The sequence below is a fragment of the Alosa pseudoharengus genome, unplaced genomic scaffold (assembly GCF_046254945.1).
Source record: "Alosa pseudoharengus isolate Yale_2024_CS ecotype anadromous, Long Island Sound unplaced genomic scaffold, YU_APseudo_1.1 YU_APseudo_1.1_scf_15, whole genome shotgun sequence".
Lineage (NCBI taxonomy): Eukaryota > Metazoa > Chordata > Actinopteri > Clupeiformes > Clupeidae > Alosa > Alosa pseudoharengus.
The window spans coordinates 5310885-5553384 of NW_027468620.1; the positions used below are offsets into that span (position 1 = coordinate 5310885).

The 242500-nt window shown below is 43.3% G+C and overlaps 7 protein-coding genes and 1 pseudogene across 9 annotated transcripts in view; 7 read left to right on the forward strand and 1 right to left on the reverse strand.

Moving 5' to 3' along the window:
- The first annotated feature begins 3317 nt into the window (after nt 1-3317).
- LOC143124059 (A-type potassium channel modulatory protein KCNIP2-like) lies at nt 3318-46389 on the forward strand. The gene is made up of 8 exons (XM_076285331.1): nt 3318-3431; nt 41470-41594; nt 41879-41948; nt 42212-42282; nt 42930-43037; nt 43154-43258; nt 43751-43813; nt 44027-46389. Exons 1-8 carry the CDS (start codon nt 3335-3337, stop codon nt 44072-44074), a joined length of 687 nt encoding a protein of 228 aa, XP_076141446.1. The 5' UTR covers nt 3318-3334; the 3' UTR covers nt 44075-46389.
- Nucleotides 46390-46641: 252 nt separating this feature from the next.
- Nucleotides 46642-55977, reverse strand: cox15 (cytochrome c oxidase assembly factor COX15). The gene is made up of 9 exons (XM_076285330.1): nt 55838-55977; nt 55119-55303; nt 50198-50320; nt 49771-49957; nt 49302-49469; nt 48921-49002; nt 48676-48830; nt 47612-47725; nt 46642-47361 (listed from the first exon to the last, which is right to left on the reverse strand). The coding sequence occupies exons 1-9, from the start codon at nt 55910-55912 to the stop codon at nt 47230-47232; spliced, it is 1221 nt and encodes a 406-aa protein (XP_076141445.1). The 5' UTR covers nt 55913-55977; the 3' UTR covers nt 46642-47229.
- A 258-nt stretch (nt 55978-56235) lies between these two features.
- cutc (cutC copper transporter homolog (E. coli)) lies at nt 56236-64309 on the forward strand. The gene is made up of 9 exons (XM_076285332.1): nt 56236-56599; nt 58155-58225; nt 58467-58526; nt 59983-60192; nt 60496-60531; nt 60693-60826; nt 61144-61171; nt 62421-62526; nt 63131-64309. The coding sequence occupies exons 1-9, from the start codon at nt 56583-56585 to the stop codon at nt 63240-63242; spliced, it is 774 nt and encodes a 257-aa protein (XP_076141447.1). The 5' UTR covers nt 56236-56582; the 3' UTR covers nt 63243-64309.
- A 15474-nt stretch (nt 64310-79783) lies between these two features.
- abcc2 (ATP binding cassette subfamily C member 2) lies at nt 79784-123384 on the forward strand. 2 transcript variants are annotated; one of them, XM_076285333.1, is made up of 32 exons: nt 79784-80293; nt 81244-81417; nt 81661-81801; nt 81896-82036; nt 82139-82261; nt 82359-82414; nt 83317-83548; nt 83706-83887; nt 84844-85021; nt 85291-85545; nt 85980-86045; nt 94018-94155; nt 94707-94853; nt 95370-95454; nt 95668-95734; nt 97925-98051; nt 98442-98618; nt 98848-99015; nt 99499-99676; nt 100212-100356; nt 106244-106346; nt 106586-106805; nt 107059-107213; nt 107708-107863; nt 108150-108349; nt 108466-108592; nt 108716-108817; nt 109042-109185; nt 109520-109678; nt 109982-110148; nt 121949-122143; nt 122975-123384. In XM_076285333.1, exons 1-32 carry the CDS (start codon nt 80252-80254, stop codon nt 123102-123104), a joined length of 4680 nt encoding a protein of 1559 aa, XP_076141448.1. In that variant the 5' UTR covers nt 79784-80251; the 3' UTR covers nt 123105-123384. The 2 variants fall into 2 exon arrangements, with proteins under 2 accessions (XP_076141448.1, XP_076141449.1); XM_076285334.1 differs by lacking the exons at nt 79784-80293; nt 81244-81417 and having other exon boundaries at nt 81749-81801; nt 81875-82036.
- Nucleotides 123385-132150: 8766 nt separating this feature from the next.
- Nucleotides 132151-186591, forward strand: LOC143124733 (ATP-binding cassette sub-family C member 2-like; annotated as a pseudogene).
- A 2203-nt stretch (nt 186592-188794) lies between these two features.
- On the forward strand, nt 188795-191695 carry LOC143124825 (neurotensin receptor type 1-like). Its single transcript, XM_076286513.1, has 3 exons — nt 188795-188848; nt 189733-190692; nt 190791-191695. Exons 2-3 carry the CDS (start codon nt 189816-189818, stop codon nt 191183-191185), a joined length of 1272 nt encoding a protein of 423 aa, XP_076142628.1. The 5' UTR covers nt 188795-188848; nt 189733-189815; the 3' UTR covers nt 191186-191695.
- Nucleotides 191696-192095: 400 nt separating this feature from the next.
- On the forward strand, nt 192096-199382 carry arhgap19 (Rho GTPase activating protein 19). Its single transcript, XM_076285335.1, has 11 exons — nt 192096-192161; nt 192928-193181; nt 193464-193544; nt 194064-194273; nt 194598-194824; nt 194944-195030; nt 195693-195749; nt 196654-196839; nt 196986-197078; nt 197198-197293; nt 197566-199382. The coding sequence occupies exons 1-11, from the start codon at nt 192118-192120 to the stop codon at nt 197635-197637; spliced, it is 1407 nt and encodes a 468-aa protein (XP_076141450.1). The 5' UTR covers nt 192096-192117; the 3' UTR covers nt 197638-199382.
- A 2721-nt stretch (nt 199383-202103) lies between these two features.
- Nucleotides 202104-242500, forward strand: part of LOC143124064 (slit homolog 1 protein-like) — a 104165-nt gene continuing 63768 nt past the window's right edge. For both annotated transcript variants that reach the window (XM_076285336.1, XM_076285337.1), the window contains exons 1-4: nt 202104-202707; nt 214115-214186; nt 216895-216966; nt 217817-217888. In XM_076285336.1, coding sequence (XP_076141451.1) covers nt 202505-202707; nt 214115-214186; nt 216895-216966; nt 217817-217888 — 419 coding nt within the window. In that variant the 5' untranslated portion in view covers nt 202104-202504. The remainder of the gene's footprint in view (nt 202708-214114; nt 214187-216894; nt 216967-217816; nt 217889-242500) is intronic.

Consider the following 242500-nt stretch of genomic DNA (forward strand, 5'->3'; position numbering starts at 1 on the left):
TAACAAAAGAAAGGAATTTGCACCTCCATTCACCAATTAAAGGCTGTAGTAGGCCTAGTGTTTCTACATGTTGGCACAAAACGTAATTTCTGTCAGAAGCCAGTCTATAATGCATACAGGGGTAACATGAGGTGAGTCAGACAGAAGAGGAGCCTGTCTTAGTAGCCTATTCCTGAATCCTGTCCCTTTCAAACTATGTTAAAATTGTGTGATTAGCCGCCAGCATAATAAAATCTAAATTAAAAGACAAAATCTTATTAGGCTCCAAACCTATGAGTCTAAGCCTTAGTTTAAAAAAATCTTCAGGTGTAAGTAATAAGTCAAAGAACCACATTAAGAGGTTACTGTACTGTTAAGATACTGTAGTTTGTAAATTGTAAGTATACATGGAGTATACATGGAGTCACGGGTCCAGGGACGGACCAGTGAAGTTGCTTCTTCTCCACCCTTCTCTTTTCACAAAACTCACGGGGGGGGGGGGGGGCATCTGTGTCCATCAAAAGTTTGGAATAACCTAATTGACTGACCTAACTAACGACTTGTTTGTGATTTTTAATAATACTTTTGCATGAAATGTATTGAAATTCTGTTTGGGGGTCCCTCAGACCCCACCACAGATTTGGTCCCCCCCAATGTTGACATCATGACTACGGCCTTGTTGTCACGAATGAATGCCGCCCAAATCTGTCGAGTCATGGTGCGTCAAGTGCAACGTATATTCCCATCCGCTATGACGCGAAAAATACCACTGAAATTATTTGAAACTAAAGTAACGAGCCTGTTTTGTAAAATGTAAGGAGTAGAAAGTACCGATATTTGTGTTAAAATGTAAGGAGTAAAAGTAAAAAGTCGCTCAAAAATAAATAGTAAAGTAAAAATATCTGAAAAATCTACTTGAGTACAGTAACAAAGTATTTGTACTTCGTTACTTCCCATCGCTGTCTCATTGACATGCAGCGGAGTGGAGTCATGCTGAGATGTGTGAGAGCGCGTGCCCGTCCCCCTTTGCCAAGCCGAGTCAGAGCCTTTTACACACACACACACACACACACACACACACACACACACACTCACCCTCACACTGCATCGCATGTCCAAGAATGAGCCGCGTGAAAAAAAGACTGGCGGGAGCTGTCCACGGCCCCTCTCCCTGGCTGTGCCAAGGACGCTGTCTCGCCCCCGAAACCTGCTCTGATCTGCCAGGGCACAAGCATCAAACCAAACCCTCCTGCCTGGTGCGTCGTCCCCTATTTCCCATGCTTTTTTGTGTGTGGCTTATTTCGTTTTGCTTTGCAGATTCGGGAGGAAATCAAATATAGAGCAGGCACAGGAGACAGTGTTTGGCAGAGCATCTTGTGAGAGACAGCAGGTTCACCGGCTCAGCAGCACCATCGTTCTGTCCCCTTGCTTTTTTTCTCTGCCGCGGCAGTGCAGGCTTTTATTCGTTGTGGCCTTGATATCTCACAAAGCTATTAAGCATTCCATTTCAAAGCCAGCTCTTAGTTGAGATGCCAAGGATGGTTTTGAAACCTTGGCATGAATGCACATCAAATTGATGATGGTTTTTTTTTTTTGTTCCTTTGGACACCATCACAACATCAAGTGGCTTAGATCTGAGCTCTGTATGTATAGTGGGTGACACACTGCCCCCTTGTGTAGGTCTTGTGTTTTGCAGTGGGCCACAGGTTGCTGCGGTGCCTGTGCTGTGCCTATAAATGGCACAGTGACAGTGGAGTGGACACTAAGTGACCTGGCATTGGCACTGAGAGGATTGGCAAGCACGGGTGCAGCTGTGGCCATGTCTGTGGCACTGGAAACATGGGAGACCGCCATCAGAGCCAGCAACTGACCTGGCACTAACATGCCTAAAACAGATCTGTGTATGCAATGCATACTACATGTATGGGTCAGCTTTGAATGTTAGGGCTCAAAATATTGTAGAATATTTTGTTAATTAAAAAGTTTTTTTTTTTACAGTATGTTGGACACAGGACTACAGTATGTGTCTTCATTTATTCATTGAGGTAGAGAAGAACTGCTGAAGAATTAACAAAATAGAAAGAAAGAAAGAAAGAAAGAAAGAAAGAAAGAAAGAAAGAAAGAAAGAAAGAGAAAAGGTGCACATGAAGTGTGTTAAGACACTTTTGTACATACAGTGGGAAGATAATATAACAACAAAGTGATAGGATAGGCAGACAGATAGGTAGTGTTTAGAGAGATAGATGTTAATGAATAGGAGAACACAGAAGACTGGGAGACTGACTGTATTGTCCTTAGTCCAGAACCAAGGCCACAGCGTTGGTGACACAGAGTGAGATCTTCACTCATTTATGAGGCAGGAGTTCTCTCCACTTTCATCCACTGCTCTGAAAACACCATCACATACTTCTTTTTCCTCTCCATATCAAAGGTTTGCCTTTCTTGCTTTTGTGGGAGCCCTACCTTTCTTTTTATTCCCTCAGAAGTGCTCCTGGTGGTTTATGATGTGGGCTCTTTGTAAATAAGGACAGTGGCCTGGATGAGAATGACAAACCCTCTGAGCAAAGCCTGAGGAGAAACTTCTGGAAAGATGACCATGAGGTGTTCTTATGTCTGCTTTAGCTACTGCCACATTCATATTAAAAAATATTTTAAAACTCTCTCAAATGAGAATTCCTGCTAGACTTGAGTACACAGTATTACAGTATATTCATTACATGGGAAAGGATGGGTGTGTGGGTTAGTGGACGAGATGGCATGGAACCATGTCCAAAAACAACAAACACATCAACCTCCACAAAGACTTTTGGAGTGTATGTGTGTGTTACGATGAAAGCATGATGGGTAAGACCACACACCTGTGTTTAAACAGGCTTGGTGCCGGAGGGCAGATACGTGGGCACCTGCCACCCACGCTCCACGCCCACTCACCCGCCCTGACCCTCCACTTTATGAGGCTCGTCAGAGCTGTTGTGCCTTTCCGTGCGGTGTGACGGGCACAAACACAATCGGTACAGCCATCTTAAAAGGCTTCCCGACACCACACAATGCTCGGCTGCTGGAGTCCTTTGTACCTGTGGTTAGCCAGAGGTTATGTGTTGGTAAATTAAGGCGAACTCACGCAGCTGGAAATATAGGTCAGAATGGTAAAATGGAAAGCTCAAAGATGGCCAGTGATAAAAAGTCTGTTTGCGTGTGTGTGCATGTGTGTGTGTGTGTGTGTGTGTGTAGAACTGGGTGTTCCTACCCCCCCCCCCCCACCTCCCAACATACACACAAACACATCACCTGAGACTGATACCACTACACTTCAGAGGACCATATCCAGCTGTCCGCCATGGAGATATACTCACCTATGGAGCTCCTGGCCCTGGAGGCGCATGGCTCGGGGGGGCTGTATGCCCTTGTTGTCATGGCACTCTTTCCTCTCTCCTACTGGCTCTTCGGACGTAGTGAGTAACGCACATCTCGACTCGTCTCGTCTCTCACCTCCTATGCCCTCCATCTGTCCTGCAGGTTCGCCCTGAAAAAGACTTTCCATAACTCTTTTTTAATCCAGCTGGAAGGTCAGATGGTCACTTGTTAATTTCAGAGATGAAAATGTCAGAGTAGAAGTTACTTCATTTGGAGCTCCTGAAGTTTCAGAGAAACATGGTGACTCATTCTGGTGATATCAGTAAGTACAGCCTCATTTCGATTCATCATGACCAGACAGCCAGCAACTAAGATATATATATATTTTTTTTTTTACTGTATCGCTTCAGGTCTGATGGATATCAGACTTTGACTGATGTGTTGGTAGGATGAGTAAGATAAGCTTTGAACTGAAAGTGGTACCATGGTCAAACAGCTACTCTGTAGTGAGGTAATCAATATTAAATGTCATGTATGAGAAACTGCATGGTATATTTGTAATGGGATCATGTTTATTTCATATGCAACCTTTACTTGGGTACAAAATCATGTGTTTGTGGCCAGAAGTTAGTCAACACATCAACAGCAACTTTGGCGGTTGACATTGTGTACCTGCTCACAGTAGGCCTATGTGTGAAGTCTACGAAAAATCTGCAAAAATAAGTTAATAGACAGGAAGATAAAATAAATAATAAAATCATATTGTCACTGACACTGAGTGGTGTTGTCTGACAGCAGCTTGAAAAAAAGCTTGTCGTATCTCCCCTACTTATATTGTAGATGAAGCAACCTGTCACTGGAGCAGCTGATATGCTCGGCATCTCATATGATACTGCATACAAAAATCATACCTTAAAATGTGCACTTATTTTTCTCTGAATTTTGTGTGTTGAACAAGTGCTGACTGTCAGCAACCAGCGGTGTACCTTTCACCCACCTGCACATCTCCCACCTCCCTCAACAACCCCCAGATGCCCATCTCCCGCAGTGCCCTGTCCATCCAGCAGGGGTCCTTGTCTAGCTGAGGGAGCCTGCAGCATGATGGGTTTTTGAAGGGCATTGTGTTTCCGTCATTAGAGCCGAGCCGAGAGCGTCTGTCTGACGGCTGTCCTGGCCTGTCGCGCCGGCCTGTCATTATCGGCTCCCAGTGACAGTGTGGGATGGCCTCATCCATGGAGATGGCAATCCGACTCACAATAACTAGTGCTGCGTATTACTATGCCTTCCAGCATTTGCATTTGTGAGGAGGTGAAGCGGGAGAGACATGGGGTATAGAGAGTGTGTGTGTGTGTTTGAGAAAAAGAGAGAGAGAGAGAGTGAGCGAGAGAGAGAGAGAGAGAGAGAGAGAGAGATAGACCTGTGAGCCTGTAGGTAATAAATTTCTGCAAAAGTTATTTTTTTAGTTTATGACCTCTCTCTCTCTCTCTCTCTCTCTTTCTCTCTCCCTCTTTCCCTCGAAAGTAATGGCTATGCTGGAAGCTGGCATAGCTTCCTCTCCCTGTTGCTTTTGCTCGCCGATGCAGCAATGCTGTATACATACCCTTCAACCCAGTCATTGTAAATACAGATTAACAGCCAGACAAGCGGCACACAGAATGCTTTCTCTATTTCCCTCTACTGAGCTTCCCTCCTCATGGTCAAATGGATTGCATCTTTGAGACATCAGCAAATGACTGCAATGAAGAATGGCATCATAGAAAAGTATAGATAGACATACGTATGTCTATAGGTTATTTACCATTTATTTCTTATCATGTGGTGTAATGTAGATGTCTCTGGTGGTGTATTGGAAGATCAATTTACAGCTCGTAGGAATGGTGCCTTTGCCCAACTGTGAGCAGTTATTGTGAAAGATTAAACTCAGTCCTTTTTATCCTAATCATATCTTGTGTCTCCGGGGTCTGGAGCCAGTGCTGTAAAAGGCAATTTAGCCCCAAAACATTACAGTTTATGTTCTACAGTTCTGTAGTTTTAAGTATTATAGGCCAAATAATCCACTGTCTGCAGCCTTACGTGTGACTCTTGCTTGTCCACTTAGTAGACTTTATGAATACTTTAAGGACCGTTACTTGTCTCTATCTGTTTAGTTCAGCATGGAGCATTTCAGCTTACTATCCTCTTCCCCTTAGAGTCCATCTTAAGGGCCTCGGGCAGGCATGGAGGCACAGTGGTAGGGTCGCCACCTGCCAATTGGTCGGCCTGGACTCACTTCCCCAAACTGCCATTGCGAGTATGCATGATTTTTGATAGTGTTGGTGAGTGGCTGCTAAAGAACAGTAACCTTCACCATCTAAAGGAATCAACATATTTAACAATTATGACATGCTGTTAGAGAATGCCACCTTTTTCAATTTCTCTGTTGTTGCTCAACTGAGAAGGTTTTCTCACAAACTGTCTCTGAGACAACCTCTGTGCCCTGACCAAATGATTGCAATTACAGTAGCTAAAGCAGAGAAATTACCCTGTTTTTGAAAAGAAAGCTGTAGTCTCTATCTTTAAAGGGACTATCTACCGCTTGTTAAATGTATCTTTGCTATCTCTACCAAGAGCCACTCTACAGAGAAATGAAAATGAACCGAGGAATATTACCTGCAGTATTATATGCACAATTATAACATCCACTTCAACTCAACAGCTTTAGCTGTCATTCACCTGGGGGTTTGCCATGCCGGGCTCTGAGTGCCTCTCGTTTATCAGACCCCCTCCTCCCCTCGGAAGATCAAATGTAAAAAGCAAAGTGAAGGGAAGAGAGCCTCACAATGTGCTACTCATATCGAAAAACCAATTTGGAAAAAATCAATGGGCGCACCACTCAGAGTGGCATTTATGGTGTGGGCACTGGGCTCGAGCCTCACCTTCGTCCTGTGAGAAGAGGAGGAAGAGGAGGAAGGCTTTGCATACAGTATGCGGCTGTGCCTGGATACTCCATCATGCAGATCTGCAGCCAATTTTCTTTTGCCTAAATCCTGTGGCATTTTGCAGCAAAAAAGAGCTGGGTTTGAATTCCAGCTCTCTGGTGTACAGCTCATGCTCCCACAGTTGATGAAATGGAAAGAAGTCTCTCTCAAGTCCCCCACTGTTGTGTTTTAGTTACAGCTTTGTTGCTTAGCAAAATGTCAGCTTGGAACAGCACTCATCGTAATTGCTGTTGGAGCATGTGGCACCGGCTTGTGTTCTGTCGTACTTTCTGTGAGGTCAAACTTCAATCATCCCACAGAAAGAGAGGCTAATTAAACAATGTGCTGTCCCTTATACACTCTTACTCAGTACAGAAGTAAATAAGCCTTTCACAATCCAGTTCTTCTCTTTTCGAGATTATAGGTATTAGGAGCGTCCAAATGACATCGTAATCACATGCTGAAGTATCTGAAGTGGATTTTGAGCCGCATGTTATCCTGTTGGCTTTATAGATGTCCATGGATCATCATTGGTGGGGGACTTTCCATCCTCTAACAATGTAGGCCTATTCTCATAGGACACTTCATTGTCAGCAAAACCTCCAAGAATATTAGAGGTCACAGTGATTTTTTTCTCTTGCAGGGCTTGGCCTGGTCAGTGGCACAGGTGTGGATAAGCATGTCCAGTTAGGGCCAGTGCTCTCTCTGCATCTGCAGCAGAACGAATCCTTGTGGGTCAGAACTTGGACAAGCAGAACATTTATCACAATTAGGACATGGGGCATAGACCACGGACAAACTGCAGAGGAGAACGCTATCGAGTGTGTGTGTCTGTGTTCATCTGTGTGTGTGTGTGTGTGTGTGTGTGTGTGTGTGTGTGTGTGTGTGTGTGTGTTTAAGAAAGAAAGAGAGAGAAAGTTTGAGTGTCTGTCCATCTGTGTGTGTAGGTTTGTGTGTGAGGGGGGAGGGAGAGGGCATTAGTGGGAGTTATTGCAGTATAATATAGGCCACATCTGGGGAACCCAATTATCAACATGACAGGTAGAATGAGCTGAATTTTTTACCTAGAATACAGTATGGTAGCATTTCCACAGCTATGAATTTTTTTTGTTTTCCTGAGCTTTTCTTCACCTCCCTTACCTCATCCTTAAATCATCCAAGTCTTTCATTCCTAGAAGGATGGTGTTGTTTTTTTTATCCGGTTTCCCCCTTCTGTGTCCCTGGCCTTTTCCTCCTCATGATCTGGTATAGCCTGTCAGGATCTGGTTGAGTGACAGCTCATCAATACATGGGTGTATGCAGGCCAAGAGGCCAAAGCTTGGGGCCTGAATAAAAGATGCTGTGCTGACATCCCAACATGATGGACTTTGTTCTTTGCCCCCGCATGCATTCTGAACCAGCCAAGTTTTTATCCTAATTATTTCTGTCCACTTGCATTGAGAGTTGGTTGACGGACTGGGATTAAAAAACGGCCCTGGCATTTTCATCAACCAGCGGCCCACACGGGGACGCCCATGCACGCGCGTGCATGTGCCCGCAACACACAGATATAACTTCACATGCACGGACATAACACGTTTGTAGCCCCATTGGTGATTAACTCTAACTTTAATATGCATAAAGACTGAACCAAGAACATGGATATATCAATGCACAACTCCAAAAATATGAAATATGAAAATGAAAAAAGAATAGCCTAGAATAGGCTACATGGATTTCTATGCAACGTCACGTTAATGCAAACGAACGGCAAACTCTGAAATATAGCCTGAAATGAGATGTTATTATCATTGAGACAACAGGGGACCAGGGGTATATAAAAAATTCCGATTGTAGCTTACAGCAGCCGACTATTTAAGTCAAGTTTATAACACTGTGGCACCAAGCGTCTTCTGCCCCACGGCTGCGCGCGAATGTAGGCCTAGTTTTGTTTGTAAACGGGAAACCCATCAGAGCAGCCGCTCCACAAACGTGTCTTAATTAACGTCATGCAGTTAACAAGGTGCGAAGAAGCTTGCTCATCAGCATCCAAGTTCATTATAGGACCTCTTTCTCTGTCGCCATCAGCATAAAGGCCTCCAAATTATCCTGTGACAATCGTGTCCTTAGGCCAGGGGTCTCAAACACCCGGCCCGCGACGTGTGTCAAAATAATAACGTAATCCGGCCCTTGGGACTTTTTAATTGCGACAAACAACGATACTGATTAAAATAGACGATAGTTCTACGACGAAGTATGGTGACAAATCTCATTTGTACTCTGCTCCACTATGCTAGACATCCAGAGATTCATTCAAACCCAAAATCGCTGCGCAAAGTTTTCAGGAAATACTTGTATTACACGCGAGAAACACAAAGACGTGCATTTGTAATGACGCGGAAGCGATGCAGGTCATATGTTGCATAAATTGAAGCAGAAATAGGCCTACGCCAAATGTTGAAAAACGTTTACGTGTGATGAAGTCTTAGGAAGGCTATGTTATTCACCTATTCTAAATCTGAAGGAGAATATCCTTTTGGAGATTATGATCGATCGTCTATTGAATGGAGGTGCGTGTATACGACGGTGTCCACTAAGCATACCATGCTTATTTCGACCCTCTGCCCAACATTGTTGGTTGCAGTGGTAATCGTGATGATAGTGCCCGTAATGGACGTGGTACAGACAGCAGGGCTAGTAGAAATAGGGCTCTAAACTACAACTTCTGGGTACTCAGATTACCCGCGATAGGAACTGATTTGACCAGAATACTTTATTGTAGGCCAGGCCTTGTGGTTTAGAAACCATATACATCTTAGGTGTTGGTATACATCTTAGGTGTTTTCCTGTTAATTTGTTATGTGGGTAATATGAAAAAAGGAAAGTAAACCTGCTCAAATATGTTCATCCAGTATTTACTGAAAGGTGCCAAATTTGAGGTGTTGCCATCCAGTAGCAAATTAGATGGGTAAATTTACCCCCTTCATAAACTTTTGTTTTACTCAAAGATTTTTACATTTACAGTAGGACTTTATCTCTGACCACTTTCAAGCCATGGCCTTTAAAAATCCAATGGTGTTGCTTTCTTAACCCTGACGCCTATAGTTTGCCAGGTTTAAAAAAGTTATGAGAGGAAAATATTTTTATTTGGTGTGAAACACACACATACCTGTTTTTATGCTTTTCATTTGTTTTATAATTTGTATTAATATTTATTTTATCATTAGGCCTATTTTATTTATAAGCTAAGGTTGCTAGCACAGGTGTCTAAAACTAGATAAAAACACTTGCACTTTCTGTTTGCAGTTTTGTGTGGTATTTGAAAAAAAGAACATTGCATTTTCAGAAATAGCCGGCCCTCCAATCAGATGACGTTGGCAGAATTGGCCCCCAGCTCATTTGAGTTTGAGACCCCTGCCTTAGGCGATTCTTGATGAATTTAGGAGTGGAAAAACTCCGTTTGCATGCCACTTGAGTACATGACAGTGTTAGTAGGAATTCATTTGCAAACCATATATAGTTGTAGGCACAGGTAAAGAGGTTTAACTGCTGGAGAAGGAAATAGCAACAGATTGCACAATTCTTGCAGGTAGCACATTTCTTGCTCACCAGGTTTATTTCTGTATCTTCCTATATCTCCGCGGCATCATCAAAGTCCGACGCTTTGACTGTATACTCGTTTAGAGGAGACTTTTTCAGGCTGTCCCAGTGCGTGGCGAGATGTGTCAATTCCGACTGTAGATTTTCAACCGTAGCACCTTCACTGAATTTAAGCAGACATTCTCTTATGTTTCGAAGTGCATTTGGGGGCAGTTTATTAGCTTTTACAAGGGGAAAATTCCGAGGATCAAGGCATGCTAGATCGGCAATTCCCCGTGCTGAAGGAAGTAGACGCATTCGGTTTTGAAATTCCCAGAAGTCATTGCTTCATGTAGCCTAACTTTTGTAAACCAATAATAAAATAAAAGATACAGGCAGCATATTTATTGTATTCCAATTTCAAACAATGCACTTTTAAATCATTTGATTGAATAAGGTTACAAAAGAATGTAGACTGATGTAAATATTGAGGGTCACCATGACTATAGTGTAGAGACTCATGTCTGGTATAAATACTGATCAGGTTCCTACCATGGAGGATATGGAGTTTGAGATTAATGGCTTATTCGAAGCCATGTAACACTATTGATGTTTGATAGTGGGCCGAGAGATATTGTAACACCGTCTTTGCAATAAATGGGCAGCGCAAACCCGACAAGCATGCCGCTCCGTGATTGGCCGGCCCAAACGGCCCACGAGGGGCCGCGGCCCTTCTGGCATCTGCCCAAATGCCAGACCGTCCAGTCCGTCAACGTTCTACATCCAGAGTCCCATGCCAAACTCACTGGTGTTTTCTAGCATTGTAGTGTCTTGTAATAAAAGGTGGAAAAGCTTTTTAGGCCTAGTCCACACATACCAAACCGATCTTTTTTTCCTCAGTCTTCCCTGGAACCGTATCAAGAATATTTGCATCCAAACGGATCCATCTCAACACGACTCAACACGTTACTTCATATCCCAGGCCTATAGGTGGCACTGTTTCTTTACAGAAATTGACCAAAGCTTGCGGCGCTGTAGGCTATACAAACAGACAGAATAGGCTACGACAAAAATGGCTAGTACAAGGAAACCTCAGGCCTAGTCCACACCACGTACCAAACCGATCTTTTTTTCTATTGTTTTCTATTTTCTATGTGGCTATTCCGTCGCCACATTTATAATATTGCTATAATACCTTCGTTAGTAACAGTCGATACTTTTGCCTGCATCAAATTGCGCATTCGCATTTAGTGCTCTCATCGGCTTAACATGAGTTCTAGGCGTCTTTGTATGTTCATATTTGACTTCACTAGACTGTGAATGCATTTATTTATGTTGTAAGACATGTAAAAATAAATGAATGACACCAGCACTACGCACAAACTTACACCGCACTTCCAATAACTTCTGACTAGTTCTCTCGTGTAACTGACAGTAGCTAGAATGCATCAAAAAAACACCGGGGAAAACACTGTTCAGTCCACCAAGTCATAAGCTATTGGGGCTGCGCAGCACCAGTTGTGATATTTATCCTACTGAGTGTAATCGTAGGTAATGTCATGTATGAAAACTAGTATTAGGCAATACTATAAACTTGTGTCAAGTCCAGGGCAGCTGAGGTGTGCGATGATATCATCAATAACCTACGCAAGTGCAGTTTCGCCGTCCAAACGAACTCACGAACTCATGGTCAGGATCTGTAGCAGATACCGGATCTGTGTTTGCATATTTAATACGTTTCATACACGTGTTTCAACACTGCATTTCGGTCATTGCTTTTACAAGCAACAATTTCACCACAGCTAGTTCTGGAGTAGGCCATTCATCTAGCCCGCTTGCTTATGACGAGACTCAGGCTGCGCAGTCGGCACCTGCTTCCTTATTTGGGTATTGGGTTGACAGGTTTTAGCCTATGAAAACGGTTGAAATTGAAACTAAGTGATGGTGTATGTGTAGGGTGTATTTCATACACAATCTGGCAACCTGAATGGATCAATGATTTTAAAATGAAGTTTGATGGCCATGCAAATTACGGGAGTTTTCCAAAACGGGAGGGTGCTGGGAGATGACCTTGAAATACGGGAGAAACCCGGGAATGGGAGTGTTGACAGGTATGCCTTAGACTCTTACTACACTATATAAGGGTGAAAGCAAGTGTTATGATAACAGTTTGAAAGAGCTGTTCATATGTACAGACTGTTGGTTTAAAATAGCATCACATAAAACAAGTACTGTACATATCTCAATCGTCATACATTCAGAGAGTGTTTATAGCACATTGATAAACCATTCTGTGCAGTTGTCATCTCTCTGTCTCTGCCCAAGTCCTAACGTCACTGTAGAAAGATGGTGCTATGATGAAAACAACATGAGGTTATTACTGTATTTCCAGAACTTTCCAGATGGCTTGTGTAGTACGGCTATCAACCAATGAAAATAGTGCTGAATTCACAGGACCAAATGATTGTGTGAAGTACAGTCTAACTTTAGATTGTGTGTGTGTGTGTGTGTGTGTGTGTGTGTGTGTGTGTGTGTGTGTGTGTGTGTGTGTGCACGTGTGTGTGTGTGTGTGTGTGTGTGTGTGTGTGTGTGTGTCTGTGTTTATGTGTATGTATACTTGTGTCTGTGCATAGGTGTGCATTCATCTGTGTACACTTGTCTCTGTGTGTGCCTTTGTGGGTGAAGGTGTTTGTGTGTGTGTGTGTGTGTGTGTGTGTGTGTGTGTGTGCGTGTGTGCGTGAGTGCCTGCATGTGTGTGTGTGTGTGACTACAAAGCCTTACACTTGTTGGTTTTTCACATTTTCTCTAAGAATAGCGCCTGGTCAATAGAGGCCATATACATTACTGACAACAGTTTACAGCCCTCAGCTCCTCTGTCTGGTATTTGTTTTCACAGAGTAGAAGACAAGACTACTTGTCACGTTGATGGCTCTCTCTAGAACAGAGGCAACATTAGTTTGTGATTTGTGAAAAAGGGTTTTCCTTTTTTATCACTCTCAAACTGCTCCTTTATCATGGATACTATATCCTAAGAAGGAGATGGATGCATTTGGGTCAAGGTGTTGATGGAGAGTATTCCACTTTGTCAGGTGTGATGCCTGATGATAGACAGGAATACAACACCACATAGAAAGTCTGTTTGATTTAGGATTGTGTGTGTGTGTGTGTGTGTGTGTGTGGTACATGTGTGTGTGTGTGTGTGTGTGTACTGTATGTGTGTGTGTGTGTGTGTGTGTGTGTGTGTGTGGTACATGTGTGTGTGTGTGTGTGTGTGTGTACTGTATGTGTGTGTGTGTGTGTGTGTGTGTGTGTGTGTGTGTGTGTGTGTGTGTGTGTGTGTATGATAGTTACCATTTGCCCACAACTGAGGTCAGACTGCAGTGCAGTGATCCATATACAGCATCCTGGCGCAAGGACTCATCCAAAAATGTCATGCATGCATCACTGCTTTACACATATACTGTACATTACAGCAGTGTGGTGCTACCATGCAGGTGATCTAGAACAAACATATTTCTGAACTTGTATAGTTTTAGGTGGTATCTTGTGCATTTAAACTGAAGAAAATGAAGTTCATATTTCTAAATTGCTCATCACAATTTTCAGAGGACTAACTTGCTGTCATTTGAGATTCTTATATTGCATGAATCTAATATGAAAAATTAATATTGTGTAATATATGCATGCATGCATAAGATGATAGTTACTCCTTAATTTTAGACAGCCCTTGCTATATACTGCACACAGCAACACAGAGTTGCTCTGGTGACAATGACCCTTGTAATATAAGCGACATAATGTGTGTAAGTCTCTTTGGATAAAAGTGTCTGCTAAATGAATACATGTTAAATGTAATGTAATGTACATACTCACAAACAGTATGGATATGCTGTCTTCTTATGCATTGTTTACTTTCTGTACTTATCATTTCCATACACTGTTTAGTATATGAAGTAGATATTGTACAAAAGGAGTGGAGAGGAGGAGGTTTGGATTCTTATATATGTGTGTGTCTGTGGATGAGTCATGGGAGGTGTTTCAATATAAATTTTGATATACCTCAGCTTTAACATCCCTAAGGGGAAGAACTGCTCTCTCAACGATAATCACATGCCACCTGTATATTTCCTCTCCCCATAAAAGGGACATAGATACTGTGAATCATAAAGACTACATTAGTCTGTAGAACGTTTGCTACCAAACTGTTCACTTAAAATCAAATCTTTCTCTTTTTTTGCAGTTAATGTAGCATTAGCGCTACCTTAAAGCATAAAAGCACACCTTCCCTCTCTTTGTGTGTTATATGATCTCTATTGAACTGACTTGTCTGCTCTTAGACTGGGTGATCAGATGCAAATTGCATTTCTGACACTCCCAGTAGCCATCATTGAGGCTTCCATCCTGGAAACATTGTACGGTATGAAAGGGAACGAAAAGGAAAGGGAGCACTTTTGGCTTAAGTAGATTTAACGCATAAACCACATTTGGTTTGATATGAGCAGGCAGAGGTGTTCCCCAGCCTCCTAAATGCATTGCATTTTTCTCACATGGTTTTTGTCAGAGTGGAGTAAGAAAGTGGAATACCATTGGGATGCTTATTCTTGGCGAGTTAAAAAGGACAGCTTTTTCAGTTAAATAACTAAAAGGAAATCAAAATAAACATGGACTTTGTTGATTATTTTTTGATATTTGTATTTTGTAAGAATTTGAAGAATATGTATTGAGTCAGTGATCACCTGTTGTAAGTTAATGTTAGACATTGTTCATATTTCAGATTTCTTAAAAATGTTGAAACATATTTTGATAGTTTGATACATTTCGAGCACACAGCACCCAGCTCAGATAGTGATAACAGTGCTGGAGTCCTGAGTGATCTTCCATCTTAGACCACAGATCTGATTACAAGAAGAAGTGATGGAGGCAAGTGATGGAGGCAAATTACCTCCTGTTTTTCTCCTCTTACCTCTTTTTTTCTGTCTAGAAAGTGTATGTTTTGTATGTATAGTCCTATACAGTCTATAGTATAGCCACTATCTTTGTGTATGTTCGATATGTTGAGTATGAGGTACATCCCCCCCATGCCTTGCCTCTGTTTATAATCTCTCTCTCCCTCTGTCTCCTTCTCTTCCCCTGCACTCGTTTACATAACCACTCACATGCACATCCAAGTCTTTTTTTAAAACCCATCCTACTAGTGCAAGTGCATATTTGGCGCCTGCAAAGCCGCTAACACATAGCAAACCGGCGGTTCTAACCTGAAGCGATAAACATGTGCCGCCTTTATTCTGTTTGCGCTGTCACGGTCAATACTGTGGAGCCTTGCGTTCTCCAGTGTAAAAGTGGATATGCAAGTCGCTCTCTATGCAAGCAGCTGCTCTTTTTTTTTTACCCATTTCCATTTCCCAGCCAGCCATCAAACAGCAACAACAAAAAAACGTAAACCTATTCATCGTTCCCCAGAATAGATTGCCTTTATGTGGACCACCAGTCAATTTTTTGAAAGAAATTCCTCAAGCTTTGAACAGAAATAATGCCAGCCAATGGCAGCCAAATGAGTTTTTCATTTCACATAAGTAAATGTATTGGACATCCCATGGCATCTGTGTGAGTAGATTTATGTAGTCTGAAAGAGGAGATGGAGAGAGAGAGCGAGAGAGAAAGAAAGTAGAAGATAGAGATAGATGGAAGCCTGTGTCTGTCTCCTTCAGTTGCGTGAAATTACTCACTTCAGCCGACTAAATAATTTGGGGCCCCACCGGCGTCCATAAACAGATCTGCTGTCAGAGATTGCAGTGTTTTGAGCCTGCCAGGCAGACTGAGAGGGAAAGAGAGAGAGGGAGGGAGGGAAGATGGAACTGGCTGTCTGCGGGTTAGACAGACTGCCTTTATAGTCCTCTCCACAGCCTCAGGTTAAACAAGCATGTAAATGCTTTTAAGCTGAATGACTGGAGCCATAAGCACAGACTCCCTCTGGGTTCTTCTCTCTTTAGAATGTGTGTCCTTGTGAGAATAACTGGAAAACTTTTAGAGCCCCAGGTTTTTAAAATATTTTATCCATATTATTTCTTACTTTCAAGCATACTTCTAAACACTTTATTGTTGGCTAGTATTATTGTCCTTTGTGTATTTTCATCCTGCTTGCTGTTTCTATTGCACTTTCACATCAGTCCTTTCAGACAGATGTACAAACTAAAAACTAGATGTACTAAAAAAACGGTTTAAATCTATTCTATTCTAAGTCTTGAATCTTGAGTACAAGTTTGACAAGTTGCCTGCAAAGTATACAATTTCAACTTGAAACTGATGACCTTTACAAGTGTGTTTATTTATCTATTTATTCTAAATGATAGCACAGTAATTACTGGCAGTACAATGGCTGTTTACACCACAGCCTCTAAATATCTTCAGCCTGTTACCTTGGAAACCACATTAAGCAAATCAATGAAGGTAGTGTCATTGGAAAGGGAGGGCATACTTCTCTTCTGTTTCTCCCTCTGTTGCAAACTCCCTCCCTCCCTCTTTCTCTGGCTCCCTCTCCCTCTGTCTTTCTCACTCACACACACACACACACACATGCGCACGCTTACTGACAATCACGGCTCAGGAGTGGCGAGTGGGACACACACGCTGTCGGATTCCTCTGCTCTGGGCTGTATTTGTGGAGGGGTAGCTTTCTTCAGGAGATCCCTCGCGCTGCAGGGCTTTTTTCATCCTGCTCTTCTTTCTCCCTCCTCCTCCTCCTCCTCCCTCTCTTCTTCATTTTCGTCATCAGCAGCTGGATCTCCTGTTGAGAATGCCCTGCCGGTAGGGACAGGCTGGCCCTGCCACCCTGGACTTGGGCACCCAGGCGGGGGGTTGATGAGGAAGAGTGGAGCAAATCAGGAAATGGCTTCCCTGAACCCCATAGGAATTCTAATCTGAAAGCCTTTTGCTGTTGTGGAGGTTCTTTTTTTTACTTCCCTCTGTTTTTTTTCAATTCCTCATTGAACTTTTCCGAACTGATTGTCAGAGGACTTTGTTGGTGGAGTTTGCGTCCCGGGCTATGCCAGTGCGATGCCAGTGACCTGCCATGTTGAACCTGGACGGCCTCGAGGTGATTGCAGTCCTGGTGGTCATGGGACTCTTCGTCAAAGTGCTGGAGCAGTTCGGGCTCTTTGAGCCAGTCGGTGGGGAAGGTAAATCCTTCGAGGGGAGGGGAGGGGGAGATCTGTAACTATGCACTCGTGCATGTGTGTGTGTGTGTCTGTGTGTGTGTGTGTGTGTGTGCGTGGAGTGTGCAGCTTGTTTGAGTCTGGGCTGCTTTTTATCCAGCGTGGCTGAATGCTTCAGGCCCCTAGTAGTTTTGTTTGTGCGGATGGGCACTGGTGGCGTTATGGCAGGATGATGGGGCAGGATTCCTGCTCATTCCACTGCAGAGCTCCGTCCTGAGGGGCTTCTCCTCACGCCCGTGTGGTCTGGAGGACGAGAGGAGAGGGCTGGGGCTTGGGTTACTGATGCAACTGTTGGCTCTGTAACTTTAGCCGAGTGAATCCCCTCTGTCTGTCTCAACCTTCAGTCACTGTAGCACCTCTCTCCCTTCCCTTCTCTTCTCCTCCATGCCTTTCCTTCCTTCCTGACATGCGCATCTACTGTTCAATCAATAAGACAGTGGAAAGAGCTCCTGAGTGTTGTGTTTTGGTTTCTGTGTGGAAATTCTAGTCTAAGAGTGTGTGTGTATGTGTGTGTGTGTGTGTGTGTGTGTGAGAGAGAGAGAGAGAGAGAGAGAGAGAGAGTGTATGTGTGAAACAATTCAAGTTCAGTCAACAACAACTCAAGTAAATAAAGGTAGTCTTTGGCCACCTCAGTTCTTTTGAGTGTGAATAAAAAAAATGTTTGACTGTGAGGACATCTGAGGCATACTAAGATCACTCTCCCAAAAGCATGGACCCTTTTCTGCCTTTTCTTTAACCTCACACACTCCTCTGGGTAAGGAGGACATGATTTGAACTGAATTTCCTGAATTTCCCATCCATCTTTAGCCAAGGCCCTTGTGCTGATAAGGGGTTTTATCAGCTCCCAATCTCACTAACACTTTCAAGAGAGGTCTGATCCTTATCAGAGATGGTATTGACTGCCTGCCTGTTACACAAAACAAATGGCTGATTGGAAAGGTGTTTTTGTTTTGTTTTTATTTATCTCTAAGAGGAGCCTTTGTCTTGTTCTGGGTCTTTTTTGCAGACTTAAAGGAAGCTTTGGTATTGTACAGCCATAATAACCTGACTAGAGCAATGCATGCAGTTGCATTCAACAAACAATCCCTACATTGTGTTCTGGTGAAGAGGATGTTCGATATTAGATTTTTTGAAATGATAACCTCTCTTATCTGCATAGTGGAATGAAAAAGCTGCAGAGAGATAAGGCAGATATGGGTGGTGGTGGTGGTATGTGTGTAGGACGGGGGGTGTAGGGGTTCGGCTCACCTAGGGAGGGGGAGTAATGAAACAGAATGGAGGTAGCCTGGCTCAACTCAACTCAGTCTGACCCCCCCCCCCCCCTCTCCCTCATTCATTTCCACCAACCCCCCACCCCCATCCCGTCTAAACACTGATGTATCTTTTGGACCCAAACCAGTCCTCAAGGTGTGCCAACATGTTTTTCATCTCCGGATTAAAAAGCAAAGTTCGTTTGACAATTCATTTTCTTGGTGTGCGTCCAGCACTGGCCACCCTGCCACACTGGAAGTGTTCGCTGGACTCGCATTGCGAGAGCATAGTAGTGTATTACATTTGCATCCAGGGCAATGCATAACTGTCCAGATACATTATGCAGAGGAGTTCCTGAACTGCAGCCAGGCATGCCTTTGAGAGACGGTGACTGTAGTTAATGGCACATTTGCTTATGTCAGCCTCATTCATTTTCTACTTTTACTGTCATTCTCCAGCAGAGAGAGAGAGCGAGAGAGAGAGAGAGAGAGAGAGAGAGAGAGAGAGAGAGAGAGAGAGAGAGAGAGAGAGAGAGAGAGAGAGACAGAGAGAGAGATGCAGCAATACACTATGTCAGTAGCATCCGTGAGGGAGCATTCAGACTGTGTAGTTTAGATTGCAGATGTGGCATTGAAATGGGTCCAAACGATTTGAAATTGCTGAACTGACACACACAGACACACACACACACACACACACACACACACACACACACACACACACACACACACACACACACACAAAGAGAGAGAGAGAGAGAGGCACAGACACACACAAGCAAGCAACCAAGAACACAAACAGTGACAAATATCCTGTGCCATCCACTTTCCTGTAGAGACCCATGTAGATACTGGTAATGTGCAAGGAAATAAAGCATTCCACTGAAACAGACAAAAAAACTCTGTTTATTAATGCTGTTTAATTTGAATATTTGTCCTTGCCATTTCCTAACGCCTGGTTAATTTGGCTTTGTTCTGATTGTTGTTCTGAAGTTCTCTGGAGTTAGACCCAGCCCCATATCTCTTTAATCTCCCTCCATTGTCGTTCATGTCTCATTAGTGGAATTGCATTTTGCTCGAGCCCGATTCAACACAAATGGTCGATGTAATTTAGAGGCCGCTTCCAGCGATCCACTTCCGATGTGTTCCACAAACCATGGCAGACTCCAGAGGGATGGCAGCGGCTGGCTCTCATTAGAGGCTCTCTGTACCACCTCTAAATGCCTCCCCGACTCGGCTCATATTTCTCGTAATTTTCATCGCCAGGCATCAATAAACGGGCCCTTGGCTGCGCTACGCTCATTCATTTAGCATGCTCGGGCCTTGCCGTCTTCAGAATGCCTTTCAGATTCTTGTTGAGTTCAGGTTTTGGCATCCCGTGTGGCATCCAAATGTAAAGCACTTTGAGCTGCATTCTGTGTATGAAAGGTGCTATACAAATAAAGCTTATTATTATTATTATTATTATTATTATTATTATTATTATTATTATTATCCAACCTTTGAAGGGTTAATTCATACACTACAGGCCATGAGTGGAGTGCTTTTCTAAATCATTTCCGTCCCCTGACTATCTATCTGGCTCATATCTATCCATTGGAGTTAAGCGATAGTGTTTTTCCCAGATAGATCTATTAACTCATCTATTCACTAACAACACTTGAGTGCATGAATCCATTCAGTGCATTATCTGGGCTGATACTTCACGATGCCATCGCATATGAATGGCATGGTGAAGATCACTGTGCCAGGCTTGTCAAATACACAATTCAAGATAAGTAACTGCACAGTGATTTAGCAAACAGTGCATGTTCAGAATGTTCTACTACATTTCCTATGTTAGGCCATTTACATGCTGGACCGCATCAGTGATTCTCACCAATGTCAATGTAAGAGCCTATACATGTGTGCATAGATAATACATAGACTTGTTGAATAATCAACCTGGCAACCAACCAAAAAAGTGAGTTGATTGAAAACTGAGATGGTTGCAACAGCTGACTGTCTCTCATCATCATACTCTAGTTATCAGAAAGAGGCCCACACCATCATCCCTCCAGGAGCAGCAGCACTCTCATCTCATTTCCATTCATAAAGGACGGTCAAACTCTGGAGACTGATTCCCATTAGGCTAATGAGACCCGTAGTCACACATCCTCACCCCCGACACATCACCACCCACCCCCAGCACCCAGAGCAACTAGCGGGGAGAATTGACGAACTCCTCACACCTCCAATAAAGGACAAGTCGGGGAGGGGGGACATCAGAGGGAGTTCTTTCAGCCAGTCAGTGGGCTGACACCGGTAATGTGCTTCTGAGAGGATGTTCCTCTGTGTTTGTGGACTGATAACTCAGGTGCTGCGTCTTTGCTGCCTCATTGCTTTAAGACCTCCCTCCCCGTTGAAGGACTCTTAAGACAGCAATAACATCCAGAACATTCCCTTTGCTGAGGTGAACCGAGTAATGACACAAGGGGCCAACTTTATGAGCCGAAAAATTACCCAAACTAAATGCGGAGATGAGCCAGATGCCTGAGCTAAAGTGCCGAGGTCTGGGTGTTCATGGGAGTGTCAGCATTTACATTTACATTTATTCATTTAGCTGACGCGTTTTATCCCAAGCGACTTACATATGTCAATGATATTACAAGGGCCATTGTCCCCAGAGCTACTCGGGGTTAAGTGCCTTGCTCAAGGGCACAACGGTCGGGAATAGAACCCACAGCGTTTCTGGCTACTACATGCTTGCCCAGCTCTTTAGCCTACTAAGAGCTGAAGTCTCCAGGAGAATCTCTCTAACCTTCTAGTTTTCTCTGTGCTGAAGTTTGAAAGACATCTGTGCACCACATACACCAGAAAGCCACTTCAAATCAATAACATTTACACTGCTCTGAGATTTGGGGGCGGTGGTAGTGTAGTGGTTAAGGAGCTGGGCTAGCGTGCAGTAGCTTGAAAGTTGTCGGTTCAATTCCCTGCTTCCACCGTTGTGCCCTTGAGCAAGGCACTTAACCCCAAGTTGCTCCAGGGACAATGTGATCCCTTGTAATATAGCTGACATATGTAAGTCACTTTGGTCAAGAAGTGTCTGCTAAATGTAATGTAATGTAATTTGACTTTGAATCACAGTTTGGCATCAAGTTTTGAGACTATTTAATTTGTATTCAAAACAGGTCAAGTATTTAAAGATCAGAATTTCTTATTTTTTTCATTCTTTCAATGGCTTAACCTCTCAGATAATATCCTCTGAATATGTGATTTGTTATTATTATTACAATATTGCAAAGTTTCAAGTTTTTGAAACTGGTTTTGTGACACAAAAATATTCCACCCATTCTTATTTCTCAATATGGATAACTTGTAATGCCAGATCTGTGCGCAGTGATTCTATTACTTGGTGGCACATCTTTGCTGCCTCTATGCCAGCCGACTGCCTGAAGAGAGAGAACATGACCATGTTAGCCAAGCAGCAGGGAGGTCTGACTGACCACTGCGCTAAGGGATATCAGACACAGTGTGGCGGTCAAACAGCTCATTGACCATGAAAATCTCACCTTCAGCGTTTAGGAAAATGAGCTTAACATGATTTTCTCACTTCAGCTTATAGTATTAGTGTAACACTCCCTTGTCCATTTAGTTTTTAGGGTGTTTTTTCAGGTTGGTGTGATTATGTGATTATATCATTATATTATATCTTGTACAGCTTAAGACACTATGAGAGCGCTATGAATTTTTAGGGAAGAGTATCCAAATCCAAGGTAAGCCACTCCAGCAATTTAAGGCTGATGCTAATGTCTTCACAATGCACCCTTTTCTAAATTGCATGAATCTGTCTGTTCAGCCATTATAGTGCCATTTCTCTCTGGTAGTAATGACAACCCAAAGGATATCTCCACTATTTTAAAGATGATTGACTCCCCATCATAAAAGATAACACTCTTGTCGATGCCCTCATGGTCAGTGCGGGAAGCGGTGAGTAATAGCCCCATCAGAGAGGCTTTTATTCTGCCACTTTGAAAAGATGGGTGCTGTTTAATCCCCCAGCGCTTGGTCGTGGTGTTCAGGGAGGGCTCAGAGTGATGGCTGTTGCTAGCAGACAAGGGCTGCGGGTTGTAAAAGGAAAGACAGATTGCCCTTTTGGTTAAGTGTGGTCTATTTGCACATGGACATGTCTTACCTCATCTCTGAAGCCTCCCTGAGCCACCGTCCCCCACCCCCTTGACCCTCCACACACCCACCCACACACACACACACACACACACACACACACACACACACACACACACACACACACACACACACACACACACACACACACACACACACACACACACAGACTCATACACACACACACACAGACACATACACACCCTGCTCCAGACCTTTTAATGGAAGCACTTGGCATCCGTGCAAAACTCCCTAAGTGTAGTCTGTGATTGGAGTTAAGTGAGGGTTTTAAATGTCGCGGTGAGGGCATCTTTCAGGCGATCCCGACCGTGACTGCTGTTCGTTTTTTTTTTTTACACTACCCTGCCACGGCTGATTTACTGTCAAGACAACGGAACTGAGGGCCCAGCAGAAAACCTATATAACGCTCTCAGTTTATGTGTGTGTGTGTGTGTCTGTGTGTTTGTGTGTCTGTGTGTGTGTGTGGAGAGGGCTGGAATCATGTGAAGTTACTCTCCAGTGGTTAGTCTGTGTATACAGCATGTCAGCCATGGCCTCCAACTCTCTGTTTACATACTGCAAGAGACACACACGCCAGCTGCACTTGTGCAGATTACCTGGGAAGTGTTCTCACCATTTATGTCCTTGTTTTTCCGGCACACGAACGTGCACACACACACACACACACACACACACACACACACACACACACACACACACACACACACACACACACACAAACACACACACACACACACATACACACACACAAACACACACGCATATCTCCACTGCCACAACACTCCGTTCCTGATGCACATCCAGAACTCTTGACACTGTTTCAAAGGCGACGGCAGCAGGGGGCTGGGAGACTGGCGTTCTCGGGCCTGAACTCTCTGTCGCTCCCTCTCCATCTCTCCCCCCGCGCTCTGCCATAGAGGTGCATTTCATCAGGCAGCCTCTCCTTCATCATTGCTGTTTGCTCTCTCTCTCCCACAGGGAAGTGGATGGCATTGTCAGTCTGTCTCTCCTCGTAAACTGTAGGCTGAAGGCCTGTGGGAGTTGATTTTCATTGGTCCTGCACATAGATGTGATGGAGAGGTTTTAATCAGATGCCGGTACTACTTTAACATCCTGAGGGGGATCATTCACAACTGTACCACACTCATTTCATCTGACCACACATGCATAACAAAAGTAATGACATATTTAAGGCCTATCCTTTACTTTTTTAATATCCCCTAGGTATGAAGTCAATCCTAAAGTTACAAATGACAATCTCTGATTTTTGAAAAGCCCACAGCCCACTAGTGTTATGTGCTATGGAGTTTTTGTGTTTTTTTTTCTTTTCATTTTTACTTTGTTGTGTTTTAAACTTCACTGAGTCATTTACAGTAACTTCCCTGGCCAGGCTTGTATAGGCAAAGTACTTGTATTGTGTTGCTGCTGTCTCGTACTAATACGAATAGCAGTAATTGCAGTACCTCTTCACTGTCTGCTGGGGTGTTCTCCCTATTAAGCAGCTGTTAGAGAAGAGTGATCGCCTGTGTGTCTATGCTGCAGTAGGCTCTCTGTAAGCAGTAGTGTGATGCACAGTAAACAACCGCTACCAGGGAAATTGATGGGAAGTCGTTCCGGTGCTGTTGAGTTTGTGTTGTCAGGTGCTGGTGGGAGATGATAACATATGGCACCGTAGGATGAGTGAGGAGAAGAAAGGAATACATGTAAAACAACAACAACAACAACAACAACAACAACTACAATAACAACAACACAATAGTGCTGTGCTTCTGGCTCTGGCCGGAACTCTGCGTATCCGGTGTACCAGCCCTCTGAACAAACAAAGGCCAGCTCTGACCTTCAGCTTCACTGCTGTCGGTTCATTAGTCTGAGCCCTTGCCATGACAAGGGATTCTCTCCACGTCTCACTTTCTTTCTCTTTCCTTTGTTATTTTTCTTTCTTTCAGTCTTCCTTCCTTCCTTTCTTTCTTTTTTCTTTAATCTGTCTGTACCTGTCTACTTGCCTCCCACCCTCTTCCCTCTCCTCTCCGTCTCCTTTGTATCTTTTACCTTCAGCTGGGCATAGTGCCCACTTACCAGCTCCAGCTGCCCTCTGGTCTGTGGCCTGTGCTTGTGAGCGAGCAGTCCGGTACAGTAGGCAGTGGGCAGCCTGCCTTCACAGTCACTTATTAATTAACCTTTTAGTTTGCCTGACTTTGAACAGCGCGATACTCGGAGGAGAGCGAGAGCCGCTGGGAGTTGCTAAGGGACAGCCTTTGTGAGCGTTTTGTGGGGGTTTGGCTGACTTTATCAGGAATGCCACCGGTTGACCACAGCAAAGGCAGAGACTGCTAGGGGTGCTGGCTAATGCTTCACCTTCAGAAGGCTGAATTAGCCATTAGGTTTGTTTTGTTATGAGTGCTGTGAAATGTTTGTTGCATTGTTTTTGTTTCACATTGCACCATAGAACTGTTTTGTGCTAGTGTGCCCTTGTTTGTGCGTATCTGGACGTGTGCGTGTGTGTGTGCACGTGTGCATGTGTGTGCGTGTTTGTGTGTGCATGTGTGTGTGTGTGTGTGTGTGTGTGTGCGCTTGTGTGTGCGTGTTTGTGTCTGTGTGTGTCTGTGTGTGTGTTTATGCAGGTTATGTGAGGGTGAGCAAGTGAGTGTTTTGCAGATGTTATCCTCTCTCAGATGACTGTATTCAGTGTATTTATAGTCATAATAAAGCTTCAGTTGAGCTTATGGTGGAATAAAATAGTGTCTCAATACACATGCTCTCCTGCCTTATTCATGTATAGCTTCTCTCACAATTCCTAACAGAGCCAAACTGTACATAGGCTATGTTTCACTTTGGTAAATCTGAAAGTCAATGACAACAATCATTGCAGCAGTGACCAGCTTAATATATTGTTGAGTCTTGCTCCTCTCCACTTTCCCTCTCTATATAATCAGACCTCATTATTTTAACAGAGTAGCTTTTGAATTATCTAGCTTGGCATAGACAGTAGATTGCACTCACATCTAATTTTAGTGCCATGTCTAAAGCAGCATTAGAATACACAACGTGAGTAGGGTACCAAAGAGTGAACGTTACTCTCAGAGCTGAATCCAACCTAAAACACAGGGAATGTTTTCTTTTTTTAAAAAACAACATGATGTGATGCCTTTGATTTTCTTTCTGACTCAACTCCCAATAGTGTGATATAGAATGATATATTTTATATAGAATATTAGTATCTTAAGATAATCTCTGTGAAGGAATGGAACTCAAGATAAAATGACCATAGTTTTTTAATATTAGACTGTATAATTACACGCATAAAGGAGATAAAAACAAAGACTATTTTTGTTGGTCACAGGAAACATCCCAAGACTCTTGGTGTAAAGGCTAGACATTTTCTCTCACCAGGGAGGGCACTTAATGTAGACATTAAGACGTTGAACAACTGCCCGGCTACTTCTTAAGGCGTAAGACAGTGTGACACAAACGAAGAAAAAATGAGCTCTGTTTTACTACAAGTCTGATTATGAGACATTAAATATGCAGGGGCAGAGAAAAAACAGGGGCCTTCGGCTAGAGATCTTCGGATGAAACTTTAATGTGCCAGAAGACAGTAGCCATTAGTCTATTTCGTCTGTGTTTTTAATGGCATGAGAGAAAAACCCCAGCCCGTCCAGACTAGACACACGTTTGGGTTAGGGTGATGATGAATCCAAGGAGTTCATGTGTTTAGCCTACATGCACCAAATCAACTGTCATGAGCTGTTATCTTTCATGATTTCACATAACTCAAGCTGATATACTCACAATATGGCTGGAAAAAGTCCAACTGAGTGAGTCAAATCATGGCTAATATCAGTAATGGATTCCTGACAGTGAGATGTAGGCATTAATTATGCATGATGCGACCTGACTGTTTTTGGGGAGTGTTGTCGGCAGGGGCGGAGTGGCAATCGGGACGCAGTCGGGAGTTTTCCCGGTCGGCCGGCCCATAGAGCTTTTATCGTGGCCGTGATTCGTACATGAGAAATGCATTTAGAATTTTCCGTGAAGATCTCTGAGATCTACAATTCAGAGTTTCAAGAAGTCCAACCAATATTTATACCACTCGCTCACTGTCTATATGTCATTCATGGTTACCCTGCACACTCATCTCTCCCATGCTGATTAAGGCTAGCCTTAATTTTTTATCTTAATTATTTTTTGTCTTATTCAGGCGTTACAGAACTTTCATGGTCACAAATAAAAAAAAAAGACAATTTAATTTGTTTGTTTGTTCTTAGTAAATTAACGCAGGCCTAGGCTAGAATGGAGCAAAGCCTCCTGGGAATGGGGAATGTGTTTCTGGTTTATCCAATGAACCGATTGCAGGTCAAGTCTATTTACAGAAATGTAGGGGAATAAATAAGCGGCCCCTCGTCTAATGGCATGACCCTACAAGCGATCAAATTCGAGGAAAACTACAGGATTTTTGACAGTCGACGGATTTGCGTGGTTGCTTGCTGTTTTACACATGGATGGAAGGCAGAGAGAAAGGTTAGCGGAGCTAAAGCATTGACGTTAGGGTGACCAGACGTCCTGAGCAATTCGGGACAGTCCCGAAATCTAAGCGTTTATCCCGAATCCCGAATCCGGCCCTAATTGTCCCGAATTATACTTAATCAGAACACTGAGTAGTTATTTTCTGATAAACATTAAAAACTGTCCGTAGAGAGGTTGAGTCGACTGCATGCAGCCCCCGACGGCAGCTAAGTGTCTGGATGCAGCCCCGGCTACTTTGTTTCTTTTTTGACGCGAATATTCCTTCAATCTTTATTTATTCTCGGAGGTTCATTGAGGGTAGTCCTCATTTTCAGTGAAGCCGAGATTACACAATAATAATGGAATAACAAGAGATATAGTATAATAATTGTGGAAAATAAAACAAAATAAAACAAATAATAAGATAACCTACATACCATTATAAAGGAGGAAGGGAAATAAAAATACAGAAAATATTAATAATAAAATAATAACAATAATAAAATAACATTTTCAGAATCAGAATTTTCCCGGTGGATTTTAGTGCCCCACTCCGCCCCTGGTTGTCGGTGATAGTTTGCAGTGTTTTATCAGCCTCAGGCTGTTTATATTAACTCCTCTGGTGGGCCAAGAGTGGTCCAGTCCCTCTGGGAGAACAAAGTCTGCCCTCGGAAAACAAGCCGAGATGTTTATGCAATGGAAGGTTCCTTTGTACAATATCATCTGCTCGGCAATAAGAGTTGATAATAAGAATTCTTAATAAGAATTAGTGAGTCAGTGTGAAGTGAGATGAAATAGCTAGCTTTTAGATTGCACGCTTTATAGTTGCCTAATTTCCGCAATCCGCACCCAAAATCAATCGCTGTCCATGAGAAAAGAAAACACACTGAATTTTTAATGAAGCCTAAACGCAGATCACAGTTTGAAAACAACATATCCACTGATGCTTTTACAAGAACCAGTCTGCTTGGCTGGGCCAAGACTGGGCGTTTTATTCGATGATTGTAACAGATCTCTGGCCGGCTCTGCTGGCTCTGTGTCGCCCGGAGAAGGACAGCAATGTGAATGTGTGTGGCCACTATGGGAAGATCACATTCGTACATTCACATGTACGGAGCCCCTAAAGGACATGAACAAAATAAAATCTAAAGTTTAGTTTCATGTGCTCACGTGAAACTTTCATGTGAAAAGCTTTTGCTTGCGCACACAAAACTTTTATGTGCTCACATGAAACTTTCACGTGCGCACATGAAAGTTTCACGTGAGCACATGAAAGTTTCGCGTGAGCACATGAAACTAAACTTTAGATTTTTTTGCTCATGTCCCCTTATAGGGGCTCCATATGTCATAGTTATGGTGTTATGCTGCTTTCGAGATGTCTCGTAAATCATCGTACACTCACCCGTACAACATGTACCAATGGCTTTAGGAACGCCTTTCTCTCGAGCCACGAGGGGCATTAACAGGAGGCTAGTCATTTTTATTGTTTTGTGCTACATGTAGCCTCTAGCTAAACGGCTGGAAAACAAATTGTTACATTGTATTGCAGGCACAGCAAGACCGTGCAATGCATGAATTGGTGACCGGATTGAAGCAGCAATGTAATCTAGTGTGTAAGAGCATTACATCAACTTTAACATGACCAACACAGTACATATGCAAAAAAATAGATGTCATCTTATCTCAACTATGGGCGCAGCCATGTTTGTTGTAAGGTTGTACGTCCACCTCGGGGTACCCTCAAGTACTCCGAGGTAAAGTGAGCGTGCCTGCCCAAAATGCCGCAAGAAAGCTGGGTAATTTACACTTTCCAACTCGGGCGGCGGATTTACGAGACATTTACGAGACATCTCGAAAGCAGCATTATTCTTCTGTCTCATGAATTGTGGAGCCCACTGATTTAATGTAGAGGTGCTCTGAATTAGATTTTTTGTCCTGCAGAGTAACCCCTAATATTGGATTCAAACAACATCTGAATGATCAAATCCCCTCCTCTCTGAAAGCCATTTCATTTTCAGAGTAAATTTGTTCTACTGCAGTAGTTAAAAAGTCCTCTGCCTAGATTAATTAACATCATTAAGACACTGTGTGAAGCTTATAAGATATTAGACTTCATTCACCAAACATGTAGAAAAGGTTGTTTTTCTACAAGAGGGTTCTGTCTCTCGATCTGTTTCTTTCTATCAATCTATTTGCCGCTGCCCCCTCTCTTCATTTCTCTCTGTCTGTCTGTGTGTGTGTGTGTGTGTATATAAGTACTTGCTTATATGGTGTATATAAGTACTTGCTTGTCTAACACACCTCTGTGCCTATTTGCACGTTAACTCGCAGGTATCATTTTCTCAGTGGAAACATTTCCAGTCCCTTACATTCATGAGAACTGCATACAGCCTTAACACAGCCTGGTCACTGATTTCCCCTACTCTTAGCCTATTCATTTAGTCCTCATTGATCTTGATTGTCTCACTATGGAATAATTACTTTTCCCTGTCTGACATCTGGAGGAAAATGTCTCTCATTTATTTCTTAGTGTTAAGGCTGCAAAACTCAGAGCACAATGGAATAATAGGCTTTCTCTGAGAAAAGAGATCTGGACAGCTTTATCAGCGAGCTGAGAAACATTGCCGAGACAGATTCAGATGTTCAGATGTTCTGCTTCATGGCACCGTGATGTGTAAATGACATGTATAACTTCTGATTACATTCAGTCTTGATCACTCAGGTGTCAGTGGCAATAGGGCAATCTGTCTGGTTACATCATAGCGTAGCTATAGTGTTTGACACAAAAGGCCCTTCCTATCAGACTCTATTGTGAGTTTCAGATTGGAACTGAGGTTATCATTTCCTTGGAAATGATGAACAGCCACTTAAGATACAAAATGTGTTTTTTTTGTCAGACTTGTTTATATAACAGGGAACAGTTTTTGCTCATTCTACAGCTTTTTAATCCAGAAAAACAACACATTCTTAATTGACTGGGAAATGCTTTCCTTTCTGGCCATCCTCCAATTCACAGCGATTTCCAACATCCCTAAAAACCCAGGATCCAATCACAACCGCTTATTCAATATGGGGTGGGCTTATATGATGGAATTGAGAACAACTGCATAACCTTCCCAGAGAGATGTATTTGCTGTACTTCCAAAAAGATTCGTTAAGAGTTTAATATACCAATTTAAGTTTGATTAAGGGGTTACGCCCCTTGGAAATTGGAAGTGAATAAAGGGTTCTCTTGTGAAAATCAGTCGTGTGTCAGCCAGGCAATAAATTTCACTGTTGACCAACTCAAAAAGCCATGCCATTCAGCCAACAGGTTGCACAGCACTAAGTTAGAAGCTTAAAAGTTTAGGTCCTGCACAAGATGCACCTCCTATGTCATGGCTAAATTAATATTATAAATAATAAATATGTCATAATGCTAATATATCATATAGCCTACTGTGATAGAGTACCGTCACTACAGTTGAGTATGCCATACCAATGGGCCTGGCTCTTTGGCGTTGTGGTCAAGCCGCATGGTTAGTACCCTGGAGACCCAGGTTCAAGACCACGTGGGGTCACTGCTCTCTCTCTTTGCTACATATGGTGTCAGAAGTGGGATGACTTGCCGTGAGGTCATTTGCCGTATGAGGGACCCCCGGAATTGGTTGATCCTGGTGTGATGGACCCCAAAGATGGGTGAAGCATGTGTTTGTGGCACCCATATGGGAAAAGTACGGCTGGTAGTTGCGTAAGAGACGCCAGTGTGTGTGAAGCGCATAGGCAAGCTTCCTGAAGGGGAGGGCAGTGTGACGGAGGAGCGTCACTACAGTTGAGTATGCGCTCTGACTGCCACACCAACAGGTCTGGCTCTTTGGCGTTGCGGTCAAGCTGCAGGGTTAGTACCCCGGAGACTCAAGTTCAAGACCGGGTGGGGTCACTGCTCTCTCCCTTCGCTATACCAACGTTATATAGTTGTTATCCATGGGATAGGTCAGAAGCAACTACAAAAGAGAACCTTTGAGTAGAGTAACAGACATGTATTTGGTTTCACCATCAAAAGCATGTTTTCTTTGGAACACAAAGTGGCTCACCACATTAACTGTGTGTGCTTTTAGTAGCCCCAGAGGCTGGAGGTTAGTGGATGTAGTCCCTCCTGCACCTTTTGACTACTTGTGGAGTATGAGGTCATATAAAGGGTCTACTTTCAATCACACACACACACACACACACACACACACACACACACACACACACACACACACACACACACACACACACACACACACGCGCGCACAGCAGGGACTAAGATGAATAATTTATGGGAGGGCAATACATCCCCCCTTGTGCCTATTCGCTTTTTTGTGACTTTTCCAGGATATGAGTTCTCTGTCACCAGTTAATTAACCCCCCCCCCCAGGTGTCCAGGGGGGCTCTCGGGGGTCTGCGGGCCTGTTGAATGAGATCTAAAAGCAGCACACTACCGCACCTGTAGAGAGGGAGGGAGCAGAGACAATAACCTTATCATACATCATTGTCTCATGGGGAGCATGCAGTAATAGACATGTTTTTTGGTTTCACCATCATAATGTCCATATCATCACATGTTTCTTAAGCACACAAAAGGAGCTCACCATATTAGTTGTGTGTGCTTTTAGTAGCCACAGAGGCTGGAGATTTGTGAATGTAGTCCCTCCACCTTTTCTCTCCTGTCAGGAGTGAAGCAGACTTCTTGTGGAGAATAAGGTCACACACACACACACACACACACACACACACACACACACACACACACACACACACACACACACACACACACACACACACACACATACACACACACACACACACACACACACATGTGCATACACACGTATACACACACACACACACACACACACACAATCTCAAACCTGTGCTCTATCTGGGCCAGCTGCATGGACAGCCGCAATGCTTTGTGCCCCTTTACATGATCAGACAGGCGGGTGGCAGGATGAGCGGGCCATCGCTTTCCTGACTGAATGATGAAGCACTGTGCCGATGAGCTGGGCTGGTAACCAGGCGATGCACGCACTTGTGTGTGTACCGCCGCCATCCCGACAGAAGCGGCCCTCGCTGCCTAATGCCATCATTAGCCATGGTTTGTGGGAGGGCATGCAGACGCCGGGCGTGACTCTAATGGAGATCTATGGGCCCAGCTGGGCAGGGCAGGTGTGTGAGGGATCAATAGAATGGGGAGATGAGTCTGTGTTGGCTGACGAATGCGGCAAAGAGGCAAATTATGGCTGAGATGGTTTTCCAGGTGTTTTACAATACATGATTTTTGTCAACGTATCAGCATGTCTGTCTGCTGACTTAATGATAATGATGGGGGAGTGTCTGACGTAGTGCGTGTGTGTGTGTGTGTGTGTGTGTGTGTGTGTGTGTGTGTGTGTGTGTGTGTGTCTTGACAAGCATATTTATAATTGCCTCAGACTCCTGAAATAGCATTATTAGAAAGACCTTTTTCTAAATATTGTCAGTCTATAGACCCAAATATTAAAATATCCAAATGTTAAATAGAGGTTATACACAGAATAGAACTAGTATATAAAACTTAAGGACAAAATCAGGGATATTGATCCTGTACTGCCCTCTGCAGGATGTTATATGAACTATCACTTTAACAGAAAGTGTAAGGTGAATATCAGCAGTGACTTCTTGTCATGTATGGCAAAAAGAATTTCAGCACAAACTGCCAAATAAAGTTGTATCGTATCGTACACAATTCTTGATACTGTGTTCTATAGTTACCCCTAACAGAATTCCTCTCTTTCATTCACACAGTATACCTTCCTTCCATTGTCATTCCATGTCTTTTTGGTGCCATGATGACAATGTGTTAAATGGAGTTAGCCTGCCACCTATAGGCCTATCATTTTTAACAGCAGCATATACTGTAGATATAACCAGTGTGGTTCTATGTTATGGTGTGTTCGTGTAAAAGAATGGACTCCAGAAAATTCCATTGACAGTGTACTTCTTCAGCTTTTGTTAACTTATGTAGTTCAAGTCAAGATGCCACAGTGGTGGTATTTGTCTGTGTTGACATAAAAGGGTCTTTCATCCCAGAATTGAGATTCACCTAGATTTTAAAAATATCCGCAGAACCTAATGGGTATGTAAATGGATTTTTTCACCACATGTACGCACACACACACACACACACACACACACACACACACACACACACACAAAGGAAAAAGGATAAGTGCCATTTGTCAAGAATACCTTTTACCTCCACCACTTTAATCAGGTTTGGGAGTGATAATTGCACAGGTAGAAGTCTAAATTTGGGACCATTTAAATGGCTGTGACTTCACCCAGAAAAAATATTCCTCAGAATGACAAATATGGAGGGATGGACTAACTGATTTGACGCACTATGTGTGGAGGGTCACTGTGTTTGTTCTTGTAGGCTCTCAAAAAGGACAGCCAGAAGACATCCATCTGTCCGATCCAGATGCATCATTAGACACACACACACACACACACACACACACACACACACACATACGCTCATACACATCTGCACATATACACATGTGCTGTTACAAAGTCATAAACATGTTTGGACATCATCTACCTTTATGTTTGCTTAGAAGGTCAAAGCTCTGAGTGGAATATTTACAGTAATATGCCCCAAATACAAGATGCATTTGTACATTTGACTGACTTTGTCTCATAACATACTAAATTCTTACTATTTATTACTACTAGTATCAAGTTATCCATTTTGCAAGAGAAGTATGATAATAACCATCATATGGTGATTTAAATAGGAAATTGACTGTGACATTATTGCTGCTTGGTCTCATTTTGTGTGTTGCCTGGGCTGTGTTTTGTTGTAGGATAGAATAGGTAATGGACTTTTTCAGGTCATGTTTGTAACTTGAGCTATTTTATGATTCCTCTCTGTGGTTGTTTACTGACTGATGGACAGCTAATTCTGTTAGTTCCATTCATAATTGCCGTAAATATGGAACAGTCTGTCCCAGTGGGAGTCCTATGACTGGGTTCCCGCAGGCTCTGCACTTAATGACTGCATGTGGAAAAATAAGCTGTTGATTCTGAGTTTAGGTGTGGGGCTGTTCTTGCTCTGTAGAAACTTGTGTTACATGCACACAGCAATGCAGTGCTTCAAATGTATGTGTGTGCGATGGTCCCATCGGCGACAGTTGTCATGATAGTCATCGGTCATGCAGCTCTGGTGCATTGCCCTTTTACTTCTTCTTTCTCTCCCTCTCTCCTTATTCCCCCCTTTCCCTCTCTCTCTCTCTCTCTCTCACACACACACACACACACACTCACTACCTCATTATATTCAGTTTGCAGGAATGACTGTCAGACAGGTCCAACCTTCAACCCACTTTCCCTATCTGAGCACCAGTGAGAGTGTAGTAGCCGTAGCCGTAGCTCTAACCGTGATATGTGACTCCCCACCATTTATGTCTGTAGAATAAGTGCATATAGTGTATATGTCACTTTGTGAAACACATGTGCTGTTGGAATCTCTGTGTGTGCGTGTGTGTGTGTGTGTGTGTGTGTGTGTGTGTGTGTGTGTGTGTGTGTGTGTGTGTGTGTGTGTGTGTGTGTGTGTGTGTGTGTGTGTGTGAGTGAGTGTGTAGGGATAGTAGTAGGACTGGCCTGAGCCCCACTGCATGGGACTGTGGCCATCTCTGTTTTCTCAGGAGGGGGAACCGGGTCCCATCTGTGTGTCAGTCCGGTTCGGACTCAGCTGCCAACCTGAACAACCCAGCACCCCCACCCCACCCCACCCCACCCCTCTCTCACCCCCCTCTGTTCCCATCCTGCTGTCCCCCTCCCCTGCTTGATCCCCTACTCCTTCTCCTGATTTCCCAAACTTGCACCAAACACATCTGACCCAATTAAGCACGGAGAGCCAAGAAAAAGCAGGAGAGGGAACAGAGAGAGAGGGAGAGAGAGAAAAGAGAGAGAGGGAGAGAGAGAAAAGAGAGGGAAGAGGGGGGTCAGTGGGAGGGGATTAAACATCAGATGGTCTGTGATTCATATAAAAAGAATGGATTCCAGCCTTGGTAGTCTAGTATGGGGTAACGTGCCCCCATACACACACACACAGACACACATACACACACTCACTGGACTGGGTTAACAGATGGAGTAAGGAGGGAACCAGGGAGTATGAGGTGAACCAAATTGGTGATGTATCCATTTCTTTATCTGCGGGGAGTGACCACCGGTGCACCAGGGGACCCAGAGGCTCTCACCGGGCAGGGACGGACAGGGCAGCTCAGGGCCCCCTGACCTCACGCTCGCCATCTGTCAACTCGCAGGCATGTGCTCAGGCCACCTACTGGAGAAGCCAAAATGGACGGATGTCAACACATGTGACACATTTCAGCACGCTGTGAGAAATTGTTAACTGCAAGAGAGGAAAGAAAGACAGAGAGACGGCAAGAGAAGGGTTTCAGAACCCCCCCCCCCCCCAAAAAAAAAAGAAAGTGAGATTTAAAAAAAGAATCGTGAAGGAAAAAGAAAACAAACTAACAATCAAAGGGAAAAAAAGGTTTTACACCTGAAGATAGCCTAGGACATTTCGCAGCTGGAACTTGTGTGAAGGTGTGACCGTGTCGTCGGGGCTCCAGGGCTGTGAAGTGAAGCCCAGGGGGAGGGGGGCGGTGGGGGCGAGGGGGCTGTGAGGGTCGGTGAGGACAGAGGAGAAGGGGAAGCTCGGGATGCTGCTCTTCTTCAGGGAGGAGTGGGAGATGGAGGGGCTGCAGACTGTGGGCATCCTGCTGGTCATCTGCAGCTCGATCAAGCTCCTCCACTTCCTGGGCTTGATTGACTTCTCCACGCGAGGTAAGAGATAGACAGAGAGAGAGAGAGAGAGAGAGAGAGAGATATTACATATCTGAGAATTCTGGTTGTATACTTAAATAAGGATATTGTTAAACCCTGGATGTATGATTAAATAGCATATTAGTTATAGTAGTACTATAGTATAGACTTAGTGAGAGTGAATAGTAAAGTATACATGGCAGTCTTGTAATGAATGAATGTAGCAGACCCAGGTGTGTAAGAAGTAGATGCAGATGAACCAGGGAGTATGAGGTAAACCAAATAGGTGATGTATCTATTTCTTCATCTGCGGGGAGTGACCACCGGTGCACCAGGGGACCCAGAGGCTCTCACCGGGCAGGGACGGACAGGGCAGCTCAGGGCCCCCTGACCTCACGCTCGCCATCTGTCAACTCGCAGGCATGTGCTCAGGCCACCTACTGGAGAAGCCAAAATGGACGGATGTCAACACATGTGACACATTTCAGCACGCTGTGAGAAATTGTTAACTGCAAGAGAGGAAAGAAAGACAGAGAGACGGCAAGAGAAGGGTTTCAGAACCCCCCCCCCCCCCAAAAAAAAAAGAAAGTGAGATTTAAAAAAAGAATCGTGAAGGAAAAAGAAAACAAACTAACAATCAAAGGGAAAAAAAGGTTTTACACCTGAAGATAGCCTAGGACATTTCGCAGCTGGAACTTGTGTGAAGGTGTGACCGTGTCGTCGGGGCTCCAGGGCTGTGAAGTGAAGCCCAGGGGGAGGGGGGCGGTGGGGGCGAGGGGGCTGTGAGGGTCGGTGAGGACAGAGGAGAAGGGGAAGCTCGGGATGCTGCTCTTCTTCAGGGAGGAGTGGGAGATGGAGGGGCTGCAGACTGTGGGCATCCTGCTGGTCATCTGCAGCTCGATCAAGCTCCTCCACTTCCTGGGCTTGATTGACTTCTCCACGCGAGGTAAGAGATAGACAGAGAGAGAGAGAGAGAGAGAGAGAGAGATATTACATATCTGAGAATTCTGGTTGTATACTTAAATGGATATTGGATAAAAAAAGGATATTGTTAAACCCTGGATGTATGATCAAATAGCATATTAGTTATAGTAGTACTATAGTATAGACTTAGTGAGAGTGAATAGTAAAGTATACATGGCAGTCTTGTAATGAATAAATGTAGCAGACCCAGGTGTGTAAGAAGTAGATGCAGATGATGATGTGGGCTGCCATTAAAAGTCTTGAAAGCCTCTTCACTCTTCATAGCTCACACAACTTTCTCCTGAGTGCTGTGCGATGTAAAGGTTGCTGCAGGTGTTTCTGACGTAGTGGCAGGTAAAGGGCCATCATTATTGCTGAAGTTATTTACAGCAGAAGGACAGGATGTGTGATATCAAACAGAACAAAAACTGATATAGAAAAGTGATGCAACACTCGGTGCACTTTTGCAACTTCCGCAGGGATCACTGAAGTTCATTGATTTTTGTCAGGTCATTTGACATTTGGTTTGATGTACATAGTGATTTTTTAACTAGCACAAAAGATCATGGCAGATACATTAAGAAATATTTGATCATTTAAGCGTTTTTATGAATGTTGAGAAACTAATTTCGTAAGTAGGGCAGCACCATTGGGTCTGACAGCAACGCTAACATAGCACTCATATAGTTGACTTACGAGTGCCTTAGGTCGGCTTTCATGTCGTCTCCAAATCACCCTGTCATTTCAAAGAAAGGCGAGTAAATTTGTGCCAATTACTGGCTAATTATGGAAATATTTATTTATTTGGTGAGGTCAGATTACGTTCACCGTGTGAATTGAATAGTATTTGCAGTTTACATGGTGTGTTGTGTATTGGGGGAAATAGATCCTCCCTCACTTGTGGATGTCATATAAGACACATGCAACTTCATTTTATTTTTTACAAATACTCTTGATGAATTATTATTGTTGAATTATATTATTATTGTTGAATTCAATAATCAATTATTATTGAATATTATTATTAAGATATTTCTTAATAATAATATTTCTGTTATTTCTAACAGACTGAACTCATGAATCATGTTCCTACTAGATCCAGATTTCTCATGCAGAAGAGAGGCATGTGGGTCCAGTGATTCACCTGAAATCTATTGAGGTTGAGCACTGTTCCCTCAAAGCTCTTTCAGGGCCAGGACTGAAGGCCTGTCTTTCTCTACTACTGAAGGCAGGTAGCAGGCTGTAAAATAAGTGTAAGGAAGCCTGCTACCTGCTTTCAGTATTATAGTTCTTTTAGAAGAAAAGACATTCACATTTCATTGCACGTGGATCCTTGAAAATATATTTTTCTTTTGACCAATCCAACAAAAAAGCCTTCTACCAAATAGTTTTAATTTTGCCCATGACATTAGGTGATCTCCTGTAGCATCAAAGTGCACACTTTTATAATGGTAGAGCCTGGAAGTGTGGTCTTGAAAGACTTATGTAGTGAAGTGGACAAGTGCAAAAAGATTCCTCAGTTTTATTTTACTACAACACCACACACACTGCCAAAGATATATTGTAGGACCAAGAGGAAAACAAGAGGTATTTTTCTTACTGTTCTCATACCAGTCAGTATTCTGCTTTACTGGAATTAAAATGTGTTTTCAAGCATTGTTTAATGATGGAGCTAAATGCCTAACATCAGTGGAGCCTTTGTAGACCATATCTCTTGCTCATCAAATCAGCTTGGCCACACCAATTGATATAAACATACTCTCACACATGCACATACAGATACACACACACACACACACACACACACACACACACACGCACACATGCACACACACACACATACACTCACCCTCAGGCCGGAGGCTAGGGCTCAGTTGGATGGCCAGAAACATAAATCTGGTGCTTAGTTGCCCATGACATGGCTGGTCCGACTCCAAGTGACGTGACCAAGGTGGGACCTGACCACAGAGCCAGGGTGCAGGGAGGGACTGGGCGGGGGCAAAAGACAGAGAGAGAGAGAGAGAGAGAGAGAAGCGGAAGAGGAACATCCCAAAAGAGGATAAATACAGGCTCCTGACGACAGATTAGAGCAAAGGGAGAGCTCAAGGTGAGACTAGAGAAAGAGAGCAAGAGAGAGAGAGAGAAAGAGAGCGAAGAAGAGGAGAGCGTGAAAGAGCGTGTGCGTTTAGAGAAGCAATTGGCACGGAGCGAAGTCCAGGTCACCGCGGTGATGGCCTTCATCCCTCAGACTGCTGGAGTGGTGCTTAGGAGTGTGCGAGGCCTGCTGCCCCACAGGCACAAGGGCAAGAGTAAGTGCTCCTTATACATCTCCAACATCAGCGTACTCACCCACCCAACAGCAGAGAGACACTACTACTGCTCTCCTCTCTCAGTTATACTGTGTGGACTACATTGCAGTCGTTCGTGTTAATGAAAGCTTAATGTGGTGATTTCTTTGACATGATTTGTGGCATGAAGGTCAAGGGCATCCACCTGTGATCTTGGTGCTTTGTTCTCCGTGCTTGTGACTCATGGATTCTGTTTCCATGTTTGTAAAGTGTTCTGTTCTGTCCGCCGCTCTGTTTGTTCACCCATACAGTAACTGCATTCAATCTGCACTGAAAGGGCCGGGCAGGTCCGAGAGCTAGCGTTTGCACCCTGGAGTCGCGCACAAGGGCTGATTGGGGGTCTGGTGGTGGGGTGTTTACTTCCTGAAGGGGGTCTGCTTGGTGGAGCGTGCAAGGGGCCAGAGCCAAAGTAACGGCTGACTGGCGGTAATCAGAGATCAGCCACGAATCACTCCAACGGCTACCCCCATGTTGCAAGGACACATGTCAAATGGGAAATGTGTGGCTGCCCTTCAAAGCCATGGTGTCAGATCTCAGGGTGGTGTCATAAAGGTTGCCACCATACGGCTGTGTGATTGCGGTGCATGGCCTGATTAGAGTTGTGGTTGTGGTTGTGGTTGGGGGTTGTGATGGAAACCACTGGGAAGAAGGTTGATGAGCCAGGTCAGCAAACGTCTGTGTGGATGCTTCAGAGAGACTTGTCTTGCATGCTGCCTCCTCCCGCATGTTCTCCGACAGGATGAAACACACACTCAGGTTGCAAGTGTGGGTTTCTGGTGGGTGTACAGTGTATGCTGGCATTTCAGCATGCGAGTGTGAGTGTGAACTGCTTTTTCAACAAAAAGTCAATTCAAGAGCAAAGCTCATAGACATATTTGTACAATTGATGTATTAAAGCATTGTGCACATCAGATGCACATGATTATCTATGAATATCCAGGTCAACTAATTAGGCTATTATGTCCACCTGCACTAACCTCACTAACTAGGATTCTTTGGCTAGAAACGAATGTTATTGTTGTTGGGTCTTCTCAACTGCTTGTCTGTTTGCACGACTGTGCACCTGGAGGGTGACTATGATGGTGTTCTTGTGTATGTTTCTCTGTGTCTCTTTGTCTAATATCTGTGTTGTGGTTGGTGACTTTCACAGGTAACGCTCCCTCCAGCCAAAGCAAAAAAAGCATAAAACAGAGATTCCTCAAACTGCTGCCCTGCTGCCGGCCCAGCGCCGCCCCCTCAGTCTCTGAAAGCAAGTGCCTCTTTGCTCTGTCACGCACTACTCCTCTGTACCACCCGTCTGTGTCCCCCTGACTGTCCCCCTCTACCCTGAGCCCAGCACACACACACACACACACACACACACACACACACACACACACACACACACACACACACACACACACACACACAGTCACACACACACACACACACACACACACAGAGAGAGAGAAATATATTTATAAATATATGCATGCAAACTCTTGCGTACCCTTCCCTCTTTACACACGCACTCGTGCCCATATTCACATGCATATATAAATACGGGCAATACACACATACATTCACACACATACTTAAGTAAGTTTGTGCACACTTGAATCAGAATGTCTCATGCGTGCCACTTCAAATATCCAAGCAAGTATCTTTAGAAAAACAAATGCCGCACACATCAGGTGAGAATATACATGGTGCTAACAATGCACAGCATGTCTCAGACTTGCCTCCTGGGTTGGAGGATAGTGTTTGAGACTGATTAAAACTGGATCAAAGTGATGCTTGAGGGGCTGAGGGCTCAGCCATTTCTCCCCCCAGGAGTGGAGTCGGTGGAGGATTAAGGAACTCAGGTCTCAGGTGCCAGACATAATGTCGAGTGCCATGCTTGCGCTGTGTGCATTGCAGGGGACTTAGAAGCTGCAGAGTGGTCCTTGGGAAGGAGATGAAAGTGAATGCCTATGTGCTTATGTGTTATGATGGCCCTTTCTGCTCTCTTTGAATACTTCTCTGGTGGATTGCTTTCTTGATTCATGTTGGTCGGTATTCTGTTATATGAAAAGCAGCATATGTATTCTCAAAGGATCATTATCTGTGGACATTACTTTGGTGTATGCTACAGGTTGTAGGATTGGACGTGAATTTCATTCATCCACCTCATGTTGTTATTCTCTTTTAGCTTATTTAACATACATAAATAAATATACTCAATGTGAATAGTATATTATATGTATTGTGTATGGATTGTGTAACTGTAATTGTTTGAAAAACAAATGCAGTTGTGTATGCTGTGGACATGACCTTCATTTAGACTCTTTTGTGTCTCTAACAGACAGCATTGAGGATGACTTTGAACTGTCCACGGTGTGCCATCGGCCAGAGGGTCTGGACAAACTACAGGAGCAGACGAAATTCACCAAGAAGGAGCTTCAAGTTCTCTACAGAGGCTTCAAAAATGTATGTTTTTATTGTAATGGAATTGTAATTCATGCTCTTATGCTTTATCCATTATGTTTACAACATGCACATCAATAATTTGGTTGGATACATTGCACTGTATCTAACCAATATATCGATATACATCTCTATATGCTATATGCTATTATCTAATATGTGTGTGTCTGTGTGTGTGTGAAATAAGTACATTAACTATAATGCTTTATTTACCGTACTTAAAAGGTTTTCTCTCTCGCTCGCTCGCTCTCTCTCTCTCTGTGTGTGTGTGTGTGTGTGTGTTGCAGGAGTGCCCCAGTGGTGTGGTCAATGAAGAAACCTTTAAACACATCTACTCTCAGTTCTTCCCCCAGGGAGGTTAGTGTCGCACAAACACACTAAACACACAATTTCTCTCACGGTTGCACCAAATGTCTTTGACCTGACCGATTTTATGGAACACTACATCATTTCATTTTTACTGCATCATATCCATTTTACCCTAGGCTCTGTTTTAAAATATACATCTTAGGTGGAATAGATACCTGCTGTATCTGATGTACCCTTTTAATGTTATTGTTTTATCTATTTTTAATAGCCAAAATGCAATAAATATGCAATTAGGACTCTTCTTCTTCCAGACTCAAGTACATACGCACATTTCCTGTTTGAAGCATTTGACACAAATAAGAATGGGTCAGTTAGTTTTGAGGTAAGCATCATTTATATACAGTACATGTTATCTTGGAGCTTGAAAACCACACAAACACAACTCAATGGTACAAGTCTCTATCTGGACTACACTTAGAAACTCTGACATACAGTATCTGCTAATGTATTTACTTTCATGTCACTCAGTAATAAGCCGTTGTAGCCGTTGTAAGCTCATTTCAACTGAGTCAGATGCAGCAGGTCGTCTGACTTCTCTTGGTCTGGGAATATGATAACTGACAGATGGAAAGAAATGTGTTACTCTCCACTGGGAATTGTTATGGTTAGCAAGGTTAGCAAATGATTTTTAAAAGTGTTGTATTTTTGTAAGGAGGTCAAACAAGAAACAAGGTCTCTTGGGTGTGTATTTCATGCATCAGAAAAAAAAATGTTGTGACCTTGGCTCAATTTTTCTACAAAATGTTTTTTTTCCAATGCCCCTTTTATTATTTTTATTGCTGTTTACTGACACCAAAATGTTTAATTTTAAAATAAAATAAAACTCATTAAGCCCAAAGACTTTCTCAAAATTCCATGAAACTTTGAGGAACACTGAGTAACTTATCGCATTTGGTCAACCAGTAATTATTGGGCTGAGCAGGACTGTATTGGGTTGTTATTTTAATGCTGTATTGTCCTCTGTCTTAGGACTTTGTTGCAGGTCTTTCGATTATCCTCAGAGGGTCAATCAATGACCGACTAAACTGGGCGTTTAACCTTTATGATCTCAATAAGGACGGCTGTATCACCAAAGAGGTAGGCCTCTTTCCCAGCCCCTTGAAGCCTGGATTATTGTGTGTGATGAGTGATCTGTGCTCACAGTCCCCCTCCACCCCTACCCCCTCTTTTGGATGTCTGGTTGTCTGGTTTAGGAGATGATGGACATTATGAGATCAATTTATGACATGATGGGAAAGTACACCTACCCCTGCATGCAAGATGACGCTCCAAGGGAACACGTGGAGAACTTCTTTCAGGTTATCATTATATTTTCATATAATATCTTCATATTTTTTTCTGATTCACTCAATTAATTCCAGAATGTATTTTATACTGTAAAGAAATCATTCAGAGGTTAGGTATACATATCTTGAGATTATATATTTTCCTCAATTTAAGCCACATTTCCTCTGATACCCGAGGACTGCCTTGAGGCATATGAATAGTTTTTTTTAAAATCCAAACAGATTAGTCACGGGTCCTTAGCTACTCAAATATCTTGTGTTGCTACTATTTTGCACTCACACATCCCCAGTGTTATAGCCTAACATCAACACAAAGTGTGTGTGTGTAACATAATTTATTCATATTTCCATTTCCTTCTTACATTTTCCATTAATCCGTTGCTAATAAGTTAACGATTTCCATTAAGCAGCACTAAAACATTGTCATCTTTTGCACACAAAGTTAAATTAAATTAAACTTACCCTGAAGTAATTATAGCTCTCTCTTACTGTTCCTCTCTTTAGAAAATGGATCGAAATCAAGATGGTGTTGTCACTATCGAAGAGTTCATTGAGTCATGCCAAAAGGTAGGAATGAATCCATTTATTTTACAAGAAAATTTTGATCAGACTGATTTTGGTTGGTTCCACCTATACTTTTTCTGTGGGTGTTTTGTCAGTATCTAATTTGCACTAAAATAAATCCCATATTAAATAAGTACTTCTTTATGAAGTGAAGCATTAGCAGAGCTGTTAATAATGTCTTCTCTTGTCGATGTGTTCTTTCTGTCTACACCTCAGGATGAGAACATCATGCAGTCCATGCAGCTGTTTGACAATGTCATTTAGGAGGGTCAACTGGTGGAGGGGACCCCAAGGCCTTGTTGTCTGGACTCCATGTTGGCCTAAGGACCCCCACAACTGGCCTCCTTATCCTCCAATGTCATTCCTTTTTTCCTAGAGACACTTGAAAAAAAGTGGGGCTGGCTTATAGACACACACATTTGTTATTTTACATTCATCATGTTCTGAGGAAGCTCTTGTGTTGACTCATTCGAAATACAGTCCCAGTCTGGGAGGGTGTGTGTGTGTATGTGTATGTGTGTGTGTGTGTGTGTGTAGGGGGGTGATCAAGACAGAAAGATGCGTGTATATGGGAAGACCAGAAGATGACTGGAAATGTGGCGACTGGGCATCGTGACGACGACGACAACGACCCTCCAACAACAAACTGATTTTATTACCGCATGATGTCACAATTAGTCCACACTTATCTATTTACCGAGATACTCCAAAGCCTGTCTGCTGCTCTATGTGTGTCCACACAGGTGCCTCGCTCCCCTTTAGCGTCTGCTGTCGTCGTTGTGCTTGTAAGGTTGTGTAAGGCTCTACTGCCGTCACTCAGAATCCCAGGCTACCTACCCAACCACCACTCACTCACTTGCCATAAAGTAACTTAGCTGACCAGTCCGCAGCGGTTAGCAGGGCAGAAATGATTACATTCCAGAGGAGTCTCCAGTTTGGGCCTTGAAATCTTTAGCTGTCGTATGCTGACTGTTTCTCTCTGTGCCCTCACAGACAACTTCCGGTTATAAACTCAACACATGGCTAATTGCATTGTGGGCAAATGTCTCACCATAGCCAGTCAATCTTCTTAGCTAATTGTATTGTATCTAGAATGGGAGTGAACATGTGAAATAATAGTGTCCTCACTCTGCCATGTAATACTCGACTGTACCATACAGTAGATGATGTCATGGACACACTGATGAGTGTGATCTAGTTTGAATAGAGAGAGGGGCTTCCTTCCCTCTGGCTAAGGCCTGGGATGGACGTTAGTATGTTGCAACGCATTGTCAAAAGGAGCAGCCATCTTTCCTCCAAGTTTATTTTCCCATCAAACACCAAAGAGAAAGGCTCTAGTCAGTTTTCCCTGATCCCTTCCTTAACATGCTACCATCACTTATCTCAGTGTATTCTGTGATGGAATGGGGCCTGGCTTGGAGAATTAGAAGGGGTCACATCAGCAGTAGGAAAGGTGGATCTGTTACTTTTCCCATTCAGAAGCATAGGGAAAAGGGACTGGCACTGTTTTCTCTTTCCAGTTGAGATTACTACTGACACCACACTACAGACAGCCACTATAATAAGTAAAGTATTTTATAAAGACCATTACAGAAGTACACATCGAGATGGGCTGGGAGGAGGGAGGGTGCGTGCATACACATCTTTATTGGTAGTGTAATTTGTGTTTCTATATTTTATTTATTTCCCAAGCAGTTAAAAAGGGACGTGTAGAAGATAGATGGGCTAGTTTAACACAAGCAATAATGTCCCTTCATCAACTGTGACCTGAAGTATTTATAACGTCATCCAGAGAATTGATCTACAAGAACCAATGATCAGTTGACAGAATGAGATAGAGTGTGTCATGTCTATCCCTACCGAGTATTCATTTGTGGTCAGGAGGGTGCAGAACATTGGTGATGCACATACTCTGGATCACTGTGGTTGTGTTCACTGTCCCAAGCCTTCCAGTGTCTCCTTTGTGTAATTCTTGACCCTAAGCCTATGAAGTACCGGTAATTATTGGCACTCAAGTTTAATGTTTGTATGATTCTTTTGCCAGTTATGTGAGGCTGTCGCCTTATTTCAACATGAGTGAACTTGCTGCAGGAAGAGGTCCAGTGTAACTGATTTGATATCTTTTGGCATGGTCCGATCATTATTTTTTAACACATGGATAATTGAAGTGCTGTATTCCCAGTCTAGCCCTCACCACTAGACTCGATGCCAAGCATATATACATATCAACACACTTGCAATGAAGGTCACCATGAATACAACATTAAAAAGAACACATTATTACTGCAGTGCCTTGAGTGCTGTACTGAACTAATTTGGTCACACCCTCTTCTATGTAAAATTAACTTGATATTCTTTTTATTTTTGATGTGGCATGGATGGATATCGATAGTTGGTCCTAATTGCTGGTAGCAGAACTCCATTCCTACCCAAAGTGGTACCTGTCTATATTCGCATGTACTGTCTAGAGCAATGATAAACTTAATAACCTGGTGTACCAACTGTGTCTAGTGAGCTAGCCTCAACTGGTTGCATTACATAAAAACATGTATATTTTGTATAGACAATAAAAATCACAACTGCTATGCATAGTATGTTATGCACCATTCTATCACATTCTTCTAAATGTCTCTTCCAACAGTCTGGACTTCTATCTCATATTCAATAATTTATAGTCTGATACACATTTGGGAATACTGAAAGTGTGGACTTCTCTTCTAAAGATGTGTTTTTACAAATAGTGCTATTTTTTACCTGAAATCAACAACATTCAGAAGAAAAACTACATATAGATATGTACAGATAGATCTTCACTGACACAGGGATTTTACAACATCTGTGAACACATTTATTGACAATAATACCTAGAAAATTCAAAGTTCAATAATTTAAATATACACAGTACTTAAGTATTCCCCTTCAATCCTCCTCACTCTCTATACCATTTCAAATCGATGTATCTGTCAGGCAGTGCAATGGGGGAAGGCAATGGATGATCCGTTTCAAAATTTACAACAATCATTCCACATGGTGGCTCGCCATGGTTATCACATGTAATGCGTTAAGTATTCACACATCCTGAAAATAACTATTATCAAAAGCGTGAGTCATGAGTAAAAAAGTTTAGTACACAATTCTGAACTTAAGTGTCATAGGCCTGCTTCCGGTAGAAGGCAGGGCCAGGTATGCTGGGGCTAAGAATGGAATCCGCAAGTGTGTGTGCTTACGTGTGTGCGAAATGATTAAATGAATTGCAAGCTATGGGGCATTGAGCGTCAACTGCATTGGAACAATCTGGTGTTGGACAAAGAGAGGAGGCCATTTCCATAAGCAGGGGGGGGGGGGGGAATTTACAGTCTCTCCACAAACATGTAGCTGCAAAGAGCGAAAGAGCTGCACTGCGTGAGCCTCAAGAGGGCCTACTTGGCGACCCTCCGCAATTCAGCGAGGACCCAGATGGCGAAGGTGAGCAGCGCCACAGAGCCGGACTGGTGCGTAGCGGCCAGCGGGGTGGGCACGTACAGCAGCAGCGTGCTGATGCCCAGAGCCACCTGGAAGGACAACATCACCTCACTTCATTTCAATTCTCCTTTCAGTTCCTATTCACCAGGCACTATCTTCCCACAACAATTACTACAACATACTGGACACACACTACAAAGATTATTACAGATATTTCTGTGTAATCTTTCCCCCAAAACAGTTTTTGTACCCTGATATGCAGTTACTTTGAAAACTGGCTTTGAAAAAGTATTTCACAGTAAAACAAACATTTCTTTCAAACATGAAATGCTAACATACTTGTGTGTAAGCCATGGCGGTGAGGCAGCTAATGGCAATCTTTGCCCGACGAGGCAGGTGCACTCTTCTGGAGTAGAAGAAGAGGCCGGTGATGGCAGCCAGTGAACTTATTGCCTGCATGCAAAAAGGAAAGAGCATGATCAGTTTATATGTTCAAAAAGAGTTCTCCCTTAAAAATAGACCATGCGCATAATTCACCAATTTCAAATAATTTGCCATTTTCTTCTACAGTTATGACAACTGTTACCTTCCGTAAATAGACCCTAGGTTGTTTCAACTCTGGAATATCCTTTTAACCTTTCATAAAAGTGTACCAGAATATCGGCTGTAAAGGATATGCTTTATACCACATTCTAAAACTGATAATTCCGGTCCTTAAATGTGATTGGCTGAATCACGTTTGATGCCGTTGTAAAATGCAGCATAAACATACACCTTGACCGCATTTCTATATTACTGCGCTACCATAACTTGATACAAAAGTTAAAATAGCTGCGTCGACGTTGCTTAGCAACCAGAGAAAAAATATATTTCTTGGCGAAAGAATGATTATTTAGGAATAACTCATTATATTTCTAGTTTGCTGTGCCTTTACTTGACGACACTTTGCCAGGTATTTATAGTAACAGTTTTAGAAAAGCAATAAGCCACTCGAGTCCGTAGGTTACACTGATTCTACAACAGCTAAGGGGGGTTTTAGGCACTCTACTAGCGCGTCATGCCTAACAACGCCCCTTAGCTGTTGTAGAATCAGTGTAACCTATGGCCTCTCGGGGCTTATTGCTTAAGTTTACTCATCTCAAATCAGCCGTGAGGGCAATTTCTTATAATGCAAACAACGGTCTTGCTCAAAACTCCACCAATTAACATAATGTTGCTCTCAAACGAAAGTTTGAACATGTTATGTTCCATAAATAGACCCTAAGTTGTTTCAATTCCGGAATATCCTTTTAACTATGCTTCACATGGATATCACTAAATATAGTCATTGCTTTCATATCAATGTCAATCTAAAATACATAATTTTTGTGAACATTTCTGATTATTCTAATGATGCCAATTACCAGTATCCTGTGGTCAAACTGCACCGTGGTAGGATTCTCAAAGACATTTTTGATGTTGGGGGAGAAAGCCAACAGGTCATCAGGGATCCAACGATCTCCCATCTTTGGGAAGGAGTTGTACACAAGACCAGCATCCAGTCCAGCTACAAAGGCCCCTGTAGTCACAAACTACCAATTAATGAGATGTTCTTGGAATATTGAATTAATGTCATACTTGCACACTTTCCAAATAAATGTCATTGTACCTGACAATGCTGTGAGGAAGACCAATCCCCCTGTCCCCTTGGCGAATCGGCGCAGTTGGGTGAGGCGTCTTGTTTCTTTTAACTACAAAGCAACAGAAAAAGTCCGCCAGAGTCAACCTCTTCCTCCCAAAAAGATACAACCCCAATATGTTCATTATGATTTTGATACTAGCAACACGTTTCAAAACAAGTTGGGACAGAGGCAACAAAATGCTTATGAAGTTGTGTAATTATAAAGAGTGTGTAAAAAGAATAAAGGACTTTTAACTGCTAAACAAGGTAAAAGAAGAACTGATATAAATCAACAACCCTGCTGGGCCTGCCGAATAGGAGAGGCATCAGAGACAACCAATCATTCCTGCTGTATGTGCCGAACCTCACCTGGTTGGGGGACAGCATGAGCGTGAGGCCCGTCCACAGACTGGCGCAGTAGAGCACCAATGCGGAGCCCAGGTGGGAGGCCAAGCGGTACTGACTCACTCGGGGAATGTCATGAGACTCTGGCTTCTCCTCCAGCCCACTCTTCACCATGTACCAGCCCAGGAGGCCCTGCAGACACAAACAACACATATTTCACAACGCAAAACTATGCACAACGTTTAACAACCGTATTCTAAAAACTTTCTACTACCTTACTTTTAGTGTATAGTTCATGTTATAAAATACAAAATCAAGTAAACTATGCAGGGTTTATGAAGGATAGACATTCTTCTCCGGCTCTGTAAATATTAATATTTTCTACAACAAAAACATCATATTTTATTCTATTCCTTCGCTGTTCACAGTAGCACAAACTGAGCTCTCAGGCAACTTCATATAGAGGGACAACCTCAGAGGACTGCCCACATACCTGGAAGAAGACAAAGCCACACAGGCCCAGCACTCGTCCCTTCATGGAGCGGGTGAAGTAGCCCTTCCTCCAGAAATACATAGTGGGGAGGATATACGCCAACCCAACCAGCCTGCCCCACATGCGGTGACCCCACTCCATGTAGAAAATGAATTTGAACTCAGTGAGTGTCATGTCATGGTTCATTCTGTAAGAAATAATGTGGTTTATTAAATGGCAAATAATAGCAGCTTGCTTAGACGTCTGTCTTTTTTAGCTTCAAAATATTTCACTAAAAATAAACCAACATATACTGTATGTGCAAATCATTCGTCAATCCATACCATACTCTATGTAAATAAGCACCAATATAATGATCAAGCCAAATGGTTTCACTCTTCTCTGTCGCAACATCATGCATCTATTCCTTAAGAGTAATTACACTTACATTTTAAACTCGGGGAATTGTTGGTACTTGGCAAATTCTGCTTCCCATTCTTCCTGTGATTGTGGTGGCTTCATCTCTTTCACTAAATGCCAGTCCACCATTGAAAGACCAGACTCCGTCAATCTGTTTTTGCAGGCAAAAAAGTGTTGAACATAAGCTAGCTTCAGATTGTAAAGTTAATGTTTGTATTTCAAAAGTGTGTTCCTAAATATTCTTTGACACAAGCTTACATCACTGACTGACCACTCAAAACTCCACACCATGTTGTTGAAGGTGCAAACAATATCAGAGGTGCACTGACAGCTGCGTAAAATTCACCTTGGATGTGATTTGATACGTGTCATCCGATTACATTCTGCCCTTCAACCAAGTTCTATAGCAGGTTATAAACCTAAGTTGAAGCTTTGTGGACCAAAAGATAAGTTACAGATTGATTGACGAAATTTGACCATCAGTTAACTTCGAAACAGCCACCTTGCTTTGATATAATAGATAGATAGATACTTTATTGATCCCTAAGTGGAAACTGAAGGTGTCAAGTAATGTCTTTATAGTTACCATTATGGTAGCCTAAGGTGCCAGAAGTAAACACATGCAGATAGTTATAAAAACTGTCCTTTCATTATACAAATAAACATGACAAAACACTTTTATAACTCTTGAGCCAGCTCCTATCTATGTGATCTTAATGGCGATGCACCTTTTGTTTGCACCTCCAACAGCATGGCACACCTGTTGCCACCCACAAATGCCTGTATGTTTGTGTCAAAGAATATTGACAGTCTTAACCAAAAACTTCATAGTTCATTTTAAAGTTTATAAAAGTAACAAGGGGACTAGGGCTGGGACAACGCGTCGACGTAATCGATGACGTCGACGCAAAAAATACGTCGACGCAAAATATGAGCGTCAATTTGTCAAGCATAACGTGTGCTGCTAAATATTTTTAATTTTACACCTTCAGTGTTTTCCATACGTTGACTAATCTGTGGCTGGGCACCACGAAATCAAAACCGGCCACCGCACATTGATAGAACACATTGTTCTATGTTGTAGGCCTACTATTTTAAAGATAAGTCAGGTAGAACTTTGTGGAATTTGGGCAAAAGTGTGACATAAGGTACTAATGCAATTTTTTTGCATAAATTGATAGGTAAGGGGGTGTCCTTTCAGAATCTGACGGGTGCCGCTCCGGCACCTTTGAGCATTTTCTTTAAAATGGCATCACCTGCCACACCCCTTTTTTTGATCATAGAAAATCATGTAAATAGACATTAACATATAAACCCATCATGTATGGTATCAAATTAAAGCTCTTTTCATACAGAAATCAGCTTTGACCATAATAAAGTAGAAAAAAATAGTTTAGGTCCCTCCAGAGAACAAAATACCTTTTGGAAAGTGACCTTTAAGATCAAATTAGGTTTCTTTTTGCTGCATAATAGCTTATACCTCTAAATCGTGTCATGTTTGGTATTAAATTAAATACATTATGGAACTGCCATGTAGCTTAATACATACAGGAATACAATCATTCAATAGTAATTCATTTTAATATGAATTATAGCAAGTCTGATGCACCCTAGTTCACCAACTTGCGGGTTAGCTAGCACGTTAGCTTTAATTTCCCTTGAATCAGTCGCTGAATTTCAGACAGCAATGTTGTGTACTTCCCAGGTAGTTAGCACATTAATTATAACTGTCCTTGGATATTCCCCCAGAATTACAGACAACAATATTTTTCATCCTAACATTTTTTAATGCTTTAAAAACAGACACCACAATCCAGGATTGATACAAACTAGTCTGAGTTAGGAGGTACTTGCCAGTTAGTCAGCACATTAATGATAATAGTCCTTGAATTTGCCCCCTGAATTACAGAGAAGACTGTAAAGTTGATTACAGGAGGAGAGGACAGAATCAAGAAAATTATTTCCTCCAGTATTGCAAGGAATGACACAAATCATTTGGAATTACAACAACAAATAACAACAAATGTAAATCAGGTTTATAGCCCAAGTATACTTGCATATACAAGGAATTTGGTCTCTGCATTTATCCCATCCGTGAATTAATGAACACACAGTGAGATGAAGCACACAACGAGCACACTTGAGGACGCTGAAGCACACTAACGCGGAGCAGTGAGGGATCAGGTGCTCAAGGGCACTACAACTTCACTTGCGCATGGGAGAGCAGTGCTCTTCAACCACTCCCCCCCACCCCCCAACATTTCTCCTACTGGTCGGGGATCGAACCGGCAGCCCAAAGCCCTAACCAGTAGGCCATGGCTACCCAAGTATACTTACATATACCAGAACGGGAGCATGCCTATGTTCTCACAGCCCTATGTCCCCTAACCCACACCTCAGGCCTAACCCTAACCCTAAAAATGTGGGACCATAGGGCTGACCCCACTGATAGAAGGAATTTGTGCTCTGCATTTTACCCATTCGGGGGTGTACAAGTGTACAGTGTACACCCATTTAAACACACACACACCCTAGAGCAGTGAGCATACTAGGAGTATACATACACACCCGGAGCAGTGGACTGAGCGCCCTTGATCCGGCGCCCGGGGAGCTCAAGGGCACCTCATCCAGATGTGGGATGTGGGAACCTCACATGGATGTGGGAGAGCGCTGTGAAGTCACTCCCCCCACCCACATTTTTCCTACCAGTCGGGGATCGAACTGGCCACCCTTCAGTCACAAGTCCGATTCCCTAACCAGTAGGCCATGGATGCCCAAAGTAATTGACATTAATGCTATGGCTGCAAAATTAGACAAATGTTATGATTTGTTGGCTGTTCATGCAGTGTTTGGTTGTGACAGTGTGTCATATCCATATGGCAAAGGGAAAACCTCAGCAATCAATTTGATGCTCTTGATGCTCAAGAGGAATCTTGATTTGAAGAATTGTACATATGTACTGTAGAAGCTGATGAGCATGAAGGCAGGAATGGATTTCCTTTCTTGCCTCTACTATGGAAAGACTGTTGAAAGCCTCAGTAACTTGAGGTACATGCTATTCACCTAGAAAAGAGACCCTCCTAAAATAAAGAGTCTTCCTCCAACAAGAGAATATGCAGTGGAACACATCAAGCGTGCACGGCTGCAAGTCCTTCTGTGGAGAGCTGCTGACAAAAAAACACCTCCAGTGTGTACTGATGATGTATCCCTGTTTGGTTGGAAAATAGAGGATGGAATTCCTGTGCCTGTTCATGGCAACACTGACATTGCACCCAAAACAGGTCTACAGCTTGTTGCTTGTGGATGCAAGGCAGTGCCAGCATGCTCCAGGGCCTCTTGCAGCTGTCAGTCAGATGGACTACCATGCACCACCTACTGCCATTGAAAAGGTGGTGAACAGTGTGAAAATAAAACTTTGAAAATGGCTACATTTTCAGTGGAGGATACTGATGACAGCGAAGGAGAAATGTCTGATTGAATGAATGTTTTTTGGAGGAGACATTTGATGTTTGTTATGTGTACAAGGCCAGCCTGGCAACATGTTCTGTATATAGTTGCTTTCAGAATCTGTGAGAAAGTTCTACTTTGTTCCTTATAACTTTGTCTATTTGATTAATTGTGGAGAGTTGATACAATTTGTTGCTCAGCCTACCATTTCAGCGGTGTGACCATACCAGGCTTTACAGTTATTATGTTCTCTGGAGGGACTTCTTTAGCATGTTTTTTATTGACATCATTGATTTCTGTTTGAGAAGAGCTTTCATTTGATACCATACATGATGGGTTTATACAGTAATGTGCATCTGGTTATTTTTTATGGTCAAAAAAAGGGGGGTGGCAAATTATGTCATTTAAAAAAAAATGCTCAAGGGTCCCGTCAGATTCTGAGTCTACACCCCCTACACTATCAATTTATGCAAAAAAATTGCATTAGTACCTTATGTCACACCTATCCTGGGGTTCTACCTGACTATAAGATAAATTAATTTCATTGAGCTGCACTTTTTACTCACACAGCCTTTCCTTGCCCCGCCCGCTCCTCTGCATGTGCATTTAACAAAATATTCACGATTGTTGAAGGATTGTTGTTGCCACATAGCACTGCATAGAACAGTGGGTTAAATTGCTATTAAATCCGCTTAGCATCGTGACCATGGTGCACTAATTTGTTCAAAACTGCTGCATTAAAAGTTAAAGTAAACTCTAAACTCTGCTAAGGTCTTATCACAACATAGTACATTGAGGAGACTAAACTAAGTTAAGTTACATGCAATCAAGCAGTATCTCAAAGCTAACGTTAGAATACTGTTTGGATGTCAAGTTTAGCATGCTTACTTGCAGCTGCTTGTATTCGTTACTCATGCAGGGCTCATTTTATTGACTCGGAATGTTTGCAAAATCCCGATGTAAATGGAAAAGTTTTTTCCAAGACTCAAAAGTGCTTGTCCAAAGGAGAAGTAGGCCCTACGAACCGTTATTTGAACTGACTACGTTATGAATTGCATCCACACATTAGCAGCCTTTTAACTGTGTTAATGTTAATTGCAAGGATTCCCACACAAATGTCTTAAAATGACAGGCACTCAATTAATTGACATGTACAGTACTGAACTTTATCGAATGCTACCTCTGACTAAGAATGCATTACTTTGCACTTGTATAGGGGTAGTTTTATTTTGGAATCTTAAGAGCAATAAACAAATATTGCAATGTTAAAAAATCCATGTTTTTTCATTCAGATATGTAAATAAACATGTATAAGTTGCTATTATAGTGAATTAATGGGGAGATAATCGATAACCTAATCAAATCGAAATCGAATCGGACTGAAAAAATGAATCGTTAGATTAATCGATGCATCGAAAAAATATTCGCTAGATTAATCGTTTAAAAAATAATCGTTTATCCCAGCCCTAAAGGGGACACATAGTATATGACTGAAAACTCACCTGGTTACCCCACCTAAAACAACTGCTCCCAATACCAATCCACTGCAACCAACCAGCCATCTTCCAACAATACGGTTTGTGACAGCGTTAGGTACTGTAGACGTTGCTTTAACAGTGCCTGCTTCTGCAGTTATGGTTGATGTGGTTTGCCACCTCTTTAGCACCCATTGTCGTAGAGGGGTCCGCTGAAGGGAAAACACAGACCCGTACCAAAATTCAATAGGATGCTCAAATATTAATCATCTCCATTGCTTACTTGATAGGACGTCACGTAACAGCGGTTTTCATAACACTGCAGCAAGGGGGCTTGCCTCAAAACAACTCCTACAACACAATACATATTATGTTATACAATAAATTACACATTTCCCACTTTCCATTAAGGTATCCCATCACTGCAGTCGTACCTCAATTCACTAACGTTAAACGATTGCTGGAATATGCTTTGACGTTACTAACCTTAACTGAACAGCCTGGGTAACGATCTATAATCACAGGTTGTTTCACTGTTTCCATACATCTATTTGTACACAAAACACCTAATTTCACTCAATGGTTTATAAAATGTTAAGCAATTGCCTCCCTTGTTAATGGGAGGCAATTGAGGCACATGTAACTCCTTTGGTAATATATGCCACCTAGCTAGTTAGCCTAAGCTATGAACTGCCTCGACAAAATATTAATCAATCTTTCGCGTTAGTGGAGGATTGTTATCGTACCTGGCTTTGATTAAAGCTTCGTCCGGCGTTACGACAGCCACATGATACCACGAATCGTAACGATGGGAGCAGCATTATGTCAGGATTTCCAGATGAATTTGAAAATGATGTCCTTAACGTTACAGCTCAAGCAACCATGTTTCCTTACTTAACCAGAAGCACTGTAACCTCTGACCCTATGACGTACGATGTAGAGAAAAAAAACGAGGAAATTACATAAACTATTCACTTGTTATTAAAGTATCATTTCTTTATTGACATTTAACTGAAATATATTAATATTTCACTGAATTAAAACAAAATAATAATAATAATAATAACCTTTGTTTGTGTGACTTTAGATGACGTGCATCTATGTTGTTGTCACGTGGTATAGATTCTTCTTCGACCTCTGGCGTGCTAGGAAGGAAGCATCTCCTTGGTAGAGATTTTCACTAGAAACTGACTAGAGCAAGCTTAATACCAAGCGATTGAAAATGCATTGCGGACTTACTATGAGTTTTCACTTTCCACTTTAAGTCTGCAAGAAGCCATGAATGGGTTCCGTATAAATGCCAATGGCTATGGCTCAGAAATAGACATACTTCGAATTTCTTCACCGAACCTTCAGTTATATGATATCCATTTGAAATTTATAGACTGTTAAAATTTAGCACACATAAACAACATTTACTGAAATCCAATCAAAATCGCACGGTGGAGATAACGCGGGTTAAAGGTTGCAGCGTGCTCAACGTCTGTGTCGATGTCCGAAGTTAGCAGGTAAACTTTGCAGCTGTCAAGAGTTTGGGAAACTTCATGCGGCATATTGTCTTTTATTTCTGTTTTAATATGTATTTTTTGCAAATTGTTTAAAGTCAACGACTCCATGTTTCTTTATCTGCAAGACAGTACTTGCATGGCAATGTGAATGTTCCATTAATGTTGCTCGTCATTTGTGTAGCTAACGCCAATTAGCTAACATTTGCTTACTTTGTTAGCTAGCCTATCGGATTTATAGTTATCCTGTAATCATTGGTATCTAACGTTACTGCACGACCTGCATTTAATTACTACATTGATTGCAAGATATCCTCAGAGCATTCATAATTGTACTTATAACAGACCAATGAATAAAGTGGGACTTGCAACTACACTGCTAAACTGTGTACTAATGAATGCTATACATCTTATAGCTGGACATATTTAGCTAGACATATAGATTCGGTATGTAACCTGCCGTTAAGTTAAGTTTTCAGTGAGTTTTGATACCTACACTACCAGTCAAAAGCTTGGGGTCACTATGAAATTTCCATTCCACTCCATTATAGACAGAATACCAGCTTTCTTAATCAGGGTAGTAGTTTTCAAATTACATTATGTGCTTACATAATTGCAAACTGGTTCTCCAATGTTTTCTCAGTTGGCCTTTAAAAATGATATCAGATTAGTAAACAGAATGTGCCTTTGGAACATTGGATGAATGGTTGCTGATAATTGACACTAACATGGTCATTGAACACCAAGTGCACCCTCAAGAAGGCACAACAAAGCCTTTATTTTCTGAGACGTCTTAAAAAGTTTGGCCTAAGTACCAGAGCACTTGTGAGTTTCTACCGATGCACCATTGAAAGCGTTCTTTCTTTTTCCATCACAGTGTGGTATGGGAGCACAACCTCCCATGACTGTAAACAATTGCAAAGAGTTGTCAAGTCAGCAGCCAGGATTACTGACGCTGACCTACCTGATCTCCACGACATTTACACTTCCCACTGCAAGAGAAAAGCTGATTGTATTATTAGAGACCCCAATCATCCCGCTCATGCTCTGTTCTCTCCCCTACCATCCGGGAGACGTTACCATAGCATTAAATCCAGCACCACCCGTCTCAGTAATATTTTTTTTCCACAGGCGGTCAGACTGTTGAATAGCTGATGCACTTTCTGTCTTGCGCTATACACTTTATGTCTTTTTTGTCTGTTATGTCTCCTTGTCTGTTATACTGCATGTGAGTGATGGAGAAAAATGCATTTCATTGTATTGTAGGCCTACTAAATACATATGACAATAAACCGAACTTGAACTTGAACTAATAGGCAATGTAGATATTGCATTAAAGATCAGCCATTTCTTTCTACAACAGTTGAGAACCCTTTTGCAATGTAAGCACATAATGTAATCTGAAAACTGTTAACCTGATTAAGAAAACAATCCAACTGATCTCAGCTGGTATTGTGTCTATGGAGTGGAATGGAAATTTTAAGTTACCCCAAACTTTTGACCGGATGTTCTGCACCATACTGCTGCTGTAGTGTTGACAGTCATCATTTCTTTCTAGGATGTCAGAGGGTTTCCTCATGGAAGTGTGTGTAGACTCTGTAGAGTCAGCCATTAATGCCGAAAGAGGAGGTAATGTCATACTCAGCATGCATCTCTCTCTCTCTCCCCTGTGTCATGGCGTCACATGTCCAATATATGAGCTGTGTGTTAGCCTATCCAATGTTCATTTGATGAGTATTTGAATTAATTCTTGAATTCTTGAAGAGCACACTATGTTACCTATCAGGCAATATTCAGATTCAGTGGAAATCATTCAAAGCTATCTACACAGCTATACTGTATGTTGTTTTCTTGGTATTTCCAAACAAAGGAGCTGGTCGCCTTGAGCTGTGCTCCAGTCTGCTAGAGGGAGGGATAACACCCAGCGTTGGTGAGTTTTGCCTCTGAAAATAAAGGCATTACATCAGTTATCACACAAATACAGCCCAAGTGACATGAGTCCAGAAAAAGTCTTGTTTTGTCCACAAGGGAAATTTGCCTCTCAATCATGCGAACACAGGTACATTGACACCTTCACCCCAAGCACCCTACTGTGCACACAATTACCACAAGCATATCTGCTAACACCCCTGCACAACCACATGCACACACACAGACACCACTGAGGAATTTTATTTAAAGATACAGTGGTAGAGGACCCAAAACACCTGCCATTGTGTACCCATTTCCAGGCCAGGGACTTACAAATTATGCAAATAGCTTTAAAAGCACTTCACAATATAGTACCCTCCAGAATTATTGGCACCTCTGCTAAAGTTGACTAAAACTGGTATAAAAAATAATCTGTTGGTGATTTATTGTAATTTCACAATGGAAAAAATAGGGGAAATCCAACCTTGAAGGGAAGCAAATTTATTTTGAGACAAAGGAAAATCTCATAAAGAAATACATTTTTTTAACAAGAACATGTTGCTCCCAATTATTGGCACCCCTGAACAGCTTGTAATATTCACCTATGACACCCAATAAACTTGGGGAATACAAAGCAAGAGATAAGACTGTTCGTCTTTACAAAATCTTCCCAGATCGTCCAAATTCATAGGTCCACACTTGTGCATTCTCCTTTTTGACTCACCCCACTGTTTTTCTATGGAGTTTAGATCAGGGGACTGAGATGGCAATGGCCAAAGCTTGATTTTGTGTTCAGTAAACCATATTTGTTTTGATCTGGACGTTTGGTTTGGTTCATTGATCTGATGAACGATCCAATCTTGACCAACTTTTAGTGTCTTGGCAGAGATCAACAGAATGTTAAGGTTTTTCTTGATGTTCATGATACCATGCACCTTAATTAGATTCCCAAGGCCTTTGGGAATAAAAACAGCCCCTCCAGCATAATTTTAATTATGTATGGGGTTCTTTTCAGTATAGTCATTCTTCTACGTATGCCAAACACACCTAAAGTGTTTGCAATTTTCATTTCATCTGACAATAGACCACACTTCCAGACAAAGTCACTGTACCGTTCAGTAACTCCAGCCGTTTACATTGGTAATTAAATGACTGGACAGGCTTTTACCTAGCATGCCCTCTAAATACGTTATTAGCAGTGAGGTCTCTTTTGAAGATTTTTTGGGGGACTTGGTGACCCCAAGATGATGCCTTTATCTGTAACTCTCCAATAGTGGTTCTTATGGAATTTAAAATAAAAAAAAATATCCCCACACTGTCTTCTTTGTGTGTTTGTGTGTGTGTGTAAATGTATCTGACAAAGACCAGAGTGGACGAAAAGTTTTACAATTAAATCACTTTTTGGATCAGAGAAGACAGTGTGTTGCAGAACCTTAAATACATAATTGTGTTCCATGAGCTGCCTTTCCCCATAGGCCTGTTGCAGGTAGTGAAGCAGTATGTCCGCATCCCAGTTTATGCCATGATCCGTCCCCGTGGCGGGGACTTCCTGTATTCCGACCGTGAGGTGGAGGTGATGAGGAAGGACATTGAGATGATGAAGAGCCATGAAGCAGATGGACTGGTGTTGGGAGCCCTGACTGAGGATGGAAAAGTAGATGCTGAGCTTTGCATGGAGCTGTTAGGTAAACTCCAGCACTAGAGGAGAACAAAATCCTTATGGTGGTTAGAACCTGGGCTGAATGGAATTAAATGCCCATTTTGCTGTGGCCTTTTGGCTATTCTAGTGTGTGACTTAAGGGAAAAATATGTGGGCTCATTAATGGAAATGCGTGTGATCTGGTTTAAATCCACTTATACTTATATCTGTGATACAAGCTAATGTTCGAAACATTTTGTAGTCTCAACAACCCTACTCAAAATTCAGATAGAATCGCCACTCGCTAAAATGGCTTGTTTTGTGGTTGAATTTGAATGTCTTTCAACAGCTGCCAGCCGGCCTCTTCCTGTCACATTTCACAGAGGTAATTTGTAATTCACATGTTTGCTCGCACACAATACAACCATATCTCACCCCTAAAGTCGGCGTGAACGCAGCACACCTATCCCGTTTACATTACCTGTTGTGTTTTGGGAGTTTGTGTCTAAGTGATTTTAAAAGGGTTTCTGTTATCTGCCCTCACAGCCTTTGATATGGTCCACAATCCTGTCGTTGCCTTGGAAACTCTTATTTCTCTAGGCTTTGAACGAGTGCTGACCAGCGGCCTGGACAGCTCTGTATTGGAGGGTCTTCCTCTCATCAAGAGGCTAGTGGAACAGGTATGAGCTTGCCCCAGTTTTCACACATTTGTCCTTCATTCCACTCTCCTGTGATGATGAACTGATTTCAGTCAGTTTCCATTGGTCAGAACTATTGCCATGGTAGTCATCAGCCAGGCTAATCAAAAGTGTCTGATGGCTGATGTCAGCCCTCTCAGACTGAATCGCTAAAAAGCTTCAAGGAAGATAAAAATAGAGATCAGCTTTCAGTCGGTTGGCTTTTATTCAGGCGGATTGTTTTTATTTATTCCATTTCAACTTTGCTTTATATGTAAAAACGTTACATTAGAATCACCTTTTCTGTATTTTTTCAACAGGCTAAGGGAAGAATAGTCATCATGCCAGGTGAGTAAACTGTGTGAGTGTGTCCCTACATTTTTACAGAACTTTTTACAAAACTTACATGTGTGGTATTTATGAAGGGGGTGGTGTGTGTGCGTGTGTGGAAAGGTATTAAAGTTTACATTTTAAACTTTCGTAGTGCAGAATCAGGAAGCGTTCATTCATTATTCTATTTTGGAAGTGAAATGGAAAATGGAAAAACAAGTGGTATATGACTTTTTGAAGTTATAGTCACTTGCTAATTGAAAATTATCCCATATTTTCACCTATTTCAGGGATTAGGCTACAAAGACAAAGTTGACTTAATGGATAACATGAAATGCAATATGCAATAAAGATAAATGATTTGCAATAAATAAATGTCAAAACGTTTGCGATGCATAGCCTATGCAATGCGCGTATGTAAAAAAAATAGACCAGTGCGGTCTTCTAAAATAGTTTTACGCGTTGCGGACGGAACACTTCAGTTATGTTCCCGGTGTAGCCCCCCATGTAACAGCGTTATTTGGACAGTAGGCTACTTACAAGGTCTAAACTAGTTTTTATGAAACAATGGCTCCTTTGGTCACCTGCCGGTCATACATTTTCAGAGCAGTCTACAGAAGTTTGAATGCACTCGGGGTTGACCGCTCTGTTTGCTGACGATACGTCAAGTTCCAAGTTCCGCGCATCTCGAGAAAGCCTAAAGCCTACTCCTCGCTTGAGTTCGTGATTGTGAACATTGCAAAATCTACACTAAGCATCCACGTCTCGCGCCAATGTCTGTGAGGTGCTGTGAAATGCAACGCATGCTTTGGCAACAGGTCACAGATTATAAGTGAGAATTAGTGAAAACCGGCCTCGTTTCTACATCCAGGTCTATCTAGTTCAGACTTAGTAGCCTAGCCTACTGTTCAGATAACACGGTTAGAATGACATTAATTTGCATTTCACATTATCCATTTATTAAGTCAATATTGTCTTTGTAATCCCTAGAATAGGTCAAAATACGACATAATTTTCACTTAGCTAGTGACTATAGAACTTCAACAAGTCATATACCACTTGTTTTTCCATTTTCCATTTCACTTCCAAAATAGAATAATGAATGAACGCAAAAGTACACGGACCCTTCTCACGGAACTTCTTCCCCAAGTTTTTCATAGACTGAGCAGCACGATGACCAAATTTGATCCCTGTTGAGGTATATTTTGACACAAACAATTCTTAAATGGTCATAAACATTAAATAACTATTGTTTTTTCTGCTACAGGAGGTGGCATCACTGAGCGTAATCTACAAAGAATTCTAGAAGGCTCTGGGGCTCAGGAATTCCACTGCTCTGCTCGTTCTAGTAAGGAATCAACCATGAAGTTCAGGTGAGGCATAAGAACAGTGGAACAGATGTTTTCTACATCGTTACACCGCATTCCTGTACTCCTCATTAATGATTATTAATAGAGAGAATTATTATTTATGATAATTATAGTAATACTCGCAGTTATTTTCTAGGCACTCTAAGATGCTTTGCATAATGCATACAGATATACATTGGAGAGACTTACACAAGATAGATGGCAGTACATGACAACTGGAGCAGTGATTTACTAATAGAGGTGGTAGTTGTTTATTGTATGTTTAGATATGTCTTCATGATGTTAGTGCTCATTTAAACGCATCCATCATACTTCAAAATGTTGTTTTTCCCATCATGAATTATAGTAATATGAACTTTGCAGCCTGAATAGAATTGATTGCATTACACATTTATTTACATGTATATTAATTCTGATCATTTCACCTCATATCCTTCATTCATAATGTTTTTATTAAAAGGTCTTAAAGTTTTGAATTAAACGCTGTTACTGTGATTTCACTAAAAGCACACAGTGAGTGGGTTGGGGGTGAGGTGAAGTGTGTTGGTGGGTGGGGATTGCCAAAATTGTAATACCTTTTTATTATTGTGTCTGCTTCATTGCGTAGGAACTCCAGTGTTAACATGGGAGCTGCTGTATCCATGCCTGAGTATTCCCTTAAAGTGGCTGATATGACCAAGGTCCGCACACTGAATGCCATCGCCAAAAACACTCTTTAGGCTGCTGCGGGCTGGTCCCCTTTGCACCCTCTTGGAACGGGTTCTTTCCTAATGGAGAGCAGACAGAATTTGGTGTAAATCATCAACAAGACAATGTCTCCACCAATAAAACTGGACATACTTGTGAAACCTTGATATGGGTTGACAAATCAAAAGAAGAAAAGAATCAGTATCTGTACTGTGATGTTTACAGAATGGTGAGGTTGTATGAAAGCCCCCTTGTCAGAGCTGAAGATACAGTATGAGCGTCAGAGCTTTTGTTTGTGTACTCTGTCTTGTGGTTTGATGTTTTTTATCCTGACCTGTCGAAGAGGGTATACATAGAGATTATGATCTGGTAGAAATTATAAATGATCTAAAATTACCTTTACAAATCATGTAGGTCATATGTCACAGAAAGATAGAATCTGAATAGAAAATTACACTGGTGAAATGAATTTAAAAAAAAATTCTCCAAGATCAGTATCTAGTATCTATGATATCAGAACCTTTGGCTTTGATGAGCCACTGCCATGTGCTGTGTCACTGTTAAAATCACACACTACTATGATGTATAAGTATACTCTTTTGATCTGGTGAGGGAAATTTGGTCTCTGCATTTATCCCAATCCGTGAATTAGTGAAACACACTCAGCACACAGTGAATAGAAGCACACACTAATCCCGGCACAGTGAGCTGCCTGTAACAACAGCAGCAGTGAGGGGTTAGGTGTCTTGCTCAAGGGCACTTCAGCCTTGCCTACTGGTCGGGGTTCGAACCGGCAACCCTACGGTAACAAGTCCGAAGCGCTAACCAGTAAGCCACGACTGCCCCTAACCTATCAGAACCTTTGGCCTTGATGAGCCACTGCCATGTGCTGTTTCACTGTTAGAATCACACACTTGGCCCTGTATCCTTCAGATACTGTATCCCCTCAGCTTTGATGTGAAAGGTCAAATGTTTGTTTATGGAGGCTTTTTGCATTTGTCTCATTTTGAATGACATACAGTTGAAACCAGAAGTTTACATACCCTGTACATGCTAAAGTTGACTAAAAACTAGAAATAAAAAATCTTTTGGAAATTGATGTTAATGCCTTAATTAACAAAATTAGGATAAATCCAACCTTTAAGGACACCAATTTTCTTTGTGAATGAATAATGTGTCAGTGTTTTCCATACATTGACTTATTTGTGGCGGCAATGATTTTCCAGGTTGTACTACATTGTGCTTAAATCTGGTTAGCATCATAACCACGCTGTGCTAATTTGTTAAAAACTGTTGCATTCAGGTTAATTCTGCAAACCTACCACCACAAATAGAATTCAATTCTGTGGGAAACACTGTGTATCGTAAATATACATTATTATCTTCAAAATAAATATCCTCAAAAAAAAAACGGGCCATAAGTATTCATACCCCTATGTTAAATTCCCATAGAGGCAGGCATATTTTTATTTTTAAAGGCCAGTTATTTTATGCATCCTGATAAAGTTCCCTTGGCCTTTGGAATTAAAATAGCCCCATATCATCACATACCCTTCACCATATCTCACGATTAGCATGGGGTACTTTCCATAAACTCATCATCTCTCAATGCAAATCAAACCAGCTATTAGGCTAACTGAAATAAAACCATGCCAATCTCTAGGTATGGTGAATCTAAACGAACCAAAACCACGAGAGCTCATGGCTGGCATAAATGAGAACTAGGCTTGTGTCTATGAACTTGCACCCTGACTGCTATTATACAGTGCTGCTTGATGAGTGTTTGTTTTTGTGTGTGTACGTCTCTGTGTGGTTTCTTGCCAGCTACAGTAAGTGAGCAGCAGCGAAGAGAGATGTGTGTGTATCGGCAGAGAGCCAATGAGAAGGAGGCCAAGAATATTATGTAAAATATCATACAGAGTAAAAACAGATAATGCAGACATAGTTACAATGGTGTTGCTACTGTAGGGTACATATGATGGTTGCTATGCCAAATAAAGTGGTTTGCTATACTGGTTGCTAGGGTAATCATGTTGGTTGCTACAGTAGGTTGACATTGTAGTGGTGGTTGCTAGGTTGTTGCTAGGGTAAATTATATGGTTTCTAGGGTGTTGCTGGGGTTCTTATGGTGGTTTTTATGCAAAATAAAATGGTTGCTATGGTGGTTATATAGCCAAGACTCGTCCGTGATTTTTTAGGATTTTAACCGTAGGCTGTGAAGTTAAAACAAAACTCTGTAGTCACGACTTTGAGCATGTTGGTATGAATATGTGTTGTAGTATGTGATTCCTACAGTGTAAAAAAATGTTTAATGTTTTATGTAAAAATATTTAAATAGATTAAGAAAGCCACCACTGGTCACCAGTTAGATTGGTTTGTTTAGAGCCAGTGAAATTGCTGCCTTGACATGGCTTCGGTAGCCTATTGCTTAATGGCCCTATAGTGATATCATAATGGTCAATGTTAAGTCTATGGGGACATTTTAATAGTTTTTCATTAATAGTGTAACAATCTGCAAGGTTGTCTCAAAATGGTCTTTATTGGTTTCGCACCAAAACACACGAACGTCATAAACAGGCAACACAAGGGAGGTCAATTAAACAAGCACGAAGCACAAACAGGGTAGTCACATACAATACACGGGGTAAACACATGAGGTACAACACAAAGAAAGACCATACCAGCTAACACATACACCACAAGGCAAACGCCACTACTCATACTACAACCAACATCAACATTATACACACACACACACACACACACACGCACAGCATTATGGGAGTACAGTCATACAGCTAGGCTCAGATCATTACACAGCCCCCCCCCATGTCCCCTTGACTCAAGTCTTACCCTACGTCAGTCCATGAGCCTGGCTGGGACGCGGTGACTTCCGGTGAATGCTGCACGGTGATCGGTGTTAGAGCCACAGCTCCATTGTCACCAAGTTCCACAGAGTCAGTGTCAAAGTCTCCACGACCCTCAGCTGAGGCCAGGGGTCGATACGGGGCCAGTCGATCACGGTGGAGAGCCACAACTCTCCGACGCTTAATCAGTCTCACACGATAGACCACATCAGACAGCTTCTCTAAGACATCGCACGGCCCGACCCACTGGCTAGTGAGTTTCGGGGAAATGCCTTTCTTTCTCTCCGGGCAGTACACCCACACTTTATCGCCGGTCTGGAACTCCTGGCCGCGACAGCGCGTGTCGTAAGCTCGCTTTTGACGTATTCCAGCTTCACTCATAGCCTGCCGGGCCAACTCGTGTACTCCCTTGAGTCTCTCGCGTAGCTGCTTGTAGTACTCCAGCCCTGGCTTACCTCCAATCTCCGCTTCCGGAGGCGAACCGAACACCAAGTCCACCGGCGTGCGTAGCTCTCGCCCGAACATCAGAGCTGCCGGGGTGCATTTCGTTGACTGTTGCACCGCTGTGCGATATGCCCAGAGCACCAGGGGCAAGTGTAAGTCCCAGTCCTTTTGTCGGCGGTCGGCCAATATGGCCAGCTGCACTGCTAGCGTCCGGTTAAACCGTTCGACCAGCCCGTCGCTTTGTGGATGCAGAGGTGTCGTTCTCGTTTTCCGGATGCCCATGCGCTGGCAAACCTCAGCAAACACCTCCACCTCGAAATTCCGCCCTTGGTCGCTGTGGAGCTCTTCCGGTGCCCCGAACCGGCAGAACATCTCAGTGACCAGTTTGTCCGCTGTCGTGTGGGCGCTCTGATCTGGCACTGCATACGCCTCCGGCCACTTAGTGAAATAGTCCATAGCTACGAGCACGTAGCGATTTCCCCGCTCTGTGACTGGCAGTGGGCCCATGATATCGACGGCTACCCGCTCCATGGGAGCCCCGACTGCGTATTGCTGCAGCGGAGCGTGCGAGCGTCGCGTGGGGCCCTTCTTCGCTGTGCAGGCGTCACAGCAGTGAACATGCAGTTCAATGTCCAGCCTGCATCCCGGCCAATAGAAGTGGCTTCTCAGCCGACGAAGAGTTTTTGCGATGCCGAAATGAGCCGCCCCCACAGCCCCATGTACCTGTTCCAGTACACGGGCTCGTAATCCAGCAGGAACCAGCAACTGGAAAATGTCAGATTGTCGATCGGGGGCTCGCCAGTGTCTATACAACAGTCCTTGACGGGCTACTATTCCCGGCCACTGTGAATAAATCGCTTTGGTCTCTGGATCGAGTGCTGATACGTCAGTCCATGGCGGTCGCTGACCGGCTTCGATCCATGACCACACTTGGCCAAGCGTGGCGTCCTCCGATTGCGCCTTCCGGATCTCCTCCCTCGACATCACGTCCACCGGCGACTGCGCGTCCATGGCCTCAGCTGCCGCTCTGCAGTGCTGTGTTGTGGCGTTGGGCTGCGGTGCGTTGTCTCTCTCGCTGGCGTGAAGCTGGCGAGCGGTGGCTCTCTTGATGGCGCGGCGCTGGCGAGCGTTGAGTCTCTCGCTGGCGTGCTGTTGGCGAGCGTTGACCCTCTCGTTGGCGCGACGCTGGTGAGCGTTGAAAACAGCGACTCTCTCTCTCTCTGCCAGCGGTGATGCAGCCTGTAGCCGATGAGCGGGCTCCGGTTGAGCCGCGGCCAGGCTCCTCTCCTCCCTCCGGTGGCAGTGTTGGCACTGGTCTGCTGTACACGGACGCCTGGACAGGGCGTCCGCGTTGCCGTGAAGGCGACCCGCCCGGTGTCGAATCTCCATGTCGTAGTCCTGGAGCGCCTCCAGCCAGCGAGCCAGCTGGCCCTCCGGTTCTTTGAAGTTCAGCAGCCAGGTGAGTGACGCGTGGTCCGTTCTCAGCAGGAACCGTTTGCCGTAGAGGTAGGTTCGGAAATGGCGCACTGCCACCACCACAGCCAACAGTTCTCTGCGTGTCACGCAGTAATTCTTCTCCGCTCGGTCCAGTGAGCGGCTGAAGTATGCGACCACTTGCTCGCGCTGCTCGCCTGCTTGTGAGAGGACGGCGCCGATGCCCACGTCGCTGGCGTCGGTGTCCAGGATAAACGGCAGTCGAGGGTCAGGGAAGGCGAGCACTGGGGCCTCGCATAGCGCCCTCCGCAGCCGCCGGAATGCCGCGTCGCACTCTCGTGTCCACTCGAAGAGCTGGCCTTTGTGCGTCAATCGATGCAGCGGGCTGGCGACTGTAGCAAAGTCCCGAATGAAACGCCGGTAATATGACGCCAGGCCCAGGAAGCTCCGCAGCTCAGCACCGTCGCGTGGAACAGGCCAACGCCTCACCGTCTCCACCTTAGCTGGGTCGGTGGCCACTCCGGCGGCCCCCACGACATGGCCCAGGAACCCGGTTTGCCTCCGGAACAGGTGGCACTTTTTCGGGTGCAGTTTGAGCCCAGCACCTCGTATTGCGTCGAACACCTTTTCCAGATGTCCTATGGCACCGGTGAAGTCCGTTGCATGACACAGGATGTCGTCCAGGTAAACCACACAGCATGTTCGTGGAATGCCCGCCAGGACACGCTCCATCAGTCGCTCGAAGTTCGCTGGCCCGTTGCATAGGCCGAACGGAAGTAACCGGAACTGCCACAGCCCTTGCCCGATGGTGAACGCCGTCTTCGGGCGAGCTTCCGGGGCTAGCTCAATCTGCCAGTAGCCTCTACGCAAGTCCAGCGAGCTAAACCAGCAGGAGCCGGCAATGCTGTCCAGCGCATCGTCGATGCGGGGGAGCGGGTAGGAGTCTTTCCGGGTTACCTGGTTGAGGCGCCTGTAGTCAACACAGAACCGCCACGAGCCGTCCTTCTTCCGGACGAGTACAGCCGGCGCAGCCCATGGACTACTGCTTGGCTCTATTACTCCTGCCGCGGCCATTTCCTTGATCTTTTCTTCAGCTGCTTGTCGTTTGGCGAACGGTAAGCGGTGAGGTTGAAGTCGGATGGGCCGGGCATTTCCGGTGTCGATATCGTGTTGGACCAGGCTCGTTCGGGTGCAGTCCTCATCTCTTGCCGCGAAGATGTCGGTGTAGGCTGCTAGTAGCCTCCGCACCTGGCTACCCTGTGCTTCACTCAGCCCCTCACAGCTACGAGTGCAGAGTTCATTTACGGCTTGCCTTGTCTCTACAGAGGGCCGCGCTCTCTAAGCGGAGAGTGGTGATTGCTCAACCCGCGCTCCTGGCTCCTCTCTAGTGGGCGTGAGCTGAGCAGTGGCGAACTCAGCAAGCGGACCTGGACGAGACCTGTTGTTTTCGCGGGCTTGAGTTTCGCGGGCTTGTGTGGGGAGGTGCGGAGACTCAGCAAGCGGACCTGGATGAGACCTGTTGTTTCAGCGGGCTTGAGTTTCGCGGGCTTGTGTGGGGAGGGGCGGAGTCCTGGATGGCGAGCACTCTTTGCGAGTTTGCTTCCTGCGGGCTTGTGTGGAGCGAGTTGGAGAGTTCTTCGTCGCGCCAGCTCTCCGCACTTCATGCTCTGTTTTCCCCGCCGTGTGCAACACTACGCTGCTCATCCCTAAGTGTAGTGTGAACCGGGAAATGTCCACCACAGCCCCCCATTTCTCTAGCACGTCCAGGCCGAGAATGCAATCATCCTGAATGCTAGCCAACCAAAGCCGGCGGCTTGCCGTCTCACCGTTGATGCACACGCACACCACTTTTTGTCCATACAGTTCCGCTCGCTCTCCGGTAACTGTTGTGATGCGCGTTTTTGTCTTTTCCCAGCCTCTGGGTCTGGCTACCAGCGTGCCGGGTAAGAGACCAGGGCGCACAAGCGAGATGGTGGAGCCAGTATCGATCAAGGCGCGACACCGAGTCCCATCTAGCGTGCAGTCCACATACAGTCCTCTGGTTTGGCCGAGCCGGCCCAGCCGTATGCAATCCATAGCCCCTCCCGCCGTGCCACCTTCTTCTAGTAACTGGGGTGCGAGCGTGAGGGGTGCCGGGGCTGGGCAGTACCACGCGATGTGTCCCGGCTCGCCACACCGGTGGCATCCGTCTCCGCTGGCCGGCCTCTTCCACTCGCGTGGGCGCCGTTGTGGTGGCTGTGCCGTGGTCTGCCGCGTCACCTCCATCGATGTCTGGCGTACGCAATGCCGCGACTCTGTTGTGCGGAAGATGTTTTCCACCCGTTCGGCTTCCGCGAGCGCCACGGACAGCGAGCTGGGGGCGCTCAGGCGAAGGTGTTCTTTTAGCCGCTCTGGGTGGATGCCTCGCACGAACGCTTCCAGTGCTATCTCTTCATGTAGACCCTGGCTGTACGTTGGGTAGCCCCGCCGGGCATACAGCTGCAGGTCAGCCGCGAACTTGCCCAGTCTCTCGTCCTTGTGTCGCCGTCTGGAAGCGAGTTGTTCTCTGGCATCGCTGATGAAGATTCTCTGGCCGAATCGTCGCTGCAGAGCTGCTTCGATTGCGGTCCAGCTTACTTGCTCCGCCGGTGGCAGGTCTTCTAATACTTGTAGCGCTTCCCCCTCCAGGGCCAACGCCACCTGTACGCCCGTTCTCTCCGCCGACCAGCCATTCAGCTCGGCTGCCAGCCGGACCTGTACCAGGTATGTCGCCAGCGGCCTTTCGCCATTGTAGTGGGGCAACTTTACGCTGGGGCGCCCTTCTACCGCCGCCGTCGCACCGAGGACTGGCCGGTTTCCATCGCTCCCGTGTGGAGCGGGTTCAAGTGGCGGGATGCTGCCATCAGCCCGGTTCGTTTCCTCCTGTGGCCGGGAGCGGGTCTCTTCATCACGGTCACGCTGCAGGCTGGCTCCGTCTGCTGGGCTCAGCAGGTGGCCATGGGTGAGCATGCTGTCGAAGAGCCGTCTTGGCAGGAAACTCATCATCGCCAGGTAATCGGTTGCAGCTTTCTCCTCCCGTCCAGTAGGGGTCGTCATCCCACTTCTGACACCAATGTAACAATCTGCAAGGTTGTCTCAAAATGGTCTTTATTGGTTTCGCACCAAAACACACGAACGTCATAAACAGGCAACACAAGGGAGGTCAATTAAACAAGCACGATACACAAACAGGGTAGTCACATACAATACACGGGGTAAACACATGAGGTACAACACAAAGAAAGACCATACCAGCTAACACATACACGACAAGGCAAACGCCACTACTCATACTACAACCAACATCAACATTATACACACACACACGCACAGCATTATGGGAGTACAGTCATACAGCTAGGCTCAGATCATTACAATAGTTTAAAAAGTATAAAAGTTACAAAGATGAAAAATACATAGCAGCCATTTAATTTAGAAGACCTACGTTACAAAGTTTGAATGAAGTTTCTAGTTAAACGTTTTAAGCTGAATAGCGCATAGAAAAAGTGGTAGGCTAGGCCTAAGTGGAATAATAATAAGACGACGTGGAAGAACAGTAGGCCTACAGTGCATTTTCATGCACTGTAATATTCAAACAGCAGTAGCACGCGCTTTTTGAGATCACATCACAGTAGGCTAATCAACCTGGCCCCAAAACCACCGGCCCACCGTGAATCCTCCGACTCTCCCGATTGCCACTCCGCTACTGCACACAGGTGCAGAATATTCTAGACAATGCTCGGGTGTTCGAATAATTATAACAATATCATCCACCGTGTTCAATAGCTGGAGAATATTGTCATAAACCGAGAGAGAGAGGAGTATAGCAAATCAAAGCTGAATAAATCAATGGGCGCCGCGTTTCTAAGTTGCGTTCTCTTACATGAAATAAGTTGAGCGATATTTTTTACTCCTCTCAATATGTAACGTTAGTTGTAGAAAATAAGATGTTAAATCACATATTCTGTCAGAAATGTAATTAACTTATTGCCTTTCCTCCGGTTGTTATCTGTAGTGCAGTCTGTAGTGAACTATTTTAGCTTGCTAACTTCTAAATGACAAACATCAGACGTGCTTGTCTCAACATTTTCTAAGATGGCATGACTTGAAATAAGCATAACTCCTCTCAATATTTAGATATAGAAAACATGATGTGAAATCACATATTCTGTCAGAAATTTCATTATTGCATTTCAGCAGTTTGTTACTAGGTGAAATGTAATCTGTCTTTATCTTGATGCCAGCCAGGCCATCAGATTTAGGGTAGCTAAACCCATGTGTAATACAATGACTTTTCATATGCCTACTTAGAAATATTTCGAGTATATTCTGAGGATGCTTCAATAGTTTAGGCTACCTCTTCTTTTGTGTGCATACATGCACAAATCTGTAGTTTTGTGATTTTATTTTTTACATTAATGAAGGTATTTGTATGATTTCGCTCTTGTTTCAGATGGAGGATGACAAGACCTACACAGACCTTCTCGCAAGCCTGAAGAGGTAGCTGACTGCTCATGAGCTTGCGCTCACAATGCTGAAGACCATGAGAGGATGGAGGAAGAAGGTATAGATTTATGTGCCGTGCGTAGGATGGTGCAGACAAAAAAACTGTGAAATAGACTTGTTATGTTCTTTTTTACTCACATTGTTGTCCCAGGCATATGTGGTTTTACCAACCGGAAGGAATGGGAGCTTGTGTTTAGTAGGCCATCGTATGCAAACAGTGCAGGGGCATGGGACAAAGACCCCAGAAGAGTTTCACAGGTTTCTGGGATTGATCATTTACATGGGGTTCACTTCCCTCCCTAATATCTACTGGGGAACCAAGTCTTGGCAGGGATCAGGGGATTGACCAAATGATGAATACATATTGTACTCCAAAAAACGCAGAATACCAGAAAGCACTTTTTCTCCAATGACATTGCCGTTGTCAGTAGCTTCTTGTTATTTCAAGTTTGACAATGCAATGCAGAATCTGGTGTTGTTTGGTAGCTACAACCAGAAATAATTTGGAGGAAATCTATCACAACAGCTGGTAGGCATTTCCGTTGAAATTTCAGCCTCACCTTCAGCTGCTCCAACTACTACTCTGTTGTCTTTCCATCAAGTACATATTCCTGTACAGCAGCTTGTTATAAAAAACGTACATAATAAAACTAAAGTAGCTTGTATGGCCCTGGAGTGTAACGGTAGGCGAATTTGTTTTATTGATAAACAAATTGCTGTCAGATTTGGCATTCTGCAAAAGGGGATGCGTTTAGTAATGAGTCATAGCTCTTCTGTGTTCAACCTTCAGGTTCCCCACCCCACCTTTCCCTATCCTCCTCTGTAAGTGTGTGTGTGTGTGGGTATGAGTTTGTGTGTATATGTGTGTATGTGTTTATTCTCCACAGGCTTGTTCTAAGTATGTAATCCACTTTCAAATGTTTAGAACACATTGAGTTTTGAGTGATGTTGATTGTATTCCTAGCTTTTCATGAATAATAATACATTTTATATATGTTTATACAACAATTGGGTTCTATGGAACTATTTATTTGTTTCTGATTGGCCGAGAGACCAATGAGTTGGAATAGACCTCTGAAGTTCGCCTACAAAAAAGCTGCCATCTTTGACATCCGGTATCTGGCGATTTTTCCTATGGGAAAATAACATGGGGATTTTGAATAATCGCACCTGTTAAAGTCTCGTGGGGATGAAAAAGTCTGAAATGCAGACGTTTTCCTGAACACACTTTTGTCCTCTGCCTTCGAGTGGATACTGTTATCTCCGGTAAGTGAAGGCGGCACACTTAGATTTTTGCTACTCCAGAGCTAACTTGCAATGCAATTTGCCATAGGTAGTTAGCTTCAATTAACAACCGGATCTCCTTATATGGGCAAAGATGGCCGTTTTGGATCTTTTTTGTAGGCGAACTTCAGAGGTCTATATCCCTGGACATTTCAACTCAGACTTTGCACAGCTAATAATAAATCACTCCGCTATTCGAAGATTTGACACAATGTTCTCATCCCAGCTCTCCACTATTTCAAGCAATGGGTTACTCCTTAGCAAACCATAACGAAACAGTGCTTCACCACATCTGTGGATTAAGCCACACAGTCAATTTAATGTAAGTAAGATAAACGAGAATGCTAATTGTTCTCAGCATTGCCAGCATTGTGTATAATATGATTGTCACTGGAGGAGACGTGTAGATAACTAACGTTAGCATAGTTAGCTAACCGCTGCTAACGTGCTAGCATCGTCACGTCAGGCTGTGCACAGTAGTGTATTCATAAAGTTGAGTGGTTCTGCAATGTAGGCTATGTTTCCGTTTTTTTGCAGTACCATGTCCCTTACATGACATGGCCCGGTGTCCTTGTAACATGCATGCAGCAAACCTAGATATGAATGTGATTTCAGCCCGACTTTCAAATTTTCTTTCAAGAAGACACGTAAACCACAAAGACCCGTAACGAGGGATCTGGAATGTTGGTTACCTAGCAACCAAGACGCTGTCTATTGAAAAGGGAACTATTTTTTGATGTGTAAGAACGATGTCGAAATTAACATTTTTAAACAATATTGGGGTGTTTTCAGATTAGTTAGTTTGTGGTAGAATTGTTGTATAAAAGCAATATAGCACTCGTGATCGTGGGGTTGGTCATGGATATTCCCACGGCTGTTGTTGCCTGCGCCACTCGGCCTCCGGCCTCGTGGCTAAGGCCGAACAACACCCGTGGGAATATCCATGACCAACCCCACTCTCACTCGTGCTATATTGCTTAAATATAATTTTCATATTATACTGATTTATATAAGGAAGTTGTATTTGTTGAATCAAATGTATTTTATGTCTCTTTTCCGAAATGGTCTTCAATGAATACAGTATACTTACTTCCTGTATTACTGGTAAGGTACATGTATGTTTTTTTTTAATGTCATTCTTATTGACTGTAGCATTTGCTTATATACAAATAAATGGTTTATTCTTATAGATCAAATACATCTAAACCATTGTTTCTGACTTGATTATTAGTTTTTATGCATTTATGTTGTTGGTGAGAAAGTGAATGTGAATTCTGTCAACATTCTAAATCCCGTTTCCTGCATTTTTTTACACTGATCACTAAAATTATCATAACTTTTGAAAGGTTAATGATATTCCAATACAGTCTTTTTTGTTAAATAGCCCACAACTTGCTGAACATTTCATACACTCTATATTTTTCTCTATCTTGTAGAGAAATATGATGAAAATTCATTTTTATGTGAATGAAATAAAATTTTGACAAATTCCGGATATACATTTGGAAAAGATTTTCAAATACTGTTCATTACTATATCAACATTACCATATGTATTTTACATAATTTCATAGAACTGATCCTTCTGATTACAATGGTATGTATATCCCATTGATGGTATGTATTATACTCAAGAAATACGTTTTTTTGTGTGAGGAGGTCATCCAGCACCAAAAATGGAATGTTCGGCACGGGCACGAAAGGGTTAAAATAGAATTTGATTGAGTCACCGCTGAGTTACCTTTCACTGAGTTACCTTTCACTGTACTATTATTGTCATTTACAGTTGTATTCGAAGTGAGGGTCAGGGGATGAAGTGTGTTTCTTGTTTGCCATGCCACTCATCTCTACATACCTATTTACCTATCAGTGGATGATTAGTCTGTTAGCCACTCCCTACTGATAAGGTGCTAACGGTTCATATCCCTCAGTGATTGTTGCCACAACTTCATCTCTTATTCTCACTTTCAGAGTGGATGTCTGACTTTTCTTTTTTTTCTTGTTTTTTATATTATAAATGCCTGTTGCTCCAATGTGCTGGGCTGCATTGTACATTGAATACTGCTGTGTCCTTGAGCTCCAACACCATTCTGAACGACTGATGTCATCCATGTGATTATCAAGTGTGATGTAATGATTAACTGCAAACATTGCAAGTGGGCTGGGGGTTATCACATTGGGGGAATTCATTTCAAACAACACAACCTCTATCAAGTCAATGTCATCTTTTTCAATACAATAAAGCACTTGATAGTTATTTCTGTATGATATATATAGATTTTTTCATTTTCATGAACTGGTTAAATATAGCTTATGTATTATCACAGTTGGCCCTTCCAAGTTACAGTTTTTTTCAGTCGCTAACAAGCAATTGTCCAACCAGTGGTCACATTTTCAAAACTCTAAACACAATTAGCACAGCATCAGTCTTTTGTGGCCGTACCATTCACACATTTCATGTCGTTTTCACACGATATGCAGTCAGTGAACACGTTTCCACAATGCTTACATTTTCTTAACAGACAAGCTGTACCTCCCAACAAAATTATGGATCGTTTTTGTAGTATTTACGAATGTTAACACAGAACATACCACAATAGCAAAAACAATATTCCAAACCTTAGATACAGTACAAAAACCTCTGCTTGTGCAATGATATCAGTTCAAAAACAATATATTTCAGCTGATAATAAACAAAAAATTGAATAATTGACACACAACTGATTTATATTGGGTAAATTGGGCCAACCACAGCTGATTCCAGTCTGGCTTAGACTCAGTGGCAGGGGTTATTTTTTCTATTACATTGACACTTATACAGTAAAAGGAGGACTTTGAGGAGTGATGTTTTTGGAAACAGAAACAGAAAAAGACAAACACTGTAATGTCTGGACAAGGAAGAGTAAGAGCAAGGGGCCCAGGGAGAAGAGCAGGCCCAGTGAGAGATGCAGTGAGAGGAGCAGGGTCAGGGAGAAGAGCAGGCCTAAGGAGAGGGCAAGGTAGAGGTGTAAGAATGTGTGGTGGTGGCATTCCAAAGGCTGCAAGAACGGTTGTCAGTGAAGAAATTTGTGCCACTATCATTGACCATGTCACTGCAAGCAATACTGTAAAACTTTTTCTGTTCTATCATACTGTAAACAGTATTTCTATTGTACCTCCTGTAGTAAACAGTAAAGGGAAAAAACTGATTAGCTTTTTACTGGAATGCATTTGAATGTGAACATTACATGTGGACATACAGTTCCCAACCAAGAAATTTAGTGTAAAAACGGTGGATTGCATGTTTTGCATGCAAATACATGTACCTGTCAAACTGAAACATAACAGTCTATGCAGTTTTTGTAATGTCAACAATAGCCAGTATTTCGAAACCTGATGTACTTTGATTGACTGCATGTACCTTGTGAAGTGAAAACAAGTGTTATTCTTTGACATAATAATTTCATTTTGAGTCAGATTTCCAGTGTTTTGGTAAAGTTAGTGTGTGCAGAGAAATATGTGTTCTATTTTGAAATGAAGAGTTAGTATATATTTAACAAAATGTGTTTTTGAGAAGAAAATTATCCATTTGGCCAATTGTGTTTTGTAGGTGTGAGTCTAGAAATAGTATCTGAAGTATGGGTAAGCACTTGTTAGCGATTGAAAAAAACTGTAATAGAGCTAAACACGGCTACTGTATGTTATCTCTGTGATTCATATGGATAGTCCTAACCTCTGAAGGGATATTATGAGGAGTTAGATATACCTTGACTGTATATTTATGACTGTTGTGTCCACGTGAGGATGAGTGGTGGCCATGGGACTTCCCTGCGTGCTAACCCGATAGGGCGGGAGCATGTGAGTGAGCACTTATTTAATGAACACCTTAGTGTTTCATATAATGGCCATGGGATTGCAATTTATATTAAATCTCAACAAACAATCACTGGCATGTTTATATTCAACCATTTTGTATATCTTTATCAATGTGGTGAGGATTTTTATAGTGTTAAACATTTTCATAGTATATATTACAGTTTTTTTTAAATCGCTAACAAGCGCTTATCTATACTTCAGATAGAATTTTCTTCTCAAAAACACATGTTGTTAAATATATACTAACTCTTAATTTCAAAACAGAACACATCTTTCTTTGCACACTATAACTTTACCAAAACATTGGAAATCTGACTCAAAATAAAATTATTCTGTCAAAGAATAACACTTGTTTTCACTTCACAAGGTACATGCAGTCAATCAAAGTACACCAGGTTTCAAAATACTGGCTTTTGTTGACATTACAAAAACTGCATACACTTTTAAGTTTCAGTTTTACAGGTATTTGCATGCAAAACATGCAATCCACCGTTTTTACACTAAATTTCTTGGTTGGGAATTGTATGGCCACATGTAATGTTCACATTCAAAAGCATTCCAGTAAAAAGCAAATCATTTTTTTTTCCTTTACTGTTTACTACAGGAGGTACAGTAGACATACTGTTTACAGTATGATAGAACAGAAAAAGTTTTACAGTATTGCTTACAGTGAACAAAATATCCATGAAACACACAAGTATCTAATCTCTGCGATCTTCAGAGTTAGGCCACATGTTTTCATCAACATCGCATCTGATATTATCCAAGGCGATGCATCTGGGATAAAACCATTTGGTAGCAGAAGCAGAGCAGAAGCAGAGGTTTTTATACTGTATCTAAGGTTTGGAATATTGTGTTTGCTATTGTGGGATGTTGTGTGTTAACATTCGTAAATACTACAAAAACAATCCATAGTTTTGCTGGGAGGTATAGCTTGTTTGTTAAGAAAATGTAAGCATTGTGGAAATGTGTTCACTGACTGCATATTGTGTAAAAACAACATGAAATGTGTGAATGGTATGGCCACAAAAGACAGATGCTGTGCTAATTGTGTTTAGAGTTTTGAAAATGTGACAACTGGTTAGACAAATGCTTGTTAGCGACTGAAAAAAACTGTAACCTGTTGATTATTTTCTAGATTAACCGATTAGTTGTTTGGTCTATAAAATGACAGAAAATGGTGAAAAAAGCCCAAGAGGAAATCCTTCATTTTTTTTAGTCCATGTGTCGGGACAGCCTGTCTGAGTAGAGTTTCTCAGGGAGCACTGAAGGGAGGAGTGAGATACCTCTCTGATGTGTTTTCTTTGGTTCATTGTTTCAATATAATGTAACTTGCTTTTACAAAAGTGTCTTCTAAAAAACATAAGCATATTTTTTTTACATCCAGCATCGCTTACCCTACCTTTAACAATTAATCTGATAATTGGTTCATTGTTGCAGCCATAGTATTTATGCATTTGTGTTTCCTGGACATCCAACAATTTGATTTGAACATTCTGTTCTACATTTATGTTCTGTCTGCTGAGCTGGATATAAAGTATTTTTAGTAAGTAAGGTTTAGTAATTTTTGTCTTGCAAGGCACAAGTCCTGGGCCACAGGAGTGTGTGCTAACTATAATTCAGATACCTTATCATAAAAGGCTGCACCTATTGGGCTTTCACTGTTATCATATAGTTTATTGTTATTGCATTAGTTTGATATTTCATAGGCTTTTCAAGATGAATTGCCCAGGGGATGTGCCTCTTGTGTTCTGAGAAAAAAGTATCACATAACTGAATGACTAAGCATATGCCAGCATTGGACCTAAACAGATGGGGGGTTTTAGGCTTGCATTCCTGAAGCGTAAATGGCAGATTCGGATGGACCAATTTAGGGAACTACATTCAAATATCCTGATTTCTTTTCTTTTCTCGTCTTTTCTTTCCTCTTTGTATTTTTTTTTTGGTGCCACTGAACATTACTTGCATGTCAAAGAAGTGTTTTCCACATGGAAGAAGGCAGAGATTGTTGTGCTTGGCTTAATTGAGCACCCCCTCCCTTCCCCCCCTTTTCCTTTTCCTGCACCCCACCACTCACACACCACCACTTCCATTCCCCACCCCTTTGCCTTTCTGTCCCCCTACCCCACCCACACACAGACACAGGCACAAACGCTTACTCACAGTCAGCCTGTGTGGACTTTAAACAGCTTTATGAAAAGTGATCAGTGGATGACAAATCAAGTTTTTGAAGGCCAAAAGAAGGGGCTGTTCCCCTTTTGCACTCGTGGTTTGGAGAGAGAGACCGCCTTCTTTTTCCTTTTGTTTATATAGAAAATGGTCTGGATGTGTTTAAGACTGCACACACTCCCACAAAAATTGAAGACGTCCGCCACGGGATTGCCTTTTAGCCTGGAAAGGAGATAGGTCCTATCACTAAAATAGATTAAGCATTAACTCAGGCACTCAAAGTGCACACAGACACCCATTGAATGACCTGCATGAAGTTTTCACTAGTGTGAGTGTGTTCAGAGGTTTTTATGGCTGCTTGCTATAGGCTTTAAGAGGAATACGATCCGGCTGGACTAGTGGACACCTCGGACTTCTGGGGCATCTCTTTCAGTTTTCCCCAATCCAAGGGGAAAAAGTGGAAACATGTCAGCTGCTCTCGATGAATTCTGTGGCTCCATTTTCTGGGTGAGTTGACCTGAAAATGCGTCACTGTCAGATATTGTTTTTCTGGACCATGTCATCTGTGCTTTTTTTCTTCCTCTCTGTCTCTGTCAAAATTAAAGTCGGCTTTCTCCTGTTATATTTCAAATGGATCCAAGTGTTATCCACTGTCATAGTAGCTATGCAATATGAATGTTAATTTTAGTTATGAATATGGTACATAGTGAAAGTTATGAGCTACATGACGATGATTTCTCTATAATCCTTGTTTAACTGGATAATTATTAAAATAATCTTATGGATATCATCTAAATAAGGGTTTGAATCTGCACTGAAGAAGATGATCTGTACAAACAAAATAAACACTTTCGTCACTAGTTAGAGTTTAAATCCTCTCAAACTGTCAAAGCAGTCTCTCGGAAGTTGTTTTATGTCCTATTTGCTTAGTCTATTTAGGAAAATCAATGTTACACAGTGTGCTTCTGTTTCTGTTTTTATCCCAATAGTGTGCCTGAATTACGTATAAGCTATAAACTGATATTTTATCATGGCATTAAATAAACTTGTGTTGATATGCAAAGCTCCATTTTATTAAGCCTTCAGGCAAATTATTAGGAGCTAATGAATAATAATAATGAAAAAGAGGATCATGTTGTATTTGTCAAATCTGTATACTACAGACACACTAAGTCAAGTGAGTCTTTGCTTTGCTTTTTTTACAAACATGTGTATTGTATGCACTAATCGCTGTGAAGTTCAGCAACTGTCAATAGTCTCTTACACAAATGGGATGGTTTTAATGTTTAGTTTTTGTCCGTTATCTTATTCATGCTTTGTCCAAGATACATGTCATGGCAGACTAGTTTTTTCCTCTAATCACTTGAGAGTCACATCACATTAAAACTCTAGTTAGCGGCTCAACGGGGGTTACGAGCTCAGTCTGAAGCTCTGTGGCCTGTGTACTTCCCCCTCAGAATGCCTCCGTCCTGGACCGGCCTGATCCAGACCTGCCTGTGTGTGTGGAGCAGACGGTTCTAGTGTGGATCCCGCTGGGGTTCCTGTGGCTTTGCAGTCCATTGCACCTGGTAGCACTCTTCAGGGGCAAAGCCCCCAAAAGACCCCTATCCAAGCTGTATATCTGCAAACAGGTAACAGGACTGTGTTTTGGGATACCCATGTGTCTTCTCATGGGTACATGAACGTTATTTTTGCTTGGCCTATTTTTACTACAAGTCTTTTATCATTCTTTTTGTCTTTTATTTTGACGAGTTGATCAGTTTGATCAGTTACATTTTAAGTTCCATTTACTATTTTTAGTAGGCTACTTTGGACATACATTGGCTACACATTGGTCATCCTGTGTGTTCTTTTGTGGTGAAATCTCTGTACAGATCCTGACGGGACTCTTGTTTCTTACTGCTGTGGCTGGGCTTGCCGTCACTCTTGGTGAGGATTTTGGACCCAACGGTGACTCCACAACTAAGAATGCAGCAGTCTTCTACACCAACCCTGTGCTGTTTGCTGTCTCTTGGGTAAGCCAGTCGAGACAAAGCAGAATAGCAGAATAGGCTACCATGTTAGTATTATTCTGTAACAGAGCTACAGTGTTGATGCGTTTGCTTCTAGATCCTGGTGATGCTTTGCCACGAGGGCGTGAGACGGAAACGGACTGCCGTCGACTCCAGCTCGCTCTTCCTCTTCTGGGCCCTGCTGGTGGTCTGTGAAATCTTCGCCTTCCAGACACTCCTTCGGAAAGCCCTGCAAGAGGTGAGGGGGATCAAGAACAAAACACAGCAGCCCTAAACAGACCATCATGCCACCCGTCAATCCACAGGCACACCTTTAATGTGGTTGTTTGTCTCTTTGCAGGGGGAAATCTCAGATCTTCCACGCTTTTGTTTGTTCTACATAGCCTTTGGGCTGCAGGTCATATCCCTCGTTATCTCTGGCATCGCTGATGTACCACCTGAAGTAAAGAAGACAGTCAAGAAGGTAGGGTTTTGATCTACAGCAACATTATGAGGTATTGTGTGCACCAACTACATTTCTCTTATTACCAAATCTGTTGTGTCCATCTCTTATCCTGTAGAATCCAGAGACAGGAGCCGCATATATTAGCAGAATCACATTTAACTGGTTTAACAGGTAAGAGGCCTAGTGAAGACTTGATGTAATGTCGGTTGAACAATGTTGGTTGTTCCTTCACTCAATACAGTACCATACAATATGAAACGTACAGCTATTTAAAAAGTGCAAAGCATGTTTTATCAAGAGAGGATATAGGATAGACTATGAAATGTGCATGGAGTTGAGAGAAATTAGTAAAACAAGTTTTTGGAACTGCATCAGAATACAAATATTAAACTATAGCCTGGTTTATTTGCACCCTTATTTCCCTCAAGAGTTATACAACAGATTGTACATACCATCAGTACAGTGTAAATATGAGCAATGTTCGAACAATCAAAGGCCTGGAGTATTCAGTCATTTTCTCACCTGGAAGTTCAGACTTTTGTAGATTTAAGTATAAGTATAAGTATAAGTATATATACTCTTTTGATCCCGTGAGGGAAATTTGGTCTCTGCATTTATCCCAATCCGTGAATTAGTGAAACACACTCAGCACACAGTGAACACACAGTGAGGTGAAGCACACACTAATCCCGGCGCAGTGAGCTGCCTGCAAGAACAGCGGCGCTCAGGGAGCAGCGAGGGGTTAGGTGCCTTGCTCAAGGGCACTTCAGCCGTGCCTACTGGTCGGGGTTCGAGACGGCAAACCTCCAGTTACAAGTTCGAAGCGCTAACCAGTAGGCCACGGCTTCCCCATTGGTAAACTCCTCAGGGCCCTTTGTACAGAAGTGGGTAAAGAAGAGAATAGATCAAAGTAATTCCAAACCTGCACACAAAGTTTATTCAGAAAACAAAACCAAGTATTTTGTCAGCTGTACAAGCAAGGTGCTGCTGAGTTTGAAACAGCAAGACATACATTTCCTCCTGTCTTCCTACCCACATAGTTAGTAATACCCAATGGCTGTCTTGTTCTATAGCATGGTTTTCAAAGGCTACAAGAGGCCCCTGGTTCAGGAAGACCTGTGGGATTTGAATAACAAAGATTCCACCTGCTACATCTACGAGCGGTTTGAGAAAGTGATGAACGATGAGCTGGTCAAAGCCCGACACAGGTTTCAGAAACAGCTCAAGAAGGTAAAAGCCAAACAGAAAGAGGGTCCTCATCAAAATGGCCTTTCAAAAGGTGTCAGCCAGGATGTTCTAGTGATGGTAAGACCGCTAATCTGCAAATTTAGCTCATAAGTTTCAGACAACCACCACCATAGCAGAGGTAATCACAGGTATATACTCCTTAAAGTAAAAAACATCTGACGAGTGAACTTCTTGTTCTGTTTTTTTTTTTTTCTTTTCTTTTCTTCCGACCCAGGAGGAGAAAGGTAACAGTAAAGACAAGAAGAAAAAAGAGAAAAAGAAAGGTGATGAAGTGTTACATCCGAATTCATGGCTTATACAGTCCATTGTCAGGTCATTCAAATGGCCGCTCATCGAGTCTGCTTTCTTTAAACTACTATACGACCTTCTGGCCTTTGTCAGCCCTCAACTGCTCAAGTAAGTCACACAAGTGCTAGCATTAGCTAGCAACTCGCTCAACCTGGAAACTGTATATAAAAGCTTAGTGGAAAGCATCCTATATTTTATCATGTGGTATGGTAACCTAAACATCCAAAGGAGGAACAAACTGCAGAGAATAGTGAGCCTCAAAAATTATAGGGAAGCCACAAAGGCACATAAACAGTATTTATGAGGAACGCCTTACAAACAAAGCTGAGAAAAATGATTAGTAACCCCTCTCATCCACTACACAGCAAATTTGAAATCCTACCCTCAGGGAGGCGTTTTAGAGTAGGCCTACCAACAGCAAATAGAAACATCTTTAAGAAATCCTTTGTCCCCAATGCTGTGAAGATGCTAAATAACACTGAAAACCGTAGGCTACATAAAAATGGAATGTAGGGCGAGACAGACTTCAGAGTTGCAGGTTTTATGCACAGCAAGCATTTGTAGTAGGCTATATTTATCTATTTATTTATTTATTGATTACTTTTTTAAATGCAACCTTTTTATTGTCATTTTCCATGAAATGTATTGTCTGTATTGTCCGTCTTGCCGTCTTGGCTATGTACTGTTTTTAATGTCCTGTCTCCCTTGTATTCTTGTATTCGAAGAAAATTTTCACATCTGTGGATAATAAAGTTTTCGTATTCGTATTCGTATGTGCTAAATGTCACACCTAAATGGTTCTCAGAAGACTTCAGTTCAGTAGTGTTTTGTAAGGTCCGCATGGCTGTTCTTATGAAAGTTTATGTTGGTTGCACAAAGTGAACCTAGGCTTTGTTTAGATGCCATCATGAGTCAATGAATATCCTGGTCACATTGTGTGCATTTTAAATAAATGATTGACTCAGCACCTGATAGTTCATTGTAAAAGTGAATATGTAGAGCATATTTACATTTGACTGTACAGACACAAATAATCAGTAAAATGACAAGTGTTTACTTCCCAGGTTGATGATCACCTTTACCCAAGACACAAGCATCTACACATGGAATGGCTACCTGTATGCCATTTTGTTGCTGCTGGTGGCTGCCGTGCAGTCCATCTTCCTCCAGCAGTACTTCCAGCGCTGCTTTGTGCTGGGCATGAAAGTTCGCACGGCACTAATGGCAGCCGTTTACAAGAAGGTACATCCTGTCATCTTTTCCTGTCTTTTAATATTAACCCTCTATCCCCTTCTCCCTCCCTCCTTCCTTATTCAGCTCGTAACCTTTCATTTCAAAGAGGTAATTAAAATAACAGGCAATAATAGGTAATTTTTTCCTTATCCTTCGAGATGACACAGTGATGACTGATAATCTTAAATCACATTAGAGGTATTTGGCCTTCGCACTCTTGTCTCCATGTGTACAACAGCACTCAAGTTTTTGCATTAACTCCGACACTTGTCTCCCAGGCCCTAATTGTGTCTAATGACTCACGTCAAGAGTCGACGGTGGGCGAGACAGTCAACCTGATGTCGGCAGATGCCCAGCGTTTCAACGACGTCACCAACTTCATCCACCTGCTGTGGTCGTGCCCTCTGCAGATCGTTCTCTCCATCTACTTCCTGTGGCAGGAGATGGGCCCATCTGTGCTGGCTGGCCTGGGGGTCATGGTTCTGATGGCTCCCATCAACGGCTTACTGGCCACCAAATCCAGGGACTTTCAGGTAGCTGTCCGTCAAAGTTGTCTCCAAGCTTGTCACAGAGATGAGGACTCTTTTGAAAGATTGTAAACAAGATTTAAGCCCACAGGATTTTCCTTGTTCATGAATCTCACACCAATTAGTGACTGAAAAGTATAATTTAGCTAAGATTGCTGTAATTAGATGTTTTGAATTTAAGCAGGTGCAGCTTTTCCCCCCTATTTTTTCCCCTTAGACAATTTATTTTACACTGTGATGCAAGCTGTCAAACACTGCCTCTTAGTTCAGAGGATCTTCTGTGTTTGTCTGAATGTGATCACTTCAGCTGCTCTATGTCCATGTTCATTTGTCCGTGACTTGTCCAGCATGCTGCAATTGTCAGTGAGAATGACTTTATTGGTAAAGCCTGACATGATGTTATTGTAGTAATCACATTTACAACTCTGTGTCTCCTTCAGACTAAAAACATGAAGCTGAAGGACAAACGCATGAAAATTATGAATGAAATCCTGAATGGTATCAAGGTAAGAAAAACAATTCCTTAAACATCTACACTAAAATACTAAAATAGTTGCTTTTTAAAAATCTTTTACATGATAAAACTGCTTGAGCAGTATTCTCTACCTCTATTGGACTACATACCCTTCTGCACCCCTGAGGTACATTAAGTTCAGAGGACATGGGGAGAATATGAGAACATGCACACACACACACACACGCATTCATGAACACACGCAAACGCACACATAAACACACACACACACACACACACACACACACACACACACACACACACATACATAAACACACACACACACACACATACAAACATACACACACGCACGCACACACTCATTTACATACACAAAAGTTGCAAGAGTAGGGGCTGGAGTAGGATATGAGACAAATTGACAAGCGATTTATTTTTGCGGAGAGAATGTGCAGGACTGAGCGGCAGTCATATTTTGTACCGCTTTCCAGTACATCTAGTCCCGAAGTCTGACGTAGCGTTTCCATGACGGCAAAATCACTGGATCTAAACAAACTTTCGAAGTGGCTTAAATAGCATTGAATGTGGCATCATTTCTAGCTAATAAATTGTTTTAAATGTAGGCTATATCCATTTAAATGTGCTTTGCCTGCTAGGCAGCAGCTTACCCACATAACATGGATTCCCTGGCAGGTGTAATATAAAGAAACAAAATTCCAGTGGATATTTCACGTCTTCTCAAAGACTGGCGGCTGTTAAGAGTGACGTTTTTTGCTTAAAAAATAAAGCCAAAATATGTGCGTGAATTTAAGGATTTTAACCGCATGCTGTGAAGTTACATGCAGGCTCTTTTACGGTGGAAACCCATGCTAAAATAAAACTCTGTAGTCACGAATTTGATCGTGTTGGTATGAATATATGTTGTAGTATGTGATTCCTACAGTGTAAAAAAATATACTAACATCTTAGAAACGTTGTAAAATTATTGAAATAGATTAAGAAAGCCACCGCTAATGGTGATTTCAATGGTTAGATTGATTTGTTTAGATCCAGTGAAATTGCTGCCTTGGCAACGCTACGTCATGGCTTCGGTACTCTATCTACTTCCTCTGCATTAAGATAACATATGGAATGTTAAAAAGAAAGTCTTGTGGGGCCAACTATGATGCTGATAATGGAACTCTCTTGAAAGGGTCTATATAGTCCCGAAGCCATGACCAGAGAATGTCTAATAAGGAGAGAACCTTCACTCTCGGAACTCTTCCGGTGTGGTACTGCATCTAGGGGCGCTCACGGGCGAGTCCAGAATGAATGGAGGTCTAGCTGTACCCCTCAAAATCCACTTTTCTCGGGATATAATTTTTTTTCAAGTAATTTGAATATTGTATTCGAAAGGGGAGGCAAAGACAATACACTTGGTTGAGTATTATATTTTTTAAAGTCACTTAATTGTTCTAAAAAGCCTTTCAAACGTGCCAATGACGTCATTCATTAGCATGATCATAGCATAGCATAGCATCAATGCTAGCGTGTTATGGCAACAACGACCCAACCTGTAAGAAAACGAAAGGACATGACTCCCGGATTATTTCACTTTTGATTGAAAATCCATATCCATTTTGCGAAAAATAAAATAAAATCTGAGGGTTTCAGTTGTTAAATAGGTGAAAACAACAAATGTAGCCATGTAGCTCCATAGGACCCCATGTATTTTGGACTCGCCCGCGATCGCCATCTAGGTGAACTCTGGTGAACTGCAGCCAAATTCGGTTTGTATGGGATTAATAGAGAGTGGGGAGGCTCTCCTTAGGGGCTCTGCCATGACGCAGCGTTGCCAAGGCAGCAATTTCACTGGATCTAAACAAATCAATCTACCATTAGAAATCACCATAGCGGTGGCTTTCTTAATCTATTTCAATAGTTTTACAACGTTTCTAAGACGTTAGTATATTTTTTGTACACTGTAGGAATCACATACTACAACATATATTCATACCAACACGATCAAATTCCTGACTACAGAGTTTTATTTTAGCATGGGTTTCCTCCGTAAAAGAGACCTGCATGTAACTTCACAGCATGCAGTTAAAATCCTTAAATTCACGGACGTGTTTTGGCTTTATTTTTTTGGCAAAAAACGTCGCTCTTAACAGCCGCCAGTCTTTGAGAAGACGTGAAATATCCACTGGAATTTTGTTTCTTTCTATTACACCTGCCAGGGAATCCGTGTTATGTGGCTAAGCTGCTGCCTAGCAGGTAAACCACGTTTAAATGGATATATTTATTTTTATTAGCTAGAAATGATGCCACATGTCTACATTCAATGCTATTTATGCCACTTCGAAAGTTTGTTTAGATCCAGTGATTCTGCCGTCATGGAAACGCTACGTCACACTTCGGGACTCAATTAAGACTACAGATTCTGTTTAACTGCTTCCTCTGCCCACAACTGTTTCAAAATAAAAGTCTCCACAACAATAATTCCCTATTAAATAATTTGACCATTTAAACTATCCAACTACTTAACTTTTCAACTATTCCAACTGTCAGTTATCATCAACTATGCCTCTAGCCTACTATATAAAACCACCACCTACCTAGCAACCAATTTAGCAACCATTGAAATTAAGCTTCTATGTCAGTTTCCATAGCAACCAACATGATTATACTAGCAAACCACTGTAGTAACTCCTTTATTTCTGATAGTAGCTACCATGGACACCCTAGCAACAACCTAGAAACGACTTCAAGTACCCTAGCAACAGCCTAGCAACCACATTCACAGTTAAAACCTAGCAACCAACATTAACTTAGCAACCAGCATAGGAACCACCATAACTACTCTAGCAACAGTCAGTTGTCATCAACTTTGACTCCCGTCAACTGTTTCCTCTGCCCACAACTGTTTCAAAGTAAAACTCCTCACTACAATAATTCCATTTTAAATAATTTAACCATTTTAACTATCCAACTATTTAACTGTTCAGCCATTCCAACTGTAAGCTGTCATCAATTATGGCTCCCCGCCAGCTTTTTTCTCTATCTGACCTCCATCTTTTTACTTAGATTATATTTTAGACAATATTCAACAATATTTCATTCAGCAGCCATTTTTGCATTTTCATGCACTCGTAATTCCCTGGAATTACATTTTCTAGTTATATAGATATTGTAGTACTTTTTTATCAGTCTTTAAAAACTGAAAAAAAAATGTCAATGTTAAAAAATCATTTTCGAGAATGAGGATTAAATACTGGACATAGATTAAATATTGCTGTTTTTCATTTGTCTCCCTCACATTTTCATCTTACGACTAGTAAACAAAACCATATGATTTACTTGTTATACAAGAACAGAATAGAATTGAACAGAATTGAGTTCAGACTTGAGTTCGGTATTTTGGGTCCAGCCCTCCTCAACAGTCCCAGTTTGTCATGTGGCCCCTTGGGGAAATTAGTTGCCCACCCCTGATCTAGTTTGTTTTCATACCTTAGTGAAAAAGAAAGGCATGAACTACTGCTGAAAGTTTGCAGATACTATGATTAACTTAAAGGGGAATTCCAGAGGTAAAAGCAAGCAAATTGCCTGACTTTGTGTTCCGTAAGCGTCAAATCAGTGTGGACACGTTCAACTTATTCCAGTGATGTGTAGATCTGGCTGAACGTATTTGTATTGTAAGATTCAGCTAGATCTCCGCAGCGCTGCAAGATCAAACTTGCCCACTGATTTGATGCTACCAGAACATAAAGTCAGGCAATTTGCTTCCTTCAGAAACAGGTCTTATTATAACCTCTCTGTACACTTTCAAAGTTTACAATACTTCGGTCTGTCTGAAGGGCCCCTCACCACACACAGAAGTGTAATTATATTTTGAGAGCATTGTCAGTGATATAAAATAGCATTTGTTTTTTGATGTGCTGCTTGTCCCTTAGCTTTCACTATAAGCCATGTCATTATTAATGCAAAACTCAAAACTCCACCAATTAACGTAATTTTGTTAACTTAACTAAACTACCGAAAATAGACCCTGGGATGCTTTAACTCTGGAATTCCCCTTTAAAGAAATTGAATATAAATTGATAAATGCCTCTGTTATACCTTTTGTAATTTTAGATTTCCTAGAGGTGCCAATAATTGGGAGCAATGTGTTTGTATTAAAAATATTTAGTTCTTTTCTTGTTTCTCAGAACAAATTCTTCATTGTTTTTATTGTTTCATTCAATAAATCACCAAAGGATGATTTCTTATTCCTGTATTTAGTCAACTTTACCAAGGGTACCAATAATTCTGAAGGGTACTGTGTTTTTGTCACCCCCAATGGTCAAGGCCTTTACAACACATTTCACTGTATTATGGTGATTTTAGAATTAGTTCAATTGGTACACATTTTCTTTTGAACTGGTTTTAAAAACAGGGCATTTTTTGTTAATGTTTGTTTATCGTGTTGCAATTATTAGGACTTTTTTTCTAGCAACCTTGGCCTACTCCATGATGTTGATTTCTAAGAGTGATATGAATGTTGCTAATGAGCTTCACATGCCTGGAAACATGTTTAGTTTAGATTCTAGGAGGCGTCCGGGCCAGGCTAGCGGCCAGCCCAACTCGCCCAGCCATACCATCCATTCTCCTGGCAAATGTACGATCACTGGACAACAAAATGGATCACATACGACTGCTGAGATCAACGAACCGGACAGTAAGTAACTGCTGTGTGCTTGTCTTCACTGAGACTTGGTTAAATGACAACATTCCGGACTCTGCTGTACAACTGGAGCAGCTAGCATGCTATCGAGCAGACCGGGCCATTGTAAAGGGAGGTAAATCACGAGGAGGAGGAATCTGTGTTTACATCCGTGACGAATGGTGCCGGGACACTGTAGTAGTATGCAAACACTGCTCACCACTGGCAGAGTTTATGATCATAAAGTGCCGTCCCTTTTACCTGCCAAGGGAAATTACTGCGATTCTGCTAGTCGCAGTATACATCCCGCCTACCAACAACAACAACGATAAGAACGCGGCTCTTAGTGAACTATACCAGGCTGTCAGTGAACAACAGACGGCACACCCAGACGGTTTCACCATCTTCACTGGAGACTTTAACCATGCTAACCTTAAAACTGTACTTCCAAAGCTTCACCAGCATGTTGATTTTCCAACAAGAGGAGATAACATCCTGGACCTGGTCTACACTACACACAAAGGAGCATACAAAGCCACCCCCCTCCCCCACATTGGACTTTCAGACCATATCACTGTTATGCTAATGCCCGCATACAGACAAAGGGTAAAAGTGAACAAACCGGTTCGTAAGCAGGTAAAAGTGTGGCCTGAGGGAGCCTCCGATGCTCTTCAAGACTGCTTTGACACAACAGACTGGGAAATGTTTAAGCAGGCAGCCACTTACAACAACCAGACAGACATAGAGGAGTATACAGACACTGTAACCTCTTACATCACCAAGTGCATCGATGATGTGACCCACACAAAAGACATCATCACTCGGGCTAACTGGAAGCCATGGCTGACAGGGGATGTCCTCAGGCTGCTGAGGGCCAGAGACAAAGCCTACAGAGCTGGGGATGAAGCTGGCATGAGAACAGCGAGAGCCAACCTGTCCCGTGGCATCAAGGAAGCAAAAAAGGAATACACTCACAAGATAACCACCCACTTCAAAGACAGCAGGAACGCACAAAGCCTATGGCAGGGCATTCAGGCCCTCACGGACTACAAGCCCGCGCCACAGAGCTGCGAGAGCAACATCCCTCTGCTCAACAACCTGAACCGCTTCTTTGCTCGCTTTGAAGCACAAAACAGCACCTGCCCACAGAAGACCCATCCCCCTCTACATGAGCAGCCCCTGTGCCTCTCTGCCGACAGCGTGAAGAGGACACTTGCTGCTATCAACACCCGTAAGGCAACAGGTCCAGACAACATCCCTGGTCGTGCGCTGAAGGACTGCGCAGGGGAGCTTAAGGATGTCTTCACAGACATCTTTAACACTTCCCTGAAGCAAGCCATCGTCCCATCTTGTTTCAAAGCTGCCACCATCATACCTGTGCCGAAGAAAACTGCTCCATCCTGCTTCAATGACTACCGCCCTGTGGCACTAACACCCATCATCATGAAGTGCTTTGAGCGGCTTGTCATGTCACATATCAAATCCATTCTCCCCCCCACCTTGGACCCCTTCCAGTTTGCATACCGAGCCAAACGGTCTACAGAGGATGCAATCTGCTCTGCCCTCCACCCAGCCCTCACCCACCTGGAAAAAAGAGACTCATATGTGAGATTGCTGTTTATAGACTTCAGTTCTGCATTCAACACCATAATACCACAACAACTCATCTGCAAACTTGACAAACTGGGACTCAGTACCTACCTCTGCAACTGGCTACTGGACTTCCTCTGTCAGAGGCCTCAAGTAGTACGTGTTGGCAACAATACCTCAAGCAGCATCACACTGAGCACAGGGGCCCCCCAAGGCTGCGTGCTCAGTCCGCTGCTCTTCACCCTGCTGACGCATGACTGCACTGCAACCTACAGCAACAATCACATAGTGAAATTTGCTGACGACACAACTCTGGTGGGTCTCATCACCAAGGGCGACGAGACTCAATACAGGTTGGAGGTCGACCATCTGACCACGTGGTGCAGGGACAACAACCTCCTGCTGAACGTCAGCAAGACCAAAGAGATTGTTGTTGACTTCCGGAGAGGTCACACCCAACACCTGCCACTGACCATCGACGGTGCTGTGGTGGAGAGAGCGAGCAGCACCAAATTCCTGGGAGTGCACATCAGTGAAGACCTCTCCTGGACCACCAACACAGCATCACTGGCGAAGAGAGCTCAGCGCCGCCTGTACTTCCTGCGGAAACTCAGGCGAGCAAGTGCTCCACCAGCCATCATGACCACATTCTACCGAGGCACCATTGAGAGCATCCTCTCCAGCTGCATCACTGTGTGGGGCGGAAGCTGCACTGAATACAACAGGAAAGCCCTGCAGCGCATAGTGAACACAGCTGGAAGGATTATTGGTGCTTCACTCCCCTCCCTGAAGGACATTTACACCACCCACCTCACCCGCAAGGCGACCAAAATTGTGAGTGATGCAAGTCACCCCGCTCACAATCTGTTTGATCTACTGCCCTCTGGGAAGAGGTACAGAAGCCTGCGCTCCCGCACTACCAGACTCACAAACAGCTTCATACACCAAGCTGTTAGGATGCTGAACTCTCTCCCTCCTCTCCCCCCTCCACCCTCAGCTACATAACATCCTGGACATTGGACCCACAATGGCCGCCTGCACCACTCCACTTGCACACTTGTACACTTTGCAACTTGTTGTTGTTGTCCTGAAAACACAACACTTCTGCTGCTCTTACATAACTTGCACCACTATGCCACTTTATTTCTTACTTAGGTCAAACAGAACTACCTCAGCCTCTTATTGGCCTGACTTTGCACTAGTATTTTATTTTATTGACTGTCTATGCACAATTTCAACCAAATTTTGCTGCTCTTATTTTTTTCATTATATGTGCCCTCTTATTTACTTATTTACTTACTTTTTCGTTTACTTGAATGTTATGTTTGTCTGTGGACTTAAAATTGGTAAAATATGTCTTGTCTCCACCGTGGGATAGTGAGAAACGTAATTTCGATCTCTTTGTATGTCTGGAACATGTGAAGAAATTGACAATAAAGCTGACTTTGACTTTGACTTTGACTTTGACTTCTATGCCTTTAGATCCAAAGATACACCACTTTTTAATTTTGCGCATGGAAATTTCATATCACAGAGGTCAATGACTTACCTCAAAAGTCAAACTGACAATGGATCCACATCTTTAATTCAAAGCATCAAGTCAAGAACAAACCTTAAAGAAGGGTTGTTTTCATTTTGTGCACAATTTTAATTCTTAACAGCTCCACTACACATACCTTTTGTAACCCTTTCCCTCCAAATCTCTCTCTCTTCCCCACTCGCTGTCCTTTTGAAGATTTTGAAGCTGTACGCCTGGGAGCCGTCTTTCGAGGCCATCATCCTTGCTATTCGAGAGCAGGAACTGAAGCTGATGAAGAAGATTGCGTACTTCTCTTCCATCTCCACCTTCATTTTTGCCACCGCCCCAGCTCTAGTAAGTGTAAATGTAAATCAGGTTTATAGGCCAAGTATACTTGTGTATACAAGGAATTTGGTCCCTGCATTTATCCCATCCGTGAATTAGTGAACACACAGAGCACACAGTGAACACACAGTGTGAGGTGAACCACACACTAACCCGGAGCAGTGAGCTGCCTTGCTATAACGGCGCTCAGGGAGCAATGAGGGGTTAGGTGCCTTGCTCAAGGGCACTTCAGCCGTGGATGTGGGCATGGGAAAGCAGTGCTCAACCACTTCCCCCGCCCACATTTTACCTACTGGGTCGGTGATCGAACCGGAAACCCGTCGGTTACAAGCCCGAACCCCTAACCAGTAGGCCACGGCTGCCTATCATGTGAAATTTAACTACGGTATATAAGAATAACTTTATCAGTTTGTCCCTGAACTTTTCTATAGCTGTGTATTTTGTTGGTTTTGTTTCAAGTGTTGTTTTGTTTTCAATATCTTTATTTCTTATATACGTTTCTCAATTTCAAGGGGTCAGATTGCTAGTTCTGAACTGTGCTTTTGTGTTAATCATTCTAGGTTTCCATGGCAACATTTGCTGTTTTTGTTTCGGTCGATTCAGCCAACATCCTGGATGCTGAGAAAGCTTTCACTTCCATATCACTTTTCAACATCCTTCGATTTCCTCTAGCCATGCTGCCCATGCTCATTGCCGCTATGGTCCAGGTACGGAACTATTCATCCACACACTAACAACTGACACACACCACAACCACAAAGCAAGATCTGGTCTGAAAGCAGGTACGTGAATACACCTTGTGGTGCAACCTGGACACATAGTCAGTTTTGCTCCCGGGGTCATAGGGTTTCGGGTCTTACATCAGACACCCTCACCCGGGCGACCCAGCCGGGGGTGATCAGGCTCCGACTTGTGTCCAGGTAGCGCACTACGCCACGTGTCCCCCCTCCTTATCCAGAGCCACCATGAAGCCTTTTCAGCAGCTTCCAGGATGTTCTTGATGGCTCTTTCCCTGTGAAGTCCGCAAATCCCTAAGAGTCCCAGGATCCGGTGTAAAGACTGGCCTGCGAAGCCCTTGCAGCCCACTTCAACAGGCTCACACTAACAACTGACACACACCACAAAGCAAGATCTGGTCTAAAAGTAATATATGAAGGCTAAACAAAATGTTAGTGCCTTAATAACATGATATACTCACACATTTACATACATTTTTTCTGCAGGTTACCGTATCTAAAAAACGTTTGGAGAAGTTCCTAAGCGGAGACGACCTTGACAGCAACACCGTGCACCATGACCCAAGCTTTAGTATGTACACAAAGATGTGGCACATTGCTATTCCATATGCATTCACAAGATTATGATTTATAAGCTATAAAAATGGACAGCTCATAGAACATCTCTGCTAAGAAATGTCACAGGGTTAAATATAATTTGCAATCTTCGAAACAATTGATTTAGCAGGCTACTGATGCTCAGATACATTATTTCATGAATCTCTACTTTTATCTGTTTTTTTAGGCAGCGCAATCGCTGTTTCAGACGGTACCTTCTCTTGGGGAAAGGAGAATGAGCCTACCCTGAAGAAGTGAGTCCTCTGCTTTAATTCTGCATTCTGCCATCCACCCTCACTGTGTGTAACATTTGCCGTATTTATCTTAAAACAGTCCACTTAGATGATGACAAAGCATAAAAAGTTGTTTGAAAATAGGCTATATATTTTTGTTCAGGCTCATAAATCAAAACTAAAATGAATCCCATCAACCAAACAGCATGCTAGTTTGACCAATATATGGCACTCTGTATTGCACATACTGCATATCAGGTGTATACATAAGAAATTAGATCCTTTTCTAGACATTTGCTTTGTTTGATCTGTGAAGGAGGTACACATTTCATTATCAGCCATTGTTATTGGTGCCCACTGACCCACCTAACCACTCTAACAACCTAGCTAGGGGAGGCACTGACTGCATTCAAGCTGGGCTGCTTTGATGCTTTACGCTAAAGGCCAATCAGTGATTGTCAGACATGGAGTGCTGTGCCTTTGGAGAATTGTGTTGATTGTAAGCAAACAAACAAATAAACAAGTAAAATAAGCAAAGTTAAAAACCAATCTCTTGAAATGTGTGCTACCCTTAGTAATCAGGATCAGCTAATTCAGAATATTTTATAATGTATTTTTTTCACTAATTCATGCTGTGGGTGCTTCGGCTATCTGTGAATGCCTTCATTTATGTTGATGACAACCTTAACAATGTCTAAACCTAACTCTTAACCTTTCAAAATGTCTGCCCCTCATCGTTGACATACAATAGGCTTACTGAAAGTCTGTAGCAGCCTGAATCAATAATGTAGGCTAATATTTTTTTGCCAATAATGTGATAAGTTATTACATTATTAGTTGGTTATTATGTTATTGGCTAGGTTAAAAAAAAACTTTGAAAATGTAACATCTGTCAATTTATGTAATAACACACTGATATCACTTTATTTAAGGTTTATTTACTGAATATAAAGTGTCACCATGGCACTGTACAACACCCCTACACTCTCTCTCTTGGAGATAGGATTATTTATTATGACCGCCGCTAGCATTGCAGTCATAATAATAATCTCTAGGTATGGGGAAGGGTATGTGATGATGTGGGGCTATTTTAATTATTTTAACTCCAAAGGCCAAGGGAACTTTATCAGGATGCATAGTATAGTGGATCCATGAAATAACTAGCCTTTAAAAAAAAAAAATGTGTCTGTGTCTATGGGAATTTAACATAGGGTTCCTTACTTGTATTACCTGTATTTTAAGGAATAACATTTATTTACGATACATGATTCATTCACAAAGAAAATTGGCATCCTTTAAGGTTCGATTTTTCCTCATTTTTTAATTAAGACATTAAGATCAATTTCCAAAAGATTTTAGATCTAGGTGTCTTAACTTATGCACAGCACGGTATGTGCCATGGAAGTGTAATAGGCCTACTTTATATCCAATAAAATCTTAAAATAAAGCTGCAAGCAGCAGTGAGGGGGCCAAACAGCCCAACAGGCTAGAGTTGCCATGGCAACTCGATGCTACAATATTGGACATGTCAAGAAAGAAAAGAATCATGTTACTGTCCCAAATCAGTGTGCCAAATGTTAAAACTTTTTACCAGAAGGTTTTATGGGTTGCTATAGACTCCCATAGCGGAAGAAAGAAAAATCATCATCATCATAATAATAATAATAGAAAGAAAAAGTAGAAATACTATGGGTGCCTTCGCTGCCTGGCCTCCAATAAGGTGATTATTGCATTATCGGATGCAGTTATTACATTTTTACATTTTTTTTAACCCAGTAGATAACGTAATAATAACCAGCCAATAATGTAATACCATTATTACGTTATTGGCTGTTGTTACATTATTGGCCATTATAACGTTATTGCCTGCTACAAGGTCCTTATTATGCTGGAAAATGAAAATGAGATAACATCTCAACTACAGTATTTATGTGGTATTATGACCAATTTTGTCTCATTGTGTTTGTCAAGAACATACTGTTCTGGAGTCTTTGTTTAATGTTTAACTTAGAATAAGGTATGGTATCTGTATAGACATACAGTGGTCACACCTGTACTGATAAAATTGATGTAAAATAAACATTATTGTGTGTAAAAACAAATTATTTAGATCTGATCTTTAGTCATTGTAAACAAAAATGTCCACAGGTGGCCTCATGCTAGGAAATGGTCTTTCAAAATATGAATGTCTTTCTTCCTCTTCCCTTCCAGTGTATCTCTGGATGTAAAGCCTGGTAGGCTAGTTGCCGTGGTTGGAGCCGTAGGGACAGGGAAATCCTCCTTGCTGTCTGCGTTACTTGGAGAAATGCATAGTAGCACAGCTTCCATTAACATGAAGGTAACCACAGAGCGAGAGACTTGGCAGTTACTGACACATGAGTGCAAGAGCACAATGTTGACATGGCTGATAAAGCTAAAGGGCATTAAGTAGCTCATCAACAATTGATTTTGCAGTTTGCAGCCCTTGCCACTTAATCTACTAAACCCCTCTTCTACTGCACTAACCCTAACCCCCGATAAATGCACAAATAGGCTGACACCAGACATAATTTCACTGCATTTCTTACATCCAGTAACTATATGCATGTGACAATAAACTTCCTTGTATCCTTGTATCCTTGATTACTTAATGAGGGGTGCTTCCATTTTCACACTACTGCTGTCTGCTTACATTATGACATTTCTTACCATACTCCCCCCCCCCCCCTTTCTCTCTCTCCCTCTGTAGGGCTCAGTGGCCTACGTTCCCCAGCAGGCCTGGATCCTGAATGCCACGCTGAAGGACAACATCCTGTTTGGCTCCGAGCTGGAGGAGAGCAGGTACCAGAGTGTGGTCGACGCCTGCGCCCTGAAGCCCGACCTGGAGCTGTTGGCAGGTGGAGATGAGACAGAGATTGGGGAGAAGGTGACATTTTTGATACTCTCTCTCTCTCTCTCTCTCTCTCTCTCTCTCTCTCTCAGCTTACGTAACCATTATGATGTCTTTACATAAATGTGTTTACTTAATACTTCAATGTCAAAGGGCAGGAGAGGTCAGACTCTTTGTGCAATTTTATGGACACTCATTGTAGAGTAATTGTTGCAGGGGAATTGCATGATGTCCTCTAAGCATTTCTCTTATTTCTGTGTGACAGGGCATTAACCTGAGTGGAGGCCAGAAGCAGCGAGTGAGCCTGGCCAGAGCCACCTACAACAACGCCGACACCTACCTGCTGGATGACCCTCTGTCAGCCGTCGACTCACATGTCGCCAAGCACCTCTTTGAGAGGGTCATCGGGCCAAATGGACTCCTGAAAGATAAGGTGAGTTATTGCTTTCTGCACAGTGTATACCCCACAGCATATTAAGCACAATACTTGCTCCATATGAGTCTATCTATATGCGTTAATATCTTATGGTGAATGACACACACCAATGACACAGAGTGTTTTCTTCTTAGTCCTGTATGGCATAGTACTAATATCTGCCTTAATGCATCAATCAAAACAGCTTTCTCCGTATTATGTGAAGTGTTTTTAAGAGAGAGAGAGAACCTTCTCCACAATAATAATCTCAGTCTCCACTCTTATCCTTGCTTCTACATTCTTTTCTTAGATGTAGCAAGGGGCTTTGTTTTGCCATGGTTCAGTGGAACATGTAATGAATTCAGACCAATATTACTCCCCCACTCATGTCAGCTGCTCTTTTTCACCCGGCTTTCTTTATCACTGTATCCCCTTAGAATTTGAGTGCTCTCGAGATGGGATGCATCACTAAAAAAAGTCAGCATAATTGTGTTTCTGCAGACCAGGATCCTGGTGACTCACGGCATTAGTTTCCTGCCTTACGTTGATGAGATCATAGTGCTGGTGGACGGCCTGGTATCGGAAGTGGGGACTTACGAGAGCCTGAAGGCCAGTGGAGAGGCCTTCTCTGAATTCTTGTCCACGTATGCCAAAGATGAGGGCAAGAAGTCCTCAGAGGGTGAGTCCCATTAACTTTGTTTTCTAGTTCAATATGCATTTTTAGGGTCCAGTGGCTGCCATAAAATAAAGATGCATTTTGATAAATATCAGCAAAACTGACAGAGATTGGGCTCTATTAAACGACTAAATTAATAAAATAGTTTTATGATGTTCATCAGAGGAGCACCTCACAACTAGAATAAAATGAGGATAGGTTAGCATATCATATACATTGTATGATGAGGTAATAACAAGGGGCTTATATCTAGGATTATATCTAGTTGCTTACTTTTGATCTCTTTCTTTCCACCGAAGTTTGCTTCCTGTTATATCCCTAGGGTTATATTTTTTATTAAGTATTCACTATCAATTGAAAATCAAATGTAACAGAAGGGGCACAAAGCCCTTTTCATGTACTCTTTGACTCATTCTCTTTGGCTCATTATCAAATGTAAATTTCAACTATAATTGAGCCTTTTTCAACATTTTGGCTGTCCTCTTTTAGAGTGTATGTACCTTACCTGCATGTGTGCACCTGTGTGTCCTATAAACAGATGGACCTTCAGATGCTGAGGTGGACATGGTCCCTGAAGCTCAGGACCCCCAACCAGACATTTCCCCTGAAGATGTGGTGTCTGTGACCCTGAAAAGGGAAAACAGTCTGCGGCACAGCCAGAGACATGCTCAGCGCAACGGCAGGTTGGTTTTACACACACACACACACACAAACACAAACACAAACACAAACACAGACACACACACACACACACACACACACACACACACACATACACACATACTGCGGAGGCAATCTAGCACTTGCAGAAGCAAAGCAAAAACATGCACCGTGGATGCTGTTTGTATATCCGCCATGCTGTACATCAACAAACAATGCGACAGCATTCCGACTCCTGCAAGCTCACTACCTCTCACTGAAACCAACTGGAGTATTTACTGCATGTATGAATAACTCCCACCTCCACAATTTTGGCTGGTGAGGTTCATGCCTGAACACTCGACTCTGTTTGAGATCCAGTGCTAATTGCACAGACATTGTCCGGAGGTCATGTGTGAAAAGGGCTAAATTGCCTCTGTATCTCTTCTATACGCCCACCCATTCTCCCATACCCTCTTCATCACACACACACACACACACACACACATATACACACACACAAACACACACACACACAATCTCAAAAACAAAAATACTTAATATACAATTAATATTTGCCACCAAAACAGCCCCATGAAACTATGCTAGGATAAAGTTTCTAAGTTCTTCATGTTGATGCGAGGTCATGTTTTGACACGCATGAAGACTATAGGTCATAAAATGAAGAAAAACAGTTCAGATGTGTTCAGTACTGTAACACCCATTCAGCAAGCACAGCCCTCTCTGTCCCGTCAGCTGCGTCGATTACGGCCACTCCAGTCCTGCTCCACTTCACCAGAGTACTAATCACCTGTTAACTAATTAACCGCAGGCTTTATAAAAACTCTGTTTTACTTGGCACAGCGTGAGGTATTGTTTGTTCTGAACGTACTGAGCCTTGTTAGAAAACTTATTGTTAAACCACATTGAAAGATTATTGACCTTGTTCTGTGCCCTGACTACGATTCTTGGATTTGTGATTTTGGATTGTTTGCCTCTGTACTACTACTCTGTCCTACTGTGTTTTGACTTGGATTTTGTACCTGGATTTTGCTACTGGAATTGCCCTCTGATTTTGTCAAAGTAAAGAAACTGTTTGGGATCACTTAGAAATTGCCATTCCACTCCAATATAGACAGAATACCACCTACCATTATCACGGCAGAAGTTTTCAGATTACAGAATCAGAATCAGCTTTATTGGCCAGGTTTGCGTAAACAAACAAGGAATTTGACTCCGGTTAATCAGGGTAGATCAGGGTAGCCAAAAGAAGCTGAGAAGTTAAAAAATAGCCTCTCGGACAATGATCCTACAACAGTTTGGAAAGGCCTGCAACAGGTCACGAATTACAAGAGACCATCCCCCCCATCCTGCAGAAAATCCCAGACTGGCTGATGACTTTTACTGCAGGTTTGAAAAGCACCCATTTTCACACCCCTCACGCACAATAGGTCGCCCCACCCCCCCCCCGATAACAATCTGCAAGAAGGATGTGTACCGGTGTTACATGGCAACTGGCACCCATGTAGTACGCTACATGCCCGTTGGTGACGTTTCACGAGTGATGACGTTTCTTCCATTCTTTCATCCCGTGAGGGAAGTTTGGTCTCTGCATTTAACCCAATCCGTGAATTAGTGAAACACACAGTGAACACACAGTGAGGTGAAGCACACACTAATCCCAGCGCAGTGAGCTGCCTGCAACCACAGCGGCACTCGGGGAGCAGTGAGGAGTTAGGTGCCTTGCTCAAGGGCACTTCAGCCGTGGCCCACTGGTCAGGGCTCAAACCGGCAACCCTCCGGTTACAAGTCCAGAGTGCTAACCAGTGGGTCACGGCTGCCCCACATGGATTTGTCACTTTCTGATGAAAACTGGAGACGAACAAATACAAATATGCATGAGATATTTAAATGTCAAAATTGTCTGTAGTACGCTACATGCACTGGACCATAAATATGCCACCAAAAAAATAAATACCTACATAGCCTAATAACTCCACCTGGGTATCGAACCTGCCTCCTAAATGAAACTTACATGATAACCATTCATCTACGTACTTGCGCCACGAACCAGCTGACAAATCACAGTGAAATTTACTTGAGTTTGGCTATACAATTAAAAGAAGTCAGCTGATATATGTTATTATGATTGTAGCAGGTTAACACGGCTGATCGTTGTATATGGCTACTGTGTTGTCTCGTTACAGCAGTTGCCCAAGCCAGTAGGTCTTCAAAGTATCATGGTCCAGTTTTCAAATGTTGACTGCTGGTCAGCCTCTCTATGGCCACCTAGTCTACCTGTAGCCTAAATTGAGGAAGCATTGCTGGTCTAAAAATAAATAAATAATAATAGTAAAAAACTGTGAGGGGCGAGAATTGAACCCCATGTCGACTGGCGTGAAATAGTAATGTGTAGGCAATAACCTTTTGCACCACCGGAGAAGCACCAGTTTGTAAATTGAGAAATAAAATATGGACACGTTGTAGACTTCTCCTGCCCATTGCAGTGTGCGTTTCAATGCCTGTGTTTCATGAACTGAATTCTTAACAGAATAGGCTGGACAAAAGGATACACAATTAGGCAACACATTTTTATTTGATTTATTTGCTGGCGTTCATTTGCCTCTACAGACACTTCAGGTAGGAGTGGCCACAGCCTGGTAAACCTAGCCATGATACTACTAAATGGCTTGGGCAAGTAGCAGGATAACATGTTAGCCAGATAACATGATCAGCTATGTTAACTTGTTACGATGATAATAACATTAGCTGACTTCTTTTAATTGTACAACTCAAGTCGGTTTCTGTATGTGCCGTCAGCTGGTTTAATTTATGCTATTTAGATGTTTGTTTTTTGGGTGGCATATTCATGGTCCAGTGCATGTAGTACTACAGACAATTTTTACATTTAAACATGTCATGCATATTTGTGTCTCTAGTTTATATCAGAAAGTGACAAATCTTTAAGCAGCCGCATCTGTCAAAGACTTGTCATCAATCGTGAAACGTCATCAACACAGCCAGTTAACATGGGAGCCAGTTGCCATGTAACACTGGCTCTTTCAGAAGCAGAAGATCAAGAAGACTCCAGGACCTGATGGTGTGTCCCCCTCTTGTCTGCGTGTCTGTGCTGAACAGCTGGCGCCAATCTTCACGCAGATCTTTAACCAGTCCCTGGAGCTGTGTGAAGTGCCCTCCTTCTTCAAATGCTCCACCATCATCCCAGTCCCCAAAAAATCCTCCATCACAGGATAAATGACTACAGGCCCGTTGCCCTGACATCTGTGGTCATGAAATCCTTTGAAAGGCTGGTGTTGAGCCATCTGAAGGACATAACAGGACCCCTGTTGGACCCCCTGCAGTTTGCCTACAGGGTCAAGTCAAGTCAAGCCAAGTCAAGTCAAGAAGAGTGCAAAAGGGTTCTCCAATGTTTTCTCAGTTAGCCTTTTAAATATCAGAATGTGCCTTTGGAACATTGGATGAATGGTTGCTGATAATGGGCAATGTAGATATTGCATTAAAAATCATCCATTTCCTTCTACAAAGGTCGAGAACCCTTTTGCAATTATGTAAGCACATAATGTAATCTGAAAATTGCTGCCCTGATTTAAAAAAAACAATGCAACTGATCTCAGCTGGTATTCTGCTTATTCTATAATGGAGTAGAATGGAAAGTTCTAAGTGACCCCAAACTTTTTTTTTTTAAGTATATTTTTTTGGGCTTTTATGCCTTTTTTAATGCGACAGGATAGTGGAGAGTGACAGGAAGTGAGTGGGAGAGAGAGTCGGGGTGGGATCCGGAAAGGACCACGGGGCAGCAATCGAACCCGTGTCGTCGGCGTACGGTGCAGGTGCCCCAGCCAGTTGCGCCACGGCTGGGGCCGTGACCCCAAAATTTTGACCGGTAGTGTATAGTGTTTGCCCAGCTTAGAAAAAGCAGACTGTATGTTCCCACAATATAGAGTTCCAAGGTTGATAAGAAATGGCAACATGTCAGCATTAAATGAAGGGCCTACCACAGAAACAAACTGTGTTGCTGATGATTGTCACTGTCATCAAAAACAGCCTGTGACGGCGTGAGACTGCCAACAGCTCCTGCTATGATGATCAACAGTGCAAAGCTAGTTTCTGAGTGAATGCTCGCCTAAGATCAGTTTACAATACTGCCCTCTGAAATGGTCATGGAGTGTTATGTACCTGCGAGTTGTTAAAGGTTGTGTAAATTTCATTAAGCGTCCTTGAAAACCTTTGAAATTTTAGGGAAAATGGAACCCCTTTAGATAACTAATCATATTAGGTCGTTCAGTCTTAAGGGGAACATCTATATTCTTCTTTGTGTCCTGTTTTTGGGTCCAAATTTAAAAAAATTGGGTCCAAATTGGGACCCAGGTTAAAATATCCTAAAATATTCTTCCGCAGAGGCAAATTGTAAAGAAAGCATCACATTTACATTTCAATGTAATGCACTCTGTAGGTTAGGAGGTCAGGTGGTTTAGAGGACTAGCTTCAGCCAGTTAGCATCCCAGTTGGCCACCACCGACTTTAAAAATGCCATTTAACATTAGATATCACATTACTGATGGATACAAAAGTATGTTGTCTGTGTGGATTGGTGGATGAACTGGCAATTTCCTGCAAAGAAGATCAGCGAATCCACATGGATGACATAATTTGTGACCATCTATAATGAGTTCCTAGGTGTTCCTAGGTTTCTTAATCAGGAATGGGTGTGTTTCGGGCGTAACATCATTTAAACCAATGAGAATGACATCTGTCATTCCCTTTAAGGGCGCAAAACGCGATGTCAAAGAATGCATCGGTATTTTGACAGTCAACGGCGCATTTAGATAGATAGATAGATAGATACTTTATTGATCCCTAGGGGAAATTCAAGAATTTTCATTTGAAGGAGTCTGCTTGCGAGACCGTATGGAACAGTCATTCCACTAAACCTTTTTTTGATTTACTAAAACCTAGCATAGCCTTTACGCGTTTGCATTTCTCAAAGTGAAACTAACTTCACCATGGTGTCAGTCAACGACAAGTTAAATGCAGTAAGTTACTTTCACTATTGACTGACAATGGGTTACCATCGAAAACAGGCTGGAAAAAGCAACACTTACCCTAATATTGCTCAAATGACTGAAAAAAAAACAGCATTTATCCTGCAGAGGAGTTGCTTATATCTTGTGACAGTGGGTCTTCAGCTGTGCTCCATACGTGTCTCTCGCCTCTCGCCTCTAATCACTTTCACCTGTCATTACTAATTTGCAAATGATGGTGAATAACTACTCATCATGAGATGTACAGTATTCCGTAATATCTTTATTCTAATTATGTTTCCTATTCTAAGTGTGCAATTTGTAATGTTTTGCTTGGACGTGCGCTGGTGTGCGTTCATGGATGATAGGTGCACCTGCCAATATGACTGTTGACAATGCGCTCTTAAAATAACATATTAAACAACTCGCCATAGACTTCTGACCAGGTGTACAATAGTACGATTTTTAGACAATGCGCTAAGCCACTCCCTAAGTTGTTAATTGCCACAAGCCTGGGCTCATTGTTTAAAAATGAAACATGCAAAATAAGGAATTAAACTTTGCGCCAGGTGGAAAAAGAGTTTTACGCCATGCGCCAGGGTGCAAAATACAGCCTGTTATGTTTAAAGATGACAGTAGCCCCCTTAGTATATTTTTGGTTGAATTAGCTAGCCTAGCATCGGCCATTAAAGTGAATGGGGTGGTACTTCCTCACTTGCTCCAGTTCCATATCGCCACCTTCCTAAAATAATGACATAAGTAATTTTTTTCAGGTTTTTCAGATGACTTATGCCATTATTTTAGGAAGGTGACAAGATAATAGCTCTATTGTATATAGGTTGTTTCTGAGTGTAATTTAATGCTCTTCTCTAATGTGTATGTTTCTCAGCATCCGGTTGAGGAAAAACAGCTCTGTTAAAGCTAAAAAGACCTCGGATGAGGCCAAAAAAGGCCAGAGATTGATTGAGAAAGAAACCATGGAAACTGGAACGGTATGTTGTTATCCAAACTACATTGTGATGTGAATTGAAACAAGGAATATGATTGAAGTGCATGCCATAGAAAAACTGGAATAAAGAGTTTATGAAAATAAACTCTTTACATAATATTTTTTTTTTCACTTTTTAATTTTTGGTCTCTCTCGATCTGTTCTGGGTTCACACACACATTTTACATAGTTTCTCTCTACAAAAGTGAACTCTCTGTCCTGGTTTCTCTAATCTCCAAACAGGTGAAATTTTCAGTCTACCTGCAGTACTTGCGGGCCATGGGCTGGTGCTTCTCCTTCTTGGTCTTCCTGATGTACTTCATCCAGAACATCGCTTTCATCGGCTCCAACCTGTGGCTGAGTGCATGGACCAATGACGCAGTGACATACTTTAACCAGACGTACCCTGCCAGTGTGAGAGACATGAGAGTGGGGGTCTTCGGTGCTCTTGGAGTGGCACAGGGTACAATACACTTTAGGGTGCAAGAGAGCGTTAATTATAAACAAAGTTTAGCGCTGTATGCTGAAGAGCCAGTCATTTTAGACTACTATGCAGCTACAGTATACAACTCTTTATCAGCTTTCCTGATCAATTCAGATTTACTCTGTATTATCCTGCCATATCTGAATTCCTCTCTATCACCTTTTCATCTACCAAGATGATTTGCCCCAAACAGCCCTCTGACCTCTGCATCTTTGCTGTGATTTTCCACTAGGTATCTTCATCTTTCTGGGCACTCTCCTGCTGGCAGACGGATCAGTGTTGGCGTCGCGGATCCTACACACGCGCCTGCTGGTCAACATGTTGCGTGTGCCCATGGTGTTCTTCGACACCACACCGTCTGGCAGAGTGGTCAACCGGTTTGCCAAGGTAGAAGAAGAGAGAGAGAGAGAGAGATGTGTTTGGGGACACTTCCCATGGGGATTCTAAGGTGTGACGGTATCTGGACCCCTGAAATCCTGATGGACCCTGCGTGCACGACAGCACTAAGCTGACTGTGATGTGCAAAGTAATGATTATAGTGTCAAGTGCAAGATAAAATAGATTTTTTAAACTGGGCACTTAATTACAATGCTACACTAATGATGGTGTTGAGGGGGTGTTAATTAAGATGATGCTATAATAATTATTTTTACACTATTTTTTATACTTACAATTATCATAATTAAAAAATAAAATATTTCCATCTTCAGTCTTACCCCCATCATGAGGCAGCCTGAGCATGATCATTCAGAGTGTCTACAGATTGCTAGTTTTCTAATCCTCAGTTACATCACCACCCAGCACAGGGTGTTAGACATGTTGTCTACTCTCTGTAAAGTCTGGTTCTCTCTCCACCTCCAACCCCAACCCCTCCCCTTCAGGATATGTTCACGGTGGACGAAATGATCCCCATGTCCTTCCGCTCCTGGATCCTTTGCCTGCTGGGGGTGATCGGCACCCTCTTTGTGATCTGTCTGGCCACCCCGATTTTTCTAGCAGTCATCGTGCCTCTGTCTGTCGTCTATTACTTTGTGCAGGTGAAGTGGGGACCTCACTCAGTCCCATCTCTACGCTGTAATTCAAAATGGCAACATAGCAATATAGCCTCTCTGAGCCTTATTAAGAGATTTCCTTTTGTTCACAATTTGAATGACTTTAAAAATGTACACCCACACACAGGGCTTGCTAGGTGGTTGTTTTCTTGTCATAAGGCTTGGGGGTTAATGCGAATAGAAATTGTATGGCTTATGCAAGACTGTCTGTGTGCAAGTGAATAACACCAAAATTGAAGACTGAAAGTCTCCATTGTTGCATATTCCACAGAGGTTTTATGTGGCAACGTCTAGGCAGCTCAGGCGTCTGGACTCTGTTTCCCGCTCACCCATCTACTCCCACTTTGGGGAGACTGTGGCCGGCCTGTCCGTCATCAGGGCTTACGGCCACCAGGAGCGATTCTTGAAACACAACGAGAAAACCATGGACGAGAACCTCAAGAGCGTCTATCCATGGATAGTCTCCAACAGGTTGGAAAATGCAGTTTCTTTTGACTTATACTGACATTCTTGAGATGTGTGTCTGATGATTTGCCCGTTTGTAGATTAACTGTTGGTGGTGTGCACTTTCTGTTGAAACACTGCAGGTGGCTAGCCATTCGACTGGAGTTTCTGGGAAATTTGGTGGTGTTTTTCGCTGCATTGTTTGCAGTGCTGGCACGAGAGTCACTGAGCAGTGGACTGGTTGGACTGTCCATCTCCTATGCTTTGAATGTATGTTATTTCCTCTAATTACTCCCTTAGATAACCATGCACTACAGTTCTTTTATTGTCTGATAATAGTCCTACAATTGTTATTTAATGATTTCCTGTACCTATTCCCTTGCATATTCATAGGTGACTCAGACCTTAAATTGGTTGGTGAGAATGACCTCCGAACTCGAAACCAATATTGTTGCAGTGGAGAGAGTGAGCGAATACACCGAGATCGAAAATGAGGTATACCACATCTTGAACTAGAACAAAGAAAAAAATGCAACTAGTAAAATTAGTCAGAGCTAATAAAATCATTTTTATTTATCCTAATGTGGTCTTTTTCTAGTGTGTTTTTGCTTTTATTTATTTACATATTATATATTAAATATTAAAATCCCCTGTGGTAGTTGTCCATATTGTACAGAAACAGTGCAGGAGTTAAGCCAATTTCTCTCTTGTTTCATTAGGCTGCCTGGATCACAGGCCAGCGTCCAGATAAAGCCTGGCCTGAAACTGGGAAGATTTGTTTTGAAGATTACAAAGTCCGCTACCGTCCTGAGCTGGACCTGGTTCTGCATGGGGTCACGTGTGATATTGACAGCAATGAGAAAGTAGGGACCCAGCTGTAGCCTCAAAGACTTTTTGAATTATATTAGCTAGATAAATGGGGATGTGTCTAGTCAACTTCAAGGGACTCTAAAGTGGGCTTCTGTTCCTCTTATCTGCCATCATAAGGGTATGAATATGATTGCAAGCTAATTCAATGCCAGAATGCAAACAAATTGTAAACACTAGAGAACAGGATAGATGGATTGCTAAGTGTGTGTGTGTTTGATTCATTTGTTGTCTGTTTTCTTGGATTATGCTCATTTGCGCTATTCTCCACGATAATTCTCCATGCAGAGTTCACTCTGTCACAGCTAACCACACAGCTCTCGTTCACAGATTGGCATCGTGGGCCGCACCGGGGCAGGAAAGTCCAGTCTCACAAACTGCCTGTTTCGTATCATCGAAGCTGCTGGGGGGAGAATCCTCATAGACGGAGTGGACATCGCCACCATTGGCCTGCATGATCTTAGAAGCAAACTGACCATCATACCACAGGTGGCTAACCCAACATTGTATTCATGAGACACATTCATTTTGGAACTGAAGTGCAACGTGTGTGGTTCAGTTAACTGTCACTTTCATTAGCTACCATGTAAAAACTACTTGAAAGCAAATGTAAAGAAAATGTATCACTTGTTTTTTTTCTCTCCATGTAAATGATACATGGAATATGGATATCAATTCTAGAAATGTAACTATGGGTTCAGTGTGTAAAATCAAAATTAGAATATGGTCAGCTTTGCAAGATCATATTTGTGAAATGTGATCTTCATGGTTTTCTCACATCCATCTTGGCAGGATCCCGTGCTGTTCTCTGGAAGTCTCCGCATGAATCTGGACCCATTTGAGAAGTTTAGCGATGAGGAGTTGTGGAGAGCATTGGAGCTCTCCCACCTGAAGGAGTTTGCACAGGGTCTGCCAGAAAAGCTGCTCTATGAAGTCTCGGAAGGAGGCGAGAACCTCAGGTGAGCTGAGCGTCTAACACAGAAACACTGCACCTTGTGTTGCCAAGCATTTCTTTTTTGAATCATGTAGGGCATACATGGGCAACATACGGCCCGCGGGCCACATCCGGCCCGTGGGCTTTCCCTGACCGGCCCGCGTAAGGTCCGTAAAAGAACAATAGTCAAGAGCCTAGCATAGAGATAATGCATGCAAATCAATATCGTTGTTTTTATTTTGAAAGCGACTGCTATTTGTACGCCCATACATTTGTGCGTGGATGCATACGACGTAAACACCCTCACTGATGTGCTGGTGAATAGATTTTATGCTTCTGCGTCGACACAATGCAGTTGCCTTTACGTCGGCGTAAACCTTTCAAAGTTTTGTGTCTCTTAGGCCTATGTCTGCGTCGCTCACCACTGCAAAGGTTGTTAGAACGAACTCCTACTGCTGCTCGTTGGCAATCATTTCAAAACGTTACTGGCAGATAGACAGTTTACAATCGGATAACCAAATTGTAACCAAAATATGTCTGAGTTTATTTGCAAAGCTTATGTTAGCGAACTAGTATGATGCTACTACCCACAGGTTGCTTGAAGCAGCCGGCTCAACACACAGAGCGAGTTGACCAATCAGTTATGTGCATAAAGTTAAAGCAAAAACATAGCCTACATTTTTAAAATAGTTTTCTTTGTGCATGTTGATTAACTAATGACAGCCTACTATTGTCTGCTCCACATTTTCGTAGTCTAATTCTGCATAGAGTTAATTTAATGATGGTAATGATTTAATGATGAAATATTGCTGAGTGTTGATAAAATGGTGGCACAGGCCTATCGGTTGTAGGCCTACTGACTCCTTCACATTTTCATGACCTAGCCTAATTATATAGATATTGTAGTACTTTTTTATATCAGTCTTTAAAAACTGAAAAAAAATGTCAATGTCAAAAAATCATTTTCGAGAATGAGGATTAAATACTGGACATAGATTAAATATTGCTGTTTTCCCTTTGTCTCCCTCACATTTTCATTTTACGACTAGTAAACAAAACCATATGATTTACTTAATGTTATACAAGAACAGAATAGAATTGAACAGAATTGAGTTCAGACTTGAGTTCGGTATTTTGGGTCCGGCCCTCCTCAACAGTCCCAGTTTGTCATGTGGCCCCTTGGGGAAATTAGTTGCCCACCCCTGATGTAGGGACACCTAATAGACAGAGAAAAAACCCAGAACGATCTGATTAAGGTCACTACCAAATTTTTCTCAATTGATTCTATATTACTTTTTTGCGTAGAATCCATTTCTGCTTGGGACATTTTTATATCACGCGTAGTTAATGAGATAATTTGCATATTTGAATACATTAGTGAATATAAATGCATAATAAAGAAATGTATTGATAATATGGCTGTGAGCAGGTAAATGAATGGCTTTGTGGCCAAATAATATTCAAATTGTATCAAATATAACAAATGATCATACAAAAGTATGTTTTTAGATGGGATATTGCAGTTACATTATGCAAATTTGATTTTTTTTAACCTTTTTTGTTCATGTGCCACTTCACCTATACAAGAACATCATGGCAAAGCAATTATGAATGTTTTTACTTCATTAGTGCAAATATTCACTCTGTGCATTATTTTGTGAGAGCAAATTTGCATATGGATATCATTTTGTTGACTAATTTGCATGCGGTGAAGAAATATTCGTGTCAGACTGGAAATAAGAGCACAGTTGCAGATGTGGTTCAAAGTTTTTACTTCAGCAGAATCTTCAATGTATCAACAAAGGAATTGGTTTAGAACACAAAACGCTCAAAAGCAATAACAAAAGTCAGACTTGGAAAGGGCAAACTTAGAAGGTCTTCAAGATTCAGTTCTCATCATAAACACAGTCCAAAGAATAAGGTATAAAGGCAGTCCATGATCCAAGTACACAAATTAGACAACGTGACAGCGATTTCCACAAATGGTAGAAGTAGAGTACAAAGAGTTGGGCAGACACAGTACCGTGACCAAGTGAGATGTTAACGAAGGCAGTTCACAGAAAGAGTCCTAAAGTCCCGACAGTCCAGATCGACCAAAGTACAATTCCCAAGCGAGGACAAAGGCACAGAGGCTCCCGCAGACATAAGCACATGCATGAACAGTGACAAACAATTCTCAGCCCCTTTTAAAGATGGCAGTCACTTCTTCTGGGCTGAGCGTGTCACTCGTTGACTCGTCTGCGCCCTCCGCTGTTCCGGAGGACGTGTGCGTGGAGGGGGTGTGACAGGAGCCCCGCCACGAGGGCCGGCACCCGACGGGCCAGGAAGATCATCACGCGTGTCATAGAACTCAGTGATGAGGGATTTGTCAAGGATGTCCTTCTTGGCCACCCAGGAACGCTCGTCAGGCCCATAGCCCTGCCAGTCCACCAGAAACTCCAACGATCGCCCCCTTTGCCGGACGTCTAGGAGGCGCCGGACTGTGTACGAGGGAGCACCATCAATGATCCTCGGGGCAGGCGGAGTCTGGGGTACTGGAGACAAGAGAGAGAAAAGAGCCTTGCGAAGCAGGGAGACATGAAAAACAGGGCTGACCCTCATTGACCGGGGAATGTTCAACAGGTATGATACAGGGTTCACCCTCCGTGAAACTCTGAACGGCCCAACATACCTTGGAGAGAGTTTTCTGGACTCTGTTTGCACTGGCGGGCCCCTTGTGGAAACCCAGACTCTGTCACCCGGGCGATAGACCACTGCCACCCGTCTTCTCCGGTCAGCCTGGCGTTTGTGTTGCTTGGATGCCCTCTGGAGGTTCTGGCGAGCCCTCTTCCAAAGACAGCGGAGGCGATGGACGGAGGTATTAGCAGAAGGCACTGGACCCTCTGTTGGCGATGCTGGGAGGAAAGCAGGAGGGTAACCTGAAACAATTTCAAATGGAGACAATCCAGTGGATGAGGAGGTTAGTTGGTTATGGGATATCTCGGCCCACATCAAATGGCTGGCCCATGTGGTAGGATTAGCGGAGCAGTAGCAGCAGAGGTATTTCTCTAATTCCTGGTTGACTCGCTCAGTTTGACCATTACTCTGAGGGTGGTAACCCGATGTGAGGCGAATAGTCACCCCCATAAGCTGCCAGAAAGATTTCCAGAATCGCGCAATGAATTGTGGGCCTCTGTCTGAGAGGATCTCCTCCGGCACCCCATAGTAGCGGACAATCTCCTTCATGACAGTGTCAGCTGTCTGCCGGGCGGTTGGGAGTTTCTGTAGGGGCACAAAGCGAGACATCTTAGAAAAGCAATCAACGACCACCAACACAGTATTGAAACCATTTGAGACCGGCAGCCCTGTTACGAAATCAAGGGAAACATGGGACCAGGGGCGGCGGCCAATAGGTAGGGGGTGTAGGAGGCCTTGATGGCGTTGATTGTCAACCTTGTGGGCGGTACAGACAGGGCAGGCAGACACATATAGATTTATATCATCTTTCATGGTGGGCCACCAGAATGTACGGCCAATAAGCTCCATGGTTCGTTGCCGTCCTGGGTGGCCTGCTACACGTGAATTATGCCCCCACTCCAGCACCAGGGGTCTTTGAGCAGTTGGGACAAATGTATTTGAGACTGGCATGTTGGGTGGTGGTTGTTCCAGGTGGTGGCCATCTCTCACCTTTTCCATCAGGACCCAGTGAACAGGGGCTATCACACATGCTTCAGGGAGAATAGAGTCATGGGTTACTGGAGCATTGTCAGGTGAAAACTGGCGAGAGAGGGCATTGGATTTTACATTTTTTGATCCAGGTCTATAAGAAAGAGTGAAATGGAATCTTGTAAAGAAAAGTGCCCACCTTGCTTGACGAGGGTTGAGTCTGCGAGCTCCACGGATGTATTCAAGATTTTAATGATCTGTCCAGACCATGAATGGGTGTACTGCCCCCTCTAACCAATGACGCCATTCTTCGAGAGCTAGTTTGACTGCCAGCAATTCTCTGTCACCCACATCATACCGACTCTCAGCTGGGGTGAGTCGTCTTGAGAAGAAGGCACAAGGGTGCATCTTCTGGTCTTGGGGCCTTCTCTGGGATAGGACCGCTCCCACTCCAATTTCCAAGGCATCTACCTCCACAATAAATGGTTGCTGCGGGTCTGGGTGGGTTAGCACTGGTATGGAGGTAAATCTTTGCTTCAGATCACTAAAGGCTTGTTGTGCCTCAGGTGTCCACCGTAGTCTGGTGGGGTGGGGTGTCCTCGGAGAAGCCCAGTGAGAGGGGCTGCTATCGTACTGTAGTTTCTGATGAAACGCCTGTAGAAATTAGCAAACCCTAAAAACTGTTGAAGCTTCTTCACCGTATTAGGGGCTGGCCAGTCTAGCACTGCCTTCAGTTTGGACTGGTCCATAAGCATACCCTGAGGGGAGATTACAAAGCCTAGAAAGGTTGTGCTAGTAATGTGAAACTCACTTTTCTCCAATTTGACAAACAGTCTGTTGTGGAGTAGTTTCTGCAAGACCTGCCGAACATGCTGGACATGGGTGTCTAGATCAGGGTAAAAGATCAAAATATCATCCAAAAAAACATAAACGAATCGGCCAAGAAATTCTCTTAACACATCATTCACAAATGATTGAAAAGCTGCAGGACAATTAGTTAGGCCAAATGTCATTACCAAGTATTCATAATGGCCGCTTGGTGTTATGAAGCCCGTTTTCCATTCATCTCCACGTCGAACCCGGATGAGATTGTACGCGTTCCGGAGGTTCAGCTTTGTGAAGACCGTGGCTCCACCGAGTTGATCAAAGGCCGTACTCATCAGAGGCAGGGGGTATCGGTTCTTGACAGTTATTTTGTTCAACTCCCTGTAATCGATACATGGTCTAAGGCCTTCATCCTTTTTGCCCACAAAAAAGAATCCTGCTGCAGCCGGGGAGGTAGAGGGGCGAATCAAGCCATTCTTGAGACATTCTTGAATGTAGGACTCCATTGCTTGGGTTTCTGGGATGGACAGGGGGTATAACCTGCCCCGGGGTGGCATGGCACCAGGAAGAAGGTCAATGGCCAAATCATAACTGCAGTGGGGTGGCCTTGTCTTTACTGAATACTGTGCTGAGGTCATGGTACATAGCAGGAACTTTGGTCAGGTCAGTCGGTACCAGAGATGTGTCTGCCACAATAACAGAGCGAGTAGGTTGAGGATCAGGAGAGAGATTGTCCTTGCACGCTGGGCCCCACTGAGTAAGTGTGCTGTTGGCCCAGTCGAATGAGGGCTGATGGTTAACAAGCCAGGGGTATCCTAAGACAAGAGGGTCTTGGGGGGAGTTGATTAGAAAAAATACACAGGTTTCTTGGTGTTTCTCAAGGGTGATCATCTGAAGCGGTTGGGTACAGAATTCCAGTCGGCCAGAACCTAGTAGTCGTCCATCAAGGGCTTGTACCGCTCTTGGAGATTCACATGGGAGGATAGGCATCTACAGCTGATGAGCCAGAGTTTGGTCCAACAAGTTGACTGCTGCCCCAGAGTCCACTAAGGCTTGTAATTTCACTTGAGATTCCCCACCAGTGCCCCAGGAGAGACACACAGGTAAGGTGCAGCGAGAGAGGAGGGCAGAAGTGACAGCTCCGCTCACCAGGAAGCCCCCTTTCCCTGGTGGGCATTGGCTTTTCCCTGCAGCTCTGGACACTGAAGACGCTGGTGACCCTGGACCCCATAGTACAGACAAAGGCCTTGCTGGAATCGACGCCGTCTCTCTTCTAGGCTCAGACGAGATCTTCCCAGTTGCATTGGCTCCTCTCCATGGTCGCTGGTGGAAGTTTGGGCAGGCAGTGGGAGCTGTGATGGCCGCCGTGAAGGAGAGGTGGCTTGGTTGGGCTGGAGAAGTCGAAGATCTCGCCGCTCCCTCCGTCTTTCTTGCATGCGCTTGTCCAGGGCTGTTGCCAGTGTAATGATGTCATCTAAGTCCTCACCCCAGTCTCTGCAGTCTCTAAGACCTTGGTAGAAGGCACTCACCAACGCTTCACCTTCCCATCCGGTCTCGGCTGCCAGGGTGCGGAATTCGATAGCGTAGTCAACCACTGACCTTTGGCCTTGGGTAAGTGTGAAAAGCCGAGAAGATGCCTGCCGCTGAGTGAGTCCTTCATCAAACACTCGTTGGAGGGCATCCATGAACCTCTCGCTGGTCTGGCAGTCTGGGTGGCAAAGCTGTAGCCCAGTCCAGGGCCTTTCCCTTCAGTCGAGTGATGATATAGGCGACTTTGGCTCGTTCAGTGGGGAAGTGTGCAGGTTGTAACTCAAAAATCAAAGAGCATTGAGTGAGAAACCCTCGGCAGGCTGAAGGCTCCCCAGAGAAAGGAGGTGGAGGAGAGGGGCTTGTGTTAGGGAGAGAGGGTGAAGCATTACCCAGACCCCTCACTCGGGTGCCAAGCTGGTTAAGGGCATCTTCCATTTGCAACAGGCCATCTTGTTGTGCGTGCACGGTTACACTGAGTTTCTGGACATGGTTGCGAAGTTCATCGACATCTGCTGTGCTACTTTGATCTGGTTCATGCATGATGTCAGACTGGAAATAAGAGCACAGTTGCAGATGTGGTTCAAAGTTTTTACTTCAGCAGAATCTTCAATGTATCAACAAAGGAATTGGTTTAGAACACAAAACGCTCAAAAGCAATAACAAAAGTCAGACTTGGAAAGGGCAAACTTAGAAGGTCTTCAAGATTCAGTTCTCATCATAAACACAGTCCAAAGAATAAGGTATAAAGGCAGTCCATGATCCAAGTACACAAATTAGACAATGTGACAGCGATTTCCACAAATGGTAGAACTAGAGTACAAAGAGTTGGGCAGACACAGTACCGTGACCAAGTGAGATGTTAACGAAGGCAGTTCACAGAAAGAGTCCTAAAGTCCCGACAGTCCAGATCGACCAAAGTACAATTCCCAAGCGAGGACAAAGGCACAGAGGCTCCCGCAGACATAAGCACATGCATGAACAGTGACAAACAATTCTCAGCCCCTTTTAAAGATGGCAGTCACTTCTTCTGGGCTGAGCGTGTCACTCGTTGACTCGTCTGCGCCCTCCGATGTTCCGGAGGATGTGTGCGTGGAGGGGTTGTGACAATTCGTCTTGTTTTCAAGCTGTGTTGTAACTGATCTTCCCCTCCAGTTGTTCACTTGATTTAGTAATAGTAAATAGCTTGTAGAAATAGTATACAGTAATAGTAGATATCAATTTTTTTTATATTGCGCATAGTTAATGAGCTATTTTGCATATTTTGACTAATTAGCAGAAATAAAGGATATGGATTGTCCCACTTATGTTTGGGTGACATTTTATGATTAGTTAAAGAATATTCTATCTCTTTCAGGTGTAAAGTTATCTGCAGTGTAAATTCTGGTCATGGTTATATTAGTAAATTTACATAAATAATGCCAATAACAAAAATGCAAAAAAGCACAAGCAAGCTCTTGCAACCCATTTTTTCAGTGCTTAAATGTTCAATGTCCTCCGGCAGATCTTTCATCGGATAAGCTTCCTTATCCTTCACTTTCCTTCACTTTCCTTTTGATCAATTTCAGAAAGTCCTCAGTAACATTATGGGCTCTAATATGATGATCAAAAGCGCAGCGCAAAGTGTGTTGTTATCACGACGCAAAGCTTATTCCGATTGTACACTCGAGTTTTTCGCCATGCGCGTCTCTTATTGAACAATGCGCTCAGAGGTGTGGCAATTAACGACCTAAGGTGTGGCCTGGCGCAAGATCTAAAAATCGCTATCGTACACTATCTAAAAAGCATTGCACCACTGACCAAGAAAAAACTGGTCTTTTGCAAGGTGCATATGGAGCACAGCTGAAGACGCACTGTCACGAGATGTAAGCAGCAACTCCTCTGCAGGATAAAGTTTTTTATTCAGTCATTCAAACATTATTGGGGTAAATTTTTTCGATGGTAACCCATTGTTAGTCATTACTGAAAGTAATTAACTGTGTATTACTGTTTTGTCTTTGACTATGACACCACAGTGAAGTTAGTTTCACTTTGCCAATGAGTTCAAATAATAGACGAGTGCAGATGCAAGTAGGCTATTTTGTTTGAATGGTCGCCAGTGACCATGCATTTTTGATCGCCAAAATATAGCCCAATATTTCAATTTTTCCTTTTCTTCTCTGTCCAGTGTAGTCTCTACTGTAAGGGAAGGCAAAAGACAGGTAGCAGCTTCCATGGTAGTATACATCCACAGCAAACATATCAAATGATTGTCCACTCAGATCTTAACGATCTGAAACACAAGTATCAAACGCAAAACGCAAGTAGCTTTGTGGGCGGATCTCAAGCACTGTTGCTATTATACCAGCGGGATAAATGACTCTTGTGCCCGACGCAAATCTAAAATGGGTTGGTCTGAAGTAGCTACATTACACATGCAATAAGCCAATCAGAGCGTCATCTCACATTCCCTTTAAAAGCAGGCGCGTTTGTTCCATGGCAGATTGCTATTATAATGGCTGATTTGCCAGGTGCACACCAGGAGCGGTTCACAGCTGATGAGACCGACGTTCTCGTCAGGGCCGTAAAAGACAGAGAAGTGGCATTGTATGGGGATGGGAGAAACCCACCCAAATTTGCTTCGGTTAAACAGGCGTGGGAGGAAATTGACACAATTGTTTCCATGGCTGGCATTTTTTCTTTTTGACAAAATGTAAATAAAGAAATGTCACAAAGACATAATGTACTTTCCGATGTTTTAGGCTCACTCTCACTGACTCACGAGGTTATGAATGCATGGTGATATTTTTGCAATGTAGTCTAACATTAGACCGAGATTACTTTGCTTCACTATACCTCACTATAGACGATGCAGCTCTTCTGTCAGATAAGCTCTCCTCTTCCGTGCTGCTGCTGGGGCATTTGGGTTAAATGGCATCGGCACATGCAGTTCAACATCACGCCTACTTATGTCCTCTAATATTTCCTCATTTATGTCATCAACACATCCATGATTCATGGAAATGTTGTGTAAAACACAACATGCCACAAAGAATGCTGCGACTTTTTGCGGACTGTACTGTAAGTGCCTCCTGACCTATCCAAACACCTGAAGCACATCTTCAGTATGCCGAATGTTCATTCAATTACACTACGTGTTTGTGTGTGTTTTCGATTAAATAGCATTGCCATGAGATGGCAGACATCTGTCACAGCCTGACGGGTCAGGTGTAGCTTACGCCTACATTCCTCCTCACTGAGGGAGAGAGAGGTCAGTCTGGGCCGGCAGACCCTCTCCCTCCCGCGTCTCTTCTCTGTCCCAAGACTTACTCCATCTCACTGTGCAATAGAGAAATTATGAGCAAGCACTTAACCAATCTTAACCATGCTACATTATTGCCAAGCATGCGCCCTTAAAATAGCATCTGAAAAACGTGCCACTGACTTTAGACTAGGTTTTTTCTGGTCTGTGGCGGAATTGTTTTATGAAACTGCAAAATAGCACCAGGGAACGTTTGTGCCGGAACCACCCTCGGGAGCGCAAGTTCATTCCCTAACTGATGTGCGTCTGTGGAGGGAAAATTCCGCTGCATTCTGCTCAAATGCAAAATAGGAATGATACAAGCGCCAGTGTACAAAGTCAATTGTGCTTGAGTGCAAGATAGGGCCCTTAGTCTCTTTGCTGCCACTTCAAATTTGGAGTCATTTTGGTTATGTAGCTTTTTGAAAGACCTTTCTTCAGAGCATCGGCCTCGGCTACAATCTGCATATGGATTTGTATCTGCATTTGTCCTGTTGTTGCAGATGAAACATACTGTATGATGGTTTCTTCACCATAGACATAATATACATATACGTATATTATGTCTATGTTCTTCACCACTCGTTCAGAGACTCTCTTCTTTTTGTCTTGTTTGTCATCTTCATATACTTCTTCTGGTGTATCCACACCTGTGACAGCCTTTTTCAACAGTCTTTTTGCTTCCTCTCTAAATGTGTCCTGATCAACCTGCAAGTTGAATGAGCATGAACACTTTGTGCGGTCGTGCTCACGAGTCTGTCTTTCACATAAGTCAATTCTTCATAATAGGGGTGTGCCTTTCGAAACCGACGTCTCGAATCAGTGTCGAGGCTTCGAAGCACAAGTGTTTCGAAACACTGCTTCGAAACGTGGTTCAAAACAGCCATGTCATGTGACCACTGCTTTGAAACATCGTTCAAAATCCCCATGTCATGTGACCAAAGTTAAGTGAACCTTCGGTGCATTTCACCGGTGTCGGCAGGCGTGCCCGCGCGTTCAATTAACAGTGTAGCTTTCTTTTAAACAATAACCATGATGGTGTAGTGGTTAGTGAGGGTGCTTTTTGCACGGTAGCCCAGGCTGCTCAAATGTGGTTCGATCCCCGTTTGATTTGTAAGGTATTGTTTCAGATCGTATCTGTTTATGTTTTCTTACTTCACCATTAACCACACAGTTTCAACTAAACTCTCAGAATGGTCAAAAATAGAGAGTTTTTATAAGAAGAAAGTGATTTAGAGAACACATGGTGGCAGCAATAAGATTCTCTTTATTGTGACTTCATGTGGTCTCCCATCCAGTAATTGACCAAGGGCATGGTGCTTAGCTTTTGACAAAGACTAAACACAGGTAACACAGCGAGCCACAAACTTTAAAGACTACATCTCCAATACGAAGCATTTGACAGATTTGTTTCACCCTAAACAGCTCTGAGGTGTCGGAATTATTTCAAAGCTTCGGAACAATTCGGCACAATTGCTTCGAACGTTTCAGTGTTTCATAAAGCCTCGCTTTGCCCATCCCTACTTCATAAGGCTCATCACCAGAATGTACTTGCACCTTGACCCACAGAGATGCTTTGTCTTCAATTGTGCTCAAACCAGACGCAGCAATACTTTGCTTCTTATCTCTCTCACCTATGACTTTTGAACAAAGCAAGCTCCTGCTGTCTTCTGTGGAATGAGAGACTAAAAATGGCTCGACTGCCATTCCCAATCAACAGTTATCTACAAAAAAGTATTAAAATCCTAATTAATCTATTGTTAATGTTGAAAATATGACCAAAAACCTTTCAATTGTCATAAGATTTCTTTGACATGTAAACCATTGCCTCCTACTATGCAAACGTTACGCTAGCTGGACATACCAGTCTTGATTTGATAGCTAGCAAATTATGCTGATGGCAATACTGGTTGAAAGGTACATGCAAATTAGCTCTCACAAAATAATGCACAGAGTGTATATTTGAACGAATTAAGTAAAAACATCCATAATTGCTTTGCCATGATGTTCTTGTAAAGGTGAAGTTGTACATGAACGAAAAAGGTAAAACATGACCTAATTTACATAATGTAACTGCAATATCCTATCTAAAAACATACTTTTGTATGATCATTTGTTATATTTGATACAATTTGAATATTATTTGGGCCTAAAGCCTAATCTATCTACTTAAAGCCATATTATCAATACATTTCTTTATTATGCATTTATATTCGCTAAGGTATTGCAATATGCAAATTGTCTCATTAACTATGTGTAATATAAAAATGTCCCAAGCAGAAATGGATTCTACGCGAAAAAGTACTATAGAATGAATTTGAGAAATGTTTGGTAGTGACCTGAATCAGATCCTTCTGGGTTATGCCCTGTCTATAACAGCTGTCACATAAGCCAGTGCTGGCCAATTGGCATCCTGCAGTTACCTTGGACTACTTCAGTTAACTTTTATTCACTTTCAATGAGATAGTTGTATGGTACTGCAGATCCCAAATATATACAGCTGATATATTTTTGCTGTTTTTTGTTTGTTTGCTTTCCCCTTTCACAGTGTCGGGCAGCGTCAGCTCCTCTGCCTGGCCAGGGCTCTGCTTAGGAAGTCCCGCATCCTGATCCTGGATGAGGCCACAGCTGCCGTGGACCTGGAGACAGATGACCTGATCCAGACCACCATCCGCAAGGAGTTTGCGGACTGCACAGTGCTCACCATCGCTCACCGGCTCAATACCATCCTGGACAGCTCACGGTAAGCAAACATAGCCTTTGTTTTTTTGTTTTTTAAAGAAAAAAAATATCCTCTAAGAGAGGTATGTGGCGAAGAGATGAGATTCAATCAGGTAGTCTTAAAAAGAAAGCTTTCAAAGCTGCCGCATTAATAGCCAGTATGGTGGAAATGAATATAGATGAAAGCCAAGTAGCCACAGGTGTGCGAGATCTGAGTGTGCTCCCACTTTGTGAACTCCCATGCCCTGTCTTTTTCACTAAAAAGGTAAGGGGAGGTGACTGTGCACCAGGCATATATACACAGTAGGTGCCCATATGGGCTATGGCTTTGTTGCCTTTAAAGAAAAAAATACAGATTATTCCCATGAGTGGACTGGTCTGAAAGGGTGGCTTTTGTTCCTCAGATCTGGAGAGAGCTCTGGAGAGAGCTTCCCTTCTAAAGAGTTAAAACAAAGTTATATTCCATTGCATGTTTCACTGAATGTTATTCTGAAACTGGACTTATCGCTATTTGATTTCTGCACATCACCAGGATTTTATGGAGCAGTGTTATGATGTTCAACCACGTCATTTACAAACAGGGCTGTTGTGCAAGACAAATTCGCTGTGGATTACGGAGGGAAGGGGGGTCTGAGGGAGGGCATAAATACCAATACTCACACAAAATTATGAAAAATCAGCTGTCAATACAAGTTGTCAAAAAAAATCCATATTTAGATAGATCATTCAGTAGCTGGCTGTGGTCATTGATTTTGCATGGAAGTTTTTTTATTATTATCTTTCTATCTGGGAAAGTGAAAGGGGACAAAATATCTTCTCACATCTGAGGTGTTTGTGTCCCTATCCATTCTAGAGTGATGGTGTTGGATGCTGGCAAGATAGTGGAGTTTGATTCACCTAGTGCATTGTTCCAGAAGCAGGGGCACTTCTTCTCTATGGCAAAGGATGCTGGAATCACCTCTCTTGACTATAGTGCACTGTAAGTGTGACGAGATAGAAGACCTGCATGAAGGATCTACACATTGTAGTACTTCATATCGCTGTATGTTTTTTGTTTGTTTATCTTTCACATTTGTACCACTGACATTTCAGTTTTTAAAATGATTTATACATGTCACATATTTAAATTGTCCATTAAGTATAAGGCTGATGTGATATATTGTCCAGTGTTTTGTACAGTTTAGCCAGAGGAGCAATTAGAAAATCTCTTACTTTTGTAATTTTATTTTATATGTAAATAAACATGTTGTCCATGATTGGAGAAAACAATGGGTTTCCTGTTTCATCTATCCAGTAATAAATCATATTGTCAGCTAAGTTGAACACTAGGTTGGGAATTTCAGATCATTAAAAACAATAACACACAGAGACTAGATTCTTTTAAATACACATTCTCAAAGAAAACATATCATATTTTACTTGTTCTTGGTTTAGTGTTGCAATTTTGCAGTCCATATTGTTATTTAAAGCAACACCAAAGAGTTTTTTTTACCTTAAAATAATGTTTCCAAAATCATTTCAGTGGTTCATCAACTCGTAACAGGGTGAACTGCAATTCTGCATTCGCTTAGTGGCCCTCTATCGGCTATAACCGCACTATGTAAGTTTGCCAGATCGGGTAGCGGATCTGTAGTTCGATGGAATGAGACATAAGAAACTACAAATTTGACTTGCATCTGATGTCGCAATATATCGTACTTTTATAAGTCATGCAAAATATTCTACCTTGTCTGTGGACATCGTTATTTGCAAAGCCGGTGCTGGATAAACAAATAGCGTGCGTGCGACAGAGGGAAAGTTCTTTGGTGTTGCTTTAATATGGCATTCCCATGGAATTTCCCATATGAACTAAGTGTTTTCGAGATGTTTATATGTTGTAAATCTCAAATTTTCACCCTAACTCATTAAGCTTGTGACAGTGCCATCACTACGGTTGAGTATGCACTCTGACTGCTATACCAATGAGCCAGCGGCAGGCTCTTTGCCGTTGCGGTCAAGCTGCATGTTTAGTACCCAGGAGACCAAGCGGTTCTCTCCCTTCGCCACAAGAAGGCTACTATTAGTTTGTCTCCTCTTCCCCTACACACAGAGAGAGAGAAAGAGCAGTGTGTGTGTGTGTGTCTGTGTGAGTGAGAGAGAGTCAGTGAGTGAATATTTCACATAAGAAAGGAAGAGGTCATTACTTCAACTGAATGCATTCTTTTCTATGATGCTCATAGAAATGCATTGAAAATCATTGTCATGGAGCTACATTTCTCATCAAGTGTACCTTGAACCAACAGAAAAATCTTTTTTTTTTTTTTTTTACAAAAAAGGCACTTAAGGCACTGTGGCTCATACTGTAAGTGCATTACATTTTTTGACCATGTGATCACAGGAACCTGTATTTCCATATGTGTTTTTAGGAATAGTGTAAAAATGAGTAACCCCATGTGACCAACAACTAAAAAATTACCACAATTTACAAAAATTACAAACAGATATACCACAAAGCGGTATAAAATATGACCGCCGCTCAGTCCTGCACATTCTCTCTTTTGTGTATGTAAATGAGTGTGTGCACGTGCGTTTGCTTTTGTGTATATGTGCTTCTCTGTGTGTGAGTTTTTGCTTGTGAGTGTGTGTGTGGAGGTAATAGGGTGTCTGTGTGTGTGTGTGTGTGTGTGTGTGTGCGCGTGCGCATGCCTGCATATGTGTTTTTTGTATGCGTGCGTGTACGTGTTTGTGTTTACATGTGTGTGCGTGCGTGTGCTTGTGCGCGTGCCTGTGAGTCTGTGTGTATGCCTGCATGTCTACTGTGTGTGTTTGTGTGCTTGCATGCATGCGTGTGTGTGTGTGTGTGTGTGTGTGTGCGTTTATGTGTGTGTGTGCGTGCGTGCGTGTGCACGTTTATGTGTGTGTGTGCGTTTATGTGTGTGTGTGTGTGTGCGTTTATGTGTGTGTGTGTGTGTGTGTGTGTGTGTGTGTGCGTTTATGTGTGTGTGTGTTTATATGTGTGTGTGTGTGTGTGTGTAAGCATAGTGTACAGTCACTAATTGTACACATATGTAAGGGATAATATATTGTCCGCCGGTAATTATCGGAAAATAAGTCCTGACAGGGCGAACAGAACCCCAACGCGCAGTGGAGAGGTTTTTCTTCGACCTGAAGGGACTTATTTTCCGATAATTACTGGCGGACAATACATTATCCCGCTTATTATGACCGCCGCCCGTCATCTACTTCCTGAATTTTTGGTCAACGATACCCGGGACACCGAAACACCGGTGCACATGAAATAGCCCCACTAGACTTTTACGGAAACATTTCGTTTCGTCCCCGGGGGCCACTCCCCCCCCCCCCCCCGTGCTGGGCCCCCGATCATACCCAAATTGTATGTGTATGATTGACCTGGCATTCTCTGGGGGTATGCCAAGTTTCGTAGAATTTCATCCATGGGGGGGTCTAAAAAAAATTAGGCTATGTGTACATTTAGTGACTGTACACTAATTGGCCTGTAGATGGCGGTGCACACATATACACATGCACACACACACAGGCACCCACATATTATCGGTATTAGAACAGCCGATACATAATTACAAATTCAGTAGTATTAAAAGAAAGCCAAATATTCATCATCGTGGCTGCATTTCCAGTATTGGCGATAAGTAGTCGTTTGTCCACTAGATGGCGCATCGTTGCAGTGAGACGTAATTTTGTTGGAAGTTAAAAGTGGGTTGGAAAAACAATGGACGCTTCCTACAAGGACTGTAGCTTACCGCAGAGAACGTCTAATAAGGATAGGATGATGTCCACATGAAATGTAATTCCCATTTCTTCTTGAAGCCGAAATAAATCTGAGGATGTTTATCGGACATGCTTGTTTTTTACTGCAGGTAGGCCTACGTTAATCTTATAATATCAATAAGGACCTAGGTACAATAATGTTACCGTTAGCTTGGTTGAGTGATGGAGGCCAATTTGATTGATTGCATTTGTAGAAAACTATAAATGCGGTTATACCAAGCAAATTGATAGCAGCACTGTAATTGTATCTGTCGACTGTCATTTGCTACAAAAATCATTCTGTGCAATGGAAGATTTACCAACGTTACAGCGGTCTGATACAGTTTTGCCTATACATGCGTGAGACTGAGACGCCTGATTATTTGTTTTAAGTGCGTGCAGGGTGTGAGAGGGGAATCGATGTGCTTTGATTCCAGCTTGGTAGTTGTAGTCTGTGAAATTAAAAAGCACGTGTGTGTGAAGTATCCAAACAATGACACCTTCATTTCATTAGCTACTGTGTAGTGGGTCCCATTTAGAAGTGGCTACTTCATTCGCGCTTTCCTTGACTCATGGAGCTGCGTGCATTTATTATGATGTTTTGACATTGTAAACGTTCTCTAAGAGTGAAAAGCAGTTTGCGGTAAAGCTAACCAATGTCGTCTCTGTCACAGGAAAAAAATAGCGAGCAGCCTGATAACCAAATGAAATGCTCGGCGGGCCGGATGAAAGTGCTTGGTGCGCGGGCCGCAGTTTGCCTACCCCTGGCCTAATGCCTACCAAAACTGGCTATGTGGTAACGGGCTGCTTGTCTGCAAGCTATCTGTCTGATTATTTAGGCTAAAAGTGGCAAACTCAGCCTGGATTTATGAAGATTTGAATTAATTTCATAAAACTTGATGATGATCGTTCGTTTGTTATAGCCTACATCACAAACTCACTTTTTCCGACAACGTGGTTTCACGACAATCTCCTTCTAAGGCCGCTCACGCAGGCTCAGCTCAGGTGCCGGTCGCGTGCAGCGCTCCAGCCACGTAAACGGAGTTTGCCCTTCCCCTACTGACTTTCACTTTCGGTGCCCGAATGGAAGTGAATGAGGCTTTGCGATTTTTTTTATCTAGGCCTACGTGAAATTCTGCATCCATTGTACGATTTATTTATTTATTTATTTTCCCCTCGGAAGGGCAACGTACGTCGAGAAGGCCATATGGGCAGTTGCCCGGGCAACCTGAGCAACCCCCCTGTGCACGTCCCCGTAAAACAGTGATTTATTTGCATGGCTATGCCGATGCCCGAGGCACCACCATTGACCGCCTTGTTGGTAGCATCGGCTAACTAGCGCCAGATTTCAGAGTGCAGGGGACAAGCCGAGATGGGCTATGAGACATACGTTCACACTTGGTATCATGTTTCAAAACACTTTAGGTCAAAATCACACCGGAATTCTCCTTTAAGTAAGGCGTTATCTAATTAATTATGTAGCCAACCAATTTGCAGACAATTCAAATACAGGAATCAGATCACTGGATTAAGTCACGTTCAAAATTCTGGTTTCATATTGTTAATATATTAGAGGATAATGTATTTCACAACATAACAATATAACAAATCCTGTGGAAAATTAGTGAAAAGGTCAGGCATGTTGTGAAAAGACAATACAGTTGAAAACCAAGGATATGTACAGTGCGTCATAGGTCAGTCAAACTCCAACTACATCATCATTGGCCCAATGTTGGGCATAATGTTGTATAGGTCAGCCAACAATCAACCCCCTCAATGCTGGCCCAGCGTTGGGCGTACGTCATATAGGTCAACAAAAAATGGCCAACATGATCAACGTTGGCCCTACGTTGGGCATACGTTATATAGATCAGCCAAACACAGCCAACTCCACCAATGTTGGCCCAACGTTGGGCATACGTTGTACAGGTCAGCAAAAATGGCCAACTCCACCAACGTTGGCCCAACGTTGGGCATACGTTGTACAGGTCAGCAAAAAATGGCCAACTCCACCAACGTTGGGCATACGTTGCATAGGTCAGCCCAACCTAGCCAACCAAACTCAACGTTGGCCCAACGTCAGAATGCTACCTGGGTAGGCTATTGCTGATTATCGATTTGTGTTGCTTGGGCAGTGGCGATTAAAACACCATAATTCACAAAGCTTCTTTTAATGTAGGTATACCTTCATCAAAGGCTATAGGCTTACTTCAAGCGGGGACAGGATAGGTCTATTTAAATCTATGTGCGTGTGGAAACCATATTATTATTCCATTCTCACAGTTTTATATGGGCTTATCATGGTAAAGTATTATCAGTTGGATTTATTTTCTCCTCCCAACTGCAAGGCAGTGCTTCACGTGTGCGTGCGTGAAGGTGAGAGAGGCAGACGGAAAGGAAGAGTCCGGCAGAGTAACATCAGTTGAACTTGTTACAGTTAGCCATTGAATGAAAGGGCTTTTTCGTAATGTTTGCTAAGCCTATAGCACTGTTTTCCTAAACTGCATTAAAACGTGATCCCTATGAGGCGTTCCTGACTGTAACGTTAAAGATAGCAATTTGCGGGTTGCCTCGGGGGGGGGGTTGATATTTAATGCACATATCATTGGTAGGTCGGGTGGGTTGGTAACAAACTCTTATTTGGCTACTTTTTTGTGTTGGCAAGTAGGCCTAAATATCCAGTCCAAAACTAACATTGGCAGAATGATTGATGCTGGACTTGAACTAAAGATCCTTAAATCAAAGCTCGCTCCTCTAACCACTGTGCTACAGCCACTACTGAAACTGCAATAATTTTTAACACTTAAAGCCTCGGTTGCTATGATAAACAAACTCAAAGATCGTAATTCTTGATTCTTCTTGCTTAGCCTAAACTGACGGTTTTATGCGTTCACTAAACAAAGATTATGGAAATAATTAAACACCACTTTTCCATCAAAAGCCTTGTTGTAAAAGGCATAGCTTCTAACTTGTTAGATTTTCAAGTAGTACGTGTTGGCAACAATACCTCAAGCAGCATCACACTGAGCACAGGGGCCCCCCAAGGCTGCGTGCTCAGTCCGCTGCTCTTCACCCTGCTGACGCATGACTGCACTGCAACCTACAGCAACAATCACATAGTGAAATTTGCTGACGACACAACTCTGGTGGGTCTCATCACCAAGGGCGACGAGACTCAATACAGGTTGGAGGTCGACCATCTGACCACGTGGTGCAGGGACAACAACCTCCTGCTGAACGTCAGCAAGACCAAAGAGATTGTTGTTGACTTCCGGAGAGGTCACACCCAACACCTGCCACTGACCATCAACGGTGCTGTGGTGGAGAGAGCGAGCAGCACCAAATTCCTGGGGGTGCACATCAGTGAAGACCTCTCCTGGACCACCAACACAGCATCACTGGCGAAGAGAGCTCAGCGCCGCCTGTACTTCCTGCGGAAACTCAGGCGAGCAAGTGCTCCACCAGCCATCATGACCACATTCTACCGAGGCACCATTGAGAGCATCCTCTCCAGCTGTGTCGCTGTGTGGGGCGGAAGCTGCACTGAATACAACAGGAAAGCCCTGCAGCGCATAGTGAACACAGCTGGAAGGATTATTGGTGCTTCACTCCCCTCCCTGAAGGACATTTACACCACCCACCTCACCCGCAAGGCGACCAAAATTGTGAGTGATGCAAGTCACCCCGCTCACAATCTGTTTGATCTACTGCCCTCTGGGAAGAGGTACAGAAGCCTGCGCTCCCGCACTACCAGACTCACCAACAGCTTCATACACCAAGCTGTTAGGATGCTGAACTCTCTCCCTCCTCTCCCCCCTCCACCCTCAGCTACATAACATCCTGGACATTGGACCCACAATGGCCGCCTGCACCACTCCACTTGCACACTTGTACACTTTGCAACTTGTTGTTGTTGTCCTGAAAACACAACACTTCTGCTGCGCTTACATAACTTGCACCACTATGCCACTTTATTTCTTACTTAGGTCAAACAGAACTACCTCAGCCTCTTATTGGCCTGACTTTGCACTAGTATTTTATTTTATTGACTGTCTATGCACAATTTCAACCATTTTTTGCTGCTCTTATTTTTTCATTATATGTGCCCTCTTATTTACTTACTTTTTGTTTACTTGAATGTTATGTTTGTCTGTGGACTTAAAATTGGTAAAATATGTCTTGTCTCCACCGTGGGATAGTGAGAAACGTAATTTCGATCTCTTTGTATGTCTGGAACATGTGAAGAAATTGACAATAAAGCTGACTTTGACTTTTGACTTTGACTTTGATTTTACGACCTAAGTTCGCTAGCTCTGTGCCTGCCGACCTGGGGGTCGTTTCTAGAAAGCATCGTTTGCTAACTTGCGTCGCAACCTTGGTAGTTCGCTTCATCGTTCTTGGATTTGGTGTTTCTAGAAAGGGTAGTTCGAACTCTCAATCGCAAACAAGTACGCAAAGTTTGGTCGTTTGAACTACTGCCCCTAGGCAGTCGCACTTGTGTCGTTCCTTGGTAGTTCCTGTTGGTGTCCGGAGCGCCTAACCAAAAATCACAACCGCCTACCCAAAATTTGCGAAGTGGATGTTTATCTCGTGACTCAATGATTGATCTATCCTGTAGCTTAATTTTGATTAAGACACTGACTCCCCTACTTGGCTCATTCTTGCTATTTATGTTAATTCAAGTATTGCTTTGCTTTTAGTATTATAATCTTCACAGTCCCTTACATCAGCAGTGATAAATAGTCTAGTGGCTAAAGCAGATGACTTATCCCAACGTTGTAGGTTCGATTTTCTTATGATGTGAGATTGTCCTCTTGCTTCTCGCTACCTGCAGGTGAACTAGTGTGACACGTAGATTCAATTGTTTTTGAGTGATATATTACCTATGGTCTCTCGATGTAGAGTAACTATATACATAAATATGTATGGTCAAAACCTACTGTGGGGTAGGCCTACTCTTAGATGAAAAAAGAGACAGGATGCGAACTCCGGCCGAGCGCGTAGTGCACTGATGCGTTGCCGTTAAGCCATGAGACAATTTAAAACTTTTGCGATACCGAGATATTTGTCCAGGCTATATATTTTTTCCAACATAGATATTTAACACAAATAATGGCACATATTGGTCGGCTTCAGTAAAATGTTTTATATACTTGCAATTAATAGATTTAGATTTTTGCAGATGATAATGACAATGCCAGCATTAATCACTCGGTTTAAATGAGAAAAATATCAACATAGGCTGTGGCAGAGAATTTCTAGGGGTTGGGGTATTATACGTTGCCACTGTTTCCACCAATAATATCTATCGCTGCATCATCAACAACGTTGTTGGAACTACAGTGTTCAAACGTCGGAGGTAGCGAATTGCGACACAGGTACGATGCTTTCTGGAAACAGGTGTAACAATGTCGTTGTTTGGTCGCAAGTTGCGTCGTACCATGGTGGTTGAGCCACATCGTTGCTAACTTTCCTAGAAACGACCCCCTGGTCGAGAGATGTGACGCAGGACGTCCCCTGATTGGCTAGTCAGTAGGCGATGCAATGTGTTGATTGGCTCTGCAGAAACTGTCAAGACAGTGCCAAAATTCACTGATTGGCTCTTCAGAAACGACGACAAAACACTGCCAAAATTCGTGTCTGTAAAAAAGTTTTGTAGCTTCGTAGATCCAGTGGACAAATGTTTTGCACAAGTGCACAAAATATTTCTGCAGTACGCATTTTTTTTGCACACAGACAAATTAATTCCACAGTTACAAAACGGTTCTTCACAAGTGCACAAAATATTTCTTCAGGTACGCATTTTATTTGCACACAGACAAATTAATTCCACAGTTACAAAACGGTTCTACACTTGTGCAAATCATATTGGGCACACAATCTTTATGTCGTTGTTCTGACTCCATAGAGGGGAGGGGGTTATCAAATTTTGCCATTTGAGCTGTCTGACCGCGGAGAGAAGCGAGTTTCCGTCTGTGAAATTGTGAAAATGGATAGTGGGCCTAATAAACCACAAAAGCGCAAGGGGGGCGCACAGAAGCTGTGAGACAAAAGGCTAAAAAGACTACACGTGGACGCATCAAAATGTGTCAAAATCACAGAAATGTTCACCCCAAGGTCGACTGTTACAGCGGGTGCAGGGCCGTCGACATCGAGTGCACAGGCTGAAGGAGTGGAACACAGCTTTGATGTGCATTGTAGTAGGCCTAACACACAGAGGAAGGCGAAGTGCAGGTGGATTCGGAGGAGGAGAGAGACATTATGTTTGATGTGCAGTGTAGTGAAACAGAGAAAGGAGAAGTACAGGTGGATTCGGAGGAGGTGGAGAAAGACGTTACGGAGGAAGAGGAGAGAGACGTTACCCAGCAGGGACAAATTGAGGAAGAGGTCAGAATAGGTACTGTAAATGTTAGCAGAATGAAGAGGGACGTTTCATGCAGGGAGGGCTGTTGTGTGTGTGTGTGTGGAGGGCTGGGTGGCCACCTGCTCCTCCGCTTTCGATTGACATGCATTTGAGCGTTTCTCTGCAAAATGCATCAGTAGCAAAGAAGCCATCTGCATTTTACATTGCGCTATTCGATTGTCGTCGAGGAGAAAAAATAAAATAAGTTATCCACAACAAATCAACGAGTGGTCGGCCTCAGAACGCACTCAACTTTTTGAGATCTGAAGTCAGTCATGATTGTTTGAAATTGTTGTCAATCTTGACGCAGTACAAAAAGCAAACCTATCACATTTCTGTGCGCACACACGTAGGCTACACACGCAAGCACTCAGAAAGACACTAGAATGACAGAAATTATGATAGCCCGTAACAATGAAAATGTTTTGGGATGTATGTATCTTCACTTAATAGTATCTGGGAAGATTGTAGGCTAAAAGCGTGTAAATAATTATAGGACTCATTTTATTCAGTCACATGCATAATAATAGTAGCCTATAGCCTATAGAGTTTTGTGCACAACCTCATCCTTGCTGGTTTGGAGGTGGTCACCCTAGTGTGTGTGTGTGTATGTTTTAATAGCCTTTGTTTTCAAATAATGCTATGAGTAGACTCTGTGTCCAACTTAGGCTACAGTGTTATTTTAGCTTGCCATAAAGTTATAGTTTGCAGGTGTTAAAGCTTACAGTTATTATTATCATGTAATATTAGTGAACCATTGCTTTCCCGAAATGGATGATGAATGTGCGCATATATCCTCTGGTATGTCGTGTGCCTCAGCATATCGTATAAATAATCATGGTGGGCCGCCATGGCCAAAAATGCCCGGGCCATTTTTTAGTCCCAGTCCAGCCCTGTTGGGAAGGCCCAGTCATTATCGTTCTGTACATTATCCCACTTATTATACTGCTACTTGCCAAAACGAAAAAATAAACTCCACGATACAGTATGTCTCTGTAGGCCTACATTTATTTGTTACCGTTTCGTCGTGGCTTTTGCTGAGAAACAAATAGTTCGCAATACACACAGAGCTTAAATCAAACATTCTTTAGAACACAGCTGATCAACTGCCTGCTTTCACTTTTGAATGAAGTTCCATTGCACAAAGTGACTGGACTATAGTAGGCTACTTGCGAAGTCTTATGAAAGACTTAAATCAGAAGCACAAAACCTGTTGCCATTGGCAGCGGTAATTATCTGGTTGCAGCCATTCTATATATATATATCTATGGTTGCAGTGGTAATTACGTAAGAGATAATGGACGACACGGTGGTCTGTTCACAGAAATGAATGCACTGTCGAGGTTGTCCCATACAAAAATGTGATATATGGCAATATATGAACATATATGTCAAATAACAGGGACTTATAATTTTACTTATATGGACATATATGTGATTCAAATATTTATGTCAAACATATATTCAAAATATTTTAATTTCCCATATAAGATGATATATCTTCATATACTAGATCCAATTATTTGTTTTCCAAGTTTATGTGTGAATATGTGACAGATATGTAGTCTGTATGTATAGTGGCATACATATCCATACACTAGATTACATTACTTATTTTCCAAATGGAGAACAGTGTGAATATATTTGTTTATGTCTTGGCGTCACAGGTATGGTGTCGACTATGCTGCCTTATGTGTCAATGTTTTGTGTGGAGCGCTTTGGGTTGCACTATGTGCATGAAAAATGTGTGAGGCCAAAGCTACTTTAAATATAACGGATGGTTATCGCATCTTGATATGCGCATGCCAATATCTAGTCTGACAGAGGAATTTAAGTGTGCTAAGGCTAGATTGGAATTGACTCTTACTCAGTCCAAGGACCCAGTGGTGAGGAAAGTTGCACCCACAGTTAATGCAGGGAGGAAGTGGAACCCAGAGCAGGCAGTTAAGCAAGCTCAATCTGCATTGAAGCATAGGGATATAATGGGCCATGTGCAGCATGGGCGGGGGGGTCTAGGGGTGGGTGCAAGTAAACCCTTGTGGAGTAAGGCTTCTGTAGGAGAAAAGAGGAAAATGGTAGTGGAGGAAATGCATAGACAGGAGGAGGCTGTAAGATGTACTAAGGCAGTGTCGCAGGCAAAACAAGGGCAGTGGGTGAACTGGGAAGGGGTGGAAAAAAGACGGATTAAATGGAAAGATCTATGGGGCATGGAAGCTGGTAAGATCAGATTTATGTTAGGTGCTACATATGATGTGCTCCCATCTCCCAAGAATTTAAGTCAATGGTTTGGTGAGGATGATAAATGCATACTTTGCTCGTGTGTGGGCAGTCTCCACCATATCCTATCAGGATGCAAGGTAAGTCTCACCCAGGGGCGGTATACGTGGCGTCATAACCAGGTATTGAAATGTGTGGCAGCGGCAATAGAGGATAAAAGAAGAGAAGTCAATTCATTAGCAGCTAGTAAAGGGGTAAGGCAAATTAACTTTGTACGTCAGGGGGATAAACCTTGTTCCGCGAAGGCCAGGTGTAAAACCGGCCAGTTGAAAAATGGGGCGGGCTGGGAAATGAAGGTTGATCTTGGCCAGCAGATGGCGGTACCTCCACATATAGTGAGTACTAAGCTACGTCCCGACGTAATTCTATGGTCGGATTCAGAGAAGATAGTTTACTTCATTGAACTCACTGTTCCTTGGGAAGACAGAGTGGAAGTGGCCAATGAGCTGAAGAGAGCTAAATTCCGTAAAACTTCAAATAATCGCTGAGTCCCTAAGAGACGCCTGTCTCCTTTAAACGCCTGGCGTGGCTACAGGTTTGGGTTAAAGGCCGGTCTCCAGTAGAGGCCTGGTCTGTTTTTTAGTTTCATTTTGTATTTAATCTTCTAAAACCCGTCAGATCGTCTGTTTAAAGATTCGCAATGACACGAAACCGTTACAGAGAGGAGGTTACAGCAGTGTGAATTAGATGTTGCACGTCGTTGCAAGCCGTCGCAAAGCATTCACCATGTCTGGTCACAGTTGCAAGGTTTTAGAATGTTGCATCAAGTTGCTGCTCATCTCGTTGCGAATCTTGGGTGTGATTTGGGCTTAAGTATGGCGCAGACTGCGCACGTTATGATTAGATGGCATTAAAAGACTGCAGTGGGGAAAAGCTAGAGTTCCAAATTGTATCCAAACTTTTTTTTCAATATGAACTATGCCTATATGTCCGACTTCGTCATCGTTCAATTCATCCCTTGTGTTTAAAATTTACGGATAGGCCGATGGTAAGCTTGTTTTTATGCTGGCAACAAAACCAGAACGGTTAGCGAACGTTATTCTTTATTCTAAATGCCATGGCGATAAAGAGAAAGTCGTCAGAAAAGGAATTTACCTTAGACTAGGTTATATCAGAGCCCGTCTACGGACATTCTCTGGCTATATACTGAAATAGGTTAATGATGTGAAGTCAAGTGTGCTTCTATGGGACTGGTGTGTGCGCGCACAGTTTTTTATTGATGAGTCGGTGTGGCAAGTGCTGCGCATAGTTGCAGTGGAATGTGGCTGTCCAGGGCATTATAAAACTTCTCACTCTTAGACCTACTCATACACGGCGCTGAAATGGCGTATTTAGCTGTCTAAATTCGAATCATATGCTGGGGGAGAAATCGTCGGACATCCATGATTATTTTGTTATTCAGCACCCCTGGTCAAAAATATGTTCCCGCGAATGTAGACTGTTGTCAAATTTGGCAAATACAAAACGGGAGAAACAATATGGTTCATGCTCTCTCATGCTGTTTCATAATCATTCGTGCTGAAAAGGACGGAGAATGAAACATTAAGCACGTTCCACTTTTGCATAAATAATTCCTGAACGGTTTTGGTCAGGGCTGATAATGCAACTGTATTTGACAAAGGACCAATATAGGCTATTTGCTAGTGACAAAATATGAGCTTTCAGTGTGATACGATCTCTTTGTAAATTACGTTTAATTAAAACGTGTTTCATCTGTTCTGGCTATCCCCGCTATTTGGATCTTACTGTATATCTCAATGAACAACATCTCAACACTAAGTGAATGATGATACGTAATTGTCATCAGATAGCCTAGTCATATAGGTAGACATTCAGTGTGTTTGAAATAATTAATTCGATAATATTTTCCATCTTTGCAGAGGAAAAGTTTTGTGTAAAGGGAATTAAAGGCCTGTCTCATATAGACGCCTGTCTCTAATACTAGCCGGTGCAGTTTGGCGATTTGGGAAAATAAAAGCCCGGGCTATTATTTGGAGTTTTACGGTACACTGAAATAGCAGAGGAGGCAGCTAAGCGAGGTTGGAGTGCACGATTAAGGCCTATTGAAATCGGTGCACGTGGGTTTGTGGCCAGATCTGCTATTGGCTTGCTGTCTGAATTGGGCATTTGTGGTCGAAGTCTAAGGCAGGTGGTTAGTAACATGTCTTTAGCAGCAGAACGGGCAAGCGAATGGTTGTGGGTAAGGAGAAGTTACCCTTCCTGGGGCGCAAGCTAAGGTAAGCTAACTGGCTCATTTGTTTTGGTCGTGGGTAAGGAGAAGTTACCCTTCCTGGGGCGCAAGCTAAGGTAAGCTAACTGGCTCATTTGTTTTGGTTGTGGGTAAGGAGAAGTTACCATTCCTGGGGCGCAAGCTAAGGTAAGCTAACTGGCTCATTTGTTTTGTGTTTGTGATGGACTGTGCCTAGGTTGATGGTACTTGGCTAAGGTTCTTTTATGGTTTATGGTTCAGTCCGCATCAACGGGACGGACCGACCTAGCCAACTTAGACCATGCCTAGGTTGGTTAAGGGTATTTGGATGCTTGTTGTGGTAAAATGGTGGCAGCATGGGGCGTAAGCTAACTGCTAGCTAATTTGTTTTGTGTTTGGGATGGGGCCTAAGCTAACGGGCTAAGCTAACTGGCTAATTTGTTTTGTGTTTGTGATGGGATGTGCCTAGGGTGATGGTTGGTTGGCCAAGGTTTCTTATGGTTATGGTTCAGTCCACATCAACGGGACGGACCAACCTAGCCAACCTTGACCATGCCTGGGCTGGTTAAGAGTATTTTGGGTATTGGATATTTCAATGTGGTAATATGGTGGCAGCATGGAGGGGAGTGTCTCCAGGACGCTGGTTTCACTGTTAAGCCTTCATGAGGTGTCGTGGGCCTAACTTAATGAAACATCGGTGAATGAGGGTGCCCACTTGATAACCCCAATGACATGCCGCATACTATATAGGCTACTGCTGTTGGATAGGCCATTTGTATTGTGCTTGTGACCATTTGTTGGCGGATTTGTGGGTAGTGTGCTTTTTAAAGTTAAACTTGAACAGGGGCTTCTGAATGTGTTTTTACCTTGGATTTTGGCACAAGGGATTTTAACATCTAATCCTGTGTATTAATGTAACGGATGCTTATCGCCAGGGCATGAAATTGGCACCCGCCCACACGCCAAATTCGGGTAACTTTTGTGATTGGCGGGTGAAACTGTCAATGTACCTGCCACGTTGGCGGGTAGCCAATAAGACAACACAACACTGAGCAAGGAGATGCACTGTCCAGCCGTTTGTAGGCTCGGAGAAAGCGAGATCAAACCCATTTGCAGGGGTGGGTAGTAGCCTAACGCGTTACATTTTTTTTTTCGAGGAACGGCAAACGACTTTCCTTTTTCAAAACGGTAGCTTACTTCTACTCTTACTCAAGTACATTTTTGAGCCAATAATATACTCTTTTACTCCGCTACATTTCAATTGCCTTACATTACGAGTAGCCTACAAGTTTATTATTGGAGAAAGTATCTCGAAGAGGGAAAAGCGCACCTCTCCCAGGAGAAAAGAAACAGGGCTTCAGAATGCGTTAGCCCACGATTATAAAAGTAATGCCTGGCCTAGCTAACAGCTCAGTTAACACAATGACGTACAGTTGCTGCATCTTCTGGTGAGGCTGCCAGAGTAGCAACGAGACTAGAGGTAGGCTATGACATGACACGGAAACTTTCACGTATATTCATTTCTGGCCAGCATCGTTCAACAATCACATTGGACAAGGAAAGTAGGCCTACAACTTACAAGCAAATCAAATGCACTGGAAATCGAGCATACAAGTTAGAAAAAGCCTAGCATTCATTTATGTAGCCTCAATGTTGCAGGTCATGACATGAGACGGTCGGCTGAGAAAACAGATAGCCTGCTCTGTCGCTCTGCCCGAGTGGATATGCCTAGGCTATTATAGCCTAAATATAGGTCTACCCATAATATAGCCATTGTTTTTAGGTTACATTGTCTGTATGGTGGAGTTATAACCAGACTTCTAGCAATGCAAAGCAGAAGAATCAGCTGCAATGTATTGGAAGACTGCTTTTCAATCCATAGCCACGTAATGCTTATTCTGGCTATGACAAAGTATATTAAATAAAATATATTTGAATTGGGCTTTTAAAATATGTTTTAGCCTGATTATAAGGTCCTGTCCATGCATTAACTTTGGTTGTTATCATTTTCATATTTTCAGAGCATTTTTTTAAAATTGGGCCTGATTTTCAAAAAGCCTGTTTTCATCTTCTCATTTCACCACGTGGACAGTTAACAGGATTTTTTTTAAATTTACCATATATCATTCTGTATGTGAGGATCATCTGCCCAAAATTTGGGCTTGTTGCTGAGTTTCTTCATTGAGATAAGATTTTTTTAAAATATTGTCTATAAATCAACTGAATTTGTACTGGATCTGCAGTACCACTTTGCACCACATGTGGTGCTCTTTTAATACAATGGAAGTCAATGGAAGAGTAAAGGCTCCCACACACAGCTGCGTGCTTCGCGTTGCTGGAGACGCATCCTATTCACTTTACATGGGCTCACGTGATCCGTTGCCGAACTGAATTGTGGGTCCGTCGCGTCGCGTTTCTCCCGCCGCTCGCGTTGAGTTCAGCTGTTGCTGCACCGACAGACGGCACCGGCCAATCAAGCCAATCTACGGACGGCACCAACCAATCACATTACGGTTTTACTTCAAGTCATTTGCATAGCTACCGTCGGGAACACCCACTGGCATGCGTTGACGGAACGCAGCTGTGTGTGGGAGCCGTAAGAGAGTCACTTGTTTGCTGCACATATCCAATCTAAACACACAGTTTATGGTTCATAGTTGAATTGGTCCAAATAATTATTGCAACATGAACAACATACTACTCATACATAAATCTTATCTAGAGAAAATAAACTGATCAAGTAAATTATACACACATAAGACTGACTGGTCATCATACATGCAGCAAGAGGATTTAGCATAATTACCATCTTTGTAATGAGTTTTCTACACCAGCTTTAACCTATCAGTGCCTATGTGAGTACTTTAATAATTACTAGCCAACTGGTTAGGCAAAGTCTATATCCATCGTCATATGCATGGGATGCAGTCCTCTGTGATACATAGACAAAGAGCATCAATATGGAGATCAGTGCTTCGTCTCGTGATCTGGGAAAGAAGTTGGAAAATGAATGACATAAAGGAACATATTCAAGAAACAATGGGTTTCTAAAATTCAGTTCATCAAGGTATTTCACTTGATGAAGATGACCATGTGTGTTTTCATCACAAGTATTCATAACAAGGTTTGAGGACTCGTGGATCCAAGAGTCAAAGTCAAAGTCAAAGTCAGCTTTATTGTCAATTTCTTCACATGTTCCAGACATACAAAGAGATCGAAATTACGTTTCTCACTATCCCACGGTGGAGACAAGACATATTTTACCAATTTTTAGTCCACAGACAAACATAACATTCAAGTAAACAAAAAAAGTAAGTAGTACGACGTAGTAAGACGAGACGAACACGTAACACTTTCGGACAAACACTTTTTAAACGAACAAAACACCGTACGGTTGGGACAGAGAGAGGTCGCTGCGTGTGTACGCGCCGCCATCTTGGGTATATTCCAGTTGATAGTGTAATGTGAGACAAAGGAGAATCTGTTGATGATATTGAACGTTTCTTGAAATGATACTTGTGGGTTCTGTAAATAAAGTAAAAGATCATCTGCATATAAACTGATTTTGTGTTGTACGTTGGCTACCTGAATTCCTTTGATTATGCGTATTGCTGCTGCGATATTGAATAAAATTGAATAAACTATGCTCCGACAGAACAACATAAATCAGCCGGTTTTAGAAAAAAAACGTGCTTCTACCTCCACCTGGAGCCTGTTATATGTTTTGCAAAAATCCACAGCTCCCGGTTCTTCTGGTCCAATCAGAGCAGCACCAGGTGCAATCTGGTGCGCACTGACGAGCACAAACTCGATGAGAGGGTGCTCGGTAGTAATGGGGGAGGGGCATGTAAACATTAAAAATTTTGGCTAAGTCCCCTCAATCTGTCAGACTTGCCAACTGCAGCTTTAAGAGTTTGATTTTTTGTTATAATGTATTTTCCAATTGTTGTTGCTGTTTTTTCCTGTATGAGTATGATAACATTTTTCCTCTTATTACGGCCTTCCCAGTTTCCCAGAGCAATGAAGGTGAGGTGTCTGGAGAGTCATTCATCTCCAGAAAGAATGCCCACTCTCGCCTTATAAGGGTTGTAAAGTTGGGGTTCTTTTAACAGTGAGGTATTGAAGCCCCATGTAGTTGAAGTTTTAGCATATGTTTGAGTGTTTATAGACAGAGAGACAGGGGCACGATCACTGATTACAATTGGGTGGATTGTGTGATGATTGCATCCATTCTAGATTAACATTGGTGAACTGTTGAAAAATATAAATATTTCCTTAAAGAAGGGTTCCTCATTCTCCAACTGTCACTAAGGCCATAGTCTTCCATATATTGCTTTATTATGTCAGTGGAATGCCAGTTTCTTAAGTTACCAGAGGTGCTTGTGTTTCTTGTAGGAAGCAAATATCAGACATTCATTTTATTAGATGATTAATTACGTTATGATTAATTAAGTCTTTTGGATTGGTTACGGAAGCCACGTATATTCCATGTTATCAAGTTAAGTGGTTGCATGTTTGTATGTCAGGTATATAGAGTTGTGGGCTAGTACGTATATGGGTTAAGACACGTATGAAGTGATAAAAAGAAAGAGAGAGTGAGGGGAGAGAGGGATAGAGGGGAGAAACTTTAAAAAGATGAAAAAGAGAACAACAAATTGATAAACAGCACAGGTACCTCAGCTGTGAACCCTTGAATTTCACTCATGTGTGTGTCCAGTGTTGGGAAAGTTCACTTTCTACATGAACTAGTTCAAAGTTCAGTTCACAAATTTTAAAATGAACTAGTTCAGTTCATAATTCAAAAAATGAACTAAATTCACAGTTCCAAAAAATGAACTAGTTCATAGTTCTTTTTTCCATATGTTGCTGCGAGCTATTATTTTTCAAAATGATTGCCACAGCCCATATAGAACCACAGACAGCGGCGGTCATATAGGGATTTATTTTTTTTATTTATTTATTTAGCATAATTACCATCTTTGTAATGAGTTTTCTACACCAGCTTTAACCTATCAGTGCCTATGTGAGTACTTTAATAATTACTAGCCAACTGGTTAGGCAAAGTCTATATCCATCGTCATATGCATGGGATGCAGTCCTCTGTGATACATAGACAAAGAGCATCAATATGGAGATCAGTGCTTCGTCTCGTGATCTGGGAAAGAAGTTGGAAAATGAATGACATAAAGGAACATATTCAAGAAACAATGGGTTTCTAAAATTCAGTTCATCAAGGTATTTCACTTGATGAAGATGACCATGTGTGTTTTCATCACAAGTATTCATAACAAGGTTTGAGGACTCGTGGATCCAAGAGTCAAAGTCAAAGTCAAAGTCAGCTTTATTGTCAATTTCTTCACATGTTCCAGACATACAAAGAGATCGAAATTACGTTTCTCACTATCCCACGGTGGAGACAAGACATATTTTACCAATTTTTAGTCCACAGACAAACATAACATTCAAGTAAACAAAAAAAGTAAGTAGTACGACGTAGTAAGACGAGACGAACACGTAACACTTTCGGACAAACACTTTTTAAACGAACAAAACACCGTACGGTTGGGACAGAGAGAGGTCGCTGCGTGTGTACGCGCCGCCATCTTGGGTATATTCCAGTTGATAGTGTAATGTGAGACAAAGGAGAATCTGTTGATGATATTGAACGTTTCTTGAAATGATACTTGTGGGTTCTGTAAATAAAGTAAAAGATCATCTGCATATAAACTGATTTTGTGTTGTACGTTGGCTACCTGAATTCCTTTGATTATGCGTATTGCTGCTGCGATATTGAATAAAATTGAATAAACTATGCTCCGACAGAACAACATAAATCAGCCGGTTTTAGAAAAAAAACGTGCTTCTACCTCCACCTGGAGCCTGTTATATGTTTTGCAAAAATCCACAGCTCCCGGTTCTTCTGGTCCAATCAGAGCAGCACCAGGTGCAATCTGGTGCGCACTGACGAGCACAAACTCGATGAGAGGGTGCTCGGTAGTAATGGGGGAGGGGCATGTAAACATTAAAAATTTTGGCTAAGTCCCCTCAATCTGTCAGACTTGCCAACTGCAGCTTTAAGAGTTTGATTTTTTGTTATAATGTATTTTCCAATTGTTGTTGCTGTTTTTTCCTGTATGAGTATGATAACATTTTTCCTCTTATTACGGCCTTCCCAGTTTCCCAGAGCAATGAAGGTGAGGTGTCTGGAGAGTCATTCATCTCCAGAAAGAATGCCCACTCTCGCCTTATAAGGGTTGTAAAGTTGGGGTTCTTTTAACAGTGAGGTATTGAAGCCCCATGTAGTTGAAGTTTTAGCATATGTTTGAGTGTTTATAGACAGAGAGACAGGGGCACGATCACTGATTACAATTGGGTGGATTGTGTGATGATTGCATCCATTCTAGATTAACATTGGTGAACTGTTGAAAAATATAAATATTTCCTTAAAGAAGGGTTCCTCATTCTCCAACTGTCACTAAGGCCATAGTCTTCCATATATTGCTTTATTATGTCAGTGGAATGCCAGTTTCTTAAGTTACCAGAGGTGCTTGTGTTTCTTGTAGGAAGCAAATATCAGACATTCATTTTATTAGATGATTAATTACGTTATGATTAATTAAGTCTTTTGGATTGGTTACGGAAGCCACGTATATTCCATGTTATCAAGTTAAGTGGTTGCATGTTTGTATGTCAGGTATATAGAGTTGTGGGCTAGTACGTATATGGGTTAAGACACGTATGAAGTGATAAAAAGAAAGAGAGAGTGAGGGGAGAGAGGGATAGAGGGGAGAAACTTTAAAAAGATGAAAAAGAGAACAACAAATTGATAAACAGCACAGGTACCTCAGCTGTGAACCCTTGAATTTCACTCATGTGTGTGTCCAGTGTTGGGAAAGTTCACTTTCTACATGAACTAGTTCAAAGTTCAGTTCACAAATTTTAAAATGAACTAGTTCAGTTCATAATTCAAAAAAATGAACTAAATTCACAGTTCCAAAAAATGAACTAGTTCATAGTTCTTTTTTCCATATGTTGCTGCGAGCTATTATTTTTCAAAATGATTGCCACAGCCCATATAGAACCACAGACAGCGGCGGTCATATAGGGATTTATTTTTTTTATTTATTTATTTATTTTTTTTTCCCCGTCATCTACTTCCTGAATTTTTGGTCAACGATACCCGGGACACCGAACCACCGGGGCACATGAAATTTGGTGGGTATGTAGCCCCACTAGACTTTTACGGAAAAATTTTGTTTCGTCCCCGGGGTCCACTCCCCCCCCCGTGCTGGGCCCCCCGAACCGCAAAAAAAGCAGTTTTTCCTAAATAACTACCTGAACCGTGGCACCGAGGATGAAGAATCTTTTATGGTATGTTGGTCTCAAGGGCCCACATCAATCTGGCCCATAATCACTCATTTGTGATTTGCACCCCCCCGGTAAAAAATGAAAATGCAATATTATTCTGCTTTAATCGCCCCTATCTTCAGTTAAGATGTTCAGAACTGCACCAAATTTTATGTGTATGATTGACCTGGCATTCTCTGGGGGTATGCCAAGTTTCGTAGAATTTCATCCATGGGGGGGTCTTAAAAATTAGATTATGTGTACATTTAGTGACTGTACACTCATTGGCCTGTAGATGGCGGTGCACACATATACACATGCACGCACACACAGGCACCCACATACTATCGGTATTAGAACGGCCGATACATAATTACAAATTCAGTAGGATTAAAAGAAAGCCAAAATAAATATTCATCATCATCATCATCATGGCTGCATTTCCAGTATTTGGCGATAAGTAGTCGTTTGTCCACTAGATGGCGCATCGTTGCAGTGAGACGTAATTTTGTTGGAAGTTAAACGTGGGTTGGAATAACAATGGAATTCCTACAAGGACTATAGTTTACCGCAGAGAACGTCTAATAAGGATAGGATGATGTTCACATGAAATGTAATTCCCATTTCTTCTTGAAGCCGAAATAAATCTGAGGATGTTTATCGGACGTGCTTGGTTTTTACTGCAGGTACGTTAATCTTATAATATCAATAAGGACCTAGGTAATGTTACCGTTAGCGTTGGTTGAGTGATGGAGGCCAATTTGATTGATTGCATTTGTAGAAAACTATAAATGCGGTTATACCAAGCAAATTGATAGCAGCACTGTAATTGTATCTTTCGACTGTCATTTGTTGCACGTGCTACAAAAATCATTCTGTGCAATGGAAGATTTACCAACGTTACACCGGTCTGATACAGTTTTGCCTATACATGCGTGAGACTGAGACGCCTGTTTATTTTGTTTAAGTGCGTGCAGGGTGTGAGAGGGGAATCGATGTGCTTTGATTCCAGCTTGGTAGTTGTAGTCTGTGAAATTAAAAAGCATGTGTGTGTGAAGTATCCAAACAATGACACCTTCATTTCATTATGGCTGCTTTAGCAACACACCTTAAGCTACTGTGTAGTGGGTCCCATTTAGAAGTGGCTACTTCATTCGCGCTTTCCTTGACTCATGGAGCTGCGTGAATTTTATTACAACTTTTCGCCACGTTATGGCAGTTTAAGTCCGCTTGATACTGTAAGGCGTAAGCCATTGGTTTCCAAAGGAGATTTTATTTGTGTCGCCAGCATAGCCTATTGACAATTTATGTTGTAAATAGGCCTACCTTATAAGCCTACCTGTAGCTTAGGGAAGCTAACAGCTTTCTATTAGGATCTAGTTTGTTAGTTACAGTTTTGTCATAACTCCCTGATGCATTTTTGCATTTAGAATAGCCAGAGCGTTAACAATATCGGGTGCCTATGGACTAGGCTTGGTGAACCCAGCCTGATCTGCCCGCTATTTATTTTTTGATTTCTTAAAAGATTGAGCTTGGTCTGGTGAAAGCCAGACTAGCCATGGACCTCAGTTACACAATGCAAGGGAACATGAATCAGCCTATATTTGCACGAACAATAACGGACAACAGCTCTTCAACTTTGGCCCGTTAAAATGTGTATGAACAGTCTAGCGACGCATTTCATCAAGGCCCATTTGGACATGTCAGTTATTTGCACCACTAGATGTAAAACAGCATTTCGTTTCAGACTACTGTTACTTAATTTGTGCATTAACAATAACGTTTCAGACTACTGTTACCTAATTTGTGCATTGACAATAAAGTATTACATGAACTAAAGATGACTAAAATCTTATGTAGAAGAAGAAACATTCACAAAAAAATCCATCCATCCAAAAATGACCTTTGTTTTTGATAGCTGTTGAAAATGGCATGGAACTGACAGAGATGTTTTTGTTTATAAATAAATAAATAAATAAATAAATAAATAAATAAATAAATAACATTATGCTGATACCTTTTGCTTTTCCCAAATACAATGTAGCCTACAGGTGTAAGTGACCTTTCATCAATCCAGTTGCAATGGATGAACTGTGATGAACTGCCCTACTTGTGATTGTTTAGAGATTTTAAAGGTTTTATAACAATGCTACATCTTCTTTGGCTATTCTACAATCTATTCACCTTTTCAGCACCAGTAGGCTACTTTCTGTGCAGCCGCACACACACACTCAGGCATGCCAAACAAGCATACACAAAAGTTTCAAGAGTGGGGGATGGAGTAAAATATGGAGACAAATTGAAGTGTGATTTATTTTCGCGGAACGGAACAGGACTGAGCGGCGGTCATGTTTTGTACCACTATGCGGTACATCTAGTTTTATCAGTTTTAACACTGAAACTATGCATCAGATTTCATCTTCATATCCAATTTTGAATCCTTATCCAACCAGGGTTTACATTAGCATTGAGGGGACAGAATTTCCCCATTGTTGCTTTAATTATCATTATAATTATTATGAAATGAGGTGTAAAAATGAGGAGTTGTAATCGCAGGTATCTGTGACCTAACATGGTCAAAACTGCACGAAATTGGAAGTGTATGATCATTATGACACCCTCTGAATGCACGGCAAGTTTCGTGGAATTCCGTTCATGGGGGGCCATACAATAAATTAATTTATGTTACTGTACACCAACTGAAAAAGCATGAAGTAGAGCTGCGCCTTGTTTTTAAGTCCTCTTGAGAAAGGTTCTCTGGTGCAGTGGTCAAAAAGTCTTAGTACATTGGCAAGGAGGACTTGCACTCTAAGAGACCAGTAATCACACAAGGTTGGTTATTAGACCACTGTATTTTAGTTTTTTTTCTTATTTTTTTAAAAGTTTTTTGAGGCAACACAATGTGCAGAAAGTGCAAGAGTGCTGTACAAACGTTTCAGTCAAAGACTATCTTCAGTGCAAAAAAGAGCAGCAGCATAGTGAGGCAACCTTTTAAACAGTCTAGAGCAGGTGCATCCAATTAGTGGCCAACAGGCCTAGCAGGTCACAGCTCATTCAGATCACATAATTGAACAATTACATCACAATTTCATTCAATGAGTCTACCTTATAGGGCATAGCGATCAGACATATAGAAAAAAACGTACAATGGACACACACATGTCAAATACATTTTACAGAAAACAGGACATTTCAAATTCTTCGTTTAGACCATTAGGATGAAGAGTCTAGAGATCTAATTGCACTTCTGTCAGGTCCATTAAGTCAAGAACAACACAGGCAATACAAATTCTTTAGGCAATTTTATTGAATATATTACCAATTAAATTTGGCGGTATGGCTCTGTTCAGAGGGGTCCCCAGACCTTTCATGAGCACCATGAAAGAGCAGTGAGCCTGGGGACAGCAGCAGCATTAGGGGGCGCTCACACAGTTTAACACTGAGCGAGCTAACTATTCCCCCATATGAACAGAGCAGGCAACTATGACATAAAGCCTATGCCATGTTATACACGACAGGGTGGAGCAGGGGAGGAGGTGGGTTGCATAAATGCGAGCAGCAAGCAGTTAGGAATAACTAAAGCAGCTTTAAATAAGGCGCCCTGTTTGGATGTAGCCATTTAGAAGCGAGGGGAGTGCGAGGGGAGTGCGAAGGGAGTTGACAGCTGATCAGCTGACGCCCATAGCGGTTAGCAACGCCTTGACTACTTGGCCTGCCAGAACTGACGCTGACGCTCAATTTCTGTCAGGTCCATTAAGTGAAGAACAACACAGGCAATACAAATTCTTTAGGCAATTTTATTGAATATATTACCAATTAAATTTGGCGGTATGGCTCTGTTCAGAGGGGTCCCCAGACCTTTCATGAGCACCATGAAAGAGCAGTGAGCCTGGGGACAGCAGCAGCATTAGGGGGCGCTCACACAGTTTAACACTGAGCGAGCTAACTATTCCCCCCAAACAGACCATACCTGGCAATCCTCTTGTGACCAATCAACACAAGATGATGGAATTTAAGTAGCCTTTAAGCACAGGGGAGCAGAGCACATAGGTCAGGAACAGAGCAGGGAGCAGAGCACATAGGGCAAGAAGCAGATCAGGGAGCAGAGCTCATAGCTTTCTGAGCGTCAAGAATGGCGCGAACGTCAGGACGAAGGTAACGTTCGTATGCAGTAGACGTCCATCGGCCCATGGCTTTTAGGGTTGAAACAGTAGCAGATGCCGCCGCAGTAGTTGCGGCCCCTATGCGCAGGGAATGGGCTGTATAGCGGTCTGGAGGCAGTCCGCAGAATTGGCAGAGGAGGCGTAGATGAGATGCAAACCAGGCTCTGGACATTGGTTTCCCCTCCTGAATGACAAACAGCGGCTCCTGCGGACCAGCACGAGGACGGCTCCTCAAGTAGGTCAGCATGGATGATAGAGGACAAAAGACAGTATTAGACTCTGATATATAAACAACTACACCGTCACTATTTCTATCTGATTTGGAGTGTTTGAGAAACAAGGTGAAATGGTGATCATTAATCGAAACATCAGAAATGGTGAGATCGTGATTTGGGTCAAAGAAACACGTGCGTGAAGAAATTTCGCCACCCCGTAGGAACCCAAAGAAAGCTGTGAGAATGACTGTCTCTAACATTTGATCTGTGTAAGGCCCAAAACACCCTTCCCTCAAACGTGATATAATTGTATTAACTAAAGGTAATGTGAAAGGGAGACGTTTATCATTGCCTCGAGGTGACTCCTTTTTGAGGCCGTTCAGCAGGAGGCGTATGGATGGGTTTGCATAAATGCGAGCAGCAAGCACTTAGGAATAACTAAAGCAGCTTTAAATAAGGCGCCCTGTTTGGATGTAGCCATTTAGAAGCGAGGGGAGTGCGAGGGGAGTGCGAAGGGAGTTGACAGCTGATCAGCTGACGCCCATAGCGGTTAGCAACGCCTTGACTACTTGGCCTGCCAGAACTGACGCTGACGCTCAATTTTTAGGGAACGGACTGCCCTCTCATCTCTGGCAAAAAAAAACAATATCACTGTAAAGCCGGCTGATAAAGGGGGAGGGATAGTACTGATGAACACTAACATGTATGATGATGAAATTAATAGACAGCTGTCTGATTGTAAATTCTCCAAAAAATTGCAATGTGCTCTTTTAAAGGGGAAATTTAAGTTTTCTTAAAGCAAGCTCTGTCAGTGGTCACATAAATCAGACTGAATATAAATACCTTACCAATGATTTATGGTCTACCCAAAGTTCATAAAAGTGTTGATGATTTCCCAAAATGTCGTCCAATCATTGCTAGTATTGGTTCCTTAACCGAACCATTATTTAACTTTGTTGACTATCACAAAAGGCCACTAGTGGAAAAACTTCCATCTTCCAAGGACACAGGAGACTTCATTACACAACTAAGTGACCTGACTTTGACTAGTGGTGAGCTCATTCTCACCACTATGGATGTGGTGAGTTTGTACACAAACATCCCTCACCCCTCTGGCCTGAATGCACTTAAGTTCTTTCTAGACTCCAGATCTGATCATGTTCCACCATCAGATTTCCTGGTTAATATGTCTGAAATTGTACTAACTAAAAACTATTTTCTTCATGGTAAAAACTTTTTCCTGCAAACACATGGCACAGCAATGGGTGCAAGTTTTGCCCCAGATTATGCAAACCTTTTTATGTTTTTTTTTTTTTATTCCAATATGTCATTAATGACAATCCTTTTTCACCATCTACTGTGTTTTGGAAAATATATATTGACGATGTATTTCTGATCTGGAGGGGTTCAAGCAGTGACCTTCAAACCTTCCTTCAACATCTCAATACTTGCATGGAGTCAATTGAATTTAGTCTAGAGTATGATGATCACCAAGTGAGTTTCCTCGATACGAAGGTAATTCTGAAAGAGGGACATATATACACCACACTTTACACTAAACCCACTGACAAAAACAGTCTCCTACACTATACTAGTCATCATCCAATGTCCCTCAAAAAAGGTTTACCATTTAGTCAGTTCTTAAGGCTACGACGTATATGTGCAAGGGACGATGACTTTCAGGTAGAGGCCCATAAGCTTCTTAACAAATTGTTGGAAAGAGGGTAAGAGTGGATGAGGCTCTGAGAGACTGCTTCGAGTGTACTGACTGGAGTGTGTTACAGAATGGAGAGGACTTAGAGGAGGTCACACAGTGCACAACTGACTACCTGAACTTCTGCATGGACATTGTTGTTCCCACCAGAACTGTACGCTGCTTTCCCAACAACAAGCCTTGGATAACCAGCAATGTCAAGACCCTTCTTAACAGGAAAAAGATGGCGTTCAGAGAGGGGGACATGGCAGAGCTGAGGCGCGTGCAAGGGAAACTCAAATTCAAGCTGAAGGAAGCTAAGAAGGATTACAGAAAGAAGGTGGAACAGAAGCTGCAGGAAAACAACTTGAAGGAGACATGGGACTGCATGAAGGTTATCACTGGCCTGAAGAAGAACAGCAGCTCTGTGGAGGGGGACCTGGACAGGGCGAACCAGTTGAACCACTTCTACAACAGGTTTGACTGCCCTGCTCAAGCTCCAATGGCGGTGGTCTGTCCACCATCCCCCAGCCCCCACCCTCACACCCCCTCAATACCAGCGCAACACTCACCTCCATCATCACAGGCTATCGTACCCCCACCATCACTGGATTTTGCACCCCTCCCCCACATGGCGATCACGAACAATGAGGTGACAACGACTTCAGTCAACAGCCATCAGACACACAGATCCCAGATGCACCCCTCCCCCTCCCCTCCCCTTACACCCCTCACCATAACAACAGATCAAGTGACAGTCCAACTTCAGAAATTGCGCAGCAATAAAGCAGTGGGGCCTGACAGACTGTGTCCAAGGCTACTCAAGGCCTGTGCTGCTGAACTGGGGGAGCCACTGAAGCACATCTTCAATTTGAGCCTACGCCTTGGACAAGTTCCAACACTGTGGAAGACATCATGTCTTACCCCTGTCCCTAAGAAGCCACACCCTAGTGAGCTTAATGACTACAGACCTGTCGCTCTTACATCACATGTGATGAAGACAATGGAGCGATTGGTCTTAGGCATGCTCAGACCCCAGGTACGCCACGCACTAGACCCTGTAGGTCCTACTGAGAACTGTAGGGCCTAGGAGGACCACCTTTATTTGTATGTTGGTCTTAAGGGGTCATGTCAACCCATCCTATTACCACTCAACACACACACACACATAAACACATGCACACAATTCAAGAATGTCTCAGAAATATGAACAGGCAAGATAGGGGTGGGGTTGTATAAAATGTATTTTACATGTGAAATCTATGAACTAATCATGTTTTGGTACTTGTTGTCTAACAGATACCAGTGAAAATTGAGTGTGCATAATACAATTCAGTGAGACAGTTAGAATCATAAAAGCCTTTCACCTTTTGTTTTAGCCAGCAGCCAGACCAGCAGCTGAATTATTGAAGCTAAGCAGGCTTAGTTAGTACTTGGATAAGAAACCTCCTTGGGAGAGTAGGTTCCTGCTGGAAGTGGGGGTTGCTTGCTGTCCAGTATGTGGCACTCTTCCCTGTGGTCAAAAGCCACCAAACAAATATCAATCCCAATGTCCTATTGCAGTGACAGGGACACTGTACTGCAGATGTTTTCCTTTGCATGAATGTTAAATTGAGTTCCTGACTCACCATGGTTGTTAAAGATCCCATGGCACTTATCGCAAAGAGTAGATGGTATATACTTTACATTTGATGTTTGCTAACATCGTTAAGTTATGGTGATTCACTAGTCCCTGATGCAAATAATTTTAGTTGTGTTTCAATACTAGTTTTAGCCATGTGGCCTCTCTTGGCTTTAAAACAAAGACACCCTCCCCTCCCCCAATGAAATGCTAATGTACTGGTTCTAAGGGTTATCAGATCCACAAGACAAAGGATGTTACCTTGATATAATGTATCCATGTGTCATGAAATGTAAATATATTCATGTTTGGTATCATTGTAATAGGATTGTAATGTTTTGATTGTGAGAATGTTTGGAACATTCTATAAGTGATATTTCTGATATATATCCTCATGTTCTTCAGATAGGTGTGAAGTAGGTGTGAGTAGGTGTGTCTGATGCCAAGTGGAGAACCAACCAAGTGGGCTTGTTTTGCCTCCAATTCTCCTTTGTTTAACCCATACAAAAGTGACCAATTTGCAATGTTTTGTCAGACTAAGATTAGAACATGGAGAACTGAAGGAGAGAGAGAGAGAGATTGATCCACAGAGGCCATGGCCTGTGCCATGGCCTACAGAGACCATAGACCATTTTCTTACCCTCTCTGCTTGTAACAGAATAAAGCCTGGATCCTGATCTTTCATTGTCCTGATTGAGTCTTAAGAGAAATATGGTAGTAAAAATATACTATCATCCCCTACAGTATTTTGAAGGAAGGAACCAGTTCTGTATGCATTTTTGTAACAGATGGGCTAGGTTATTGGTAAAGTGGTTGAATTGAAAGTGGCTACACATGCGCACACACATACATGCACACACACGACACGCACACAAACACATAAACACACACACACATGCACCCACACATACAAACACACCTACATACACAAACACACACACAAAAAAACTAACTGACATGCAGGCACACACACTCAATAAACAAACACAGAAGCACACATATACACAAAAACAACCAGAACACACTCTGAACACACTCAATTACAAACACAAAAAAGGAACAAAGTAGGAAATGAACACAATTTGACAAACGTGACTTATTTTTGTGGAAAAAATGTGCTGGACTGGGCGGCGGTCATATTTTGTACCGCTCTGCGGTACATCTAGTTAAATAGCCTTCCAACAGGTTGAAGCGGTGCTTTGCTACCAACGTTATTGAGTGGTTGAGTGTCTCGCGCAGACGTGCGCATGCATTGAATGAACGTTCCACCACTTTTTTGTGTGCCTCTATGTTTGATGATACCAAATTAGCAAGTATTTTCTCCTGATTGCAGAAACATTTGTTTCTTTTTCTGTCGGTATGCGGTGCCTTGATCAATTGCGCAGCAAATTATCAGACGAAGGCATAATTTCACTCCGTGGCTCCGCAGACAAGCAGTGTCCACGTTGCGGACCAGTGCCAGTCTGCGGCCCATAATTTGAGAAACGCTAGCTACATATTAAGGCCTGTTTACGGTATGTTTTAGCCGGGGTTTCGCCTGGAAGGCTCTATATAAATATGGCACCCTATTGAACAAAGTTAAACTGAGAGAGCATGCCGTTCACAGACACCAGAATGAACTATCAGGCAGTAATACAGCACGTTCAGTTCACGTTCGTTCGCCCAAATAATATATCGTTCTATCGTTCAATGAACGCGTTCAGGCACAACACTGTGTGTCCTTTGATTGTCATTTGATTACTGCAATTATAGTTGCTTAATGTTGAAAAGACCAGAAGTGGATTAACAGATTGAACAAATGAGGCAGATATAGGGCTCTGTCAAACAACTAAATTAAGAAAATAGTTGTATTATGATGTTCATCAGAGGAGCACCTCACAACTACCGATAGAATAACATAAAGGATAGGCTAGCATATCATATACATTGTATGGTGAGGTAATGACATGGGGCTTATATCTAGGATTATATATAGTTGCCTACTTTCTTTCCACCCAAGTTTGCTTCCTGATACTAGTGGCAGGTTGGCTCCTTGTATCAAACATGGGAAACCTTTTTGTCATCAATAGACCCACCCAAGTATATGTTATATCCCTATAGTTATATTTTATTAAGTATTTCACTATCAATTGAAAATCAAGTACTACTCTGTAACAGAAGGGGCACAAAAGCCCTTTTAATGTCTTGTAGGCCTACTCTTTGACTCATTTTTAAATGTAAATTTCAACTATAATTGAGCCTTTTTCACCATTTTCAACATTTTGGCTGTCCTTTTTAAGAGTGTATGTACCTTATCTGCATGTGTGCACCTGTGTGTCCTATAATCAGATGAACCTTCAGATGTGGAGGTGGACATGGTCCCTGAAGCTCAGGACCCCCAACCAGACATTTTCCCCTGAAGATGTGGTGTCTGTGACCCTGAAGAGGGAAAACAGTCTGCGGCACAGCCAGAGACATGCTCAGCGCAACGGCAGGTTGGTTTCTCTCTCTCTGTCTCACACACACTCACACACACACAACATATGCAAACAAACCCACATTGAGACAGAGATAAACTACAGTACCCTCCAGAATTATTGGCACTAAATAACTAAAAACAGATATAAAAATGTGTTTGTTTGTTTTTTGGTTGATTTATTGTAATCTCACAATGAAAACAATGAGCATGGATTACAGTTTCTTCCAGTAGCAGCAACTGGAATCCATGCATTTCCACGGAATTATTTTTGGAATCTGATCCCTTATCATACCTGTTCATTCTTACTCGTTGCTTGACTTATCGTGACTAAATTCAAGATGGCTGCAAACGCTAAACTTCGAGAAGATACTGTCTGTATAAATCGTCTTGTAAGTAAACTACCAGTGCTTTTTCAAAGTTCTCAATGTCTCGTTTTAAATGTCAGGGCCCTTGGAAGTCTACCAATGAAGTGTGGAGATACATTGAGCCTCGTAAATGGTGTAAAACAGTGATTTATTTGCATGGCTATGCCGATGCCGAGGCACCACCATTGACCGCCTTGTGGGTAGCATCGGCTAACTAGCACCAGATTTTGGAGTGCAGGGGACAAGCCGAGATGGGCTATGAGACATACGTTCACACTCGGTATCATGTTTCAAAACACTTTAGGTCAAAATCACACCGGAATTCTCCTTTAAAGCACGGGTGGACTCACACCTAGTAAGGGGACGTGTTGTTGATGTTTCTTTAATGTGCCTGTGTGGCAAGAAACTAAAAGGTCAATGCTGAATTGTCATTTTACAGTGCCTATAAAACGTATTTACCCCCCCCCCCCCCTTGGATATTTCCCCTTTTAGTGATTTTGGAAATGGAATCTTGATCAATTTAATTTGTAAAATAATGTTAATTAATTAAAAATATAATTGTTGCTAGTAGTATCACAATTAGTGAAATGGAGATTGCCTGAGTGCAGTGAATGTGTATAGTATAGTAATATAAAGATACCAGGCTTGTGCAAAATTCCAGAATTTAATTGAAACTGGCTCTTAAATTCCAATTCAATTCTTGAATTTCACTTGCATTTCAATTGAGGTAGCAAACAGGAAGCAGAATTGCAATTTGAATTGTGCACAACCCTGAAAGATACCTGTGTCTAGAACAGGGGTGTCAAACTCATTTTGGTTCAGGGGCCACATACAGCCCATCTGATCTCAAGTGGGCCGGACCAGTGAAATAATTGCAAAACATCCTTTGACAACTCCAAATCTCCAGCTTAGTTTTTTTCAGTAGGCTATGCTTTACCCTTCAGCCTACATTTGTAGCCTACATAATGACAAGGGATATATTAGATTATTACACATTTATTCAGAGAGGCCAATGAAATTGAAATAAAATGCATTTCACTCTCATAAACAACTGGTTTATTTTTTATAGTTGAGTGGATAGGCCTACATTTTTACATCTGACCACCTGAACCAACTCACCACACTAAACTCAAGTGGGAGCTATGAAGAAAGTTAACATCCTGCCTTAAAAATGTAAATTGGCAAATGTATGAAAAATAAAATGAATTTAACAAACATAAGTTAGCAGTGCATGTCATGAGCAATACGATCAACTGATACGATTAGGTTACATCAGATCAAATAATTTTGTAGGCTAGGTGGCGGTGCTGTGTAATAGGCTATCCACCATAAAGGCCAGATCCTGCACCCATTCCGGGCATTTAAATTGCTACTGGTCTGCCTTTTTTCTCCAAGAACTGTCCAATTTCCTCTCGTAGTTCAAAGAAACGCTTGAGTACGGCACCTCGGCTTAACCACCGTACTACAGCTAAGAAAACAGTCAAACTGACGGTGAGTCAGACCTCGCGACCTGATTAAATTTACAGTTTGCACAACCACACTTTAACATGATCCAAGTTTAGTGTTTTACAACACAACACTTCCTGGTGCAAAATACAATAAAATGCCCAAACATCTTGTCCTCCGTTTGCAGGCTGCACTTTGTCTCTGAATTTTGTCGCAACGCCTGCTTTTCTCCCGACAATGTAGCCAAACTGACAGCACAGGACCAGTCAACTCCGAACTTTTTTGTTTTGTTTTTTGGCTGCGTCTAGCGGCTGAATTAAGCATTTCGGTTTATTTGAAAATTCTCCTCACAGGAATGGGCTAGAGATTTTTTTTTTTTTTTTTGACATCGTCAGAAATGTATTCTCTACAAGTCTGGGCCGGATTAAACCATCTAGCGGGCCGCATCCGGCCCGCGGGCCGTATGTTTGACACCCCTGGTCTAGAAGGTCTAGTCACTGGTCAGTCATTATGCCTGGCTATAATTCCACCATGAAGATAGAACAATCCAAACAACTCCGAGAAAAGGTTATTGAAAAGCATGTGAGGGGATGGATACAAAAGACTTTTCAAGTCACTGAACATCCCCTGGAGTGAGTTCAGTGAAATCCATAAGGAATGTAAGGAATATGGCAAATGTGCAAATTTGCCTAGAGCAGGCCATCACCACAAACTGAGTGACCATTCAAGAAGAGTAGTGATGGGGAAGGACACCAAGACCCTCTCTGTCCCGTCAGCTGCGTTGATTACGGCCATTCCGGTCCTGCTCCACTTCACCAGAGTACTAATCACCTGTCATCTGTTAACTAATTAAAGGGACACCAGGCAACGTTTTCGTGTTAATTAATCATCTTCGGTATATGGTTAAATGACTCATTACGGGGCGAATGAAGGCTCTCTCGCCCGCCCCTACTGCCTGTAGGAAGAATATCCCACTTGTAAGTTCGGTGTATCCTACCCGCCGACCGAAGCAGGATGAGTTTATAGCACAGAGGCAGGCTAACGAAACGCTAGAGATTGTTGCAAACGTGTGTATAATGGCAGAGCCGGCGGAGAAGCAGCGAAAACCCTTGACGGAAGACGCAAAGAAAAGGAAAAGAGCTTCAGACCGAGCGAGGGGGAGTTTCGTAGAGAAAAAGCATCAGGCTTGCCTGGTGTCCCTTTAACCGCAGGCTTTATAAAAACTCTGTTTTACTTGCCACAGCGTGAGGTATTGTTTGTTCTGAACGTACTGAGCCTTGTTAGAAAACGTATTGATAAACCACATTGAAAGATTATTGACCTTGTTCTGTGCCCAGACTACGATTCTTGGATTTGTGATTTTGGATTGTTTGCCTCTGTACTACTACTCTGTCCTACTGTGCTTTGACTTGGATTTCATACCTAGATTTTGCTACTGGACTTGCCCTCTGATTTTGTCAAAGTAAAGAAACTGTTCTCCGCATCTGAGTCTAACTTGCCTACAACACCAGGTACTCAATATATGGTAATGTATATAGTTTTTGCCCAGCTCAGAACAACAGACTGTATGTTCCTCCAATATAGAGTTCCAAGGTTGATAAGAAATGGCAACAAAAGGGAGTGCCTGCTACCAGCATTAAATAAAGGGCCTACCACAGAAATAAACTGTGTTGCTGATGATTGTCACTGTCATCAAAAACAGCCTGTGACAACGTGAGACTGCCAACAGCTCCTGCTATGATGATCAACAGTGCAGGATGAAGGAGAGCAATTTTCTGAGTGAATGCTCGCCTAAGATCAGTTTACAGTGTACTGCCCTCTGAAATGATCATGGAAGGAGAGAATGGAGTACCTGTATGTTGTTAAAGGTTGTGTAAATTTCATTAAGCGTCCTTGAAGTCATGGAAAGCTTTTGAAATGTCAGGGAAAATGGAACCTTTTAGATCACAAATCATATTAAGACGTTGAGTCTTGAAGGGAAGCATCTATATTTTTCTTGGGCAATGTTTTTGGGTCCAAATTTTAAAAATGGGTCCAAATTGGGTCCCAGGTTAAAAAACCCTGAAGTTTCCCTTTAAGGTTCCTTCCTTCCAGAGGCAAATTGTAAAGAAAGCAGCTGGAGTCAAATTCACATTTCAATGTTATGCACTCTGTATAGGTTAGGGGGTCAGTGGATTTAGAGGACTAGCTTCAGCTAGTTAGCATCCCAGTTGGCCACCACCATCTTTAAAAAGGCCATTTGACATTCACCTTATTCAGGTGGCGGCCATTGTGTAAACCAAAATGAGGCTACAAGGTACACTGACTGACTATATCATTAATGCATTTTCACCACTGGCGAATGCATAGAACACAACAATCCTAAATGGTTTGTGTACCTCGTAGCCTCGTTTTGGTTTACAATGGCCGCCGCCTGAATAAGCCGAATTAGGTGCCACATTACTGATGGATACAAAAGTATGTTGTCTGTGTGGATTGGTGGATAAACTGACGATTTGTGACCATCTATAATGTGGCACCTAATTAGCTTATTTGTGAAAATGTGACCAGACGTAAGCACATGTTAGATGTCATTTTTAAAGATGGCAGTAGCCCCCTGAGTATATTTTTGGTTGAATTAGCTAGCCTAGCATTGGCCATTGAAGGGAATAGGGTGGTACTTCCTCACATTCTCCAGTTCCATAGAATAGTTCCATGGTATAGTTTGTTTTGGTGTTCGTTTTGGTGTAATTTAATGCTATGCTATGCTAATGTGCATGTGTTTCAGCATCCGGCTGAGGAAAAACAGCTCTGTTCGGGCTAAAAATACCTCGGATGAGACCAAAAAAGGCCAGAGATTGATTGAGAAAGAAACTATGGAAACTGGAACTGTATGTTGTTATCCCCTACTTTGTGATGTGTCTTAAAAAAAAAAGAAATATGATTGAAGTGCATGGCATAGAAAAACTGGAATAAATGTAAAATATGAAAACAAACTCCTTACATAATTACTTTTTTTTCATAATTACTTTTTATTTATGGTCTCTCTGGATCTGTTCTGGGTTTTTCTCTGCAACTAACCAAGTGAACTATCTGCTCTGGTTTCTCTAATCTCCAAACAGGTGAAATTTTCAGTCTACCTGCAGTACTTGCGGGCCATGGGCTGGTGCTTCTCCTTCTTGGTCTTCCTGATGTACTTCATCCAGAACATCGCTTTCATCGGCTCCAACCTGTGGCTGAGTTCATGGACCAATGACGCAGTGACGTACTTCAACCAGACGTACCCTGCCAGTGTGAGAGACATGAGAGTGGGGGTCTTCGGTGCTCTTCGCATAGCACAGGGTACAGTACACTTTAGGGTGCAAGAGAGCGTTAATTATAAACAAAGTACTGTATACTGCTGTATGCCAAAGAGCCAGTCATTTTAGACTACTATGCAGCTATACAACTCTTTATCAGCTTTCTTGATCAATTCATATTTACTCTGTATTATCCTGCCGTATCTGAATTCCTCTTTATCACCTTTTCATCTACCAAGATGATTTGCCCCAAACAGCCCTCTGACCTCTGCAGCTTTGCTGTGATTTTCCACTAGGGATATTCATCTTCCTGGGCACTCTCCTGCTGGCAGACAGATCAGTGTCGGCGTCTCGGATCCTACACACGCGCCTGCTGGTCAACGTGTTGCATGTGCCCATGGTTTTCTTCAACACCACACCGTCTGGCAGAGTGGTCAACTGGGTTACCAAGGTAGAAGAAAAGAGAGAGAGAGAGAAAGAGATGTGTTTGGGGACACTTCCCCTGGGGATTCTAAGGTGTGACGGTATCTGGACCCCTGAAATCCTGATGGACCCTGCGTGCACGACAGCACTAAGCTGACTGTGATGTGCAAAGTAATGATTATAGTGTCAAGTGCAAGATAAAAGAGACTTTTTAAACAGGGCACTTGCAGGTTTTTATGCATAACAAAAAGGTAATTAACTTTAATTACAATACTGCACTAATGATAGTGATGAGGGGGGTGTTAATTAACATAACACTATAATCATTATTTTTAGACTAATTATTACTCAAAATTATTATAATTAAAAATAAAATATTTCCATCATCAGTCTTACCCCCATCATGAGGCAGCCTGAGTATGATCATTCAGAGTGTCTACAGATTGCTAGTTTTCTGATCCCTAGTCACATCACCACCCAGCACAGGGTGTTAGACATGTTGTCTACTCCCTGTAACGTCTGGTTCCCTTCCCGTCAGGATATGGCACCCTTTTTGTGATCTGTCTGGCCACCCCAATTGTTCAAGCAGTCATCGTGCCTCTGTCTGTCGTCTATTACTTTGAGCAGGTGAAGTGAGGACCCCACTCAGCCCCATCTCTACGCTGTAATTAAAAAAGGGCAATATAGCAATATAGCCTCTCTGAGCCTTATTAAGAGATTTCCTTTTGTTCACAATTTGAATGACTTTAAAAATGTACACCCACACACAGGGCTTGCTAGGTGGTTGTTTTCTTGTCATGAGGCCTGGGGGTTAATGCGAATAGAAATTGTATGGCTTATGCAAGACTGTCTGTGTGCAAGTGAATAACACCAAAATTGGAGACTGAAAGTCTCCATTGTTGTATATTCCACAGAGGTTTTATGTGGCAACGTCTAGGCAGCTCAGGCGTCTGGACTCTGTTTCCCGCTCACCCATCTACTCCCACTTTGGGCAGACTGTGGCCGGCCTGTCCGTCATCAGGGCTTACGGCCACCAGGAGCGATTCTTGAAACACAACGAGAAAACCATGGACGAGAACCTCAAGAGCGTCTATCCATGGATAGTCTCCAACAGGTTGGAAAATGCAGTTTCTTTTGACTTATACTGACATTCTTGAGATGTGTGTCTGATGATTTGCCCGTTTGTAGATTAACTGTTGGTGGTGTGCACTTTCTGTTGAAACGCTCTGCAGGTGGCTCGAAATTTGACTAATTTTCTGGGAAATTTGGTGGTGTTTTTCGCTGCATTGTTTGCAGGGCTGGCACGAGAGTCACTGAGCAGTGGACTGATTGGACTGTCCATCTCCTATGCTTTAAATGTATGTTATTTCCTCTAATTGCTCCCTTAGATAACCATGCACTACAGTTCTTTTATTGTCTGATATAGTCCTACAATTGTTATTTAATGATTTCCTGTACCTATTCCCTTGCATATTCATAGGTGACTCAGACTCTAAATGTATTGGTGAGAATGACCTCTCAGCTTGAAACCAATATTGTTGCAGTGGAGAGAGTGAGCGAATACACCAATATCGAAAATGAGGTATACCACATCTTGAAGCAGAACAAAAGAAACTAGAAATGCAATTCCAAGGAATTACCAGTGCATGAAAATGCTAAAGTTGTGATGTAAAATATCATGTATAGTTAAAACAGATAATACAGAGATGGTTACTACGGTGATGCTAGGATAGACATGGTGGTTGCATAGCTTAATAAAAGTTAATAGTTTAAAAGTAGACTGTTTAAAAGCTGAATGTAGATAGTTTAAAAGTTGTTGATAAACAGTAGATAGTTTAAAAGTTGTTGATAGACAGCTAGTTTAAAGGTCACATTCACTGAGAAACCATTTAATACTTGTTACTTTCGAAATACTATAGCTCACTCCAAGTTGCCTATGTATGCTGCACGTGAAAATGAGCTTCTACCCCCATTGCCCGCATTAGCCAATGAAAGAAAATACACGGAAAAACAAGCGAATCAGAAAGAGCCCTTCCCAATGACGCCGAAGGGAAACTGACCTAGCGTTCATGGGCTTCGTAAAAACCTTTCTCCGAGTGAAAAAATCATCATTCCGCGTCATTCACGTCACGTAATGTGTGAGTCAGAGATCGGAAACTGGGGCTAGATTTTGCTAACAGAGTTGCCCAGTTAGGGGCTCGTCATCACTTTTGTCGTCACGTTGTAGTTCGTTTGTAGTCCATGTGGCCTTTCATGTCCAACAGTTTTAATGTGAACTTGGGAATTTGCCCTTTTTATCACTTGAAAAGCTGCATATCTTTCTTTCACGAGCATCTTACACTATATTTTAAGCAAATACAGTTGTTTGTTTAGGATTAGTGAGTGTATGTTTTAACCTTTGTTGTGGCATCCGTGTTTGTCACACATTCGATGGCAAAGCACTTAAACACTTGCTGTCGGAAAAACAAAGTAGCCATGGGGGCGGTCCTTGTCATTCCGAGGTGCTCTGAATGCACCCTTACTATTCATGGCCTCGCCCACCTTGGCTTGTGACCGCCTACAGGAAGACTGGAAGAATTTGCGGCTAGGGGATTGTCTCTCTGAGCTAACAGCAAGTTGCCAACATGGCGGAAAAAAAAATCGTGCCTGTTTTATTTCTGGCAATAACACATCAAATGTTGCATGTCTTGCCTTAGAAACATGAGTTGAGGAAGAAATGGTTCGGATTTATCGTTGGAACACCCACCAACATTAGTTCTGTGTTCCAATCATTTATACCACACTCACTGCCTTAGAAAGTGGTTTTGCATCGATGTTCTGAAAACCTGGTTCTGTACCGTCATGACGATCGACCACCAGCTCACAGGCTGTAAGTACAAACAAACTTTTCCACCTAACGTCTGTTACAAAATAGCATGTTCATATTCTTCACGTTAGCATGCATGAAAAGGGTACAAGCTAGGCTTAGGCTAGCCTATATTACAGGAAGCTACACCAGGCACGTAACTGAAGTGTTCTGTTCGCGACGTGTAAAATCAGAGAATGCCTAATAGGAAGGGCTCTGGTAAAATCCATTAGAGGAATGGTCTATTTTCCCGAACGTAGCCTACAGGCCACTAACACGCCAGGTGTAGCTACTTCCATTGATTAGGGAAGCTAATTGTTGCAGTACATAACGCGAACGGAATGCTTCAGTTACGGCTCCCACACACAGCTGCGTTCCGTCAACGCATGCCAGTGGGTGTTCCCGACGGTAGCTATGCAAATGACTTGAAGTAAAACCTTAATGTGATTGGTTGGTGCCGTCCGTAGATTGGCTTGATTGGCCGGTGCCGTCTGTCGGTGCAGCAACAGCTGAACTCCTCAACGCGAGCGGCGGGAGAAACGCGACGCGACGGACCCACAATTCAGTTCGGCAACGGATCACGTGAGCCCATGTAAAGTGAATGGGATGCGTCTCCAGCAACGCGAAGCACGCAGCTGTGTGTGGGAGCCGTTACGTGCCTGGTGTAGCTACACTCATAAGAAACTGACCACACTACCCAGAGATTTACACTGTAGCTTGTTGAACCTATAATCTTCTAACCTAAGCGTTAAAACACAAATAATAATATTAGCAACAATATGTTATGCTCAACTAAGTACTCTAGTCTAAACAGGGAAAATCAAAAACACAATACCCCTGCACTATTAGGCTAAGTTGCTATCACTAGAGCTCAGGTATTTACACTTCAGTCTAATTTATGTCTTCTTGCCATTATTACATTGACATACAATGATGTTTTGTTTGATTACTTGCTGTTTACTTAGTGTTTTGTATGTCTTCCAGAGCACATCCTCATGTCAGGCTACACAGCTTTCTAGCCTACATTAGGTCATCACGTTAGATTAGAAGCAAAGGTTTTATTTGTGATCTAACTTTTATTGTTGTGCTAGTTAGTTTCTAGAAGTCTTTTTCTAGTAGGCTAATACATGTTCTTATGTGCTCGTCAATGTTTTGGAAAGTCAATTCATGGGTTTCTTCAGGTCACTTTCCACAGGTGTATAAAATCAAGCACCTCGATTATGAATGCAGACTGCATGGTGCTTGATTAATACACCTGTGTAAATGGACCTGATGAAACCCATGAACAGATAGAATTGATATTACCGAATGTCTTCTTGTGGGTGTGCTACTTAGTACATCATACACCTTACCACAGTCACTAAAATATTTTTGTTTTCATTGTGCCAGTACAGTTTTGTGAGATAGTGAATGTCCTGTGTACTATTAGTATCTTGTAACTTGACAGTAATACACATTTATTTACTTCAGGTACCCAAACAGAATACTTCATGAAAAGTATGAGTATTGATACAAGCACTTCGGATACACCATGGGCATGGGGGCCTGCTACCTCTACTGCCATCAAGCCTGTTCATCCAAGGCCAGCTAGAAGACCGCGGGTTGATCAAGAGGAGGAGGAGGATGAAAGCGACATCTCCACCTATGGTCCAGCACAATCAAAGACCAATGTAATAAAATCATCACAGCCAACGAATGTGTTTTGTGTGTTGTCCCTTCGGATCCCCAGGACAATACAAGCCGAAACAACAACTCAGACCTTTTTCCCAAAATAATCCCAGCACCATCTTACAAAGGATCTGTAGGCCAGATGTCTGCATCGTCTGGCAAAAAGAGGACATTGTTAATTCTGTGCATAGTTTGGATGTTCTTGTTTTGTGTTTGCATTATTTTAATAGACTGCAATATTACTATTCGTCAGTGTTTCATGGACCACCTAGCAAAAAACAAAAAAACAGTAGACCTACTTCAACAGTATATTACACAATAGGCCTTCTTACTGAACCACCTTGCTTATTGTCTTTGCACCTTGCTTATGGTGTCAGAGGATTCATATGATTTAAACTGGCATAGGTTACATCAGTGTTGCAGAACTGATTTACATACAAGTTGGTTCAATATTGCAAACAACTCATCTATTATATTTTACCACATCTACTTGTGGAACACTTGAGATAGCTTGCGGACCACACTTTGAGTACCACTGCTGTATGTAAATATAATAAAGTTGTTTAGAGAAAATTGACCTGTTTTGTATATTTGTTTTAGGAGTTTCATCAGTTTTTGTCCCTTTTAAGCTAAAGGTTTATCTTACCTTTCATAGCCATAGTCGTCATAGTCGAATGTTTAGTGCATTTTGAAGGGAGTACATTATGCTAAGGCAGACTGGTTCTAATCCTGGGTACAGGGTCATACAGACAACAGGGGTACTGGTGTTGCCCATTTTTCTAACCACATGAGCAATCCCCTTACGAAAAAGTAGTATAGGAATCTTATAGTATTTGGGACAAAATATTATAGTAATCTTAAAGGAATAATTGGGACATACTGTAGAAGTACTACTAATAACTCTATAATATCCTGTAACCGCTATAGTTTTTCTATAGTAGTCTTATAGTACCTATAGTATGTCCAAATACTATAGTATTCCTATAAGATTACTGTAATATATAGTCCCAAAATACTATAAGATTCCTATAGTAGGCTACTTTTTCTGTCATACGTGACAGAAAACAACTTGAGTAGGCTAACCTCTGCCAATGTCAGGCTATCAAAGCCATAGTTCTCATTACCGGAGAAGTCTTGCAGCACACATTCTCTGCTTCTGTAGGCATTCTGGTACAATTCCAGCAAAATATAGCTAGGTAGGTGTGTTTGCATTTAGATCTATATATATATTGGGCTATGACCAAGTGGTCTTTCAATGATAGTATCATGGAATTCAAACCATAACTATCTAGCTATTCCGATAGCATTAGCAGGCTAGGTCAGTGGCTGAACTGCATAGGGTGCTTACCTGTGTTGTGAAGTAAAATATCTACTAGGAAGATTGCAAAGACTTTTGACTGTGTAAAGAAATAGGTCTTTATTTTAAAACTTTTCCAACTGTTTATTACTTGAAAGCAAGATGCCGATTGTCACAAACGTTTACCTCTTTTAGGAGAAATTTTAAGCTGACAGGCAATTGTTACCATTCTATTAAACCAATGTTCACCGACAAACGATCAGGAAGCGGTTCTTCTTCCTACTCGAATACTAGGATCCAACACATGAAGTTGTATCTCCGAAGACATTTTGTGCAACAGTTTTGACTCGAGTTTTAGCCAGGTTTTAGCACTAAAGTTGAATATGGAGCATAGCACAGGCAGAATCGGATGAGGACGCACTGGAGGAAGCGTCACAGTACTGTTAGCCAATCAGAGGTGAATTCATTAGCATGTCATTAATATTCATGACTAGAGGCGAAATCCAGTCGTTCCTCCCCGCCCACCTTCCCCACCAAACTAGAACAGCATGAAACAGACGCAGGACAGCATTTTTTTCACCAAAACCGGCTCACAGGGCATTCATCAATACTACAGACCACTGCAAAATTAATGAAAAAACGATGAGATGAGACCTTTAATAGATAGTTTAAGGCATTGGTTCCCAAAGACTGGGTCGCGACCCACAGGTGGGTCGTAGGAGATTTTATTTGGGTCGCCAGCATAGCCTAGTGACAATTTATGTTGTTTAATACCCCTAGCTTATACCTTATATAGATTAGGAAAGCTAACAGCTTTCTATTAGGATCTAGTTTGTTAACTACCACAGTCACGAGTTGGGTCGCGATAGTCTGTCATTTTTAAAAAGTGGGTCCCCAGAAAAAAAGTTTGGGAAACACTGGTTTAAGGCACCGTTCGTTATTTATAAACGGGGTCACCGGAGGGATTTTGAGTGCTTATAACAAAAGTTGCATGACCCTCCCATGCCTGCAAGAAAATTTTCAACGACCCTCCATCAGTCTTTTCAAAAAAGACATGACCCTCCCCGGCTAATTGTCAATACCTTCCACCCGCTACAAAACGCAATGAAAACGCAAGCTATCGTTCTTAATTCACCCTCTGCTTTCTGATCTTACACATCACACTTCACCAAGATGGTGGCCATTTCAGTAGATTTACTCACTAACATTGTTGTGGAAACACAATAAGCATGGAAACTAAATGCACACTTCCTGCAACTGCATTAGCCTACTTGAAATAAGTTACTCCTCTAGTAAGTATTCACATGAATTAAAACAATAAAACATTGAGACCATTCAACAAAGCACACTGGGTAATAACAAATTCAACACATTAACTTGTTGCTATGGACTCGTCTCTAGGCTTCCTCAGTCATTGTAAAGCTGCCGAAGCTAAACATTATCCAAAACTCATTTTGTCAGACGAGCGTCAATTTGGGAGCTTGCTACACTCCTTCCTTCTCAAATGACTTGAAAAGGCCGTTTGCACAATTTCACAAATAATCACAGGGACCGAAAAATACCTAACATGCCAACTTTTTCCGGGTTTAGGCCTATCATTTTAACTTTTCCCCACTCTGGCCGTTTTAATATTTTCCCGTAGAATATCCCATATTACTGTAATACTCTCATAATTAGTCCTGCATTCTGGCCTGTCTCTGTGTTGTCCTGTTGTTACCCTTTGCCCTTCCAGTGAAACAGATGTATTCAAATCATCGTTTTGCTTGCTTGAATGCGAACTCAGAGTGATGTTAACCTAGGCCTATTTAAGTTAAAGGAACACGCCACCCAATGTCAGTAGTAATATATGTTCTTACCTTAACTTTCACGAGTTGAGTCATACCTCTCCCATGTCCATACGTGCACTCAAACGCTCTGGTGCGCGGCTGGACTGTGTTAGCATGTTGCTATGCTAGCGGGCTTTGACGGCAACTAAGCGTAGAAGTAATCAAAAACATCCACGTTTTACCGACTTAAATACAGTTGCACGAGTAGTTGATAGAAATGCTACGGCCACGCAACGTGAAACGTGGCGATTTTCCAAGCGAATAAACCGGAGAACTACAATGTGTGGCGCAATAGCACTTGGGAGTACTTCGACCTAGCGTAGTAGTATTGTTAACACCTAATTGTAGATCCTATCCACCACAGAGTTTAGAATCCATGCTGGATCGACCCTCAGCCTCTCCCTCCCCTCTGAGCGAGAGAGAGGCACACACACTAGAGATGCGCTGATGGGCTATTATTTCAACCATAACTGCATAGCAAAACTTATCATCCATCAGCCATCCATCAACACCAAAGTTTTTTGACCAATCTTCGAAACGGCACCCGCACCATCCGCTGGTTGTTTTAATGTAGGCTATATGGGTAATGCAGCGCTGCTGACGTGAGGCTAGAAAGCCCTTGCCTGTTCTAGGAAGACTGATCCAATGCAGCAAATATATTAAAAGGCTAAAGTCGTACATTGGCTATGTTGTATCCCCAGAATATCAGCAGCAAACTCAGTCTCTGTCTCGCAAAACAGTCTCCAAATAAAACGCACATTGGCCTGTTGCTTATACTGCCAGCTTGTGACAATATATCGTCCAAAATGCTTGATTGCATTGCATTCTCCACATTTTTAGCTAAATTTTCATGTACCACATCAGCATTTTTGTTCAGTGAATCTTTTGTAAATTGCTTTAAAATGAATTGCGCTGTCTGTCTGAAAAAGACGCGCTCGTGCAGTCAAAATGAATGGGAGTCTTCAGAACAGGCTTTCAGTCACCCTGACATAACAGTGTGTAAAGTAGCCTATAATGTGAATGACTTGTTATTTTATCAAGGATTTCTTTCTTTTTGCAAAAAATAAAGTACAATAGGCATTAATTAGTAGGCCAGGAGCATGTTGAAATTATGTGGCAAATTGCGTTTTTTATTACAATGATAAAATTGTAAAAGGACGTGACCGAAGCTGAGGCAAGCCAGGCTATAGGCCCGACGGTAATTGTAAAGCAATTTACAAAAGATTCACTGAACAAAAATGCTGATGTGGTACATGAAAATGTAGCTAAAAATGTGGAGAATGCAATGCAATCAAGCATTTTGGACGATATATTTGGGTGATTCTCCAACTATGGTACTTTTTGGACCTGAACATTTTCAGAAAATGAAACATTTTTAATTAAAATATTACTGGCATAATTTGTTTCCCCAGTATGCCTAGATACCTGCCCTGAAGTTGGCTGTGCTGATTTTTATGGAATAATATGTATTTTTTGACATTTTTCCAGACAATGGCAAAAGCAATGGTCATTTCCACAACCGAACAAAAACAAGCCAACCTGTCTACCTATCACTACCATGGAGACAGATGTGGAAAAGACGGTCGTGGAAATGACATTTTCCCACTTTCCCTCTAATATCTCATGTTTGACTAGCCTGTTAGTGTTAGTTTTAGAGTTAGCATTAAATAATCTCAAATTACACCTAATGAAATGGTAAAAATCCAGAATTTTTCCCATCGGAATGAATTATGAGCGGTTCAGAAATGACGTACAATAAACATACTCGCGGTATTTCTCATATTTACCTTGATATATCTCCTATGTATTAACCTCTGCTGGGATCATTCTTTCATTCAGCCATGTGGATCCCTCTGGAGTGTCAGTTGCTATGGTTAATGAGTATACAAATCTAGAATACTGAGCCTGGGATTGCATTTTATGCAGAGGTGTGGAAATGACGGTGAACCCAAGGGACAAGTGTTTAACATGTTTAAAATATGCCAAATCGAAAAGAAATATAAAAACAAATAGTAGATTTTAATGAATTGGGTTATAATGCATACTTTCTGTTTGAATTTAAAATTATATCAGTATTAGATTTTAAGTGAGATAAGGTCGAAGACCCAAAGTCTGGCCTAGGGACAGAGGCAAAATAGTAAAAAACGCATATAAAATGTCTTATATTTTATAAAAAACAACATAATTGAACAATGATTTTTTATATATAGGTTCCCCTAAATATGTAGTAAGTGTGAAAAAAATAAAAAAGTAGAAATGTTTTTTATTTTTTTAAATATATGTCAAGGACAGAAAAAGTACCATAGTTGGAGAATCACCCATTTTCACAAGCTGGGAGAAAAGGCAACAGGCCGATGTGCCTGTTTGGAGACTGTTTTGCGAGACAGAAACTGAGTTTGCTGCTGATATTCTGGGGATAGGCTACAACATAGCCAATGTACGACTTTAGCCTTTTAATATATTTGCTGCATTGGATCAGTCTTCCTAGAACAGGCAAGGGCTTTCTAGCCTCACGTCAGCAGCGCTGCATCACCCATATAGCCTACATTAAAACAACCAGCGGATGGTGGGCGGGTGCCGTTTCGAAAATTGGTCAAAAAATTTTGGTGTTGATGGATGGCTGCTGGATGATAAGTTTTGCTATGCAGTTATGGTAGAAATAATAGCCCATCAGCGCATCTCTAGTGTGTGTGCCTCTCTCTCGCTCAGAGGGGAGGGAGAGGCTGAGTCCAGCATGGATTCTAAACTCTGCGGTGGATAGGATCTACAATTAGGTGTTAACAATACTACTACGCTAGGTTGAAGTGCTCCTAAGTGCTATTGCGCCACACATTGTAGTTCTCCGGTTTATTCGCTTGGAAAATCGCCACGTTTCACGTTGCGTGGCCGTAGCATTTCTATCAACTACTCGTGCAACTGTATTTAAGTCGGTAAAACGTGGATGTTTTTGATTACTTCTACGCTTAGTTGCCGTCAAAGCCCGCTAGCATAGCAACATGCTAACACAGTCCAGCCGCGCACCAGAGCGTTTGAGTGCACGTATGGACACGGGAGAGGTATGACTCAACTCGTGAAAGTTAAGGTAAGAACATATATTACTACTGACATTGGGTGGCGTGTTCCTTTAACGACGTGGTTGTTGTGAGAGCACGATTTGTTGGCGCTTGCAGTGTTCGGCCGTATAGGCTATGTCTACGTGCGCACCTGCCAGGCTAAGAGCCAAAGAAATACCCCTGTATATTCACTCCAAGTTGACCTTCCATAACTTACCAACTCTACATTGTAGGCCATAAACTGGCTATTTATATGACCAATGTATTTGTTCAACTTTATGAAGCAGAATTACGCACTGCTACTTGGAACGTAACACATTTTTGTTGGCAGGAGAGAGAATGACAGCGATTAACAAATTGCACTTGTTGCTGGTTACCAATAAATAGGGCCTACTATATATTTTTTTGCAAACAACAAAAACAGAAAGGATGGAGACAGCAAAGCTAGAGATGGGCAGGAACAAGGCTAATTGGTAGAAATGCTTGTCAAAACGTTAGGAGCTGGATGTGTGGATGAATGAAGCACAAGTATGCTTTATAAGCATGCACACTGTTTAAAGTGAGGCTACATGGTAAACTACAAGTAAACCAAAGTTAAATTTAGCTTTTTTAGGGCTGGATAAAGTTGACCAAATGGATATAGGCTGTTAGGCGTGAATAAAGTAGGCTACTTTGTTGCTCCAACCCTTCCAACGTTAATGGGGACGGATGTTGACATTTTCCGTACTTTGCGTGAGAAACCCGGGAAATCTCCCTTCTTTTCATTGTTCAATGTTGACAGAGCTATGGAACGAAAGAGACCGTTATATGGCGACAGAAATCAACAATCAAACAAGCCACTTTGATTTTTTGCTGTTTTCATTAATACAAAAGATGGGTGACCCCCCCCTCCTAGACAAAAAAAAGTTAGGTGACCCTCCCCTCAACAAAGAATAAAAAGACATGACCCTCCCTTATTTTCCTCCGGTGACCCCGTTTATAAATAACGAACGGTCCCTAATGATAGTTTAAAAGTAGACCATTTAAAAGTTGAAGGTAAATAGTTTAAAAGTTGTTGACAGACTGGAAGTTGAATGAATGTTGATATTCAAATAGTTTAATGGATGTGTATAGGTAGATATTTGACGATAACTGAAAGTTGGAATGGCTCTAATGTTTGCTAGCAGTTATGCTAAGATTTTTAACTATGCTAACCATGCTACTTAGCTAATGTTTTATAGCAGTGCTAACCTGCTAACCATGTTACTTAGCTAATGTTTTCTAGCAGTTTAATGAATGTTGATATTTAAATAGTTTAATGGCTGTGTATAGGTAGATATTTGACGATAACTGTTGGAAGTTGGAATGGCTCTAATGTTTACTAAGATTATGCTAAGATTTTTAATTTCGTTAACCATGCTACTTAGCTAATGTTTTATAGCAGTGCTAGCAATGCTAACATGCTAATCATGCTACTTAGCTAACTTAACTAACATTTTCTAGCAGTTTTGCTAAACATGTTAACTATGTTAGCAATGCTAACATGCTAACTATGTTAACCATGTGACTTAGCTAACCTAGCTAATCAGTTTTAGCAGTTTTGCTTAAAATGCTAACTAGCATGCTAACATGCTAGCATGCTAACTATGTTAACCATGTGACTTAGCTAACTTAGCTAATAATTTTTAGCAGTTATGCTAACTAGCATGCTAACATGCTAGCATGCTAACTATGTTAACCATGTTACTTAGCAAACCTAGCTAATCAGTTTTAGCAGTTTTGCTTAAAATGCTAACTAGCATGCTAACATGCTAGCATGCTAACTATGTTAACCATGTGACAGCTAACCTAGCTAATCATTTTTAACAGTTTTGTTAAAAATGCTAACATGCTAACTTTGCTAACCATGCTAACTAACTACAGTGGGTAGGATGACAAGTGTTCACATAGTTGATGACAAGTTAAAAGTTGTTGATAGACAGCTAGTGAATGTATATAGTTTAAAAGTTGAATGTAGATAGTTTAAAAGTTGTTGATAGACAGCTAGTTTAATAGATAGATAGTTTAATGATAGTTTAAAAGTAGACCGTTTAAAAATTGAATGTAAAAAGTTCAGTAGATTAATGGGTTACATTGTTTAACAGTGGATTATTGTAGTGAGGACTTTTATTTTGAAACAGTTTTGGGCAGAGGAAACAGTTGAATAGGATGTGTAGTCTTAATTGACCCAGATTGTATGCTTAAAGCCTGAGGCTGCAGGTGGCCTGAACACCTGGCATAGGATTCTCATTGCTTAATGGCCGTATTATGATGTCATAATCGGCAATGTATGGGGATTTTTAAAAAGTTTTTCTTTAATAGTTTAAAAAGTATAAAAGTTTCAAAGTTGAAAAGACATAGCAACCCGATCTGTTTGAAGACCTACGTTACAAAGTTTGAATGAAGTTTCTAAGTTAAACTGTTCAAGAGAAATTGTGTATAGAAAAAGTGGTAAGCGGAATAATAATAACTAGAAATGCAATTCCAAGGAATTACCAGTGCATGAAAATGCTAAAGTTGTGATGTAAAATATCATGTATAGTTAAAACAGATAATATAGAGATGGTTACTACGGTGATGCTAGGATAGACATGGTGGTTGCATAGCTTAATAAAAGTTGATAGTTTAAAAGTAGACTGTTTAAAAGCTGAATGTAGATAGTTTAAAAGTTGTTGATAGACAGTAGATAGTTTAAAAGTTGTTGATAGACAGCTAGTTTAATAGATAGTGTAATGATAGTTTAAAAGTAGACCGTTTAAAAGTTGAAGGTAAATAGTTTAAAAGTTGTTGACAGACTGGAAGTTGAATGAATGTTGATATTCAAATAGTTTAATGGCTGTGTATAGGTAGATATTTGACGATAACTGAAAGTTGGAACGGCTCTAATGTTTGCTAGCGGTTATGCTAAGATTTTTAACTATGCTAACCATGCTACTTAGCTAATGTTTTATAGCAGTGCTAGCAATGCTAACCTGCTAACCATGCTACTTAGCTAACGTTTTCTAGCAGTTTAATGAATGTTGATATTCAAATAGTTTAATGGCTGTGTATAGGTAGATATTTGACGATAACTGAAAGTTGGAACGACTCTAATGTTTGCTAGCAGTTATGCTAAGATTTGTAATTCTATTAACCATGCTACTTAGCTAATGTTTTATAGCAGTGCTAGCAATGCTAACATGTTAACCATGTTACTTAGCTAACTTAACTAACATTTTCTAGCAGTTTTGCTAAACATGCTAAATATGTTAGCAATGTTAGCATGCTAACTATGTTAACCATGTTACTTAGCTAACTTAGCTACTCATTTTTAGTAGTAATGCTAACTATGCTAACTAGCATGCTAACTATGTTAACCATATTACTTAGCTAACCTAAAACATTTTAACTAGCATGGTAAAATGCTAACTATGTTAACCATGCTACTTAGCTAACCTAGCTAATATTTTTAGTAGTTTTGCTAAAAATGCTAACTAGCATGTTAACATGCTAGCATGTTAACTATGCTAACCATGTTACTTAGCTAACTTAGCTAATCATTTTTAGCAGTTTTGTTAAAAATGTTAACTAGCATGCTAACTATGCTAACCATGTTACTTAGCTAACTTAGCTAATCATTTTTAGCAGTTATGCTAACTAGCATGCTAACTATGCTAGCCATGTTACTTAGCTAACCTAGCTAATCATTTTTAGCAGTTTTGTTAAAAATGTTAACAATGTTAGCAATGTTTTGCTAACCATGCTAACTAGCTACAGTGGGTAGGAGTCATAGTTGATGAAAAGTGTTGACATAGTTGATGACAAGTTAAAAGTTGTTGATAGACAGCTAGTGAATGTATATAGTTTAAAAGTTGAATGTAGATAGTTTAAAAGTTGTTGATAGACAGCTAGTTGAATAGATAGATAGTTTAATGATAGTTTAAAAGTAGACCGTTTAAAAGTTGAATGTAAAAAGTTCAGTAGTTTAATGGGTTACATTGTTTAACAGTGGATTATTGTAGTGAGGACTTTTATTTTGAAACAGTTTTGGGCAGAGGAAACAGTTGAATAGGATGTGTAGTCTTAATTGACCCAGATTGTATGCTTAAAGGAACACGCCACCCAAAATCAGTAGTAATATATGTTCTTACCTTAACTTTCACGCGTTGAGTCATACCTCTCCCGCGCCGGTAGGTGCACTCAAACGCTCTGTCGCGCGGCGCGAATGTGTTAGCATGTTGCTATGCTAGCGGGCTCTGCCGTGGCCGTAGAGAGAGGAACATAGCAGTAATCAAACACCTCCACATTTTCCCTACTTAAATACAGTTGCACGAGTAGTTGATAAAAATGTGTACGTCACACAACATGAAACGTGGCGATTTTCCAAGCGAATAAACAGGAGAACTACAATGTGTGGCGCAATAGCACTTGGGAGTACTTCGACCTAGCGTGGTAATATTATTAACACCTAATTGTAGATCCTATCCACCACAGAGTTTAGAATCCATGCTGGATCGACCCTCAGCCTCTCCCTCCCCTCTGAGCGAGAGAGAGGCACACACACTAGAGATGCGCTGATGGGCTATTATTTCAACCATAACTGCATAGCAAAACTTATCATCCATCAGCCATCCATCAGCACCAAAGTTTGTTGACCAATTTTCAAAACTGCACCCGCCCATCCGTTGGTTGTTTTAATGTAGGCTATATGGGTGATGCAGCGCTGCTGACGTGAGGCTAGAAAGCCCTTGCCTGTTCTAGAAAGACTGATCTAATGCAGCAAATATATTAAAAGGCTAAAGTCGTACATTGGCTAGGCCTATCCCCAGAATATCAGCAGCAAACTCAGTCTCTGTCGCGCAAAACAGTCTCCAAATAAAACGCACATCGGCCTGTTGCCTATTCTGCCATGCAGCTTGTGACAATATATCGTCCAAAATGCTTGATTGCATTGCATTCTCCACATTTTTAGCAAAATTTTCATGTACCACATCAGCATTTTTGTTCAGTGAATCTTTTGTAAATTGCTTTACAATTACCGTCGGGCCTATAGGCCTATATTGCCTGGCTTGCCTCAGCTTCGGTCACGTCCTTTTACAATTTTATCATTGTAATAAAAAACGCAATTTGCCACATAATTTCAGCATGCTCCTGGCCTACTAATTAATTAACTAGTAGTAATCTCACACCCATCTTCAAATCTGAAGACCGCTATGAAGCAAGTAATTATAGACCGATAAGCATCCCAGATAGCAAAAATACACTGGGACGGAACTGGGCCACACCTACCACAACGTCCGGTGTTGCACCAAATTCTGTGACCTGTTGAATTTTGTGACTCTAGAGCAAATAATGCATGCAAACTAAATTAAATTTAATTCGCAATAATGTCACGTTTTTACATGACATAGGCCTATATGCAGTTGTTTGATTGCACGCATGTTTGCATTTTGCAAGGTCTATTTTCTTATGTCTGTCTGTCCCGCCTTCAACACTTTTACATTTTGCCTTCAGCGCTGCGCAGCCTCAGGTCAGCTCACTTCACCTTCTTAGCGAACAGTAGTGTCACACGAAGTTAGCTAAACTGCTAGAATGAGCAACAAAAAACAAGCATCTTTAGCAGGTCACTGGCCAGAGTGTTTGAGTTGCGAGAGCCGCTGCAGAGATTTCTTACAGAAAAAAAGTCACCGTTAGCTGCACATTTTAGTGATGAGGACTGGGTGTCAAAACTCGCTTACCTGTGTGACATATTCGGTTGCTTAATGACCTCAACCTGTCACTCCATGGGAGAATGACGACTGTCTTTAAACTGGCAGATAAAGTCGCTGAATTTAAAGCCAAGCTTGATTTGTGGGGACGACGAGTGGACCGGGGTGTATTTGATATGTTCCAAACAGTAGTGTTTTTTTTTGGAGAGACTGAGGCAGGGCCCTTTCTCTCGCAGCTGGTGCGCGATCACCTTGTTGCGCTTTCAAATGAGTTTGAGCGTTACTTCCCATCCTCCAAAGATCCACGGCAAACCAAGTGTGGGTCCAGTGGCGTCATGCCCATTGAAATAAAGGGCCCCCTCGGATTTTTCCAAGATTTTTCCTCCCTGATAATTTTTTTGATCATAACTTTGTTCCTATTATGCTCCATAATAAGCCAGAGCCTACGACTCGAATGTATTCTTCTGGATGTGTAATAAACCGTAGCAAAATAGCTGAAGACCGGTCAACATCAGCCGTAGTGTCTGTGTATGTTCCCGTAACACACGCGCATTGAGCTCGCAATGTTTTGCTTGTGTTGAACTGTTAGTTAACTTTAGGCTACAGTTTGAACAGTTGAACTGTTATATTGGGAAATTCACATGCTGCTTTATATACAGCCAGGATAAATTTGACTAGGCCTAGTATGGCTGGTTTAGGCTACACAATCGTGCATAAATAACCATTGACAACTAGTGTAACAGAGGTCGTCTCTACTACTCACCTTCAAAGCCCTCCACAACCTTGCTCCCCCCTACATCTGCGACCTCCTGACCCCTTACACTCCTTCCTGCTCACTCAGATCCTCTGACCAAAACCTCCTGGCTATCCCCCGCTCCAGACTCTCCACCCTGGGTGGCAGGTCCTTCAGTGCCTTGGCCTGAAGTCCTTGTAACTCTGGAACTCCCTCCCCCAACCTCTTCGTGCCTGTCCTTCTCTTCCTTTCTTCAAAGCACATCTCAAGACCTTTCTGTTTAATGATCACTTCTCCTCCACACCCAACACATAGCTCCATACAGATAACTTGTATTTGTTGTATTGTTTTGTTTGTTTGTTATTGTGTTTCCTTGCCTTCCTGCTATGTAAAGCAACCTTGGGTTTGAGAAAGGCGCTATATAAAATAAACTTATTATTATTATTATTACACAGTGGAATGCTGTCACAGCTCTTGTTCACAGATTGGCATTGTCGGCCGCACCGGGGCAGGAAAGTCCAGTCTCACAAACTTCCTGTTCCGTATCATCGAAGCTGCTGGGGGGAGAATCCTCATAGACGGAGTGGACATCGCCACCATTGGCCTGCATGATCTTAGAAGTAAACTGACCATCATACCACAGGTGGCTAACCCAAAATTGTATTCATGAGACACATTCATTTTGGAACTGAAGTGCAACGTGTGGTTCAGTTAACTGTCGTTTTTATTAGCCTACCAGTTGGTCTTGGGCATGTAAAAACTACTTGAAAGCAAATGTAACAAAAATTTATCACTTGTTTTTTTCTTTTCATGTCTACGACACTTTAAATTAAATATGGATATCAACTCCAGAAATGTAAATATGAGTTCAGCATATAAAATCAAAATTAGAATATGGTCAGCTTTGCAAGATCATATTTGTGAGATATGATCTGAGATCTTCATGGTGTTCTCACGCCCATCTCGGCAGGATCCTGTGCTGTTCTGTGGAAGTCTCCGCATGAATCTGGACCCGTTTGAGAAGTTTAGCGATGAGGATCTGTGGAGAGCATTGGAGTTCTCCCACTTAAAGGAGTTTGCACAGGGTCTGCCAGAACAGCTGCTCTATGAAGTCTCGGAAGGAGGCCAGAACCTCAGGTGGCCAACGGCAAGGACAACGCCTTGTGTTGCCAAGCATTTCTTTTTCGAATCGTGTAGGGCCACCTAACAGCTGTCACATAAGCCAGTGCTGGCCGCTTTGCATCCTCCAGTTGCCGTGGACTACTTAATTAATGCATTCTTTTTGGATTTCATTCAAGAAAACTATTCAGAGATTGCCTCTTCTCTCTGACATAATTATTCCTCACAGCTGAGGGACAGACATCAGCTCTCTTTAACATGCTCGTGGCATATTCATTCTTGCCATTGCAGTTTCACTCTAACTCTTAATTAGATGATTAGATGAACATAGCTCTTTGCAGGTGATATTTTTTTGTCACTTGAAATGGAGAATACCAGTATTAAATTAATTGAATACGACAGATCTACAAAGAATGGCACAGTAACTATTCTTGCTATTCTATCACATTTCTTGAAAGTCCTTTAAAATTGATAGAACTCACAACTCTCATCTAACCTAGTCTGTGACATAATGAGGCTTTTTTTATTATATTTAAGTTCACTTTTTTAAATTCACTTTCAATGAGATGTTTGTATGGTACTTTATAACTGCAGATCCCAAATATATACAGCTGATACAATTTTGCTATTTTTTGTTTGTTTGCAGGGCTGGCCAGGGCTCTGCTTAGGAAGTCCTGCATCCTGATCCTGGATGAGGCCACAGCTGCCGTAGACCTGGAGACAGATGACCTGATCCAGACCACCATCCGCAAGGAGTTTGCGGACTGCACAGTGCTCACCATCGCTCACCGGCTCAATACCATCCTGAACAGCTTGCGGTAAGCAAACATAGCCTCACCTTTTTTTGAAAGAAAAAAAATATCCTCTAAGAGAGGTATGTGGCGAAGAGATGAGATTCAATCAGGTAGTCTTAAAAAGAAAGCTTTCAAAGCTGCCGCATTAATAGCCAGTACAGTGGAAATTAATATAAATGAAAGTCAAGTAGCCACAGGTGTGCGAGATCTGAGTGTGCTCCCACTTTGTGAACTCCCATGCCCTGTCTTTTTCACTATTTCAATTTCAATTTCAATTCAATTTATTGTGCTTATAGAGCGCCAAAACATAACACATGTATCATGGCGCTTTACAGAATGTAGGCAATCAGAGAAAGAAGGAAAGAAAGGAAGAAAAGAAAAGCAAGAGAGAGGCCCATGGGTAACAGGGGCGAGGAAAAACTCCCTAGAATTGGAGATATATATAGGAAGAAACCTCGAGCAGATCCACGACTCAAGGGCCTGACCCATCTGCCTAGGGTCAGTACATGACAGTAAGGTCTGTATACATGACAAATGCATATGATAGTCGGGTGTAGAGAATAAGACATGGTGTTAAGCACTTGAGCTGAAAGTTACAAGAGGTGGGATGATTACGTATCCGTTATGGTAATTCATTATTCCTGATTTAGTGACAGAAAGTTCAATAGTCCAGCGTTGGAATTGTCCAGGGGAAGGGAGTTGTCGAGGGGCATGTGGTGGGTTGGCAGACGGGCCAGTAATCCGGGCAGAGTTGTCATAGGCTGGTGGTGGGTCGCTAGGCTGTACGGGCCAGATAGGGGGCAGTAATAGGGCAGTCGAGGATGGGACTTCAGGTGAGATGGGTGAGAGGAGGGCAAACACAGGGATGGTTGATGACTGGTGATGATATACCTCACAAGTGAGGTACAGTAAGGGGGAAGAAAGAGAGATGTAGAGTGGGTTAGTATTATTGAAAATCAAAATGGTTAATGTCAATAAGTAATTAGTAGTACTATATATTGTTACAGTATACCATGGTGGGAATAGGCAAGAGAGGGAGAGTTGAGGGAGAGAGGGAGAAAAGGGGGAGAGGAGAGGGGGGGGGGTGGTTGTACGGCCTGACACATGAAAAGTCCATGACAGCACTATGCTATAGCAGCATAACTAAGGCATGGTGAGGGGTAGTCGACACCAGCGCAGGTATGGTCAGTGACCACCATCGCACGCGCGACTGGGGTGCCAGTCACACGAGGACTCAGCAGGGTGGTCCATTCCAAAAACCCTGAGGTGGGTGAATTTCCATGCACCATACCTAACTATGGGAGGCAGTAAAGAGGTATGTTTTAAGTCTAGACTTAAAAATAGGGAGGGTGTCTGCTAGTCGAATTGAGGTAGGAAAATTATTCCAGAGGAGGGGTGCGCGATAGCTGAAAGCTCTGCCTCCTACTGTAGTTTTTGAGATTCTTGGAATTACAAGAAGGCCAGTATTCTGTGATCGTAGCGGTCTGGGTGGGTTATATGGGACTAGGAGATCTTTAATATATTCTGGTGCCTGGCCATTAATGGCTTTGTATGTTAGAAGTAATATTTTGAAGTCAATGCGACTTCTAACAGGCAGCCAGTGTAGAGATGCCAGGATAGGGGAAATATGTTCATATTTTTTAGTTCTAGTGAGTGTGCGAGCAGCTGCATTTTGTATAAGCTGTAAGCTCTTTAGACAGGTGTTATTGCAGCCAGCGTATAGAGCATTGCAATAATCAATCCTTGAGGTGACAAAAGCATGGATTAATTTTTTCAGCGTCTGATAGGGATAAAGACTTCCTTATCTTTGAAATGTTCCTTAAATGATAGAATGAAACTTTGGTAATCTGTTTTATGTGATTACTTAGTGATAGGTCTTGGTCAATTGTAACTCCTAGATTTTTAACACATGTGGATGAGGATAGTCGGAGATCAGTAAATGTAGCCTGCGATGAGGATAGGATATCCCTCATCTTTTTAGGACCTAAAACCATGACTTCTGTTTTATCGGAGTTCAAAAGCAGGAAATTGTCATCCATGTCTTTATGTCTCGTATACATGTGTCAAGTTTGGCTAACGGAGTCAATTCGTCAGGTTTTATGGAAAGGTATAGTTGTGTATCGTCTGCATAAGAATGAAATTTAATGCCATGTTTCCTAATTTCTGAGCCTAGAGGAAGCATATAGAGAGAAAATAACAGGGGCCCTAGTACTGAGCCTTGAGGCACCCCATATTTTACCATAGTCTGGGTAGATGGTTCATTGTGAACCTGTACAAATTGTCTGCGGTTGGAAAGGTATGATCTAAACCAAGCGAGTGCTGAGTCTTTAATGCCTATCGAATGTTCAAGCCTGTGGAGTAGTATGTTGTGGTCTATGGTGTCAAAGGCAGCACTGAGGTCCAGGAGGACCAATATTGATATATGTCCATTATCGGCAGCGATGAGGAGGTCATTAAAAACTTTAACTAAGGCTGATTCAGTACTGTGGTGAGCTCTGAAACCAGACTGATATAATTCTTGGATTTTATTCATATTCAAGAAGGTACCAATTTGTTTCGACACTATTTTTTCTAGTATTTTTGACAAAAAAGGGAGATTAGATATAGGCCTATAGTTGGCCTGGTTGTTAGGGTCAAGGGTAGGCTTTTTGAGGGATGGCTTAATGACAGATAACTTAAACGACTGTGGTACATGGCCTGATAGCAGTGAGTTATTTATAATCTGGAGCAAAGCATTATCCAAGAAAGGAAGAGCAGTCTTCAGAAGATGAGTAGGAATAGGATCTAGTAGACTAGTTGTAGATTTTGATGAAGAGATTGTGGAAGTGAGGTCTAATATGTCAATAGATGTAAATGAATTCAACGTTGTTCGTCTCATCTGTGATTCAATTATGTTTTCGCTACCGTTCAGCAATGGAGTATGAATATTTGGTGAGACTGACTGGATATTAATCTTATCTCTAATTGTTTCAATTTTGTCATTGAAAAAGTTCATGAAGTCATTACTGTTTAGGCAAATAGGGATAGATTCGGTTACTTCGGTGTGGCTCTTCGTCAGGCGGGAGATTGTGGTAAAGAGAAATTTTGTATTGTTTTTGTTTTCTTCGATCAGCTTCGATCAAACACTCAGTTTGTTTGAGTGTTTTTGTCTGTGTGGTATACCATGGAGCACGCCTTACTTGTTTTCTCATTCTCTTTAAACAGAGTAAGGGGAGGTGACTGTGCACAAGGAACGTTGTAGTGTATCACATAGGGCACCATAACCATGTGAATGCATACAAATGTGTCCACAGACATGGCTACCACAGTATAATAATGATACTTTATTGCCCCTTAAGAACACTGACAGGGCTCTATCTTCCACTCCAGCGCAATCGACTTTTCGCAAATCGCTTTGTGGGCGCTGTTGCTATTTTACCGGCGGGATATTGACTGTTGCGCCCGACACAAATCTAAAATGGGGTGGTCTGTAGTAGCTACATTACTCATGGGTGTGGTTTGGGCGTAAGATGCAAAAAACCAATCAGAGCGTCATCTCACATTCCCTTTAACAACAGGCACGCTTGTTTCATAGCGGATTGCTATTATGATGGTGGATTTGCCAGGCGCAGCCAGGAACGGTTCACAGCGCTATAGTCAGTTGGGAACAGTTTGCTATTGATTTTTCCTCTTGACAAAATGTAATACAGAAATGTCACTTTCCGATGTTCCGGGATCACTCTCACTAAATCACAAGGTTATGAATGCATGGTGATATTTTTGCAATGTAATCTAACATTACCTTACGATAGACAATGCAGATCTTCTGTCAGATAAGCTCTCCTCTCCCGTGCTGCTGCTGGGGCATTTGGGTTAAATGGCATCGGCATGCAGTTCAACATCACGTCTCATTAAGTCCTCTAATATTTCTTAATTTATGTCATCAACACATCCCTGATTCCTAGAAATGTGTACGCTAAATTTATACCTATTTTTTCACATCGGACACCAGACTGATTTCCCTCGTATAGCAATATTTGTCCTTGTAATTATGTATGGTTTGGAGAAATGGAAACTGCATCGTATAGATGAGAGGAGCAAAGTGCATTGCGCAACACCGGCGCCCAAGCAAGCGCTCCTGCAGGTGTAAGCTACGGCTGTACCTTACGATCAGGCAACTCAACAACGAGAAACAGTTTTCAAGTTGACCTAACTTTTAAGGGTGTCACGATTTCGATTTTATTTCGAAATCGATCGAAATTACATCTCAATCTCGAACTTCGAACTTAAAAGTAGAATCGACGATGCAGCCACACCCCCAATGTCACGTCCAGCATGAATGCCAAGACGCACAAACGCCTGTGATCCACTAGCATGCGATGCGAATTCCCCAAATCGCAACGCAACCCTCCATGAAGACGCTTTGATGGGCGTTCCCTTTGGTAGATGGGTGGAAGCGGCAGGGCAAGCGGCAGGTAGCCTAGTAAACAACCAAACAAAATGTTTCCCTCCACTATTTTGAAATTACGGAGGGAAAGTCACATCTATAAATTAGTTTGCAAGTTGGGCGGTCATTTCAATCATGAAGTTGCCCCTGTAGGATTCTAGCCACACATCATACAAACACGCAAATGTAGACACTGCTATGATTATTTTTTCTCATCTGACATGTTTCTGTACGTTGGCGGTAACCACCGGAAAATTAGGTTTTGTTTAGGCTACGTGATGATGGACCTCCCCTGCGTTTTGCTCTACTATTGGATACTCGCCTCGCGATGGACGGATTCATTTGCATAAAGTTGGGGATTGCTGAACTTTTTGACGCGCCGCAGCCACAGCACTCGTCGCACCGCATACCCAGAATCCTATGCGGGTGCGGAATTCGCTTCTCATAGAAATGAATAGGGATACTGCGTCGCGGTGTTCGCATCGCATGCTAGTGGATCACAGGCGAAACACACATGCACGTGCTGAACTGCAGCGTCAACACTCCTCTAATTTTAGGCTGCAGCCAGTTAAAATATAGGCCTACACATCAACCTACCGAAATCAAAGCCCCTCTTGCTACTTTGAAATCACCGGTGTGGAAGTATTCGTTCATTCACGTCAATTAAAACTAACTTAGCCTACTCCATTTAGCAAGTGAAAAGATGGTCTAATTACAGTCCAAAGTTACTTTAAGGCTTAAAATGCACATTTATAAGTACATATTCCATGAACACTAACCTTGGGTCTCTTCGGAGTGTGCTGAAACAATCAAATTAACATTCTGTGTTGTTTCATTTTACTATGTTCACGTCTCTGTTTTAGCCTAAAGTTAGTTCTGTTTACATTACAACCTCGCGGTTGGAACGGTTTCAAAGCGGTTTCAAAATAAAAGCCCCCCGAATAAGAAAAGGAAAAGGCCAAAAAGAGTAAATAACATATAAGGAATGCATTAATAGTAATATTTTAAAAAGATCGAAAATCGAATCGAATCGTGACTTTAAAATCGAAAATTACATCGAATCGAGGATTTGGAGAATCGTGACACCCCTACTAACTTTCCAACTCTGCACAGTATCCCATTAACTGCATGACAGTAGGCTATTCACAATATTTTATGTAAAGTAGAGTTTGTAAACACGTTATCATCAACTTAATGCACACAAAACTTTTGTTTGAGCAGGAGAGAGAATAACAATGAATGGACGCAGCAACTACAGAAATTGTAGCCAAGGCTACTTGCTGCTTTCTTTTACTATCTATGGTTGCTGGTTAACCGCACATAATAAGCTTATTTAAGCTAATTCACAAACTCAACACTTCAAGGCCTTCATGGATATAAAACGTTTTTTGAAAACAACGAAAGGATGGAGGGAACATAGCAAAGCTTGGAGTTATTTCAGATGGGCTACAACAAGGTAGGCAAAATTGTGGTGCTTGTCAAAACCTTAGCGCAGCTGGAATAATGCTTATAGGCTGGTGTTAAAGTGCACACGATGTTTAAAGCTATACACAACGGTAAATTGGAACAAAACTAAAGGTAACTTTAGCCTTTATAGGGCTGTATAAAGTTGTCCAAATTAATAGGTTGTAATTAGGCGTTGTTGTTGTAAAGATATTGCATGTAGATGTACTATATAGGCTACTAAATTTTTAGTTGACCAATGCACGAACAAAACCGGGAAACGGACAAATATTATCAAGGCTTTGAATGTTTCCATCTGTGCACAGGGTGTCTGTAGATCGGTGTGCATAGCATTCATTCCTGCAGGCCTGTGGCCATGCATGCACCCTTAAAATAGCATCTGAATTTGCGCCACTGACTTTAGACCAGGAGGTTCCTGGTCTGTGGCGGAATTGTTTTCTGTAACTGCAAAATATCAACAGGGACCGTTTGCGCCGGAACACGCCCCCTCTTTTTGCTGAAACGCCCCCGTTGGCGCACATATACCTGTGGAGGGAAAATTCCAATATGCGCTGACTGCAAAATACGAAAGACAAAAGCGCGAGTATACAAAGTCAATTGCGCTGGAGTGCAAGATAGAGCCCTAAGATGCAGAAACAATACTGCCTCAATAGGCTATTGGCCTAATCAATATTGGCTAGCAGGTCCGTCACTAGACCTATAACTTTACTGGGGCACAAGTCCCCCTAGGGGGGTCTGGGGGCATGCAAGAAAATTTTGTATATTTTAATGTTTAAATGCATCAATTGCACTTTGACAAGTAATTCAGAGGTTAGACTTGCTTATTTTTTTTTTATCTATGGATGGAAATATTTGTGCTGCAGCCTAAACTATTTTGCACTTCAGAATTTTAACCATGCACACACACAGGTGGAATAATAGTTATGATGAAACTGCATATGTTCACAACCACAAAGCATATTTGCTGAGTTTCACAGTTAAGAAATGGTCAAAAATAGTGTACATTTCAGCACTCTATGCAGAGGTCACCTGTGTTGTTCAGCTTGTTAATCTAAGAAAAGCTTAGTCTTGGTCATTGTAATGGCCATCTATATGTGCTATTTCTTCCTTTTTCAGGACAGTCTGGGCTACCTGTAGGCCTATTTGGGAAAGTATGATGTGATAATATTTGCATGCCTTTATATCAAGAAAAAAATAATTTGCGTCTAATGATTTTTTTTCTTTATATTTTTCCATTACGCATTTTTTAGGTCTCAAAAAGAGGAAATTTGTTCCTCAGATCATAGCTGAGGGCTTCCCTTTTAAATATTATGTGAAATAATGGATAAAGTTATATTCCATTGCATGTTTCGCAATGCTATTCTGAAACTGGACTTGTCGGTATTTGATTGTGCACATCACCCAGCCAGGCTTGTATGGAACATCATTATGATGTTCAACCACGTAATTTACAAACAGGACTGTTGTGCAAGACAAATTAGTTGTTGATTACGAGGGGAGGGGTGTCTGGGGGAAGGCATAAATACCAATACAGCTAAATCGGCTGTCTGTCAATACAGGTTGTCAAAAAATCTATATTTAGACAGATCAATCAGTAGCTGACCGTGGTCACTGATTTTGCATCTTTTTTATCTTTCTATCGGGAAAAGTGGAGGGGATTTTTTTTAGCTTTTTAACATCTGAGGTGTTTGTGTCCCTATCCATTCTAGAGTGATTGTGTTGGATGCTGGCAAGATAGTGGAGTTTGATTCACCTAGTGCATTGTTCCAGAAGCAGGGGCACTTCTTCTCTATGGCAAAGGATGCTGGAATCACCTCTCTTGACTATAGTGCACTGTAAGTGTGACGAGATAGAAGACCTGCATGAAGGATCTACACATTGTAGCACTTCATATCGCTGTATGTTTTTTGTTTGTTTATCTTCCACATTTGTACCACTGACATTTCCGTTTTTAAAATGATTTATACATGTCACATTTAAATTGTCCATTCGGTATCAGGCTGATGTGATATATTGTCCAGTGTTTTGCATTTACTTTTGTAAATTTATTTTATATTTAAATAAACATGCTGTCCATGACTGGAAAAAAACAATGGGTTTCCTGTTTCATCTATCCAGTAATAAATCATAAGTCTCATGACCTCACCACAGGTGTGCCTCAGGGATCAGTATTAGGACCCTTGCGACACTCAACTTTACCTGTCTTTCCCACCTGATGACTCTAGTGTTTCCCACCGGATTTTTGCATGCCTTAAGGATATTTCAGCCTGGATGAAAGATCGGCACCTTCAGCTTAATCTCTCAAAAACAGAGTTTTTGGTGTTTCCAGCTAAAACAGCTATTCCCCAACAGATTAACATCCAGCTTGACTCAACTTCACTGACCCCAACTAGATCGGCACGAAACTTGGGCATTGTAATTGATGACCGACTTAATTTTTCTGAGCATATAGCTTCTATTGCAAAATCATGTCGGTTTATGCTTTACAACATTAGGAAGATCAGACCTTATCTGACACAAGATTCCACACAACTTCTTGTTCAGACCATGGTCATCTCTATCACTATTAGCTGGCTTACCCACTTGTGTAACAAGATCATTACAGCTGATTCAAAATGCTGGAGCACGCCTGGTCTTCAATCAGCCAAAGAGCACACATGTAACTCCTCTCCTAGTTACTCTCCATTGGCTCCCTATAGTAGCCAGAATTAAATTTAAATCTCTCACTTTGGCCTATAGGACACTAACTAGATCTGCTCCTAGTTATTTTAATTCAATAATCAAGCCTTACATCCCCAACCGCCCACTGCGGTCTTCTAGTGAGCGTATGTTGTGTCGACCAGTCATGAAAACTGGGTCTAATTCCAGACTCTTTTCTTCAGTGGTTCCATGTTGGTGGAATGAACTGCCCAGTGCTCTCCATTCCTGTGGTAGTTTTGGGTCGTTTAAGAGGGGTCTAAAGACATTCCTATTCAACATATACTTAGTTGTTTAAGCGCTTATGTGTTATGGTTTATATAATGTTGTTTTATTTTAATTGGGCTGTTAATTAATTTGACATTATTGTTTATTATTGATATTCTCCTTAATGTAGTCTTAGCATGTCATTGTTTTTATATTATTGATTGAATTGACATTGTTTTATTATTGCCTTTCCCCTTTTTTACATTGCTTTTTTCATTAGGCTATTGATTGAATTGATATTATTGTGTACTACAACTATTCTCCTTACTATATTTGACCTACATTTTAATCTGTTCCCTGTTCAATTTTAAATATTATTATGTTGTTTTGTATTTATGTGTCGCTTTGGACAAAGGCGTCTGCTAAATCCATAACCATAACCATAACCATAACCATATTGTCACTGAATGAATGAGGAGTTTTAAACACCATCATATGGACTCATTATGAAAAGACTATGGGATATCATGTTGGTTGCCATGCTAACCATTGTTTCTGCATCAGTTAAAAGGGCCAAGAGATTCACATCTGGTATGCCCATAATTATGGCAATATCATTTTAATGACCAGCACTCAGTGAAGGTTCATAATTATAAATTATTATCCAGGAATATACCATATTTCTATCAATTATATTATTTTACCATGTTTATGGAAGCCAAATGGCTCTAAAGTGTTAATAGGAGCTTGTGTCAAATCTGATCTCCCATGGAATGACAGTGTGATATATTGAATAATTTTGATAATAAGGCATGCTAATATGACACCCATGGTCATCTCTTACATAGACATGGGCTGACACAAGTGCACATCTGAGCATATGCATAAAGCATGGACATGTGTTTCCAATGCTGGGGGTGAGACTTCAAAGAGTAAAATAAACAGAAGGGGGCAGGGGGGTGACCTCAGATGGACATTTTAAAAGGCGCCTTTATGTGTGAGAAAACAATAATGTTTGAGTGGGTATGAGAAGAGGTTTGCTGGCGCTTTTATAGGCAAAGACAATCTAGGTGGCGGATTGAAGGAGGAGGGAGTAAGAAAATGAGAGAGAGAGGGGCTGGTAGCAGGAGGAGGAGGAAGGAGCAGGAAGTCTTTCATTCTATTTCATGGACTCACACCAGCAGGAATCTTTCCCTTTTGATAGTGGAATTAACGGGGAACCGTTCTGTAAGTATGTTTTGTACAGTTTTCATCTTTGTTGCAGTTAAATTATGGTTGATTAAATGTTGAGTATCAATAGCATGTTTCTAGTTTTTGGTCTGTGAAAATTAGGTATAACACATTTTGTAAACCCAAGGTTGCTTTACATGTGAAGAAGACAGAAAAAGGGGGAGACTACAGTAGAGAGGGCATACACTCTGTGGATAGCATCAGGTGTTAATTATCAGGGTTGAGACAGATGAAGTGTAAGTGTATCCTTTCATATAACCTCTTGGAATGGCATAATGTAATAATACATTGCCTGCAAACACAAAATGCTCCTTTGACACTATATTGTGTTGCAATGTTGAGACCCTGATGTTGTTCATTCATTTGTACTATGAAGACATTTTGCTACAATAATTTCTTGAACATAGATATTTGTTAGGGGAGATGGCTATTAATTTACATAACTGGATATGTCAGTCCATGTTTATTTAAATCCTTGTGTAAACAGCACCATCCTTTTTCACATTCCAATAACTCAGTTCAAAACAGTCTGTCTTGTCTGTCTTTGTGCTCAGTTGGATGGATATGAAGTAAGCAGTAGTCAGCGCAGCATATGCCCTTAGGCATTTTAAATAAATTTTTAGACATAAGAACATCTCACCAGCATGGACTTTGGCAGAGAAAATGTAACACTGTCCACAATGTGAAATTATATTTGATCAGATTATGAGGAGGAAAGAGATCTAGACATCTAGAGCTATTCTTTGCCTTTTTATGACTTCTTCATGCTTCATGCTTCGTGCTCTAAAATGTGGATTTTCTTTCTTTTTTCTCTCCAATAAACTGTGAATTCTCTTCTCCCACCAACTGAAAATATCTTTGTGTTCATTATGCTCCCACAGGTTATATGGACAAACTAGCAAGCATCTCATGTGTTGGCTGTGGACTCTGCATATAAGTGTTTTTTTTTTGTAAATCCAATTCAATGAAGGCCACTGACATGGATGTGATCATGAATGACACAGAGCCTATAATCCAGTTCTATTGCAACTATACACGGGGCTCTGAGCCTCCGGTCTTTGTTGGTGCGATGAAGAGCGAGCCCTACCACATTGCCATCCCTATGACCATCTTCTACTGTCTGCTCTTCATCTTTGGCATCCTCCTCAATGGTGTAAGCATCCTGACGTTGCTCATGGACACACGGATGAAGGCCAGTGCCATCCAGCTCTACTTGCTCAACCTTGTGATCTCCGACATCATGCAGCTGCTCACCATCCCCATCACGCTCTACCGCTACTACTGGGAGATCTACCCGTGGCGGCTGGGAGGGGCGCTGTGCAAAGCCTACTTCATGGCCCGGCAGATGTACTGCGCCACCACAAGCTGGATCATCCTGGGTTTCACCATGGAGCGCTACATAGCTATCTGCCACACCATGTGGTCTGTGTCCAGCCTGCAGAAGTCGCACTTGCCGTACCTGCTGGCCTTGGTGTGGCTGTTCTCCCTGGCGTCTGCGGTGCCCTTTGCGCTGGTCTACAGCCACGACCGCGCCTGCATTATGGATTACACCGCCCACTCCCTAGACAAGCTTTTCAAAGCATCCACGATGTGTGAGATGACAGAGGCCAAGCCCTATCTGCTGTACAAGACAGCCATTCTGCTGAGAGCCATCCTCTGTTTCCTAGTGCCTCTGATCTGCATTTTGGTCCTCTACATCCTCATTATCAGCCACCTCAAACGGAACTGCCACCAAAGACAGGCCATGGGCCTGACCAGGACAATGGCCATGGAGAATAACGTACCCTGCCATCAAAATGGGAAGCTACTGTGTCAAGAGAAAAGAGCTTTACGGCTTATGGGTGAGGGTAAAATGTCTAATTATTCTACAGCTGATTTTTAGTATTTGTGTCTTGGTTTGTTTCTCAATTTGTTTCTTGTCTTGTGTTTTTTTCAACAGGTGCAGTGGTGGTGGCGTTTTTTCTTTGCAATTTCCCAGACATTGCCTCGTCACTCATGCAGGCTTACCATAGCGTCTGGTCCACACATTTACTCAACATTTATACTGTGGTCAAGACCTACTTCTCTGTGCCACTGTGGTATGTAAACAGCGCCCTGGACCCTGTGCTCTTCTGCATCTCCTCCAAAACCTTTCGAAGGGCCTGCTGGATGACCATGAGGTCACTGAAGCCCAGGTGTCCAAGGCTGTGGCAGGGTAACCGGCATGCACTGGTGACCAGCCATTTGAGTCAGACATCTGGGAGTGCGTCGTGCCGAGAGGCAAGTGAGCTTAGGATAAGGCAACTAGAAGCAGAAAACACTCAGTTCATAGCTCTGCACAGTTGCAGAATGTAGAAACCAATGTTGCGAGGACTTCATTTTCTTTCTAACTTATTTCTGAAAAGGTGATTATGTTAAACTCAGTTCAACAGTGTTAAATAAACAACACTTAGGAAGGTGCAATCTGTTCTTTTAAAGGAGAATTCCAGCGATGTTTCACATAGATCTCTGTTTCACAGTCACAGAGTACTGTCAGTACGAAAATAAATTCATTTTAGCTTGAGTTGCTGCAGCCAACAGCTATACCAGGCAGCTAGTGCTACGCTCTGGGGGCATGTTCATGACCTCAAGAAACAGAGATGTGAAAAATCGCTGGAATTAAAGCAACTGTGTTGTAGTGATGTGGATTGTATTCTGTACATTGTTGTTGCTCTGTGATGTTAAGTGGATAAACACTTTTCAGTCTTTACTTGTTAGGTAGGCCTATGGTTTGTTATTATTACCCTCTATATTGGACCTTTGAATGACCTTTTATTCTATGTCTGCTGGTTATACATTGCTGTATATTGCCAAGGACATTGTGGTGCCTGCCATACAATTGAATTGTATCTGGTGTCGTGTCTTATGTCACAATAAACTTCAAAAGAGAAAAGTTGCTTTCTGACATTTTAGCTTCTCGTCAAGTGCAATGCCTCCCCCTACTGGTAGCCTAGTATGTGGCTTCATATACAGCGAAATTAAAGAATAATGCACATTGCAAAGTACACTATGGTATGTCATAAGTGCAAAGAGCACAGAAAATGTATAAGGTATTTATCATACGGCGCCACTAACACAGCATGATCAGAAGTGTAGATAGGGGCCTAGGTTCTACTGTTTTTGAAAAGCTGTATGTCTTTCTTGGACTGGACAGACGGTTTTACTGCCACGCCCAATTGTAGTACCAAACCAATCGGAAGAAAGATAGGTGCCTTCCAAAGTAAAACAGCGGAAGATTCAAACTGAACATGGCGGCCGATAAGGATGTCGACGAAAATAAACAAATCAGGAGGTAACGTCTTTGAGTAAAGTTGTCTTCAGCCACCCAGACTATTATATTGAAAATACAAAATCTACTAATAGGAGTTAAAAGCCTCTATTCATACCTAAACATAGTTTCACATATGGCTAGAAGCTAAGCGGAAGTTTGCCTAAACCTACCTAGCCAAAACAACATAAGCTGGTTAAATTAGCTAGCAACAGCTAACGTTAGCTTGGATAGCAACTAAAAAAGAGAAACGTTAGTGAGGTTTGCCAGCTTATATATCCAATGAAAACCTGTATGTCTTGACACATCCCGTAGTTTGATAACGCTGTATTTAATTACAAGTGAGTACTTTTCTATTTTCAAATTACTGTATGATACTAAATCATCGTTTATCATCAAGACACTGCAGTTTAAACGGTGTGCAAGCTTGGTTTGTAAGTAACATTAACGTTAGCTAACGATAGCTGGATAGCTGGAAACCACACCAACCAAGCCTCACCTTGCCATTATTTGACAGTTTGCAATTGAATCTTAAGTAACGTCTGACGTTACAATTGCAATGTGTTGTAATCAACATACATTTTGAAATTGTGTCGCTTGCTAGCTGGGTAATTTCAAAACAGCATCAGTTGGAAAAAGTAATATCATGCCTAGCAGTGAGTTAACGTCAACCAGCATTGATTATCCGATGTTAAGCAAAGCATTGCAGTCTTGCAAAACTTACAGATTTCTGTTCTTACAATGCCATAGAGATAAAGTACATCGATATCATTATTTATTTAATTTCCAGAGAAACCTTGTGCAGCGTTGTGAACAATCACGACATGAACCCAAAGGGCCAGCCTGTCATTTTCAACCCCGACTTCTTTGTGGAGAAACTTCGTCATGAAAAGCCAGACGTTTTTACAGAGCTGGTGCTAAGCAACATCACTCGACTCATTGATTTGCCAGGGGTAGAATTTGCTCAACTTTTGGGAGAGGTTGAAACAAAAATACCTGCCTCAACTGGCTTCCTCCGATCCTTCAACTTCCTCAAACGCAAAGGTATTCGCATATGAATGTTTATGCATTGTAGCGTGTTGCTCTGCTCTTTAGACCAAAGAGATGGTGATGTCAAACCGGGAAAAGCCAAGCCCAGTGATGCAAAATGTATTACATTTGTCTCATACAATACTTACTGGTGTATTAATATGCTTTTAACTGGCACTTAATTGTTCTCATTTAGTTCTTTAGAAGTCTTTGCTATGTTCATTATGCCATGCGTCACAGCATTATAATGGTTGGCCAGTTGCATGTATTTTATTGAGTCCTTTGATTTCTGTTCAGATAAGGGAGTCATATTTGGAGCTCCGCTAACAGAGGAGGGAATAGCTCAAATATACCAACTCATTGAGTACCTCAGCAAAAGTAAGTTTAATACCCTATCTTCCCAGTGTTTCCCATACATTGACTTATTTGTGGCGGCCCACCACAATATCAACATTGACCACCACACAATGATTTTCCAGGTTGTACTAAATTGTGCTTAAAGCTGGTTAGCATCATAACCACGCTGTGCTAATTTGTTAAAAACTGTTGCATTCAAGTTAATTCTGCAAACCTACCACCACAAATGGAATTCAATTCTGTGGGAAACACTGCTTCCCTAAGGCCTAGATTTGTTTTCTTTTCTTTTAAACTTTGTCCGAATGCATGACGTCACTGCTAATAGTTCATTCTCTGCTGATTTATTTTTGGCATAAATGGCTTCTATTTATTGGATGTTCTCTAACTGAGGCAAACAACTCAGGGGAGGCAGAGGGAAGAGCATGAGCTCATCGTTTATTTTTGACTCAGAATGATGTCATCTGCTGCAAAAAAAAGTGGACAGGGGGTGAATGGTTGGTAAATAATAGATGCTGAAGCACTTTGCTCTGCCCCTGTCAGACCTGCATGTGGAGGGTCTGTTCCGAGTGCCGGGGAACAGCATCCGGCAGCAGGCTCTGCGAGAGATGCTGAACAATGGGGCGGACATTGACCTGGAGACGGGGGACTACCATCCCAATGACGTGGCCACCGTTCTCAAGGTCTTCCTGGGAGAGCTGCCTGAACCACTATTGACTCAACGACACTTCCATGCCCATTTGAAAATAGTTGGTACGTTCCTCACATTGAAGGGAAATAAATTCTCAAGGCCTGATTTATGTTTTGTCTGGTACCTCTGAGGCTAAGAAGAGAATATATTGGGATTGTGTCATCCATGTATCAATAGTGCAGAAAAAGGCTGAAAGCTCTTTGCTTTTGCTACATTCCCTGATTTTTTGTTGTTTTTTTTGTATCTTTTGCATGATCAATAGCATTTCTTTGGGTCCACATTGTTAATTGAGGCAGATTTTAAAAGCTGGCTAGAGATACCTAACTTTTGAAACTTGAATTGCACACATGGAATTCATCCATTGATGACCTCTGCTTTGCGTTCAGAGCTCACATTGCTGGATGAGAAGGGCAACAGAACCAGCACTCCAGATAAGGAACGTCAGATCCAGGCTCTCCAGCTCCTGCTCATGCTTCTGCCCCCTGCCAACCGCAGTATGCTTAAGCTCCTCCTGGACTTACTCTACCAGACGGCCAAACACCAAGACAAAAACAAAATGTCGGCCTCTAATCTGGCACTCATGTTTGCCCCGCACATCATTTGGCCCAAAAAAGTATGTTTCAGGAGCCACATTCTCATTGCCAGACTTTCTACAGTTCTTTTAGTTGTAATTGTGTGGCACCATGCCAGTATATTTCCTGTGTTAACTGTTTTGTCTGAATTTATCGGCAGGTGCATGCAAATGATCTGAAGGAGAATATTAACAAGCTGAACGACAGCACCACTTTTCTCATCAAGCACTCTCAAAAATTGTTCAGGGTAAGGATCCATCATTCAGTACCTGGATAATTGTGTGGCTTATTTCGATGTGCGAGCCGACTTGGTGCAGCTGTTTATTTATGCAAGGCTCAGAGGTATTGTATTCCTTGGGTCAGTTTTGATGCATCAGATTTTATCCCACTTGACTGAAATGTTGGTGTGAATAGCCTCATTAAGGTCTCTGATAATGCCACATATTGTCTTTGTCATCACTATTTAACTGCATAATAGGATAGGTCGTGTTAAGCTATAAACAGTTTCTGTTTTGATATTTCTTTGTCTGCAATGCCAAATACAGAATATTTTAAGGTAAGGGTCCTTGTTCCCATGTCTGCTCTGGACAAACAATCCATGCCTCAATTTGCATGTGAATAGACCCTGAAAAATCCATTTAGCTAGGCAGCGTGAGATCTTCTGTTTTCAATAAATTGAACTTGACATTTAGAATCCATATTTCTTCATAATTTGTTTGTTGCCCCTTCTATTATTTTGTCACATACTACTCTAAGGGAATTAATGGAAGCCGTAAAGAATAAAGATTTGTTGACTTTGAAAGGCACGAGGAAGTATTCTGGCTATTTTTGAGGGGGAAGGAAGGATGTATGTATTTGATGTGGATTTTCATTCCTAATGACGTGTTGTTGTTTTTTTGTCCTTTGAAGGCACCTGCCTATGTCCGAGAACTTGCTAAACTGCATTTCATAGGATCAAAATCAAAGGTAATGGTTGTCATAGATTCTGCTTATGGCCTTGTTGGATCTATGAAGAATGTACAGTAATTATATTTCGTTCTTTCTGTGCCGAGCATAGTGCACATTGTCTGTAGCTGTTGATTTTGCTATGCCTGTCAATTTGAAATTAGTGTTTTTTTTTATATATATATCTGTAAGTGTCTGCTAAATGAATGAATGTAATGTAGTTGTAAACATGTCCTTGACCATTTCCATTACACTTGGGAAAGAAAAACATTCAATATGTAATTAGTCCGAACCCTTATCTTTAATCTTGTTCTTATAAATCCAATCGAGCACCATTTGCAGTTGAATTTTCATATTCTACACATATGTTATAGCCTGGGAACACCCAGACCTTCACAATTGTACAATTTGGAGTGGGTCTAGAAAAGGTCCCACTGCGTAACTAGCCGTGAAATTAAACTTAAATTGGTTTATTAAACTGTTACCAAATCAAAGTGTAGCAATCTTGTAAACTAAGGGTTTAAATGCAGTTGTTTACTCAATTCCAAAGAAATACACGTCCATGCTAGATTAGCCTCTTGGCCAGACGGACTTGCGGAGCAAATTCCAAATTTGCTGAAAGTTTGTATGGGTATTCCCAAAATCTTAGAATTCTAAAGAGTTAGACTGATAAGTAGAACATACCTCTTTAGATATAATGTTCAAAAATACAAGAAACTACAAGAAGCACCTCACCTCAACTTTTTAAGTTGTCACAGAATAAGAATATGTTAATTCATTTTTGACAAATAGAACCTATATATTAGCAACCAGTGTATGCATTCCTTGTTACCAGGCAGTCTCTAAAATGCAAAATGATTAGCAAAGCTCATAAGAATTCCTCACTGCCTGGTAAAGCTGTATGTTGATTGATGCTCTGCCACAGGATGACCTGGACCTTGCCGTGTGCAGCCCCCACCTCAGTGCCGTGGTGGTGCCAAGCAAGAGGCCGGCCTGTGTGGTGGAGAGTTCCACAGGGGGCGAGGTGCATACTCAGGAGGCTCTGCGAGAGCTCTTCAACCACGTCAGCAACATGCCCGAGTCCGCCAAGAAGAAGAAGCTCATACGCCAGGTACCACATTCATGTGCAGAGGTTACATAAGAAAACTCCCTCTCTTCTGTGTTTGTTGAACTGCAAATTTGCTTATAGCTGCTTAGCTAATGTATATTATGCATGTTTTTTATTTTGTTTTTACGTGTGTCCATTTTCTTTGCTAGTTCAATAAAGAATCTTCTGGAACTCCTGTGTCTACCCGATCAACATCGGTCAAGAAGCACAGTCGCTCTCGTACGTTCAGTGGAATGATTAAGGTGTGTATTTCAAGATCTTAAAACAATTAATGCATTTACAGGTCACGCAACATGATCCCGTTATCCCGTTTACTTCCTTTGCATGTAATTGATGGTCCTGTCCTGATGTTTTTGTGCAGAGGAAGGTTTTAGGGAATCATGTGGCAAGTGAAAAGGGAGAGAGACACAGTTCAACTGAGTCTCCTGCAGTCCTGAGCCAAGGCAAAGAGAAAGTGGTAAGTATCAGGCTTTAGGATACCTTTTACAATTTAATTTGGAGAGTTAGGAGTTCTCATTAAAAGTTGATTGATAGGCCTGCTATCCAAAGCATGCATTTGTTCCTTATAATGTTTTGGTAGTTCTGGCACAGTTTTCCCTTCAGATTCAGTTCCATTGTTGGGGAAACGCCACTTACTATTTTTCAGAAACTTGAATACATTGTCTAAATTCTCCTTTGATGAACCGGTCCATTAGTGGAATACCTATAATTTGTCGTGTTATTTTTCAGGGTTCCACATCTTTCACAAGGACATGTCTTTCACCAGCAGAGCAGACTACTATTGCCAAACTCCAATATTAATTATGGAAAAAGATGAGTTAGTCTTGCAGGGGCAAGCTACCATTTACTGAGCTGTCTTTACTGTCCACCTCCCCCAAATGGACAGATGGTTCTGTTATTTGTGGTCACTGTTTGGTAGATATAACTCTTTAAGTCATATCCCAGGAGTGGTTTCAGTGTCCGGTTATGCAAGGATCACTGATGGATTGAATAGATTTCAAAATTGGTAATATAAAGTACGTTTGGGAGCCCACACATATTTTATTTGTTTTATGATTTTTTAAAGTTTTTATCATATTTATTATTTGCTTTTTTAAAACTCCTTAAGGCTTTTTGTCAAGTATACAAATTTACTATATCTCCATCTCGGCTGGATCGTTTTTCACCTTTTATTGACCACACTGACAGAAATGTGATAGACGTGATAATGATGCATTGGCCACTAATTTTCCTTCATGTGTAGGTCTGTAATATTTATTAGGTGGTGAAGTGACCAATATTTCTTACAGCACTGGGAGAGGTCTTGAAAGCTTTGAGGGATTTGATGGTGATGTAGAATGGTGGAAAGTTTTTGTGATTATAATTGTCCTTTCAGACTTTGAATGGCTTGTTACTTGGAATTACAGGGAAGAACATAACATAAAAAAACATCTGAGGCATTTGGCCATTTCAAACAACAAAGAGTTAGATATATTTAGAGGGTAAGTGCTTTGTTTAAAGACCACCATTTGCCTTGTGTCAGGATATAGTCGTGAAAGTGAACTTGATTTGGTGGGCAGCATAAACTTGGGTGATTTTAACTGAAAGGATTTCTTGGAAGTTTGTGGTAAGGAAATTGCATGTGGCTCAGAAGGTTGTCAAGGTGCTTTTTATATTTTTGGTACAAGTCACCACCATATTCTATGGGGTGCATGAAAAAAAGAAAATTAAAAGCTTCATCTCATGAGGAGGAAAGGAGGTGTTATATTTGTCATGCTTTTTATTGATACTGTGAGATATACTAACTGTTACAGATGTACTGAAAAGTCATCTTACGCATAGTGCTAGTTTGTTTACTGCATTCAGGTTCTTTAATTTATATATGTTCCTATGTCAACCTATGCATTTTTAAAATATCATTTTTGTACCTATATTTTTGAATATAGAGGATTTGTATCATATTGGTTGTCATGCCTTTTTAAGTTGAGCTTGGAATTGGACAGTTCTTAACATTCTCCATTTTTGCTTTGGGTATTTGAGGGGTGAGCGACATTTTCAACAATTCAAATCACCTGTACATTACTTCATGAAAATCAGTGCGTGCTTTTGTATGAGTGTGGGTGTCTGCCAGTCTTCACTGGATGTAAATACTGTGAATTCTAAATCTTACCTTTTCTGATAGTTTTCACTCAGTGATGTCTGTTTTGCCTTGAGTGTGTGTATGGTAGCTTTGAGACCACTACTCTTAAAGAAGAGCTTTTCTGTTGTATATGTACTTTTTGGGGGATGGAGTGTTTTAATACTGATAACAACTTTTAAATAGTCTAAACTTTGTTTGTATTTTTATGTATTTATTCTCCTTTTACATGTCTTAAATGTGAACTGCCATTTTGGGATCTTAATTTCAACTGAGATTTGAATTGAGTTGTGGAAAGCTTGTGAAAAGCTTGTTTACGTCTGTAGTTTTCTTTTTTGGCCACAAGGGGAAGCCGTGGCAAAGGAAAAGCTCATTCATCTGTTAATAAAACCATGAAGGCATGGATTCTATTAAATCTACTTTTGACATATTGTCTGGTTTGCTGTGCCTCTTTAACTGAATGTGATTTAAATTGGATAGAAAATATGTTATATAAAGAAATACAAAGATAATTAGATGTGCATAGAAAATTAAAGTGATTAGGCCTGATGGAAATTGATCAGAATATTTGGTTATTAGCAATATAGGCACAATTACTAACTGCGCCATCTATAAAGATTTGCTTTAGAGTAAGCCTTGGCATCTTGGTAAAATTGCAAGAACCTCACATTGTGAAGGAATGTCTCAGTGTATCATTATACTGTCTTTGCCATTTTCATGTTTGGTTCTCTAAATATATGTTCCATGTGTCTCTTTCTCGGACACCCAAGAGATGCCTGTTGTTTCTCATGTTGTCTAAATGAAAACCGACCAATGTCTATGTTTGAAAGACCAGCCAGTGCCATATTTAAAATGTGTTTACAGATAACTGGAAGTTTTATTTGGCAGCTTTTATTTTCGGAAGGTATTTCTGCAGTGATCCGTTACAAGACAACGTCTTCAACGCGAGCGAGTGTGTGTGTGTGTAAAAGAGAGAGAGGTCTAATAATCATAATAAAGCTTACAAACTAGGCTATAGCCTACGGTGAATTCTTATGGAATTTCCTTTGAGGTGTGTGTAGCCTACAGGCCTTCAAGCCCGCGTTGTCAACTGGCTATATTGTGCAGAAATTATTGACCAAACAGTCATATCCCAGCTGCAGCCATGTGACTCAATCAGAATTTCACATTGTCGCGGGCTGGCGATGGCGTACATTTTTATGGCAACATATTGGAGAATATTTGGCGGCATAGAATATATGTTTAACCATTTCAGTGCCTTCTTTAATGTCCTCTGAAACACGCGTAGAGGGCGCGCGCACCTCACGTCATGGAAAGCTCTCCTCTCCGTAAGCTACTGTAGCCTCGCGCCCTTCCAAATGGGATGTATACAGTTTACATGTGCTCTTTTACGGCATCTCTGGTGGAAATGACGCCCTCCATTACCGGTAAATGTTGTGGTCCCCTCTTTAATTAAACGTTTATTCTCTGAAGATCTCCACGTTTGTGACAGCTTTACTGGGCCAGACGGAGTTCTACCCCTCGGCAGTGGGAAGAAGTAGGTTTAGTCTGAGAGAATATTGGCGACTTGTTGGGAGGAGAGACCCTGACGGCAGCTCGTTTCCCTGTTGATGTGCTCCCAATGTATTTCTTGTTTTCCTGCCAGGCTATATGAACCAGGTTGCAGTGTAGTCCAAAACACTACAGTGTTTATGTTGGGGTATTTTGGCCTTTCTGGGGAAATAAGCTCGAATTTGACACGAGCGCGCTCTGCGTGAGGAAGAGTGGCTAACTCAACGTCAAGTGTAAAAGCGAGGTGTTTATATCATTGCGTGCGTCGAGAGTTAGCCCTTGGCTAAATACATAAAACGTTACTACCACGTTAAACTTACTCACCTCCCAGTCATATCCACCCCGTGGATAAAACAAATTCCGAGGTGTCAAAGCCAACACACTTGTGGAGTGGAAACGAAACTGAATAACTGCCGTTTTCAGGGCCTAGGCCTACATTATTGTCCAATTTCCATATGACTGAAGAATAGACCTATAGCCTAGTCTTAAGTTAATGGGAAAAGGCAGTGCTGTCTCGAATTCCATAATTTTGATTATCTCAGTTTTTGCTCAACTTAAGTGTCCAACAGGTTCTTGCTCAACTTAAGTCCAACAGGTTAGGCCTTTGCTCACTCTCCCATCACTTTTTTCCATGATTGGCAGAATACCAATTATAGTGCTTTTTTTACTTCATGGACAAATCTTAACTGTACACTGTCATTTTCTATGCCCAATAGTGGTAACTAGTCAGTCGCCTCTCTTGACAAGCCAGCCTAGTGCTCCAGTTGACTCCACGAGGCCGTGCTGTCTGACACTACAGTACATGCTCCGGACCGGGACCACATGTTTGGTATTTTAGTCCACTTTAGTGAACCCCACCACACAACCGCATCTCAGTCTGGCACTCTCACCTTCTCCATGGCAGTTTAAATGGTTGTTTCCTAGCCACAACTCTTCCCTGCCACCCTAGCCCTGTAGAGTGAATGAAGTTGGCAGAGGGAAGTTCTTTCTGTGTCAGTTGTGACACCGTCCTCTGACACACACACTCACACCCATATAATTCATACATGCACTACCTCATTCTGGCAATATGCATATGTGCATACATATCAGGCGTATGCATGTGAGGTTTGTATGTGTGTGTGTGTGTTCATCATGTATGTGTACATGTATGCAGGTCCCAGTGGTTGCTTGTGAGTGAGAGTGAGAGGGCCTGGGGACAGGGCTGCCTCTGTGCCATGCCAGGTTGCTGATCTCCTGTCTGTGGGGGCTGCAGCGAGCGTGGATGTGAGCCTGAGAGAATGAGAGTGAGTTCAGGCAGGGTTCTGGAGGGGGGGTGGGGAGGTGTGTGGTTAGAGGGGGTTTTAGAGGGGGGGCTGTTTGAGTGGGAGGAGTCCGGGAGCTGCTATTTGTAGATCCTTGTGATGGATGACTGCTGTGTGTGTGTGTGTGTGTGTGTGTGTGTGTGTGTGTGTGTGTGTGTGTGTGTGTGTGTGTGTGCGTGTGTGTGTTTGAGAGAGAGAGGGAGAGAGAGAGAGAGAGCGTTTTTTTTCTTTCTGCTGTTTCCCTATTCCCTTCTCTACGGGCAAGCAGATGAGGGCTGGAGAGAAAAGGAGAAAGACGTAGGCACAGCAGAGCACAGCACACCGCAGAAGGAAAGCAACTCCATAAAGAAAGGGAGAAAGACAAGGAGAGACTTTTTGCTAGGAAGTAAAAAGGGCCAGAGAACTAACAGCTTTTTGTTTCATTCACAAGGAAGACGCTTATTTATTTTGAACACATCCATTTACCAACCCCCCGTGGACTTAATTATTACATATTTTTCCTAAATCACAATTTCCATTTATTTTTGTTTTTGTTATTTTTTTCCCCCTCAATTTTTCTTTTTTTTTGGCTGCGTTTATTTCACTCTTGTGGAGTGAGTCTTTGTGCAGACCTAGTAGGGGGCTCTGCCAGGAGACTGACTGACTGACTGCCTGCCTGCCTGTGAGCTTAGATCTGTGCCTGGTGCTGGCGCTAAACATGCCCGGGAAAGGACTCGGTGGAGGTGCGACCATGGGGCTGGCCAGGGCAGGGCTGCTGTGCATGCTGCTTTGTGGTGCCCTCCTGTCGGGCGCTGCCAGCGCATGCCCTGCTCTCTGCACCTGCAGTGGCACCACCGTGGACTGCCATGGACTGGGGCTCAAAACCGTGCCCAGGAATATACCCAGGAACACAGAGAGACTGTGAGTACTGCCACGCCACATGCCAAACACACTCTCACACACATGGTCTACTCACCCCTCTCTCTCTCTCACTCTCTCTCTCTGTTTCTCTTTCTGTGTCTGTCTGCTGCCGCTACCACTGACTGCTGCTACTGCACTGCACATGGTTGGGATGGGAGAACAATAGCCCTGTCTAGCTCCAAAACAACATCAAGCAGTGCCATTGCGGGAAGGTGTGAATAAGCATGAGTTACGGCTTTAGAAGCAAGAGCAGATGTGTAGCGTAGACATGTGTGTGTAATTTGCATACCTACTGCTGTATATACATGCTCAGGGCATTAGGCAGACACTCTGTCATTACATTGATTTTTACAGTCAGGTGATAGGCTTACTTCTTTTTGCAAAGAATTCTACTGGAGAGGTATGCCACTTTAACAACTGGTTCAAACTGATTGCTATAACTTATCTTTTAAGCCTGAACAGTAAAAGGGCAATAAATTACCTCAGCACTTTAGTCATTAAACTGAATGAAATGTGTGATTCTATAATTCAGCCGTTTCAGCAGCCGTAATATTTTTGGGGGAGAGAGGGAGGAAAAAAGCGTGCTCCTGCGTGCATCAATAATTCAAACTTGTGCTTGGGCACTGCGAGTAGGGGTAACTAATTACACAGATCCAGTTTCTGGAGTGTGGGCTCGCATCGTGCTGAAACAGGCTACATTCATCCCAGGACGAGGAGGAGGATCCCCTCCTACACTAAGTGACTTTATTTCCCTCTGTTGCGCTCAAACGCTCTCCCTCAAATTGTGAAATCATACAGAAAAATTATTAAAACTCCTCTCTTCCAGTGTGGCTTGTCAAGGGGGTTCTTGTAGATGGTTTGAGAAAGTGATAAACTAAAGGGTTTCCGGGGAGCCTTTTTTTTGCAGTGTTTTTTCCCCCCTTCCTTTCCTCTCCACTTTACTGACATTTTAAAATATTTATCTTGCGATCAGTTCTGAGGACTGCGGGAGGAAATAGATTGGTCTATTTTCAGGTGGAATAGTCCAGTCAAGTCCCACGTGCGCGTCACAGCAAGAACAGCGGCTTGTCACAGACACATCTCCTTGGGCTGAGAGAGAGAGAAAGAACTGCATTTTTCATGTGTCTCCAAAGATACATTTCCAAGAACACCTATGTTTGGTTTGTTGGTTGCAGACTTGCACTGGTAGAGGCTGTTGCTTGCTCGTGTGTGTGCACCTGGTAATTCCAGAATGCACTTTCTAAAAAAAAGCATACTGAAAGTGTGGTGCTTTTGTACATGTGAGTGAGGCCTTTTTTAGTGTCAGGGTTTTCATGTGTGTGTGTGAGTGTGCGTAAGGTCATGTGGACGCGAGTTGGTCTCCATGGATGGATTACTTAACATGGGAAATATTCGCATCGTGTGGAGCCATTATATGGGGGTCATTCATCAAGGGGATTGCACAAGTCAAATACACGGCATGCTAGTCCCTAGTGACCGTTTGAAAAATGGGTGATGCTGTTTTGTTTTGTTTTGTTTCAGTCCCCATTCATTGGTTTGCAGAATGGGGGCTGATTAGTTTTTATTGGTGTTGCTGTCGGCGCTTTGTGATGACAATAGACGACATGTTCTTTTTTTTGTAAAATTGGGTGAGGAAAGCGGCATGCATTTTTTACAAACCTACAGCACTATCTTACATGCTGACTGCTTCTTTGTCCCGAGTTATTCACTAGCCACTAGCCAGAGACATTTTCATCTTGCCAATTTCACTGTTGATGCACTTTTTTTGCCTCTGTTAGTCTAATACAAAAAAACATGCAGAAAAAGAAACAGACTTTTTTTAGCTGTCAGCTCATTTGCAATGAGAGAGAGGTTCTCAGACATTCCAACTTCTAGGATCTATAGAAGAAAAGAGAAGAGGAGAGAAGAAGAGGAGATGAGAAAAGAAGGGGAGAGGAGGAGAAGGAGAAGGGGAGAGGAGGCCTAGGGGCTGCGGGGTTCAGGCACAGCTGTGTCACCTCGCACTAGCGTGGCATCCACTCCCTCTGCCTTAAGCCGGCAAGACAGCGCGACTCTGGTAGCGGCGATTGCTACAGACAGCCTGTCGGGGAAGAGATTTGCTGGGCGGTCCTGGGCCCCGACCCCCTCCATGGGCACTCCCTGGCTAGCCCTTATCCACACTGACAAGGGTTTGCAAACATCAGGGCTACGGGGGGGACAGAGGTGGGGGATGGCAGAGGGGTTTTTGGTGAGGGGAGTAGTCAGGATGTGGGGGTTGGGGGGGGGGGGGGGTAGTGGTGGAGGTGGTGGTGGTGGTGGTGGTGGTGGTGGTGGGGGGGGTACAGAGACAGCAGAATCCCATTTGCACTTGTCAAAAAGTGTTTCGATCAGAGCTGACCTTTCCACGCCTTGGACAGATTCTGTAATGAGTGTGTATTCAGCACCATGTGCACACCCGACGATCCCTCCCTCAACCACCTACCACTCTCCAGCACCTCCACCCCCCCAATCACACACACCCCCACGGCAAGGTCTCCCCATTAACCCGCTGTCCATTCTGAGCCCAGTAAGAGTCTTGCAAACAAAAAAAATAAAAAATCCACTAAGCCCACCACTGTACAAAGCTTCAACATCACTCCAAACAACAAAGAGGAACATGAATATTTTCCTAGCAATTGGTTGCAGTGAATGTAAAGTGCTCACGAATGCACAGCGGTCAGGTTTCACTCCAGCTGGATGTGGAGAATGGGCACAACATTCCCAGTGTTGTTTAAATCATTGCCCTCCGCTCTGCAGCCTCGCTCCCTTTTCATACCACAGCTCTACCACCATCCTATTTTCTCTGTCTCTCTCTTTCTCTCTCTCTCTCTCTCTCTCTCCCTCTTTCTCTCTGTCTTTCTCTCTCTCTCTCCTTTTTTCTTTCTCCCTTTCTGTCTCAGTCTCTGTCCCAGTCCTGCTGGTCTCCATATCTCCAAGCATGAGACCAGATTTCCCCTCCCGCTGCGTTCCTCTGTCTTATCTGTGTTAGTGCATCTATTTATATGTGGTTAGGACGCTCAAGAGCAGAGATAAAACAGAATCTGATTTGTGTCAAGTGTGAGAGAGCCGAGCGAGGGAGGGAGGGAGGGAGGGAGGGAAGGGGGGGTGTGCCTCCTCCAGTCATGGGATTGGCCACCGCAGCAAGGTTGGTGCCGGGGAAAGAGTTTGCATTCTGCTTCGTTCCCCCTTCACGATGTGAGTGATGTCTTTCTGTGTGTGCCTTTTTCTCGGAAGCGTTGGGGTGGTTCGTTGTTTTTTAAGATTTTGCTGATGTCTGCCCTGTCGTCGCGCTCTTTATGTTGGTGGCCTGTCCAGCACCAACACATGTCTTTTTTTCTTTATGCCTTCTTTCTTTCTGCCTCAGCCTCACCAACTTAACCCAAACAAACCACAGTGCGGGCTGGAGCCATGCGATTTCAGCAAGACTGTGGCCCAAAACTCTGGATGCGTGCTCTGCTTCTTTATGTAGCATTGGCATGTTCCATGTATTCCCAGCATCTCGCCCTAGAAGCACAGACACGTTGTTTTCTTTTTCTTTTTAAAAAAAAACAAAAAACAACATGTGATATGAGGGATATCAGGAGCCAATCCAGAAAGGGTGAGCAAAGGCCGTATGCCATGTGCACACACCCCTCGATTGAGTAAATAAATAATGGAATAAATAAATGTATAAATGACTGTTTTTTCGGATGCCAGAAAACAAGAGATTCTTTGTGCTTTGATGGTAGGGACGGTGCCTGGCTATGCCTCTGGCATTGTTGGCACCATCACTCTGTTGGAATAACTGACAGGCCTTTATGTACCTGATCCATAATTTAATCCAGACAGGACCGGACAAATCCCTTCGCATCAGGGGAGGGAAGCGAGGGGAGGAGAGTGAGGGAGGGAATGAAAGAGATGTGAGGCTGATGGGGGGGACCTTGGCAGCCAGGAAAGGTGCTAATAAGCTATGAAGGGATTAACACACCCAGGACAAAAGCACAGAAATCCGTCCATTTTGCCAGCAGTAAATGAATGTATAAATGTGATTTAGAGAGGAGGCATAATAACTTCCCCTGTGGCTGCCCCTACCCACACTTCATTTCTCTCTCTCTCTCTCTCTCCATTTTTTTCTCTCTCCATTTCTTTAATGCATTGACATAATTCCTGACTACATAGTATCTCTCCCTCAGTCATATTTTTACGCCACTTTTATGGCGGTTATAACATTGGGAATGGTAATAATTCAGGGAATGTTTACCCCTTGATGGCGGTGTAAATTACAGGGTTGTGGACCTGATCGGCTGCTTTGGAGCTCCTTTGCGGTCCCTGGAGCTCCGTGCCTCGGCGCTCAACATGTGCCGCCCGCTCCCCTTATGTTTTGCAACTCACTGTGCCTCCAGCTCCCCCCAAAACATTGTGACTATGCAGGAGCCGTTGCCAAACGAAAGTCTACGGTGATGCCACTTGGCATACGCAGTGCAGCACAACGGATGAAGACTGTCGGGCCTTATTTTCAAACAGAACCGTGGTGGTGGTTACTGGTGGTGGTGTTATGTGCTGTGGCTTGGCTCCTGCAGTATTAGGTGTCAAGGCTGTTGGGGCGGGGGGGGGCTCTCTTTGTCACTGTGGAGGGTACTAGGTGCCAGACACGCTAGGCCCAAGGAGTCACTGTGTGCCATTAGAGCATTCCTCAAAGGATCCGTCACCCGTCAGGGCCCCGGAGAGCGGCCACATAAAGCTGGCAGTGGCTGAGCATCAAAGCCCCGGCCCAACGTTCTGACACAGCCGTGGGTCTCAGCGCCATTAACCAGGATTCCGGATGGAATGAGGCGTTTTACAGGAATGTCTCAGGGTTTTTTATCCCTCTTCGTCTTCCCGTTAATAGTGATTAAGAAAGGGTCGGCGTCGCCATGGACTGCGACCATACTGTCTGGAGATTCTGACTCCCCTGAGCTGTTTTAGACTCTCAGGGCCTGCCTCCAACCTCTTCCCAACCAACTCTGGGCTAGTGTCCTTCATAACCCCTCCACCGAAAGCCAGTAACCTGGAGTTCCCGACGAGCCTGTCTCCAAGCCTGTCTCGAGTACCCTTCTGGCATAGTCCAGGGTGCGTTCAGAGGTGAGCTATAGAAGCCTCCGGAGCACTGCTCGGTGGATCGAGAGAGAGAGAAAGAGAGGCATATGGAAACGTGTCTCGGCCCCGACGGGAGGTGCCATTTGTTATGTTTACAGTGTGAGATCAACAGCCATCAAAGGCCCGGCTCATCTGCCACGCAGAAGAGGCAGCGAGCGATGGGGTTGAGTGAGAGAGAGAGAGAGAGAGAGAGAGAGAGAGAGAGAGAGAGAGATGCCGGCTCCCACACATCGCAGCCTCCGGCACCAACGCCCCTCCATGTACCCAATCCAGCATCAAACACCATAAAGAGCGAGAGAGAGAGAGAGAGACAAGCTACATGTCCTCATGCTATTAGTGACAGATCCCTCTGTTGGCTGTAATTCCAAACAAAAATTTCCTGAGAGTGTGTGCCTGCATTTGCTCTATCACCATATATGGCGGTGCTCTCACCCTTTCCGTTGGTCCATTCTTTTTTTTGGGCTAATTGTGCCCAGGTTTTGTGTGTTAGTGTGTGTCTGACTTTGAGAAATGTATTCCGCTGATAACTTGCAGGTTTGGCAAGCTGAGTAAGCCCTGCAGATGTTTGATTGATTAAGGACAAAGCCAGACAATTTCTTTAGCTGAACACACGCCGCCCTGTCCCTCAAATCCACAGCTCTAACCTTCTCACATGGCTCCCAACCTCCCAAAGTTTCTCTTTGTGGTTTGTTGTATCCCTGTGGTTATGACGGCGGTATGTGATCATTTGGATAATTTGCTTTGTTATTTATATAGGCTTGATGAAAATGACTCTTTTGCCATCTTTTCTCGCCTCCACTTTGCAACACTGTCAAGCGATTTGCCGTCTGTCTAAGTTCTTTCTAATACTTCCTAATTACAATCATATGAGACTGTGATTTTTCTCTCTCCGCGGCGTTGAAAGCCTTCTTGGTGCCGAGTGTGTCCGCAGTCCCCCTCCCCCCGCTCTGCGCTCTGATCCCTCACTGTTACAATAATAGGGCCAGATCACAGACCTGCCTCTCGCACAACTTCAGGTTCATTTCACACATGGATGAGTCTCCTAGTGACCTTGGCTGCTGCGTGGGAGTGGGGGTGGAGTGTGATTAGGGTGTTGTGTGCGTGAGGGGGGAGTAAGTGGCCAGTAATTTTGCACATTGGCGACGCATGGCGTGGCTCTGGCTGACTCTCGGCTGACTCTCGGCTGGCCTCTACCTGACAAGAGTCTCCTTCCCCCTTTATTCTTGTCTGGGCAGAAATTGAGTTTGTGCTCCCTCTACACCTAGGGTAATTTGAGCGAGCCATTTGCAGGTCAATGCTGACAAGACTGATTACCTCCCAACACTTTTACTGGCCGTCCTCTGGGATAAGTAGGGAAGGGGGTGATGTTGACATAATGCTTATCGAACGCATGGCTGCAGTCACCCTCTCAAACTGTTTACTGGCTCCGATCAGTGAAAATTTGGATTCTTGTGAAAAATGGGAAAACGACCCAGGTCTGATTGGATCTGTTAAATTATATGGCCTTGTTCGACTACCACAGGCTAGCATTACCCCACTCCTGAGCAAATTGCCCGTTGGACGTTTTTCCAGTCTGAGCTAAGCTGCCTGTCGAGTGAACTCATTGTGTCCACTGCCTTAGCAGACACACCCAATTATCTGCCTTTCTTAGCTGATGTCTGTGACCTCATTGTGTGAAGGTCACAGGAAGACATTTCAAGATTTTATTACATGTGCTCTACCCGGTTGTTGGGTTTCAGGGCATGATTCATCTTGCAGAATACTGCTGTCTTTGCCCCCTTTTTACTGCCAATCCATGCCAGCACAGTTGAAAGTACAATGTTGCTGTGGAGAAAAAATAAAAGGAAAAAAAAAACATTTGAAGACTTGGAATGAATTTGGAAATAATGAAACCAAAAATAAAGGCTAAGTGAAATTTTCTCCAATGTGAAAGTCGATGAGATAGGACCTCTTGAATGACGTCTCCAAGCGTTTCCAAGTGGGTTTCCTCATGTTATTTTTGTCCCTGCTGCTCTGATTCTGCTCTCTGAAGGTAGTAGCCTTGTGGCGATGACGGCAGCGGTGGTCCCCGTGCAGACGAGCTCTTCAACTGCGCTGCTATGTAGGTCACTGCCTCCCTCCGCCACCGGGCGCAGACTCCAACACTGGTGCTGCTCCCCTGGCACAGAGAGCTCTTCTGTCGCCAATGGCACATTTGCCATGACCTGCCACGGTCGCATCTGGACCAGGCAGGCCTTGGACCCGTTAGAGCTGCCACCTCCATCTGCCACCAGTGGAACTGACAGCTCCCCAGCCTGTTGCTCTGGTCAAGCCACCTTTGCCTGAAATGGCTCGTCAGTGTTTTTTTTAGAGGGCTGGGGAGGTGGTGGTGGTGGGGTGATGTGCATGAGGTATTGTGGTCTTTGACTTGGTCTTCATGGCTGGTCGAAAGACATATGGGGTGAGTGAAGAGCCGAGCGGATTGGACATGCCAAGACCTGTACTGGGAGTGACAGCATGCTTGTGCAGGCTGGCATCTGTCCCGTGTCCCGTGTTCACTATTTGCTTAATTTGTTCTGATCCGGATCAGCATGCATCGAGAGAGGTCTCTCGGCTTTAGGTCTGGCCAGTCCCACGCGGTGCAGTGTTGGAGGCCACAACCTCGTATGGATAAATATTTGTCCATCAACTGTTATTAGAAATCACTGGCATGCACTGCACTACCTATTGAGTCTAGCCCATCTCAGCATACAGACGGGCTTCATTAGTGATGCTCTGACATCCACTTAGCTGTGATGTAATTCCCAGCGTGTGGCCCCAGAACCAGTGGATAAGCAGCTTGCACCCTCAGCAAGGTGCTGGGCGAGAGCGCAGCTCCACTGACCTGAAATCATCCTGCTTCCTCTGCCCCTGCCAGCCTAAAGCTGTTCGCAACAAATGGCTCTGGACTGGCCACACTGTTGCCCTTGGAGGTAGCCCAGAGAAAATAGGCTCTCTGGTGTCATTATTTGTACTGTATATGTTTGTGTGAGCAAGAGTGTGTGTACAGGGGTGCAGGGTTGCAGGGTTGAGGTAGAGTCGGGGGGGGGGGGGTGCATGTGTGTGGGGGGTGAATTTCAGTGTATATGTGTGTGTGTGAGTGTATGTTTTTTCTTGCTGGCCTTGGATTCCATTTCATGTTATATTGCTCAATTCAAAACAGGTCTTGCTCTTGCTCAGGGATTTCCAACAGATGGCAGGAATAAACATAATGAGTTTTTCGACGTTTCTCAGCGGCCTTTTGGAGTTTTTGTAGATGGGGGTTTTATGGGGAACATGAAACATCCAGGTCCCCGTCCTGTCACCAAGGGAGACGACTTAAGGAAATGTTGAAAGGCAGTAGGATGTCTCTCTCTCACACTCTCTCCCACACACACACACACACACACACACAGACACACACACACTCTCTCACACACACACACACACACACACACACACACAGACACACAGACACACACACACACAGACACATACATATGTATGCAGGGAGTTTGGTACATCTGGGAGATGAGGAATGCTATTGCATGCATGGCTGGTAGTGCTCTGGCTGAGAGACTGTTAGTGGACAGACAGTGCTCTTGCACTCCTCCAGTTTCACTGAACACTGAGTCATTACGACAGACCCACTGCAGTCCCCCCGCACACTCCGCTCTCTGCTCACAGAGCAACGCACTCCATGTGCCTACAAAACTCAGAAAAGTTTCTTTTTTTTTGCTCAATTTAAAAAGGTTTGGTACTTTTTTTCTTTCATTTCACTCTCTTTCTTCCAATCTTTATTTTATCAAGGATTGGGGCTAGGTGGCAGAGCTCTGTCACAGACCTTCAGGATGGGTCTTTTAGAGAATCTCCTCGCTTTGATGTGAAATCCAGCTGCTCTCTGTTAACCTGGAGGCTGGAGGCTACTGCTGTAAAGCCCAGCCAGCCACCCCCCTCTCCCCTTCCCTTCCCTTTTTCCCCCCTGTTAGATTGGAGCCTCATTGTGGCTGTGCACCGTGGAGAGCGAGGTTTGAAAATCGCTCCCTGAGGTCCTGACCCTCACTGAGCCGGGATCTGCGCATTAACTTCCCTGGCCGCCAGCGAACCTCCGCTTCCTCCTTCCCTGAGCGCTCAGCTCACCCAGGCACAACCCCGGTGGAGGGGCTGGCTCTCCTCGATCGCTCGCCCCCAGGGGCTGCTGCGTCGCTTCGTCGGCCCAAAACTCTTTATCCCTGCGGATTTAGACGACTCCTCAACTTGCCTAACCACTTCCATGCGCATGTGTCTCCATGCGCCAGACTGGTCGGGTGTATCGAGTAACGCAATACTCCTCCTCATCCAGCCTCCCAGCTCCCCTCACTTGATGTGCGGTTAATAGGCATGTCGCTCGCTGTTTTACGGTGTTGTGAGTGTGTGCATGTATATGTGTGTGTGTGAGTGTGTGTATGTTGTTGGGAAAGATAGATGTCTAATTGGAAGCAGCGTATGGACGGACAATTGCTTGTTTATGCGTCGGTGCCATTCCCCCCACCGAGACTCCAAAGGCCTCCCTGACTGTCCTGCTATTCCTGGGGGTGTGATCACACAAGGCCACCCGGTAGATCTGTCCTTGGGAACCCGGGGAGAAGCTTGGATTAAGCACCTGTAATAAACAGCACATGTGTATATCGGGCCCCCGCTAATGAATCCCAGTCTATTATTTATTTCCCGCACTCGATGCACCTGTGTACACAGACCATCTGTCCGTAATGGCCGCTCTCTCGCACGGTCCCTGGAGTGGTCATTAGGCGCAAGGCTGAACCAAGGAGGAGAGGGGGGAAAAAACCTGCTAGACTTTAAGCACATGATTTGAGCGAGTCTTTTTTCCCTTTTCTGTTTCTTTCTTTTTTGTTTTGCTAGAGGAAGATGGGGGAGGGGATTCACTGCAGAAATGTAAAAAGCCATATAGCCGTACTCACCAACTTCTGCCATGCAGCCATCTGCTAAAGCTTGGCATGAATACAGATACATGTATAGTAGTACATCCACACATATGAACATACATAGATGTATTGATTCCAGGTTGTTTTTATGTTTCCCTGTGGAAAGATGATTTTGTGTGTATCTTCTCATTCTTTACAGCCATTTGCTTTGCTAAAGTTTTGGCTTTTGTTTGCTAAAGGGCTTTATCCCTTAGCAGACGATGCGCTGTGTCCTTACAAATGGATTAAGACCAACCCCAGATATTTCATTTGCAGATGTGTGTGTGTTTGTGCGTTTGTGTGTGTGTGTGTGTGTGTGTGTGTGTCCTTGCAGTGTCACTACCCCTCCCCATTTGAAAACCTCACCCCTTTTTTATGGGACAAGGTTTGCACAGGGAGGTCTTAAGTGCTTGGATGCAAACAGGACAGGTCACAAGCCTCCCTGCAATCCCCCTCAGACAGGCTAGTGCACAGCAGGAGGGGATGGCCTGATGATTAACTCCACACTCAACTTTTTCCTTTCTCACTATCTCTCTCTCTCTCTCCCTCTCCCACCCTCTCCTCTCCTTTCCTCCCTGCCCCTCAGCGAGCTCCTCCGTGGGGCTTTTGTCTAATCCCCTCTTTGTGTTGGGGCTGGAGCTATCAGAGGAGGAGGTGAGGCCAGGGTGGACCCCCAGTTTTCAAACTGTGAGGAATTCTTCTTAAGTGGGCCGTGTGTTCCTCACTCAGACACGGGAGCGAATACACACCCTAGTGTGGTGGTCCTGAGCTCATTGTTACAAAGCACTTGGGTTGGGTTGTAAAAGCACTTCAAATGACCTGGTTAGTTTTTTAAAGATCTCAATTACAGCTGATGCAGTGAGATGGGTTCCAGTCTGATGCAGTCCAGTGGGCACCGACTAACCTAAAAAGGGTGGCTGGTGTCTGGCTCTGCCTGAACGCAATTCCTCCTCATTATCAGCTGGCAGACACATACACACACGTCCTGTCCATTTCTCCACCCCACCATGCACCCCAATCTAGTAACTGCTCAAAGTAAACTTGACATGCAGACTGTGTGGCCTGTCTTTCACAGACAAGAAATGGTTACAATCTGTTGTAGACTTATTATAGATGCTAGTTAACTGAGAATAGCAGTGTGGGTATTTGTGAGTCTGTGTTACTTGTTTGCCTTTTATTCAGTAGGTGTAATATCTTGAAATGATTATTAATACACTTAGTTGTTTTAAAAAGGCACTGATATCTATGTAAGTTAGTCTAGTGGAACAGTTCCCAAGGGGGAGCCCGCTGATTAATATTTCACGTTTCTCTTGCAGGGAACTGAATGGAAATAACTTCACACGCATCAACAAGAATGACTTTGCTGGACTGAAGTACCTCCGAGTCCTGTAAGTGATCTCTAAAGCACACACACACACACACACGCACAGACTAACAAAGGAATTGCTTTTGATGTGTGAGGTCCCAAATGTAGATAGATAGATAGATAGATAGATACTTTATTGATCCTCAAGGGGAAATTCAAATGTGTGACCACACACACCGAAGTATCATCCAGATATTTCCCAAAGACCCTTATCCTGTTCTACCAGTGCGGTCCTGGACTTGTGGGGACAGTGATAATGAATATAGTTGTTTCAGGGCCATGAATGCTAATGCCCATTAGCCATTTTGTCCAGTCTCTTCATGGATGCATGAAGTGCACTCAGATTTATGTTATTTTCCACAAGCACACGCATCATCAGTTTCCACAGCATTTGAACTCTATAATGAGGGACTCTGTTGTATAATTTCACTGCTGAAGAGTATTTCAATGACTGTATTATAAATGACCTGTCTGTGACTTCTACTAAAGTATCTATACTAGAATATGTATATTTGATATTTTAATATTAGTTTTTTAGATTATTTCATTATTTCCCATTGTATGCAAAATGTAAGCCCATTGCAGTGAAAAGTGGAAATGCTTCAAATGTACTTGGGGTATTTGAATTGCCCCTCCAGTCTGGTGTTTCCCACCATGGTCTGCCTCTCTCTGGAGAACAAATACCTACCTGTCATGAACTTATCACTAGCAAGGTGTTAAGAACTCCTTACAAGGAGCACCAAAGACGGGGCTCAGGGTTGTTTAGCCCCGCTCTTAAACCACTGGCTGACCCCCGAGACTCCCAGAGGAGGTCTGCAGGGGCCAGCTCCAGTCACACCCCCTGGCCTCCCCACCCTCCTTCATCCTCCAGCCTCACAACCCAACCACCCCAACCACCCCAACCACCCCTGCACCCCTACACCTCATATTCCAACCACCCCAACCACCCCTGCCCCCCTACACCTCATATTCCAACCACTCCAAACCAGCCATGTCCCTCCTGTTGCCACGTCATATCTAAACCAATCTATGCCCCCCAACCTTATATCCCAACTACCCCTGCCCTGTACCCCCCCCCCCACCCCCCAGAGGCATATGGGCAGATTGTTGAACTGGCTGTGCTGTCCACTCTGTTGTTCCTGACCTCTATGAATCAGCAGGCCGTCTTTAGACAAACAGACGTGCGAACTCTCACCTTCCACCGGGGGCCAACCCACAGGAAAACGAGTTTAGGTTTACAGTCACAGATGCAGGCAGAGACACTAAACAAAGGAATGGGTGGACACGGCTAGTTCGTCCTCCTGGTGATTGAGTCAAGTTTCTGGTACATTCTCCGTTATTCCCCATCCTCCATTTAAAATAAAGGTAGCGAAGGTAGGGAAGAATGACCATGGCAGTAATCTCCACTTACCCTGAAAGCGCAGCCAGGCAAAACTATTTGAGCCTTGAGAATGTTACAAAAAGCAGAAATGTTTATATGAAAGATCTGAGTTAAATTGCTCTGGAGGCTGACTCCAAGACAGCCAGAACTCATCTGGTTTTTACCTCTCACTCTTAAACGTCTTCTTCATTTGCTGGCACAAGTTCAGTGGCGCATCTGAAACAAATTACACTTTTATTTATTTGTGCACTGATATATTTATGCATGGCTTGTGATCTGTTATTTGAATTTGTACTTGACTCCAAGGAAAGAGAAATGGCTGAATTGCTGACCTTCTGCAAAGGCTTTAAAGGGACCAGCTATGTTCCATGAACAGTCAGATTTTTTGTTGTTGTTGTTTTTCTAATCCCTAATGAAGGTACCCCGTTGTTTGTTCAAAGCTCAAATGCCTGTCTCCGGAGGTTATATTATTGTAGCATTTCCAGACCAATCTTATAACATTTTTTTCATGAGTTTGTTTTGGCGGATCTTGCATCAAATATGTTTTTGCTCAGTGGTGAATGGCCATTTGAAGCCTGTGGTGCTAACCGCTGACCCAGGCAGGTCTGAGCTTTCTCCTGAGGGAGGCTTCCATAGAGACACTCATTCTCCACTCACAAACACACACACACACACACACACACACACACACACACACACACACACACACACACACACACACACACACAAACAAACACACACATCCCTGTCCGTCTCCGTGCGTCCCCTGGTGTATGCCACCACTGGCGGTCTCTCTCACCGTCCCTCTCTCTCTCTCTCTCTCTCTCTCTTTCTCTCTCTCTCTCTTACTCTTCTTCCTGTCTGGCAAGCCTCACTCACTCTCACCCCTGTCCTCTGTGATCACTCTGACCAGCAGACCACACTGAAGAGCTCACTCGGCCCCTCACACACTGACCGCCTCAGTCTCAACTTGGCCCACATCTCCCTCTCTCTCTCTCTCTCTCTCTCTCTCTCTCTCTCTCTCTCTCCCTCTCTGAGTCTCCAAGTCCACCTTAGGAAGCACTTTCCTGGCTCTCATCCCTCACGTCCCCTTGCCTATGCCAAGATTCCACAGCACCCCCACCCCGTCACCCCCAGACCGCAGCCCTGCCCTGGACCTCTGCCCCTCGTCCCCTTGGTTCCCCTTTTGCTTTAGCTCTTCGCCAGAGGTCCCAGCCACCCAGGCGGTGCCCACAAGCAACACCTTACACGCCGGCCAACAGACCGGCCCAGCCCAGTCCAGACCAGACAGCGAGTCTCTGCCACACACTTGGTCACCTCTTGTCCCCTCTTTCTCCTCTTCCCCACAGGCAGCTAATGGAAAACCAGATTGGAACCATCGAGCGCGGGGCCTTTGATGACATGAAGGAGCTGGAGAGGCTGTAAGTGCTCCGAGGTGTCTGGTTAGAATGGTGGGGTGGAGGGCTGAAGGGGAGGGCATCTGGAGGGGGTTAAACGCTCTGCCACATATTATTAACATTGGCTAACCAGAGAACGGAGTTGGGCACGATGAAATTGGGCTCACTCATCATCCTGAATGACCCTGTAAACAGCATACTGAAATGAACACACAAACACACACACACACACACACACACAGACACATGCACAACAATGCACACGCCTTGTTGCATTTGTTCAGCACATTTCATCACCAGGCTCACAGATATGGGAGCCGCAGCGCAAGAGGCCATTGTGAGCTGATATTCCCAGGCAGTGTTTAAGTACCACATCACAGAGCCCTCTTTGATTGTAAGCTCATGGTGCGCTATGGGTTCAAGATGGGCGAAGGGGGCTGAGGGTGCAGCTGCTGCTTTTAATGTTCGGTGTATTTAAGGGATTCGCTCTGCGAGTCTGACAGGCCTGTCATATGTCTGCTTAGATCTGCCTCGTAAATCTGGGGCCATCTAATCGGGGTTGTTATCACCCACCCTCTTGAATAGGGGCTCTTGCAACAATTACGTGCAATCTGTCTACAATTCTGTTTGCCATAACATTTACTTAAGCCTAAGTGATTTTCGCCCCATACTTGGTTTGAGTAAAAAAAGAGTGCTTTTTATGTGCTTATAACATCCAGTGAACGTTAAGAAGATACACGGCCTGAACTTAAAGCTGCCAGTAGAAGACAACTCTATCTGCCTTGATGTTTTTTTACTGCCAGTATCAGAGGGCTTTTAGTTGACGGAGACGTTTCTATCGCCATGATGATGTTTATATCTGTCTCTTCCTCAGACGTCTGAACAGGAACCAACTTCACCAGCTCCCAGAGCTACTGTTTCAGAAGAATGCCGGTCTTTCCAGACTGTGAGTACTCTTTTTTTTCCCTCATTCGCTTTGTTGCTCATTTTCTACTTCTCTCTCTCTCTCTATCTCTCTCTTTCTCTCTCTCACTCGCTCTGTCTTTCTCCCTGAAACACATATCCATGCAGACATCCACACTGGAATTGATTATTTTCATATCAGGAACTGCATTGATTTTGATGGCTCGGGTTTGGACAGCTGCAGTGTGCATTGACAGCTGCATGACTTCCCATCCTGTTGTGGGTCTGCTGAAGTACTTGAAGTGGCTGCGTAGGGTGGGCTTCAATGGGCCTGGTTGTTAAATGAGAGGGCATCAGACAGAGGATGTTGAGGATATACGTTTCTTTTCCGTATGAATAGATGTATTTTCAGGAAAGGGGCTTTTTTGTTTGAAATCCCGCCCCCTGCTGCGATGGCGGTCTTACACCCATACAAAACTTTTATACGCGTCTGTATCTCAACTCTACCCGGGCAGATAATTGGTGCAGACGGTTTTTCCTCTACGCTGATCATTTTGGTTCAGGTTACCTGTTGCATGTGGGAATAATGAACCTCAGGGACACGGAAAAGCCATTTCCCCCCCAGCAACCCCCCCCCCCCCCCCAAAAGCCATTCATGTAACGGCAGCTGTCTGACTGTGTCCTGCGCAGCCCGTCCCCCCCAACACACACACACACAGACTCAGTCACACACACCACCCATTCCTTGCCAGACCCCTCAAGGCCACAGCTTCGCTTGGGCAGTCCGTACACATAACTCTGTGAGACTGTTTTTTGCAGAGTCGTCTGGAAAGGCAGTGGCAGCAGCAGCAGCAGCAACTCCTTAGTGATAGGAGCAGCTGTTAAAACAATTTGCAAAAAGGAACAACCTTGAGTCATTCAGATATTCGGCATCCAAAAAACAGCCAATTTTTTGGTCAATGTAGGAAAGAAAATGGAAGAAAAAAGGAAATGGAATATCATGTTTTTAAACTGTTGGTCTCTCACCAGACCTCTTCACAATTTCATCCCCTTGATTCTCCTCATCTGTCATCTTCTGGAGAATGGCAGATCCCCCTTTCAGCTTTCATTGCATCCTTTCCCACTGTATATCCTGTCAGGGATTTGGAAAGATATGACAGTGACAGAAGTACAGTTATGGAAGTGAGGAAAGTAAGCATATTGTAATGATATTTTTGAAGTGTTTTAACTGGTCTGACATCTGCTCCATGAAGCCAGATCTTACAGTTTGGCCGGGAGACCCCTTCACTCGAGTTACGGGGCTGTCTCATTTCAGTTTTGGGGCGATTTTAATACAGTTAAAAGCTTTTTATTCCCACCGGAAGGCTTGTCTTTGCACTTGCTCTAAGTGCTCGCCGGGGCTTGTTAAGGTCTCCTTTTTAATGGCCCTAACAAGAGAGTTTAATGTACGCGCCCATTGGCCTTAGGTGGGATGTTAACCCAGATGTTTTCTCTAGCATGGAGGATTAATTGGCCTTTCTCTCGTGCACTCTTTTTCTTGTCCTCGGCGAGTGTCCGGGAATGAAAGCGGTTCCCGTGTTGTAAAGGAGCCCGTGTGATCCCCCAGACTCCTCGGTGTGAGGATGGCCCAGCCAGACCGCCGCAATGCTATTTATATGAATGACATAAGAGTCAGCCAGCCGGCCAGTTACACAGCTATGAGCACAGCTTCCCTCTCCTCTCTCTCTCCCCTGCTCTGTGTGTTCCTCCCTTTCTCTCTGTCTTTCTGTCTTACTTTTTCTTCTCTTTTCTTTCAATATACTTTTATTTTTCTCTCACCATTTATTTGTTTTTGTCTCTCTCTTTCTGTTCTTTTTTCTCTTACTCTCTCTCTCTTTCTCCCCCTATCCCTCTCTCTCTCTCCGCACCTCTTTCTCTCTCTCTGCACCTCTCTCTCTCTCTCTCTTTCTCCCCCTATCCCTCTCTCTCTGCACCTCTCTCTCTCTCTCTTTCTCCATGTGCCTCACCAGCCCTTGTTGCACCTTCAGCAGCCTCCTAGACCCTGCGGCAGTAAACCACAGAGAAAGAGGGAGAGTTTACTTAATAAAAAGAGTGGTGCTGAAATTAGCACAGCGACTGTTGTGTGGAGCCCATTAAAAGTCGTGAGTCGCAGTCGTTATGCCCACTTGTTAATGAGCTGCCTTTTTCATACAAAGAGGTGGCAGAAGGCATGGAATTAATGACCTTGTTTTTTTTTTATGTCCTCGGAAAAAAGGGGGACCGCCGCTCAGACTGCTGGGATTAGGAGGTCACTTAGAGCTTTGAGAGAGAGGGGTGGGGGGGTGGTGATTTTTTTTGGATATCTCTCTCAACATTATTGTTTCAGATGAGAAAACAAGTCAAAAGTGAACAGTGTGGCAGGGAAAAAGTGGTGCAGTTTGGAGTTCATTAGAGGGGGATGATGGATTCCGCTGAACCTCCTCGTTATGCCGTCGCGTTTGGGGGAGAAAACAAGGTGGAGACGCACAGCTCATTGAACAATAACACTGGGGACAGGGGTGGCATCCATCATGGTTAACGACCAGTTGTCCCCCAACCCCCATTCTCTCTCTCTCTCTCTCTTTCTCCTCACACCCCTCGCGGCCCTCTCTCTCTCTCGTCAGACTGGGCCCTGTAATCTACTCTCATAGCGCCTGTAATTAGAGAGCTCACACTCGGTTCACACTGGGAGCCCTCTGGAATACAGAGCACTGGGATAGTTAGGAGAGGATAGCAGAGGTGGGATGGGGGGGGGGGGGTGTAGCAGAGGGGGTCGTAACGCCGGGCTTGATGGGTGCCCCAAGGGGACAGCATCTGGTTTGGAGAGAGAGGAGAGAGAGGGGGGCGAGTTGAGTTGCGAGGGGGGTGGGGAGGGGGAGGTGGAGGAGAGAGTGTGGCTGCTGTTCTGTGCTCAGGGCCCCCTGGTCCATCTCTGTGCTGCAATAGGGCTCTTGTCTCTGGTGGTGTCAGTGGCCATGATCCCTGGACTAATAGTGTTTGCGGTGTATGTGTGTGTGTGTGTGTGTGAGAGAGAGAGAGAGAGAGAAAGATGAACAGAAGCTCCATTCAGAGGTTGAAGTGAGTAGCACTGCCGATTCATATGTGTTTACTACGTCCGGGAATCCTGATTGCCTTGGAAACTTGTCTGCACAATTTAGAGAACGTAACATAGAGAGAGGCGAGAGAAGACATGAAGCGTAAATCAATGAGTCTAGGTGCTCTGTATGGCATAGAGAACATCTAGTTAACAATCAGCAGTCCTCCTTTGTATATGTGCGGGTTAGCATGTGAAGTCGTTCATTCACAAGCCTGGTATATTCCTCCGCAGGCAGCTTGGCTCCAGGCAGCGGGGGGTGCGGAGCTAGCAGGGCCGTGACTGTCTCAGTCGGAGATCTGTGGCTCCCTGCCTACCTCCCTGCCTCCCTGCCCGCTTGCCTGCCTGCATCTCCAGTCTCGTGGGGGGTAGAGAGCTGGGAGGAGGGGCGTGGATCCCGATCTTGCTTCCGTGCTACTGCCTGACAACAGCCCGATCCGCGTACACAAACACAAACCGGGGGGGAGGGATGAGTACACAGAGGATAACAGCGTAATTACACGTTTCCTCAGGCAGGCGTGAGCGATTTTGTGTGTGTATGTTTTTTTTGGAATACATTTATTCTGTGTATGTGTATGTGTGAGGGTGAGGAGGTAAAAGTGATGTTTTCATTGATCACTCATGCGTGCCACTTTTACTGTAGTGCACAAGACGTCATTCTCGTGGATTTCAAGTTACAGGCCTTCATTATGCTATTAATTTAAAAAAAAATCTACAGTGCTTTTGTGTGGACAGAATAGAGGAATTAGAGATGGCTTTGACTAAAATAGGCAGTGGGGAAATCTTAACACGTAATGATAGTGATATATCACCATGTGCAGGATCCCCTGTGTATTCATTACCAAAATGAATTTAGAGATACAGTTTCTCCTGGTTGCCTTAGTCACGGCTTGCTCAGTCCATGGAGACAGACTGAGAGACAGACATGTACGCATACACACACACACACACACACACACACACACACACACACACACACACACACACACACACACACACACACACACACACACACACACACACACACACACACACCCACACACACACACACACACTGTCTGACACCTCCGGCTGGCCCATTCTCACTTGTTACTCTTGGAGAGTGCATCGAGCTGAATCGCTATCCTGTCATTTCACCATCTCCAACCCCTCCACACCCACACCCACCCACCCACACACACACACACACGCACACACACATACATACACGCACACACACACACATACATACACACACACACACACACACACACACATATACACACATACACACATCCACACACACACACCCCACTCTCTCCTTCTCTTCCATTTCTCTTCATCCTCGTGCTGTCCCAGTGTGTCTGAGAGCCTGTCATTACCACCCTCCACTGTCACTTTGCAAGGGCCACCCTTCAGCACTGTCACAGGCCTGCACACTGACACGGCAGAGACACCCAGTAGCAGCTCTGCACGGCGCATGTCTACCAAGCAGGGATGCCGATGTACTCTGGCAGGAGGCATTCCCTTTTTGTCTTACACACAGTCCTATGTATGTCTTATATATCATTTCCTCTGCTACTCATCCTCTTTGTCTGTCTCTTTTTTTCTCACACACGATAGCAAGTGTCACAGGCTCGCTGACTGACTTAGCAGCTCTGCAGTGTGTCTTTAAAAGTGAGACAGGGATTTAGTGCGGTAAAGTTGGATTGCCTTTGTCTTGGCCACTTTCCTCTCCGTCTCATCTTCTTCTCGCACACATGATAACAATCTGGTGTGTGAGGGACAGGAGGCTTGCCCACCACCGCTGCATTTTTCAGAGGAACATACAAGTGTGTACATGTTGCACTCGGATGCCCAACGGTTTCCGTTCTGTCCAGGAGCGTTCAATTATGGTGCTATCCAGCCACCAGCCATAGTCATTCTGAACAGGATATGAGGGGATGTCATTGTTGGAAATCCTGTAATAATGGGGGTGGATATCATCTCCCTTTTGTTTGCCGAGGTTGTTTTTCAAGAACTGTTGGTGTGAGAAGCCGGCACTTTAATGTCCCACACACACACACATACACATACACACACACACACTCTCACCCCTTCCTGCGATCCCCTCCTCCCCTCCCCCATGCCCTCTGTTCCCTGTCCTGTCTCGCTTCGTGGCCCTGGCAGACTGTTAATAGCCCGGGACGGGCTTGTCATTTCCTTCTTTTTGTCCGGACAGATGAATGCCCAATAAAGCCGTGCCAAGGACAGCCTGCGCTGGGGAAGCCTAGGGCTCTGGCCCGGCCTTAGTTACTGTAGCAACTGCCTCTATGATTTGGTGGTGTTGGTATATATATGTATATAGTATACATGTACTGTATGCGTGAGTGTGTGTGTGTGTTTGTCTGCAAAGTCGGTATGATGAGGATTAAGGTTCCTTGAACCAACTGTCCAACTAAGCTTTTCATTGGTTTGTATACATTTGAGTGGATTGAGCCATTGGCATCAGTATGGCTCTATTAATATTGTTTATGAGTGGGTTTGGACATGGAGAGATGTCTGTGTGGGGTAGGAGCACATTTGTTAGGAAGGGGAAGTGTGATGGTGACTGATTGTGTGGTGCACAGTGAAGCTCACAGCAAAGGGTCAACAGTGTCCAGTGGCTTTCAGATACATCCGGCAGTTTGGATTGGATTGTTCCAACGTGCTAGTTCCCTGGAGTTCATGGACACACACACACACACACACACACACACACACACACACACACACACAAAGATGCTCTGTGATGGCGCTGCTCAATCTTCCCCCCGAGTAGCAGGTTAATTAAAGCCAGACGCGTTCCCTTAGCTGTTTGTCATTCCGGCTGTCAGTCGTATGCCCCCCACGAGAGATGGACACACAAACACGCCAATCGACCCGTCACGGCACTGCTGCCTTCAGTCCTGCACCCATCTGGACTTTGCTGGGCACTCACCACTAAACCTTTACCTCAGTTCTAACTGAATGAAGGACAAACAGCATTTTGGGGGGAAACCAACATCCCGCCTCTGTGCACAGCAGAGTATTAAAATTCATGCCGATCTCACTCTGTGTTCTTCCTGTCCTTTCGGATGAAAGCCCTCGGAGCTTTTGGGATGGCAACGAAGCGGGCTGGGGCGTATCGGCTCAATGCGGCCTGGAATCCTGACCAGTCTGAGGCTTTCTTTTTCATTGCGCTCTGGGGGTGGTGTGTGTGAGAGTGGCGGTCAGTGACGCTCCATCCAAACTGACCATTAGCCCGCAAGGCTGAGGCTGTGGCCACTGGGCTCTCTGTTGGCCTCGAGCCCTCTGCCTGCCTCTGCCCTTCTCAGGTGGTAAAAGTGGATTTTATGAGTTGTCGCTGGCTTTTTTACGAGTCGCACAGTGTGCGAGAGAAACAGAAACACCATAAAACCATCTGAAGGAAGCGGAAGCCAAAAGGGGGTAATTTAAAAACCACTCCGCTGTCTGAAATATTCAGAATGAGAACGGGAGGAGAGGGAGGCAAAGAAAAGGGAAGAAAGAGACAGAGGGAGAGGGAGAGATAGAAACAGTAAAACAGAACGAGAACGAAAGGGAGAGAGAGAGAGAGAGAGTTTTCATGTTTGTATGTACTAACGACTCTGTGTACCCCGATTTCAATAATTTATGAGATGGATCGGGCCTGTTAAATATTCACGATAAAGGGCTCTAACATCAAGCCTTTCAATCAGCGGGTATCAGGAGTGCGGCTGAAGGAATCTATAAAGCCTGCGATCCCAGCGGGCTCCATGCGTGGCAGATCAGACCTATGCCCAGCTGGCAGGGACGATGGGGTACCTTTCATGGAGGCACACACTCTTTCCTTCATCCCCCCATTCACCCTCACGTAGGCACTGTGTCATTGTGTTGATGTGTGTCGGGGGGATAGCGCTTATAATTATGAATTGATATGTCATGAATAAGTGATGGCAGCGTGGTCGGTTTCCCCTCTCCTTCGCTGAGCACCTCTTAAGCGAAGGAATTTCTGTTATGTGTGGAGGGCAAGTGGAGCTGCGGCAGTTCTGGTGGTGGTGGTAGGTTCGGCGTTACTCGATGGGGGGTGCTGCTGAGGGTGGCAGACAGGCGGGCGTGTGGGCGGGGACGGGGTGGTTTTGGGGCTGGCTGCGGCCGTGCCTGATTGGAAGTGACATGGAGGAGACAGCGGCGTTCCCCGGGCCTTCGCCGGCGAGATGCTGGGGTTTTGGAAGGAATGCCGAGGCGGGAGCCAGCAATAACAGCCCCCATAGTGCCCGGCCTGTCTGAAGAATGTCAGTGTGCTGAGCTGCAGCACCCAGGTCCTGTCAGGGAAAAGCTTTTTTTTTCTTTTCACCTCCCCTTTCAAACATCGCTTCCTTCATTCTGGATGGATGAATTTTTTGAGAGAGAGAGGTGGGGGGGGGGGGGGGTGCTTAAGCTTTACAGGAGTCTTTCAAAATGACCGGCCCAACACATCCATCATCTACTCTCTCCCTCTCACACTCTGTGCCTTAAAACCCCTCCATTATTTTTCTCGAGGTAAAAGCCAACAGCGTTACCGCAAACAGAAATCTGCTCTTTGTCACAGTGAGGTTTCAGAGAACTGCGCACAGATCCATCCTCTGCCTGCTCCAGGCTGGCCTGGAGTGAACGCAGGTGGGGCGTGAGGCCCTGGAGGGAGACCCAAACAATTGCCCTCCCTCAGTGTAAACACCGCCCCGAGGACAAGCCACTGCCTCCACTTACCCCTCACTTTTTTTTAATGCCGCTCTGTGTTTTCTACATGCATAAACTAACAAACAAGGCCCACACACGTACACACACGCATTCACACGTATAAACACAAACATGCGTACAAACACACACGCTCTCAGCCCAACAGCAGGCCTCTGTTAGCTTCTCATCACCCCTCTTCCCCTTACAACCTCCCTCGTCTCTGCATCCTCCCTAAAAACCCGGGACGTAACCCAAATTGAGCCGTGGGGTGTGTATGTGTGTGTGTGTTAGCGAAGGGGGTTAGTTGAAGGAGAGGACTTTGTTGGGAGTGTGTGTGTGGAGCGCTCAGGAGAGAAAGCAGGCAGTCAGAGGCTCAACTTCGGAGCGGCAGCAGCAGCAGCCCCTGAAGCTGATGCCATCGTGTCTGTAATCTCCCGCCGTAATTACGGGCTCACAGGCAGAGCCTCGGCTTCCTGTGGAGAGAAGAGTCTCTCTTTCTCTCATTTTCTCTCTCTCTCTCTCTCTCTTTCTCTCTCTCTCCCTCCCTTTCTCCCTCTTCTCACCACCCACCCAGAGCAGCTTTTTTTGTCTTCTGGCTCCTGCATTCTTTTTGTTTGCTTTGTATTGTTTGTTGTTCTGCAGTCAATCCAGTCTTTGAACCCCCCCCCCCCCCCCCACTCCGCACCCACCCCCCACCCCCCTTCTTTTGTTCCTGCGGAAGTGCTTGTGAGCATAGCCTTCGGCTACACATAAAGCCTACCTGAGCAAGAGCATGAATGCTTGTCCCCATGAGCTCACTTCCTAATGCTCCCATGAGTGGCCCATGCCTGCCTGTCTGCCTTTTTCTCTGTCAAGAATTCACACCCGGGCAGACAGACAGTATAGTCCTCCACACCCCCAGATACCATGCACCCTTTCATGTTTGTTCTGTTTGTGTGATTTGTTTGGTGTGGTTTGACAGGGTATCCAACCATTTTGCTGTACTGGAAACTCACTTCAGAGATTTCTACAGTCTCCTGCCACCCCACCCCAACCCTCGTGCTCGGGCGTATAAGAAAACCCCTCTCTTTTCACAGGCGATGTGGGAGGCTAGTCGTGTGGGCAGGTGAAGGCGAGGGGTGTGGATAGGGGCTGGTCACAGGACACTTTTTCCAGCCTGTTAGACTGTATGACTGGCTCCTTGTTCTGGTTATGATCATTTAGGCTACTATGCCCTTTTATGAAAAAATACCCTTATTGGCCCAGTTTGTGTCATATTGCCAAAAGTGCTGAGCCATCTACACAGAATATGTGTGTTTGTTCAGTGCAGACAATCTGGCTCTTGTTGGGGGAGCATGAGGTTTAATGTTGAGGTTGCTTGTGGTTTTGGTTGGAGTTTGTGTTGAGGCCCCCGAACCTTGTTATCTACACATTTGAGTCTATTTTTCACTCCATCCATGTGCTCTGGTTTACTTACAGTAGCTGTAGCTTATAATAATATGGGAATGGAAATCCTATTTCTCCCTTTCATGTAAACATCCAACTCACTGTTCACTTTGTTAGATTTGAGTTTGCTTTAGTGTACGAAACATCTGATGATTCTCTGCTTGCATGAGGGCTGTCCAATTAACTTTAAGCTGCAGGATGCCAGTGCAATCAATCCTCCCCATGCCATTTTGTCTCTGAAGCCAGTTAATGGAAAAGCAACCGCCCTCCCCTGCCACTCTCCCATTCCCCATCCCGATTCCCTTGATTTCCACCCATCAAATGTGCCTCCACTCTGTGTGAAGGCATTAGCTCTCTGCCACTGATCATTGCCTACTCTTTTTTGGAGCCACGCGTATGTGCACTAAGCTATTGATCACTCGCTGTTCCTCGGGTGAGGCCACAGATGCATTGGGACCACGGCGAGGGCCCTGACACACACACACACACACACAGACACACACACACACACACACTACCTTCTCCACCCTCCCCCGACCCGATGCCTCTCCCTGCACCCTCTCACTGGGCTGTGCTGTTCTGCTTATCTGCTCAAAGCATGGGCCTGACAGTTTCTGTCCCACCTGCTGGGCTGCCGCGTGGGTCTCTGATCTCATTATCCTCTCTCCAGGAGAGAGAAAAGAGCCACAGGCCAGCTTCCATCAGCGCACGCCGAAGAGGTGGGGTAGGGTGCGGTGGGGTGGGGGGACAGAAAGCGAGCGAATAGTCCCTGTCGAGGGTAGAAAAGATAACACAGGGAGGAAGGAATCGATTTTCCCTTCCCTACTGTTTGCTTTTTCCCCTGTGCTGCAAGACAGACGGGGCTACGCTATTCACACACACACACACACACACACACACACACACACACACACACACACACACACACACACATGCACAGGCCAACCCCACCCCTCTCCCTTGACAGTCTTAGCAGTCTTATACCCTGTACGCAGCTTGTCTGTGATTTCTAAATCCTGCTTATCCTATCAGCCAGCAATCTCCCTGAGTCACTGTGCTGGACACTGGGGTGGAGAGCAACACCCCTGGGGCAGACACACTGCCCCCGTTCATGCCGCCCGCCCGGGCCGCGCTCCAGAGTAAAGTTGGTTTCTCCAGCCACTCCCAGAGACCGTGTCCGGTGCTTTCAAAGGGAGACTCCCGGAAAAATGGAACTTCCTTTTCCGAACACAGAATCTTAGTTTGAGACGGGCCGTATGAGCAAGCGCAGGCAGTCATGGTTGGAATTAGATTCTGGCAGCCTGTATAACAGGGGTTCAGTCTGGTTCAAATTGCTACATGGACGTGTCAAAAAAAGACAGAGGGAGAGAAACAGGAAGAAAAAGAGAGGGGAAGACTGGCCGGTTCCCCTGTTTCGTGTTTCCAGCAGGCGTGTGCACTCTATCGGCTGGTCAGATCTTGCTGTCAGGCTCCCCCTGTGAGCCAGCGCTCTCCGCTGAAGGAGATGGAGATGGACTCAGCGTGGGCTCACACCTGAGCCACAGATTACACATGGAAAGGAAACGCCATCCCAGGCAGCAGGAGACGGTCACTCTCACAGAGGCAGAGAGAAATCCTTTCAACATTCAGCAGAAGAAAGAAGGATAGAGAGAGATGGAGGGAGGGAGGGAGGGATGGAGGGAGAGGAGTTAGTAATAGTGTAGTTTGCGTTCATGTGGAGAATGGAACTGGTAATGGGACCGGTAAGAAAAGTAAGAGAAGAAAGGGAGATATGGGATGTAGAGAAAGGTGAAAATGAGAGAGAGATCGAGTAGGAGAGAGAGATAGAGAGAGGGGATCCTTTTTCTGAGAGGCTTTTGAAACTGGCACATTTTCATCTGGCTCCCTGTGAACGTGGGGGCACCTTCATTTGCACTTCAAAGGGTCCAGTCTGTGGGATGCCTGTGTGACGCCGAGGCCCCATGAGGATGAAATAGAGGAGACATGATAAGAGCTGCACTCTCTCGCCTCCCCCTTAACTCCTCTTCCCCTCTGCTAGAGAGAGCAAGAGCAAAAGCAAGAGAGAGAGAGAGAGAGAGATGGGCCCAACAACCAGCCAGGAACCCTTCTTTATTAGCCTCTGAAGGGGCCAGATCCATTTCTGAAACCCCCTTTAATGTTGAAATTGGGGGAGGGATCATTGATTGTAGCACCCCCACCCCCCACACCTCAAGCCAGAACCTGGGCTTGGGGATAGATGTAGTCTGTCACATTATTGATTTGTCATCTTGTTCATTTATATTGGCAGATTTTGTTTTCTGGATTTGCCCCTAGTTGCTTTTTATTCATTTGATTTTTGTAAGTATCAGTGTTTGTTTCATGTTGGAGTCCATTTAGTGTTCTTATTCTACGTGTCCTTGCTTGACTCTGCAACTGGCCAGCACTGGCAGTGGTGTCCCATTCTGCATGTTTTTTCCTGTGGGAATGGTAAAATGGGGACATTCCAACATTACATACTCTGTCTTACGGTGGAAGAGAGGGACAGAGCAAGAGGGAGAGAGAGAGAGAGAGAGAGAGAGAGAGAGACAGAGAGAGAGAGGCAGAGGGAGAGGAAAATCAGTAGAGTGATATTTAAGGTGCGGAGTGGTTTGAAAATGGTTTGGCCCGGACCTCTCTGCGGGTGAGGGTTCTGCAGGCCACAAAGCACAGAAGGGGAGATGTCATTAGCTTTCCCCTCCATTTGCTGAGTGTGTCAACAAACCGTAAAGCAACTGCCTAAACAAACAGCACCGACTCTTCCCTCCCTCCTTCCCTCACTAACTCCCCGAGCTGGACTCGGTGCGGAACAGGAGACAAGCCCCACTGGCGTCGGGAGATGAGTTCCAGAGCGATGGAGCCGGGGCCCGCTGGGGGACGGCGTAGGGACAGACAGAGGGGAACCGCCGGGGCCCGGGAGCTGGCCCTTGCCAAACGGGAGTGGCTCCTGCCGAGCGCTGGACAGTGGAGTGTCTGAAAGCAGCAGCAGCATCCCTTTGTGCGAGGGAAGACTGGTGTGAAGGCGCCGGGACAAAGCGGCATCGGTGGTGCCAGTGCTGCTTATCGGGGCTCGTTGTTGCGCAAGGGGTATTGCTCGACCACAAGGACCCTGGCAGGGCAGTCCGAGACAGCGTAGCCTCCCTGCTCCTGGGTGAGAGACAGGTCATGACCTGAGAGCGTCACTACGCTCGAATTCAGACTCACAGCGCCTCATTAGTGAGAGAGGCACACCACTCTCTGTCTGATTAAAAACACCCGCAACTGTTACCTCTCCAATCCTCACACTACTGATTTGCGTGCCATTCAATCCCTGAACGGCTGGCGATATACACAGTTATACAGCTTGCTATTTGATACCTTAATCACCCATGTGAGAAATGGGATTAGGATTTTGGCTTAGCTTGAGTTGACAGACCCGGTTTCACCCCCTGTTAAGGCTGGCACGTTCAGGAGGACATGGGAAAACTCCTTCCTGAAAATCCTCAAGGTTTAGATGCTTGACAAAGAGCACAGACGTCGGCTTCCTGCCAAAAAAGGATGCACAAAAGTGGTTGTCGTCCTAGAGATACATTTATACCTGGATTACAGTCAAATCCATTTCCTGCCGGTTTCAGAGGGAGCCTGGTGCAAATATGCTAAAGTCTTTGTGGTTTTGCACAAATATGATAGACCGTCTATTTGTTGTGGAGCGTAGAGCTGAGATCTCAGCATGGATCCTGTTTGGTTGAGTTATGGGACAGACAACTTTACAATGTGTCTGTTTGGCAACCTGGTGCGGAACGACCAGCAATGAATAACCAGGGAAGGGTTGTTCACAGACAGGGTGAGATGGGAGACAGATAGGCAGAGACGCGCTACACGGCCACCTTAGCTGATTCTTTTCCATGTAAGGCTATGTCCTTGGCTAGGTCCCACCAGGTCCTGCTTTTCCTTACTGTCTGGCTCCACACTGGATGTGGCTTTAGGGCTTCGGGGGGATATGAGGAGGTTACAGTCAATAAAGTTGCTGTTAAGAGAAAAGCAGCCTTTCAGGCCAAACAAAGACTTTTCACATGAAAATGCTAACAGGCTGGTGTCCGCCAACCAAAATGCTTCCTTAGTACTCGCTAACCTTTCAATCCCCCCACCTTATGCGCTTCACCCAGCCCTGTTCACCTTCATGCAAGAGTGCATACACCAGTTAATTAGCCTTAGTAGCTGAGTAAACTCTAATTTCTTGTCAGTAATTGCTTCATTTGTATTCACAGAAAGCCTCAGAGCGAGAAGTGGATGTTGTGTGCCAAGACTTTTAAAAGATTACTCTTTATTTACTAACACTTTTTTCCCTTCCTTTCTAAAGCATTGTCTCTGTCTCAAATCTTTACTACTCTTTTGTCCTAATATCTGATGGTTGCTATGGAAACAATGGACAATATGATTTGTTTGAATGCGCTTAGAGACACTCTTTTGGTCTTATTCAGCGTCACGCTGTTATTTCTTTTTTTAGCAGTGTCTGTGAAGATGAAAAACAGAGACAGAGACTGTATCTACAATTTCTAGCATACACCAAATACATAAACCAGGCTGTGCATGGGTCGTCTCAAGAAAACAACTTTCTGTCTTTTTAAACAATGTTAAACAAAAACAATTTAGTGTTTTTTTAATCCCCTCGCAACGTCGAATGCTTAGAAATGAGTGGGGGAGGATTCAAACTCCATGAGTCTCAGTACCACGTCTCGGGCTATGACTTTATTTCTGTGGAGTGAGTTGTCTAGCTCCTAAGCCAGCGTGGAGCATTGCTCTTTAGTGTGTAAGCCTGACAGGCCCTTGTGGTGGGGGGCCCTCTATTCTGGTGTAAGGAATCGCCTTCAATACTAAACCCAATGTTCTGATGTTTCAATTTAAGGAGCACCACATGACACTTCATCTCTGTTAGAGTTGCTTTATAGTTATTTGAATGTTAGGGCTATGTCAAAGTCTGAATTGTGATTTATACATGCGGACAGTTGTATTAGGGGGTGGGCTTAAAAAGACTCCATATATATCTTAGTGAGGTTCTATCGATTTAATGTGCCAAAATGAGCTGGTCAGCGGACTAGATTTCTTCAAATGAAACCTAGTGCAATGACTTGTTATGCAAAGGGTATTTTCCGAGCCTCTATCCAACATTACAAGAACAAATGGTTGCAATAAGCCTTTGTTGTAAACCCTCCGTGTTTGTGTTTTTCTTGTTTATCGTGATGTACGGTTTAGACAGTGTTGGCGTGTTATTGTGCGTAACTGCACATAATTTCTTGATGTTTAATTTTCTCACGTTGTCGTGCACATCTGTTCCGAGTTGAGATGCCTGTTGGTGACGGGTGTTGATGGAGCTGGGGAAGATGAGAAGCCTAACCTGGGGTGGGGGTTGGGGAGTGGAGGGGGGGCAGAATGAATGACCTTAAAAGTGAATCCAAGGGGGCATGTTTTCGCGAGACCTCTGTGGCAGGGAAGATGTCCTAACAACCTTTACGTCAGCCCCCAACCCACTTTGCCCCTCCACCACCACCTCCACCCTCCTCTCTCCCTCCCTCCTGGTGCCATGCCTGTGCCTCGCTCCCTCCCCTGCCGAAGTGAAAGGGCTGCCCTTTGCACAAGGCATGCGCTTTCCCAGGGACCCATTGTTCCCGGTCGCTAGGCGACAGCCAAGGCCTCACACAGTCGCCAAGGAGATGGGGGGCCTGGGTATTTCGTTTTGGGTCAGGCGTGATAAAGATGGCACAATGGGGATGGGCGTCGCCAGGACCTCCTCTGTCATTTATTAGACTCTTCTGGGCCTGTGGTCCTCTTTCAGGAGCCCTGCGGAGGAGGCAGGCAATGGACTGTCAATCTCCGGACAAGGTGGGGAGAGCGAGGAAGACCACCTCATGTATATACATAAACATGCATGCACACTGCTGTGCTGCCCTCAGACTTGGCAGGACACCCTTTTTTTACAAGATGCATCGATAGTATCATGGGTAGCAGGCAGTCCATATTGGGGGAAGATTGCGCTGCCCCTCACAGCGAAGTGCTTACGGCCAAGCGCTAGGGAGGGGAAAAGCCTCTTTGTGAACATGGCCGAATTCCAATCCGCAATCGTAAGGCCTGTCTGTCTGTCTGCCTGCCGTGCCTCTCTTCAAGAGTCCTGGAGTGGGTTTTCACAGCCACACAAACACACACACAAAATCTCGCCATTGTTCCGGAGCTCTGAGCACTCAGGTTTACTAACGGCCACTGAGACAAGATTTGAAAAACAGGAAGAAAGACAAAAAAGACTGGGTGAGACAGAGGGAGAGAAAGAGGGAGCTACAATGGCATCTTTTGTGAAATCTGCACATTAAACTAACAGTGGCATAGTGGTATTGAGAGCTTTGCGAGTTCCCCATTCGCTGTCTGGGTCTCCCGTTGCCCACTCCAAAGCCTTGTGTTGTGTAGTAAAGTTCAGGCAAACCCATCGCCAGTGTATCTGGTAATTGTAGGCATCAGCAGCTCAGAGAGCTTCAGGCTTGAAGTTAATTGTTGTGCCGCTCTTGCCTTGATTAAGTGTGGCTGATTATATACACTCTTTATAGAGAAGCAGGGATATAATTATGTGGTTGTTTTCACGCTAGAATGTCACACCATTTCTTTCCCCACATTTGTAATTTATGTTCATTTAAATATAAAATGTATCATAATGAAATTATGTGGGTGGATTTAGAGTCACGGTGCATTTTGCCAATAGACAGTGCTATATCAGGGCACTCAACCGTGGTGTGGCGTACCTATGAGATATGTGTATTTGAAGCACAAAAAGTGTGAGGATTTGAACTTTTCGACATTGTTTTCGACATGTAAGCGGCATCCAGTTTAATCCCACAGTTCATTTGGAGTCCATGTGGAGGAAGCCCTTGTGTCGGCCCCTGTGTCTTTATTAATGTCGTTAGGAAGCGGCGATGTCTTAATTACAGACCGCACGCAGACTGCGCAGGTGTGGGTGAATCACTGGTCTCAGCTTTCTCTCTCGTAACTCTTCCAAAGCACACACACACAGAGTCAGAGGAAGACCTTTAGGGTCTCCACACTCAGTAACCACCCCACACACACACACACCCCTTTACTCGCCTCTACTCAAATTTCTAGACCCTTTATCACTGGGGGCCCTGACTGTCTCTGATGATGGAGTGTGTGTCATCAAATGCCATCCCTGTAGCACAGAGACTAGATTTAGCTATAGGAAACCACTGTGACTGTGAGTAAAAAATATATATACACGCCAAGGAGTTTACTCATTCAGTAATCATATTTTGTGGTGAAGGTAAATTAGGTCTTAAACTATTGCTCATGTTGTCTCGTAATGAGATATGGAGAGCAGAAGAATGTTAAATATTCATTGAGGCCGTGATTAATTTTGGATGCCTCTTGATGGCATGCCCAAGCATATCCCAGTTTTCCACACTGGATATAGTGTTTACTCTTGTGTTGCCAAAATTGCCAAAACACCTGTCCTTCACCTACACAAGTGACTCTGATCTCCTTGAATCATGTCATGATTCATTCATGTAACTGTAATTCGGGTCTTGCATTATACATCAGCTTGCCTTTTCCATATTAACAGGAACAATTTTATTGTTTCATTTTTTTGCTCTTGCTCACTCTTATGAATCACAGTCGAATCAAAGTGGTGCAAACAAACCCATCCTCCCAGCGCAGATAATGAGGGACTGACAGATCTGTGCACGAGGGGCAAATCCAATCATTTATTCATGGGAGCCTCACTCAGTTTATGAAAATTCATTGAGTGTCGCGCCTCTCATTCTTTCTCTCTCTCTCTCTCTCTCTTCCTCCCTTCTCCTCACTCTTTCTTTTCTCTCATTTTCTCTTTCTCTCTCACACTTTCTTTTACCAACTAAATTCGGCAGCATGCACTTTGGGTGACAAAGCACATCATCAATCCAGCAAAGCGGGCCGCGCGACTGAGGAAATGGAACGGTGCAGGGAATGAGGTTGATCGGTGGTGCGTGGAAAAATAAACACTTGAGTTTCTGTCACTCAGAATGCATCCACATCGGCTGCAAAGGAGCCCGACGGATAAATAAATGATGTTTAAAATCAGAGCAGCTCTCCACAGACCCACGCTGCTGTGTGAGAAGTGCCTATTTGAGAGGGAATACATGCGTAGCAGAGTGGTGAAATAGTAACGCAGTTGTGTACACGTCTCAGATTGATTCCTGGTCTCCTTTCACTCACTTTTTCTTGTTTTCTATTTATCTCTCCCTCCTTTCCTGTCCTTCCCTCTCTTTTCCCTCTTTCATTCTCCCTCTCTCTTTCATTCTCTCTTTCTCGCTCTCTCTTGCCCTACATTTCACCCATGACATTCCATTCAGTGCCAGAGCATTTTTTGGGGTGGTTAAAAGCATTACTCGGCTCAGCAAAGCAAACAGTGTGATAGGGGATGTTTTTTTTTCGCCCAGGTGAAATCAAGAAGGGAGCGAGGATTTGTCTCAGCCTCCCTGCACGCCCTGACATGGGGCTGGAGTTTTTTGTTGGAAAATTGTTTGTGCTGTTTTAGTCATGGTAGCTTTTTTTTGTTCTGTGCGTTTTCATACTTATTACCTATATGGGTGAGTGTAGTGGGTAATAATTGCGTCTGGCCCAGACAAACTTTGCCCTTTCTTCTGTGCAAACATTTGACCGGATTGATTCTGTCTGAGTCAAAGAGAGACCAGAGACTAGAGGGAGTTTTCCGACAACCTATTGTTCTTCAAATGCCAAGTTTTTCTAAACACTTTAGCAGCATTAGCCTTGGGAAAGTAAGCTCTGGGAAGGAAGGGAGGGGAGGTCTGGTGGGTTGCTGGTGTGGCGGCGGTCTTTTTAATTACAGACAGAGGAATAGTCTCTTTAAATATTTAGAATTGAGATATGCCTGTGTGTTTGGAGTAATGGGCCTGAGGAATTCAGCTGCAGACTGAGAGAGAGGGAGAGAGAGAGAGAGAGCTGGAGCAGGGAGAAAGGGAATATGGTGTATTGCGTTACCCTGGCTGTAGAAGGTGGAAGCCCCCATGGCTGTCTCCACCAGGCAGACTGAGACACTCAGAGCCTGCTGTGTGCCGCTGCCATCACTGGTGCTGGGAGACCTGGTCAATCTAGCAATCGTCCTCTCTCTGTCTCTATCCAAGTCTGTCTCTGTCTCTGACCAAGTTTAAATTCTGGATGGAGAAATAAGAAGAAATTGAATGAAGCTGTGGGTGTGTCTCTGGGAGTCAGCGTTAGCCGCCTCAGACAAAAGTGAAAAGTTTGGACGATGCTACTGATAGCCGATAGCCGATGGATCAATTTCTTTCATCACCCAATCGACAGGTAGTTGGTCATGCCTGGAGTGTGTCCCAAGGTCCAAAGCGGTATACAAACCCCCCATGTCTGAGCTGTAGAAATGGCATTATTAAGTAACACATGTGGCTCATAACTTTTATTGCAATTACTCGCTCGAGTGGCATTTCTGTTTTGGTGCAAAATGAAACGGTTTACATTTCGCCTAATTTGCAGCAGCTGGCGGGCAGCTGGACTGACTTTCCCCTCTCTCTGCTCCTAATGGCACTTGCAGATGACGTGGCAGATGGATATTAAGTGCCTTCAATTAGCTAAGCCCAGATAAGAGTGTGAAGGTGCGCGTTGCCGTTTTTTCTTCCCTTTGTCTGATTTCAGGCAGGGAGGGACATGAGCCAATCAGATTGAAAGATGACTGCCATAACCCCACTAACGAAAGAGCTCACAATCAGTTGTACGCGCTCACGGCGACGTGCACTTAATGTTGGATCGTTTTGAAATTAACCAGGCCAATTTGTCATGTGTATGTTTTTTTTTAATGAAACCAAACCTATGTCATAGTTTACCTTTGCTTGCTTATGGCTCATGCAGGCTTATATTAAGATGGGGGGGGGGGAATGGCAAACAGATGAGAAAGATGCGATCATGGGTGCATGCAGATGTGTGCAGCACATGAAGGGAGCAGGGCCTTTCTAATGGGGCAGAATGAGCAACCCTTTTCCAGCCCCCAGCATTGTCTGAGCATGTGTACTTAGCACAAAGCGCCAAGGCCGGGCCCAGAGCACACGGCAGCTGGTAATTGGCCGTAATTGTGCCGCTGTGCAGACGGCAGCCAAGCAATTGCTTTTCCTTGCCACATCTCTGTCACAAGCTGGCCGGGATCGCACTGGCTGAGGTTAGGCAGGGCCCCAAACCAGTGCAGTGGAACTACAGTGGTATAGAGCATTAGCACCTTTATATTGATTTTTTTTCCTTTTTTTTTTTTAAAGGATTCAAGATTTATTTTGTATGTGTTTGTAGAATGCTGGAAGATACCAATTATCTTTTAAATGAATAACTGTAAGAATGCCATGCCAGTGGAGTGATGATGGTGGTGATCTAGCCTTTGTTCACTTTGACTCTGATAGTGTGAGACATTAGAGACGCATCGCTATGGGTCTTTGTAACAGAGCAGAGATGAGAGGCTGACCCACACCCATGACTAACAAACAGATTCCCAAAGCCCCCTCCCAGCCTTCTCCCCTCCCCTCCCCCATCCCTTACACCCCCCTCCCTCCCCCAAGGCCCCATGCTGCTAGGTAACCCATTGGCTATCTGTCTTTTCATTCTTCTCTGCAAACAGTGAATGCAAAAGGGGAAAAAGCAAAATCCATGCGCAAATATTAGCCCAGGGAAACAAAGGAATTCCAGTCTGTCACTCTCTCGCTCATTCTCACTCTCATCCTCCCTTTTTGCTCTCTCATCCTCTCTTTTGCTTTCTTTCTCATCCTCTGTCTTGCCTGTCTCTCTCATGCTCTGACTCCCTGGCACCTTTGCCCCCCTTTTCCTTTTCCTAGCATGGCATCGTTTTTTTTTTTTTTTTTGGTGGTGTAGCAAATAGTATTTCCATGTTTTACTGCCATTTTGATGTCATTTAGTCTGGTGTCATCAGAACACATAGCACATGTGCCACCAAGAATCATTACCCTTTCCATCAACAAACATGCCAAAAATCAACATCAGACTGTTTGCCACCAAAACCACCCGCTACTTCATGTTTCTTTATTTGGCCTTGTTATTTATCCTTGTGTGGATATGGTACTTCTTCCCCAAGCCAGACTGACCTGGAACGATACGGGTAAGGGAGGGATGACCTCCCTTCTACCACTAAGAATGCCCTTGGTTGAAATGTCATTCTCATCCATTTCAGCGATCTTAGATGAATTGATCACTCCAGGACCTCCTGGAGGTCTGTTTGCCTGGGGAAGGCAGAGGTTGGGAGGTCAGCGGCTGTGTGAAACAAGGGGGCTGCGTGGAGGAGGTGGAGGGGAGGTGGGGATGAGAAAGAGAGAGAGAGGGAGGGAGGATGTCTCCTGGTCATTCACAGCCTGTAGTGTCTGTGAGGCTGGGAGGGCATTGATATTTTCTCTGTAAACACCCCCGTCCGCGCATCACCGCGGGGCTATTCAGAAGAGCAGGGCAGTGCATTTGTTCAGTGCTGGGATAGGGGCCGTAAAAGTCTCAAGGCAAAATAAATAGAAACCCTCAAAGGCCTCCAAAATTTCCTAACTAGCGGATGTGGAATTAGTGTTGGCTTTGGTTGCCAGGTATCCTGCACCCTTCGTCTCTTTTTAAGTGTTGGGCGCTAGCCGTTCCAGCTGCCTCTCTCTCGTCTGTCTGTCAGTCTCTCTGTCTCTGTCTTCCTCTCTCTTCCTGAGAAGAGAATAACAGTAAAAAGGAAAGATAGCCACCATTTCCTCTCTCCATCTCCGGTGTCAGAGGAAGATCCATCCCATCTCCAGGGACCGGTGCTTTCTAAGAGAGGGGTCAGGTCCCAGTCGTACGGACAGGCCGCACCACAACGCTTGATTAACACAGAAGATTTATGGGGTCCTGCCAGGGCTTTTCAGGTATTAGACATGTGAAACACTGACTGCTGCTCCACACACACACCAACCAGGACAGCAACCATAAAGCAAACGGATACCAAATGTCAGGGCTAACCCAGCTGCCCATTCTCTGAAGGCACATCTGTAAGAGGGCATCGGCAGGTTCAAATGCAGGTTAAGCCGTTGCCAGATATGCTGTTCTGTGATCAGCTGGGTTTAGGCACATCTATCCTTCTTCTGTTGATGTATCACCTCATGCTTTGGTGCTAAATAATGCCTTTGAAGAGACGCTCTCTGACCACTTGCATATTTATTTTTGGTTGCGTAACTGCATCACGGAGCAGTGTATCAGATTTCACTTCCATTTTTCTCTGTCCTCTCTCTTGCACTCTCTCTCTCTCCCTCACCCAGCCTTTTTGTCTGTTTCTCTTCATTGCTGTCCGTCCCAACATATTTCATTTTTACATTCTCCTCCACCCCTCTCTCCCTCGCTCCTCTATTTTTCTCCATCCCTCTTTCTTCTTTCTCTTTTCCACTCTCTATCTTCTTCTCTCTCCCTCGCTCTCACACTCTCTCTCCCTCTCCCTCCATACTCTGTGTTTTGATCCGCGTGGCCTGCATCTTTATTAGTCTTTGTCTCTCTGTGGCTACAGGCCCTCTTCAACCCCCCCCCCCCCCACCTCCCACTCCCTCACCCCCTCTGCACCACACCACCACCCCTCTTTAATTTCATGCCCCCTGCTCTGGCAGTTGGTCGTGCAGCGGGTGCCAGGCTGCCGTGGCGACACACGCCTCCCCGGGGCCCGGCCCGGCGCCGAGCACCCACTCTGCGTCGGCATCCAATCAGAGCGGCCGAGCAGAAAATGAGGCGCTTTCACCTCCTCGCTGCCCCGGGCTGACGGGACGCGCTTGCACACAAAGACAGGCCCGTCACACAGACGCACACACTCATTCAACGGCATTCATGTGTACACACTTGCACACCCTGGTTGTGTGTGAACACAAGCACACAAACACATGCTCATGTATACATACACATAGAAAAAGACGTTTTCTCTTTGTCATGCCTCTTTCTTTTCATTTTCTCTGTTATGCACAAACACACATACACACACACACACACACGGTGGCAGATTGATGTATTTACAGACAAGCGTCCTTGCAAAAGAGGGTAGAATAAGGAGGCGGGGTGCTTTCCTGGCAGACAGATGGAGAGTTCTCCTCCAGATAAGGTGCACTGATAAGCAACGAGACGCAGCACACACACACACACACACACAACCTACATCTGACAAGGCTGATGGAGGTGGCTGCACACACATGGATATTTGTGTGTGTGTGTGTGTGTGTGTGTGTGTGTGTGTGTGTGAGTTTGGAGGTGTGGGGACTCAGACCCGAATCTGTTTAATGATGTGCCGGTGTGTGCTGATGGATCCAGTGAAACGGGCTGCTAGTCCCCTGTGTGGAACTGTTGGAAGCTTTTTGTTTTTTGCATGTTTTAATTCGGTGGGTGTGTGAGACACATTTGGCATGAAAGACGCTGTTTCTTCGTAAATCAAAGCCCTCCTAGTGGCACAAACACACACACCCACACACACACACACATACATACACACACACACAGATTCTCCCTCTGTGATGATTTGCGCATAGTTTACTGTGGTGGCCTTTGTGGCTTGGACTCATCAGTCAGTTGAAGAGATGCAGGCACAGCCAAGCAGCATTCAACCCCCCAGTGGCTTTAATTAAAGCAAACACATACAGTACATTCTGTAGTCAGATTACCATTCATATTCACAAGCCACATTTTGCACTGGGACTTGGAACAATCGTTCATTATGCAAATGGCGAAGAGTGAAGATTGATGGCATTTATCATGTTGTTTTCGCTCCCCCTCTCCAGTATGCCGTCTAAAGTGCACATTTGGCATCTCCGTGGTGATCAAAAGTGCATATCTGGGGCCAATGGCTCACTTTATTTATGATTTGATAATAGGTGGCATGCTGCACAATGAAACGAGGGGTGTTCCCGCTTAGCGAAGACAGAGAGGTATTAATAAAGGTATTCAGTGCCGTGCCCTCCCCTTCCAAGTTCTCCCAAAGGTGTCCTGGCAGCAGCTCAATGTTTTAGAGCAACCATGTTGTGCAAGGGCACGTAGGAGAGGGAGGGTGTGGGTGGAGGAGGGTGAGAAAGCATCCGTCCGACATGGGCCATAAGGCAGGAAATATCTCTCCGCGCGCGAGAGTGCCAGTAGGCTCAAAGGCCCCAGTGCATTATGGGGGTAGTGTAGCAAGGCGCAGCAGGGGGCTTGGTAGGCGTGTGGGGTTGGTTGGGTGGTGGGGTTGCCACACAAGGCATCAATCATCTGCACCATTCTCAGAGCTCACATCAAACGCTATCCAGGGGAGCATTTGCAGATTTTAGCTGGGCTACTCGAATGCCTCTAATCTGGAGGCTCACTACAAAACCATATGAAGGGTTCAGATGCAAAAGCCTCTAAATGCCACCTATGTCAAAAATGAGATAAAGATGGTGAGGGGATGCTCTCCACACATAGTATACGCTAATCAAATAATTTAACTTTTAAACCCACTAAATACCACTCTCTTCCTGGTCTAAAATGCCGATTTATAGGCAAAAACCTATAGGAGCCTGAATTTAAATGCTCATTTAAAAGAAAAGTGGTCAGACGGATTTAGAGGGTTTTGCATCTGAACTCGTCATATTTTAACACTTACGCGGGATATACCTCACATTGGATTATATTTCACTCGCAACACCACCATGTCAATTTCACAGACATTTTCTTTAAAAAATGAGTCATTTTAATCCCTCCTGTTCATCCAGAGAGGAAAGGCCGTTTGTCTTCCAGTCCTCTTTCATCTGTGTGCGGATCACGTGTGCTTTTTTAGTATGGTGCATTGCATGGTGGGATATTGTTCGGGGGACGTGAGGAAACTGGGCCTCTTGTGGGACGAGTCTGGTGGCTCTTTGAGGAGAGGCCGTTGGGGGTTTTGTGAAGATGACCCCAACGGTGGTGGGGTGTGTATGTGTGTCTGTGTGTGTGTGTGGGGGGGCTGAGAGAGGGCCGGGTGGCCTCTATCCTGAGGCCAGGGGCAGTTGGGGCTGTTGGAGTGTAATCAACGCCTCTGGCTGGACGCCTCAGGGGTTCATTACATCTGACACTTCTGACACTTCCCAGCTCTCATTTACATTACATGTGAGAGAAGAGAATAACTGGGAATATTCGCTTATTCATTTATTTGCTTTTATTCAGTGTCTCTGCGAAGACAAGAGATTTAAAAAAAAAGAGTCTTAAAGGGGACAATTGCATTCTCAAGGTTGATTAACAAACCATTCCCATCCCTTTTCACAAGTTCCAACTAGAAATCTGTCTGTTATTTTTATTTGTTATTTTCTTCCTAAGCCAGAGTCAGGTAGGCATGGCATGCAATGGCAGCCGCCACGTCGCGCCCGTAAAAGTGGTTTTAGTGGCGCTCGCCTCACCTCTGTC

Coding starts and splice junctions, on each gene's coding strand:
- LOC143124059 (XM_076285331.1), top strand. CDS start 3,335: ATGGAGCTCCTGGCCCTGGAGGCGCATGGCTCGGGGGGGCTGTATGCC. Junction 41,595..41,878: donor TCTACAGAGGCTTCAAAAAT/GTATGTTTTTAT, acceptor TGTGTGTTGCAG/GAGTGCCCCAGTGGTGTGGT. Junction 43,814..44,026: donor TCATTGAGTCATGCCAAAAG/GTAGGAATGAAT, acceptor TCTACACCTCAG/GATGAGAACATCATGCAGTC.
- cox15 (XM_076285330.1), bottom strand. CDS start 55,912: ATGCTGCTCCCATCGTTACGATTCGTGGTATCATGTGGCTGTCGTAAC. Junction 49,958..50,197: donor CAATTCCCCGAGTTTAAAAT/GTAAGTGTAATT, acceptor TATTTCTTACAG/AATGAACCATGACATGACAC. Junction 49,470..49,770: donor GTGGCTTTGTCTTCTTCCAG/GTATGTGGGCAG, acceptor TTGTGTCTGCAG/GGCCTCCTGGGCTGGTACAT.
- cutc (XM_076285332.1), top strand. Junction 58,226..58,466: donor CATTAATGCCGAAAGAGGAG/GTAATGTCATAC, acceptor TTCCAAACAAAG/GAGCTGGTCGCCTTGAGCTG. Junction 60,532..60,692: donor TCCTGTCACATTTCACAGAG/GTAATTTGTAAT, acceptor CTGCCCTCACAG/CCTTTGATATGGTCCACAAT.
- abcc2 (XM_076285333.1), top strand. CDS start 80,252: ATGTCAGCTGCTCTCGATGAATTCTGTGGCTCCATTTTCTGG. Junction 83,888..84,843: donor GTCAGCCCTCAACTGCTCAA/GTAAGTCACACA, acceptor TTTACTTCCCAG/GTTGATGATCACCTTTACCC. Junction 99,016..99,498: donor ATGGACTCCTGAAAGATAAG/GTGAGTTATTGC, acceptor GTGTTTCTGCAG/ACCAGGATCCTGGTGACTCA.
- LOC143124825 (XM_076286513.1), top strand. CDS start 189,816: ATGAAGGCCACTGACATGGATGTGATCATGAATGACACAGAGCCTATA. Junction 190,693..190,790: donor AAGAGCTTTACGGCTTATGG/GTGAGGGTAAAA, acceptor TTTTTTCAACAG/GTGCAGTGGTGGTGGCGTTT.
- arhgap19 (XM_076285335.1), top strand. CDS start 192,118: ATGGCGGCCGATAAGGATGTCGACGAAAATAAACAAATCAGGAG. Junction 193,182..193,463: donor CAACTTCCTCAAACGCAAAG/GTATTCGCATAT, acceptor ATTTCTGTTCAG/ATAAGGGAGTCATATTTGGA. Junction 195,031..195,692: donor ACTCTCAAAAATTGTTCAGG/GTAAGGATCCAT, acceptor TGTCCTTTGAAG/GCACCTGCCTATGTCCGAGA.